At 41.0% G+C, this 288,358-nt stretch overlaps 1 long non-coding RNA gene across 2 annotated transcripts; it reads left to right on the top strand.

Annotated features, from left to right (window-relative positions):
* Nucleotides 1–78,455: 78,455 nt before the first annotated feature.
* On the top strand, nt 78,456–271,665 carry LOC123349986. 2 transcript variants are annotated; one of them, XR_006573700.1, is made up of 5 exons: nt 78,456–78,973; nt 81,282–81,430; nt 153,481–153,582; nt 210,374–210,456; nt 271,545–271,665. It is a non-coding gene; the product is annotated as an uncharacterized LOC123349986 (long non-coding RNA). The 2 variants fall into 2 exon arrangements; XR_006573699.1 differs by lacking the exons at nt 153,481–153,582; nt 210,374–210,456; nt 271,545–271,665 and adding exons at nt 110,007–110,063; nt 111,341–111,782.
* The last annotated feature ends 16,693 nt before the right edge of the window (nt 271,666–288,358 follow it).

Raw genomic sequence — 288,358 nt, 5'->3', positions numbered from 1 at the left:
CGGTGGGTCGGGACAGGGAAATACAAAGGCCGCTCCCTGGGGATCATCCTGTGGGAAATGGAAGGAGTCGGCCCCAGGGGTGGCAATGGCATCACGGGAGGTGGAGGGGATAAGGATGGGGTTTGCATCAGGGGCAGGGAAGGGATCAAGAATAGGGGCAGGGCAGGTGTCAGGAGTAGGGGCAGAGAGAGAGAGACAGAGGCAGGATCCTGAGTCCCAGTAGCTCGGCCACTGGGAGGTGGCCCCTCTCAGTTCAGCTCAGGGATTTCGGGGGTGGGAAGGGGACCTTCAATGATGCCAGGCTCAGACCCTATGGCTGGTGTGGCAGCCATGGCATTGGGAGGTGGACAGTCTTCAATGGAGTCCCCATCCGGGAAGGAGTTCTGTTGCCCCACACCTAAGAAGGCTATCCCATGGGAATTGGGTCCCGGCCACGTGGCTCCAGCCATCGCCTCAGTAAGCTCGGCGGCCGTTAGCAGGGTGCCACTTGCGGCGGGGCAGATGGAAGAGCCCAGGGGACCCTTGGAGGCAGGAGCAGAAGCAGCGGTTAGGGGGAGGGAGCATAGGGAAAGGGGGGCCATAGTGAGGTTGCTTAGATTAATGCCTGCTGGTAGAAGGTCGTCCTCCCCCTGGATGACCCGGGTCAGACTCAGGGACTTGATCTCCTTGTAGATGGAAGGGAGATTGCCTTCCCTGACCCTGGGGTTCTCTCCGCCAGCGTCCGAAGCAACACCCGCCTTGGGGCTTGCAGGGGCTTCAGATGGTAAGGGGGCAGGAAGGGCTCCATTGGGGGGCCCCGTAGGAAGGGACTCCAGAGGAGGAGTGGTGGTACCCTCCAATACTGCCATGTCTTCCCCAGCCGGCACTGGTAGATGGAACACACCCATGGGCAAAGTGGAAGGCTCGGCATTGGTGCCCCCCTTCCTGGTCTTCTTGGGGGCCTCCGCATTGGATGGAAGGAGCGGAGCTCGAGCCTTCCGCTTGCCCCGCTTCCCCTGCACTAGGGTCCAGCCCTCCATGGCATCATCTGGGGGCTGGCTAACAGGGGTCGAGTCGGGGGCAGGGACGATGGCACAGGGACTCAGGGAGGTAGTGGTAGGGTGGCACAAGGAATGGAAGATTGCCCCTGGGGTGGGCCCTCTCCCATGCTCGGCGGTATCCCCGCCACATCCTCCTCCATAGGCCCCGCCAGACTGCAAGCAGCGGAGGCAGGGCTCTCTTGCTTGTCTGGGTGGACTGGGGGAGGTACCCCTTGGGCCCGAGTGGGAGCAGTGGTGGGCTGAGAAGGAGGAGGGGTTGCTCCGGATGCCAGGCAGTCAGGGGTGCCGGCGATGACAGGGCTGGCACCCTGCTGGGGCTCAGGGGTCCCTCTGGACATGTCCCATCACCCGGCAGAGATAGCACCAGGCCTCCCCCATAGAATAATGCACCTGATAGTGGGCCCCCTGGCAGGGGACCAGGAAGGACCCCTTGAGTGCCTCTCCATCACGTGCCACTGGCAACAGTTGAAGCTGCACCTGCCAGCAGAACAAAAGGACATGACGGAGGGTGGGGTCTTTGCAGCCAAGGGGGAGAGGGCTGATGACAGAGATTGGTTTCCCCAGGGTAGAAAGGGCGGACAGCAGAGTGGTATTGGGCAGGAAGGGAGGGATGGAGGTCAGGACTAACCAGATGCCCAGGTCTTCCAACGGCTCCAGGGGCATGAACACGGACCCCACCGCCAGGCCTGTCTCCACCACTAGAAAAAAGATGACCTTTCTGTACATTTTGGAGGCTGCCGCGATGGCCGTGGGCCTCACCACCCTCGCCAACGCTCACATGTAGGTCTCCACGTGGGGCAAGGCGGGCTACAGGAGGCAACAGACACCGTGCTTCCTGGTCAAGGTGGGGAAGGGGCCCCGGCCACTATAGATGGTAGCAGAGGCGGTGGTCGGGAGAGATGACATAGTGGCAGGTGCGGGGGGGGTCGCCGCCAACTGGGCGTGCGCCCTGGGGGCCGGGGGAGGGGCACCCGTGGAGCTGGTGGAGGGAACAGTGGGGAGGGATGCTGCGGCTGGTGGCGGGGCTGCGGCGGTGGGGGCAGCCCCTGCCATGGAGGGCCCGGTCTTTTTGGCAGGGCCCTTACCCTTGTTTTTGCCTTGGCCTTTCTCGCCAGCTGGGGGAGTTCCTCCAGAATCGGAGGGGGTGAGGGACATGGCAGCAGCGGAGGTCACCCCATTGTTTGCCACTGCCGGTGCCCCAGCGGGGGCGATAGCAGGTGGTTCAGCAGCGGCGGTTGAGGTGGAGGCCTGAGGGGTTGATGGGGTGACAGGCGGAGGGGGGGCAGCGGGGTCTGTCTGAGGAGTCTTGCCTGCCATGTCCCCCGCCATAATGAGAGCAGGGGAAGGACAAACACTGCAGGGGGGGTAGAGAAAGGGGGCAACAGCCCCTCCCCCCTAGGCTGCAGGCAGGGGAGGAGGATGCCAGAAGGGGAGGGCTGAATACGCGGTAGCTATCAAAGACTTGGGGGGTGGCACTAGGGGATCGGGGGATATAACAGCGGGGGGGGGGGGTGTGTGTGCAGTGAACCAGGGTCAAATTCAAACAGGGGAGGGACACAAGCGCATGGGAGGGGGCATGGGCACACTAGAGGAGGAGCTAATCAGGGCAGGAGGCACCACGGGGGGAGGGAAACAACCAGGTTGGAGGCAGGACAGGGAGACCAAGGGGCTAGCTTCAGAGGCTGGGGCAGGGCAAACAAAGCTGCAGAGGGAAATGGGCGGGGCAGACAAACAAACTGAAGACAGGAGGGAGGCTGGGGCAAAGGGAAGGGGCAAAAAGCTGCAAGGGGCAAATGGATCAGGTAATAAGGGGCACAGATTGGGGGTTGCTGCATGGGGGAGGGGATCAGTGCACCCATGGGCACTTGCAAAAAGTCAGTTTTAGCCTGGCTGCTGCTTCAGGCCCAAAGGTGGAAGTAGGGTGAGTTAAGCCAGGTGAGAAGCTGAGTCCCAGAGGCAGGTGGTGAGTAGCCAGTGGGGGTGGTGGAGGGGGCTGCAATGACAGTGGTGGTGGTGGGGGAGACACAGATGGACCAGGGGGCAGGCTCCACGCTACACCCCCTGTGTCCCCACAAACACAGTCTAGACCCCCACCACAAGAGCATAGTTCAAAAGTTACTCAGTCCTTGAAGGCCCCCTCCATGGTTGTCTGTAGTGCTTCTACACACTCCCCTACTGGTAGATGGTTCTCTTCTTCTCCTCAGGGCTCCAGCAGCTTCCCAGCAGCAAACAAAGTAGCAGCTCCAGGTGGCAGTCTGGTGGCCAGCAGGAAGGACCCTCTCAGTTGGTGGTTGAGGGGGCCATTTAGGGATCTGGGGCAAAAATCTGTCTGGGGACTGGTCCTGCTTTGAGCAGGGGGTTGGACCAGATGATGTCCTGAGGTCCCTTTCAACCTTGATATTCTATTCTATGAACTTTAATTGGACTAATTGAATTGTTGCAAATAAATAATAGAAAATCAATCCTTTTGAGATTATTTGGGTTTATAAAGATACCGGAATCAATTTTTGCCCTCTGTTGCAACTCCCATTCAATATCCTGGCATATACACCTCTCCAAGGGCATGACTTTGCCCATTACTATATGCAGAAAACAAATCTTATTTCACAGAAATGCTAAATGTAATTTCAAGATATGTAGAGTATTAAATGTTAGAACAGTGGGAAAATAAAAGAATTGTAAAAAAATGCAAAATGGGTAATTGTTTGCTTTGAAAAAAGTCAGACAAGTACACAAATAAATGCTCATTAAATTCCACTTTGCTTAGTCCCCACTTGTCACGAGGATATGCCATTATTGTTGGATTAGGAGCCTTTAGCAAATGCAGATATAATTATTTTGCTCTTTTGCCTCCTGATTTTTTTTTTCTGATTGTAATGCCAGAATTTTAGTTGGAAAATAGGATAATGCTAGTAAAATTTAAGTGGATGTTTTCCACTCCTGAAGAATTGTTCCCTCCCAATTAGATGTCTCACACAGGTTATTTGCAATGTACAAAATGATTCACATTACAATGTACTACTTTTAATTCCCAGTTTCCCAAGACTACCATGGAAAACTCTCCAACATCAAGTACATAAATAAGCTTATCTAGCTTGACTGAGTCCTTCATGCCTATCTAGGAAAAAAATCATGAAATTGATATCCATAAATAAATTCAAAACAGCCATTATCTCCAGGTATGGAATCACTCTTACATAAACAACCATGCTTGCGCTAACTTCCTCAAACTCTTATGCTTTTCACTACATCAGTCTTGTTCTTTAAGTGTTTTCATGGACACAGGCAAAGTCAGCAGGAGACATAAGACAGCTGTGCATTCTACAGATTTTAAGACTGAAGATGGCATAAATTTCAAAAGGCACTGATAGTTACATACATTGATAAGCATACTGTTGTGTTATCTCAAAAGATATGCGGTCAGATTCACTCCGACAGGTGCAGTGCAAGGCAGAGAATATATACAAGAAGTCTTTACCTTTCTGTAGTAAACAGTGCAAAGGGGAGAATATGCTTCTGCGTTGAACTTGATAAGCTGTAGGAAGACCACTACTACTGAAATACAAGTATATCTAGTGAACAAATTAAGGCTCATACTCACTATCTGGGCATTGTAAGTGCAAAGCAGCAGAACACAGGCACAAGTTGTCCGTGTCGGAAAATGTGCTAGGGGAAATAGGTATTGCCTTCTGTATTAGTTGGAGTTTTCTAAATCTGGATGGCTTCATGCTCACGTACGTTGCATTGCTCTAATCCAAGTCATCTCTGCCAGCATGGGATGAAATCTCCTTGCCTATCAGAGTTGGTAGTTATTTCACTAGGAGGGTGGTGAAGCACTGGAATGGGTTACCTAGGGAGGTGGTGGAATTTCCATCCTTGGAGGTTTTTAAGGCCTGGCTTGACAAAGCCCTGGCTGGGATGATTCAGTTGGTGTTGGTCCTGCTTTGAGCAGGGGATTGGACTAGATGACCTCCTGAGGGCTCTTCCAACCCTAATATTCTATGAAAGCATTACTCACAAATGTTATTGGCCAATTGACCAACTGTAGGTGGGTAAACTAAATTGACCAACTGTAGATGTGTAGCTTCAGCCAAAGGAGATTGCACTGTGGCTGCAAACTCCTCAAAGTGATTTCTCTGCCCAGCAGCATAACTTCCATCATGCTCAGGTCCAGCTTCAGCCATGAGTTGATTTTGTCCAAACATGTGGACATCTGGGTAGTAGTGGTATAGGTATATGTGGTGGAAGATAAGTAGAGCCATCACCCTCCTCCAACAGTTCTGTGAAGGGAGGCTCTAGGGGAGAGATGGCTTGACTCTTACCTTGCTCACTCTTGGAACTGTCTGGGAGAAGGGATGCAAGCTATGCCCCTTCTCCTGGAACATATATATTTTGCTTCTGGGAGTTTAGACCCTGGTTTCTGCTGGCATGTACTTGCAAAGCACTGTGTAGTGATCAATCTGACACATAATCTGTTTGCTAGATATACTGAGATTTCAGTATTAGTGATTGTTTTACAGTTTATCAAATTCAGTGCAAAAGGCATATAATCCTCTTTGCACTGTTTACTACAGAAGCATAAAACCTTTTTGTATGCAAATCTTCGGTATATACTTTAATTAATAAGTCAAAGATTTGGAATGTGTAGCCTCATGATACTCAAATGAAGAAAATTACTGAGTTGCTATCAAATCCTGGAAAAGAAGGGAAGCTATAATGTCCACTAGTGCCTAGACCTTCTGATCCCAGCATTGTGTAGGGTATGCCTATCTGCCTCTAAAATATTACTATCTTAATGCTCTTGTGAAAGAAGAGGGGCGGATAAACCCCAAACAAAACACAGACAAAAGAACCCTGAAATAGCCTTTCAATGTGCACTTTCCTTAGGAAAAAATCCTACTAGACAACAAATATGACAGTATAATCCTGTGCATATGAGACAGAATCAACATAGTTGCAAATCTTGGTTCCAGTCCTGCAAACACTTATGCACATGTGTAACTTTATGCATCTGGGACTACTCGTATGTAAAACATGTGCATATTTGCAGGATCATGGCCTCAGTTATGAATTTTTAGCTTTCTAGCAGAATGACATGGTTTTGTCTTGCTGTTTACAGTGCCACTAAGACCTGTCTTTATTTCTGTAGCAGCTGTTAAATTTGCTGAGAGATTCTTTCATTTGACCTCTGCAATATGTTCTGCAGCCTAAATAAAACCGCAACAGAACAACAACAACAAATTCTTCAGCCACTATAGAGGATGAACTGGGATGGAAACTATAAGGAAGATGCCAAATAGTCTGCTATAGTCAATTGCATTATGACAACAATAGTGGACTTTTATTTAAAAATGCTAGATCAGTAACTGAAAATCTTTTTTTAATTCTATTTTAATTTTTCTGTATTTTTGGTTTCCTTGTAAAGGCCCTTAGTGAGCCATGTAATTAATCATTTTCATAAATTTAAGCGTGTGAGTAGTCCCATTAATTTAATTTCACTGATTTTAGTGGAACTAGCATTGGTCAAGGGTTTTTTTTTTGTGGAAAGCTTTCCCGCCAAAAAATAGGTTCCCTGAATCTGAGGGGGTTTTTTTTAACCAAAATTGTCAAATCATTTTTTCCACAGGAAATCAGAAAACTAAAATTTTAGATCAGAATTGATCTTTCATAATGAAACACATTTTTTGTTTCAATTTGAAAAAAAATGGGCATGATATTTCAAGTTAAAATGTTGATTTGAAAGAATAATTTCCATTTCAAAATGGTGCAAAACTTCGCACAGAAAACCTGAAACATTTAAACATTCACTTGAATTTTTCCTGTATGAAATTTCCAGTTTTCCAGCCAACTGTAAATGGAACAGCTCTTATGCTTAAGGTTATTCACATTCTTAAGCACTTTGCTAGATTCAGCCAAAGAAATATTGTCTTTGAACTGTCCCACTCTCATTTTCCATTCTTTCCTCATATTTTTGCTTTTGCTCTGCATCCTTTCTTTACTCTTTATTTCCTTTCATTCCCTTCCTCCTTTCTCGTTCTCTTCACTTTCCCTCCTCCTTTAGGAGCATGACAGAACTAGTGCCATGAAACAGTAAATGTCCCTGGCTATTGCATGCTGTGCACAAAAGGGAAAGCTTTTTGCACGCTCTCTTTCCTCTCCCACTCTTGTTCATATCACTCTTCCCCAGTCTTCTTGCTTTAGGGACTGTCTGGCCCAAAGTGAACTAGGAATGGGGCATTCAGACAGATTTTTTTTTTATCCTAGTGCGTGCATGTGACTGATGAGTTAAAATAGCGAGAAGAGGGAAAAGACAGATATGCTGTGTTTAAATACTGTGAAATGAAGAATATTAATATAAAAATAGTGGAGGTAGGGGGAATCACACAAATGAAAAATAAAAACAAAAATTAATCAGTCTTTCCTAATACATTTCCCCAGGTCTCAATCATCTCTCAGAAAGAATGGAATCCTCTGAAGGGAACACTAGAGCAGTATCCTCAGTTAAGAGAGGGAATATTTTAAAACAATAATAATTCTTTTAAATGCAACTTCCTCTAGAAAATTATAGATTATTATGGTTGGAAGGGACCTCAGGAGATCATATAGCCAACCCCCTGCTCAAAGTAGGACCAATCCCCAAATGGCCCCCTCAAGGATTGAACTCCCAACTCTAGGTTTAGCAGGCCAATGCTCAAGCCACTGAGCTATCACCCCACCCTGCCAAGGACCACTAGATTGAGGCTGTGTGGTCTAATGGGAAGAGTATTAGGCTAGGAGCCAGGAACATTCAAGTTCTGCCTTAGCCCTGTTACTGACTCAAGCTCTGATTCTGCTTCCATTGAAGTCAATGGTAAGACTCCTATTTACTTCAATGGGGATGAATCTATTCCACATTTTCTGGCACCAGATGTCTGTTTCCCCATCTGTAAAATGGAGCTGATGAGAATACATATCTCACAGAGATATTGTGAAGATTAATTGGCTGATGTTTGTAAAGCCCTATAAAAGTGGTAGATATTATTCACAAGCATACAGTGGAAGCCTAATGGGCCATTGCAACTTAGCGACCTCTTAGGAACAGAGGATGCTTAAGTCTCAGGGCTCTTACAGTTTGAAGTTTCTGCTGTGGAATGATGCTCAAATGCTGATATGTTGGGATTATCAGTTTATTGTAACATTGCCACTTACTATAACAGTTCAATCTTCCTGCTTCTTTGGTGTGTGTGTGTTTGATTTATTTTTACAATAAACTGGAGCCTTCTAAAATCTCTATAATCAGGATTTTATATGGCACTAGGAAATTACCTGAGTTACTTGTAGTTTGGGAGCTTGACAAGCTATATTTAAATATCACGTGATGGCGATGGGCAAACTTCAAGCTGTTCAGGTATTTGGTCTGAGAAAGCAAATACAAATGTTAGGGCTTTTTTGACTAGGTGAAATGCCTGGGTCTAATTTTCAAAACACTCCTTAAAATACACACTGCAGTGTCATTTGCACATGCAAATGGAAAGCCCCTAAAGGAAAAGACACCAGACTAAGGGCTGGTCTACACTACCGCGGTAAATCGATCTAAGTTACACTACTTCAGTTATGTGAATAATGGAACTGAACTCGACGTAGCTAGATCCACTTACCGCGCTCCCGCCGACTTACCTTACTCTTACCAGACCCACTAAATTGACATTGCTGCATCAATCACAGCAGTGCAGATTTATCCAGGAGTGTAGATATGGCCTAAAAGTTGGGGTGCCTGGGTTCTAGTCTCAGACCATGTCTACACTACTGGCTAAATTGGCACTGCTGCGATCGATGCAGCAGTGTCAATTTAGCAGGTCTGGTGAAGGCACGCTAAGTCAATGGCAGAGCGCTTTCCAGTCAACTGCTGTACTCCATCTCCCTGAGAAAAGTAAAGTAAGTTGGCAGGAGAATGTCTTATAAGAATGGCCATACCGGGTCAGATCAAAGGTCCATCTAGCTCAGTATCCTGTCTACCGATGGTGGCCAATGCCAGGTGCCCCAGAGGGAGTGAACCTAACAGGCAATGATCAAGTGATCTTTCTCCTGCCATCCATCTCCATCCTCTGACGAACAGAGGCTAGGGACACCAATCCTTACCTATCCTGGCTAATAGCCATTTATGGACTTAACCACCATGAATTTATCCAGTTCCCTTTTAAACGCTGTTATAGTCCTAGCCTTCACAACCTCCTCAGGTAAGGAGTTCCACAAGTTGACTGTGCGCTGCGTGAAGAAGAACTTCCTTTTATTTGTTTTAAACCTGCTGCCTATCCTGTCGACACAGCATGGTATAGACACCACGGTAAGTAGATCTAGCTACATTGACTTAAGTTACGTTATTAACTTAAATCGATTTACCACAGTAGTGTAGACCAGTCCTTAGATTTTCCATTGCCCTTCTATGCCATCTCAGGAAAATCTCTTCATTGTTCTGTGCCTCAGATTCCCACTTTTCTAAAATGGTGATATTAATGCCAATCTTCCTTTGTAAATTGTTTGGACATTTAAATATTATTACTAGTAAATGGGAGTGACTACAAATAATAATGTAGCATTTTTGGAGGTTCTTTGAAAATTTGCCCTTTAAAGTCTGAAGAATTTACTTTGAGTTCTCATAATATAAAAGTCGGCTTTCTTCTGAGCATCCTGATACTTTATGCCACTGGTTAGGTCAGCAATATCACAAGGAGAATCTTTCAGTGCTTTGGTATTTCTGCTCTTGGTTCCAGGAAATGAAGTGACTTTTGAAAAAATTAAAATAGTGAGCAAAAAGTTATCTGAATATTAGTCAAGCTCAAAATAGGTCCAGTTTGAAATTGGTTCACGTTTTGAGTCAACTGGTTAAGTCATCCCTTTTTAGGCTGATTGCATGGTCTTTTGGTCATATGCAGTTTAATTGGATGGTCTTTTCCCCTTCTTTATATGATGGGATATTATCTGTCAATGGGTCTCCTTTCTGACCCATAAGTATGCTCTAGTTCTTAATGCTTTGTTATTCCTCATTTATAGAATAAGCTCCCATCTCATCTGAGACCAGCTGGTAAAATTATTTAAGGTACATGTGGTTGCATTTCATAAGACTGAGTTTTAACAGATGCAATTTAAAATTCATTATTTAGCAGCACTCTCTTAAGTACTGTGTAAATAGTCCGTTTTTGTAAATGCAGGACTGATTGATCTATTGATAAATAGGGGTTCTTCAAAGTATCAGTGAGGAACTGTGCTCAGTGTATACCATCCAGAAGCTATTAGGTTGAATTTCACTGCCTCCTTAGGGAGCGGTTTGACAAAATAGGTTCTAGCTAGTTGATAAGTTGTAGGGGGGTATCTGTATCTAGAACATTAGCATCAGTGGAATCATCAGGTGGGACTCTTCGAAAGTAACATTGGAATGAGTGTAATAAAATCTGTAGAAATCAGTCATCCATGCAGTGCTGACAGCTTACAGAAATCCCTACCATTTTAAATGTATATGCTGCAGCCCTCTGAAGTGAAAGATGAGGATTTACTCTTTTATGGCCTGCAAATAGGAGTGGAATCCTGTACAGTAAGGAAAGAGTTAAGCACTTAGTGTGTGTAGCAGTGCTTGCAGTGAACCCTTACATCCAGTACAATTAATAGCCCTTTGTGTTTCTTTGATCCCGGTCCTTTTGATTTTAACTCCTTTGATACAGATGTCTAGACGAATCCAAGTGCGTTTACAATAAACATAATCTGCTTTGAAGGACATATGGCTCAGCTCTAAGAAGTACCAACAGAAACAATTTTATGTAATATAGTCCATCCATAACTTCTAGCTTTAAAAATGCAGAAAACAGCCAAGACATTGTAAATGCAAGTCTCTAAAGATATTTCTTCACTGAATCTATAAGGTACATAAAGCAGGTAAATGTAAAGCTGGTGAAAGTGGATTTATCCTTTTAATCTAGAGATTGTACTCGCATTTGCTCACATGACTTAATACTGCTACCCCTCAGGGGTTGTGACACTTCTCAGGATCTTCACATGACAGTCATAAGCCTGGCTTGATCTTCAGGAGCACATGGAAACCTGGAAATCATGCTGGCAGCATGTATTATAATTCTGTTTAAAGGAGCCAAATACTGTGTATCATATGTACACAGATAGATAATATCTTTTTTTAAAGGAAAAATCTGTGAGAAAATTTGTTGAGAACTCTGTGACAATTAACTGCAGGAAAGTCTGACTTTTGGCTGTAAATTTAAGGACTGAATTGCACTGATTCACCAAACCAGCCCCCCGCCTTCCAAAAAAAAAAGAGAGGTGTAAAAGGAGGTTTGTGAAAAGGCAAGGCAGTTAAACAGCTGATACTGAGAGATCACGTCCCAATGCAGGGCATGCAGTATTGATGCCCTCATCATTTTCCATCAGATTTTCTTTTTTCTGAAGATTTAATGCTTCTTGCAATGGTGCTATGATGCACATGTGCAGGATGGGTCCACAGACACTGGGAATGACTAGTGTGTGTATTTCAGGTTGGAAGATTTGTTTGGGGTGGTCTACTGGTTTTTGAACTCTTGGATTTGGTATTCATACCATTTACCAGTCAGGGAGCAGCACACTAGAGACTTATTTATTTAATAGATCCCTCTAGGACTAGTCTATATGCAGACTGCTGAAGTCATGCAACACTCTCGTGCACATAGTCATTACATTTCATGTTGATAGTCACCTAGTCTGGGTCTTCTTTCATAAATAAAGTTGACCCATCTATGTTGCTCAGGGGTGTGAAAAGTCACACCCATGAGTGACATGGTTAAGCCAACCTAACCCCAGATGTAGACAGTGCTAGGTCGATGGAAGAATTCTTCTACTGATCTAGCTACTGCCTCTCAGGGAGGTGAACCCCTCCTGTTGCTGTAGTGTCTACACTGAAGCACTACAGTGATGCATCAGTGATGAATCACTGTAGTGTTTCAAGTATAGACAAGGACTTCGTTTCTACTGTCCATTATTAAAATGCCTCTTTGACCCAGTTGTAAGAACCTGATTCTGCAACTCTCAGTCATTGAAACAAATGGAACTACTCATATGAGTTAGTGCTACTCAGCATAAGTCATGGCTACAGAGTTGGGCCCTCAATGTTGTGATGTTGTACTCTATAATGTTTTATGGAAATATGCTTATGAGTGTAAATATGATGTAACTGGAATATGCTTCATGTAAAAGGTCTCTTGTAAGGTATCATTACAAAGCTTATGATCTACTGAGTGTGTTCATCCTATTTGTTTGCATGTATTATTTCTACATCTGGAGTTAGGAGAATAAGATATAAACTTGTATTACTGATGTAAACATATTAAGTGGAAGCCATTAAGGGTGCTTCAGAATCAATGAACTGTGAATGGGTTTGTTTACCTGCAAGCCTTCCTATGTACGAGTCGGCCAGCTCCTAGGTACTGAAGAAGGAGGTCTTACACTGACATGGGTTCATGTCACCTGAACTGCAATCCATCTTAATCCTGGTGCTTTTCCATTTAGAAGGAGGGGTGGGGACCCAGAAAGACAAAAGATTCCCGCCTTGTGCCAAAGCTATAAAAGGGGGTGGAACAGAACAAAGGGGGCTGCCAGTCATGAGAACACCCCTGCTTTCCACCTAAGATGTCTTCTGGAACTAACAAGGGCTGTACCGGGGAAAGGATTGGGCCCAGACTAGGAAGGAGTCTAGTCTGTGAAAGAAGCTTATTGGAACATCTCTGAGGGTGAGATTTACCTGTAATTAGTTTACTAATGTATTAGGCTTAGACTTGCATGTTTTTTTTATTTTGCATGGTAACTTACTTTGTTCTGTCTGTTATTACTTGAAACCACTTAAATCCTACTTTTTATACTTAATAAAATCACTTTTGTTTATTAATTAACTCAGAGTAATTGATTAATACCTGGGTGAGCAAACAGCTATGCATATCTCTCCATCAGTGTCATAAAGGGTGGACAATTTGAGTTTACCCTGTATAAGCTTTATACAGAGTAAAACAGATTTATTCAGGGTTTGGATCCCATTGGGAGCTGGGTGTCTGGGTGCTTGAGATAGGTTACCTGCTGAGCAGTTTTGGGTTAAAGTCTGCAGCTTCAGGGGGTATGGACCAGACCTGGATCTGTGTTGCAGCAGGCTAGCATATCTGGCTCAACAAGACAGGGTTCTGGAAGTCCCAAGCTGGCAGGGAAAACAGGCTCAGAGGTAAATTCAGCACATCAGGTAACAGTCCCAAGGGGGTCTCTGTGACCGAACCTATCACAAATGTTTTTATGGTAAATATGCAGTTCCATCCATAAACCTTTGCTACTGACTAGTGAAAGCCCATCATCTGGCAACAATAGACGTAACACTTCTTATAGAACACTTAAGTCCTGACTAAACTATCCCTCTCTATTCCCAACCTGTAATAGTAAGAAGGGCACAATGTATTAAAAATACTAGTAATACCAAGTTCACATTGGTAACAAGTGTTAGACCCGCAGTCCCACTGGGAACAGAACGGAACTGTGAGTTCTAAGGGGAGCTTTGGAGCTTTCAGGAATCTCTGGCATTGCCATCCCCCCAAATCCAAAAATTATGAGTCAGACCCCTCAAGAAATCATGAGACTGGCTTAAAATTCATAAGATTAAAAAGAAATCACATTGTCTTTTGTTTTTTTTCATCTTGAGGGAAGCCATCTACCCCCAATATGTGTGTTTTCATTCTAGGTCACATTCAGCTTTATATATATGCACAAAAATACAGCCCCCCCCCATACACTGATTGACAGGAACTCCACTTACCCTCTCCTATCCCCTATGTAGGGAACTGCCGTTCTACCCGTCTCATTTCTCCTAATTACCTAAACAGCTACCTCACTCCCATTTTCTTTCCATGTTCCTGCCATCTCTTCTCCAGCCCCTGCTCTCCACATTCACTTGCACCCATAATTCCCTCCTTTTCCCTCACAGTCTGCTACCCATCGCTCTCCTTCTGTCCCATGCCACGTTCCCCTGCATCCCCACAGTCTATTTCTTTCCACCACACACACATTCACCAGATGCTTCATAGTTTTCTGTCTTGTTCCCAAAAAATCCCAAAGGATGTGTAACAGACCATATCCCTTCTGGGTACCCTGGCTTCAGCCACATGGGAAACAAAAGTCTGCCTTTGCTGAGAGTAGCCTCACTTTAATCGTAACGGTTAATGGGACATGTAACTACCTTGCTGAGGGCAGCCTGTGGCTTCAGCACCAATGACAGTAATGAGAAATGATGGCCATTTAAGATAAGGAGAAAACTTCACCTACTGGAAGGCAGAAATCAGAAAAAAAATGAGAACCCTTTAAAAAATCCACCAAATGTCACCAACCTCCTTGGGAGGAAAATAGCTGCAGCTATAACCCTTACCAGATTCACGACATTATCCTCTGCTGGCCTATTACTGCTGTAAGGTTTTATCGCAGAGGCTTCTTGCCCCAGGCCTTCCCTCTGTTGTGCCCCATTGATCAGTTGGGGACAACCTGGCCCTCTTTTGGTGATCAGTCTTAACTGAAACAAACTCTCACAGACTTCAGAGGGAGTTTGTATGAGTAATGACTAAGAACTTCAGGTGTTGGCATGTTGCAGGGTCATGCCAGGCTGTGATGCTTTTCTGAACAGTATCTCCAAGAATATCTTTTGAAACTCAATTGCAGCTGCTACTCTAAAGAGTTGCCTGGCAACAAATACCCACCCCACATATGAGCTTTTGAACTTTGGGGGTGTTTCATGGCTGAATTTCCCCAAACTTCTCTAATATGAACATTTTCTGCATGATTAAGAGATGAGCAAGAGCTAAGTCACAATAAGCTCTTTAAAAAGGGCACTAAGCTTTGAAATGGCTGCTGAAAAGCATTTGCTTTTGATGCATCTCTGCAATACTTTTAATATCTGTACAACTAGAAATGAAGCTTTGGACAGGGAGAGCATTTTTTTTCTCTGCTCCTCTGAAACTTTTGAAAAGGGGTTGGCTGTGTTTGATCTTCCTGACAGAAGAAAAAAGCTGCAGGTCACGCATTTGAATAGAGGCATGCAGCTGAATATTTTAAATGAGTACACAGTTGTATGCAAAAAATTAAAAAAAAAAACGTGGAAAGTGAACTATCCCTTTTATTTTTATAGCTGACATACATGGAGTCCTTTGTGGAATTAACACTTTACCTGATTTGTTACTGTATACAGATCCATTTTATATATACAGTTGCTAGCTGGAAATCTGGAGCATCCTAGCGTTGTATTTACTATGATGTAATATACTCTAGCTTGATTGAGCTCAAGGAAAGCTAATTGCTCCCTAGGTCATGTTTAAGGCCTTGTAAGTAAGAAACAAGAAGCCCAGTTTAGTCAGACAAGAGCCTGAAATATTGACGCAAAAGGCCACCAAACACTATTAGTTACATATCAAGACTAGCTCTTTAATGGGTAATGTCATACATATGGTAGCGTAGGCATCTGGTTTTGGCAGTAGCAATGGAGAGAAAGAAAATGGCAGAGTTTAATGGGAACAGCTTGTGAAGGACACAACCCCAGCTTATTGCAAATGAGGAGTAAATGCCTCATTTAAGTGACTCTTTCACATCTCACACTGGCTTTCCTTCAGCTTTTATCATGTGTGAGTAGAATTTGGCAAGGTAAAAATGGCATCCTCCTCCTGTCAAGTGGGTGTTCTCCTACAGTTCCTCTGCAAATAGGCCCAGTCCAGGAGGGATTTGATGATTCAACGAATGGAGGCTCCTCAGAGTAGGCATCAGCTATTCTAGTTTGAATCAGATACAGTATGATTTTTACCCACTGCTGTAAATTGGCTCTGAGTACATCTTTATGTGTCACTTTTGCCTACACACACACTGAAAAGTTACCAGCTTCCTCTGAACTCAAAAGAGAGAGAGGCATGTTTCAGCAGGCCTTTTGGCCCAAGATGTTAGCCAATATTCAGTGTCTTGTGGGTTGTTTCCATTAGGAGGAGAAAATGATGATGGAGTCAGGTATTTCTCTGATGCAGTCGTGTTTATTTACAAAGTCCTGTTTCCCTGAATACAGTGGGAATCAAACAGCAGGAGACAGTTTCTTTGCTCACAGTTTCAAGTCTTTTTCAGCCAGCACTGTACCCAAAGAGCTCTCTCTCTCTCTCTCTAGCTTTTTCTCCTGGCCATGCTGCCAGTGCTTGTTCCATCTGTCACCTTGGATTTTTGCTCTCCCCCCACCCCACCCCACCCCACACACAATGGGAGCATCTATCAAATCAGTCTCCTGCCTCACAGTTATCAAACCTTTGGGAAACCCCTTGGAGATCATGGCCCAGCCCCAGCCTATCTTTCCATATTAAACCATATGGTGGTGGTGATTTACCATTGTTTCCGCTATCACTAAACAAAGGGGCATTTAATTGTTCCCTCGTTTAGCCTGAATAGAAGTCATGTCCAACAGCTTTCAATGAGGTGGTGTGACTGCCCAACCTCCCAGCATAGCAATACAATTGTGCTATAGAATAAGTTGTCCAGGAAGTCTAGAGATGCCACTTGTCCTGTACATTCTTCATGCAGTCTTTGATTTCCTGGGACACACTTCCTGCTGAGAGCAAAAAACAAAGATGCAGCTACGCAGAGTCATGTAAAGTTCGTTACCTCATTGCTGTACATAGTTCTATTCATAATAAAAGGTTTTCCTTGGCACCCATCTCCTCATCAGCAAGATGCTTCAACAGTGACTGTTTGGTCAGAGAACATTTGGACCAGGCTGTGCTTTGAAAGCAATGACCTGTATTGGAAGCAGTGCAGAGTTACACCACCCCAAAGGAAGCTGTGGGGGAGATTTTCAGGGAGCCACAGTTCCTTGCAGAGCATCTGACAGAGAAGGAATGTGCACAATGGACACTTATCTAGCTTTCCCACTATGTTCCTTGGCTTTTTGTGTGGGTTCACACCTCTTGGTGTGTTAGAAGGGAATAATCTTACAAGTACATGGATTTTGATTAGATGTGACTCTTATACAGGAGACCAAGACATGAAGGAGGCTCCTTGTGCCTTTTTAACCCATTCCACACACCCTCGCAAAGGCCAGTCACAATCTGGACTGTAGTCTGCATTGGCGTGGAAGTGTTTTTGAAATACTTGAAAGAGGAGAATGTGCGTCTCTGTGAGAGAGCACACACGTGTGCATGCAAGTGTTCTGGGGGGCAGGTAAAGCCTAAGTGCTCAGACTGAAGTTCTCTTGTCACTTTCATTGTAGTGGTTAAAAATCAGAATGGGGATTCTTTTCCAAGCAGCTGTGTTACAATTTAGCAAAATTGTGACGAGAGGGTGAAATGTGAAGGGCAACAGCAAGCTGCATTTCTGTAATTATTTTATCATTTCCAATTTATAGCAGATGGTTTTGAAGCAACTATCAGAAATAAGAGAGAGAAATGGCTCAACCATTTTGGCTGATACGTTCCAAAAATAGTTAACCCAAGGAAGACACATGGCATGTCAAATTGCTGCCCAACTGGTTAAAGTTTGGCAAACATCTCTGGAGTTTTATGTTTCCATATATAATTTGTACAGACGTCAGAAATTATTCCTCTACCCCAACTCCCATGCAAATTTGAGAGCATAATGCAAGTATGCATATGTCCAAACTCTATATCTCTATCACTTGATGATGATAATTATCAGACTGACAGTACAGCAAGCTGGCAACATACAGTGTAGGATGAAGAGAATCATTTGAATTTAAAACGTCTTGATAAATCATGATACAAGTAAGGTATGTGTTTCAGAGGTGTAGAATCTAATATTGAGCCCAAATTTTAAATGAATATGTTTTAGGGAGGAATTTTCCAATAAGGGCCTGTTTCTGCTCCTATTGAAGTAAATAGAAGCAGGATTTGGCTAAAAATAAGCACAAAACTCACATTAGCTTTGTGGCATAGTATCATGAGATTTGGGGTGCAATCCAGATCAGTAAGGAGGTATGTCACCTCTTACCCTGTAACCCTGAGTGTCTCACAATGCTTTGCTATTATAGCTCCCAGCTTGAGATGCTGACAGTCAGCAACAAGCATATAGGTCATACCCTGAGTATCTGTGTGCTACGCAGCCAGCCGTGGTTCAGCAGCTCTGACTTCAGTAGCCTGTCTAAAGCCCCACAGCCCTACTCTGGCTTCCACCAGCCTTGGTTATAACCAGCAAGATGACTCCAACACACTCCTAGACCCACATTTTTCCCAAAAGCATCTGCTCTGCAATGTCCAGCCCACTCCTGAACAGTTCAGAGAAATAACGAAGTTTGTTCATTCTTTTAAAGAGACAAAAGCACATTGCAGCTTACAAACTTAATTTGGATAAATATACCCTTCCCAGCAAACACGGCACTGAGTTGATTTATAGTAAAAATAAAACACATTTATTAACAACAGGACATGGTTTAAGTGATGCCAAGTAAAAGGAATAAAGGTAGAATGGGTTAAAAGCAAATGTAAGTGAAAATGCATCTAAAAGTCTAAAACTTAATCAATACACTTCTATAATATAGTAATATTGTATACAATCAATTCATTCAATTGCTTATATCTTGAGGTTCAGCATCCCTGTCTTTATGGACCAGTAAGCCTTTGCAATGTATTTTTTGAAAAGTAAAACCCAGACCAAGCTTCTCTCTCTCCCTGGGTGTAGATGTCATGCTGTCTCATCCCCCACTTGCTAACTTTATTTACCTAATATGTAAAAATGGACATTCAATGTCTTTGCTTAAAGACCGGGCTGGTCAGAGTATCAAATACACTTTCCTTTGTCCACAGGCGCTGACTTTCCGAAGTGCCAGAGAGGGGGCTTGACCCTGGCTCTGACCCAAGCCTTGCCCCCACTCCACCCCTTCCCCCAAAACCCATCCCTGCCTCTCCCCGCCCCTGCTCCATCCCCACCCTGCCTTCCCCTTTCTCCCCCTCTCCTGAGTGCACCATGTCCTCCCCACTCCCTCCCAGCCTCCTGCATACCGTGAAACAGCTGATTGCAGCAGGTGGGAGGCGCTGGGAGGAAGGGAGGGGCACTGATTTGTCGGGCCCGCCGGCGAGCAGGAGGGGCTGGGGGGAGCTAATGGGGGGATGCCGGTGGGTGCTCAGCACTCACTATTTTTCCCCCATGGGTGCTCTAGCCCCGAAGCGCCCATGGAGTCGGCGCCTATGCCTTTGTCTAAGAGACATCTGTTTACAACTCTCCTTGACATACCTGGTTTAAACACACTTTAGTCATAATTTTAGCATATATCCATAGCTCTGAATATACGCTACACATATATCACACGAAAATATTAATGATCAGTGAGTTTGTAGTTTTCAAATGATACTTCACAAGGCATAGTTTGTACAAAGATTATTATAATAGTGTGTAGGGTGTGAATACAGGAGTGTGTAGGGTCATATACAGTAATCACATACATCATCAAAAGCAGAATATGCCACAAGGTATTCTCATATAAATAGCAGTGTGTACTGTACACACAACCTGTGATGTATTTTAAAACCCATGAGTGGTAATTTTTCATGGTAAAATTACAGATTTTTTTTAACTAATTGTATTTCAAGAATTATTTCCTACTCTAGGTGTGAAATTCATCCTGTCATGAAAGATGTGGACAAGGTCCTCTGAACCACTTACACCCCTAGGTCGGGCTCCTGGTAGACTAGTTATAGGGATTCAGTAGCACTAATGCTATGCCAAGTGTGGAGTGGCTGTGGATGATATTTCAGCCAATAGGTCTAAGTAGCACCTGTGGGTACGATTCACCACAGCCAGACCTCAGCTTGGGAAGAGGTTGGATTCTGCTTGCATAAAGTTTGATTAATCAGGTGTTTTGTAAATGAAGTTCATTTCTTCTTAATAGAATCTTTCAGATTTCTGTTGGCACTCCTTTTCTCTGCATCTGTTACGGAGTTATTTTCACTGTAATTAATCAGGTGACTACTTTCTGATTTTACAACGTTTTGTGTCTAGTATGTAGCCAGTCTCCTCTCTATACCTATGTCAGGTATGACATGTCACCCGCAGATGCTGTTTTAGAAAAGTGCACACTGTACAAAAGTTTTTTCTTTGCATCTTGTCTTTGTTCCTTCTTGATAGCTTTGTGGCAGCTTGATTCCTTGTCCCTGTGCATGTCTGTAATCTTACTTCCCTTTCCCAACTGCATATGTCATAAGAGAGGAAAAGATGATTATTTCCGATACCAGATATAATTGTTTAACATGGAAGCTTGATCCACACATAAGTTCATATATTGTTTAAACCGCTCTCTGAATCAGCATTGTCATGTTAGCTGGCCAGGACCTTCCCAAAGGAGCTACAAAACCACCCTAAAAGTAAGACATTGATTGGATGTTACATCTAGTTCTTAACTCCCACAGATAATCTGAGCAAACAGGATCTTTCAGTGATGGTATTTTCTTTTACGGAGGTGCATCAAACTTCTTTGGCTAGCTTGAGGTCTCATCCCATTCCTGCCCTTGGTGCACTGGGAGGAGACTTTTTTTATGAAGTAGAGCTGTCAGTGGTGCCAGTCCCCTCCGCCCCAAATGAGTAACATCAAAAATATAACTAACCATAGGGTCCTTGAAAGATACTGAGCCAGATCCATAATATGCCCAGAAAACACTAACTGTAAGATACAAGAAAGCTAAAGTCTAGCATCAAAGCTTTGAATAACACCTAGATTCTGTGTAGTTTGTGTGGGAAGGCTGACTGACCCCATGACTCAAGCAACTGGTGACTGTTTCTTTCTGGCTACTGTTGCACATCATCTACAGCAGCTCTAAGTTGGAAGTTACTTTAATAAAGCCAGAGATAAAAGTAATATGCCTATTAAATGGGCCAGATTCACCAGTACACTGCAGCTGCTTTGCTCTGCTTCAGTGACCCAAAGCAGCCCTACACGGCCCAAATAAACTGGGTTTTTACATCTACTTTATATCACTGGATTGGTGCAAACCAGCCAAAGCTCACTGATGAATGTGGCCCGGTATTTGTAACCTCACTGTGGAACAAGTTTAAGAGTTTGGTGGATTGGTTTGCATATCTGCTACATTTATTCTATTAAAGTGCAAGGCCATTGTTTTGGCTGTGTTTCCTTTGGCAGGGGGGTTCCCTTTTTGGTTTGAAAGTCTTTTATTAGAAGAACAGTTAAAAATGTTAATATTATATATATCCAAACTGCTACTGTTTGGATACCTGCTATGTTGTTTTGTACAACAGTTCTCCAATAAAAACTGTTTTGTTTTGTTTTTGTTATTTTAAAAACTAAAGAGAATTATGATTTTGTGTTTATAATTGGGATCATTGGGCAAAACTTTTTAGAAGAACACACACATTTAAGATAATGGGCACAATTAAATTCTGATGAAACTCCACCAAAGCTAGTACAGTTACACAAGGGATGAATTTGAACCAGTGAGTTCCAGTAAATCTTCAGAGTCAGCCTTTGAATATTATCTTGAATGAATTGCATTCAAGTCAGTATTTGGTGTGAATACAAATGTTGCCTCCACAAACTGAATACTAACCCAATATTCAATAAATCATATATGTACAAAAAGGGCACTTGTCTGGCCTTATGGATGTATACTGCACATCCTTGTTAAAATGGGGCCAATCTAAAGGCAGAATATGAAAAATTCAGAAGTACATTATGCAAGTTCTGTCAGGTTGCAACCTTCACAGCAACAGAAAAGTTAAAATGTTCATGTTTTTTAAAAACATAACATACCTTAAAGCTTTCTTAGTATAATTTGTTTTCAATTTTACAAAAACTACAAAGGTATGGGACTGCATTGTTTTTCGTACATTTTAAAATTAAAAAATAAGGCATGTGTGGATAAAAGTGGAACACAGTCAGGGCAACAGTTTAAAAATAAATGCCAAGAGCCATATACATTACATCCCTCAATTATAGTATATAATATTCCAGCCCATTAAGCTATTCATCTGTTATGTATAATCAAACAACAGTAGAAATGGTAGAAACACTAACTGAAAAGATTAAACAAAAATAATTCAGCATGGTTATATATCAGAATGCACTTAAGATATACTATGTAATTATGGTCTCTGATCTCATGGCCTGATCAGAGTCAGTCTAATTACAATTAATTAAAAGAATCATTTATGCAAAGGAGACAATCAAATAATTCTTTGCTCTTCCTAGATTTAAAGAATGCTGTTTTATAAAATCATAAAGGGAGTCAAGGTAGCAATACATTGTTGATATGTGTCTTGTGGTGAAAGAGTTAGTTTTTCCATAACCAATATGAATTTTTAATCCATATTTTGACCATATTTTAATACGCTGATTTTCCATCTGAAGTGAGGTGGGCACATGAGTCCATACATGCTTTCAGTATTGGCATGCAATGAAAAAGTTTGAAGGAAAGATTGAAAATAATGAGTAGGTCTGATTTTCATTTATGTAAATCAGGGGTAACTCCATTGAAGTCAACAGATGTACATGGAAGTAAGGCCACTGTGAAACCAGAATCAGGAAAACAGTGTCTGCACCATTAATCCTGTATAAGGGTATGTCTGCATCATAATTAGACACCTGTAGCTGGCCCATGCAGTTGGCTTGGACTCACGGGGCTTGGGCTGTGGGCTCTGTAATTGGGGTGAAGACGTTCAGGCTTGGGCTGCATCCCAAGCTCTGGGATCCTCCCACCTTATATGGCCTAGAGCTCCAGTCCGAGCCTGAACGTGTACACTGCAATTAAACAGATGCTTAGCCCAAGCTCCAGTCAGCTGGCACAGACCAGCTGCGGGTTTTTAATTGCAGTATAGATATACCCTAAGAGACTTACCCTCCTTTTAGACAACCTTCTGCTACAAAAGGCCAGCCCTGAACTATCTCCAAACACTATAATAAAACTTGTGAGCCTCTTCTTTTTATGATATTTTGGGTTTCATTTTTATTATTAAGGTTTTGTACAGTTAAATTCCCCTTAATTGGCATTACTTGTTTCCTTTTTTTAAAAAAGAGTTTGTTTCCTTTGAGAGCACCATATCTGAGTGCATAACTGTGTAATAACACAGCTGTACAAACTTAAAATAGCATATGGTCTATTGATCAAATCCTGAATAGTCTGAAGTGAGCTAAAGTTGGCTTAATTTTAATAGGTAAGGTTCACATTCTAATATCCTTTCTTTTGCTGGGCTGTACACTACTCCATGACTCTCATGGGACTGATCAGAATTAGAAATGTGCAAGTAATGGATTGGTTCATTGACAATTTAAAAAAAAATTAAAGTTTCATTTTGAGTCAAACAAAATGTTCCATTTTGGCAAAATCAGAATGTTTTATTTTGCGTTTGGCCACTTTTTAACATTTTTAGTTATTAAAATTAAAGGACATTTTGAAAGAAAAAGTAATTTCAAACCAAAATATCAAAATGTTTTTGTTTTGAAAATGTGAAAACAAAACATTGTGATATTTTTGGAATTTGCAGTTTGTTTTTGTTTTCAAAATGCACAATTTGGCAAAAGCAACATGAATTCACAAAAAGTTCAGTGTAGCCGAATCTTCATTTTTCACTAAAAAAAAGTTTCAGACACAAGTTTTTGCCCCCTTCTACTCATAGGCTAAGGTACTACTTGTGAGGAGGAGCAACAGAATCTATTAGACCTCTTTATTTGAGGATTTAATTATTTAGATTATCAGATTTAATTATCAAGATAATTAATAATCTTGATATTTAAGAGATAAATCTCTTGTATTTCATGGTCAGAATTGTTGATAGATAATAAAGCAATATATGCAAACAACACTCTTTTAAATAAATGAACGTACAAAGAAGTTCCCATTAACACAGTTGAAAGGGTTAGCCTTGAGAGTTCATCATTCACAACCACTGCACTGCATAAGAAAGAATAAAAATAGAACTGCTGAAGGCAAACTGGGTGTTTGTAGTCAGGTCTATTAAAATCTTACAATGTAATAAACAAAGTCACAAATCCTGTTTATAAAACTAATGAAATATTACATGGAAAATTGCATCCAGAGTAGTTCTACGTTGTTACATTCTACTATGCAGAAGAAAAGCAGGATGACATAATGAAAAAGTCTGACACTAAAGAAGGGCAGCAGAGAATTAGAAAAATGACATCAGGGTTGTGGCGGTAAAGAGTAGTAAAGTGATAGAGTGACAACATAATAAGCAGGTAGAATATTAGATGACAGGGAAGAAATGGAACAAATGAATATTGAAAAGGACAACCGGATTCAAGTGTATTAAATAAGAAATACATTAATGATTAAACTAAATGTGCATGGATGTTATAGTCACAATTTCAGTAATATGTACTCCTGCATATATAGCGATTGCACATTAGAGGTATCACACATTCTGTGGACATATTGAAATTTGCCTTTTCATTGATTTAATGAAAGAAAATGGGAGAAGAGGGCGAAATGATTTCCTGAGTATAGTCATGAGATACTTAAACGACTAAGTAAGAATGTAGCTAGTTGTGTTTCTTGGTTTCACACAGAATTTGTTGAGAATTAATTATTGAAAAGATTGTTTAGGTAATTCACAAAACTAAGGAAAAGGCAAATACATTTAGTTTGTACAATTTTGCATTTAGTATTAATTGACAACTAATATATTGTAATAAAAAGACCAGCTATTAAGGCATCAACACAAAAGGGCAGAGTTAGAGTTGAACAGAACTTGAATTCTCTCTTGCCTTGACAAAAGTTGTTATGACCCACTCAGATCCCTTCAGAATGCTGCTACAAAGATCCGTTTCCTAGTCTGTTACTTTAATCACATCACTTCTCTCTGGGCATTGCTCCTCTGGATCCCTCTTCTCTATTGCATCAAACATAAGCTACTTGTCCTCACTTTCAAGGCCCTTCACAGAATACTGCAACCCTACCTATCATCTCTCATTCACTATCAACATGTCAGCTCCCATTAATGATCAGCCCATGGTGCCAGCCTCCATCGCCCACTTGTTATGTTTTTTGAAAAGCACCTTCATGCTTTCTCCCATGCTACCCACACTCTTGGGAGGAACTGCAAAACTACCACATTATCCTCTTTCAAAAAAACTCTCCTTAAAATTCACCTTTTCTGTGATGCCTACAAAAAACTTGACAATGGTTAGGCTACTGGGCTACTGAGAATACTGCCTGGCACACTGACTAATATTGTCTCATTACTTCCTTGTGCTCTCCATCTGTCTTTATGTATCTGTTGTCTTGTATTTTACACTTAGATTGTAAACAGTTTGGGGCAGGGACCATCTTTTTATTCTGTGTTTGTACAGTGTCTAGGACAATCATCCTAGGTGCTACTGTAGAACAAATCAATAATAATAATAAATCATTCTGTTTCTTGATATTAAGGGGTTGATTTTAGCCCTTAATATTGTTTTGATGATATTACAGTATTTGGAATGGAATCATTTATGATATTATTACAAATTATTTATATTGCAATGTAAATTTTCCCAACACTTTAAATATTAAAAAATGAGATTTGTTTGCCATTATGTGCTTTAGGCAGAAAAATAATCAAACACATGCTTAACTTTAAGCATGAGACTATTGAGCATATATTTAAATGTTTTGCAGGATCAGGGCCATAATGTCTGTTGATAGCACTCTTCTTACTATGCCAGTAGGTTTAGTGCAAGTCCCATTATGTGCATGGGCTGTGAGCCCAAATCCTATCAGAACTCAATATTAAAGGCATTGTCCTTCAGATAAGATGTTAAACCAAATGCCTTCCTATCTGTACCTGGTGGTTTTTCAAAGTGGAAACTTAAGTCCTGTGTTACTTTTCAAAAAGAAAAGGGGAAGTGGCATGGTCAGCATTCCAGTATTGAAATCATTTCTTTGTAAAATACTTTGTGCTATCTAGAGTATGAAAGGTGCAACAGAAAAACAAGTTTTGTTCTATTCCAGTAGATCAGTCCTAATAAGGTCTCCCAGGATTCATGATTTGGGCAATTATGGTAATTAGAGTACATCATAATTGCATTTAAATGAGGTCTCCAAAGATGTGCATTGACATTTTCCCACCACCATCTTGCATCCTAATGGCATCATAACAGGGATGCTTAGGGGTCTTCTCTCTTCTTGAGAGGCATACATAAGTCCTATTAATGTCCATGGGAGTTATGCACATGTAAGAAGGGAAGGATATACCCTTGTTTCATAGAATGTTCATAAAAATACTTGTAAAAAGTAGTTAGTAAGCATAATAACAGCAGCTAGTTTTCAAATGGGCCTGCAGCCCATTCTAGGGAAAACCCTTGAGAAATAGCTAAGGGACTTTTCTTTGTCAAGTTCCTTCTGAATTATTTTACTGGGAAGTCAGGGTTTGCTGTTGAGGATCCACCCTACGAATACTACAGATCCCTAGGAGGCCAGGACTGTCTCATAGCGATGCAGTTGTGACAGACTGACAATATCCCACAATATCCTGGGCAACCTTGTGGAATTAAGATAAATGTTAATTTATCTAATTTAAACTTTATTGAATTGGGTTTAATACTTTTGGGGTCCATTGTATTAAAATACAATTGTGTATGTATTATTGTGGTATGTGCATGTAAGATCTCTAGGAGGAGGGAGATGCTAATTTTATTCTTCTGGTTATCAGCCCTTTGATGCTGCCCCCTGGAAAGGTTCACAAAGACTAGTTCAAACTGGATTCTTCAGGGGCCAACAGGCAAGAAAGGGGTTTTGGATAAATAGCCTCTTTTTAAACAGGTTCATGGCTTTCTTCCTGATCCAAGAAATGGATAGGATCTATGATCCACAGAGGGCCCCAAGCTTTGGGAAGGGATGAAGGACTGGGCCTACTGAGGCCCCATAAAACTGTGGGCTTGTTCTGAGCTGAAGCTGTGATGAACTTCAGACTACAAGGAAACCCCTTTTGTGGAGTTTTGAAGGACTGCTTCTGCCAGAGCCCATGTCAGTGTTGGGGTGATCTCTGGCTGATTAGCATGCATGTAAGTTCTTTTATTGTTTTTAATCTGTTTTCTCTGTAGTGCTTTTCCTTAAAACAACATAGGCTTGCATAAATATAGCATTGTGATAACAGTTACACTGTTAACCAACCATCTCTGAAGAGAAAGCAGGCAGGCCTGCTTGAGCAGCCTGTTGTGGTGTTGGCAGACCAGGTGCCAGCTCATACCAAGGCCAGTAGGCCTCACTGAACACTGACAAACACATAGCTGGAAACCAGTCTGGCTCACCTGTATGTTGCTAAAATAGGTATTAGATTTATAGAGACATGTTTAGTGTATGGACTTTATTAAATGCTTGTGAGTTGCTGCATGCATTAGTCTCACTACAATATCTGTATCCCATATTATAAGATAATATTTAAGTGTTTGCTCTGTAACTATAAAAATGTTTGCTAGGAAACCAGAAATTTGTACAGGGAGGAAAGAAGCATTACCAAGTGTGAAATTCTAGTTTACCACAAGAGGTGTCACGTCCTGTCCAACCCTATAGATACCAGACAAATCATTGTGGAACATCAGAGGATAAAAGACTTTGTTGATCATTTTCCACACACTCATGAAGAGGGAGTGTGCACAAAAGCTCATCTAATCACAGCTTGAACTCTGGAAGAGGGAATAAAAATCTCTGTCAAGAAGAAATTTTCATGCTGCTTGGAATTTGGAAAGGGCAATATTTCTAATCATAAGCAAGGGATCCCCAAGCTGTTTATCTTGGGTTAGTCCTAAAGAACATATAGATCTTGCGCATTACAGCAGCTTCTATATTTTTTTGGAACCTAAAACTGTAAGTCATTTGTGTGTGTGTATGCTTACCTGCTTTAACCTTGTAAATAACTCTCTTGTTTCCTTTTCTTTAGTTAGCTTGTTACAGGATTGGCTACTAATGTTGTCATTGGTGTGTGATCTGAGGTGCAATTGACCTGTGGTAAGTGACTGGTCCTTTGGGATTGGGAGTAACCTGAATATTTGCTGTAAGGGTCCATCTATCACAATAGCAAGCTTGCCTGGGTGGCAAGATAGACTGGTGTGCCCAAAGGAACTGTCTGTGACTCCATGTTAAGGCTGTTATAGTGCTTGAGGAGTTCATACTTGATACTTGGTTGTTGAAATCTAAGTATAGAACACACCACCAGTTTGGGGTTTGTGCCCTGGTTTGTTACAGTCTGCCCTGAGGTTGGCACCCACATTCCTGAGCCACTCCAGACTGCTTGGCATCTGTCTCTGCTGGGAATAACACAGTGAAGGCAGGGAATTGCTCAGCTTGGAGAGCCCCTCAGGAGAGAGAGAAATGTGTGTCTCCACCAAAGAGAGGTGATTGGCCAGGGAGCAGGTAGCCTGAGCGTGGATGCTCATGCTGGACTTCTGCGGAGAAATACAGATTGCCCTGATCTGTGACAGCTGTATGTCAGCACAGGCACTGGATCCCCAGCACTTCCACCATTCCTGGCAGCAGGGCCTCTTTGGAGTCATTCTGTAAGGATCTTCCCTTATTGCAACCACCTCCAAAGAGCATCCCAAACATGAAGGGAGTTTGTGGCAAATGACCTTTCCTGCCAGGTCTCCATAAAGCTTGTGAGAGATGATACATTGCCCAACTGACACAGCTCCATACTATCCAGTCCTCTTCTGTCCTTCTCTCCCATGGATGAATGGAGAGTATTCCGTGGGGCTCGAGAAAATGGGGAGAACGTTACGGTGGAGGCAGCTGACACCTCCTTCCATGCGATGAAGCCTAGACCCATGTGTGGAGGGCCCCCTCTGTGGGTGGATATGAGTGGCACAATCAGACCCTCAGTCTATACATTTCCAGATCATTATGTGCACTTTCACATTAGTAACTCTATTTAAAGCTCCTGCCGAATGTGTGACAGTGGGAGTTTTCTGTTATTGTTTCTCCACTCACTTATGAAAAAGCAAAAAATCATGGCCTAACAATGTGCACCCCACTCACACCAGCAGCATCCCACTCACCTGAGATATTTAGCAGAGGAGAGGGAGGGAAGAAGAGAGAGGCAGGTAATGTAGGGGGGCTTGAGCTTTTTAGTAACAGCCCTCCCCCACAAAAGAAAAATATTACCACCAACAAATCAAAGCTGGTGTCTCATAAAGTGCTGCAAAAGATTAGCAAGGAGTTAATATTCAAAGAAAAACTTTGTCCCTGGGGGAGATGGAGGGCCCAGGCTTCTATCATTCCATTATGAAAAACAGATCCATCAGTGAACAACCTGTGTTGCTAGGGATGTCTATTAGAAGACTTTTACTAGTGGGAAGGCTTGTGGGGACTTCTGCTGGGGATGCATTGCTCAGAGAGTTTTGACAGCTGATAAATCCAGCTTTGGTCTCATGTCCAGGAGGATGCAGATGGGGGCAGAATGCCATTGACAAGTCTTGGAACTGCCTCAATACAAGGGCTCTGGCTGAGAAGGATGGTCTTGGGGATGGCTATCTTAACCATGGCTTACTCCCATCTCATATACAGCAGCATATTGTTTCATAGCTCTGCCAGCTTCATTCGTCATCACTATACTAGCCTACATTTTGTTGCCACTATTATCATGATTCACTGAAAACTAAGGGGGACCGGAGTCACCATTTTAGTTTGGCCCATTATACTTATAAATGCCAGCTGTGAAGTGTGGTTTTTTATCTGAATTTCCCACATTTAAAATGTTCAGATGCACGGTTTGTGTTCAGCTTCTTCTCTAATACAATAAGATGAACATATTATATACCCATTTTTTGCCATCTGTGCATGTTGTTGGTTGGGAGTCTCCTAGCCGTAATACACAGGACAGGCTCTGCTTTAGTTAAGGGTGGGGATAGGGGAAAGAAGAAACATATTTTGTTTGTTTAATTGAATCACCCTTGTGGGAAGAAGGGGAGTTAAAGTTATAGAGGAGGGAAAATTAGCAACCTTAAATTAGTTCTGTGAATTCTGTGAACTCAAAAAATAGTTTGAAGGTCTTAAAGCATTAGATTCCATGAGTTTGCATAGCCATATTGACAATGCATTCTCTAAATGTTTGAGTTAATCTGTTTTTCACCATTTAGTGATTAGTAATTAGATAATTTAGTTAATATAACACACAACAGAAAAAAAATATCTTGATTGTACATCTGTCCCATACAGGATGTAAAACTAATCTGCATTGTATCTCTCACTATAAGAAAACTTGAAAATTGCAGAGCTGAAGATATATTTCTTATTCACAACTTAGTTCATCATCCTTTCAAGAACAACACTAACATCAGAAAGTGTTTAACAAAAAAGAAAAAAAAATCACAGACATTTCCAAATATGCTTAAAGTATAAAAACCTTGATTCTTCTTGAGATAATATTGCTTTACAGTGTGTTGTCTGCACACAGCTGAACAGTGGCCATTGTTAAAGAGCTTGTCAGAGATGAAACTTAGTATCCCCATTATCCACTTATGATGCTGTCATACTCATATTAAAATCTTCACATTAATTAGTAAATTCATTGTTTGAGCTCTGTCTTTTCTGCATAATTTCTATACATATGCATTAGAAAAGCACATCAGAAAAATTACAGGGCACATGCAACTCTCTCTTTGTAAGAAGTACAATGAATGTTTCATTACTATTAGACCTAAAATAAGTTATTAAAATAAATGAAGAAAATATAAAGGCTATATTCTCCCATTTTACACCATTGAATAAGTAATAACACTGATTAGAATTTGTTTGGAATTAATGTGAGTAATTCAACTCTTACTAATGTAGTGCTACAAGCTATTGGTACTAGAGATGCTGTATTTTTTAAAAGAATGGAGATAAAGGGACTAAAGCTGGAACGAGTCTGGTTTACAGATTGTTTCCTGCAGGCATATCTCTATTGGCTTTTTTAAATTAGTTGGATCCCTTTAACTTTACTACAGTGTATTGCCCCAGAACCCTCCCCTTCAGGCAGCCAGCAATGTGGCTGTAAGGCTCTGAGACAGAATATAAACTATAGCATCGTAGGGGCACCTAAGATGGAAAGAGTCCTTTTGTCTTAGTTACATGAACGTTGTTGTGACGGGGGCTGGAGGCCTCGTGCCCTGCCACACCCTGCCCTAGAAAAGGGCAGTGGAGAAGGTCCTCCAAGTTGTGCCAATCAGGGCCAGCAGCCTAGTATAAGAAGAGTTGTAGGGCCAGAGGGAGTCCAGTTCCTTGCTGGAGCTGTAGGAGTGTGGATGGCTGGCTGACAGAGCTGCAGAACCCCAGACAGGGCAGCGCTGCCAGAAGCCAGTGAGAGTGAGAAGGAGCCCTGAGCTGGTTGCTGGGACTCCATTAGGACAAGGCCTTGAGGTCAGGGTGAAGATGATGTGAGGCTACAGGGAAATGGCCCAGGGAATTAGAGAAGCTGTGTTACATAGTTAAAGGGACACAGCAGATGGGTGCTCTCTACAGGGTCCCTGTACTGGGACCCGGAGTAGTGGGTGGGTCTGGGTCCCTCCCAACTAGGGTGACCAGATAGCAAATGTGAAAAATCAGGACTCGGGGTGGGGGGTAATAGGAGACTATATAAGAAAAAGACCCCAAAATTGGGACAGTCCCTATAAAATTGGCACATCTGGTCACCCTACTCCCAATCCCCATTAGCCACTGAGGGGAAGTAGCTTGAACATTGGGGCACCCCAGAGAGGGAACTAAACTATAGTGGCCCAGCTGAAGAACTGCAGCCAAATGGCCCAAGAGGGTAAACCATTGTCACCAGGGAGGGAGCCCTGGGGCACTGCTCTATCCTGGAGCAGGGACAAATTGAGAGAGAAAGTGTAAGAACATGCACTTGGCAATGGGGGCGCTCATGAGAGATAAGTTTGCACTGTTACCGTTGTATATTGGTTTTGTAGATGAGAAGCACTGATGTTTTTCATCAGTGGCATTAGTAATTAACTGAAAACTCCCAACAATGTGATGGTCACTTTACAGAAAGGTGTAAAGACAAAGTCTCTGCTTTAAGGGTGTTACATTCTACAGTTCTGATCCTGCAAAGAGATCCTGGAAGACCCTGGCCACATAAGGAGCCTCACTGACTTCACTGGGATTTTGCCTGAGTGGACAGCTGCCCCTGTTTGAAATCCCATGTGGAACTCCATATGGCCCCACTGATCTTCGCCCATGGTCTTCTTTGCAGGATTGGGGTATTAGAGTATAAGTCTTTGAAGCAGAGACCTTGGCTTTATTGAGCTGGCCCTAACAGCACCTTACAAATGGGGGATGCTTCAAAAAAGCAACATGAGTGAATGGCTAAATCAAGCATGGGACTTGTTAGTTGCACACTTTTTGTTTCAATTATTCTTAATTTCTTTTCTATGTATTGTGTAAACAGGTGGAATTCCCATCCTTTTCCTCTGAAAACGTTATTAGACAAAACAATAGCATTATCAGTTATCTAGGGTAAATAGAATTGTTGTTATAGTAAATAAACCCAAAACAAGCATTATAAATGGAGGATATTCAGAGTTAAAGTTGAATGTAAAAGGAATTTGAACATTTTAAGGCATGTAAATACAGTTAGGACATCCAGACAACCATAACTCAAACACATAGAGGGACACCTTGCAATAACTGTACAATTATGATTGATGCATATTACTATTTGTGATTCCAAATTAGATTAAATTGTTTTGTAAAGACACAGAGTGGTTTTTTTCATATTTTTTTCCTCAGGGTGTCACTACCAGGCAGAGTTAAAAAGGCCACTACCTCTCTTGATTCCCAATGGGAGTGAAGCCAAGCTGCCCTCAGGAAAGGTGGTGTCTCCCTGTGCTTTCAGAAGCACTGTGAGGAGAAGATGAATGGATACAATGGCCATATTAATGGGACTGAGGCCACTGGTTACCCTCAGTTGAGAATATCAGATGGCAACCATTTTCAAAGAACATTTTTATGAGCTTCTGCTGAAGGAGTCACTTTCAGTTTTGAAGAATAATGGAAAAAATACCATTATTCCTCAAATTTCTTTTCAAAAACACCCATTGCACCAGATTTACTAAAGATTGACCTCTCTGTCCATCCTTTTGTAGACAGATAATTCCTGATTTGAGATCAGTTGGGACAAAAATGAATTCGACACCAAGTGCTATTTTTAAGGATTCATTTTCAAAAATAATTTTAACTCTAATTAACAGATTTATATAGACAGTGTCAATAAATTCATTCTGTGCTCAGCGAGTGAGTGCTGTGATTTGGGGGAGGATACACTGTGTTCTTCATTCATAACAGGAAAGGTTGAATCCCTGGTTAAATACATTAAAAATTATGAGGCACTTGGATATTATAGTAATGAGGAGCCATATAAGTACCTAAAAATTACAATAGTGATTTTCTTTTTGCAGATCTAAAAACACTTTATAAAGGAAAAGGAAATTGATTTTTTTTCCCAAGAGGTTATTTTGACAAGTTTTTACTTTTGCTTGAAAATTCCGCTAAGTGTCTTGCTTTATTACAAACGGTAGAACAGTTACTCAGTAGTCCAGTTAAGCCATTCTAGAGCAACTTTGGCCTATACCTATCCTCACACAAATTTGTAATTGATTTTCATAAAGAAATAGAGAAGTACAGAAAGGCAAATGACTTACAGCTGGTATATGTTTCCAAGTTTGACACGTATCACAGGATCTTCAGTAGAATTATGCAGTTTTACAATTAGTCAAATCTCCAAGAATAGACAATACAAAACCAGCCAATACTACAGATATAAGATGTTAGGATGAAAGTAACAGTAATAAAATAGAAGACATAAATGAATACTTGAAAGGAGAGGACTAGGAGGGAGGGAAAAGACAGGGGAGTTAAGTGGAATGGAGGTCTGGTATTCTTTGAGCTGTCTCAAAAAAATTTCTAAATGTATCTAGAAAAGGTATCCAAATTTAATCAAATTCATTTAGTCGATCTCTGTGGTAATAAACTATATTTTCTGTGGCTGCTGACTCAAACAGGTCCAAATGCCACTCCTCTATTCTAGGCTTAAGCCTACTCTTCTATTTTTGTAAAATCACACTCGTGGTGATCATTGCAGCCCTCAAGAACCAAAGTCTTTTTGGTGGAATTAAACCCAAATTAGCAGGTAAAATATCCAAGGATATAATTTTTGGCGGAGGTTTGGCTGTTGAAACTGAGCACCATTTTAACTCTGCTGTCCACTTCTTTCTGCAGCTGCCTCACTATTGGACAGCCCCACAGCATCAGGGTTCCTTTTTCTTTATTACAGCACCAACAAACATCAGTGGATAAGGCCTTTATCTTGTGTAAATTCACTGACTTCCACTACATTTTGAATAAAAGCTTTTTTGTATCAAGCATAGTCTGAGATCCACAGAGGTATTTTTAACATTATGTAATATGCTCTGCCACTGGGATTCTTTGAAGGACTGTTATAAATCTTCTTTCCATGCTTTCACAAAGAATCCAGACGAATGGAGTTCCCTATAAATAGTGGGTATGAACCTGGGGAGTTTAAGCATTTCTAAGGTTCTAAGATATAGGAACTAATGCTGGTTGCACTGATTTAACACACTCAAAAAGACAAGGTCTTAAATGGCTACTTTTGCAATAATCATTCTAGGCCCTATTACTTTAAATTTAGTAGTGTGTGAGCTATGAAACCCTTTTGATATAGTGACTGCTGTCCAGTAAAAAATGGGATATTTTCAGATTAAATAAAATAAAAAAACATTTTATTTCATGGCTAGATACCACGTTCACCATTTAAAAGCAGAGCCTCTTGGACTATGAAAGTTAATTATGTTGGTTCAGAGACATGCAGCATATGCAGAAAATCCAGACAGTTCCTGGTAAATTTAACAGATTCTGAATTCACACATCACACTGCAGCAGCAACACTAGTTAGCATCAGTTAATAGGCTCTAAATTTGGAATATGCAAATGTGAAAAGACAAAAAGTAGTTTAATGAGGATGAAGAGCTTCTCTGTCTCTCTTTGTACAATAAGTACAGATAAAACGGGAAGAACATCATGGGGATTTTTATGATTAAGTCAGAACTAGTGGAAAAGATTGCTTTTAGTCAGAAAGAAAAGCTGTGTCTGAATAGATAATATATTGCTCAGGCAAATATAATGGATCCCGTTACTTAATGTCTGTGAAATATTGACTCCTCTAAAATCAAATGTTATAGATGGAGAACAGTTTACTGTACATATAGAATTAAAAATAACAGTTTGTCTTGTGTAATTTTACAAGACATTAAGTAGCACAGGATTTAAGTTAACCAATGACTTAGGAATGGATGATCAGCATTTTAAAAATTGAAGCATGAATGATAGTGTGAAGCATCTGAGTTTTTTGGAACAGTGCTAAATAGCAAAGAACTCCATTAATGCGGCAGTGCCAGTGTGAGCTGCAGATCACAGTGAGTTATAACAAAGGAAAGGTGAGAAGAACCGCAGAAGACGTCTGATCAGGCTCTCAAATTATCTGCTGTATTCTGTCCTGGTTTTATGCCACACCCATCACCATGGTAATCAGTCTCTCATTCTATCAAACACTTGGAGGTTTGAATGTGAACTCTTTTAATACTTAAACTATTAAAGTTTCACTAACTGGACCCATTTATGAGGCCAGTTCCTGGTTGGAGTGGGTGCTAACTGAATAGAATGATGAAATGCAAAACAAGCTTGAGAATACAAGAAGGAGTTTGGGCAAGGGAGTCAAGATGCAGAATTAATTGTTCTGTTGAGCTAGACTGAAAAGGGGTTTCTCTCTGTGAAACCAAGCCACCAGGTTTTTTCTGCTCAAATGGCATTTTCAAAACCTCTTCTTTCATGTACATAAATGCACAGGCTTCACTTGTGGTCACTTTAAAATGGCCAGAACATACGGTATCACAAATAAGACTGATTTACTCTTGAGTAAACACAAGGTTCATAAATACTCTCAGGACTCTGCTATTAATAAACTGCTCAATTTGCTCCCAGGGTTTACGATGTTAACATATCACCTTGATTGAATTATACTTTGCACAGTAACTTTGTTTCTAACTCCAGTGTCATGTCACAGAAGTGAATAATTAGTTACCCAGGAAGTAAATTTCTAGATACCTGTGGGTGGAAGTTAGCATGTAAGTTAGGTATGATAAAATAAGCAAGTATTTCATGTCTAGTCCATTGTTGTTTGATATTAACAAATGCTGCATTTTATAGATATGAAAAGATTTGTTGCTAGATGTGCGAGAAATGTGTATAGTGAAACCGAAACTATGCAAAACTCAGCATATTCCTTGCTTCAGTAAAAGCTCAAACCCTAGCCCAGGTTTGTCAAAAGCCTCATTAAAGTTTAAAAAAACCCCCAACATTTTGAGTGAAACCAGGAATTACATATTGTTTTGTCTCAAGGTCATGAAACCATTAAATCAGTGTTTTCTGCCACGTCTGGTTGAGACCCCTCTTTCATGAAGCAAACTTGCTGTCCCTTTACTTCCTAGGTGAAGGATGCCAGGGTGTCCTCTTTGTCCCTCCGCACTTATTAGAGCAAGCCTTTGATTTGCACCTCAGGATAGGGTGTCTCCTCTCCTTCCCTCGGCACCCCACTGTTTGCTTCTTCCCATTACTCTTCTCTCTTTGAAGTTTTCACAATCCTTCATCAGCATTTGGTTCAGACTGGTGAGAGGAGACTCACTGTGAACCATACAATATTTAATTACATGTAAACAACAGATAGATAAACAGTTTTTGTTTGCCAGAATGCCTGGTTTTCCCCTTTGCTGGTGACCAGTCCCTAGACATGGACCTTAAGAACCTAAATTTCCGTGTATATCCATAACTCCTTACACAATATCTATACATGTGTTTCACCAACTACTGGTGACCAGTGTGATGCCAGCTTTTACTGAGACCTCCCATGACACTTTTTGGTGAAGTAGAATGTACATAGCAGACCTAGGAGATCCTATTAACACCTATGCACCCTCTTGTGCCCCTTGCCAGTTGACATTAAGAGGTTCTTGGTTACCACATTTCATGTTTTTACATAGCACACATCAGTGTAGTATCTGAGCACCTGGCATATATTAATGAATTTATCCCCATAACACTCTTGTGAGGGGAAGGAATTATTATCCCCATTTCACAGATGGAAGAGGTGCAAAGCACCTTCAGCTCCTATTGACTTTAGCTCTTTTCAAACATCAGTGAAATAAACCTCTAATCCTAACAACCCCATCAGATAGCTATGTACCAATATCCTCATTCTATAGCTGGGAAACCACAATCTCAATGACTAGACACTAACATTGAAACTGTTTTTGTGAGAAGGTGCAGAAGGAGATTATTGCTGCTCCATTGAAAATTATGGACATTTGTTAAAAGGCCATCAATTTAAAAATAAGGCTATGGGGTGGTGTTGAATGGGGAGGTTGCACGTACTGTGTTGTGTTAATGCATGAGCTGTGTAAGCGTTAAGCTTTATACCATGACATGAGTTGGGTGTCTATATAAGAAGTAATTCACCAGGAAACAAGATGTGTCTTTCTGTGAGTTTCTGACAGGTTTTGAGCTTGACTAAACTATCTGTTGATAAAATTCACTGGGAACATCTGTTTAAAGAACCTACTTGGAAAGTAGCCCAGAAATTTGGAGAAACCTCAGTGTAAGACTAATAATGCAGGAGAAAGAGGAGAGACAGAAGCAAGACTGGTTAACAAATTCCAAATCTCCACACACACTCCAGCCCACAAGTGGATGGAATCATTTGACATGGCAGAAAACACAAACATTTTTCAAATGCAGACTCTCATAATTAGGGATCTAAGTAAAAATGGCCTTGTTTTCAAAGATTCTGAGCACCCAGCAATCCTACTGACTTCAGTCAGAATGGAGGATGCTCAGCACTTCTGAAAATCAGTCCGGTTGATTTTAGATACCTAACTTTAGGAAACAAAGTTTGAAAATGTTGACCTATAATCAAATTGTCCAAAGTATGTGCAGTGAGATTGAAACTTTTTTTGTGGCAAAAAATATAGGAAGCTGAGTTTCATATATGGAAAATCAGTAACAAATACTACTAAAAAAACCAACCCCAAACAAGGTGACTTTTATTACTGAATCCACATGAAAATGGCTTTGTATGGAGGAACAAGGAACTTTTGCTTCCAGATTTCTGGAGCTTCCTACCAAAGGAGAGAGGAGGAGGAGGAGTAGGCAGTGGAGAGATAAAATAAAAAGGATTATGTAGTCACTGACTACAGTCACTAAGGAGAAGACAGAGTCATACATGCCTTATTAAAAAGCCTTATTTTGGGGGGAGAGTAGAGTGTTGATTTAGTTCAAATTGGTAAATTGTGAATCACTGCTAAATTTGTTACTGTGTTCTAGCTCTGACCAACTTCTAATTTTCAAAAGTGTATGTGACCTGAAGAATGGGAAATGGCCCTTTGGCTAGGTTTGGCAATATTTTATTTAATGTGGTAGTTTGTGGTTTCCTAAGTAAATGCATGCAGATTGTTATATGCAAATTGTGATCACATGTCTCCAAGTAAGCTGCTGGCTTGACCAGACAGCCAGGTAGGTCTCTCAGGCAGTATCTGGTGCCAGGGGCCTATTTGGTGTTGTTATTTAACCCCTTCCTAAAGGAGGATGCCACATGTGTCCAGGAGCATTACAGGAAAACATTAGGTTCTAGTGAATTTACAGGATCCAGGAACTGTAGAGCCCCTAGCTAAGTCCCTTTCCCCTTTGCCATGTTTCTTTGGAACCTATGGCCATTGCTGGAGTAACTTCTACCTCCCAGGGGGCTGGCCTTACCCCAAGGCTAAGGATAAGTTATTTCTTCCTTTGCCCTCATGCCTGGGGAGGTGTCTGAGGGTGCAGTGGGGGCTGCTGGAAGCTTGTACCATGTGGATCTTTTCTCCCTGATGGTTTGGTCCTTGGTGTAGTCCTGGCTGGCCTGCTCTACGTCTTCCCCAACTACCTTCACAGCTGCGGCTACTGCAGTTTCTGGCTGCAAGGTGCTGCTTCCTGTGGGAGAATTTCTTTCTTCCACGGGTATGCCAGATATTCCACAAATTGGGCCAAGCACTTCCTGTCTTGATGAAGAGTTCCTGTATAATGTAATAAGTATGAAACCAATAAGATTATATAGAAATGTAATAGGGTACTTTATAAATTACTTTAAAAACCTATCATATTTCAAATAATTATATACTTTCTATACCTCTTTGAACCATCCTAGAACACAAGCAGGCATATAATTCCTTGATAAATTCCCAGATTAAAAAAAAATCTATATTAAAATGGATTTAAACTACATTTGAAAGATGTTGTAATCATTCAAAAACAACCTAGAAAATTGAGAGTTAAGGTTAAGTGTTAAAGAATGCCAAACATGTTAGCGTATGGAATGAATTGCACAGTTAAATCATCCAAATAACATTTAGTTTTGCCCTATACTGACATCATGCTATAACCATATTATTATGGTTAATGCATTTTAGTGTTTGTGGTCCTGAATTAAATGCAACTGATTTTTTAAAACGCTCTAGTTTTATTTCATTGTTTTCCCTCATGGTGTCACTACAGGGCAAAACTAGGGTTGTTTGGGTGATCCAATAATATGTATTATTAAAGGTAGCATCCAAAGTCCTAAACTGTGATTAGGCTCCATTCTTCTATGCACGGTACAAACATATATTGCGAGACAGTCCCTGTCCTGAAGAGCTTACACAGTCTAAATAAGATCACGAGGTTGAGCAAGAATTCTGGAGCTTGTACGCCAGTTTTTGTGATTGTCTCTCCTAAAAGTTCAGCTTACTGATTGGGAAAGAGGTGAGCACTGTAGGTGACTCAGGCAGGAAGTTTAATACCTGCTGAAACTACAAAGGTATCTTTGTTCCTATGGAACCATGCAAGAATAGTAAAGACAACAGACTTCGGTTCACTTCTGCTTGGGATTAGTGTAAATCAACCTAACATGAGCCCTGGCACAAAGAACGTTGAAAACACATACAGCCAAAGCCATCTCACTTTGCCTGTTATGGGGTCCAAACTTTTTGAAACACTGAAGCTTTTTATGGTTTCTGTCTGAAACCATAAAAACCTCTTTAGCATCCCGAACTCAGCCAAGATCAACCCAAAAGGTTAGCAAACCTCAGTGAATATGTCTGCAAAGTTGGGTCAAGATCTGGATTGTAACAAAACCTACATTTGGGCAAGTGTAGTCAAGTGCCAGCTTTTGTTAAAGACATTTCTTGTATCCATAAACAGAATAATTCCTTTGATATGCAGCTGCAGATAGAAGAAGGGCATGTGTTATATTTTAACAAAATTGGAGCTTAATTCTCCACCTCCTGGTTGGTTTCACTACTTTAAGGCAAGCAACCTTTGGCTTTTATTGTCATTGTTGTGCCGTATTTGTACATGTTAGGTTAGTTTCCTGCAGAGTCAGGAAACACAACTTTTTTGGGCATTCACCAGTAGGTTGTTTTTCCTTTGTATTTGTTTCCAAATCAAGCCTGTATCTCAAGAAACTTCTTGAAAAAGCACAAGAGCAAATCCGCAGACACACCCCTAGAGCCCTGACCAGGAGTATTCTATCTGCTACCCAAAATCCATAAACCTGGAAATCCTGGAGGCCCCATCATCTCAGGCATTGGCACCCTGACAGCAGGATTGTCTGGCTATGTAGACTCCCTCCTCAGGCCCTATGCTACCAGCACTCCTAGCTATCTTCGAGACACCACTGACTTCCTGAGGAAACTACAAGCCATTGGTGATCTTCCTAAAAACACCATCCTAGCCACTATGGACGTAGAAGCTCTCTACACCAACATTCCACACAAAGATGGACTAAAAGCCATCAGGAACAGTATCCACGATAATGTCACGGCAAACCTGGTGGCAGAACTTTCTGACTTTGTCCTCACCCATAACTATTTCACATTTGGGGACAATGTGTACCTTCAAATCAGCGGCATTGCTATGGGTACCCACATGGCCCCACAGTATGCCAACATTTTTATGGCTGACTTAGAACAATGCTTCCTCAGCTCTCATCCCCTAATATCCCTGCTCTACTTGCGCTACACTGATGACATCTTCATCATCTGAGCCAATGCAAAAGAAGCCCTTGAGGAATTCCACCATGATTTCAACAATTTCCATCCTACCATGAACCTCAGCCTGGACCAGTCCACACAAGAGATCCACTTCCTGGACACTACAGTGCTAATAAGCGATGGTCACATAAACACCACCCCATACCGGAAACCTACTGACCGCTATACTTACCTACATGCCTCCAGCTTTCATCCAGACCACACCACACGATCCATTGTCTACAGCCAAGCTGTAGATACAATCACATTTGCTCCAACCCCTCAGACAGAGACAAACACCTACAAGATCTCTATCAAGCGTTCTTACAACTACACTACCCACCTGCTGAATGGAAGAAACAGATTGACAGAGCCAGAAGAGTACGCAGGACAGACCCAACAAAGAAAGTAACAGAACGCCACTAGCCATCACCTTCAGCCCCCAACTAAAACCTCTCCAGTGCATCATCAAGGATCTACAACCTATCCTGAAGGACGATCTATCACTCTCACAGATCTTGGGAGACAGGCCAGTCCTTGCTTACAGACAGCCCCCCAAACTGAAGCAAATTCTCACCAGCAACCACAGACCACACAACAAAAACACTAACCCAGGAACCTATCCTAGCAACAAAACCCATTGCCAACTCTGTCCACATATCTATTCAAGGGACACTATCATAGGACCTAATCACATCAGCCATGCCATCAGGGGCTCGTTCACCTGCACATCTACCAATGTGATATATGCCATCATGTGCCAGCAGTGTCCCTCTGCCATATATATTGGCCAAACCAGACAGTCTCTACGTAAAAGAATAAATGGACACAAATCAGACGTCAAGAATTATAACATTCAAAAACCAGTTGGATAATGCTTCAATCTCCCTGGTCACTCGATTACAGACCTAAAAGTTGCAATATTACAACAAAAAAACTTCAGAAACAGACTCCAATGAGAGACTGCTTAATTGGAATTAATTTGCAAAATGGACACCATTAAATTAGGCTTAAATAAAGACTGGGAGTGGATGAGTCATTACACAAAGTAAAACTATTTCCCCATGTTTATCCCTCCCCCACACTGTTTCTCACAACTTCTTGTCCATGGCTGCAAATGGACCATTTTGATTATCACTACAAAAAGTTTTTTTCTCTCCTGCTAGTAATAGCTCATCTTAACTGATCACTCTCGTTAGAGTGTGTATGGTAATACCCATTGTTTCATGTTCTCTGTGTATATATATATATATATATATATCTTCCTACTGTATTTTCCACTGCATGCATCCGATGAAGTGGGCTGTAGCCCATGAAAGCTTATGCTCAAATAAATTTGTTAGTCTCTAAGGTACCACAAGTACTCCTGTACTTTTTGCGGATATAGACTAACACGGCTGCTACTCTGAAACCTGTATCTGTTAGTTAATGACTCTGGTATAAATTACTATAACATAGTATGCAGGGTATGAATCACTGGTGTGGACAAATGGTAACAGTTGTGATACAGACTGTATACAGTACATCTGAACTGTGCAATAGCTGGAGGACAAGTATAAATGAAGATGTGAAAAAGGGCTGCATTTTGACAGGAAACTTTTTAAAATAAAAAAATGATGATCATCTGCTTACTATTAACAGTGCTCTGGGCTGGCATCCAGTCTCTGAGAAATGTTTTCAATCATTATCAGTGCCATTCAGAGAATGGCAAGCAGCTGATAAAGCCTTTCTATCCATTTCTATCAAGCTTGCCATTCTATGTAGCTTTCGTCTCTCAATATTTGTAATTCTGATGTATAAAACGTATGGGTCTTGTGATTTGTGGGGTATTTTATTAATTTTAGGGAGAAATAAAATCTGAACTGTACACTGTTTCTGTAATTCTGCCCTATTAGTCACTATTTAAAAAAAAACAACAGCTAAATACACACTGGAGAATTTGACTGTCTTGTATTATAACTGTGTTCCCTTTAACGCTGCAGACTGGAGTAATTGTTTTCACTTTGGCAACCAGATGAATGTGGTAGGAGGAAGATTATATTTTGTGACATATGGGATAAATGGAAGAAGAGACAAATTTCTTAATGGTCCAAAGACTAATTAAAGAGGTTGTGGTACAATGCAGCTTCTAATGGGTACATACTGAACCTATAAAAGAGATACAAGCCTACTGTACACAGGGTCTGACAGATGATAGTTAATCACTCTTTGGGTGAAATTATACAATTTAATATGATGTGTTTCCATTTGATCATTTTTGAAAATGCATTTTGTATATTAGACTTGCTTTAACTATGTTACAAACAGGATACTTCATATCAGCGACTGATTTTATAACAAGCACATATATGACATTTGTTCTGAATATTGTAAATAATCAGGCCAATGTCATTGCATATGGCATGATATCTAGATAGATGTTTTTTCTATTCAGAGGAATCTTTAAAGCTCATTCTTTAGTTCCAGAGTGTATTTCACAACCAACCTATTTATAGTAGACAAGTGAACAAGTTTGTTGCCTGAAATGGCTGCCTCATTGAGGAAATCTACACATAGATGGCAGCATGAATGCTTTGAATGAAATAGGAAATTTCCTAAGTAACATATTGATAAACTGCTCTTACCTCAGTTAGATTTCATGTTCCAGCATTATGTGCATACTCTGTGCTCAGGATCTTTGTATCATATGATACACATTGATGTCGGGAGGTACTATTTAATTTCCAGGGAACTTTTAGAGAAAAGACCAGATATTACATACAAATAAAATGTATCGATTAGCAGCAGTATTTTTTTTTACTGATGAATCAGTCCATGTTTTCATCTTTCTATGATGCTAGCTTTAGAGAAACATTTGTTTATATGTTTTGAGTGTCCTGCATGTATGACTTGAATTGCACTTGAAGAAATAGATTTTCAAGTTGTACACAGAAGATGTGTGCAAAAAATGCCTAGATTTTCAGCAATGAATAGTGCTTTTGGATACCCAAATTGAAAAACTTTAAAGAGACTTTATAAGGAAAAGAGGAATCAAAATGTGGGAGAAGGAACATGGTCCAGGCTACCCTACTTCAAATAGTCTCAATGGAACATAGCCTAGGGACAGCAGTGGCAGATATAGGGAGAGATGAAATGGCCCTGGGGAAAGATTGAGTCTCAGGGAGAAGAGATTACCGTTTCTTTAAGGGCCCAGAACCAGGAGCCTTGTTGTGTAGGGTGGGGCAATGCTCCCCTCTCTCCCAATCAATCAATTGTGCAACCAATCAAGACAAAAGCTTGAGAGAAAACTCTGCTCCCACTGTGAGTGGGGAAAATAGAGATGTATTGTTTGTCAGTGAACCTTCAAATCTGGGAAAGGAATGCATAGATCTAAGGCCAGAAGGGAACACTGTGATATTCTAGTCTGACCTGTATAACACAGGATGTAAAACTTCCTGGAAATAATTCCCCTTTGAACTAGAGCAAATATTTCAGAAAAATATGCAATCTTGATTTTAAAATTGCCAGTGATAGAGAATCCATAACACCCTTTTGGTAATTTGCCCCAGTGGTTCATTACCAATACTGTTAAATATGTATGCCTTATTTCTGATGACCTAGAGTCCCTTTTCCAGACTCTTGAAGTGCAATGGAAATCACCTCTTACCCACCCTCTGAAGAACACTTAGAGAGAGAAATTTTGCCATCAACACTTTGTGTTTGAGATCATTTTATTCTGAAAGACTGTTGTGGGCAGCACAAGTGGAGCTAGACCAGGGAAATTTAAAGGATATGCTGAGTCAGGTAGTGGCTTGTGTTGGAAAACCCACCACAGGTCTGATTTCCAGAGGGAAATCCAGAGAGTGGGTGTCCAGCATTTTCTGAAAATCAGACCCCTTTTAGCTCTCTCAAGCTGAGCATGCAGAAGTTGAGAGGTTTAAAATCACTAGTCACTCTTGCCAACTTGGCCAAAAAATCTTATTATGAAATTCATTTCCCCTTAATTTTTAAAGTGAATGTAACGGTCAAAGAATGAGTGAGGTGGAAAGCCCTTGAAACTGATGTTTTATGATGGAAGGTCACACACTGGTACATCAATGTGTCTCAGCTGTGAGCTAGAAGGGCCAAACCTGTGGGTACGAAGGTAGTTCAGACTCCATGGCCATTCAGTGCTTCACATCACTGCTGAGAACAAGGGCAGTAATTACTACCAGACATGATGGTGATGTTTGAATTGTGGACAGCTGTCTATTAGGAACTAGACTCAGACCATCTGCTCAATTCACTTAAAACACTTCACAGCCGCCATCAGTAAGTAATGGTTTGTAGTCTCTCCTAAACTGGGCTAAGGAATGAGATTATTTTGTGCAAACTCCGTATCTCCCAATAAACCTTTTGAAAATGTTGTGTTCTGTATAATATAATACTGTATGTCTGTTTTATCAATGTACTCTATCTCTGATTTATTCACCAGATATGCCTAAAACAAGATAACGTACACTGCCCCCAGTTCATGTGGGTCTATAGGATAATTGTCAGACATGACTACCAACATTGTCATAAGGAGCAATTCCTTTAATTTAACAGCATGATATTTGCTAAGGTCCTTGACATGAACATGAATATATGGGTATTTACTTGGGCCATGCACAAGTCCTTTAATATACATTGACCATATATCCTGATTAACTTTTTTTAATAGTGCTTCTACAAAGGGGCAGTGAGTCCCAGACACTAGGCGAGAACAGTATACTGGAAAATGTAAAAGAACTAGTTTTCATGTCTCCTGATGATTGAACTCTTCAGGATGGTGCTCAGATACTATGGTGATGAAAGCAGTATTAAAAGCAATATAGAATAGTGAAGGATACTGTTAGCATAGTGTATATTTTAAATTATTTGTTTTTCTATTGTATCTGATTTTATGCAATTGATCACATAAATCAGAGATAGAAAAGATCTGTTAAGTCACTTTGTCCATTCTACAACCAGGATGGGATTGTTCAGGTTGATGGCAATTTTGTCTGTGAATTGACAATGAGAGAAGATATTGAGATTTACTAACTTAATCTCTAATCACTCTGAAAATGATATTAAGTAACATTTTCTAAGTAGTTCTGGTTTGGAAAGACCTATTCTCCTGCAATAGTAATAATGGTCATGATTATGTAATTGAATATCTTATGGATTCTGACTATCCTTATTTAGAACACAAAATGTAACAAGACCTCATTTGTATTGTTTGGTTTAATTAAAGCAGAGTAAAATTACACCCAGAGTAAAATAAACTACAGCATCCAGCTGACACGCTTGCAACAGGACAGTCCTGCTTCTTGTAACATATTGTACTGTTGTCTCAGTTTTGAAAGACACCCATAATTCCTGCTTTCTTTTCAAGAGGCACAGCCAAGGGAAAACACCATTTATAATTGTCACACCACTTGCCTCTTCATCAGCATAGTCCTGCCTGCTTGTCATTTGTTCCTTTACTGAGATAATGGTAGAGGAGGAGAAGGCAGTATTCAAAACTACTCATGGAGACCACTTGAAACTTGTCATCCTGCTGGGCAGCGTGTTCATGTTGGCAACTCCATTGCTGATTCAGAGTGTAAGTCATAACACAAAAAAGAAAGGAAACATATTTCACTCTTGCTGACTTTTAATTTAAAATGCCCAAAAGACTGTTTAATAACCTTCAGTATAAACAATATACAGGTTTTAAGACACTTAGAAGGCTATTAGTTTTTTAATTAAATTTAAAGGAGTTTTTAAAAGTATATTTGTAGCAAGCTTGCTATGGTGTTTACAAGTTTTTTAATGTTTCAGAGAAATCTTCTTGAGCTATTAGTGGTCTGAAAATAATATGCTGAAGAAAACTTTCCAGCCACATAGGAAAATTCCCCGTTTCTCCTCCCCGCCCGCAACAACTACCAGACCCATTTCATAATGAATTTGATCTCCATGCTCTGTCTGAGTTTCCCCTATGAATATCTCATCAAAAGATGGTACTCTCAGTAAAGAGAGCAAAGGAGAATATCAGACATGAATACTATTTTTCCTATGGATGGTGTTTGCTCTAAAGCAATAGGAATAAATGGAACAGAAGTCATGAAAGCCCTGCAATATATGCAGGAGATTCAAATTATTTAATACCTAGGCATGCTGAGTCTCCAGACTTCAGTTTGGTATGTTTGTTGAAGAGACATCTCCCTAGTCCTCTTTCTGGTTTCTAATATAACTTATGAAAGCAAAATTAAAATGGCAGAAGTAATTTTAGTTGGTATGACATTTACTAGCCATTTTGTCTGCATATCACACAGATAGTTTTATTATATTGACCACTGAAAAACAAAATGGAAAACTAGAGTTTATTAAGGCCAACACCATTGGTGAAAAAAGACTGTACTGCTCTGTCTGGTTAGCAATAGAAAGCTAGTTTTAAACTAATTACAAACACACAACCAGAATTCTTGGGGTTTCATCCTGTTGCCATTGAATTCAATGGCAAAACGCCCATTGCTTTTAATAGAGCAGGATCAAGCCCCCAGTCCATAATAAGAGGCAAAATGAGTACTCGGAGGCCCCTATCCTGATCCCATTGAAGACACTAGGCAATCCTTTAAATTCTGTGGGAGAAGATACACCTCATCCATGGGTGGTGGGTGGAGCCCCCCTTTGGGAAGCTAGCCCCCCTGACCCCACCCCTTCTGCCCGAGGCCTCCCTACAAGAAGCCCAGAGGCCCCCCCATGGTCAGCTGGAGCCCGAGTCCCCTTTGTGTCCGGAGGACCCCCAGCCATGCTGCACCTCCCCTCCTGAGACCCCAAGCCGCCCCACGGGAAAAGCTCACATCTCTTCTGAAGAACCTGAGCATTTTATATGTGCCATGCAGGTTCCGGGGTGGCTGAGGTGGCAGTATGTGTTGTTCAGCTTCCTAGGTTCATCAGGAATCCAGGACATGGCACATAATAATAAGCAAAAATTTCCCCGCATCTGGCGGCCGCAGCTTAGGCCTGCCCTGGCCTATTATATCGGCTGCCTATTACCTCATCATGTAACTGAATACTGTATCAAGAAGCAAGGCTGTTTCAGTTCAGTTAAGACAATTTGTGTTATTTGCAGTGGGTTCTTCCAACAAATACTGCTTGCTGTTTGTAGTTAGATATATCACACGTATTCAGGTGCTTAGAGGGACTCTGCCAAAATAAGTGATTCATTTGATGCACTCTATACTCATGAGCTCCTCTCTTTTTAGATAACTCCTTTTCTCATCTGAGATACCTCTTGCAATCTACAAACAAATGAGTGTGTATTAGTGAGACTAGAAGGATGTGAGAGGGGAAGCAACATGCATATCATGATGATTCCAGATAATCTGGTTTAACTGACTGCTGTGAGCCAAATCCTGATGCAAAACTGCTATTTTAGTCAAAGGGAATGCACAAATTAGGGTTGCAGGATTTGGTTCAGAGAAATTGTTTAATCCAGATGATTTGGAATCAGTGTGTTGCTTCCTTTCTCTAGCACATAGTCTCACTTACACTACAGTGAAGTCAAACGGGAGATGAGCCTGAATGAGGGCTTCAGGATTTGGCTCCATGTTAAACTGAAGTTGAGGGAAGTTGGAAAATCTGCCTACTAACCAAACTCCAGTTTACCGGATTCTTATGGAAACTTCAGTGCCCTTCCTTTTCTCTCATTAACTCATTTTTTCCCCTTTCCCCTTCACCCTCCACTGCATTTTTGTTCTTTTTCAATATTTCCTTCCTTTCTTTCCCCACACTCTGTCATCCCCTCCATCTCCACTCCTACCCATCTGTGTCTCTGAATTCTGCTTTTCTCTTCCCATTGCCGTACCATCTATCACACTTCATGCTTATACCAATACTGTTGCCTGTCACTCATTTATTACCTTGTCCTCCATTCTGTGACATGCTACCCACCAGCCTCTGTCTTGTAAGGCTAGTAAACGCCTGGTTACCCAGAAACATAATCTGGTCCTGGTGGTGTAAGTAGCTAACTAGATTATCTGTGAACTGTATTAAGGCTTAACTAATCAGGTAAAAAATGATCACGTATAAATGTTATTTGAGGGCTCCTAAAAACTGAATACGGTCAATTATTCAACTCAATTTTTGGTGAGAGGGATTGTCTTACAAACTCTGTCATTGGTCAGTTTACTTTTCTCAAAAACTCTCACTCAGTCACCGGACCATGTTTGCACTCTAATGTAGCCTCCATGACACTATTTTGTGCTCTGATTCTGTAAGATTTGACAACCTAAGTAAGACCAAGCCAAGTTAGTAATTAGATGGGAGATCTTGACAGATTATTTATGTACTATAGGTAATGCTGTTGGCGATTCTTCTAAGTCAGTATAAAATACCCCAATGGTATATGGGGCCATCGTGTTACTCAAGGTCCCATGTTTCAGATAAAAACATCTAGTTATTAAATCTCATATTGCTGAGCTCATAAGAATACAGTCATTAGCTTGAAATTTCAGATTGTGTAAATTCATTCTTCATACCTGAATGCCCCCATACTTTCAGCTGGATACGGCCTGCTTTACTTGCTGTCCTAAAAGTCTAGCAAAGGGTTAGGATGAATACTAAACAGTTTCTGCATTTCACCCCAAAGGCGGCTGTTGTTAGTTGTGGATAAAGTGATAGCTGTGTAATGTTTACATAGAGCTTGGTTGAATTTGCAAAATGCTTTGGAAATTTTTTGGCATGAAAGGAGATAAACAAACCATAATATATCTTGTTATGCTTCACACAAAAACTTTTTAAATCAATGAGAATGCATTGATAAACAAACAGGAAGAGCTGGGTTGGCCCATAGAACACAAAATATTTCCATGGTTGTTGTGAAAACAATAATTTTCCAACTTTTCAACATTTATGAGAAATCTCAAAAATAGCATGCATTGTGCATATACAAAGAGTTCTGCACCTCACTATATTGTTTAGAGAAGTAGGCAGATATGCCAAAATCCTGATAAATCCAGGCAGATGAGCATAGAAGTGCCTTCCTTGTTGTAGCATTAGCCACCTTTCCCTGACTCCATAGAGGTTCTACTTCTGGCCAGAGCTTAACTGGGGCCCCCAGGAAGTAAGGAGGTGAACCAAGGAAAGGAGGGGTGGAGATGCAGGGCAGAAGGAAACACCCATTCTCTGAAAACCTTCCCCCTATCCCTAAGTTCATAATAAGGAAGATTTTGATACATTCTCCCTCTGTGCTTTGAAACCCACCTTGGAGATCAGGGATGTCCAAAAACAGAGGACAATAAGGGAACCCAGTGGTAGATGGCTGTCCTCCACAATGTAGGCTCTGGTGGAACCTCTGATCTCAGGAGATCCATAGTTTTCACAGATGAAACTTTTTACCAGTCCTATAGGAGACAAACCCTGCCTACTGATGGGGAGGAAATTACATGAGTGCAAATACATAGGGTGAAATCCTGGCCACACTGAAGTCAATGAGAGTTTTGCTACTTGCTGCAATGGAGCCAGGGAGTACTGGAGACATACATCTAACCCGTAATGCAAAATTTCAAGCACTTAGAATTCTGCCCTTTTTCAAACACTCTCTGCTAAATACATATAGCCCAAGTTTGAAATTTAAAACAAAACTCATTATACGGTATCCAGAGACAAACAAGTATCTTTTGTTTTCTTTTTTTATTATTCATGAAAAAGTTGGTGTTTTATTCACATAGATAACTCTAAGATAGGCTTCTAATTTTCCATTAAAACATTACATGAAAATAAAAGCTCATAATGAAAATGCCTTCGCAACTATTACTAAAAGATTGGACCCAATCCTGTACTCATTGAAGGCAGTGGGAGTTCTGCCATTAACTTCATACCTAGCAGGATTAGATAAAGGGTGTGTACCATAACACCATATCCTATACCAGTTCATACCTTGATATGTTGTGATCTGAACATTACCTAATTTCCTCATATTTTAACTACTACTTTATTTCCCCCCGCCCATGCCCAGTATAAAAAAATTGAATTTCCCATAGGCTTCATGGCATGATTTAATTGTTTTTCCTATGTTGTTTTTAGGCTAGCCTTATGTATGAGCCTCTTGAGTGCATTGAGACTCATGCCAAGATCAAAGATGCTGGGCAAATCTGGCAGCAACCTTTAAAACCTGTTTGCGAGTCATGGTGAATAGTTTGCAGCAGCTTTAGCTAATACCTGAAGCCTCCAGTGAAGGAGGAAAGGAGGATTATTGTAAAAACAGAAAGCTGGCACCGATTCCCCATGGCTCAGATGAGAAGATCGACTCAGCTTCTCTGTGCTGGGGTGGCATGCAGTTGTCTTTGATCACATTTCTAGACAGACTGCATGTGCTTTATGTTTTACTGGTGCTGGCTATTATCCAGCAGAACTTGAGCTAAAATCCTCAAATTCCCTTTAAGTGTGTCTCAGTCAAAGCTTTCCCTCGGATCACCTGATTTTATATATAAAAAAAGAAAAATGATGGGATAAAATCTCCACCAAATCTTCTGTCAGATTATTTTAAGACACTAAATTCCAGTCAGTTAGACTGGCTCAAAAACATGTTAGTAGGAAAACAGTATAGTTGTGATGAACTTAGTGAACTCAAAAGAAAAACAATAGCATCAGACAATGTAGACTGCTTCCCTGAGTTTCCTGACATACAGTTAGTCCCTAAATCCCAACAGAGCCAGTGAAGGCAAACAACATTTTATAAACCAAACACAGGAGTCTGGGTCTTTCCTGTTTTTCATAATGAGGTCACCTGAAAAATAAGCTAGATATATCTCAGGTGTTTGTTTTTTGTTGTCTGCTACAGCTGTTATGCGGAGAAAGGAAGAGTTTTCTTTCCTGTTATTTGGTTTTATAACAGTTCCTGTGCATGTCAACAGCGAGAAAACATGGACTGTGCAAACAACTTCTCTTTATATAAGTCATCAATGCCATGAGTCAGAGGAAGAAAATGGAATTCAGGATACTGGGCAAACATTAAAATTACTCACCAATGAGTTGTAAACTGCTCTGTTAAAAAGGCAACAACAATTGGTAGGAGAGGGTTGAATGGCACAATAATACACAGGAACTGTTTGCCATTGAATACTGTTAGCATAATAAAATAATAACTTCATGCTTTGTTCAAAAGCAGAGGAAAGTACAGAAAAAGACCTTCTATTTTTACTTCTGAAAATAAATGAATAAGGAGTTATGGAAGCAAATAAAGATTTTTTGGGTGCCAAGTCTTACCGTTCTCCAGTTCATAAGTATCACTGTTACATCAGGTCTGATCAAATTGTTAAACTTCTGCATCTGATTTTTAAATTTAAGTAAGATGGATATAGTTAACACCTACAATTAGTCTCCATTGTAAACATTTCTGTAAAAAAAATTAAATAAAAGAGACAGGGGAACTAAAATTCTTGCTCAGACAAAACTCTCATTGACTTCTTGAATATTTTACATGCACTAAGGGCCCAAGTCAGTGCTCCTTGCATAATAAAATCTCCTGTTGATGCCAGCAGGAGATTATTTTGCACAAGGAATACTGAACTGGGCTCTGTGTGGTCAAATGGTATAAAAAACTCACTGGATAATATACATTATCTAGTAGGAAATACAGAACAGTATGGCTGTTAAAACAGCCAAGGAATAACTGTTATAGAAGAAGATATGGCAAAAGAATACAGACCTGTTGTAGCAAATTTATTTTTAACAGGTTTGAAGAGGTAAAGGAAATAAACAGATTGGTTGTCTTAGCTTTACACAAGCATAATCATTAGCGTAATCATATCTGTTAGATCAGATTTGGGCCAGTGGTATCTCTCTACTTGTTTGCAGTTTGTGGACTGAAATTGTGTTCTTTGAACAGGTTCTTGTAGTTGGTATTTAATTATGTGGATTCCTCAGTGAAGGAGTCAACTGATGTGTAGATGCAGAGCAAATCAATATTTACCTTTAAACAATGTGCACCAGCTTCATCAAGAACATGAGATTTTCTTCCCAGTTTCATTATTGTTGAAAAACAAGCTGGTGTTTCACAGTTGAATCTGCTGATACATAGTATTGTGAATAAGGTTTTTACCCTTTTTTTAATGAAACCCTTTACAAAGTGCCATGGTGTGGCAACAGAGTAGTCACATTCAGCTATTTTTGTATGATACTGCACAGAGATCAATGCCTGTTGTGTCTCCCTATGGAGAATGGAGCAAATTTTTATTTAATTTCACTTTTCCACTGACTCCTCCTCCCCCAGAAGAACAAATCACAGAATGTGATCATATTCATTGTTAAAATCTTGAGCCACAAATATATTCAGACCCTTTCTTCCCAATTTATGTAGCACATGAGCCATAAGTTCAGTTAGATGACCCAAGTGGCTGACTTGCACTGATTCATTGTTCACACAGGGCAAATGGAATTGAATTTTCAGTTCTTCACTGGGTATGCTCTACCAATTTAATGGGACAGCATTAATTCCTAAAGGTCAGGTGTCATGTGTTACAAGCAGTCACATAAGCACGTCATTTTATTTTTTAAGTTGTGTAGAGTTGAAAACAAATTACACGTTGGTAGGTACTTCAGTGAGTCAAGATATGCAGAGAAAAAACTCAGATTCTACTCTTGGTTTGACTAGAATAACTCCACCTACTTCAAGATGAATGTTTAAACCAGGGTAGCTGAGAACAAAATCAGGGCCAAACTGAGCAGAATGTAACAGGATCTCATCAAGATTAGTTGCAGTAATTAAACGGGGAGGAATGCATTTGAAATAAGGATATTCACAATGGAAAACAAATTTAGAGACAGGAGGACCCTATTTTGTAAATATGTTCTACACTGAACTTCCATTGAAGTCAATGATGTTCTACAGATGGAGAGACTGAAGTATCAGGCCCAAGTAGTTTTTAATTCCTTTGTTACTTAAGATACTGATGTAGCTGTGTTTTAATAAGCATTTCTTGCCTCGCAGCCCAGTTTTGTCTTCTGCTTGGCCCTGCAGCGAAGTTTATAATGTTTGTTTATAATGTAGCAGTTTAGGTCTATAAAGATTATTGCAATGCCACCTGTGCTCCTAGGTAGTGGCTCCAGGAGTAAAATTCTGGTTCTGTTAAAGTCAGTGTGAGTTTTGCCAATGACTTCAAATAGGGTTATGATTTCACACCTCAGCTTCAAAACATGAATTTTAAAGAATTCAATCAGTAAAAAAGCCAATAGTACCTGATGGTGCACATGTTTTTTTTTTTTAAATAATGGAGGTATCCTATCTTCTAGAACTGGAAGGGACCTTAAAAGGTCATTGAGTCCAGCCCCATGCCTTCACTAGCAGGACCAAGTACTGATTTTTGTCCCAGATCCCTACATGGCCCCCCTCACGGATTGAACTCACAACCCCAGGTTTAGCAGGCCAATGCTCAAACCACTGAGCTATCCTTCCTCCCTATACAAAAGCTCTGTTATAGGATTTACTTGTGGGAATCATTTGTATACAGCAGTTTATATTTCATGTTCATAAATACACATTATATTAAAACAAATAATTTTAATGTAATAGATACATGTTTTCTATGGCCTAAGTTATATAGGAGGTCAGGCAAGCTGATCGCAATGGTCCCTTCTGGTCTTAAGTCCATCTTTTTTTTACGTTATCAAAATGAAATGTCTTGATATTATCTCAACAAAATGACTCAACATAATCAAATTGATGTTGCTGAATCTACATTTTCTGGAATTTCTTTTTCATAGACTATGTTGTCACTTTGACTTTTCATTCTGACTTGGAATGACAACAAATTTTGAAGTGTTGGAAATTTACACAGAATGGAAATTCCAGTTTCCAATGAGCACTAATCAATTATAAGTTCTTCCTCACCCACCCAGTCTATCAGGAGGGAAAATAAAATGAGCAGTCCAGTCTCCGCCAAAGAAAAACAATGCTTGGAATGTATTTTCTATCAGTTACAAGGTCTGTTATTTCTGAATAGTGAACCTCTGCACTGTTTTATAGCTTTGTCTCTTTAAAACCTGACTGATGACACCTACAGCTTTTATTTCTTTTAAACAGACTCATTACAGGAAAACTGCTTAAATCACTGTCCTGAACAATTTTGCCTTTTTCAGTGACTTACACATTTAGATGAAGCTGACCAGCCAGCTAGAACAGGGGTCGGCAACCTTTACTATCAAAAGAGCCATTTTGCCCCCTCTTCCACTAAAGAAAAATAGTCTGGAGCCGCAAAACATAACACTGCTTATAAACTTTTAAAAGTTTTAATCTTTTTTTAATTTTACCTGTTACAACAACAGAATACAACAAACAGAAGTGCAGTGTGCATGTGTAGGCCTACTTTGAAATAAATTAAACACTGAACTATGCAGGCCTTTTTGAGTCCTTCCCGTATTTGTGTAAAATTAAAATAAAACGTAGCCCACTTTAATATAAAAAAACATGTAGTTGCAGCTTAGCAGTTTTAAAAAAGTAAACATAAAATTAGGAACGTTTTTTGACAAGTCCATTTCAGTGTGCTCTCATCCTCTTCGGGTTTCTTTCTCGTCCAGCAATCAACCGAAGCACCTGAACATACAATAAAAAACTACATCAGCTCCGGGTCTGAAATAAATGTTTTTTTCTGAATAATAATAGCCTATTAAATGCTAGTGTTCTCACCTGTTTAATGTGACTTCTGTTTCTGAAGCTCGATGCTGATCTTCCCTATGTCGGGGCTGTAAGATGTGACTTTGATCTTCACGCAGGACTGTAGGCTCTCATTTGTGAGGCGGGAGCGATATTTGGACTTTATGAAGTTCATGCTCGAGAAAATTTGCTCGCATAAGTATGTTGAGCCAAAGATGGACAGGACTCCAAATGCATACTTTTTCATGTTCATATACGTGTCGGGAATGGCACTCCATGTTTCAAAAACAAGTTTGTCAGGTTTGGGGAGGTTTTCAATATCATTCCATTTGTGCTCTTTAGTGAGAGTGGCCTTCTGACGGGCGACCTCTTCGAGATCCGCTGTCAGGCTTTTGAACTTGGACACCCATAAGTCTTTATCCGCTATGTCGGCCAGTTCAATTTCAAGATCGGGCTGACTTATCCCTGTGAATGCGGATATGTTCAGCAGGGATGGGTCGATGTCCAGCGGTGTGACAGGGAAGGACAGAGTGTTTTTTTCCTTTCTGAACTCGCTGAATCTTTCTCCAAATGCAGCTTGCATTGCCATAATTGCACGGTGTAAATAATCACAATTTATGTGATTGTTCTCTTCTTTGAACTCTCTCAGGGAGGGGAAGTGAGAGAGTGTACCTCTCTGTACATCTCTGGCAAACACTGTCATCTTGCGCTCAAACGCCAGAACATCCTCCAGCAACTGCAGGGCCGTGCTTCCCTTTCCCTGGAGATTTTTATTCAGCGTGTTTAAGTGACTTGTCATATCCACCATGAAATAAAACTTTTCCAGCCAATCGAGGTCTCCCAGTTCGGGATAGCTGAGGCCTTTGCTTTCCAAGAAGGTTTTCACATGTTCCAGACAAGCAGTGAAGCGTTTCAGCACGTCTCCCCTTGACAGCCACTGAACTCTGTTGTGCAGCAGGAGATCCAAATATGCGCTCTCGACTTCATCTAACCATGAACAAAACTGTCGGTGGTTTAACCCGTTTGCAATTATTTTGTTCACTATCTTAATAACGAGGTTCATCACTTCCACACATTCAGGGGGGAATGTTTGAGCGCACAGTGCTTCTTGGTGCAAGATGCAGTGAAACGTCATCAGCTCTCGATCCAGCGACTTTTGAAGTAAATTCACAAAGCCCTTCTGTGCTCCTCTCCTACTGGGTGCACCATCAGTAGACACTGACACCAGGTGAGTGGTGTTTATTCCTTTGGCTTTTAGACAACTCAAAACAGCCTCACAAATGTCCTGTCCCTGCGTTTGGCCCTTTAGTGGTATGAGTTCAAGCAGTTCTTCCTGCGGCCCATCAAAGTTCACATATCTGCATAACAGTGCTGTCTGCTCAATATCGTTTACATCACTTGACTCATCACAGGCAATTGAATATGCTTGAGCTGAATTGATGTCATCAATTTGCTTACTGGTGATGTTTGTTGCCATTTTAATGGTCCTGTCCTTGACGGTCTTTGCAGAGAGAGGCATTTCTTTTTGAATTCGGAGAATAGATGCTCTGATATTTTTATGAACGATTCTTTCATGTATTCTCCGTCTGTGAACGGCTTCCCCCTCCTTACGATCTCATGAGCTGACACAAAACTAGCAGCTGTAGTTGAGTTTGGAGAGTTGATCCACTTCTTGAAAGTATGTTTGTTCTGCTCAACTTTCCGTAGTAGTTCCGAAATCACTCTCTTTCGCCCATCTTCAGTTGGGTACTTTTCAGAAAATGCTGAGTGCTTGTTTTGAAAATGTCTTTCAACGTTACATTTTTTGTTGTTTGCTAATTTCTCGCCACATATCAAGCACACAGGTAAGCCAGCGTCGTTGACAGTGAAGGCAAAGGAATCTGTCCATGCAGAATTAAACTCTCTATTTTCTTCTGAGATTTTTCTTTTTTGGGATGTATTCATGGTTAGCTTACCGCGGGGGTCGCACACTCAAGAAGCCGCCTGCAGGTAAAGGCGAGGGCTATAGACGTGGATGTGACGCATATTTTAATTGACAAATTATAAAAACTTTTTAAAAATTCGATGTTAAAGTATCACCTCGAACTCCAAGATAACTGTGCAACAAAATAAACAAAAATAAAATAATATATACATAAAAATTAAATTAATAAATAACCGTTATTCTTTTTTTTTTCTTTTTTTTTTCTTTTGTCAAGGCCGAAGGGAGCCACAACAAGGAGGCTGAAGAGCTGCATGCGGCTCTGGAGCCGCGGGTTGCAGACCCCTGACTAGAACCATATTATGGGTCTGATCCTGCATCAATGAAGTCAGTGGGCCAAATCCACTGTAACTTCATTTGTGTGCTTGGAGGAGGGATAGTGGGGCTAAAGTGGCTTTACACTGCTTGTGTTCTGGAGCAGCTGGAGAGCTGCTCTGACTTATGCTCTGCGTCCATCTTGGGCATGGAAAGATAAGGATACTTCTTGTAAACTTGGACAGTTCATTCCAGCTGCATCCTAACATGCCTCCATGGCATTCTCTACGCCAGGGGCAGCAACAAGGTTGATGTACTGCCCCTTACACTGGCTCTGTATCAGCCAGGGAGCCCCTCTGCATAGGGAATATTTTGAGAAGGCTGCTCCCACCCTCTTTAATGCCTTGTTACGCTGCCAAAGTGGCACAAAAAGGCCTCAGTGTAACTGAGAATCAGACCCATGGGAGAAGGAGCAGCCCTAAGACCCTAATTCTACATACTCTTACTTAAATAGTCCCATTGTTTAATGTAGTGTTGTTGTAGCACTTTTGGTCCCAGGCTATTAGAAAGACAAGGTGGTTGACATAATATCTTTTATTGGACCAATTTTTATTGACGAGAGAGACAAGCTGTCAAGCTTACACAGAGCTCTTCTTCAGATGAGGAAAATTATGGCTCTGTTAAAGTCTGTGTGAGTTTTGCCAATGAGTTCAAGGGGGGCACAATTTCATCCCTCATCTCCAAAACATGGATTTTAAAGAATCCAACATGGAAAAATATTATTACTATTAAATAGTCCAACTTAGATTATTGAGGGTTAAAACCATGCTCCCAATGTGAGACATATTGCATTTTTAGGGATTTTTTTTCTCTCACAAACAGAGTTTGCAATAAGTAAAAGCAATAAAATGTTGAAGATTTATCCTTGCCTGCTGTGGTTTCCTCACCTCCAGTAATATAATTTCCATTGAAAACTCTATTTGAAATATCCTGTGTTTAGGCTAGAGTTAAATGAAAATTAATAATTTAGTGCTGAAAATGTACCTAACCATTCTAATTAACATGTTACTTGACATATTCTTTCTTTTCTGAAGAAAAAAATATAATACCTGAGAAACAATTGTTACCCTTTATTAATAAAGAAAATAAATGAGAGGTCTTAGGGAACTACACTACATATATTTCATAAAGTGTTCTCTGTTCTTAATACAAACAGTGCACTGTAATTTAAGGCCAAAGTACAGTAGCCTATTTTCCACTGCCACTGAACTGGATTACCACCTGCCTTGACTCTATCTTTTGGGAGGCTGCCAGCATCACGTTAAGATTTAATGTTATATCCCACTGTGTCAGGAAAGACATGCCTCCCCAATCTCACCCTCAAATGAGGGCTTGTCAGCATTACTTAATTATTGCTATTATTAGGAAAGAAGGTTAAATACACACGCTTCATGCATAGTAATGTCTGTTTTAGTTTGGTTAGTTTCAGTTGTAGTACTAAGAAATAGCATAAAAGTTTAATTAAAAGATGATTTTATTGTCAGGTCTTTGAATTTATTTCTTTTTTCTTTGCAATCAGTGTTGTTCAAGTTGGGTTAGCACCATTTGCATTCTGGAATGTTAGTGAAGTAGGCCACAGTCTTGTTCACCAAATTAGGAAACCAACACACTCTTTCAAAATACAAATATAGATAGATCAAAATCAGTTCCCAAGCTACTGTATGAGCATGCTGCAGTCATAGAGTAAGGGGATGAAAGGAGCATATGCCCATCTCACTTCCACAATATGTCTGCTAGGTAGGATGACTACTTTCAGAGTGTGAGCAGGAGGCATGGCTACCATGCCTGTTGGTGTGCTGTGTCCAAATGGGTGTCATCTACCCACTGAGGGTTGCGTCCTTGCAGCCAGCTGGCTACACACTACAGCCAGAAAGAACAGCTGCAGAAGCAGCCAAAACAAGGACTGCTGCACTGTGGTGGAGGGGGCAAAATGGGGCCACTCCTCTCCTGGACCCAGAATTCTGCCGGAGAAACCCATGCAATGTAGGGGGCCCTAGGACTAAGTAGTGTTCACTCTCTCCTCCTTCCACTTCCTCACATGAGCCTGAGGGGAAAACCAGCCACTAGGAACAGCTGCAGGAGGAGCCAAAGCATGGACCTTCAGAAAACTTTGTGTAATTTTGACTGGACTTCTTCTGGCCTGTGCTGATTGGCTGTTTGCTCCAATCGACTCCTTCCCTCACAATGTCTTCACTTCAGCTTCCCTCCATGCCTGCCCCTCTTACTCTCCTTTCCCTTATCCTCCTTTCTTTAAATGTCCCTGTGATAGGGCATCTGCCCCACACTGGCTGGTAAGGGGTTAATGGAGCCCTAGGGATGCTGAGCAGAAAGCAGCCCATGGGAGAGGGGCTGCTAGAAGCAGCCAATCAGGGCCAGGCAGACCCATATACAAAGGACTGCAGGTTCAGTAGCTGCTTGGAGGTCGAGGAGGGAAGATCAGGCTCCTAACAGGAGGAAGGAGTGCCAGCACCCTGGACAGAGTGGTACTACCAGCAGGGACTGGGGAAGCTAGAGAGAGCTCTTGGCTAGCTGCTAAAATTGGCAGGCTGGTGCCTTGAGGTAAGGCCAGAGAAGGTGCTGGGGGATGGGGAAGTGGCTCAGGGAAAATAATTGAGGAGTCGAAGGGGATGTAGCAAGTGGCAGCCATCTACAGAGTCCCTGGGCTGGGACCTGGAGTAGTGGGCAGGTCCTGGTCTCTTCCCCCCATCCTTCTCACTGAGGAAGTGGCCAGGCAATTGGCTGCCGTTGCCACTGAGGGAAGTGGCTGGACAGTGGACTTCACAAGGAGCACAGAGTGTGGCACAACCGGAGGGCTATGTCCTGAAGAGGATGCTGTGGTCCTTGGAACAACATGAGTCCAGGAGCAGAAGTAACAGTGGATGAGACACCACCAGAAGAGGGTGCAATGGCTAGCAGATTTAATCCCCAGGACAGCCAGCAGGAGGCACTGCAGTGATGAGTTGCACCCGGTCACAGTCCCCATTCCTTTCATTTTCCTTATGTCCGTTTTGACTATTTAGATTGTAAGCTCTGTAGGGCACAGTTTTCCTTCTACTCTGTGTTTTTACAGTTCCTAGCACAATGGGGGGGGCCATACTTGATTCATCTTTAGGCATTACCATAATAAAGATGATTAATAATATCAAGGGCTAGTTTGGGGTGCATGCTGATCTATTTTGAAAGGTGTTTTGGATGCATCCAGCAAATCAAAATTGTTTGGAGGAAAGTTTATGAGCAAGAGAGAAAACTCTTCCATTTTGTCTCTGAGACACTGAGCACTGAGAGCATAAATTCTGTAAGGGAGTATGACCATCTGGGCAAAGAGCTTCTGGTTCTTTTGAGAGAACATGAATAGGCTGAGAGTGTGCTGATGTTTGTGAAATCTGACAACTTCTTTTGAATACTTTCTAAAATATTCTTACTCCTTAGGCAGAAACCAGGCTCCCTTCAAAACACCATCTTTACCCTATCCTGCCCCTGTAGTAATTTGGAAGGAAGTAGTAAACCTTTCAGGAATCTGAACATAAAATGGCAAGAGTTCTGAGGTAATGAGGTTCAATGTTCTTTAGAAAACAGAATATAAAATTTGATCTTTTGTCAGCAGGAGGCTGATTAGGTTGGAGGATACATGACATTAGAAGAAGATAATTTCACAGATTGTGAATGGACAGACTTATAACAGATAAAACACTCAAGGTATGCAATCGTTGAATTGTTGGTGCATCTGAAGAAAGGCTATCACGGATACTTTTAATAAATGGATTGCTGATATTTTGAAGAAAATTTGTCTGATGACTGTTAAAATAACCTGTCCCTCCGAAAATCTTCAAAGCAAAATATATCAAAACATTTTTCTGGTCTCTATAAATGTTAAAATTAAGTATATGCTTTGAAAAGTTGGACACACTCAAAAGTGTTGTTACTTTGCACATCTCTTCCTATATGTGCCCAAATTGTATATCAATTCTTCTAAAGAAAATTATATCTATCTATCTGTATCTATATCTATCTGTATCTATCTATAAAATATGGACAGAGTTCAGTAGTGGTTTTGGTATACTTCAGACATTTTATGGTTTGGGTTCTAGCTTAGAAATGCCCCCTTTGTGTTTTGTGTTTTAATGCTGCAGTTGATAGCAGTGTTCCACTATCTGTGTTCATTGCCTCTCAGGCAAGCTCCTCCCTCCACCCTCAATCCAGCCTATGGTACCAACTTTGCATTATTTTTGTAAAATATATTTTCAATATTGAATAATTCATACACATAGAGTTGAAGATGAACCCGAACCCATTATCACTGTATGTATACAAATAATAGTAAAGGTGCCTTGGGTTATTTTATGATCCAACCTATTATGCCAGAATCTCTGTGGAATGTGCTACAAGTTCACAGGAAATCTCTGTTTTTGAGGCTTTGTGGATTAATAAAGCTATCATGGGTACTGAAGAATCAACAGAGATGGGGTGGAGCTGAGTGATGAGAGATAACTATCAGCTAATGAGTTCCACTTTTAATCTGAACATTCCAGGTTTAATACAGATACCCTACTCATTTTTATCATTACATGATTAATTAATATTTGTCACATGAAACATTAGTTTGCCAAATCGGAGAAATTTGCCTCCTGAAAGCTGGCAGGAACCTCAAGTGTTTGTTGGATAGATAAAACCAACACAAACTTTTAGAATTCTATAAGCATGTCAGAACTGTTTTAATCTCAGTAACAACTAATTTGATATTACACACAGCTAATAATTTGCATCCTCTTAAATTCACCCTGCCATGGCTAGAACAGTTGCAGAGGTGATGCTATTATAAGGGGACTGTTGTCCCCTTACTAAAGCTTTGTGGGTTTTTTGGTTGGCCCTTCCCTATATCAGCAGACAAGGGAAGGGCCGAAGAGGAGTCAGGATTCTAGGAGTGACAGGGCCTCTGGACAATCATGGCCAATGGGAAGTTGCCAGTGATCCACATCAGTCTGACCAGGCACCTGGCCCAACCAGAGAGCCCCAGCTCATGTGCTGGGGAAGGGGATTCAGGGAGAGCAGCCCCAGGTGGCGTGAGGGAGCTGGGGCCAGATGCCAAGAGGAGAAGAGCAACACAAGGGGTCAGAGGGGCTTTGTAACGAGCTGGCTACATGTGTAGGAGAAAGTCAATGAGTGGGGCTGGGGGGAACCAGTGCAGGGAATGGGAACCCACCATGACTCAGATGACAGGCCCTGCCTGGCAGGCCCCTGTGGAGGGGAGTGAACAGCAGCCCCAGAGATGTAGGAAGTGACCTGGGGAATCAGAAACATAGCAAAGGGAATGAAGGACAGTCATAGAGATCCCAGTGAAGGAGAGTCAGTGCAGAATCCAGGAGGGCACAAGCTGTGGAAGCCCACTAACCCCCTCATCTCCAAACTGCCCTGAAACCAGCCATGCAGTGAGCCCTGACTAGCACCAGCCTAGGGGGTTCCCAACAGCCCAAGTCCAGGGGGAAGGCAAGAAGTCTGTGGGGTAACTGCAGCCAGTTCCACGGAGGCTGTACATTGTCGTGTACTGTATTTCCAAACATACAGGAAGAAACAAAATAAGTGATTTTTTTTTCAAAAGTAAATTCAACTTATTAGTACATTTTGTCACCAAATGTTTCATTCATCTGTTTCCCTTTCCCTTTTTCTACCTCCCACTCTCTCCTGGCTTCCTCCTGATGTTTGAATCTTTGCTTGGCAGCTTTGTTTCCGATTCGATTTTTGAGAGATTCAAGTCAGATCAAATCATACTGAAGTCTGACTTTGGACCAATGACCATTTATTCTCCTTTTATTGTTTAGATATTGAACAAAAATAAAGTAGGAATGAAAAAAACTGGTTTATTCTTGTAAGATATCAACTTTATATCTTTAGATTTATTTGTTTTATTCTGTTTTGCTTATTTTATTTTGTTCGATCATTTAGCTTTTATTCCAGTAAGCAATGAACTTGTGAATGGTTGCCCAAGATTTTCAAAAATAGGTGCTTAAAGGATTATAGGCCTTTATGTAGGTGCCTTAATAGTCTGACTCTAGACATCCATTGGAGATAGATCCAATTAACAAATTTTGGATTTCAAACAACTACAAAAATTCAGAGGTATTTGGGCAAAGGCTTTTGGTTCGTTCTGTTTTAAAGATAAGGTCAATTTACAAACTTTAGGTTCAGTTTTGGGTTCAGAATGAGTATTCCTTCCTCCAATCCTCTTTACCTGGCCTTTACCAAATACAGGGTAATTGGTTTGGGTCCAATAGGAATTAGCACTAAATAGTACTTTAGATTTCCAAAGCTCTACAGATGGCTAGGTTCTGGTCACACAAGTATAAATCCAGACTAACTGCGCCGACTCTACTAGCATAAGAGAGATCAGTATCTGGCCATATCTAAATTTGGTTAACCATCCACCTACACAAATGTAGTTATGGTCAGATGCTGATATCTGATATATTGATATATATGAGACAGAGGGAATTAAAAGATACATATTAGTCCACATCAGAGATGCCACTGATGTCATGATTGCTTCTTTTCTTAAACAGTCACTTCACCCTGTGTCAGAGTGTGTTTCTGATCTTGACTCTAGTGTGCAAAAGTATTCTGTGTGGTATTCAGTTTATAGCTCTATTTTTTTCTCTGATTACTGCATACACTGTTGAAATCAGTAAATATTAAGTTTAAAATACACAAATGCCTGAGTGGAATGAATGCTACTGAACTATAAGCACATGACACTTTTGAGAGCTCATCAACACAGTAGGGCCTATTATTGTAAGAATGCATTTTCTATAACAAATAAAATGCTATGAATCCTTTTAAATGGGCATCTGTTAAAGAAGTAATGCTATTAAGAATAAACTTCCTGAGCAACAAAAATACCATAGAAAGCTATCCTGTTAAAGGAATAAGTCAGTTTAATGAACATATTGCATTTTCCTGTATACCACACTAATTGTTCTCCTTTACATATTCATTAAAAATCTTGCCCTAAATGTGCTATAGGAATTGTTTTTCTTCAACAATGTTCAATGGATGTTTTGTGTTTTTTAGAGGCTTGATAGAGAACTGGATGGCTTAGGGTCTTGGTAATGAGATAAAGTGCTATTAATCTCTGGTTTACTCTCTTCTCAATATAGCCTAGATCAATAATAAGCAAAAGCTATTACCATTAGAGCTCTGAAAAATGTTCAGTGCATATCTCAAAAATACTTAAAATCAGCCTCGGTTTCACTTTAAGCTGAGTTTGCAGAGTTTATCCCATGTTCATGAAAGCAAAATAAATATGTGCTGTAGTTGTTCACACAGCTGGAAAAGTAGATGAACCTCCCTTGTTTTCTGTCCTCCAATTAGCCATTGGACTCCTCTGAAGACACTGAGGAAAAACATTCATTGGGCTTTAGGAGATCAGAGAAACTCACTGAAAACACTGACAAGGATTCTAGGGTTTGTTTGAGGGGAGGAGATTGAATCTAGTTAATTAATAAAAGGATAGAGGATTTCTACGGAAAACCCAGAGTACTACAAAAAGAGGCATTGATTGTTCAGTGCATGGCATTTTTCCTTCTGGTTCCCCACTCAATCATTACCACAAAAAAGGAACCCTCTTTTCCTCAGAATAGTTCTCGCAATCTTCCCTCAGAATCATATTTTTCAAAGTGTCAGACTCTGCCAACCCTACCTGTGTAGCAGAGCACTTTTGCCCAAGTGTAATTCCACTCATAGCAATGGGACTACTCAGAGTAAGGGGCTACTTAACATAAACCACAGTGGTAGAATCTGGCCCCAAACGGTCATTTTTGCTGCTCTCCCATGATCTCTAATTTTCTATGCTTTTTAAAATCTAGTGGACAGCACTGAAGACAGAACTCCACCTAAAGCCAAACCACCGGTGAATAGAGCAGATTAATGACCTTCCCTGTTTTATACATGCTTCTCCTATTTGATCATGCACAGCACTTCATTTACCTTTCTGTAGGTAACATTGTACTCTTCACTCATATTCGGTCTGTCATCTACTACAACCTTCCTCCTGCCTTTCAGTAATTAACAGTCTACCCCCCATTACATATTTGTTAATTTGTAGCCTTTTCCTGAGAGGTACACCTGCAATGCCCACTGAAGTTCATAACACTTCCTCTCAAGAGCCAGCATTTGATTATTTCTTTCTCCTGAAAATATTTTGCATCTGTCTATGTTGAATCTCATTTTATTCCAGTGTGTTTCATGGTAATTTTTATCCCTATTTAAATATCTTCATCATGTTCTCTAGTGCATCTTCTCAAATTGCTAATGAAAATTTTGAATAGTGTTGAATGCAGAATGCAGTCCAGTCTCAACACTTCCTCCAAACTTGACAATATTCTGTCAGTTGTTCTCTCTGTTTGACCCTTTATCCAACATATGATGTTTCCATTCCACCTAATCCACATTAGAGATGGGGAATAGATAATAGGATATTCATGCTGTCTCCCTACTCTTGTAAATTTTGTCCAGTTTAGCTTTAAATGTCCCACATATATAGGGGATTCCACCTTTTCATTTGGGAGACTATTCAACAGCATAAGAGAAATCACTGTCAGAAAGTTCTTCCTTGTATCACTTTCATTCCATTACTCCTTTCACAAATAACTCTTCTTCCTTATTAGCATAGATATCTTTCAAAGATTTGGAACCCTTTTCACTCTGATGTAGAATCATGTCAGGTGTTGTACTAAAACTGGGATAAGCTATTATATAGGTCATATTTTACATTTTTCTTTAAAATGTGTTAAATATTTGTGACCGGAGTTCCAGGGGGCCCACACTGAGATTGCTCAATTAGAGCAAACTGCAAAGAATGGGGTAGACAATCCTCAAAACTGGTGGTTATTCTAATACTTAAATTCACCAAGCCAGTAACAAAACAGCTTCAATACCTTACTTGTTACCCAGAAGCCAAAACCACAGTTCCCTTAAAGAAACCCAGCCTTGGGCACCCACCCAGACAGCCAAGTCAAATATGATGAGGATTATTGAAAATCTTGTTAATCATATAAAAAGTGTTACCAACCCCAAAGTATCGAACACATTACTCACCAAATTAATTAATATTTCAGATTTTACCCAATTACACACTGACAGCCAATTCTTATTAACTAAACTAAAATTTATTAAAAAAGAAAAGAGACAGAGTACTGGTTAAAAGATAATTATACATACTGATATGACTAGAGTTCTTAGCTTAGTTTCATAGTAGAGATGGTGAGCTTTAGTGTTGCAAAGAGTCCTTTCCAGAATCAGTTCATCCAGTTATAGTCCAATGTCCAAGTATCCAATATCAGGGTGATCCAGAATGGAACTGGAGACCTCAGTCTTGCAACTCCATCTTCCCCTGATGAAACTTAAGCAGATCTAAGATTAAAAGAATCAGGGCCCAAGATTTTTTATAGACCCCTGGCAGACTATTGTCAGCCTTTTGACAGCAGGTGTTCCTTGGGTGAAGAATAGTGTCTTCAAAGTAACCTCCTATTTCCAAGCATCACTGGTAATTAGCAACTGCCTGTCTCCCACTATTTATAGGTGGTAGTTTATCATATATTCCAAAGAGAAATTAAGACAGTGATATCACTACATTCATAGTTCACTTAAATGTTAACATTTCCTTTCGATATCTGAATTAACAGAATACAACAATAAACAGGAACTGATCGGTTACATTGTCAACCTCTAAAAATATATATGTAAACACACAAAAACACAAACATTATCTGCTAATAAGTCTTTAAAGGTTGAATCTGGGTCAATTAGCCAGCTAGCTGTGTAACCCTTTCTGGCCCTGTCTCAGACTGTTTCATTCTGTTTTCAAAGTAGAATGATTTTATCTGAAGCTTTTTGCTAGGGAAAAGGCAGATGCAAAACTTTAAACAGAGTGGGCCTGCTTTCTTGTAATTTTGCTTCAGTTTACACTGAAAATAATGTCGACACATGTTGGCCTATGTACGGCACCGATGCTGTGACTGTCGTTCCATGATTAGCTCAGTTATGTCTGCAGTAGCCTCGCTATGTATGATGCAAGGTTCAGACAGCAGTACTAACTCAGAATTTATCTTTGTGGGGTTTATTTTCATGAGACTTGTAGTTAATAGCCTTTGATATTTTTCTTTAATGCTAGAGCTATGCTAAACTCTTCTGCTGACGTCCTAGCAATGGAAGGGTAAAGTACATGGAAAAATCCCTTCTCTTGTTGACGTTATTTCAAGTTGATGGGCCTTTAGATCCAATAAAATGTTTATAGAAACCTTTGTGATTCAGTGAATCAAGCATGATAACAGACACTACTTTTGGCATTATAACTATTGGAGCCAATACAATGTCTGTGTAAGTGTATGAGAATCACCTTTAATTGCATTGTTTGGTCTGTGGAGTCCTCACACTTTGCATCACATGATGTTTTATTGTAAAGTGTTACCAAAGTTTATTTCATTTCTAATTATTTATAAAAAATAGCTGGGGTGCTTGTGTCTCTCTAGGTATAAAACCTCTGTGATTTTGTCATAATTAAAACATCAACATTTAAAATGGAGAATTATTTTTGATGGCTTAAAGAAGCATAAAAATAAATCAATATGGTTTCTGTTTCATAATGGAAAAAACTTATGAAAACCATTGTAAGTGGTAAAAATAAACCAAGCTCAGATCCAAACATCCCCCAAACTTTCCAGTGTTCAAAATCCAAAAATCTGAATTTTGCAATTGACCTATATTTTGATGATGGACTAAACCAAAAGTCTGATCTGAACTCCCTCAAACACTGAAGTGTGTGAAAACTAGATTCATGTAAGTATAGTGGTGATTTTAAGAAATGCCACAACCACCATTTCAATAGAGAATCAAGTAACACTAGGACTCATATTATTTTAGAGAGATCTATTGGATTATATTTTAAAAGTGATTTGGCAGGCTTAGTTATACATTTCCTACATTTATAAGTTTTCTCTTTAAGATCTTGAAAATTATCTAATTTATCTCAACACCATGAGGTCAGCATTATTATCAATTGAGCTTAAGAACTAAATGTCATTAATTTCAGCACTTCAAACTTAGCAAGACCTTTTCATGAATCAGTGGGTGGTTGCCAGAGATTTATACTAAGAACCATAAATGATTCCTGAAACTTACAGGCTATAGCCTTGTGGTTGTACAATTGTTGCTATATGTGTATAGTAAGTACAGGAGCAGATCAATGAAAGTCAGTGGAGCTGTGCTGATATACACAGCTGAGGGGCTGGACCTATAGACAGAAATGTACAGAAGTGATTAAAGCTCAGCATATTGGGTTACCTGGTGGTCTCCTTAGCTTTCCTTAAGTCAACTAATTTTTGGTCATATAGATTAGACTATTTTGTACTTCTAATAACCACAGTTTTCTATCAAATTGAATAGAATGGGGGAAGGAAATTTTGGAGTCACCTGTTTCACTGAAATACAATGTGGAATTAACAACTTGTTCATACTTTGCCAGAAGCTTGGAATGTGGCCTTCAGAGCGACAGGGGATGGATCACTTGATGATTACCTATTTTGTTCATTCCCTCTGGGGTATCTGGCATTAGCCATTGTCGGAAGATAGGATACTGAGCTAGATGGATCTGTGGTTTGATCCAGTATATCCATTATTATATTCGTATCCTTAGTAAGTTTCACTACCCTTGCTTATATCACTTTAGAACTTCTTAAAAACTTCCCTCCCTTTTTATTCTTTTTTTAAAGACCTCCATAGACACCCATCTATTTAGACATCTGCTAATGACAAATACATTTTAAAATATAAACAGATGAAAAACTGGACTGTGGAACACCTGGTGTATTAAATCAGATCATACCCACAGTTGTCCCTCATATTTTACTTCCTCTTGTGGGACCTGATTCCACAATACTCCCATTGACTTCAGTGGTTTAGACCAAACCCTCTTCATATCTCTGGACCTTTTGATGCATAATAGTAAGTGAAAAAATAAAGTCCTTAATGTAACTAACCGTTTTGTCTCCAGGTTTCATTGCACCGTTCAATGTGCAGTCACTAGACCACCCGCCATAGGCAAGATATGAAAAATGCTGAGCTATGGAACATTGTGAATGTTCACAGTGATTCAGCCAGCAGATTGGTTTTAGCACATGTGGTGTTTTTGTGATGGTTTGGTAAGATCAGAGTTCAATGGGCCTTAAAGCCACACTTCCTCCTGCATGATGTGCAGTCTAATGGTGGTACAATAGTCTACATTATACATTTGAGCAATATACATAAATACTGGCTTGCTCAAGAATTGTTTATTTGCCATGTGTTGCTATCTGAGTATTCTTTAAAAAAATACTTCAAAAGGCTAGTTTTGAACAGTACTTTTATTTATGACGAGCCCCAATTCTCTGATGGAACATAAAGCATCTGCTAGTGATGATGTAATTGCTGTGGGTTGATGCCATTGCCTTACAAACCAGCCTCAATTCTAGTTAACCACAGACACAATTACTCTGATAAAATGTGAGAGAAAAGTTACACACAAGATGTGCTAAACCAGTATCTGCTAGTACCTGGGAGGGGGAGGCTTCCTTTGTATTTGATACTGTCTGTTAACCAACTCTTTTCACCTACAAACGTGAAATTTATTTTTAAATTCAAGGACATCAGGGTTAGTGTAGCTCTTGTGGTAGCAATAAAAGTATAGAAGAAATAATGTAATGTAATGAAGTTTCTGTATTATGATATTGGTAAGCTGTATGTAGTACTTAAAATTAAAGCTGCATTTTATTATCATTATTTGTATTGTCTGATGCCTACAGAGCACAATTAAGATCAGGGTGCTATTGTGCTAGGTGCTGTACAGATACATAACCCCAGATCTTCCTTGCCCTGAAGAGCTTACAGTCTAAGGTTCTGATCCACTGAAGGTAACAGGCCTCCTAATGGCCACTGAGCTCTGTCTGTGTGCATCTCTTTGCAGGATTGGGCCTAAATAGCTGAGAGAGAAAGAAATACAACATATAAGTGAAAGACTGAGAACTGAGGCACACAGAGATGACGAGACTTGTCCAGGATCATTCAGGAATTCCATGGCATAACCAGGAACTGAACTCAGAGCTCCTGACTCCAGTGCCTTATCACTACACCATGTTATCACACTTATTTTCATTCCACTAGATTTGGGACACAGGTCATTTCAGTTCAGTTTTGTGCTCACATCATGAAGAGTGCTCGTATTTAATGGCTATACAAAAATTTAGCAGGTTAAATACTTGGCCTAGAAACATGACCATCATAGTAAATCTATTGCATAACATTATTCAGCTCTGCCAGTTGAATGTCCTCACATGGCTTTGATAATGAAAAAGATGACCCCATTTTCGCTGCCCAGTTTCAATTCCACTTCCTTATTAGATAAATTAGCCTGCAGAATACAGAAGATGTGGCCTTCAGAGAAGACATATGGAAGAAATCACAATAATACTTTCTGTCACGGTCTTTAGAAATTGAGTTTTACATTCTTCACTTTACAAAGTCATATTAAAGGAAACACCAAATGTCAAGAAAGACCAAAAGGAAGATTTCTGTGAGTGACACAAGCCAGTCTCTATTTGTCCAGTTGCAGTTAGAGGGGGAGTGAACTGAGAGTTACATCAAAAGAACTTTTTTTTTTCATCTTCAATATTTTTGTAGGCTAATGGAATTCTCCTTTATTGATCATTTGTCTATAAGAATAAAAAAAATACTTCCTAAGAATCATTTCCTATGGGTGTTGATGTGTTCATCCCTTATTCATTCATTTATAAGGATGAAGAACATTAATTTAAAAGGATCAGATGTTTTCTTCAGTGTTTTCAAAAACAGAAGGGTTCAAAACTCTCTTTTGACTGCTACTCAATGAAGGTGATTAAAATCTGACCGACTTCCTTTGGCATTAAAAAGCTCAGCAGAATTTGATCTGACCTTGCGAAATAAAGATTTTACTTCTATTGCATGTGTCTAATTTAAACAGCTGAACCTTGGGGTCATTTGGCTATGATAATCAAATTGGGAGTTGCCCAAATCAGTCCTGAAATCAATAACGAGGCCATAAGTAGGCTCAGGTCTACTGCAAGAGTTTGCAGGTGAGATGAGTATTTCACTATTGCCACTTCTCAGCCACTTTTGAGCTGAATCTACTTTCACAGAAGTTATACAAACCTTCCCATTGTCAAATGAATGACTTTTTTAGTATGTTTTAGTCACAGTTCAGAAAGACATAATACTTCTGAAGGTCTGCATCAATCTATTGATGGTATTTCATTCAGAGGATACAAGGTTTGTTCACATTGCTTTAATGTATCAGTTACTGGAGCAAATTCTGCTCAGTCACACTATTATTTACAATTTGCTAAATGCCAATTATGCTCTTGGACCTGTACAATGAAAGCTCAGGAATTTTGGTTCGAGAATGAATTTGGCTGCTTATAGTTAAATTACTGTTCCACACGGTTTTCTGTGTACTGCATATTGTCTGAGAAGTCTGTCTGTCTGTTGGCTATGAGGTCCTTCATTCTGGAGAGCATTTTCAATTTGAGATGGCCGTCATTGCATCGCTTTGCTTTCTCATAGGGACTTTATTCTTTTTTCTCTTGATTTTTTGTCTCCCTTACTCTAAAATAAGTTATTCAGTTTCTTTTTGAATATGGAAAAACATGACAACCTCTCTAGATGGTGCTGCAGAGTAGTTTTTTGAAAATAAATAAACAAACTAAAGGAGAGTGTTCCTGGAAATTACCACACTGTAAGTCTGAATTCTGTCCTTAGTAAAATAATGGAACAAATATTAAGAGATTTTAAAAACCCACAGAACATCTAAGGTGTAATGAAGGCATAAGTAGCTTTGGTTTGCAAAAACTGCTTCTTTCCAGATTAACATGATTGCTATGCTTTGACAGAATTGTAAAATGAGTGGACAGAGGGAATGAAGTAGATGTAACATATTTAGATTTTAGTAAAGGATCGATACCTTGTTTTATAAAATGTTTCAAGGAATTAAATTGGTTTGGACAGGAATACTTTTGTGTAGACTGAAAGCTGTCTGGAAGACTGTAAGCAAAATTAAGGATAAACAGCAATATATAAAGTTGGTGTGAGGCCTCAAGAGGGTAAGACAGTAATAGTGTTACATGGGTATACACAAGAGGCAATTGTATATACAGGAGGCTGCACTGTCTAGACACAAGAGAGTCCTGTGGCACCTTTAAGACTAACAGATAAATTGGAGCATAAGCTTTCGTGGGTGAATACCACTTCGTCAGACACATGCTCCAATACATCGTCTAGTCTTAAAGGTGCCACAGGACTCTCTGTTGCTTTTTACAGATCCAGACTAACACGGCTACTCCTTTGATACCTGTCTAGACACTGGGCTCAGAGTCCCTGAACTAATAGCCTGAGACTTTGGTTCTTCTAGTTCTTTCATTAGCCTTCGGGGTGACCTTGGCCACCTCCCTTCAACTTTTTTCTGCATAGGTGCTGACTCTGTGGGTGCTCCAGGGCTGGAGCACCCACTGGGAAAAATTAGTGGGTGCTTTGCACCCCACCGGCAGCCAAGCTCCTCGCCTCACCTCCACCTCCTCCCTTGAGTGCGCTGTGTTTCAGCTCCTTCGCCTACCTCCCAGTGCTTGCCGCTGCCAAACAGCTGAAGCAAGCTGCGGGAGAGAGGGGAGAGGAGTGGGAATGCAGCACGCTCAGGGGAAGGGGCGGGGCTGGGCAGAGATTTGGGGAAGGAGTTGAATAGGGGCAGGGAGGGAACGGAGTTGGGGCGGGGACTTTCGGGAAGGGGTTGGAATGGGGGTAAGAAGGGGTGGGGCAGAGGTGGAGTTGGGGCAGGGCCAGGGGCAAGGGGTCTCGAGCACCCACCAGCTCCAGAAGAAGTCAGAGCCTATGTTTCTCTGCCTCTGTTTTCACCTTCTCTTGTCTGTCTTGTTTAATGAGACTGTAATTTTTTCAGGGCAGGAACAGTTTCTTATTTTGTTTTTACATAGGGCCTAACACAAGATGACCCGTTCTAGGAAATACTGTAATGTAAATACTACTAGTAATGGTCCAATCACATTTAATATTTTAATGGCTGATTTGGAAAAGAGAGTGAACTATATGATAATAAAATTTGCAGATGATACTACATTGGGAAAAATTGCAAACACCATTGAAGACAGAGAAATTGACCTAGCGAGATTAGAGGCAATAACGCTATGAGATTCAACTATGAAAAATGCAAATTATTGAATTTTGAGAAAATAAAGCAATGGCCCAGAATAGGGAGGCAAATGGTCCCTCTTTATACAGCTCTGATGCAATAATATCTGGAATAATTTGCTCAGTTCTTCACCTTACTAGTAAGATGCTGACAAGTTTAAAAGGTTAGTGAAGAGTTTAAAAAACATTGAAGGAGCTAGACAGATTGATTTATGGGGAAGATTAATAATGCTAAATATGTATTTAGATAAAAGGGAACATACGTCTATAAATTTTTGAAGAGTCTAAACAGCAATGATGGAAATGTATTTTAGTGTAATACACAGTGATATAACCAGGATTGAGATGAAGTTAAGAAAGGAAAAATGTAGACTGAATACTAGAAAAACTTCCTGGAATAAATTGTGGGACAGTCTCTGTGGACAAGTTGTGGATGCCCACTTAGGACTTGTTTTAAAGCGAAGAGACCAAACAAAAGAATAGCAAATATAATCAGGAACAATTCTGCATTGTCAGGATGGACAGCATGTTCAATTGTCTTTTTCTTTCTTTCATTTCTGTGATTCTCTGACATTTGTCTCGGTTATTACATTTCATGTATTAGGTGTAACATTCCTTGTTAATATTTGTTTCATTTTCTTTTCCTTTATAAACACAGGATGAGATTTGTAAAAAGCACTCAGCATTGAACTAACTTTGCTTCTAATAATGTCAGTGATAAAAATATATGCATTACCGTAAGCCTAAGAACAATAGGTTATACAACAGTGCCAATGGGTTCAAATAATTGTAGTGACTAGATGGGGGAAAAGATATAATGTTTCTCATACACTGGAATGTACTCTCCCTCTCCCTTTGTGTGCCAACACATATACAATACAACTATGCCATAATGCTGACAAGTGCATATACCCATGACTACACTGAAGCTGATTTCTCCTGATTCCTTGCTTTAAATCTGATTCCATTAATTGCTAGCTGGCTATGAGCTGGAAGAGTGCTGTGAATGGAAACAGCAAAAACAGTTTCATCCCTTGATTTAATAAGGATGGGTCAGAATACATCATCTGTACTATGTATTTATTCATGCCCTTTTCTAATTGGCCTGTTCAAATTCTAGAACATTATATAATTTTAGCTAAATTATTTGAGGTGGGAGTTTGAGGCCGAGAGAGAGAGAGAGAGATTAGATCTACTTATGCTTCTTTTCACATCACTTGAATATTCCAGTATCAAAATAGTAAGGATGCTAATGACTAAATTTTAAATTAAAGATCAATGATAATTGCTTTGATTTGCTTACAACTCAATTCTAAAACACCATTACCCAAAAGAATCTGGGACATAAAGGACTACTTTTTATGAATATAAGAGAATGAGGGGACACTGACACAAAGAGCATTTTCATAAAAAGAACAGTAGTCTAAAAACCTGAGGTTAATGAAAAAAAATCAATTTTCAGTTGGTCTCATTGAAGGTCTTACACATTCCTGCCAAGCTATAACTGTCATATTTTATGTGAAACCAATGAAGGTCATAAATATTTTGGCTCCCAGAATTGCAGAAAAAAAATCCATTCTGGAATTGCTTAAACTCTTGAGGAGTAAGTTCGTGCTTTGATGATTATATGTTTAAAGGCACAATTAATCCTACTGTAAAATTCTTAGGGCACAGGGCCTAGATTATGACCAATGTGGAACACTTGACCTCAACTATGTAGCAAGCATCTCTGCAGAGATACTGATATATGTGGCAGAAAAGCACCCCAACTCTCCACAGTCCACTGCTGTTTGAAGAACATAAAGAGCGGGGGTGCATGGAAGGACAAAATTGAGAATCTTACTCCTGCACATATTAGGAGGTAGAGTGGGTGGACACCTGGTTGGTCATAAAACCAGAACTTTCTGTTCACTTGTCCCTTTGTCCTGGTCCCCACTCACTCCACTATTTATTACCTCTATCCCAATGCCATTTATGCACATACTTCCCCCCTGCCATGTTGCACTCGGAAGGTGTGCAAGCGTAAAGCTATCTTTGGATTCTATGTCCCCTGGTCCACTGCTTCCCAAAAGTCATGCCAGCAATAATCCCTTCTCTCATGTAGATTTGTTAAGGGACCCATGAAAGGAGACCCATCAATAAGCACTTTAGAAGGAAGACCTAATGGACTCCATGGCAAGCTAACCTTAAAATCTGCAGCAATCCCAAAGGTTTCCATGGCAATGTAAATGCCATGCAATGCTGAAAATTCTGATCAATTCAAAATTTGAGTCTTTTAGTGAGTTATGAGGCACTAAACTATGTTATCAGAGAAAACCTTATGCTATTTATTTTGTATGAAATATTCTTATGCGTCTCTAAACAGTTTCAGTTTTCCATGTGCCACAGAGATTTCTGGGCTGAAAATACATAACAATAAAAGTGTAGAAGTGCTCAAGGAAAAACTGGAGGTTTTGACAGCTGGGTAGAGGAAATTGTGGATAGTGGAACTAGCCACAGAATGGCTTACCAGCAGCCTTTGCAGGACATTGCACATTTTTGCTGTCTGACAGAGTCACAAGTATTGCCTGAAATAACGTACTGTAATGCCTGCGTGCCAAGCAATACCATTTAGAAGATGAAAACATTCTGCAGGCAAAGGCAAAACACTGCATACTGATGCTGTAGTATTGAATGAAGATATTTACTTGATACAGCAAATTAATAAGATAAATAGTGTTCAGGTCTCTCCACATCCACTGCTCATAGTAAGCATCTATGTATGTAGACCAAAAGACAGCATGAGCCTTCAAATGAACTTGAATTCTTAAGAGGAGGGAATTTGGTCTTCTTAGCAGAGACTGCAGTAGACAAAGTCTAAGACCAAAAAAATCATGATACATAATTTGCCACAATTGGCATGGCGATTCAGGGGGAACACTGACCTGTTCTTAACTCCTAGGGAAAGTGATCCTGCCAAGTCAGGGTGGGAAAGTATGTTTTGGGGCCACCGGCCTGATAGTACCTGTGGTATGAATTTTAAAAAGAGACTTTTCGACTAGTGCACAAGCCCAAGCATTCATTCGGGAAACTCACACATTAGGAAAAAACTGTAAGAAAATATTGAGGAAAAGGAATCTGTAGGAAAAATTGTTTAGAAACTCTGCTAAACCTATGATGACTAGGACTAAAAGCGTCAAACAGTCATGTTAAGAGGAGACATTAGTGCTTGAATCTCTTTGTGAAACTTAGCAAACAGCATTGCCTCATTTCCAACTGAAGTGCACATAGTAGAGTATGTCTGAAGATGGTTTAATACTTTCAAACTCCTAATAGACTTTGGTCTACAGCCCTTGGAAATACTGGCAGCATTCACAGCAATCTGTAGCAAGATGTATTAATTTCCTCTCAAAATCACCTGCTAATGTTGCAATCTACATATGCCCCTACTATAATTTGGGCTTTCAACAGTGGAGGGAAGAGGCATAAGGAAAAAAAGCAATGAAAGGCTTGATCAGTTGTGGTAAGTGATGTTTGTCTTTCACCAGCTTAATGCCTTTATCCAACAAGCAGCCCTTGACCTTGGAAACAATGTTTCCCAAATGAGCTGGTCACTGATGCATGAGTGTGAATTAACACAAATTGTTAGCACATCAGGAACTCAAATCCTTTTTCCTGTTTTTCAGAGTTTGTGAAGGATGAAATCCTGGAGCCTGATGTTTTCCTCAGTCAGAAACATGCCATCCCGGAAGCAGACAGCTTTGTTTTCTCTCATTAAAATGGTCTGGAGAGGAAAAAAAAACATAATTGTTCCTGTCTCCTCAAGTTTAAAATAGATCTCTGAAGCTGCTGGCATAACCTGCTGCATCTCCACACCAGTTACTGTCAAGAGTTCCCCTTTCTGGAGCAAAGTTCAAATTAGAGAAAGTTTTATTTAGAAAGGAGGAGACAAAAATAATAAATCTTTGCTCTCTCTCATACCTCAAATCAGCTACAGTGCATTTCATTTTATTTGAACAGCTTCAGAAATACCATTTTAGTATAGGAGCCTGGAAAAATGAAATATTTATGAAAGACAAATATGGAAATCTTTTCTTTTTTTAAAATGAACTGTGATGCCCTGAATATTTTGAGTGTTGTCTACAGCATTCAAAATGTGCCATTTAATATATTTTAAGGGCTTATGCTGGTTTTTTAAATCCTTCCGCTGTCTCCCACTGCTGTTTACTATTCAATTATTTTGAATAATTGTGAACGGCACCAGTCTATTTGGCCACCAGTGAGGTGGGAGGGGTTCTAAAAAGGGCATTCCTGCACAGCTGACAGTGACCCATCCCCAGAAAAGGGGAGGGGCCAAAAATGGTGGTCAACTGATTATTAGGGACACCTCAAAAAGGACAGGGACGGGAGTGAGATGAAAGGGGTGAGAGGTTTCAGAGTGACAGCCGTGGAGTCTGAGATCATGTGTGTATTCACAGAATAGATATAGCTGGGTCTGCTCTAAGGCAAAACCTGCGAATTGTACTTCTGCCTGTCTTGGCAGTTGAAGGCCACTGTTGGGTACAACTGTCAACATTCTTCTACAGAGGGTCAACTGCCCTTAAAAGAGACAATATGAAGCCTCTACTGAAGAACTAGTCTCTTGATGCTGAAAATGCCATTAACTATTCACTTGTGTTCAACCTTACTTTTTGGTAAGTTAGGTTAAGAAAGTTCTGGAAGGATCCAAAATCCTCAGACTTTGATCCCATTCAGTCAGGTGGCTCTGACCCCATACACTGGTGGCTTTGGTCAAAGAGCTGGTAGCACTGGATGAAGTCATAAGGCCTGATTTTCATTTTCACTAAAGCCTCTTTATACTGCTCTTGTAGCATAAAAGGACCTTAAAGTGCATCAGAATTACATTTTTGTTTACATCTTATGGCCATTCTACACAGCGAGAGCAGTGCAAAGGGATCAATGCAATGCATAAGTGAGAATCGGGCCCATGGGCCCATGCTAATTTGTTTAGATCTATCAACTTCCATCTGTACCACTGACCATAAAGTGTTATTGATGTCTAGATCTTGACAAGAGTAGAAGGATGAATTCTGGAGTGGCTGCAATCTTTCTTTGGGAAAGATCAGAGAAGATAGTTTGCGGCAATTGTTCATCTGTACCTAAGGATCTTTCATGCAGGGTAACATAGGGTTCCATCTTGTCACACCTTCAGCCCAGTCAATGTGTTTATGAAGCTAATATGAGAATGAGAAGACACAGGCTGTAATGTCTTCAACTCTACATCAATATATCAGTATAACCAAGTAGGGCAATAGAAGAAATAACCTAATACTTGAAAGTGATTGAGCTAGGGTAAGTGTGATCTGTTTGAGTTTCAACCCAGACAGAAGCAATATTGGCAGTTGGGGAAAGCAGCCAGAAGAATTGGTGAGGACTGTGTTGCCTCTTCTGGCACATGGGTTATGGCTGCTGTTTATGAAATGAGTTCACAATTCAGAGGCATTCTATCTTTGAGATAACCATGGATACTCAAATAACAGCTTTGGCTATGAGTATGTTTTCCATCTGCCACTGCCAAGGAGACTGTAATCTCATTTTTCAGATACGGACCTTGCTATGGTTACCTGCACCTTATCACCTTGAGACTAGATTACTGAACAGCACTCTATATAGGTCTACATCTTGAGACCATTTGGAAACTCAAGCTAGTGCAGGATGTGCTGCCCACTTCTTATTTGGTACATCATACAAACAGCACATGATGCTGTTTCTAAATGTTGGGTTATGATGAGTCTCTTTTGGTGACCAATATTATTTTGTCCTGTGCAGTTGATTAGATACATTATGAATTGTTATCTTTTATGTTCTATATTTTAAAGTTCCCAGACTAGGTGCTTAATAAATCAAACACAGCAATGAATAGTTTTAGAACATATGAGTGTGATGCTTGCATAACCTCCTGCCATCAACCAATGTATAATAAATCACACTCTACTTCATATATAGTGACAATTTATCAAACCAAAAGTAAGTTGTTTTAATGTAGTAAGTAAATGTGACTGAACTGTGGAGGCTACAAAGCTGCCTGTTCCTGTTTCCTGTAGTTCATTAAGGTCAAATAACTTCCAGCACAACAACAGTGAAAATCTGTTTCAGTTATTTCTAATTTTCACTTGGTCTCTCAGGCTATAGATTTAAACTGTGTTGGCAATACACTTCACATGAACAAAGCCAATGGGATTCCTTCAAGCCATCGTCTGTAAAAGTTTATGAAAACCTATTCACTCTGTTTTCTTTCCACATCTACAAGACTGAACTGTGTCATCCCTTCAGCCATTTACTTGTCTGTAAGGAAAATTTTATTTCCTTAAATTCCCTCGATGCCTACATGTGTAAAATGCAAACACAAAGGCTTTCAATAGGCCATATGGAAACCCATTGCTTAGCTTATGTCAATGAAAGATATTTATGTTATATAAAATACTGCTCCTGTTCCATAGATTGCCTGTAAGTCTACTGTATTCCTTGGAGTTTCCCAACAGCAGTTATATTTACATTTGACCTATTTAGGGCTCCAGCCAATGCCCTTTGAAGTAAATGGGAGTATTGCCATTTAATTCAATTGGGATTGAACTGGGCCCTTGCTGCATTTTTTTCAGTAGGATTTGGATATAATTAATATAAATTTGCTTCAGTATGTTAATGTTTATAGCTTATGGGAGAATAATATTCCAAACTCTTTAGCTTAAACTGTTTGCATGAAAGACACATTCTTTTGACTGATGAAATGCAGTCTCATTCTGACCTTTTGGAGGGTGGAAAAAATACAAAAAAGGTATCTATTTTGATGTACTGTCATTATTACCACCCTGAAATGGATAATAGTGATATTGGCACAATTGTATGTATATTTTATGTTGATCTTTGCAAATATTAAATAAATTAAGCCTCACCATGCCCCTGCGAGTTACAGAGCACAAACATTGCTGTACTATTTTGCAGATGGATAAACAGAGGCTTAAGAAGTTAAATTGCCTAAAGACACACAGCTAGAAAGAGAAAGAGCCAGAAGTCCTACCTCTTAATTCTCTGCTTTAACCACTTGACACACTGTCACCCATAGTTCAACTTCCTGGAGAAGTAGTAGATCTGTAAGTAATCTTTCCTTTAACCCAAAAGAAAAATTCCCTACAGACATGTATGATTTATTTCTTAGCATCCAACCTTCTGACCCTTTCCTTGAGGTCCATTGCAACTTGAAATAATTTCACTTCATGCACCAAAGACATCATTACATGCTTTACTGATGAGATGTCATATACTTACTGGCACAAGTAATTCCTGACATGCCATGGCTGAAGGGACCTAGCACAGTGAAAAAAGCAGGAAATCTATTTTACAGCCTTCAGTACCCTGATAGACAAAGACATCTCTGTATATAAAATCAACCTTATAAATATGTAAAAATCTTTAGATATTGCTTGAAAGATTCAGTGTCCCACTTTAAATCATAGTGGGAATATTTTACTAGGTACGTCATAACTTTAAAAACACCAACAGTACTTGTCCTTATGGTCTGGTAGTGTGTGTATGGCAAGCTTGCTTAGGGACCTCAAACCTGAGCTAAGGCCCTAAATGAAAAGAGTTTGTGAAGTACTTGGGTGTGTATATTGCAGCTCAAAACCATCATATCATTCAGCAAAATCTGGCACAGATGTCAATTTCTACATAGCAGAGGGCCAGGATGAAGTTAAAGAGCCTAAAATACTCCTGGAGAGGCTAGTCTGTCTGGCTCAGCCTTCATGTTGTTAGAGAGGCAGTTGTGGGGAACCTCCCTTTGCAGCTGTCTGCACCACACTTGGTCTACAGTATATGGCTGAATAAAGAACTACAGTTTCCACTGCAGCTTTCAGAAGCTAACTGTTCACTAAAAGAGAATTATTTATAAAAGATTAAAGGCTGTATTTAATTTTATGATACTATTCTTGATCCCAAAATCCCATCAGAAAAAAACTGAATGCAGCCATTTATGATAAAGTATATTGTACAAATCCATTCATTTCTACCAATCACGATATCCTTTAAAATATCTACTCGTGCAAATTGGTCACCTAGCAGAAAAAAACTTGCTTTTAACTACTCTATATTTATTTAAAGGGTAGCTTAGTAACAATCCCACAGCACTGCTGTGATGTGACTGACTGTTTTTGAAAATTGACACAATTTTAGACATTAGATCAATAGAAGAATAGATAATTTCCACAATAATGTTCATATTTCTCCAAGTACAGCTTAAAGCAAATCAAAATGGAGCTGGGTTAATAGTGGACATGAACCCAGAACAGACTGGTGAGGAGATCTGTGCTCCCAGAAACAAGCTTGCAGAACACTTAAGAAACAAAGAAGTAGTGGGATGGGATTTTATTTTGTGCATGTTTTTCTATTTGTTTTTCATGAAAATTTCTATCCTGGAAGCCTTTTATTGTCATTTTGTATTTCATTGCCTAGGATAAAAATAGGGAAAATAGATTAAAGATGAACATTTTTCATTCTCTTTCAGAGCCAAAAAGTAGAATTAACTCCCACCAGTTAAATATTTCAATTAATGAATCCATCTGGATACTAAATAGCATGCTTCATTCTTGAAACAAAAAAACAACTAGTTAGTATTTCTGCAATAGTTTTACTAAAGTAAGTGAATAATTAGTAGTCAATGATTTGTTTCTCAAATTTAGATCTTTTGTTTTCTGTTCACAAAATGGCCATAAACAATTTACAATCTTCTCAAATGTATTGACTAATTTAAAAAATTGGCCCAATAATTTCCTATGAACAATAGTTGGTCTGTAGATTATTCATGAACAGTTTGTTGTGACTATTTGGTATTCAAAATTCAAGTTGTATTGGTTAGTTTGGTTGGACAATTACTTCAGAATGTGTTGTTTTCTGTTCCATCACTTGTTGAATGTAACTCTTAGAATTTGGTTTCAAGTGCAGATACTCAAATTTATGAATGCAAAAATGCTCCAAAATGTCTGTTAGTCTATAAGGTGCCACAGGATTCTTTGCTGCTTTTACAGATCCAGACTAACACGGCTACCCCTCTGATACTTAGCTTCAATGAGAGAGATTAAGAAAGATGTGCTATAGTATACCCCATAATCCAGTGATTAGGGCACCTGGGAGCCAGGAGACCTCATTCAAGTCCCTGGTCCCAGGCAAAAATTCAAACCTGGATCTTTCACATTCCTGATGAGTGCCTCATCCAGTGGGCTATAGGTTATAAGGGTTACCATCACCATCTCCTTCTCCAGTGTTAAAGTCCCCTTGCTAATATAGCCCCAAAAAATTAAAAGGGAACATTTTCCATTTCAACTGAAACAATTTGCTGAAATAGAGACAAATTCATGAAATGTTTTAGCCAACCTGAATCTGCATTTTTGGCTGAAAAAGAGTTTTAATGGAAAATTTCACCCTGCTCTAAATATGACATTATATAAGTTTTTCCCATAACCTTAGATCCATATGAATAATGCTTTTTTTGACAAAGTATGGTTTACGGTGTCATTTACATATAAATGCTTTTCATGGACTTCTTAACAGTATACAGTACCTCAGGATGCTGCACAAGAGAACAATTTGAGAAATAGCATGCAATGAGTAGATGTAATGAATAATCACTATAGAGCAAAGTTGAGGTGGCATGTTCAAATTTAATTTTCTCATTCCTGACTTGATTCCTTAATAATACAACCTTTCTGTTCTCTTTCAACATAGATTTTTGTTCTTAATTTCGGGGGGGGGGAATGGAAAAATATAAAAGAAGGAGCTTTGGAGGAGATTCTGTGCTGGGTCTCTAAGAGGTGCGGCACAAAACTCAGCGCCTAAGGGATGTGGGAGGAGGGAAAGTAGCTATAAACCCACCTTTGTGCCATGCTGAATCTGAGCTGCTTGAGGGACTGGAGAAGAGGCCACAACACTGCCAGGAATCTGTCCAGGTACTGTCTTCTGTGTCCCTGCCCCTGCATTCTTCTTATGCCAGGTTTGTGACGGGGTATTTGGAGGGTAGCCTTGTGGCTGACGTCTGCAGTGTCTGCACAAGTAGAATCCTCTGTTGGCTGTCTACTGGGATTTTTAAGGGGCCCTTTGGGTGGTTCTGGCTAGAGTGACCAGACAGCAAGTGTGAAAAATCGGGGCGGGGTGGAGGGATAATAGGAGCCTATATACGAACAAAACCCCCAAATCAGGACATCTGGTCACCCTAGTTCTGGCCCTCTGGTCTCTCCATATCCCAAACTGCAACTTTCAAACCATTTTGGTTATAGCTATGATTTGGTCTCACTGAATAATGGATGTACATAAAAAAGTAGGAAACAAGATGAGAATAGAACTCCAGGCCATCTTGGCTCTCTTTGGCTAAGGGACATTTTGGAGGGAAAAAAGCAGGAGCGGGAAGGATTTCTCAAAATATTACCAAGTTTTCTGGGCTGGTTTGGCGCCATCCTGGGGTTCATGACACAACTAAACTAGTTTCACACAGATTATACAACTGTCATTCCTTAGGTGCATACATAGCAAAAACATGGAAATCATTTCGCAACCTTCACTATAGAAGTTGCTGCAGCTCCTAATATAGTTTTGCGTTTTCTTTTAAGGGAGCTAGCACACAGATTATAAAAGGCTGCTTCTTTGAGTAACACAGATTTCTCTATGAAAATATGAGAATTCATTATCTTAGTTTTTAAATTAATTTAAATTCATATTTGCATGGGAAATTTAAGACAAAGCTATTAAACCCCATGCTCAGATAAACCTGACTCATATACTACCATATGAGAACTTTGTATTATCTTTCACAGCCTGTTCTTAATAGATCAAGATGAAGAATATTTAGAAATTTCTATTTTTTTTATACTTCACTGCCCTCCCTGAATACAACTGGTACCTTTCTCAGTTCTCCTTCTGCCTCCTATTTCTTCTCCACACTATTCTCATCCCTATAAAAGAAAGTTCCTGCACAGCAGGACTTCAATAGGATCCTGGACTTCAGCTTTTCAAATGGCGATTTTACAAGGAAAGCAAGTCATCCCTTTGGCTTTGTGTACAGTCCTCCTAGCTGCTCACTCTAAGGAGCCTACTAAGCATGGCTTGCTACATGCAGATTGCTTGTGAGGCTGCCAGACGGAAGCCAGGAACTCAGCCCTCAGCTGAAAGAGATAAAAACAACAGTATTTTGTAGCTATTTAAAAAAAACCCACAATAGACTTGTAAATGGTGCCTCGTACAAACAGGGCTTTTCTGCAGGAAAAGAATAGCTCATTTAACTGAGACTGAGACATCTGTATTGTTCATTCACCTCTGGGGCAGCTAGTTGCTATTAATAGTTTCATATAAGAAAGTCTTTCTATAAATAACATCTGAAATCTACTCCCATAACACCCTTTGTCCTTGATATGTCTCCACTGGGGCCATTAACAAGAGGACAAAACAACTATGGAAAAAAGAGACCACAACTATATTCAGTGATTCAGTTCCTGAGCTGACTTCAGGGGGAAAAGATAAACAATAAATCTCTCTCTGTCTTTTCTCCAGCATTCTAGACTGTCAGGCAAACAGACACAGCTTTACAGATAGATGATTGTCTTTACTATTGTAACCATATTGGAAAGGGTATACCCAATTCTCCTAAAATAGCTAATTAATTGGGAAACAGACTCTTTCCTCTCTTGATATGGGAATTTTTTACAACAGATGGTCTGCTCCATGGTACAAGCCTTTACATGTGTCTTTGAGTCTTTCTAAAATGGAATCCAGGACCTAGCAAACCCTCACAAGTGGATAATACCAGTAGCTGATCTTTATCTGTGGTTAGAGGAGGCCTGCAAAGGTTTTTTCAGAACTTGGATTTTTACCCTTTTTTGGTTCTTTATGATGGAAACAGATGGTTTAAAAGTTTTTTTGCGGTTTTAACCCTAAAAAATGTCAGGAATGTAAAGTCTGATGTCAGGTTTTGCTGAGATGTTGGGTGACCCAAATGTATTTACTGTGAGCTTTTGCACCTTAATTGGAAGGGTGGTGTTTTGAAAATTTTAATGGACATATTTCTCCTTATAGCATTGGAGTTAATAGAAACAAACACAAATCAAAAGTGCTTTCTAAATCATATGACTAAACATCTCTTCCCTTATCAACTGCTTGTTTTTTCAAGCTCTTGTATTTTGTAATATCTTGCTTCAGTAACCCACTTTCTATAGCTTCTTCAAGCACAAATTAGACAAAAATTTCTAAAGGTAACAACAAAGAAAAAAAATCAACATTACTGCCCCCCTATCTTTACACAAAAATATTTCAGGTCTTCTCTATACGTGATAACAAACCAAAAAGGGCACCATCTTCCATTTTAAGGTTACCTTTAACAATTTAAAACATGTGCTCAGGACAACTGACAAAGTGTCATGATACAATGATCCATGAAGGAAACCACTTAGTCCGGTTGTATATCCACAGTTCTCCTAATAATCCGTTCTCCCTTTCTCCTGGTGTTGGCTTTCCTCCTTTCACTCTCATTCACCCTAGTCCATTACCCATTTTTCATTGCTGGACTTCTCTCCCTTGTTGGCTTGGACGTCTGCTGTCTACTTTTCTATGGGTCCTTTCACAATCTCAGCATTCCCTTTTGCTACAGCTGTGTCTTGCAACTGTTTTATCTGTGAGGGTGTCCCAGGTTATGCACACTCCATCCCCCTTTCGGGGAGGGGCTGGCTTGTGATACCACCACCGTTACAGTCTCCCCAACAGCCTTTAGGCTGAAAACAGCCAGAGTCACTTCCAGCAGCTCTTGCGTTTGGGGCAGCATGGCCTAATGGCCAGAGTTAGTCACAGTGGCCCTTACGCTCAGGACAGTGTGGCCTAGCAGCCAGAGTCAATTCCAGCAGCCCTTGTGTACAGCATGCAAATATCAGTTTTCTTTACAGCAACTTTGTGTGTGATCGCTGCATGTGATTATTAATTACATTAGTTTCCTCAGTAAGGATTAGAGCCCCATTGTGTTAAGTGATGTATAAATATATAGGAAAATACAGTCCCGCCCATGTTCCAAAGAGCTTGTGAACTACTAATACTAGTCCAAATTTTAGCTCCTCCATTTTTACAATGACCAGTGTATGTGTGTGATAAATATTTTACCTTAGCCTTTTACCTTACCTTTACCTTTTACCTTATTTAGAAGAACAGGAGTACTTGTGGTACCTTAGAGACTAACAAATTTATTTGAGCATAAGCTTTCGTGGGCTACAGCCCACTTCATCGGATGCATAGACTGGAACATACAGCAAGAAGATATTTATACATATAGAGAACATGAAAAGGTGGAAGTACCCATACCAACTGTAGGAGGCCAATCAATTGAGATGAGTTATCATCAGCAGGAGAAAAAAAAAAACTTTTGAATCGAGATGACCCATAGAAGGTGTGAGGATACTTAACATGGGGAAATAGATTCAATCGGTGTAATGACCCAACCATTCCCAGTCTCTGTTCAAACCTAAGTTAATTGTATCTAATTTGCATATTAATTCAAGTTCAGCAGTCTCTCTTTGGAGTCTGTTTTTGAAGTTTTTTTATTGTAAAATTGCCCCCTTCAAGTCTGTCACTGAGTGGTTAGAGAGGTTGAAGTGTTCTTCCACTGGTTTTTGAATGTTATGATTCCTGATGTCAAATTTGTTTCCATTTATTCTTTTGCATAGAGACTGTCCTGTTTGGCCAATGTATATGGCAGAGGGGCATTGCTGGCCTATATCACATTGGTAGATGGGCAGGTGAACAAGCCCCTGATAATGTGGCTGATGTGATTAGGTCCTATGATGGTGTCACTTGAATAGATATGTTCTCTGTATGTATAAAAATCTTCTTGCTGTATGTTCCAGTCTATGCATCCGATGAAGGGGGCTGTAGCCCACAAAAGCTTATGCTCAAATAAATTTGTTAGTCTCTAAGGTGCCACAAAAATACTCCTGTTCTTTTTGTGGATACAGACTAACACGACAGCTACTCTGAAACCTTATTTAGAAGTCCATCCCTATTCAGAAAATCTCTACTTAAATATCTGTTTAACTTAAAGCACAAAGAAACATAGAATCATAAGATTGAAAGGGACCTTGAGAGGTCATCTAGTCCAGTCCCTTGCACTCAAGGGAGGACTAAGTACTTTCTAGGCCATGCCTGACAAGTGTTTATCTAACCTACTCTTAAAAGTCTCCAATGATGTAGATTCCACAACCTCTCTAGGCAATGTATTCCAGTGCTTAATCACCCTGACATATAGGAAGTTTTTCCTAATGTCCAACCAAAACCACACTTGCTGCAATTTAAATCCATTGCTTCTTCTCCTATCCTCACAGGTTAACAAGAAAAAATTTTCTCCCTCCCCTCTTATGTACCTGAAAACTGTTATCATGTCCCCTCTCAGTCTTCTCTTCTCCAGACTAAACAAACCTAATTTTTTCAATCTTCCCTCATAGGTCATATTTTTCTAGATCTTTAATCACTTTTGTTGCTCATCTCTGGACTTTCTTCAATTTGTCCACATCTTTCCTAAAGTGTTGCACCCAGAACTGGACACAGTACTCCAGCTGAGGCCTAATCAGCATGGAGTGGAGCGGAATAATTACTTCTCGTGTCTTGCTTACAGCACTCCTGCTAATACAGCCCAGAATGATGTTTGCTCTTTTTGCAACAGTGTTATACTGTTGACCCATTATGACCCCCATATCTCTTTCTGCAATACTCCTTTTGCATGTATGCAACTCATTGTTCCTTCCTAAGTGGAGCACTTTGCATTTGTCCTTATTGAATTTCATCCTATTTACTTCAAACCATTTCTCCAGTTTGTCAGATCATTTTGAATTTTAAATCTCTCCTCCAAAGCACTTGCAACCCCTCCAAGCTAGGTATCATCCACAAACTTTATAAGTGTACTCTCTGTGCCATTATCTAAATAATTGATGAAGATATTGATCAGAACCGGACCCAGAACTGATTGCTGTGGGATCCCACTCAATATGCCTTTCCAGCTTGACTGTGAACCACTGATTACTCTCTGGGTTATGCACCCACCTTATAGTATCTCCATCTAGGTTGTATTTCCCTAGTTTGTTTATGAGAAGGTCATGCGAGACAGTATCAGAAGCCTTACTAAAGTCAATATATACCACATCTACCGCTTCCCCCCATCCATTAGGCTTGTTATGCTGTTGAAGAAAGCTATTAGGTTGGTTTGAATCAATTTGTTCTTGACAAATCCATGATGACTATTACTTATCACCTTAATATCTTCTAGGTGTTTGCAAATTGTTTGTTTAATTATTTGCTCCATTATTTTTCTGGTTACTGAAGTTAAGTTGACTAGTCTGTAATTACCCTGGCTGTCCTTATTTTCTTGTTTATAGATAAGCACTATATTTGCCCTTTTCCAGTCCTCTGGAACTTCTCCCATCTTCCATGACTTTTTGAAGATAATTGCTAATGGCTCAGATATCTCATCAGTCAACTCCTTGAATATTCTAGGATGCATTTCATCAGGCCCTGGTGACTTGAAGACCTCTAATTTGTTTAAGTAATTTTTTACTTGTTCTTTTGCTATTTTAACCTCTGATCTTAGCCCATTTTCACTGGCATTCACTATGTTAGACATCCAGTCATTACTAACATTTTTGGTGAAAACTGAAACAAAAAAGTCATTTAACACTTCTGCCATTTCCATATTTTCTGTTATTGTCTCCCCCACACACAACTTGAGTAACGGGCCAACCCAGTTCTTGATCTTCCTCTTGCTTCTAATGCATTTATAAAATGTTTTCTTGTTATCCTTTATGCCCCTAGCTAGTTTAATCCTGTTTTGTTTCTTGGCCTTTCTAGTTGTGTCCTTACATATGTGTGTTATTTGTTTATATTCATCCTTTGTAATTTGGCCTAGTTTCCACTTTTATAAGACTCTTTTTTGATTTTTTGACATGTTCATGTCCTATTGATTTCACTTGCACAGACAGCAGTAGCTTTGAAAGAGGGCACAACAATACTCTACTGAAGAACACTTTATCCAGTTGAGATAATAAGTCAGTCAAGCTATAGTTACCCAAGTGGTATTTAATTAAAATACTAGTGATAATTCCCAGCTCTTGTGAAATGTGGTGTTTAATCACTCTAAGTAGTCAGGATTTTGGATACATGATTGTGACAGGGTACTAGCAGCATCCTGATCCCTGACATTGCTGCAGCCTGAAGAAGGCTACAGGCCCAGCTGGAAGCAGTTAACTTTTCTGTTGGGGGATTTTGAGCACCTGGGTTCTAATCACTGGGCTAATGATGTAATTGGGAGAATATAAATGGAAGGAACAGGAAGCAGGAGAGAGTTCAGAAGAGAGTTTGGAGGGTGAGCTTGGGCTGAAGAGGGAAGGCTGTGGGGAAGCCTTCCCAGGATGTAAGCCTGCATTATACTGCTGCTATGTAAGAAAAGAATAAATACGCACCTCGGTGAAGGAGTGTTTATTTGTGACTGAGGCAGTTAAGTACACCAGGTAGTGGCAGAGGCACTCTGTGACAATGACTCATCTGAAAGACAGCACCTCTGCCAGCAATGGGCCTCTAAAAAGTTTACTGGGATGTTTGGATTTAGTATCGATTTAGGCCCTGATCCTACAAACATGTATGCTTAACTTTATGCTTATGAGTAGTCCATAGAATACCCCTAGTTTTCACTTTAGGCTGGATTGCCTAAAGGAAAATGACTGATAGCAGTTATTGTAATAGTAGATTAAGTTGTCCAGTCAATAGAAAACTATGCCATGTGAATAAGTTAGGGTTGTCGGGTGTCCAGGTTTTGACCGGAAAACCTGGTCGAAAAGGGACCCTGGGGGGAGGGATAGCTCAGTGGTTTGAGCATTGGCCTGCTAAACCCAGTGTTGTGAGTTCAATCCTTGAGGGGGCCATTTGGGGAACTGGGGTAAAAATCTGTCTGGGGATTGGTCCTGCTTTGAGCAGGGGGTTGGACTAGATGACATCCTGAGGTCCCTTCCAACCCTAATATTCTATGATTCTATGGTGGCTTCAGTTGCCACCCTCAACCGGGCTGTTAAAAGTCTGGTTGGTGGCGCAGGGGGGCCTGGGTCTAAGGCAGGTTCCCTATCTGTCCTGGCTCCACATTGCCCCCAGAAGTGGTCGCTAGGTCCCCATGGCCTCTAGGCGCTGGGGTGGCCATGGACTAGGAGGCTCCGCATGCTGCCCCTGCCCCCAGCACCCGCTACATAGCTCCAATTGGCCAGGAACTGCACCTATGGGTGCAAAGGCAGCATGCACCACCGCCTGGCTGTCCCTCTGCCTAGAGGCTGCAGGGACCTGGCAGCTGCTTCCTTGGAGCTGTGGTAAGCGCTGTTGGGACCCCACGCTCCTTCTGCACCCCAACCCCCTGCCCCAGCCTGCAGCCCCCTCCCACACCCCCAAAAAATTACATATTCAGCACTGCACTGTGGGAAATGAATAGTTCCATTGTAAATATGTATGACAGTGGTGTTTATCCCGAATGATTCAAGCACTTACCATAGATGTTCTTCTGTGATCCTCCTAATAATCGTGATCCTGACACCTTAATAACTGAGAATATCTGAACTGTCCATTTTGTCTCTCTTCAAACACTGGACTTCTTGGAGATGAAGGTAATATTTTAGAAATGCATAGTCTAGTGAATGATGTCAGTTCCTTGTGGTTGACTTCTCTGCCTGCAGAAACTGTCCTATTGAGTTCCAGGGAAGTGGTGGGCACAAGTCTGTCCACAGCTCAAGGCCCCTCCCCCCAGCTTGTGGGGAGGAGCCACTGAGCCCAGGCCTCACTCCTGAAACTGTGACAGGCATACATATTGAGGGACCATAAAGACATGATTCTTATATTCAGCAAAATATTTATGGAAAATGCTGAGGGTATCATAAGTTCCTGGGCTCAGTTTAAAGGATTTCCTGCAAGGTATACAGGGTTGTCTTTGATTGTTTCAATAAACTGTAAAGAGATATTTCCAAAAGTGAGGATACAGGACTACTACACTGATTCCTGTAAAGTGTTTGGTTACTATCTGCAGTCTAGAAAATTAAAATCTTTATAATAACAGGACAAAGCTTGCATGGCCTCTACATCTTTCACTGATAAATTAAACAGAAGATGCGATTGTTTTGTAAATAAGAATTCAAAATCTGAGCTAAAATGAAGAAAATGCAGGAATTTTTTACAAATCTATACAGTTTGGCAACAAAACTTATTAATTCTGGGGCAGAATTCTTGGTTCATTGAAAAGTTCTGGATTACCCCAGAAATGAGATGATTACAAAAGGTCTTAAGATCAACATATCTATCTATATGAGTATATATATGTATGTATATGGAATCAATGATAAGTGAGGTGGTACAAATGTTTTTATTGGCATGATTTTGGTAAGGTTCCATCAGTCATGAGTGGTGAAGCCACATGTAACTTGCGCTGATGAAAGCTATATACCACACCAGACCATTTTCTATATGTTTATGCTGCAGATGCTTTTCTTAAAGGTATGTTAGGAATATTTGAGAGTCTTTAAAAGGAATTTTTGGAATTATTTTAAACATATTGCTTTAACAAGCCAGATTCTTTAGTTACCATATGTTTAAATGTCTGTGCTCCAGAGGGAGACATAAAAACCTTAAAAATTATTGCAATAGCTATTCTGTGTATAAAAATATCAGTTTTAAAGTCTATCTCAAGTCCTTCTAGGACTTAAAGTGGGTTCTGAATGCTGTTGGGAAGCTCCCTTTCCTGATAGCATAATGATCCTGTTTCTGTCCCAGAGCAGAACATTTCATGAACTCTGGGCCTTCCCATTACAGTTGCAATCATGAGGAATGTAAAAGAAATTATTAGGTGAAATTCTCCAGCTGGTGTTGTGCAGCAGGTCATTCTAGCTGTTCACTCCTGACCTTAAAATCTAGTAGTTTGTGGGAAGACCCAGATGCACAACTATCCAAAGTGTATATGTAACTAGAAAACACCACGGAGGAGAGAATAGTGCATAACAGCCTAGAAAAGAGAAACTGTGTGATGAGCTCCCATCTAAGCAAAGAGGAGGCTGGATTTGCTTACCTGAACAGCAGGTGGCACCTGAGTGCCTATTTTAAATCGATTGTCTTATGACTGGCTCACATAGCAACTACACATGAAACTCTCTTCACAAATGTCAAACTCAGCTTAAATATGTGCCCACTATGGTATTTCTAACTCTCACAATTTTATTGCAAGTCTTGCAATATTTTAAGTTTTACTTAAAGCCCCAGCTACTGGAGTCATGTGAATCTCAGCTTTCATAAAAAAATAGAAGTAAAGTTACTGGCTTTTGTGGTTGCAGAGAAAAGCTTGAAAATATGACCTGAGTGAACCCTGACAACTCAAAAACCAGAGGGCAAATAAAAAAACCCCCACATTAACAACTACAACTCATGATTTTAAAGATAATCTTATGAAATGTCAGGGCCTGACACACGATTTTTGGATGTTTGGGGTTGCTCTCCCTCTTTTCTCCTGAGCCCTTTCCCTCTCCATTTACTTCCTATTAGTTGCCAATAAAGTACTTGAAAGAGACAAAAATAAATGAGCTGTCAAGATACCCGAAATAATCAGTGTACCTGTCTGGAAGTTTCAATTACTGGCCGGCGTTTGCCATGTACAGTAAGAGTTAGTAAGGCAGGTGGAGAAAATGAAAAATTAAGATACCTTTGTGTAAAGACTGAGGATAAATTATGGGATTCCTGACTAGAGACTATTTGCAGGCAGCCACAAATATGATTTACCACAGAATGCTTTGGATTCCACATGCTACCATGCTCTGCCCTGTCATTTTAAAATACTAGTGATCTAATAATTTGAAGTGCTAAGAGCACTGACACATGTTTTTAGAAGATGTAGTGTGTTTGTAAAGTGGTTAAAAGGCATATAGTTTGAGGAGAAGACAATCTGGCTGAAGGTTGGACTGTTTGCCTGACTCGTGAAAGCAGTGTACCTCAGCGATGAGTTATAAGAGGCACTTCGCTTTTCCCATCTCATATGCTTGACGGACTGTACATACTTTTCCATTAATTAAAGTAGGATACAGTATCCTGTGTCCCTGTCAGTTCATTCCTTTCCCAACAGGGAAATAAGCCACTCTTGGACTACAGATTTTCATATTTGCTTGGGAGCTGCAACAATGGAACATTTGAAAACTATTTCAAAATTATTTGTGCACATTTTAATTGAGAACATCATTTTACACCACTAAATGTAAAGTTTGTTATGGAAGTACTAGGTCATATGTTAGTTTTTTTCCGACTGTTGGAGGGAATTTGGCACATCTGAAATACTGATTTGTTCTTGTACATATGTATGAAGGGCTAGATTTACAAGGGCAGGTTAAGCATTTCAACTGGTGTAACTGACCTGAAATTAATGGAGCAACACAATGTAGAAACAATCCATCAGTTTTTGCTCTCTGGAACATAAGTATGACATCATAAACTCCAGTCATAATTTTCAAACCTGGGTTCCTGAAGTTTAGCACCTAAATCCATATTTAGACACCTAAATAAGTGGCCTGATTTTCAGAAATCAATGAAGTGTCTGTGAAGTGACCTGAAGTCAATGGAAGCTGGCATTTCAGCACCTTTGAATTACAGGCCAATTATTTAGGTACCTAAATGGGTATGTCTACACTACAGTTAGACAGCTGTGGCTGGTCTGTGCCAACTGCCTTGGCTCACAGGGGCTTGGGCTAAGGGGCTGTTTAATTGCAGTGCAGACATTGGAGCTTGGGCTGGATCCTGGGCTCTAGGACCTTATGGGGTGCAATTAAACAGCCCCTTAGCCCAAGCCTCACAAATCCAAGTCAGCTGGCATGGATTATCCATGGGTTTTTCATTGCAGTGTAGACAAACCCAATATGGATTCAAATGTCAACCATAAGCTTGAAAATGTTTGCGATCACGTCATGCCTTTAATGTGCATAATAAATAAAACAGAGTGAACTTGATCTGAGGACATCAGTAGTTTTTGTGCATGTAAAATAGGTCTGGTTCCGCTAAACCTGAGTTTAAAGTATAAAGAAGTCTGTATATTTGCCCAGGTCCTGCCAAGCATGCTCACTGTGGGGCTGATACTACATCCCTCCTCTGAACAGTGCAATCCAATAGTCCAGTTAAGTTCAATGTACCACAAATCAGGAATATAAATACCAAAGGAAAGAGACTGATATTACCTGAGCATATCTAACTGTTAATGACAATTCTGAGATCATATACAAGCAAAACTTCTTTGTGGAATTCCCAAACAGTCATGTTGTAAAAAGGCAAGAATTATTCGGTGAAGGAGACAATTCCATTGTTGTGTGAATGTAATATTCACTGCTGGCCTTTGGACAGAGTCTGCCTAAACAGTCAGTTGATGCTGCCTTAGGCAGAGAGCCAGCTGGATGTGGGGGTTGAGTCTAGAAGAGGCTAAAATTGATGACAAAGGGTATGTCTACACTACCAGATTAGTTCGATTTAAGTCAATTCGAATTTTTGAAATCGACCTTACAAAGTCGAATTTGTGTGTCCACACTAAGGACACTAATTCAACTTTGTGAGTCCACACTAACGGGGCAAGCGTCAACATTGGAAGCGGTGCACTGTGGGAAGCTATCCCACAGTTCCCGCACTCCCCGCTGCCCATTGGAATTCTGGGATTTCCCCCAATGCATGCTGGGGGGAAAACTGTGTCAAGGGTGGTCTTGGGTAACTGTCAGAATTCAACCGTCCCTCCCGCCGGCGGGAAATCAGTTCGCGCACTTTTTCTGTCAGTGACAGCGCGGACGCCACAGCACTGCAGTGTGACCATGGAGCCCGCTGCGATCATCGCTGCACTTATGGCCGTTGTCAACTCCTCGCACCTTATCGTCCACCTCTTCCACAGTCAGATGCAGAGAAATCAGGCGAGGAGGCAACGGCAGCGCGGTGAGGACAGGAAGTCACAGAGTGGCACAGACCTCTCACAAAGCACGGTACGCTGCGCCGTGGAGATCATGGTGGCAATGGGTCATGTTCATGCTGTGGAACGGCGATTCTGGGCCCGGGAAACAAGCACGGACTGGTGGGACCGCATAGTGCTGCAGGTCTGGGATGAATCACAGTGGCTGCGAAACATCCGCATGCGTAAGGGCACTTTCCTTGAACTATGTGACTTGCTGTCCCCTGCCCTGAAGCGCAAGGACACCAGGATACGAGCAGCCCTCACTGTGCAGAAGCGAGTGGCCATAGCCCTGTGGAAACTTGCAACGCCAGACAGCTGCCGGTCAGTAGGGAACCACTTTGGCATGGGCAAATCTACCGTGGGGGTTGCTGTGATGCAAATAGCCCACGTAATTGTGGAGCTCCTGCTCTCAAAGGTAGTGACCCTGGGAAACGTCCAGGTTGTCATCGATGGCTTCGCTGCGATGGGATTCCCAAACTGCGGTGGGGCTATAGATGGGACTCACATCCCTATCCTGGGACCGGCCCACCAGGCCAGCCAGTATATTAACAGAAAGGGCTACTTTTCAATGGTGCTGCAAGCACTGGTGGACCATAGGGGACGCTTTACCAACATCAACGTCGGGTGGCCGGGCAAGGTTCATGACGCGCGTGTGTTCAGGAACTCTGGTCTGTTTAGACGCCTGCAGGAAGCTAGTTTCTTCCCGGACCACAAAATAACTGTTGGGGATGTGCAGATGCCTACAGTGATCCTCGGGGACCCAGCCTACCCGCTAATGCCCTGGCTCATGAAGCCCTATACAGGCGCCTTGGACAGTGAGAAGGAACTCTTCAACTACCGGCTGAGCAAGTGCAGAATGGTGGTGGAGTGTGCTTTCAGACATCTCAAGGGGAGATGGAGGAGCTTACTGACTTGCTCTGATCTCAGCGAAACCAATATCCCCATTGTTATTGCAGCTTGCTGTGTGCTCCACAATCTCTGTGAGAGAATGGGGGAGACCTTTATGGCGGGATGGGAGGTTGAGGCAAATCGCCTGGCTGCTGATTATGCTCAGCCAGACAGCCGTGCAATTAGAAGAGCCCAGCGGGAAGCGCTGTGCATCCGAGAGGCTTTGAAAGATAGATTCCTCAGGTTGCAGGGTAACCTGTGACTGTTCAGTTTCTTTACAGAGAAGCTGAACCTGCCCCTGTTTCAGTTACTGTTGACTTTCTTTTGCGGTTACATACCCCGTTCACCACGTTTCCCCGCTTCCAACACACGTTTAAAAATAAAGTGAATGGAATATTGTTAATTAACAATGTTTTCTTTACTAATGAATTCGCGTTAAAGGGTTGAAACAGGGACGCAGACTGTGGTGGGTAGGGTGTGCAGTGATGTACAGACCGCTTCTACACTCGAGGAATGACAGGCTCCTGCTCCTAGAGCGGTCTGCAGTGCCAGACTGGTTGTTTCAACGGAGCCTGCCATCCCTCCTTTTCGGGACTCTGTGTGCGGGAGCTATGTGGCCTTGTGGCAGGGGAGAACTGGGGGGAGGACGGTTACAGGTGGGTGTGCAGGAAGGGGTGAGAGGTGCAGGCTCTGGGCTGGGGGCGTAGGAAGGGGTGCGGGGTGTGTGGGAAGGGGGAGGAGGTGTAGGGGGATGAGGGCTCTGGCTGGGGCTGAGGGTTTGGGGCATTGGAGAGACTCAGGGCTACGGTAGAAGGGCAGGGTAAGGGCAGCCTGCCTTGCCATTTGTGGATGGCAGGCGCTAGGACCCTGGGGCAGCAGACAGCATTTCTGCGGGTAGCCGCTCTACTGTCAGGCAGGGACGCAGCGCGGCGGGGGCGGGGGGAGATGACACACCGGGGGAGGGGTGGCAAGTGGGGGCTGGGACCTGCTCCAGGCAGGGAATTGGCGGGGCGGGGGGATACCCGCGGGGGCCAGGGCCCGATCCATGTAGGGCCGGGGGAGACACCCACCTCCAAATATACCTTGAGCAGGGCACCTGCCGCCTATGAACAGAACATTAAAAACACCTCACAGATTGACCAGGGTGCCTAGTGACTGCACTCTGTGTGTGACCTGCTGTTGATCCTGCCCCCATGTCTGTACCCTGGTAATGGTGAATGTCCTATGCAATTACAACCCCCCCCACCCCCCTTCACACAAAGTCTTCTGCAAAGAAACATGACGGAAACAGTAATTAACAGCAAACTACTTTTAATACTCAACAACACAGTTGGGGGATGAAACTGGGATTTGGGCTTGGGTGAGCCAGAAAGGGAAGGACTTTTCAAAATTTATGGACTGAGAGCTTTTGGGTAATTGAACACTCTGCTGGGGTGCAGTGACAGTTTTCACGGCCCCTGGCGCCCCTCCTTCTTGTTATTTTGGGTGAGGGGGGTATTGGCCTTTGTGGCAGGGGAGGGCAGTTGCAGATACAGTGCAGGGGGGCTCTGTCCTCCTGCCTGCGGTCCTGCAGAACATCGACAAGGCTCCTGAGCGTGTCCGTTTGCTCCCTCATTAGTCCAAGCAGCGTTTCAGTTGCCTGCTGGTCCTCCTGACGCCATCTGTCCTCCCATTCGTTGTGTGAGCGCTGCTGCTGAGTGAGGTCCTCCCTCCACTGGCTCTGCTGGGCCGCCTCGGCTCGGGAGCAGCCCATAAGTTCAGCAAACATCTCGTCCCGTGTCCTTTTCTTGCGCCATCTAATCTGCGCCAGCCTCTGTGAGGGGCAGGTTGGGGCAGGTCGGGATACAGTTGCAGCTGTGTGATGGGAAGAAGGGAGTGAATTCCTTACAAAGATGCATTTTTTCAAAAAAGAAACATAGTCTACTCAGTGTCTGTGAACAAGACCATGCACAGCACCTATCTCATGCAAACTCACTCAGGGAAAGTTCGATTTTTCTGAATTCGCTTTCATTGCCTGGGGTATTGCACTGCAGATCAGACAAGCGGGGCAGGAAAGCAGAATCCGTGGAGCAGCCAGGCATGGTAAGCCAAAGACTTTTGGCTGTTTAAAAGTGAATGTATAGCTCTGTCCTCTTGCTGCAGGCAATCCTGAAAGCATAAACTCTGCCCCTGTTCCACCCCCTCACGGCTGTTCCGTGGGAAAGATCTCTGTATGCTGCCACTCTACAGCCTCCACCACGTGGCTGTAAAGTGACGCTTCTTGTTATGCAAAGGAACAGTGAAGCACTACCAATAGTACACAAATTACTCAAATTAAATGCAGGAGTCTGCGCGCGAGATCACCCTGAGGAGGGTCTCAGAGACAGATAGAGAGCACATGCTGCATGAAAGCCAGCACAAACCAGGGGCCTATGCTGCCATGCTCGTGAAGGCAATGGTCCCAGAGTACCAGATGATAGCCTGGAGCGGAAAAGTGTCCTACCACGGAGCACCCAATAAGCCAGCTCTCCCCAGGAACCTCCTGCGGAGGCTTTTCGATTACCTCCAGGACAGCTTCCTGGAGATCTCCGAAGAAGATGCCTGTTCCGTCCCCCTATATATAGACCTTCTTTTCGCCTAGTTTATATTCCTGTTCTGTTAAAAAATAAATGTTAACATGTTTAAAGCACTTACCGACTGATCCTTCTCCTGATTCAGGGTCCGTGGTAACGGCTGGGGAGGGTTGGTAGGGGATCTCAGTGAGGGTGATGAAGAGATCCTGGCTGTTGGGGAAATCAGCGTTGTAAGCGCTGTCGACTGCCTCCCCCTCCTCATCTCCTTCCTCATCTTCCCTGTCTGCGAACATCGCCGAGGAACTGGCCGTCGACACTATCCCATCGTCAGAGTCCACGGACACTGGTGGGGCGGTTGTGGCAGACCCACCGAGAATGGCATGCAGTTCCTCGTAGAAGCGGCATGTCTGGGGCTGGGCTCCGGAGCGTCCATTTGCCGCTTTGATTTTTTGGTAGCCTTGTCTCAGCTCCTTGACTTTCACGCGGCACTGCATTGCATCCCGGCTGTATCCTCTGAGTGCCATGGCTTTGGAGACCTTCTCGTAGGTCTTTGCATTCCGTTTGTTGGAGTGCAGCTCTGAAAGCACAGACTTATCGCCCCACACAGCAATCAGATCCAAGACTTCCCGGTCAGTCCATGCTAGGGCCCTCTTTCTATTCTGAGATTGCATGGACTCCTCTGCTGGAGAGCTCTGCATCGTTGCCAGTGCTGCTGAGCTCGCCACAACGTCCACACAGGAAATGAGTTTCAAAGTGGCCAGACAGGAAAAGGAATTCAAATTTTCCCGGGCATTTCCTGTGTGGCTGGTCAGAGCATCCAAGCTCGGACTGCTGTCCAGAGCGTCAACAGAGTGGTGCACTGTGGGATAGCTCCCGGAGCTACTAAGGTCGATTTCCGTCCACACACAGCCTAATTCGACATAGCAATGTCGAATTTAGCGCTACTCCCCTCGTCGGGGAGGAGTACAGAATTCGAACTAAAGAGCCCTCTATGTCGAATTAAATGGCTTCCTGGTGTGGACGGGTGCATGGTTAATTCGAATTAACACTGCTAAATTCGAATTAAAGTCCTAGTGTAGACCAGGCCAAAAGCAAGTTGGAGGAATTACTTAGTTGGGGAATTGCAGTGTGCTCATGCCTACATTATAGCCCAAGAGCAAAGTTGTAGTGGCAAGAAGATGTAGCAAGGCCGTGGTACTAACACCCCAGCTAATTACATAAAATAAAGGGAAAGAATAGAGGAAGGAAAAAGAAAGACATTAATTTTAACTAGTAGGAATTGCCCATATAGGGGGAAGACTGAGGATGAGAGGGACAGTCCGAGCCTGAGGCCTTCTCTGGAATAAAACTGGAAAATACATGACACATTTAAAACTAAAAGAAACATGACTGGGGAACCTCATACTTTTTTGTTTGTTTAAACTTTTTAGACTTTCCTAGTTCTCCCACAACTTCCCATTGCGTGAAATGGCTTTCTGGGAAGCATAACTTTCTATCTGTAACTGACCAAAAGTGCTATTTCTGGCAGAATGGTTTTGTCTTAATTTCTTCTCTTTACTATTATGTCTCCCATTCTCCTCTGTTTTTCTTCTAATCCATTTTGTTGCCTTGCTCTAAAGTCTTTGTTCACTTCCTTCCTTCTTTCTCAGACTTGTTCCCCTCCTTTTCCCTTCCGTCCACCATGCTGGAGCCATGTTTGTGTTGAGGCAAAAAGAGTAGGATTTTTGAACGCGCTCATTGACTTCAGTGGGAGCAGACTTAGGCCAAGACAGAGTGTCTTTGACACTCTTACCAAAACTGTGTGCACCTTACATGGTGCCACCAGTAGAAGGGAAAGTTCTGAGTCTAATTCCAGTACTTCCTTCTGTCTTGGGACCTGGTCCAAAATCCAATGAAGTCAATGAGAGTCTTTGTATTGACTCCAAAGGGCCTTGGATCAGGCCTTTGCAGATTGTGGTGTCGTGGTGTCAAAGTACTTCACTGCTATGAGGGTGCATCAGAGGTAGATTTCATGTCTTCAGCCACATGAACAGTTACTCAGACGGCCATCTCCTAATGCTAGCCCTAACAGTATGCATTACATTCCAATACCCAAACTTGCTTCATTTTTTTAATGAATGTTTTGGTTGCTTTCTAATAATTGCTTCTGGCACATTCTGTAAAATAGTAAGGAACAGAAAAGCTCAGAAAATTGGGAATGAGGCTTTAGGTGTCAGCCCTGGTCTACACTACGAGTTTAGGTCGAATTTAACAGCGTTAAATCAATTTAACCCTGCACCCATCCATACAATAAAGCCATTTTTGTCGACTTAAAGGGTTCTTAAAATTGATTTCTGTACTCCTCCCTGACGAGGGGATTAGCGCTGAAATCGACCCTGCTGGGTCGAATTTGGGGTAGTGTGGATGCAATTTGACGGTTTTGGCCTCTGGGAGCTATCCCAGAGTGCTCCATTGTGACCGCTCTGGACAGCACTCTCAACTCAGATGCACTGGCCAGGTAGACAGGAAAAGCCCCGTGAACTTTTGAATTTAATTTCCTGTTTGGCCAGCGTAGCGAGCTGATCAGCACAGGTGACCATGCAGCGCCCATCAGCACAGGTGACCATGGAGTCCCAGAATCTCAAAAGAGCTCCAGCATGGACCGAACGGGAGGTACTGCATCTGATAGCTGTATGGGGAGACGAATCCATGCTATCCGAACTCCGTTCCAAAAGACGAAATGCTGGAATATTTGAAAAAATCTCCAAGGGCATGAAGGACAGAGGTTATAACAGCAGAGATCAAAGTGGGGAGGGTAGGGCGGTTGGCTTACAGGGAAGTAGAGTGAGCCAAGGGAGTGGGTTTTCATAAAGGAGAAACAAACAGAACTTTCACACTGTAGCTTGGCCAGTCATGAAACTGGGTTTCAAGCTTCTCTGATGCACAGCGTTCCCTACTGTTCTCTTCTAACCGCCCTGGTGTCTGGCTGTGTGTAATCAGCAGCCAGGCGATTTGCCTTAACCTCCCACCCCACCATAAATGTCTCCCCCTTACTCTCACAGATATTGTGGAGCACACAGCAAGCAGTAATAATTATAGGAATATTGGTTTTGCTGCAGTCTAACTGAGTCAGTAAACTGCACCAGTGACCTTTTAAACATCCAAAGGCACATTCTAGCATTATTATGCACTTGCTCAGCCTATAGTTGAACTATTCTTTACCACTGTCCAGGTGCTGCTGACTGGGAGAGCAGCCTGAGGCAGAAGCCTCCAGCTGGCATGATATTCCAAGCAGGACTGAATCTCCATTAGACAAAACTTAAGAGAATGACCTGAAGTCATTCCCATTTTTGTCCAGGTGCCCCCGACCAACCTCACCTAGGCTGGCCAGGAGCATCCATGTCTGCCCAGGCTCCCCGACCAACCTAACCGAGGTTGGCCAGGCGCACCCACGGGACGCTGATGATGGCTAGTAGTCGTATTGTACCGTCTGCCATCCGCAAGGCAAGGCAAGGCAAGGCAAGGGGATGCTGCTGTGTAGCACTGCAGTACCACATATGCCAGCAGCACCCAGGAGACATATGGTGACAGTGAGCTGAGCGGGCTCCATGCTTGCTGTGGTATGTCGTCTGCATGGGTAACACAGGAAAAAAGGCGAGAAACAATTTTTTGCCATTGCTTTCACGGAGGGAAGGAGGGGGGGCCTGACAACATGTATCCAGAACCACCCGCGACAATGTTTTTGCCCCATCAGGCATTGGAAGCTCAACCCAGAATTCCAATGGGCGCTGGAGACTGCGGGAACTGTGGGATCGCTACCACAGTGCAGCACTCCGAAAGTCGACATTAGCCTTGGTACTGTGGATGTACACCACCGACTTAATGCGCTTAGTGGGGACACACACAATCAACTGTATCAAATCGATTTCTAAAAAATTGACTTCTATTAAATTGCCCTAATTTCATAGTGTAGACATATCCTCAGTCTCCTCCAGTTTTACATTAGTGTAACTCCAGTGACTTCAACTGAGTTACGCTTGATTTACAGTGATGTAAATCAGTGAGAAGAGAAGCCTATTTACCTCAAGGTTAAACTATCCATTCATTCCTCAAAATGGCTCCTCCATATAATTTTGAAGCACTGTGGAGAAGCTTGTGATGCTATTAACTCTGCTGTGTGGTTTTCTTCTAAAGGGCTGGAGAGCTTGTATTTAACAAACAATTGAGTTAGTTCTCTATTTAACCAGTACATAATTCCAATACAATAGCAACCAGAGCCTGCATCTACCTCCCTGTTGTCCAGAACTATACCTTCCAAAATAGAGGTTGACCTTTGGTCTCTGCAACCACTCATTACATCCTTACATAACAACAGCTGCATATATGCTGTACCTATTACCTGGATAGAAACCTCTACCTGGATAGAAACCTCAGTTTCTAGTGATCCAAACTTCAATCACTCTCAGCACTCTTTCTCTTCTCAGCACTCTTACTCAACACCACTAAAGAACATTGATTATTCTTTCGTTTCTTTTTAATTCAGATGACCCTGAATTGACTCCATCAACATTTTTACAATAAGAAAGATCCATTGTAACTCAGAAATGTATTGCAGAGAAAACAATGTTATTTTACATAAAGGATTATATTCATTTCAGCTTTTATAGATGCATAAGCCCAGTCCCCTTTGAATGTATCAAGAGAAAATGCTAGGGTGATGCATAATATCAACACAAACTGGTGTTAATTTCTTTCTAATGTGTGGTCATGTTCTGTGTGGGTGGGCCAGGATAAAGCCCCTGTCTGTGTTGCTACACAGGCAGTCAATTCATTCTTAGATTTATAAGCACATACTTTTGCAGGTGTGGGCTTAAGTAATGTCTTGCTCTCTGTCAGCCACCAATGACTATCAGTAACAGAAGAATGTGTAGTGTGTCCTTGGAAGAAATTAGGGGGAAAGGGGGGCTGGGTTTTTTGTTTGTTTGTTTACAAGCAGCTGAAGAAAGGACTTCAAGTACTGGCACAAAAACAGTTGGGAAAAATCCCATTGGGTAATGGTATACATTGAAATGGTGCCTGTCATTCCACAGCCTTCCACAAAACATGGGCCACAGTGCCAACCACTTGTGTGTGTTGGTAAAGACATGTGAGTGGTCCTGTTGATATCAATGGGTGCTTGAGTGAGTAAGCGCATGAGTTGGAGCTCTAAAATCTGGCCACTTTACATATAAATACATACATCTACTTATATATATATATATGCTTAAATGCTCATGTGAGCACTACAGAGGATTTGAAGGGCAGTGAAATCAAGTCCAGCTGCAGGAGCCATTTAGATAAGCAATTACTTTGGTTATCTGTAAATTTTCCAAAAATTCATTCTGCACTTAAAGAGTGAGTGCTGTAATTTTAGGGAATATACTCTGTATTTTTCATGCAAAAGGAGGAAAATCTCTGCCTTAATATCAAAATTCAACCTTAAATATAGAGTTGTTATGGTGCCTCCATAATAATAATGCTTAGCTACCTGTAATGCATATAGGAATAGCTTAAATATCAAGTCCTATCTCTGTATATTGTTGCCCCTTCTTATAACTGCACTGTCCTGTTCTGACACCACTGTCACCCTTCTGCTAATTAGTAATAGATGTCTGGTTCTTTGCAGGTCAGCTTCTAAGGGTACGTCTACACTACGGGATTATTCCGAATTTACATAAACCGGTTTAGCAAAACAGATTGTATAAAATCGAGTGTGCGCGGCCACACTAAACACATTAAATCGGTGGTGTGCGTCCACGGTCCGAGGCTAGCGTCGATTTCTGGAGCATTGCACTGTGGGTAGCTATTCCGTAGCTATCCCATAGTTCCCGCAGCCTCCCCCGCCCCTTGGAATTTCCGGGTTGAGATCCGAGTGCCTGATGGGGCAAAAATCATTGTTGCGGGTGGTTCTGGGTAAATGTCGTCAGTCACTCCTTCCGCTGGGAAAGCAACGGCAGACAAGCATTTCGTGCCTTTTTTCCCTGGATTGCCCTGGCAGATGCCATAGCATGGCAATCATGGAGCCTGTTTAGCCTTTTGTGACTGTCACCGTATGTGTACTAGATGCCGCTAACAGAGGCGATTCAGCAGCGCTACACAGCAGCATGCTTTTGCTTTTGCATGATAGCAGAGATGGTTACCAGCCATATTGCACCATCTACCATACCATAAATTGGTAATAAGATGATCGTGGCTACCAGTCCTTTTGCACTGCACCATTTGCTGCTGTCATAAGTGCCCCTGGCTGAGATCAGCCAGGGGCGCAAAAGCCAAAATTGGGAATGACTCTCTGAGTCAATCCCTCCTTTTTGGTATCTAAAAATAGAATCAGTCCTGCCTAGAATATGGGCAAGTGTACTAGAGAACCACTGTATCATAGAACCAGAGAGCAGAGCTGCTCTGTGTCAGATCCTGCAGAAATTATGAGCTGTATGCTATTCACAGGGGGTGCTCCTGCAACAACACCACCTGTTGATTCCGTTCTTCCCCCAGCCTTCCTGGGCTACCGTAGCATTGTCCCCCCACTTGTGTGATGAAGTAATAAAGAATGCAGGAATAAGACACAGTGACTTGTTAGTGAGATATGAGTGGAAGGCAGCCTCCAGCTGCTATGATAGTCCAGACAGGACAGTAAGGAGTGTGGAGGAGAGGAGCCCAGCATCCCTCTGCTAGTCCAGGGGCAATTGAATCTTTTCTTTACACATGAAGGGTGGGGGGCTGATGGAGCTCAGCCCCCTGTTGCTATGATGACGATGGTTATCAGCCATACTGTACCATCTACCACGAAAAATTAGGACCAGGTGCCCTTGATTGACCTTACCAATGCTAGTCGGCATGGTTACCAGTCCTTTTGCACTGCCCCATGTGCCAATAGGCTGATGATGAGGACGGATACCAGTCATATTGTACCATCAGCCATCCATAGCGTGGGGGGAGCAAGGATGTTGGTGTTGAGTGCTGCAGCATCGCGTCTATCTGCAGCATTCAGTAAAGATAGGGTGACATGTAAAAGAGTCAAGAGAGGATTGTTTTCCCTTTCACTTCTGGGGGTGGGGGGGGTGCGTAAATTGCCTAGCTATGCCCTGACCCACCGCGGACACTGTTTTTGACCCTAGAAGCATTTGGAGCTCAGCCAAGAATGCAAATGCTTTTCAGAGACTGCAGGAACTGTGGGATAGCTTGAGTCCTCCAGTCCATGAGCGTCCATTTGATTCTTCGGCTTTCCGTTACGGTTGTCACGCAGCAGTGCGCTGAGTCCCTGCTATGGCATCTGTCTGGAGATTTTTTAAAAATGATTTTGAATTTCGTCTTCTGTAACGGAGCGCTGATAGAACAGATTTGCCTGCCCTTACAGCGATCACATCCGCATGGTCCATGCGGGAGCTCTTTCTTTATTTTGATTTTTAAAAGCAACAAAGTTTGATTTTTAACTGCATCACCACACGTGCTGATCGGAGCTCCACGCTGGGCAAACAGGAAATATTCAAAAGTTCGTGGGGCTTTTCCTGTCTACCTGGCCACTGCATCCGAGTTCAGATTGCTGTCCAGAGCGGTCAGTGGTGCACTGCGGGATACTGCCCGGAGGCCAATACCGTCGATCTGCGACCACACTAACCCTAATCCGATATGGTAATACCGATATTAGCGCTACTCCTCTCGTTAGGGAGGAGTGCAGAAACCGGTTTAAAGTGCCTTTTATACCGATATAAAGGGCCTCTCAGTGTGGACGGGTGTGGCGTTAAATCGGTTTTACGCTCCTAAAACCGGTTTAAACGCTTAGTGTAGACCAGGCCTCTGTGGAGGAGAAAACAGTGATACAGATACTCTAAGTGTGACTTTCTATTATTACTTTTTATTTATATTAAAAATAATGTGGGGTCCCTCAGGTATCTGTTCTGGGTCTGGTTCTGTTTAATACTTTCATCAATGATTTAGATAATGGCATAGAGAGTACACTTATAAAGTTTGTGGATGATACCAAGCTGAAAGAGAGGATTAAAATTCAAAATGATCTGGGCAAATTGGAGAAATGGTTTGAAGTAAATAGGATGACATTCCATAAGGACAAATACAAAGTACTTCACTTAGTAAGGAACAATTAGTTGTACACATACAAAATGGAAATGATTGCTTATGAAGGAGTACTGCAGAAATGGATCTGGGAGTCATAGTGGATCACCAGTTAAATATGAGCCAACCATGTAACAGTGTTGCAAAAAAAGCAAACATCATTCTGGGATGTATTAGCAAGAGTATTGTAAGCAAGACATGAGAAATCATTCTTCTGCTCTACTCCACACTGATTAGGACTCAACTGGAGTATTGTGTCCAGTTCTGGGCACCGTATACCAGTAGGGTGACCAGACACCAAGTGTGAAAAATCAGGACGGGGGCGGTGGGTAATGGGAGCCTATATAAGAAAAAGACTCAAAAATCGGGACTGTAAAATTGGGACATCTGGTCACCCTACGTAACAGGAAAGATGTGGACAGATTGGAGAAAGTCCAGAGAAGAGCAACAAAAATGATTAAAGGTCTAGAAAACATGACCTGAGAGACGATTGAAAAAATTAGGTTTGTTTAATCTGGAGAAGAGAAGACTGAGAGGGGACATGATAACAGGTTTAAAATACAAAGGTTGTTACAAGCAGGAGAGAGAAAAAAGTATCCTTAACCTCTGAGAATAGGACAAGAAGCAATGGGCTTAAATTGCAACAATGGCAGTTTAGGTTGGATAGTAGGAAAAAACTTCCTAACTGTGAGCGTGGATAAGCACTGGAATAAATTGCCTAGGGAGATTGTGGAATCTCCATCACTGGAGATTTTTAAGAGGCGGTTAGACAAACACCTGTCAGGGATGGTCTAGATAATACTTAGTCCTGCCTTGAGTGCCAGGGACAGGTCTAGATGACTTCTCGAGGTCTCTTCCAGTCCTATGATTCTATGATTATCATAACACATAAAAGTATCAGTCATGGACTAGAACCCCATTGTGGTAGGTGTTGTACAAACACAGAACAAAAAGACAGTCCCTGTCCCAAAGAGCTTGCAATCTAAAACAAGACACAACAGATGGATACAGACTGCCTGGGGAGTACAAGCAATCAGACAATGCTGATCAACACTGGAAGTCTATGGTCTCAGTACACCACCAGCCTAAGCGTTATCAAGATTTTTGTAGGCCTCAGAGGAAAGGAGAGTTTTGAAGGTGGATAATGAGGTAGCTTTGTGGATGGTTAAACTTATCCTACACAGGAGGGGAAGCATGGGAGAAAGCACGAAGGTGCTTGTTTGAAAATGTGTTTATACATAAAACCCAGTCATAAAACAAGATGGTCAAACAGCATTCAGGGCAATCCCTTCTTTCAGGAATCTCAGCCCAACACTAAGGATCTGTTCATAGGAAGCAACTCTTCCTTAAGAATTGAGATCAAGGCACTCAGCACATTCTCCTGCTGCTCACACAGCTCCCTATGCCCAGAAAACAATAAAACAACACAAGCATTTATTCCAAGACTAAAAACTTGCTTAGATGCTAAGAAAAGAAAAGAAAAACCTAGAAGACGATATGTAATAGCACCACATAGTGACACCTGCTATAGTATCATTATTACTAATATTTGATCATTTGTACTGTAGTGGCTCCAACCAGGATCAAGGTCCCTACTCTGCTAGGTGCTTAACACCTGGTGAGAGACTAGCCTGGTATTATTTCAGAAATGAACAGGTAACCCGTGGGCCTGAAAATGACACAACAATTTTTCTAAGAAATTTCTTAATGAAATGAACCATTAAAACCAGCATCTGAAATCCATGCTGTCCTTTATATATATTCTCTAGCATATTATCTACCACTATATGAGAAATGTGAGCATATTCGGGCAACTGTGATCAAAAATTGCAGGTTGTGGAAGATAAATCCTTTGTCCTAAAGAGCTTTCAAGCAATAATTCACTCTTATGGAAAGGTCCTTCCTAAGGTCATTCTACCTCTATTTCATAATCCCAGAACACAGCAAGGAAGTGAATCTGGACATGACCTCTTTCAACTCCTGTTCATTAGAGCAGATGATACAAACAACACAGGCCTTTCTGTGGAAAGCATCGGAACAAACTGAAAGCATGGCAAAACCTATCTGACAAGAAAAAGCTATTGAAATGGAAACACTTACACTACTGCAGTGAACAATTAGGTTTATTATCTTGTGTTTTCTTTTTAGTCATCTTTAATTTGGAATCGGTGGCTGGACCTTTTTTAAACAAGAACCTGGATTCAGGTAAAGGACATTGTACTTAATGTGTTTCGCCTCTCTTAATAAATTATAACAAACTTGTTAAGGGCCATGTGACACCCTTACTCCACTTTAGTAGCACCTTACTTCCTAAGTCATCCCATTGACTTCAATAGAGTAATATACTCTTACTCACTGAATTGCACAAGAATCTGGCCCTTAGACTGTGTAAAAGCCAAATTTTCTCTTTAGAGTTTACATACATTCAGGAAGATATAGTGGCTGCCCCAGAAAGCTTGCAATCTAAAGAAGGCAAATAGCAAATAAAGGTGGCAGAAAGGGATACAGCACACAATTAAAATGATCTCAGTTATGGTAAGCACTGTGGTGATGACAGCTGTTAATTCTGTGTCTCTTTGGTAGGCCATTGTATTTCATGCAAACCATTGCCTTAGAGTTCGAAAGCTTTGAACGTTGTCAGCTTAATGCAGTGGTTTGACTGTTTAGACTAAGATCAATGAGAGTCCATCTTTCACCATAAATCACTTGGTGAATGTAGCAGAAGAACAGAATGAAGACAGAAAACAGATAGCATTAATATTTACTGCATTTCTATATGGAATGATGAAACAAACGTAAAAGTACTTTTATTATTAAATGTAGAAAATTTTGGCTCTCTTTAGGTCATAAGAGCACATTTCGTATATCAAATCAATTGACTATAAGTTACAATTCCACATATGGTACCAGACTCACCCTGACCTTTAGTTGCTACTGTCAGCATAAAACTTGACACATGTTCCTAGAACCTGAAAGCCTGAGAGGGCAGAACTTGTATTGACACAAGGCAGCTGTCACTTAGGGGTGTCATGGAGAGATGGTGGGTACATGTCAAGATAAAGGGATGTGTGCTGATTCAGCACCTCCTATGGACCCCCACAGAGGAATATAAAGCTGCTCCTGTATCCTGAGGGAAAGCCCTGAGGAGTGCAGTGATGGAAAGTTTGTGTGCATTCCTTTGGGTGAGTACTTCCTGGGGGCAAAGGACCTTGCTGGCAAAAGAAGATTTATTTTACTCCTCTTGCACCAGAGATTATGGCTCATAAAATTCAGCGTTCTCTGAAACATGCCCTCAAGGAAAGGTTCCTATTTTTGTTTTCATATTAAGAAAAAGAACACTAGAACCCAAGCCTAACAAAACATATAACACATAGTCATCTTTCTATTTATTATAATAGCGGCAATTGTGAACTTTTACTTTAATGATCATTAGACTGTATTCATCCTTCTTTAATGTTATAACAGAAGGTCTTCCACTGCAGACAAAGCATTGGGCACTTTGCTGGCTACAGAGCACTTGATGACAAAGAGAACCTGGACCTGACCTCTTTCAACTCCTGTTCATTAGAACAGATGATACGAACATTTCATTGGAAGGCACAGGAACAAGCTGAAAGCATGGCAAAACCTAGAGAGGAGGCCCCTTGTCCTTCAGAACTACAACTTACTGTTGTTTGGACCCGGTAAGTAAAATTTGGTGGCAGACAGCATGAAGGAGATTTTCAAAAGCACAAAGGACAGGTAGTTGAAAGTCAATGGGAGTTAGCTGCCTAACTTCCATTTGTGCCTTTCACCTTCTGTGCTGTCCTGACCATGAGGCCTACACAACAGAGGAGTGAACCTGTAATGTCCTCTTCCAAAGACATTTCTTCACTTTTCTCCCAGGCTTTCTTTGCTAATTATGCAGACAGTAGACTGCTCAGTGAGAACACACACTTTTCCTTTTCTTCCAAATCTGTTTTTTCTTTACCTGGCTCCTTTTCTTTTGTTTAAAATGTGGCTGCTTCTCTACCACAGGGCATGTGGTTGATTCAAGAAGAAAATCTAGAATGGGAGAGACCTCTGTAGAAGAAGCCTATCCTAAACTTTGCTAGCTACAGGATGGGGCTGTAGTACCCATGTTTCTCTCATCTGGCCCAGAGGGTGATTAGTCAGCATTAGCTCTGGAGTATGGAGGAACAGGAGATACTCGGGCTATTTTCTTTAGCCTGAGCAAACAATTTTTCCATTCTGTACATATTTCATGTGTCTATACTTTAGATGATATATTATAATCTAATTGTCTTATTTGTTATTTGTTATTCACTTTCACTTGCATTCTCTAATCATGTTCTATAAGTAAAAAAATGACATACGTCCTGTATCTTGTGCACTTAGAGTCTGGATATTGTACTATTATTAACCAACTCCACTGCCCATCATACCAGGTGGTATGAAAAATGTCCTGCAAAAACAAACAAACAAACAAACAAACAAAAACCACAAGAAAGCTCATGTATTGCAGGTTTATTGCATTAGTCATATTTAAGTACAAACTATACTGTTAAAGGTAAATCTGGAGGTGAATATTTGAGGGGTTATGTTTCTTAAAAACAAATGCTGTTTTAATATTTAAAGACAGTGTCTTTCTAACCCTTTTTCAGTAATCATTCTAATGGCTAAAATATTTGTTCTACTTCTCATTAAACATTTCTTTAAATTTTTACATCTATGCAAACACATATTTACACCAAAAGCAGAGATTTATTTACAGTAATGGGATCAAATATGTGTAATATTTTGCCAAGAAATTAAATCTCTTTTGGGTCAGCCACTTTTTAAAACAATTGTCACAAACTGCTGAATTACTAAAGAAGATTCACTGTATTTTAAATATAGGAATTATGCAAATTAGGAAAGAAATAATATACATTGAAAAACATTGGAACCAGTGACACGGAACTATGATCTGCTAGATCATAGCAGATTTCAGGAATTCAGGAAGAGAGGTGAAGAAAACGAATGTCCAATTGATCTTCTCAGAGATCCTTCTCCCGATCAGGAGAAGGCAGAAAATACCAGCAGTGAACTGTTGGTTGTGTGACTGATGTGGTTTTATGGAACACTGGGCAACATTCCAGTGGGAGAGGGGACATATGGGTGGGATAGCTTGAATCTAACTGGTAGGAGGGCTAATCTTCTCATCTGGACACCAGCTATGATTTCCAGGAGGGCATTAAATTAATAGTACAAGAAGAGGGTGCTAATAAGGCAAATGTGGTACACAGTGTGTTGTAAACAAATTGAACAAAAGTGGCAAAGAATGTGAAGAGGAGACTTTTTTGGTTATTTGTATAGGAATCTAGAGTGGGAATTACAATGATAGTGTTGCCGGCACAAAAGGCCTGAGGCTACAGCAACAGTGATTCGTTGCCCGGAGTGCCTCGCTCCAATTAGACACACCAGGGTGGAGAAGCAAAAAAAAGTTTATTTGAGATCTCAAAGCGCAGGATGCTTGGAGGCACACGCCTCAGATCAAGCACACCTCATACAAGCAGCTCTCTGTCTTTATACATGATCTTAGCTAAGCATGTCTATTACCCCCAATGCCCAGCTCCCCCCTCCCTCCCCCTCTTCTCCCTCCTTTTTAGTTCCCATACAGCAAATACATTATAACGTAGCAATTACTCTAAACAGGTTAGATCATACTTGGCAAAAAAATATTATCTCGTTAGTAACTTTTCTTGACCGGTCATTCTGTTTCACTCCCTTTAGCCAGGTGCAAGCAGGCTGTATAATTGCCTCCTGGTACTGATAACTAGTTGCCACACATTCCATTCTTTCCATCTAGCCTGTGGGGTTAATTAAAGTTTAAACATGGAAGCGGTTCAGACAAGCAGAGGCCTAATACAGGGAGCCTTCATTGGCACTGTCATTTTCCACCCCTCTGTCAACACTGGGCCATGCCTGGTGCCACCAACAATAGTTAGGTGCCTAACATTGAAATCAATGGGAGTTAGGTGCCTAAGTTCCTTTGTGAATCCAACAGCTGGGCAGCGAGTAATAGGAATTGGAAATTCTCATTGATTAGAAGAAATTTCATATAATTGGCATTACTGAAGCCTGGTGGGACAATTCACATGACTGAAATGTGAAAAATTACTGGTTATAACTTGTTCAGGAAGAATAGAGTTGGTAAAGTGTGTGTGTGGTGGTGGTGGGCGACTATACATTAAAGATGCCATTACCTCTTTTCAAGTTATTGGTAATTGAGAACTGTAAGATCTTCAGTGCATATGAATCAATGTGCTTACTAACAAGCTCCAGGAGGAGGGTAGTGATTAGAGTCTGTTACAGCCCATCAAATTAAATGAGAAAACAGGATGAGTTACTCCTTAAACACCTGTTTGCAATGTGTAGAAAGGAAAAATGTGTTGTTATGGGGGAATTCAATTTGGGAGATGTATGCTGGAGGGGCTCAGACAGCCAGTAGTAAAAGATCCTTAGGGTATTTTAAAATGGGAGGTGATAATTTTCTAACACAAAAGGTATTGCATCCAACCTGAGGAAACTCTATTTTGGACCTAATTATGAGGCATAAAGATGAATTAACCACTGGACTAGATGGTACCAGTGATCATGACCTGACTACATTCTATATGGGCAAATGAGGAAAGTCCCAGACAGTAATTTTATACATATTTCACTATGATGAGAAAAATTATAAATGGAATTTACTTGGAGGAAAAAATTAAGGCAGACAAAAATGAATGAAAATTGAGAGTTCTGGAAGAACATGTTAAGAGATATGGAAACAAAAGTCACTTTGTAGGAATTACTTATAAGTGGTGTAATGTTTTGCTTTAGAAAGAAAAATGGGAAAAATATCTTAGCTTTACAATCACAACAGAAACCTGGGAAGATATCTGGCTTCAAGTGAAAGGTACTTCAGGAATGTTATCCTTGTGATTCTTCCAGAACAAGATGTTAATCAGGGACTACTGGACTCCACAATGTTTGCCTAAGGCTGAATTGGCAATCCACAGGGATTGGCAACCTTTGGCATGCGGCCCACCAGGTTTGGCCAATTGTGGCTCCCACTGGCTGCAGTTTGCCGCTCCAGGCCAATGGGGGTGGTGGGAAGCGGTGGTCAGCACATCTCTCCCCCCGCGCTGCTTCCCGCAGCCCCCATTTGTCTGGGATGGTGAACCACAGCCAGTGGGAGCTGCGATCAGCCGAACCTGCGGATGTGGCAGGTAAACAAATCGGCCCGCCCCGCCAGGGTGCTTACCTGGCAAGCTGCATGCCAAAGGTTGCCGATCCCTGGTCTAGCCTGTTGAAATTAAGCTTAGACTCTAGGAAGCATGTTATTCTTTCTATTTTATATGTAACCATTTCTATTATCCTTACTCAGTAGCTCTTAAATCTTAATCTTTGATAATAAATTTATGATTATTTTCCTATAAATATAGCTCAGTGTTGTGATGTTTTAGAGGAGCAGGTATGTGCTCTGTTTCTTTGAGCACAGCAGACCTGGTAATTTCTGTGACTTTCCAAATGGTTAAGGACTGGACACTGCTGGGGAATGCTTTAAGGGGGCTCGGGGTTCACCTATTGTTGCACTGCAAGGGAAAGTATGGGCTGGCAGAGCACTGAGGGGATTGTTTGGGTAGCTGACAGACTGTTGGTGTCAGAGAGCTGACACTCAGTTAAACACAAGCAAGTCTCTCTCTCTTGCTGAGGCAGAGGGATAATAAGGTGACTCACAGTCCTGGGGTCCCTAAGAAATTATCACAGTTCGGTTTCATCATTTTGGCACCACTGTTCTCATGTTTGCTCTCTAAAGTCTCAACTTTTTCAGACAGACAATGAACAAGAGATGTGACAATACTGAATCCTGTTGTACCCCATGTGAAAGCCCTTTGAGCAGAAAGACCATTGCCCAAAATTGCCCTTTGACATCTCTCGATGTAAGCGGCACCAGTCAAGAGAGACTCCCTCCACCCCAGCTAGTGATCACAGCCAGCTCAACACCTCATTGTCAAATGTGTCAAGGGCAGGTCACATGTCTCATCCACTGTAGGAAATCACTGACCACCACCATCAAATCAGTTTTAGTGTGAAAACCAACTGATTAGGACAAAGGCAATGTGAAGACTCCATATGTATATATTCCATGTTTAAAAAAACCAAACCAAACAAAAAGCAAACAATAAATATACTACTAATGTACTGTTATGGTTGAGAAATCAAACTTTCAAAGGTCAGGAGATGCTGAATTCAGATTGAAAATTCAACCTTAATTCTTCCTCTTTGTGCTTCTGCCTTAAAATACAGTCTTTGTCAACGTGACTCAAAATAAATGGAAAGACTCTTCAAGCTTTGAATCGGGACCTAAATCATTATGAACATTTGCCAGTGAATATATTGTTATTAGGGCTGTTGATTAATCGCAGTTATCTCACGCAATTAACTCAAAAAAAAATTAATCACAATTAATAGCACTGTTAAACAATAGAATACCAATTGAAATTTATTAAATATTTCGGATGCTTTTCTACATTTTCAAATACATTGATTTCAATTACAACACAGAATACAAAGTGTACAGTGCTCACTTTATATTATTTTTATTATAAATATTTGCACTGTAAAAATGATAAACAAAGAAATAGTGTTTTCAATTCATCTCATACAAGTACTATAATGCAATACCTTTATCATGAAAGTGCAATTTACAAATGTAGAAATTTTTTTTGTTACATAACTGCAGTCAAAAAACCAAAACAATGTAAAACTTTAGAGCTTACAAGTCCACTCAATCCTACTTCTTGTTCAGCCAATTGCTAAAACAAACAAGTTTGTTTACATTTATGGGACATAATACTGCCTGCTTCTTATGTACAATGTCATTTGAAAGTGAGAACAGACATTTACATGGCACTTTTGTAGACAGCATTGCAAGGAATTTACGTACCAGATAAGCTAAACATTCGTATGCCCCTTCATGCTTCGGCCACCATTCCAGAGGACATGCTTCTATACTGATGATGCTCGTATAAAAAAATGTGTTAATTAAATTTGTGACTGCACTTCTTGGGAGAGAATTGTATGTCTCCTGCTCTGTTTTACCCACATTCTGCCATATATTTCATGTTATAGCAGTCTCAGATGATGACCCAACACATGCTGTTCGTTTTAAGAACACTTTCACTTCAGAGTTGACATTTAAAGAAGGTGCCAATGTTAGATTTCTAAAGATAGCTACATCATCCCAAGTTTTAAGAATCTGAAGTGCCTTCCAAAATCTGGGGGATGAGGTGTGGTGCATGTTTCCAGAAGTCTTAAAAGAGCAACACTCCGATGTGGAGACTGCAGAACCTGAACCACCAAAAAAGAAAATCAACCTTCTGCTGGTGGCAGCTGACTCAAAGGATGAAAATGAATATATGTCGCTCAGCACTGATTTGGATCGTTATCAAGCAGAACCCATCATTGGCATGGACACGTCCTTGGAATGGTGGTTGAAGCATGAAGGGACATATAAATCTTTAGAGCACCTGGCATGTAAATATCTTGAGATGCTGGCTACAAATGTGCCATGCAAACACCTATTGTCACTTTCAGGTAACATTGTAACCAAAAAGCAGGCAGCATGATCTCCTGCAAATGTAAACAAACTTGTTTGTCTGAGCGATTGGCTGAACAAGAAGTAGGACGGAGTGGACATGCAGGTTCTAAAATTTTACATTGTTTTTATGTTTGAGGGCAGGTTTTTTTTTGTACATAATTCTACATTTGTCAGTTCAACTTTCATGATAAAGAGATTGCACTACATTATTTGTATTAGGTGAATTGAAAAAACTTTCTTGTTTTGTACTGTGCAAATATTTGTAATCAATAATAATAATATAAAATGAGCACTGTACACTTTTTATTCTGTGTGGTAATTGAAATCAGTATGTTTGAAAATGTAGAAAACATCCAAAATATTTAAATAAATGGCATTCTATCATGATTAATATTTTTAATCGCGCAATTAATTGTGATTAATTTTTAATCGCTTGAGAGCCCTAATTATTATATATTATATTATAATATAATATGGGTTTTATTAAACAAACTTACATAGAAGTTACAGTATAGTAGGTGCAATCTTATAAAAGGCCTATTTTTCCGATTCTGGTCCAGATGCATCTAAAAATTTCACAAGAATTGTTGTTCTTATGATATCTGTGTCATATCTGGCCACAACCTCTCAAGAACACCTTACAAATTTTCAGCTTCATGTAATTTAAACCCTAAATCTAGTTAAAACTTGAAGCATAGTGTACATTTAAAATTGGGCTGGATGCTAGCACTATCTCCTCCACCCATCTCTACGTTGTTTTGATGTACATCTACATGTTATAAATATAAATTATATCCAGAGATATAGAAAATAGTAGAGCTGAAGATTAGTATGACTCAGAGGCTGGAATCTGTCCTCATTTACTTAATTGTAAGTCTGGATCAACTTTCTTGAAGTTACTAGAATTACACCATTGTAAATGGCAGTGTGAGAGTAGAACCAAGCCCAGAAATAGGTATTTACTCTTTGTTTGCAGTGTTGTTGTAGCCCTGTTGGTCCCAGGATATCAGAGAGACAATGTTGGTGAGGTAATATCTTTTATTAGTCCAACTTCTATTGGTGAAAGAAGCAAGCTTGAAAGCTTACTCAAAGCTCTTCTTCATGTCTGGGAAAGGTATTCAAAGTGTCACAGCTCAATATAAGGTGGAACAGATTGTTTAGCATAAAGAGATAGCATGTTGAAAGAGACCATTGGAGGTGAAATGGCAGTTTACACATCAGTAGTCACAGGACAAAGGTGGGTTATTGGGTTATAGATTGCTATTATGCACCGTAAATCCAGTGTCTTTACTGAGTCCATGTTTTTCCATGTCTGACATAGTTATGAATATAAGCTCCCAGGCTTGTCTTTTGAAGGTGTTCTTCGGGTTTCCTTTGAGGATGAGAACTGAGAGGTCAGATATGGATCGATAATTTTGTGAAAACTGTTTACCCATGAGTAATATGGTGTTTTTGTACTTTATCATTTTACTGTGTGAGTTCATAGTGATCATCTCATTTCACTCACACAGTTGTTATGGGAGGCAATTCATGCACTGGATGAGGTATACCACTTGTTATCATAGGCATGTGGAGGACCTCTTGATCTTGAAAGGTGTGTTGTGGGAGGCATTAATCATCACAGCAGTGGAAATATGGTTGCAGGTTTTGCATCTGTTATTATGGCAGAATCTGACCTTGTCTGTCTAAGCTAAAATCTTTCAGGTCTCAGCCTCAAAATATTTAATAATCTTACAACTTAAATCTATTTAACATACATTGGTTATATATGAAAATGCCATGTGAACTGACCACAACACCACATAACACAATGATAAATGGATGATAGAATGAACTAATTGGCTACACATGGGTTTCTTATATATAATTGTCTGTAGGGTTCCACTGCTGATGCTGATTGTGGTGTTATGGAAGTTGATGCCGATGTGGGAGTGTTGTACAGAAAGTTTGATGGATGGGTCATGGTTGTGGAAGTTGTGGTGAAAATCTACAGGGGAGTTTAGGTCATCTGTCCAGAGGATGAACATATCATTAATGTATCTCAGATATATCATTAGTTTTGTGGTGTATTTGTCCAGAAGTTATTCCTTGAGATGGCCATTGAAGAGGTTGGCCTATTGGGGAGCCATCCTAGTACCCATGGCTGTGGGTGTTTGCTGCTGAATGTATAGTTCTTATGGGTGAGGATGAAATGGATGAATTTGGGCTGGATATCTAAGTGTTATGCATTTTCTTGTAGATATCTGAGGCAGGCAGTGAGGGATGTTGATGTATAGGGAGGTGACATCCATGGTGGCAAGGATGGTGTTCTGAGGGAGATTGTTAATGTTGCAGAGTTAGTGTTGGAGGAAATCAGTTTTGTCCTGGAGGAAAATGGCCCTTTGTATGGCGAGTGGTTTGAGAATGGTTTCTGTGAGTCCTGATATTCCTTCAGTAAGACTGCCATGGCCAGATATGATAGATTGTCCTGGGTTCCTTTGTTTGTGGATCTTGGGAAGCAAGCAGAAGGTCAATGGGGTAGGTTTGTGGGTGATGAGGTTGTAGAGTTTCTCTTGGAGTTGTCTGGGGAAGTGTGGCAGTGTATGCACACTCCTTCTGCCCATAGTGTGGGAGTAACCCTTTCTCACCTAGTGCAGGGTATGCACACCCCATCACAGCAAAGATATCTTTAAATTCCTGGATGAACTGTGGTGTGGCGTTCTTTTATTAGTTCATTATAGTAGGTGGTGTCGGAGAGTTGTCAGCTGGCCTCGGTGACATAGTCATCCCGGTTGAAGACCGTGATGGTGCCCCTTTTGTCCGCTGGTTTGATCACTATCTGGTGGTTGGATTTCAGCAAATATATAGCTGTCCTATCAGTGGTAGAGAGATTGTGGTAGAAGTGTTGTTTGTTAAGGATTTCACAGTTAATCTTTTTCCTTTGTTTGACACTAGAAATATTTTTTCCCTTTTGTTAGACACTGGAACTCATGGACTCAATAAAGAAACTGGATTTATGGCTCACTACAACTATCTATAACCCACTAAGCACTCACCCCATTTGTCCTACAGCTACAGAGGTGCTAATTGCCCACTTCACCTTGAATGGTCTTTTAGAACACTTTAACTACTTATGCTAAACAATCTGTTCCACCTTTTATTTCGCTGTGACATTCCGAGTACCTTGGCCAGATCTGAAGAAGAGCTCTGTGTGTGTCAAAAGTTTCTCTTCTTCACCAACAGACGTTTGCCCAATAAAAGAGTATTATGTCATCCACCTTGTACTTATTCTTTGTTGATTAATAAAAATCTAGGTTTGCACTTTCAGTAGTGAGACTCAGGGATGTATTTGTCATAGATATTTTGGGGCATTTGAATTTTTGAAAGGCTATAGTATTCCTATTTTTCAAAATTTCTGTGATGATATCCCTCCAAAATACTAGCCAGGTGGAATATGTGAAGAACAGAAACCACTAGAATCATAGAAAATTAGGGTTGGAAGAGACCTCAGGAGGTCATCTAGTCCAACCCCCTGCTCAAGGCAGGAACAACCCCAACTAAATCATCCCAGCCAGGGTGTTGTCAATCTGGGCCTTAAAAACCTCTAAGGATGGAGATTCCACCACCTCCCTAGTTAACCCATTCCAGTGCTTCACCACTCTCCTAGTGAAATAGTGTTTCCTAATATCCAACCTAGACCTCCCGCACTGCAACTTGAGACCATTGCTCCTTGTTCTGTCTGTCACTACACTTATTCCTAAAAATATTCAATATGTATCTGTGACCAGGGTCCCAGGGGAGCCAACTGAGGACAGATAATCCCCAAAGCTGGTGGATATTCCAATACTTAGATTTACCAAGCCCAGAATGAAACAACTTCTATAATACCTCACTGGTTACCCAGAAGCCAACACAGTATCATATTGAAAAAGGAAAAATATTCACATTATTTCTTTGATTTCACCATCCCTAACTGTCAACATGGATAATTTGCTAGCTTAGCTGCTTGGTAACTTTGATTTATTTCTATCCTCAATGCACTGAAATCTGAAACTGTGACTATGAACTATTCATAGAAACATTGCTCAGCCCTAATGAAAATGACTCCTATGTTCATATCTCTTGTTTTGAGGGACATCGCTCATTTTAGTCCTAAGGTTACCTGTGTTGCACACGTTTGCTGACTCCACACTTTTACTGTTTAAAATTATGTACCTCAGTAGTAGAGAACCATGACACTTAAAGTATATAAACATTTATTTGTACCAAATGGAATGAATAACACAATAGTTTAAGTTTCCTGTGTGTGAATAAGTTTTGTGTGTCCCTCATTTTAGGTCCTTGTCACACATTGCATTTCATCTTCAGGCCTTGATAGCTTGATAGAGATGCCTGTCTTGAAACAGTGGTTTCTCCTTATAAGTTACGAGAGACATAATTTCACAATATATATCCTGAAAAAGGAACCAAAAGTAGATATCTGATTGTTTTCCTGCAGGCTATTCTTTGTTCTTGTTTTTTGTCAGGTAATCTATTTTCTGCACATGGTGAAATATAGGATCAAGACAATGTCTGTTCTTCATTTTATAGCTGAACATTTTTACAGTTTTTTGAAGATCCTTTTTTATTATCTCTTTGAAACCAATATCTTGACAACAATTCTTTACAAGATGCTGTAAAATTAGTACCATTAGCTATAGTCTACATAGTAGCTGACCTTTCAGAAGCTCAGAGGAGGCCTTTCTTAATCACCTGCCTTCCTAATTGCCTTTCTTTTCACAAGGTTTGCTGTAGTTAGGAAGCATTCCAACTTACTACCCTCTTAGCTTCAATAAACTCAAGGCCTTTTTTTCTATAAACTAGAAAAAGATAATCATATTGACAGGTCACATTATTCAGTGGTCAAATATACAACCTTTTGTGCCTTAGCGTGAAATACAACTCACTCTTACAGTGAGAAGGTAGGATTTTTTTTAACAGATAGAAGTATAATTTATAGATAATCATAAAAAATGTGAGACCTCAATAATTTCTAGTTACTTTCGTTTATTGGAAAATTATATGTTATAACAAAAGGGTTATAGCTTTTATACACAATGACACTTGATTATTAAATTTACTCTGCAAAATGAAATTTGAAATTACAAAATCAGTGAATGACACGACCTTATCACCCTATTAAACAGTCCAATCTCTTTGATATCTTTTCATATAGTTTTATATGCCAGTGAGAACTGAAAGATTTCTTTCTCGTTTGGGTGGCTAAGTTGTGGCACAGGGATGAGCTATGTAATGGTTGCCCATCTAGTAGGAGAAACTGAACAAGAGACAGAATAAATGTAGGAAGATGAATAAAATGTTTATATACCCCTCTCCTCTGGCTATTATGTAAATATATCCTTCCCATCAGTTCGTCTTCCTGCCCCCACCCCACTCTTTACAGTTTTGCTTCAATCTAAGTATCTGGGATGGATGGGTGTTGGGCATAGGAAGGTGAGAGGAATCCCCTCCGATGCCACAGAATGGAAATATCATTCTGTGACCTTTAGTTCTATCCCTGCCACCAGCAGATGACAGAAGGGCAGCACAGTGGTAACTGCACCAGCCCCAACCCTCTCTTCTCCCAGACTACCCTGACCCCACCTTCCTCTGGCACAGTTCCATAAATCCCACCTCCTCCATGCACTGTGGAATTACAGTGGTTCCATTGCCAGGTGATTATCCATAGCTCAGGAGGTAGGGACAAGATCTGGCTGTTTATCACATTATTAGGGGAAGAGCACTACTACTAATTAGGTTAAAAAAAGACACCACGTTTAATTAATTTTCTATATTTTTATTCAGCCTTATAAAATTCTTCTCACCCGGGCGAGTAAGTTTTTTTTTGACAGGCCAGTAAAATATCATTAATTTTTCATTCTCATCAATCACCATGGTAAAGGCCTTCTGAGAAGGTTTTGTGTCTGGGCTGGTAATTTGTCATGACAATTTTGCCAGGCTGTTTTAATGCCCTTCTCTTAGCTGATTGAAAATGTCTTATTTACTTCAATTAGTTTTGCCAGTGAGACACTGCAGTTTTATACAAAATGAATTGTTAATTGCTCCCTAAAGCCTAGGTAGACACCTGCTTTTTCTATTAAAATCCAGATCAAACTGCATATGTGGTGCTGACTAAAATTAACTCAATTATAAAGGCAATGCAAAAGCTTTCGGTCTTCTAATTTGTAACACATTCAATGCTATTTGCACTATAAAAGCACTTCTGAGTATCAATTAAATATTATTTATACAGTGTATCAAAAAAGAAGACCATTAAAAGCTAGCTAGGTAGTAGATATTCCTCTCTTGATAAATATTATTGTACTAAATATGTACTTATGTATATATCTGCATTGCTGTAAGTGCTAGGTGCTTCATAAATCCTTTGTAAAGCTGATGAATTAAACCACCTTTCAATGACAATCTTTTAAGCTTAACTACTCAGCTCTTTATAACCTATTTAATAATGACAGATGATAGAAAAAGCAGTAAGGAAGATTTAAATGTCTACATTAAACATTTTCAAGGCTCCATGTCCAGTTTCTAATCATGCAGCAGTATTTGTTTTTCGTTATATTAGATGCATGTCTAATAATGACATTAATATAGCTGCACAGTGAGGTTGCACAGTCATAGTAAGGAACTACATTCTCCACAGCTAATTTCACTAGGTCACCAACACCTTCTGCAGCTGGTATGAGGCCATAATTAGTCAAATTAATTAGCTATATGAAGCTAAGCCATGTGACCTATACTTTACTATACTGGTTGCTATGGTAGCCCAAATAGGAGCATCTCTCAAGCTGTTAGGAAGCCTCATTTTCTTTCATAATGAATAGCTACAGGGTGTAGAACTGTAGATAAAGTAAATCTAACCTGGAGGGTTATTTTGTTGGACATGGTAAAGTGTAACAAATAGTAAATGAAATGACACTGGTAGCTCAAGGTACCCATTTGATAGCAACCTAAACATAGTTTTATTGCTTTTCAGATGTAAGGCTTTACTATTTTGAAACCTAAAATGTTATCAGAATTTTATGGCAGTGGTCAGAAAAACTAGACACAAAAGCATATTTCTGGGTGATTTTTTCCTCATTTCACTATCTCCGTCCAGTGTCTAAATCTCCCATTAGAAGCATTACAATGGATTTGAGACTATGAGAAGCCCTAATGATGTGGAGGTCTTTTAGTTTTGTTTTTCTCAGGTATTCTTTAATTTGGTAGTTTCGTTTTCTCACACTAAGAACATATTCTCTATTAGGGTCAATCCATTCAAATGAATGGTGTCATGCCCCAAATGTTTCAGGACTAAATAATTGTTTTAATAAGGTGACTTTGCAAAATATATCCGAGCATATGCACTAAAGCAGATTCACCTGTTAAGAGGTAGAGAACACATGGCTGGATGCAGCTTATTTTGATTTTGGAAGTCTTCCGTTTAGAAGAACCTCCCGGAATAGCTCTGCGTCTCCTAGGAGCAGGTGCATTGTTTGGGTAATGTGCACACAGAATTCTCTTTTACTTTGTATTATAAACTAAACTCACCTCTGGGATGAATGTGGCACCTGATTTCCAGACTCAAAGGAACAGAGGAATACTGTATGCAGAGAAAAGCATTGCACGCAGTGCTGGAGAGGGCAATACAATAAAATAAAATACAATACTTTTAGAAATTCTTAAACAGCTTCATGCAGAGTTTTGGAAAGCTAGAAGTGGAGCTTCTTTATTTGTACCTTTTAGAGACTACGCTTTGGTACTAATAGAACTAAATATTATAAACATTTGGAGAAACCAAAGCTAACAAGATTGTCATGATCTTTCCTATGCAAATGTAACCAGCATTACATTTCCTATGTGAAGATCCCAAAGTCAAGCACCATTAATAGCCCAGGTGGGAATTGTTATATATGTTATATATATATATGATAGCTCACCAATGTGGGGCTTGAATCCATTAGACCTTAGCACTTGGGATGAGCCTCCATAGGCAAGGTAAGAATATAACCTATATTAGAGAAATGTGGATCTTTATTCCTTCTAGTGACTACTTAATTCAAGAAGTTAAGAATCTACTACAGCTGCCAGCTAAAAAAGTTACACCTAAAACTCAAGGGATAGAGGTTCTGCTTTGAAACTGGCGGGCGTAGGTTAAAACACAACTGACTGCCCAAGTGTTAGAATTATATTTAATATGCAGAATTATGTTTATATTAAAAGTTTTTTTATATTAATTTTTAAAAATTACTTTGCGCCCAAGGAAAAGTCCTTCTGCATCTTGCACCCATTAAGTTTTATATAAAGCATTGTCTTAACATAAGAGATCAAACTTGCATAATAAAATGGGCCTGATACTGATCTCACTTACACTGGTGTAAAGCAGAAGTAACTCCATCTCTTTCTACTGGTGTAAATGAGAGAAGAATCTGGTCTCAGATGTTTAATGGGGTCATTTTTTCAGTAACAGACTAATTTGTAAACATTGCCAGCACATAAGCATAGTGTTTCATCCAAGTAACAGTAGGAATCAAGTATAGGGGCAGCAATCCTGGCCCCTTTAGAACATAAGAATGGCCATACTGGGTCAGACCAATGGTCCATGTATTCCAGGATCCTGTCTTCCAACTGTGACCAATGCAAGATGCTTCAGAGGGAATGAACAGAACAGAATAAGGGCAATTTATTGAGTGATCCATCTCCTGTCATACAGTTCCAGCATCTGGCAGTCTGACACTGAGAGCATTGGTTTGCATCCCAGATTCTTGGCTAATAGCCATTAATGGAACTATCCTCCATGAACTTATCTTTGAAGTCAATGGCAAAACTCCCTTTGACTCAATGTGGACAGGATTTCATGCACTGTGTTCGTTACTATACTGCTAAAAAACAAAAACAAAACAAAACAAAAAAAACACCACCACAACCAACAGAAAACCCTTTAGGAAGGACATGTATGTTGACAAAAGGTGGAAGGACAAAGCATTGAAGCTTGATCATCTTATTTACCTAAGCAACCCCATTGACTTCAGTGAGACAACAAGCACCAGCATGAGTTAAGGTGAATTAGAATTCCGGAGCAGGCATTTCTGAAAGGCTTCAGGAAAGAAATGTTTTTTGAGAAGGTATATGATGGTGAGAAAGGTCATGTGACACATTAGAAATTAGAGGGCTACAACGGTGAAAGGAGACTGAACAATGAGAAATGGAGACAGATACAAAAGTGACTATATGAAGTGAGAAAAAAGAGGAGAAAATATGGGGGTGAGAGAGAGAAATGAGAGCAGAGATATAAATAGGTGCAGAGTTATGCAAGTGAGAGCATGAACCTTGAATTTGATACAGAAAACATCCAATAATATTTAGCAGAACTAGTTTTCTATGGATAAATAAAAAAGAACAGCCTTTTTATCCAATGGGGCTTTTCAATCCCTGCCCAAATCTTCCACTGTCGATCAGAATGCTGCACACAGATGAAGGGCACCTTATAGTTCTTAAAATTAAGGGTCAGTGTAGTATCTAGGAATTAGGTAGTATACCTTTAAATAATTTGTGAGCCCTCTAGTGGTCCTCACTGTCTCTCTGTTTCAGAATACCTGAACCCTGCTAGAGCTGCAGTTTATCTATGCAGCGAGGTCTTGCATGTCATATATAGTGATTAAACACTATTATTTGTACCTCACTGTGCCCATAGGATTCCTTCATGTTAAGTTTGTTCTTTAAAGAGCAAAAGACAACAGCCAGAAATGCAAACGTGCATATATAGAGGAACGTGTGACTTCTGTGTGTACCCAACCTGCAGACACCCATATATGCACACAGACTAGGATTTGTGCATGCATAGGTATGTGCACAGATCAAGGTTTGCATGTGTGGTTCTGTGTTTGTAGGCACATAAATCAGACACCTATGCATCAAAGTTGAGGAGCATTTGACATAAACCACAATTTAAATATTGAATGCAAAGAAACCCAACAAATGTGTGTCATGAAAAGAAAATAATACAGTGAAAATCTTGATTGATGACGTTCATGCTACTGTATTTTTCACAAGACTGACAGAGTAATACTGAAAGGTATATTGTCACAGTAATTGGAAATTCAAAATACTATCTGCTAGTAGATGCAAATAAATAAATAACTCAGAAAGCCTGTGCACTCCACAAAATTCAGCAGAATTAGATACTGATTCATTTTTAAAGGTAATAATTAAAATAGCCTGTATTTTGCACAAAGAAACCAGAGTAGCAGGATATGGATTCACTGGTCGGCATTTCTAATACATCTGAAAGGGCAAAGCAGGGCAACAAGAAAGAAAAGACAATTAGCAATACAAAATGGGACACAGACCTTGAAACAGCCACTAAATAATCCGGTAAAGGCTACATATTTGAGAGTTCTTACCATTCCGACGGAGCCTATTTGCTAAGTCAACACTGAAGTTGTTTCTACAAGGTGTTTTTGTACTTTCAATTTTTTTTTAACAGAAAAAGATAAATGGAGAGCCTCAGAACTGTGTGAGAAAGATGCAAATTTCACAGAGGTATAAAGCAAATTGAGTAGACAGTTGCACACACAACGCATATACGTACTTTGGGTAATAGGCCCTTTGTGCAACCTGTTAACACAATAATTCTGGAAAGTAACATGAGCCCAGCCCTGCGACATGCAAAGCATCTCTTGTGAGTTGCTGGGTGACTTCAATTGCCATTGTAATCATGGAGGATGAGGGTGTTCAGCAGTTTTCAGGATTACAACTGAAATTTGCTAATGCCAAATTTGTAAAATAACAGTCTCCATGACCTTGAACAAGTCACTTAGCCTATTTTTGCCTCAGTTTCTCCTTGTGTAAAATGGAGATAACATTCACCTCATATTGAATGTGATAACAATTCTTAGCATGAATATAGTTCTTTTCATGTCTGAAATACTTTCCAAACATTGTCTAATCAGTCAGCCCTGGAATACCCTGTGAGATGAGTAAGTATTGCATGTATTATCCCCAGGCAGAAAGGTGAAGTGACTCACACTGGGCTCTTCGGTATCAGCACCAGGATTTGAACTCAGGATAGAATTTAACAGCATACTGCAGATGTCCTATTCAGCTGTGGTAGGTAGTAGCAACCTGTACAATCAGTGTCCTGCTACCTATCTAGGTAATATTTTATAAGCAAGGTTTCCAAAGGACTTGCTACTGTAACAAGATTTCAGGATTACACCAAAAAAATGTTTTCAGTACATATCTTTATTTTTACAGCAGAGATTTTTCTGTATTATATTATGCAGAGTTGTACTTAATTGCATAAAACAAGATATTCAGATGTTAAATCTAGTTAGAAAAGGCATTGACCTGAGTGAGGGACATATGAGAATCATATACAACCACTACTCCCTTACTCACAATTCACCAGTAGGCACCACCAGCATCTCTAACATCTTCTAATATGTTAAATTGATCTCTTGGGCCCCACCCTTATTATCCCTCAGTAGATTCCCCATTATTTCTCTCATGACTCTGTAATGGTCTAGATCAGGGATTGGCAACCTGTGGCACATGGCCAGTCAGGGAAATCTGCTGGTGGTCTGGGATTGTTTGTTTACCTGCAGCGTCCCCACGTTTGGATTGCAGCTCCCACTGGCTGCAGTTCACTGTTCCAGGCCAATGGGGCTGCAGGAAGTGGCGTGGGTGGAGGGATGTGCTGGCTGCCGTTTCCCACAGCCCCCATTGGCCTGGAATGGTGAACCGCGGCCAGTGGGAGCTGCGATCAGCTGAACCTGTGGATGCTGCAGGTAAACAAACCATCCTGGCCCACCAGCGGATTTCCCTGATGGGCCATGTGCCAAAGGTTGCTGATCCCTGCTCTGTATCCGGTGTCCCTCTAGTATCCTGTCCATTGCTTTCTCACAGCTTTACACTATTGTTGTTATTATTTATTATTGACTTGTATTGCAGTAGCATCTAGGAGCCCCAGTCATGGATTAGGACCCCATTGTGTTAGACGCTGTTCAAACAGAACTGCAAGATGGTCCCTGCCCCAATCACCTTACAATCTCATTCTCTTCTGCTGTATTTTTATTTGTCTGACCCCAATGACTTCAATGGGAGTTAGGGCCAAAGTACCTTTGAGGATCTGTGCCAAAGTCCTTAAAGAGACCAGTTGCCCCATGTACTTATCTATAATTTCTATAAGAAAACAAACAAGAGTGGAGTTATAGAGAGCCAGAGCTGTTCAAAAGAATCTCAGACCAGTCCTAAAGGGGCCAATGGTGATTCGGCTGATGGAAAGCTAGTTTAGCCCCTGTGGCACAGGGGGTGTCATGGGAACAGCTGGGGTGGGAGCATTCCGGGGCAGAGAGAGAGCGTGATGATGGCTATAGGAGGTGAGTCCAGAATGTGATGTTCTCTGTGAATCCCCACCAGCAAGCCAGTCCCTAGGGGAGCAGTCACTGCAGCTGCCATGAGTTTGAGAAATCCTGTGTTTGCCTTAATCTGAACCAGGCCTCAGTTCACCCTTCCAGATGGCTTGAGATGAGGGGAGACTTAAAGAATGCTTAGAGCTACCTTTACCTCCGCCACAACTGAGCTGCACCATGATAGAGCTGGATGGAGCTAAGGACTGTATGCAAGATGAGTAAAAGTGGATAAGTTATGATCAATGTATGAAATTCACACAGGCCAGGGAGGTCCATGTACATACCATAAGCTGAGAATTTTCCTTCCTTGAGCACGGTGTGAGCAAATCAGCTTCACGGGAGTAACTGCTATGGCCCCAAATAGATTGGTATGGAAGAAGAGAGATAGTGGGGGAGCTGCCACTGAATCCATATTTACAAAGATGTTGTGGCCCCAAAACCCCACATCAGAAGCATGGGGAAGTAAAGTCAGATTCAGAAGCGATGTTTAAAATAGTGTCATTTGAACCCTGTTACACGTATTTATGCTTCCTTAAGCACCATTAGTGTAGGTTTAAGGCAGTCTAAGTGCCTGATCCAGCTCCCTGATAAGTCAGGGGGAAGACTCCCTTTGGCTTCAATGAGAGCTGACTCGAGACCTATGTGAGTATTAGAGCTGGATGAAAAATATCAAATTTTGGAATTTTCAACAACAAATGAGGACAAATATTATGTGAAGGTTTTTTTTGTGAAAAATGTCCCCATTTCCTGACCAGCTCCACTGTAAATAAAGGGGCTCTAACATATGGACTTGACCTGCAACCACTCCTATTCCAGAATACATGATGGAACTGTGGATATAGAAAGGCTGTGTTGCCTGCATGCCTATTGACAGGAGAGTGAATTTTATTCCTCCTACAGAAAACTGAAATACCTGGGCTTTTTGTGAGAGCTGAAGGGCTGAATTTCTCTGAAACAGTTTGCTTTGTTTTAAAATGTATTAAGCCAATGCAGATGGAAAGCTCCCCTGGGTTTAGTTTATCTGCTGTCCGTTATACAAATTAGTACATGTTCATCATCATTCAGAACCAAAATAGAAACTGGCATGAAATAGAATTGTAAATATTGTCCATAAGAAATACAAGATTTTTTAAAAAAAAAAGTTCATTGTGACATTCATTAAATCACTCCATATAAAGGGATTGATTACAATGATGTCTTTGTTGGGGGACGGGGGCATGACTCACGAGGTTGCACAGAAATGATAATCTCTTACTGGAATGTAGCTTTGGATGGTGCTTGGAATTGCTTACTCATGCTGAGTTGCCCATGGGAGTCATATGAGACTTTTGTTGTGATCACATGCTTGCAATCACCATGGTGCAGTACCTTTAGCAAAGTCATTGGGGGAATAAAAGCACTGTGCTTTTAATGCAGAGCTTGTGATATCAACACAGTCATTTTATTTTCTACACTCTAATGAACTTGCACAAACTGTTACCAAGACTGGTTTGAATGTGGTCAGCACCTCCCTCAATCTGTCTATAGATATGTACGAAAAGTCCAGTTAAAATATGCTAATTCTGACTGAGCAGAAAACACTATAAAAATCAAACACGGCAGAGTGTTTCTTACCTATTTGCTTACAACTGTCATTTTATCTGCGATTTAATACAAAGACATATGAAACAGTAGCTGAAGTGAGTGTAACTTGAATTATGTGAATTCTTCAATTTTTTTTACCCCAAGGAAATAATATTCATCTTGAAATGTAGATGGATTGTTTTGTAGTCTTATGGAATTTTATATCGCGTGCAGAGAAAATGGGCAAGATATGTAATGACATCCGAGGAGAGGTCGGCGAAAGTTCAGACTCTTGGCATACACTCCTAGTGATCATATTGTTTATTTTGAAATGCCTGTAACTGTAAAGGCAAATTACTCTTGTTGGTTAGAAAACATGGTTTCCATAGGTGATTTATATCTATTCATCATACATCTGGGTAGAGAAAAATCTGAACCAGAATCCCATGTCCAGACATCATTGAACTGTGGGGAACCAAAATCTGAATCCTAATATTACATGAACATAGACTGCTGAACTCCCTGCTGGCATAACTTCACTGAGTTACCCCACCAGAGGATTTGACCTATTAATCTTCTTCCTGCTTAAAAGTTGTGAAAAAACTCTCTCTGGGACCGGCAAACCCTTTCTCACATGAGTAACTCTTATTAACCCAAGTAGTTGCTCAGATTTGCTATGGTGTTTTTAACCACAGGCGGATATCAGAATGTTAGTGGCAAAACAGCAGTATGAGAAAAAGGAGCTTTCCACCCTCGCTCTCTCTCTGCCAATACAGCAACTGATCCTGTAGAACTTCACTCATGTGAGTAGTCCTCAGTTTCAATACCAGTATGGAAAAGGCACATGGCTAAGAGTCTGAGGGACTGGGCCCATGATAATATTTCTACAATTTCAAAGAAGGAATAAGTAATTATGAGTCCTCCTGATAATAATAAAATGGGCTCATTAATGTATCACTAACATAGATCCAGTCCTGTTCTACTGGAGGTCAGACTAGATGATCATAATGGTGTTCCCTTCTGGCCTTAAAATTCCTGAATCTATTTATCCTCTGATACCTTTACACTCCCTTACAGTGCCTTAGCTCTACTAACATGCAAGGATTCAAAACAAGTGGAATTTAAGTCTCCAGCAGTCAGCAGAAGGTGTAGGAAGGCAGAAGTTAAAGTAGCCAGTGTCCCACTTTAACTTACATCTGCTAGCCCCCGGCATATAATTTTTACTAATTCAAACTCTCTTACAGGTCAATAGATTAGTTATAAATAAATCTAAAAGACAAACACTTCATTTCACTATAAGCATCACTCCTGAATGTGGCCTGGCACGTCCACCCATTTTATTATAAGGAATAGTTTTACTTCATTCCATTTTTAACACACGTTGACAAATTGTAAAGATAGTCACTAGGGAGGCAAAAAATCTGTATATTTATGAGTAAGGGATTGATGAATAAGATAAAACCATCCCTTTATTATTGATTAGAGGCTGCCTCTCTTTGATTGGAATAATAGAATAAATTAATACTGCAACACTATAAAAGCTAAAGACAAGAGGGTGTGCTACCAGCACCAGCCCTGATAGCCATGTCTGCCTGAAGACTATCAGATAAATATGTAATTAGCTAAATATGGGTTCCTGATTCTCTGAATTATTTTTGTTGAAGGATAAAAAATATGGAATAAGTACAGCTCTTTGGTCTGAGGGAAATGTTTCTCCTTGAAGTAGAATTTGTTTTATGGACTGATTGTGAGCAATTGTTTTACACTGTATCTGAATTTCATTCCCGCCAAAATCAATGTGCAACTGGATTAAGAGTTCTGTGATGCAGGAAATGCAATTCAAATGATAAAAAAAGTATTAATCAAATATAGTGATTGGTTGGTGAAGATTTCACACCATAGTGTGTTCCTAGCATAAGATCAAGTATCACATTCAGCACATATAAAATACTTGGATGCCAACAGTTTTTCATTTGGCCAAGCAAAATGTTATTTCCTCTACCAGCAGCTAGCTGATACTCTTTACTCAGTTACAAACTGGTAGGATTGTGAACTCAACAGTGTCATCCCCTTTTCCTTTCTCCTTTTTACCTTTTTCTTCTTCCTCTCTGTTCCCCCCATCTTCTTTTTATCACCACCCTCCTCCTCCTCCTCCTCCCTTTTTTCTCTTCCTTTTCTTTCCCCTTTACCTTCCTATCACTAATTTTCACCTGTTTCTAAGGGTATGTCTACACTACAAGAGTAGTTCAATTTAACTTAGGTCGAATTTGTGGATTCGACCGTATGAAGTCGAATTTGTGTATCCACACTAAGGACACTAATTTGACTTTGTGAGTCCACACTAACGGGGCAAGCGTCGACATTGGAAGCGGTGCATTCTAGGCAGCTATCCCACAGTTCCCGCAGTCCCCGCTTCCCATTGGAATGCTGAGTAGAGCCCCCAATGCCTGCTGGGGGAAAAATGTGTCGAGGGTGGTTTTGGGTAACTGTCGTCATTCAACCGTCACTCCCGCCCTCCCTCCCTGAAAGCGCCGGCGGGAAATCTGTTAGCGCACTTTTCTGGTCAGTGACAGCGCGGACGCCACAGCACTGCGAGCATGGAGCCCGCTGCGATCATCGCTGCACTTATGGCCGTTGTCAACTCCTTGCACCTTATCGTCCACCTCTTCCACAGTCAGCTGCTGAGAAATCGGGCGAGGAGGCTCCGGCAGCGCAGTGAGGACATGAAGTGTGAGAGTGGCACAGACCTCTCACAAAGCACGGGATCCCGCGCCGCGGAGATCATGGTGGCAATGGGTCACGTTCATGCTATGGGACGGCGATTCTGGGCCCGGGAAACAAGCACGGACTGGTGGGACTGCATAGTGCTGCAGGTCTGGGATGAATCACAGTAGCTGCGAAACTTCAGGATGCGTAAGGGCACTTTCCTTGAACTGTGTGACTTGCTGGCCCCTGCCCTGAAGCGCCAGGACACCCAGATGCGAGCAGCCCTGACTGTGCAGAAGCGAGTGGCCATAGCCCTCTGGAAACTTGCAACGCCAGACAGCTACCGGTCAGTAGCGAACCACTTTGGCATGGGCAAATCTACCGTGGGGGTTGCTGTGATGCAAGTAGCCCACGCAATCGTTGACCTACTGCTCTCAAAGGTAGTGACCCTGGGAAACGTCCAGGTCGTCATAGATGGCTTCGCCGTGATGGGATTCCCAAACTGCGATGGGGCTATAGATGGCACTCACATCCCTATCCTGGGACCGGCCCACCAGGCCAGCCAGTATATTAACCGAAAGGGCTACTTTTCAATGGTGCTGCAAGCACTGGTGGACCATAGGGGACGTTTTACCAACATCTACGTCGGGTGGCCGGGCAAGGTTCATGACGCGCGTGTTTTCAGGAACTCTTGTCTGTTTAGACGCCTGCAGGAAGGTAGTTTCTTCCCGGACCACAAAATAACTGTTGGGGATGTGGAGATGCCTACGGTGATCCTTGGGGACCCAGCCTACCCGCTAATGCCCTGGCTCATGAAGCCCTATACAGACGCCTTGGACAGTGACAAGGAGCTCTTCAACTACCGGCTGAGCAAGTGCAGAATGGTGGTGGAGTGTGCTTTCGGACGTCTCAAGGGGAGATGGAGGAGCTTACTGACTCGCTCGGATCTCAGCGAAACCAATATCCCCATTGTTATTGCAGCTTGCTGTGTGCTCCACAATCTCTGTGAGAGCAAGGGGGAGACCTTTATGGCGGGATGGGAGGTTGAGGCAAATCGCCTGGCTGCTGATTACGCTCAGCCAGACACCCGTGCGATTAGAAGAGCCCAGCGGGAAGCGCTGTGCATCCGGGAGGCTTTGAAAGCTAGGCTCCTCAGAGAGCAGGGTAACCTATGACTGTCCAGTCTCTTTACAGAGAAGCTGAACCTGCCCCTGTTTCAGTTACTATTGACTTTTTTCAGCGGTTACATACCCCGTTCACCAGGTTTCCCCCCTTCCAACAGACGTTTAAAAATAAAGTTATTGGAACATTTTTAATTAACAAAGTTTTCTTTACTAACGAATTCGCGTTAAAGGGTTCAAACAGGGACGCAGACTGTGGTGGGTACGGTGTGCAGTGATGTACAGACTGCTTCTACACTCGAGGACTGACAGGCTCCTGCTCCTACAGCGGTCTCTGGTGGGAGGACGGTTACAGGAGGACGTGCAGGAAGGGGTGGGTTTGCAGGAAGGGGTGAGGGGTGTGTGGGAAGGGTGAGTAGGTGTAGGGGGATGATGGCTCTGGCTGGGGCTCAGGGCATCGGAGAGGTTCATGGCTAGGGTGGAAGGGCATGGTAAGGGCAGCCTGCCTTGCCATTTGTGGATGCCAGGCGCTTGGACCCTGGGGCAGCAGACTGACCTGGGGCAGCAGACACCTCCCAGATTGACCTGGGGCAGCAGACACCTCCCAGAGTGACCCGGGTGCCTAGTGACTGCACTCTGTGTGTGACCTGCTGTTGATCCTGCCCCCATGTCTGTACCCTGGTAATGGTGGCTGTCCTATGCAATTAACAAACCCCTATCTCCCCTTCACACAAAGTCTTCTGCAAAGAAACATGACGGAAACAGTAATGAACAGCAAACTATTTTTAATACTCAACTACACAGTTGGGGGATGAAACTGGGATTTTGGATTGGGTGAGCCAGGAAGGGAAGCAATTCTCATATTTTAGGGAATGAGAGCTGTTTGGTACATGAGCGCTCTGCTGGGGTGGAGTGACAGTTTTCACGGCCCCTAGCGCCCCTCCTTCTTGTGATTTTGGGTGAGGGGGGGACAGGACTTTGTGGCGGGGGAGGGCGGTTGCAGATACAGTTCAGGGGGGCTCTCTGCTCCTGCCTGCGGTCCTGCAGAACATCCACAAGGCGCCGGAGCGTGTCCGTTTGCTCCCTCATTAGTCCAAGCAGCGTTTGAGTCGCCTGCTGGTCTTCCTGCTGCCACCTGTCCTCCCGTTCGCTGTGTGAGCGCTGCTGCTGAGAGAGGGTCTCCCTCCACTGGCTCTGCTGGGCCGCCTCGGCTCTGGAGCAGGCCATCAGTTCAGCGAACATCTCGTCCCGAGTCTTTTTCTTTCGCCGCCTAATCTGCGCCAGCCTCTGTGAGGGGGATGCCGGGGCAGTTCGGGAAAGAGCCGCAGCTGTGTGATGGGAAAAAGGAAGTGATTTCCTTGCAAAGATACATGTTTGCGAACACTGAACACAGTCTACTCAGTTTCTGTGAACAAGACCATGCAGGGCACCTATCTCATGTGCTCTCAGGACAAGTTCGAATTTTCGGCATTCGCTTTCATTGCCTGGGGTCTTGCACTGGAGATCGGACAAGCGGGGCAGGACATCAGAATCCATGTAGCAGCCAGGCCTGGTAAGCCGTAAACTTTAGGCTGCTTAACAGTTAATGGATAGCAGTGCCCTCCTGCTGCAGGCAATCTGGAAAGCATAAAGTCTGACCCTGTTCCAGCCCCTCGCGGCTGTCCCCGGGAAAGATCCCTGTATGCTTTCCCTCTGCAGCCTCCACCACGTGGCTGTTAAACCACGGTCATTGTTATGCAAAGGAAAAGTCAAGCATTCACAATAGTAACATTACAGTAATTCCCCTAATTAGATGCAGCAGTCGCCAAGCGAGATCACCCTGAGGCGGGTCACTAGGAGAGACAAAGAGCGCATGCTGCGTGAATCCCTGCACAGACCAGGGCCCTATGCTGCCATGCTGGTCGAGGCAATGCTCCCACTGTACCTCAGGATGGCCTGGTGCGGAAGAGTGTGCTTCCACGGAGCACCCAATAAGCCAGCTCTCCCCAGGAACCTCCTGCAGAGGCTTTTCGATTACCTCCAGGACAGCTTCCTGGAGATCTCCGAAGAAGATGCCTGTTCCGTCCCCCTATATATAGACCTTCTTTTCACCTAGTTTATATTCCTGTTCTGTTAAAAAATAAATGTTAACATGTTTAAAGCACGACTGATCCTTCTCCTGATTCAGGGTCCGTGGTAACGGCTGGGGAGGGTTGGTAGGGGATCTCAGTGAGGGTGATGAAGAGATCCTGGCTGTCGGGGAAATCAGCGTTGTAAGCGCTGTCGACTGCCTCCCACTCCTCATCTCCTTCCTCATCTTCCCCGTCTGCGAACATCGCCGAGGAACTGGCCGTCAACACTATCCCATCGTCAGAGTCCACGGACACTGGTCGGGCGGTTGTGGCAGACCCACCGAGAATGGCATGCAGTGCCTCGTAGAAGCGGCATGTCTGGGGCTGGGCTCCGGAGCGTCCGTTTGCCGCTTTGAGTTTTTGGTAGCCTTGTCTCAGGTCTTTGATTTTCACGCGGCACTGCGTTGCATCCCGGCTGTATCCTCTGAGTGCCATGGCTTTGGAGACCTTCTCGTAGGTCTTTGCATTCCGTTTTTTGGAGCGCAGCTCCGAAAGCACAGACTCATCGCCCCACACAGCGATCAGATCCAAGACTTCCCGGTCAGTCCATGCTGGGGCCCTCTTTCTACTCTGAGATTGCATGGACTCCTCTGCTGGAGAGCTCTGCATCGCTGCCGGTGCTGCTGAGCTCGCCCCGATGTCCAACCAGGAACTGAGATTCAAAATGGCCAGACAGGAAAAGGAATTCAAATTTTCCCGGGGCTTTTCCTGTATGGCTGATCAGAACATCTGAGCTTGGACTGCTGTCCAGAGCGTTATCACAGTGGTGCACTGTGGGATAGCTCCCGGAGCTACTAAGGTCAATTTCCCTCCACACATAGGCTAACTCGACATAGCCATGTCAAATTTAGCGCTACTCCCCTCGTCGGGGTGGAGTACCGAATTCAAACTAAAGAGCCCTCTAGGTCAAACTAATTAGCTTCCTGGTGTGGACGGTTGCACGGTTAAATCGAATTAACGCTGCTAAATTCCACATAAACTCCTAGTGTAGACCAGGCCTAAGTCTTTTCCTCCTTCATTCCATTTTTCCTTTCCTTTCTCCCTCCTCTTCCTCTCTCTCCCTCATCCCTTCTTTCTTTTCCTCATTAACTCTTCATTTGTTCTCCCTTTTCTTTTCAATTCCTTTCTCTGGTCTTCATCCTCTCTCCAATTTCCTCTGCTCCCCCTCTTCCCTCTGTCATCTTCCTTCTTCAGTTCAATTCAGTGCAAAACATCTACAAGTCTCTGACAGAGACACGTCCAGTATATCCACCATTAGGATAGGGTTTCACAATTTGTTTGGGGTTTAAACCCCAGCAAATCAAACTTTTTTGTTTTTGGGATTTTATCTTTTGTGTTCAGTTGTCATTGTTCTTCACTCCTGATACATGGCAGGTTGCTAACTTGCGTGATGTTATCTCCGCTGTCTCTTTTCTTTTCCCTAAGGTTGTGCAAATTTTTTCACATTTCCTCTTTAAAGGTAGGTTTTATATTATTTCTTCAGTCATCATGTCATCGATAACTATTTTATCATTTCATATAAAGTTAACTAGAAAGCTAATTTAGATGCACAAATAACCTGCTCTATGTGCAATGTGGGATCATGTATTTAGTTAAGGAGCTAACAGCTGCACATAATATAAATGGCAGCAAATTTTGCTATAATGTTACACTTAATGTTTTATGCTGGTGTAAAGATGGCTTAGTGCAGAGGTTCTCAAACTGTGGTCCACGGACCACCAGTGGTCTGTGAGCTCCATTGCGGTGGTCCATGGATAGTTCCCTCTAAGGTGCATGCCTGGGTGGCCGCACGTGAGAGAATGAAGGGCCATCTACCTAATCAGTGGAGCCACGCAGATGTGGCTCCACTAATTAGGTGCCTGGACCTTGGAGAAGACGCACATGTAAGGTGAGGTGGTAGCCTTGGGGGTAGGTGGGAGGGGACAGTGGGGTGAGAAGAGGGGGTGGGGGAATTTGGGATGTGCAGAGCTGCGGTGGCCAGAGAAAGAGACAATTTTCCCCAGCCCCAGGGCTGTGGCTGCCGGGGAGAGACAGCCCTCCTTCCTAGCCCCAGCTCAGGGGCTGCTGTGGTAGGGGAGAGAGGGCACATCCATCACATTAGAAAGGTAAGACCACTGATATTAAAATATGAGTTGAGTGCTTTTTTTTGTAGAACAAAAAAACCCCATTTATTTATTTTTGTATATACCTCATTTTATCCAAAGCGTTTTACAATAGTTAGGTAACAGTACAAACAACATTTGGAAAGATCTTTAAGTGACCCTTAGCAATTTTCAAGTCGTCCATGAAAAAAAGTTTGAGAACCACTGATTTACACCAACTGAGGGCTTGCCCCATTATATCATAATAAATAAGGAAGAGGCAGAGTTATAGCTGCGTGTGTAACCTTCACTGTATCAATTCCTGATTGATCAAGACATGCAGGTCAATGAAAGACGTACACAGAGATGGATTTAAGCTACAGGCAACAACTTTATTAATTTAACAATTTGCCCACAACCTCTCACATGCCAGGCATTTAGATGGGTCCAGTGTGGGGTTATAGGGTCCCACTATATAACCAATAACTTGAGAAAAGACCCTTTTCGATCTACCCCTAGAATTCAGCTCGCTTCTGCATCCTCTCACTCTGCCCACCACAAGAAGGGTAGGGGATACCCAGGAAGACCTTGATCAGCAAAGACTTCAAATCTTTCCTTCTTTTTTACAGGCAAATGATTCTCCAGCCAAATCCTGGGCTTCATTTACCTCTGGGAGCTTTAGCTGCAGTTGACACCAGCCACAAGAGGTATCAGCAATTAGCTTGGTCACACCCCCATCCCCAATGCCCAATATCTATTTCCTTCCTAATCTAATCCCTTTCCCCTAGTAACCCAACACATTCCAGTTTGTGTTAGCCATTTTACTATTCATCATTGCCATCAAAATTGCATACCTCCACAGGTGATAGTGAAGGGGTCTGTTATGTATTGGTATTCTGTGTGGCTTTGCACAAAGGGTAAAATTCAGCTTAAGGCCTATGCACACTTAAATCCCACTTCAACCCTAATTTGAGATGTTAGTTTGTGAATAACCCTTGTGCTGGACCATTGCACAGGAATGAATTTTTCCCAGAATTAATGCTTCACAATGCCAGTTTACCTTAAGCTTAAGAGAGGACAGCAGCCTTCTTAAGTCTGTCCCTGCTTAGTTGCTGACTTTTGGTTGGTATGTTCTTGTATTTCTCTGTGAGTGGGTTTTGTTCCAGATTTAAAAATGGAGACAAGAATGACAACCCGCAACATGACAATGCCGCTGGGAAAAGAACCACATGGACACTGGGTTGGACTTCAGCCCATGAAAAAGACAAAATTGGCGCCCCAAAATATGTTGAGAGAGACAAGATGGAAGAGGTAATATGTTTCACACGATCAACTTCAGTGGTGAAAGGGACAATCTTTTGAGCTATACAGAGCTCTTCTTCAGGTCTAGGGGAATAACTCTGTGTAACTCGAAAGCTTGTCTCTTTGACCAACAGAAAAGTTAGTCCAATAAAAGATATTTCCTCACCCATCTTTTCTCTCTAATGTCCTGGGACAAACATGGCTACAATTCACTAGAAAAAAAAGTTAAATTTGTTATTTTTTTAAAAAAGTGTGTGTGTGTGTTTTGCAGGGGGGGGGGGGGGGATCAGCAATTAGCTTGGTCACACTCCCATCCCTAATGCCCAGTATCTATTTTCTTCCTAATCTAATCCCTTTCCCGTAGTAACCCAACACATTCCAATTTGTGTTAGCCATTTTACTATTCACCATCACCACCAAAATTTTTCATCTTGCAGGTCAGTTTTACAGGATTAGGGTAACCCTACTTTAAAGACGAAAGATAATATATGGAACCACAATTCCATTTTCTTCTAGTAGAGCAGTGGTTTTCAAACTTTTTTTCTAGGGATGCAGTTGATGAAAATTGTTGATGCCCAGGACCCAGTGGAGCTGGGGATGAGAGATTTGGGGTGTGGGAGGGGCTCAAAGCTGGGTCAGAGGGTTATGGTGCGGGGGTGAAGGCTGCAGGGTGGGGAAAGGAATGAGGGATTCACAGTGTTGGAGGGGGCTCTGGGCTGGGGCAGGGGTTTGGGGTGCAGGAGGATGTCAGGACTCTGGGCTGGGGGTACAGGCTCTGGGGTGGGGGCTTGGGATGAGGGATTTGGGGTGCAGGAAGGGGTTCTGGGTTTGGGGGGGCTCAGGGCTGGGGCAGGGGATTGGAGCGTGGATTTATCTCCAGCGGCTCCCAGTCAGCGGCACAGCAGGGGTGCAGACGCAGGCTTCCCACCTGTCCTGGCACCGCTGACTGCGCTGCACCTGAAGCAGCCAGCAGCAGGCCCGGCTCCTAGGCGAAGGTGCACAAGCAGCTCCACGCGGCTCTCGCCCACAGGCACAACCCTCACCGCAGCTCCCATTGCCTGGTAACTGGCCAACGGGAGTGCAGAGATGGTGCTCGAGGTGCGGGCAATGCGCAGAGGCCCGTGGCGCCCCTGCCTAGAAGCTGGACCCACTGCTGGCTGCTACCGGGGCACAGCGTGGTGTTGGAACAGGTAGGAACTAGCCTGCCTTAGCTGGGCAGCACTGCCAGTGGGATTTTTCACGTCAGTGGTGCTGACCAGAGTGACCCAGTGCCTGACATGCCGCCATTCAGGACTGGGTCATGACCCGAACTTTGAAAAATGCTGTAGTAGAGCATATATATTTCACATTCTCACTGTACCATATATGGTCATTGTCTGCATTTAATGACTGAAGGTATATGTTAATAATGTTTATGGACTGAATAAAAATGTAGCCCATAATGTAAGATGCAATAATTCAGTAGATATTTCAGAAAATGAGCAGGACAGAAATATTATGGAAACTATTAAGCCAATTAACTGAACAGAAAATTAAAGGATATGCATATTTGCAGAAAATAATACGCTATTTGTTCATAAGTAGTTTACTAGAAAATGGTAGTGCTCTTACTTTATCCTAAGCTTCAGAAGGTTAGAACATTCCTGATGTACTTAGTAAAAAGAAAACATCTTACATTTCATCAGTGTTTTTGAAGAAGGCTTGTAAATCTGTTCCTTTAGAGAGAAAATACCTATAGCTAATATTTTTAAACTGATTTATTAGATACACCACTGAGTGAATGGATGACACAGGGAAAGGGTGGTGGAGACTTTTGCTACAGATTCACTTTTGATCAGAGGTTCAAATCAGGTCAAGGATAAAATTCACTAATGGCTATAGCAGCAAAGAGTCCTGTGGCACCTTATAGACTAACAGACGTTTTGGAGCATGAGCTTTCGTGGGTGAATACCCACTTCGTTGGATGCATGTAGTGGAAATCTCCAGGACTCTTTGCTGCTTTTACAGATCCAGACTAACACAGCTACCCCTCTGATACTAATGGCTATAAAGTGCCTAATATGTAACGAGTTGGTGATCTCAGTCCAGTTCATAGTGGACTATCCAATATCATAACCCAATTATCTCTATCATACTGTATTTGGCATTCTCAAATATTATTCAATACAAACAAAATTCCTGGATTTGAAGTATGTATTTTACTGCAGATATAGTGTATGCAAAATTATTTCATGTTATTCTTGTTGTCTGTTTCTCTTTTTTGTTGCTTAAAAAAAAGATACATATTAAACTGTTTCAGCCATATCCATTTAAACAGATACTTTCTCTCCACATACCATAGTCACTGTCTTTGTAGATTACTCTTTTCTGCAATATTTTATCATATGATTTCCTACAGCCAAAGTAAATTATTGACAGCTTCTCTCTCTCAATATTTTTTCATAGCTTCTCATGAAATGCACAGATGTATTAAGAATTATTTCACATTTGTTAAGCCTGCTGATAATTCTTAATGAAATCCTAGCTTATTAGGTATTCCCCTGCTATGTAATTGATGAGTGTTTTTAATATACAGTAATAATTTCCCCAAAAGCTGAAGTACAATAAGAGTTCCACTTTTCATTATCATCTGAAGGCTTATTAATGGCCTTTGTGAAATGAATTGATGGTTTAAATCCAATTCCTAGCAGACAAGCATCACAAAACACTACCACATTTGACACTAATTGACACCCTTTCTCATAATTTCAGCAAGGAGGTCAAGGACAGCTTGAAGGCTGATTTTACCCTTTCACTGCTAAAAGTGGTTTCTTATAGGTCAGGATTGAAGCACAATAGTGGGGAAATATGGGTAGTTAGCACTGCCTGGTCTGGGGATAAATGGAAGATTTCAGGCTCCAAGGTTGTCTGTCTTCCACAAACATTAACTTCGCTTAAAAAATAAAATAAAATAAAACAACCAAGTATCCCACTTCTTTAAATATGTTGAGGTTCTGGAGCAGCACTGCAGAGTGGTGGGACTACACTGTCATTCAGACCTGGGATGATCAGTGGATCCAGAACTTCCTCATCCTGAAACTGAAATGTTATATGGCTTCCATCAGGCCAGTGGTATCTTTTCAGTCTCCCTAGATGTGTCCAATATATCTGCTAGAATTTGCCCTCTCAGTTTTACCATTCATGAATTGTGGAACGCGGCCAGAGTAGCACCAATGTTTTGTTGCTTGGCAGATGTTCTACCTTTTCATCATTTGCTCCAGCATGATCTTGGTTATTTTCTATATTTTTTTTCATCCCTTGAGAAATGTACATCTGTTTCTAGGAACTGCCTCCAAATATACCTTATGAAAACTAAGGCAGGAAGTTATTTGTAAAGAGTAAGCTAATTGCTTGCCTCTTTTGTCGACAAATTAACCTTTAAATCTCTTGCATTTTTCTGCTACTTTTATTGGTCTATTGGATATTTAAACACAAACAAACTTTTAAACTTCTTTCTTTTTATTCTAAATCTTTGCTTATCCTATCGATTTTTATGCTTATTCTCATTATACTTTGTTTAGAAATAGATGGCATGCAAAAGGAGTGCCCCGGTACAGCTTGTTTATATATCATAAAACAGACAGAGGTGTACAGAAAGTCATTTATAATATATCAGATGCATTTTCATACTTTAATGTGCCAGGCACTGCTAAGCATAGAAAGCCTATTGGGGCTATAGAGATGAAATTGCTGGATATCATGGGAATCTGCACAAAGGATATTTTTGGTCAAAATACTACATGGCATGAGATCATAACTGCTAAGTAACTCTCTCACTGGGTGCAAGACTCTAAGGGCATGTCTTCACTGCCGAGTTTACGCAGGGCTGGGCACCTGGATTAGTTCTCTGGGTGTGACTATCCAGGCTGATAAATGATGCTTGAGTCATAGTTGTGTAGCTGAGTCCACACTTGTGCTACAGTAACCCAGATTAGCCACTAGGATTTCTGGGGCATATCTGCTCTATGAACTGTTTTGCAGTGTATTGTGGGAGAACTTGTCTGACTTTCCTGAGCCCCTGTGTGGAAGTGCTCTTATACCACTGTGATGCTATAGGGTCACAGACCAATAAGAGGTTGTTTCACTTCCTGCCTTGTAACACTGGGTGCTTCTTGTGCTGCAGCTTTATCTCAGAAACCTGGTACCAGTAGCCTACCCACAGCACAATTACCTCACCCTGACTTCCACCAGCCCAGGTACTCATTACAGGGTGACATCAACAGCTCTTCCAGTCCCAAGTCTCTCCAAGCTGTCTCTCTTGCAGTGTCCAGTCCCTCTTAGTGGATCTGCAGATAAGTTATCTAGACTGCTTCCTCCAGGGAGACAGAACACGCACCAGCCTGTTAGTTTGGCTGAGGATTTTATCCTTCAGTTTGATTCACGGCACTGGAGTGTTTTTGTAGTAAAAACAAGAGTAAGTTTATTAACAAGAAGATATTTAAGTGATAACAAGTAAGAATAGAAGACTCAGTTATGTTTATCGGTAAAACAAAACAAAACATACCTTCTAGTGATGCACACTTAATTTCAGCAAGTTACAACCTTGGTCTAAGCAGGTTTCACACCTACAGTCAGTTTCCAAAAAACCCTTTGTTGAAAGGATCCATTTTTCTCACAGTTCAAATGGTCTGGCCCTTTGTATCCATTCAATAATGAATAACAAAATGGCTTTTTTGTCTCTGCTTATATCTTCCATAGTTCATTGACCCTGATTCAAGAAGGCTTCCTGGGGGTGCAGTCAGTCTCCATCCCCCACTGAGGTTAAGTGGCCAGCTTCCCCCACTTGCTTGCTTGATGGCTTTGTTTACCTTACACATAAGTGCCCTTTTCATTGCCTCTGGTCTCACTTTGCTTAATTTCCACTGGAGATATAGTCAAGCCAGCTAACCAACATTCCTTTGTCTAGGGCAGGCTGGGCTTAAGCCCTACCTGCCAAATACATTTTAGGACCATATTTCCAGCACATGACTATAACTCTTAATACACCACCGCTGCATAAATGACACGATAATATTAATAACTAGGGTGTTACCAGTTTGCATATGACATCTTACACAACACCTTTTAGTTACAGATGATGACAGTTGGGAGTAATGAGTGTGCCAGGCCTGATGAGAGTAATGGTATGGTATGGTATGGTGTGCCCTCTGCCAGTTGGCATTTGCAGGTCTCCCTGAGTCACACCTCCTGGAAAAATCATGGAGCAGGTCCTCAAGGAATCAATTTTGAAGCACTTTGAGGAGAGGAAAGTGATCAGGAACAGTGAGCATGGATTCACCAAGGACAAGTCATGCCTGACTAACCTAATTGCCCTCTATGATGAGACTACTGGTTCTGTGGATAAGGGGAAAGCAGTGGACGTGTTATTCCTTGACTTTAGCAAAGCTTTTGATCTGATATCCCTCAGTATTCTTGCCAGCAAGTTAAAGTATGGGCTGGATGTATGGACTTTAAGGTGAATAGAAAGCTGGCTAGATCATCGGCCTCAACAGGTAGTGATCAATGGCTCCATGTCTAGTTGGCAGCCGGTATCAAGCGGAGTGCCCCAAGGATTGGTCCTGGGGCTGATTTTGTTCAACATCTTCATTAATGATCTGGAGGATGGCGTGGATGGCACCCTGAGCAAGTTTGCAGATGACACTAAACAGGGAGGAGTGGAAGATATGGTGGAGGGTAGGGATAAGATACAGAGGGACTCAGAGAAATTAAAGGATTGGGCCAAAAGAAATCTGATGAGGTTCAAGAAAGGCAAGTGCAGAGTCCTGCATTTAGGACAGAAGAATCCCAGGCACTGTTACAGACTAGGGACTGAATGGCTAGGCAGCAGTTCTGCAGAAAAGGACCTAGGGGTTACAGTGGATGAGAAGCTGGATATGAGTCAACAGTGTGCCCTTGTTGACAAGAAGGCTAACGGCATTTGGGGCTGTATAAGTAGGAGCATTGCCAGCAGATTGAGGGACGTGATCATTCCCTTCTATTCAACATTGGTGAGGCCTAATCTGGAGTACTGTGTCCAGTTTTGGGCCCCACACTACAAGAAGGATGTGGAAAAATTGGAAAGAGTCCAGTGGAGGGCAACAAAAATGATTAGGGGACTGGCGTACATGATGTATGAGAGACTGAGGGAACTGGGATTATTTAGTCTGCAGAAGAGACGAATGAGGGGAGATTTGATAGCTGCTTTCAACTACCTGAAAGGTGGTTCCAGAGAGGATGGATCTAGACTGTTCTCAGTGGTACCAGATGACAGAACAAGGAGTAAAGGAGTAATGGTCTCAGGTTGCAGTGGGGGAAGTTTAGGTTGGTTATTAGCAGGGCCGGCTCCAGACCCCAGCGCGCCAAGCGCGCGCTTGGGGCGGCATTTTGCCAGCAGGGCGGCAGGTGGCTCCGGGGGACCTTCCGCAGTCATGCCTGTGGGAGGTCCACTGGAACCGCCAGACCAGCGGACCTCCCGCAGGCATGACTGCAGAGGGTTCGCTGGTACCGCGGCTCGGGTGGACCTTCCGCAGGCATGACTGCGGAAGGTTCGCCGGAGCCGCCTGCCGCCCTCCCAGCGCACCCTCTGCAGGTGCGTCTGCAGGAGGTCCCCCGGAACCATGGGACCGGCAGCGCACCCCCTGCGGCAATCCGCCATGCTTGGGGCGGCCAAATTCTTAGAGCCGCCCCTGGATATTAGGAAAAACTTATTCACCAGGGGGGTGGTGAAGCACTGTAATGTGTTATCTAGGAAGATGGTGGAATCTCATTCCTTCGAGGTTTTTAAGGTCAGGCTTGACAAAGCCCTGGCTGGGATGATTTAGTTGGGGATTAGGTCCTGCTTTGAGCAGGGGGTTGGACTAGATGATCTCTTGAGGTCCCTTCCAACCCTGATATTCTATGATTCTATGATTCCTCTCTTACAATACTGCAGGTGGGTCTGCCACTGGCTGAACTGTAGGCAGCAGGTGAGAACCCTCTTTTCTGTCTGCAAGAAAACCTGTTTCTCCCTGTTTGGCCACAGCCTTTAAAGCATAATATCGGTAAGCATCCATAATTCTTCTTATAGTGTTAATATATACATTTCACAATGATGTTAATCACTAGTGTGTCACCAGCTTTCAAAAAAGGCCTTACTCGATACACTTTTATACACAATCACTTGATTCTTTGGTGTTCAGATCCCCTGTACTCCCCCTTGGTATGTCTGGACCCTGATTGTCACAACTACTAATACAGTTAACTGTCACTTCCAGCTTTGCACTCTCTTCACTTCTGTCCTTGGCCTCCATTCCAGCCAATGCCAAGGCATGGATCCAACTCAGGACCATGACCTGTTGCAGATGTTGATATTAATGCAATACCCATTTCTGCAACTGGAGGCAGATAAAGTCATGAGGCTTGTCAGTCGCAGAAGGTAGCAGTGGCCATTAGTGAGGAGATCATGGAGGCTGGATGCACTCATGGAGCATTGGAGCTATCTGATGCAGGTTTTAATAGCTGTAGACTCCCCCTTCGCTGGCCAGCAATTCTGGAGCAAGACCACAAGCACACAGTCGTGGTAGGACATCATCATGCTGACCTGGTTGACCAGCAATGGCTTTAGAGCTTCTGCATGAGGAAGGCCAACTTCATGGAGTTGTGCGAGGAGCTCACCCCAATCCTTCAGCAACAGGACTCCTGGGTGAAAGAGGCCATACCAGACAAAAGTGCGTTGCTATTGCCATCTGGAAGTTGTCTACTCCAAACTGCTACAGGTCAGTGGCTAACTAGTTTGGTGCTGGCAAATGTACTACTGGTGTTGTGGTGATGGGAATTTTGTGAGGCAGTTTTTTGCTGTGTTTTACCATGGGTAGTGAAAATTGCTAAAAATCCTGCAATTATTGCTGGCTTTGAGAGAATGGGGTTGCTGAAATCCACTGGGATCATCAAAGGTTTATACGCCCATTGTCTGCCCCTCGCAGGGGGCACACGAGTATATCAATTGGAAAGGATCTTGCTCATTGTGTAGATTCTGAATGACCATATAAGTAGGTTCATGAACACCAATGTGGGATGCATCAGCAGGTTGCATAATGCCAGTATTTAAAGATTTGGACACAAAGAGATTTCATTTCTTCCCAATAATATGGATACTGAAAGTGTGTCTGTGCCCACTGCTGTTTTAGGGTACCCAGACTATCCTTTAATGCTCAGAGTCATGATGTGAGAGCATCTGGTAGAATAAAGTTTAATTACACCCTGAGCAGTCACAATATTGTAGTTGGATGTACATTTGGCTAATTGAAGACAAGAGGGTACAGCCTACAAACCCATTTGGATGTCAGTGTGCCCACTCTATTTGAATAACTTGAGTGTGCTGCACACTGCACAACATAGGCAAGGATAAAGTGCAGAGAATAAGGGGGAGAGCTTTTGAACATAGTGCTGGTTTACAGACCTGGTCAGATAACCAGAAAGTATATTTCTGCTCACTGGGACTGGGCCCAGAGAGCCAGGGAAGTCAGGGGTATCATGTGTGCCCACATCCTTGCTTTGCATGGGGAAAAGTGATGATGTGCAGGAATGTGATGTGTCATATTAATCAGTTTATCTTTTGTTGTTATGAGACTTTATTAAAAACTGTGGTTTAAACATCTTGCCTCCTTGTGTTTCCCAAGCACTCACACACCGATGGGTTGTGCAGCCAAATACTTTATTGAAAAAAAACACGGGCAGTGCAGCTGCCAGCTATATAGTGCAAATGTCAAAAGAAGTGAAACATACAAAGTACAAACAATAGCAGTGATATTGCAGTCATTGCCATTAATGCAATGACAGGATACCTTTTCTCTCTCCCCACTTGTAGCACAGCGAGAAAGTTAACAGGGTGCATTTGCTCACGCACATGTCTGTTCCAGGAGTCCACTGATTGATATTGTGGCACTGCTGGTCCACTGTGAAGGAGGAGTGGGTGGTGTTGAAAAGACACATCTGTGTATTCAAGCAGGAAGGGAGTGGGGCTGGGGCAGGGGCGGCTCCAGGCACCAGCTCTCCAAGCGCGTGCCTGGGGCGGCAAGCCGCGGGGGGCGCTCTGCCGGTCAGCGCTAGGGCGGCAGGCAAGGTGCCTTCGGCAGCTTGCCTGCGGAGGGTCCACTGGTCCCGCGGCTTTGGCGGACCTCCTGCAGGCACGCCTGTGGGAGGTCCGCCGAAGCCACAGGACCAGCGGATCCTCCATGCTTGGGGCGGCAAAATGTCTAGAGCCACCCCTGGGCTGGGGAAATGCAAAGGCTGCCCCACAGCAAGAAATAGCCTTCAAAACAATAATTACATTAGTCATAAACTGGCAAAACCTTCCTACTTACATTGTGATTTCCCCTCAAACAATAACAAAAGTGACAGCAGCCTCTTACCCAGCTGGGGTAGTGATGCTGCTTCCTCTCTAGGCAATTCATAGATTCTAAGGTCAGGAGGGATCATTGTGATCTAATCTGATCTTTTATATAACTTAGGCCAGAGAACTGCTCCAAAATAGCTGTCTGGGATCTTCCCTAAACAGGTCCATGGACTCCAGGATGAGGACATCCTCCAATCCCCTCTGCCTGATGGATCTGTGCTAGCTCTAGGTCTGTTCCAGCTTCTCTGGTTCTTTTTCTGTCAGGGTCACCTCTGGCTCCACCGGTCCCTCTGGCTCCTCCCCGCAAAATAATCTCATTCTGTCTCCAAAGCACAACACCGGACTCCTTGCAGGGGGCAGTGCCGAGCACCAGGTCAAACTCTTTGTAGTAGGGGCTGGTTGGTGATGAGTTTCCATACTTGTCACTGGAATCGTTTTCCCTTGTGGTAGGTGACCTTCAGGGTTTTTTTTTTATTTTCTCCCTGCACTAAATTGCTGTCTGTTTAATCCTCTCCTTTACCAGCCACTGGGAGATGTTCTTGTAGAGGTGATTTCAGGTTCTACTCCCCAAATTGTGGACCTTACTGACCTCACACCAGAACCTTGGTGGAAGTCTCTGGCCTGCTCGCAGCCCTGTTGGATGAGGCTCTTCCAGACATTACCTCAGTTCAAGTTCTGTTTGAGTGCTGTGTAGAAATGGAGCAGGCCATGTGGAATGTAGGGTTTAAACACTGATCCATGTTTCAGCTGGCTTCCTGCAGGGGGCAGAAAGGGATTCCCCTACCCAAATGTATTCTGTTTTGTTTTTGTTTTAATCTCCTTTGCCACAACCAGACATGGGACATTGGACAGGATGGGTAGGGCTTGGATTTGGCACCAAGCATTCTCTCTCTCAGGTGCATGGCTGGCTGGTTTTTGCTCACATACTCAGGATCTAACTGATTGCCATATGTGGGGTCAGGAAGGAATTTTTCCCCAGGCCAGATTGGCAGTAATTTTGGGGTTGTTTCCCCTTGGGGTTCAAGTCACTTAGCAAGTTATCTGGGTATAGTTCTCTTACTCATTTCCTTGCTATTGCAGGGCACTGGTCCCCACCTCAAGTCCTCCTATTCTCGGCTTGTGGCATATAACAGGATAGTCTTCTGTGGACTATGCTATCTTTCAGTTGCTGTGTGAGTGCAGGGTGGTTATATACAGGACATCAGAGTAGATCATCTAGTGGCCCCTTTTGGCCATAAACTCTGTGACTCCGAATAAACTGGTAAGTGACTGCTGGTGGGGAAGGGAGGAGGTAGAAAGTCAAAAAAATATGGATATTGAAGGATTGTGGGAAGGCACTGGCAGACTATCGGCACCTGGGTTCTGGAACCTGAGTAGTAGCCTGTGTCCACACTGCAAAGTAGGTGGGTGAGAGCCCAGGTTAAAGTAAAACTCAGGGTTTAATCTATATTCCAGCGAGGTAAGTAAGCACAGGTTCAAATCACATATAAACCCAGGTTCTAGGTTTTTCAGTGTGGACTGTAGGGGGGGTTGGTCTAAAACCCAGATAAGAGTCCAGGTTAACTCATACCCTAATTTGTTACATTTTCACTTTGTAATATGTGTCCTGCCTGAGGCCCAGTCCAGCAAGATACTTAAACATGTGCGTAACTTTAAGCACAAGAATAGTCAGATAATTTCAGTGGGACTACTCACATGCTTTAAGAACCACACTTGCTTACATATCTTGCTGAATCAGGGCCTAATTGCCATAGCTAACCCTTTTTTGGTTGCTTTTGGAGCAGGTCAAGTGATAAAAACATGTATAATGAATCATATATTCAACAAAACGTGCCCAAATCCATCAGTTCTATTATGCAGAATAGATCATTTGACCAGCTCTAGGTGTTTTTGAATTAATACTTATTTCCAGCTAACTAATTGTAGATGCTGGCTGGCCTGGGGCCTTTCCACTAAGATCCTCTGGGGGATAATCTTGGTTTTTTTTAACTGGGCTGCAGAGGCCATTCCGACTAATCAGTTCTTAAAGGCTTACAGCATATCTTTAAAAATAATGAGTCTGATACTCTCATGCATGCAAGGGTCTGGAGAGGAGCAAAAGTGGGCGGAAATGGGGTGGGGAGAATAGAAGATAGGAAAGCAACACAGAAGCCCTCTGCAAAGAGGTGAGTTTTGGGGGCCAGAGAGAATCCACCTGTGCAACACTCTCACACACAAACCCCATGGATGTCTGTGCAAGAATTAACGCTGCTTTCTGCAGCTTTTAATCCAGATCTGCACCTGCACCACCATCTTGGGGATTGGGTATTTGACAGGCAGACGAGCAAATGGCATCAGGGTTACAAAGGACGCCAAACGGTCAGGGAACAGCCTGCAGTGGCAACCCCTTCCTTTGTTCTTTTTCCAGAATGCAAGATTTTGTGAGGACACAGAGGCGACACCTTGTTCTTCTCATGCAAATTCTTCCCCAAATCTCTCCTTATGTGGGAACTTTGCAGAGTTTTCTGTACACTGTGCCTCCTTACTCTGGGTTTCGCCTTTACAGGGCGTGATATGACCCAATATGTCATCTTAGATCTCCTCTGAGCCTACAGGGTTTCTGCTTTTATTCAGAGGAAATAATGAGCCTGGGTATGCCTTATCCACTGTAATAATTGTAAAGCGGTGCCTCACAGATCTTTTACAAATGTCTGCTCCTATATACAATTGTATCTCTACCCCAGACCTCACACATCTTGAAAAGCCATGGCAACTGTGAAACCATTCCAGGACAAAAGAATAAATAAAGGAGGTCATGCTGTCCACATACAAAACAGCTTTTCCCATCTGGTGGCACACAGTTACACAAGTCCCTTCGTATGAACCACTTACTGCGGCAAGCCTTGCATAAAAGGTCAATTCTTTTTTTTTTTAATGTCCCATTTACCTTTGACCGGCAATCTGACAGTTTGGATTTATCAGAGGCACTCAATGAAGAACAGCTCGGTGTCACCGTGTCTTAGAACTTTCAAAGAAAATAGGTGTAATACTGTAGTACATAGTTTGCAGGGCATTGTGACCCTATTCTAGGCTGGCAACATGTCCCAGAACTATTAGATAGAGATCCTTTATTATGAATTCAGTCTAATAGCATGTACAATCCTTCTTAAGTAATTAGGACTGCTAGTTTACTGTGCTAGTGTTGTTTAAATAGCCTAAAATCAGAAAGAGATAAGATTTAATTGTCCCAACAAACCTTTTCATCTCCTCCCTGTGTGTTAATTACTGATCATTAATTACCTCCAGTAGTAAACACAGTTCACCCACTTGCAGATGTTCACCTTCAACCTCTGAGAAAGCTGCAAGTGTCTCTGCAATCCTATGTGTGTTGTCAACTTCTCCTTCCCTGACCAGGACACAGATTGCTCTCTCATGGTAAGTGTGTCTTCAGCGTGACCAGCTACACATGACTAATCTACAGTGAATCAGTTTGTTACCCTTTAGACTGCATAAACTGTGAAGCACCCTCAGAGTGCAGCAGGCTATGTGTACATGATTATACAGGATGGATGGCTCATAGCATGTAGGGGTAGCACTTATGCTTAAAATGCTAATTTTTGTGAAATGCTAGCTGCTGACTCAGAGGCGAATGGCACCTACATAGTCTCTTTTTTTACACTTTAACAACCCGCTCTCTGGCACACACACATATATATATATATATTTAAAGAGCAAAATTATTTTTTCAGCGAGTGGATTGCTCACAATAATATGCTCACGCTTCACTAGTGGTGCTTAAGAGAGTCATTATTTTTTATTAAACTGTTAATCAAAATATTAATACATGGAGAATTTATGCAGTTCAGCTGCTCTGAAGGATGCTGCGATGGATTATGAAATAATACATGTGTGGGTGGAAATAGCGATGAGTGACAAATGCTGCATTTAACTTTGGTGTTTCAAACATGCTGAAGGATTTAGTATATTGCAAAATAATTTACTGTGCATCAAGTATCATGTACTTTGAGTGCTATTTTGTGGCTGCAAACTACGTAGTGGGCCAGATTCTGACCTCCCTCTAAGCATATGGGCAGGGAAGCTGGGAGCTATAGCTCCACCATTGCAGCATACCAGCCAGTGGAAGTTAACCAGCATGAGGGGGCTGTAACCTGTATCCAGTAAAGAGCTGCAGTAATTTACTTCTCACCTGAGCTGTGGGAGGGGAGCAGCAGAAAAGAAATTGTGAAGCAGACTCAAGCTATGTCTACACTAATGGCAGCATGCAGAGTACAGGCACTACATGTGTGGCTACACAGTGCAGTGAAAGGGAGGCAGCATCCACAATTTTCACTGCGGTGCGTAGTTACTCATGGTGTGGAAAGGCAGTGTAGACATGGGAGGCACTGCTTGGACATGTAGAGAGCTCTGCAGATTATATACCCTAGGATTCGGGACTATAGGGCACCCTCCTATGCTTACCTAAGCCATGCGTCACCATCTACACTGCTATTTACACCCATGGTGGTTGAGCAGGCAAAGCCTGTACTCTACATTCTGCTGCAAGTGTAGACATACCTTCAGAGTTAAACTAGAGAATAACATAAGCTATAGAATTTCACCTAGTAATTCCTGCATCAAGCTCTATAACTTGGTGTTGAATTACAGTGTGTCTTTAAGAAAAATGTCTAATCTAGTTTTTTAGACTTCAAATGATGGAGAATCTACCACACACATCCCTTGGTAATCTGTTACAAAGGTTAATTACCCTCATTGTTAAAAATGAGTGTTATTTCCAGTTTGAATATTTTTAGTTTCAATATCCAGACATTGGAGCTCATTATGCTTTTAGTAGACAGAGTACAGTGCCCTCTCGTATTAGATACCTTCTCCCTTCAGACCATAATCCACCTCTTAAACAGCTCTTTGAGGAGCTAAATATTAGTCTTTCATTGTAAGGGTGTTTTCCATCCTTCAAATCATTCTTCTGTGTACCCTCCCCATCTTTTTAACATCTTTTTTTAATAGGTGGACAACAGGCCTGAACAAAGTATTCTAGTAGTGGCCTCACCACACTATATATAGAAATAATATTATGTCCCTATTCCTATGCCTCATTACTCCCTTGTTTATAAATCCAGAGATCATGTTAGCCTTTTTTGTCCTGGCATTGCTCTGGGAACTGATTTTTTTTGGTCAAAGATGATGGAGAAGATATCAGATAGGCAGCTAGAAATAGAAGTCTGAACAGACTGAGGAAAGTCTGCATGGGGAAGTTAGTGGAAGATTATGCAGAATGCCTTTGATTTATTCTTTTAATTAGATAGATTTTGAATAGAGAGGGAAGGGAAAAGAGGGGAGAGGGTTTGAGGAGACAGTCAAAAGGTAGATAAAAACCTTGTGTCTAATTTTTGCTTGGCATTTTATTCTTTTTTCCTCCTACATCCTCCTCATGACAATGTTGGCGCACAGGGCAGAAACCTGTCTCTTCCAGTCCTCTGTCATTTGCTGCTGCTTCCATCTGTTCTATGATGTTGAGATGGACTGTTCTGCCCTCCCTGCTAAGAGCTTTCTTTTTCAGGTTTCTCTTGGGTACCTTTATTTCCTCACACCAGTTGGTTTCCACTTTACAGCTTCATGGGGGAGTCTGTGTGTTGGCATGTGGAGTACATGACCCAAATATGTCCTGCACTTTTTTCTGTTTGTGGTGGAAACTGCTGGTTGGTGATTTCATGGATCTCTGTACTGGTAATGAAGACTTACCCACCAATGCCCAGAATCTTTATAGGCACTTAGTTTTGAAAGTGCCTAGTCTCCTGTCTACCACTTTTGGTAGATCTCCAGCTCTCACAGTCATATGTTAGCACTGATATTATGCCTGAATTGAACTATCTCAGTTTTGTTAGGATAGTATATATCTTTGATTACCATATGTCAGTAGGTTTAGTAAATGCTGTGGATGCCTTTCCTATCTTCAGTGTCAGTTACTTCTTGTGGTCTTCAGTGGCCAATATGGTGCTGCCCAGGCAGACAAACTGTTTTACTTTTTTATTTTGTATTTTTGCCTGCCAATGTGTTACTGTTTGATGTCTTGATTTCAAGGATGTTTGTTTTAGCATAACTAATTTTGAGCCCTGCCTTCCCTGCTGTTTTTGCCAGGTTGTCTGTCTGTAAATTTTCAGGACTGTCACTCAGTAAAGCAATATCATCAGCAAAATCTAGGTCTTCTAGGCATTTGCCATCTACTCATGCTATACTAAGTTTTTCTGCATGGTCACTAATTGTGTATGCTTCCAAGCCATGAGTTCCAGAGCTTTAAAAATAACTAGAACATGTCTAGCCTGGGATATCTAGTCAATTTAGTAAAAGAATCATCTGGGTTTTCAAGCCTCTCATGAGGAATGAAGAGGTGGTGGACACATTGCATCGCCGTAGCTGACCTAACTTATTCACTGTTGCAACTCCTGATGAACAAAGAGAAAACAAGTTTACTTGGTGGTGAAATGTGAGAGCTTTGGGGGGCTCTTTACAATGAAGATTTTTGTAGTAGCCTTTCTTGTCTCTTCATAACATAAATGGTGTAATGTTCACACAAAGTATGCAAAGGATTGTAATAGTGGGTTGGGTTGAATGACTTTGTCTTGTGGGTAAATGGATAGCAGTTCTGGAGCTATGTCCCTGGATACACTGATGTCTGGATTTATTTCTTAGGCATTGGAGTTCTTTTCACTGATTTTAATGCCAGAAGATCCTTTAAGATTGTCTAGTCTGACCTCCTGCATAACACAGACCATAGAATTTTACCTCATAATTCCTGCATAAAGCCTGTGACTCCTAAATGATCTAGAAAACTGCTAGTGTTCAGCTTTCATGACATGCCATAAAAGTTTGTGAAAATTATAGAGTCTTCTTGACAACCCAGGAGTTTTTAGAAAATAAGTGATTGTGTTATAAAGATACTTTATTATCTTTTGTTTAAAAAAGTAAAGGAAGAACAAATAATGGAATGGACAGTTATTGACTCTGATACACAGCAGAATAACTGCTCAAGATTGCATTGTGAAGAAGTTGAAAGGAAGGAATTTCAGTGGGTGATATTAAGTCCACTATCTAAAATAATCTGAATAAACTATCTAATCAACAATTATGAATAATAATTCCTGGAAAGACATTACAGTATTATTATTAATAATATATTAATATCAAAATAGCACCACATTTCAATCTCAAAGGGAACACATCATAAAGGAGAGCGATTTTAAGGACCTGGAAATCCAAGCGATTTCCCAGATCCACTTTCAGCTGAATGAGACATCAAAACCTTTTGTGGAATAAGTAGAAATATTTTGTCAGATAGAGTCCATCAACCAATAGTGACTAGGTTTATACCTGAAAGGGAATACATAAAAACTTTATCTCTCAATGAACTTCTGAATTTTTCTTAGCAACTGAGCGACTTCTCAGCATGGAGGTATTCTTTTTCAATAATGGACACTCTCAATAATATACTGCTGCTCTACCACACAGCTGTTATTAAAATAATTAGATTGTCCCTGAAAACACTGGCCCCCATAACAGAGGTTTTTGCAGGTGTTCATGAAGCTTCTTTTAATTCAGTACTTATCATCTGCTAGGATGTTTTGGTTTACCTATTGTAATATGTGATGAGGATAAGAAGATTAAATAAGAAGCATAAAAGTTGGTGAACAACTTAGCAACATAAAAATTATTCAAGAAAAGTAGAGGGGAATTATAAGGAAAGCTTGTGGGCCTTTCTTAGAACTCACGAATTTCTCTGTTGTCGTAGTTATTAATGTTCTGCTAAATACAGCGCCCATGAGAGCGACTACTAGATTGACATCCTTACTAGACCGTAGGCCTCTGTTTACTATTCAAAGAGCACAGGGTAGCAACTGGGCAGAACTGACCTGGAGTGGCCAACTGTAGAGATAAGGGAAGGCAGTTCAGTCAACCAGCTCATTCAGTCCTTGCCTTTCTCCTGAGACCGTCAACAAAGTTTCATATGAAGTGTGGTGATGGTATTATGATAACACTTGCCTACCACCACCACAAAGACCACTACCAACTCACTTCCCATGTACAAGAGAATAGTCATCTGATGGTAAACAATTTTCATTCATTACTTACCTGTTCTGAATTTTAACTGACAATTTAGAAGCGAAAGCCTTTTTAATCCCAAAAGCTGCATTTCAGCGGTCCCATGCTACCTCAGTATCAATCTCTATTCATTTTCAATGGCTGATGTGTAGAATCCACAAGCTTAGCACATTTTTTCCCCATGAGTCAGAGTTTTGGTAAACTGGAATAGTCATACATATTTAGAACTCAAAAAGAGGACAAGATTTGTCATGCAAGTGGGCGGGGGAGGGAGAGGGCAGATGTGCTGAAGGAGAAGGGATTAATTTTATTGAGGGACTCTGTTGATGGTTGGATTGAACCATATTTTACAACAGTGGAAAATCTAATGGCTCTCACAGTCAAGATGTTTCTATTGGATATTTTTAACATGTGAATTGGGTATGGAGTTCACTGCTGAAATAATCTTTTGGACTTTTCAGGTAACATTTTTGGAGTGAGTTTATGGTTTTAATTTAAAACTTTTATTTTTTATGGGCCTCTTGATACACACTGCACATAGAAATATGTGCTCCTGGTGGAGGAAATATTTGGGAATATTTGTTTTGTTTTTAAATATATCTCTTGTTTTATAATATTGGTTGGGGAAGGGTTAATTATTGTAATTTAGGTTTCTTAATAGCATTTTTGAGAGTTCTCTATAATTATCTCATTTTTCTGGGCACACCAATAAGAGTTTCAGGCTAATGGTGGGTCTTTATCTCATGTGCTGCTCACCTTCTCTGTCATTCTCTGCAACTTGCAGTGTATAATTACTTACTATTTGATTAATCTGATTTCTGTATTTAATTTATGTTGGCTGTTATTCATAATGTTACAATTATCCAACCTGTTCTCATACTACCCATGTATTGTGATTTGTAATGGATTAACTGATTTTAATTTATGTAATAAATATAATAATATATTTAGTAAAAATGGAGTAAATCCTTGACCCATTGAAGTCAATGGGAGTTTTGCCATTTATTTAAATGACACTAAGTTTTCACTCAAATGTTTTTTACAATGAACACATTCAGTATGAATATTTTCTACTGACAAGGTGATTATAGCTGGTGACTTAAATGAGCAGACTGAAAGGGTATTTACACAATATAGGTAATCAAGGGTCAGATTCTGCCTGCCTTAGTTGTGCAGTACCTTATTTGTGAGTGTTTCCATTGACATAGATGGTAAGGCAAATAAGGATGAAATATACTGGTGCCAACAGATAAGTTTAGTGCTCTTAACTATAGCTTAACAATACCTAATCTGCCTGATCTCACAGGTTCAGCTGTCAGTGAGATTGACTCAACCCTTCATAATTTTGTTAGATAAAGTGAGTATCATCTGCTTTGCTAAATGTGGGTTATATATATCAGATCTTAAAAAATGAGGTTGTGTTTGGCCATTAAATACCCCATGGCATATTTAATAAGACTAGGGGTTTACCACAGAGCCCTTGAAGAACATTTCTTCAATTCCTACTTTTGAGAAGAAAACTTTGAATTAGTCGTCTATCTAGCTGCCCATCTCCACCCTGGAGATAGCTGTATTTCATTTGTGTTGTATGCATATGGTTTCTGAAACTCGATGGGATCTTTAATGGTGAAAGAGAAACAAATGTATTGATTTTGATGGGAGTTGGGCACCTACATACATCTGAGGATCTGGGCTTAAGTAAATATAAAATATGATGGCATTATCAAATAAAAGCTACTATGGAGATAGAGGTCATTGTTCACTGCAAAATGAAGTACTCTTTCATGTTGCTTCTTACCTCTTTAACTATGGTATTTCTGGAACAGTCCTTCAACATTATGTCTGTGTGCTAGATAACTATGTGCATGGGAGTTATTCATAGCAGAGTTCAGTATGGACTCAATTCTTCACACATCTCAGGTTCTAGACATTTATGCTTCTTTTCTTCCCCTTCTCTCCCCTTCTCCCCTCTCCCACCTCCACTTTGTTATGTTTCTCTTGTCACTTTTGACTTTTCTAAGGAGTTGCTCCTTCACTTGGGCTATTTCAGACCATCATCAATATAACCATGTCACTCAGGGATCTGAAAAATCCACTTGGAGAGGTGGATTAACTATGCTGATGGGAGAGTGTTCTCCCACTGGCGTAGAGTGTCTTCATTAAAATACTACAGTGATGCAGCTGCATCGGTGCAGCTGTGCTGATGCAGCGTTTTAAGTGTAGACTTGCCATCACATATGGACAGTGTAAATCTTAGCTGGGTTTGCTCATCAGATTTGGTTTAACTGTAGGATCTCCTTAGGTTGCATTTTATATGTGTTGTGAGTGCTGATTACAGCCTTCTGTTTTATGTATGATTGGATCCATGTAAGGAAACTATAAATTGTAATAAAATATAAGTTAAAAACGTAATCAAACTTTAAACCATTATTGCTTTCTGATAGACTCTGTGCTAGAGTTCAAGGGTCTAGTAAGTACACTCAGCTTTTCTGCCTGTAAAATGCCGATGGCTTTGATGTTCATCAGCCACTGGGAGCCATTTATTACCTTGTAAACTTGGAGACAATTACCTTTCTGCTATTATATCAGTTGTCACATAAAAAGATTCTTTTATTCTCTCTCTCTGTGCCTCTTGCTTAGGGTTCTATTCGGATTGCAGGAGTGTATCTTGTTCATGTGATGCCTGTATTTCCTGTGTTCCTATTTGGAATATAACATTTTAAAAAGAGAACAAATTGCATACATTAAATCCCTAGAAAAAACTGGTATTTAGTCTTGTATTAATTGAATAATGACAACCATGTTAGCTTTAAAAGTCATTTAATTAACCCAGTAGCATAAAAAGCATTTTGACATGCATTCTTAATAATGGATCAGTCAGGTTGTAACATAGCAAGTATATTATTTTGAGTTGCACCAAATATTATTGTAAAAAAAAGGAGACTAAAGTAATCTGGCAGATAATATATTAAAATAGAATGACACGGATCCTTGGTTGGTCTAAATGAGTGTAGCTCCATTGAAGCCAATGGAAATATGCCAATTCACATCAGCATCTGGCCCAGCGGATTAGTTTGGGTTATGCAGGTATAAATTAAGGTAGAATCTGGTCCACTAAAGAAAATCATCCTTCCTAAATCTATAACCAGGGAACATTTTTTTCACATTACTCCTTTGGAGTGCACTCATGGGTTTATAAAAGAACAAAGTAGTGACAAATGTGTTCTCTTGTCACTTGCTTGGCAAATTGAGTTCTGTTCAGTGTTGTGCAGACAGAACAGAAAGAACACAGTGTGAACAGGAACATCAAGACCTGAAAATCTTACTTTGATCTCTTTCTTAAGAACTAACCAAGAGCACTGTGACATTCTGTAAGGAGGCTAGATGTTTTAAAAGCTGCAGTTCTGTATGATGATGCCTTTTACAAACAATAGAAAAAATAATCTCATTTGAAGCTCACAGTGTGTTTGGGGGGTGTTTTTCCTCCAAAAATGGACGAGTGTGTATCCATTATGTTTGGCAAACAAGCAGCCGAGCCTCATAAAACCAGAACTCTATAAAATATCCTTTTATTTTTCTATTCCCTAAACTTTATAACTATTTGGACCAAGCTCCCTGTATATTTCTGGTACCCTGCAAGTCATATGTCAGACCCTCATCTAGCCCTGAAATTTTGTTGCCACTTTCTTCTCCTTTCATGCTGAGCCTGCACTATCTAACGGCTGACAGCCGTTATAGTCTTCAGGAGAGAGACTCTGAAAGGCTACAAAAGAACTATGGAAGCCTTGTTTTGGAGGAGCAGTGGGTAACTGTCATTTATACATACATATATATTTTCCACCAAACCTCTGCCAGCTCTCAAGAATGAAGCAGGCAGGCAGAGGACAGAAAATGGTGTGATATGAATGTGCCTGCCTGTAAAGAGAAACAAAGCTAATGAGCCTAAAATTAGACCTGCTGGGTTAGATGCTGTAGTATCTTTTTAGCTGGCCAAAGTCCAAAAAAAAAAAAGAAATGAGAAACTGTGAAATGGAATCTTATTTTTTAATGATGAGTTATAATTTATTCAGGCTATTAGAGGGCTGGAAAATACTTAAAAACTTGTTCCTACAATAATTTTCTCTCATCTCTTTTAAATGTTCTTTTGAACTTTGAATTATCCTCCATCTAAAAGGATTTTATACTTTATATGGTTTGAATACACTGTTCCCACAGCAATCTATGGCAAGTTATGTTCCTAAAAGAATTTGCACTTACATGGAAGTTGGCTATACAGATATTACATCAAACAAGGAAGCTAGCCTAATCTTAGATTAAAAATCTATCATTACGAGCTAGATTTAATTTGAATTATTGAAGTAAGATTATTAGATAATAGAAAGGACTCCAAATAAACTGAAAGAGTAGTGCTCAATCACACTTGGATGGGAGTCACCAGATGTTAACATTTTTTCATGTGACATAGAAGCCAATTTCCAATCATTATCACTATTTTACATTCATCCACACTGAAAAAAAATCAATTTTGGATTAGATTGAACCTTATTATGACTTTTACTGTACACATTTTCCCATTGTCTACCACAGTGAGGCATGGATTAGCACTAGTTGGCTATAAAAATGTATATATGTATGGTGTCTAAAAATTTATAAAAAAGGGTATCATTTTTCTCTTAAATTGTACAGGTAAGATCCTCACCCCTGTGCCCCGGTCCCTGTATGATAGAATGGCACAGTGGGACATTGAAAACCCTGGTTTTGGCCAGGGTAGGCTTCCCCTAGTGTAAGAACTATAGAAGACTATGGCATGTTCCCTTCTGAGTAATCCCTTGTAAGTCTTGGCCTAGGAGGCGTGCTGGGCAAGGGGTTGGGTTTGGGGGGAGACTGGGGAGGTGGAGGGGCATGTCAGGGGTAGGGATGCAGCACACAGCCCTGTGGTGATTCAGAGCAGTGTAGCCAGGGTACCTGAAGGAGGCTGCCATAACTTAGACAAGCCCTCAGGATTGTCTAATTTATATCGGGGGCTGCTTTGGCCCCTGACCAGCTCAAAACTGGGAGCTGCAAAGGTGGCTTAAAACTGCCTTAACCTCCCTTCTCCTGGGATGTGAGTTTTTTACTCTGCCTTTTAGGCTACATCTGTACTAGCCACTGTACACATGCGGTTTTGCCATAACTCTCCCCCACCCATAGTCCACGTGTAAACACTGTTAGCACATGTCTGAAGGCAAGTAGAGACTGAGTAAGCTAGCACATCTGAGGGGGGGAGGTAAGTACATGCCTTCAGCTGTGGCATAGCCCCTCACCCATCCCAGTGTGCAGTGTAGATGGAGGTAAGGAGTTTGTACCATGTCTCGATTTTCAATAGTCCTCCACCGCACAGTTCCACAATGCACTGAATCTCTTCTTCCTGACCCTTACCCAATCTATAAAGGTCCCTGCCCCCCCATAGTACCATGTTACGCTAATCACACCTTAACTGCTTTCCACTGCACTTTTTTGATCAGTACAAGTTAACATAGATCCTGCTCCTAGAGCAGCCACCTGGCCCACCGACCATATCTGGTAGCTGATCAGTGTGAGGTCGGACTACACCATCCTCCATGACTTCACCCAGAGCATCAGGAATGTTCATATGTACTGGGAAATTTCACAGAGGCTGTAGCAGGTGGGCATTAAATGGACTTTGGCGCAGGACTAGGTTCTGGAAGGGGAAGGGACCACTTTGGTTATCAGAGGAAAGTTATTCACAACAGTCTATTCCTTGGGCAATTACAAAAAGTTTACTGTCCCTCTCCTTGGTTTCTGGCCTCTCTGTGCACTAATCACTGATGCACAAGTGGCAAAAATGGAAGTGAGAGAAGGATCTGGTCTTACAGATGGATAAACACAGTGTGGTGTCCTTTTGTGTGAAGAAGAGAGGAACCTGTGGTGCTGATCCGACACTGTGGTGTGTCTCTTTCTTTCCCTGCCCATATCATCTTTGTTAGGCAGGCCCATGGGCAAGAATTTTGGTGATGCCAGGGGTGGAGTGGGGCGGGTGGTTTTCATGGTTTGCATTTTGCTTTGCACAGAAGTTCCATAAGCTAGCTGAGAATATAGTCAATATCCAGTCAAATTGCTTCTGAGTCCTGTAACCATATTTCAGCAAATTTCTGGTGTAGGAGAAGGTCCAGCTGGGTCTTGAGGTTGAACAGCAGTGCAAATCTGCTTAGTTCACCTTCATAGCTGACCAAACCCCTCCATGCATCAATATGTTAGCAGAAACATCTTGCTGGCATTGCTGGATTTCTTCCGCTGGACAGGAAAGCCACCTCTTTTCTATTCTGGAACCTTGAAAACAACCGTTTTCCAAATGTAGACCAGCTTTTAAAGAAAAAACTGCAAACTGGTAACATAGCACCTGGAAGGATCACCTACCCCACCACCTCCCGCCTTGGGACACTGAAAATTTTATTTTTTTAAAATATCAGTACATGTATCTTACCATTAGTAGCCTCTGCTCCTTCCCCATGGCCTGCAAAAGTTATCTGAGAACTGAGGATAGTCTAACAACTGTATTCCTGGAATGATGAAAAAGGGAGACATGGAGGGGGTTTCTCAAAGTCTTCTAAAGTATATATATACTTTACACATTATAAAGACAAAGATATCCTTGTCTTTGAACTGTCAGGACATTTGGCTTCCAAGAGAGAAACCAGATGGACCCTGGAAGAGTTGCACAATAAAGGCATCTGCAACTACCCAGTGAGTAAATTGCCTCTTTTCCCCAGTTTCAACCTCGGTAGGGATTAGTGCTTCATTACAGTTGCTTTTGTCAGTTAACACCACTGACAAAAACAGTTGAAAAAAAAAGAATCGGTGCACCACCACCCCAAAACAAATGTTGATAAGGCCATTAAGAAAGACTGAGTGCTCCCAATACAAAGGTTTGTAAACAAGTGCAAACAGTAAAGACAGAACCATTGTGCAATAACTGCATTACAACTCAGCTTCCACCTCTGCAACACAAATCCAACCCTAAGGTGTTAACCTCTGGAGGTGCCCTGTTATAATTGTCTATAATGTGTGAATTGTCACAGGAATGAACAGCTAAAGGTCTTCAGCTACAGGGAAACAAAACTCTCACAAAATAAGTAACCCCCCAAGTATATGCCAATGTTCATGCCTGTGCTTTTCCAGCAGCTGCACTAAGTTGTGAAGGCACTTCTTGGCACAGGCAGATATCATCCTCTGTGTCCCAGCTGTGCCAAGATGTCTGAACAAATGGTATCCCTGAGTTCCCTCACCTACTGGAAACTAGGGCCACTTGGTTTGGATCCAGCTGCTTGTACAGAGTTTGTCCTGAGCCCCGTTGGGATGGAAGCATCTCCCTCCATGCTCACAGGCGTTATGGAATGTGCAGCAGGTGATGATTATATGAACAGTGTTTGCCACACTGGCATCCAGATGGGTGTGTAGGCAGCACCAACAAGATTTCAGCTTTTCAAATGCACTCTCCACAACTGTTTTGAAGCTAGGGAGTTTGTAACTGAATTCCTTTTTTCCAGTGTCATTGATGTCAAGGTATGGTTTCATGAGCTAAGGTAGGAGTGGATATGCCCCCAAACAACAGTTGACACAGACATACTGTAAAGAATCATATCATTTCTGGGGAATAAACTCTCTTCTTCCCCCTTCAAGTACAATCCCAATCTTCTCAGCACTGTGATGCCAGGAACCTTTCCATGTTTGTATTTATGAATCTGCCTTGCAGTCTTTTTGGGTCACATACTCACTTGCCCATTTTGGTAGCCAAAGTATTAGGATACAGATGTCATTGATGACTCCCTGCATTCTTTGGAAACCCCATCCTCTCAAATCTAGCTCTTACTTCAGGAACTTTTCTTATGACAACCACTTATGGCTAGATCTCAGTGTTAACTGCCTCGTTACCCTGCACAACTATTATCCTGACAGTGGACTTTCCAACCCCACAGTAGTTTGCAATGGACTGATAGCTGGCTGATGATGCCAGCTGCCATAGGGCAACAGCCACCCGCTTCTGCACAAGTAGGGCTTCTCTGAATAGTGGGTTCTGGTGCTGGAGGTTTGGGGCAAGTTCCTCACACAGGTATATGAAATGTTTCTTCATTTGCAAGTTCTGAAGCCACTGCTGGTCATTTCAGGTTTTCAAAACAATGTGATCCTACACCACCCCCACCCCCTGCTTGTTCTCCTGCAGCAGAAGCAATGGTTCACCCACGGGCACATGGCAATATCAGCATTTATCATAACTGTATCATGGGAGCTGAATAAATTGTCGTTGACCCTCAAGGTCAGCTGTCTTGTATGTGTCAGAAAGGTCTCCCCAAATTCCATTCAGCATCTTGCTGACAGCCTACTCCACAAACATTTGTTCTGCAATAAAGAGCAGGAGCAGAACCACATCATCATTCCATTGTTCTATGTCTTCCATTCAGTTTGATGGGGGGAGACGTGATCAGGAACTGCCGTTGGCAAATGTGTGAATTCAGTGGACAGTATCAATAACACACAGCAAAGCAGCTCCTCGAGCATTTCCATGGAACTCTAGGATACCTCCCCTGAAATGCAGCACTGACGTCATGTAACAATAGTGGCAGTGTGGACATGGGTATACATGTATACGTAGCATTATACCTGTGTCCAGCACAGCATAGGTGGACATGTGGTGCAGGTATAGGGAACATGCACACAATCAAGTAACCGAGTTTGTGTGTCACCTTGGAGCAGGTGCATATGTTATAAAAGATCACATAGGCCTGCACTGTGTCCCACACGCAAGGCCACCGGGAGACATGAGAGACTAGGTGCTGAGTTTTATAGCAGTCAAAATATCCTGCCAGAGGGATTCAGGACATACTTGGTGTCATAGGTTTATTCCCCACTTTGAACTTTAGCGTTCACAAGATGGGGACCTGCATGGATTCCTCTAAACTAAAATCCTAGTTTAGATCTGGTTCTCACTGCCACCAGTCAAGTTTTAAGTGTCTGACACACTCCCTGTTCCCCCAAAAACTTTTCCTGGGGAACACAGATCCAAACACCTTGAATCTCAGCACAAAGGGAAATAATCCATTTCCCCCACCTTCTTCCCCCTCCCCTTGTCCTTGGGAGAGATACCTTGATTCAAACTCCTTGAATCAAACAAAGAGGGATTCACGTTTCCCCCCTCCTCTTCCCCTGAAAATCCAAACAAGGGAAGAAATCAATCAAGTTCTAAAAAAGAAAAGATTTTATTAAAGAAAGAAAGAAAGTGCACTATCTCTGTAATACCAGGATGGAAAATATCACAGGCTCTGACTTATAAACCTGGAGAGACTTCCCCCTCCCTCCTCCTCAGAATAATCAAAGTAACAGCAAACAGGAATAAAGAATTTATCCAGCAAACACACAATTGCAAATACAGAAAGTAACTCAAAAGACTAATCCGCCTTTTTAACTAATACTCACTATATTGAATAGAAGAGGCTATTTCAGGAAACTTGGAGAACTTGAAGGATATGACTGGCCTCTCTTAAATCCAAAAAGAGACTAACTCCAAACAAAGAAACACAGGCAAAGACTTCCCTCCACAGAGATTTTAAATTATCTTGTCCCTTGATTGGTTCTCTGGTCAGGTGTTCATCAGGTTACTGAGCTTGTTAACCCTTTACAGGTAAAAGAGACCTTAACCCTGATCTGTTTATTTATGACACTTGGTTGTAGTCCTCAGTGGCTCAGGGGGAACATATTATGCCCTTTTATGGAGTTTTCCCCATTTTGGACATAGCGGGGTTTCTTACTTATGGCTTCCTGCTCATCAGAAGGGATTTTGTAGGCCAAGGCTGATCATATGAAAGCCCCAGAAAATTATGCCCATGGCTGTCGCTCGATTGGACAGGGGCAAGCTGGCTTTTCCCCCCCAAAGACATCTTTATAGTGACTGTATTTGGATGCAAGTTGAGGACCAGAATCAAGGGGTGGCTCTCCTGGGCCACCTACCCCAGTGGGGAACTACAGCACGCTGACCATTTTCTGGGGTCAAGTTGTGCTGCTGGCAAAAGACAGTTGCACAGATGCACCAGAAACTAAACTCTTCCTGAAATGTCTATGTAACCTCTTAGCCCAAAAGTGACACTGATTTACACCCCTTGCGGACCAGGCACAATCTTCAGTAGAGAAGGAGCGAGTACAAGGAATCTACATATGGGATCAACCTTAATGAAAAAACCCACTGTTTATATTAGCAATCATTTAAGCACCTTGAGTAACTGCCGTTAGAGCTAATTGACAAAATCAAATTAGCATATCTAGGGAACTTGCACATCATGATTATAAATTAAAAATATCATCATTTACTGGTTTCTGATTGAATTGCTCCTTTCAAATTTCAGTGATTTTTTTCAGTAAAAAGAAACCAGCACAGTTTTAGTTTTAGCACTTTACTTACTTTTGGCCATAAGAATCCCCACATTCCTCCATGCACTCCAGGCTAATTTAGACTGCCGTGTAGTATAGTTCATCTAGAATTTAGTATAGTTTAGTATAGTTCATCTAGAATTGATGAGAAATATCATAATCTCAGCTAATTAGTCTTCCAACTCTGAGAAAGTGGGAGGGGCTGACATCAATGGAGCTATCCTGAATTATACAAGCTAAGGATCTGGCCTTGGTCCCAGAAGTGTTGTTCTGGAGAACCAAACAACAATATAGCAATACTCGCCAAATCCAGTAGTGGCACAGGATCCATATACTTAATATGTCAGTAGGCATTCTCCAGTTTTAGGGTGACCAGATGTCCCGATTTTATAGGGACAGTCCCGATTTTTGGGTCTTTTTCTTATATAGGCTCCTATTATCCCCCACCCCTTGTCCCGATTTTTCACACTTGCTATCTGGTCACCCTATCCAGTTTTCAGACACATATATTATTATTATTATTATTATTAGAATAGTAGTAAAAATTTAGACAATTGCAGCATTCAAAGACCCTAATTAAGGTTTGGGGCACCATTATGTTGGATGGTGTAAAAACCATAGACAAGAGATAACCCCTGCCTCAAAGGTCTTATGTTATAACAAACAGATAGCTCCCAACTCATTTTTTAACACTGAGAAATGTTACAAGCTATTTGCAAATGATCTCTAGGACCATCCATATTATTTGCAATATGAAGTAATTACACTGATTACTGCAACTTATACTTTTATTTAAACTGCTCTATTGACAGCTGTACTAGAAATACATTAAACAGGGTATATAATCAGATATCTACACACCTGGTTTTGTTTTTATCACTGGATCAATAGTCTTAACTTATATGGAACTACCCTCCATCTCTCTTAAGAGGGTCCATTCAAGTCAGGGTCAAGGGACATGGATGTGAGCAGATGCCTGGAACATCAATCTCCAGAGCTTTCACTGGGGCCCTTTTCAAAGTTCATAACTTCATAATGTTTCGCTAAACAAAAAAAAATTAGCTCACCATTGTAATGATTATTGTTTTATTTCTGAAGTTTACATGGCAGTGATTTGTAAACCCATTATAGCATCTACATACATATTTTTTTATTAAAAAATAAGTCAAGCAAATAAACAGGCACAGCTCCATCATGCAGAAAGTCTTACACCCCTTGAAATCCTAGCTCCTAATATCAAAACTGGTGCTGGCCTTCAAAAACCAAACAAAAAAACCCCACAGACTTTCAAGTTAGCTCCTGCCATTTCTCCCTCTTTCCCCATTATTTTTCAGAAGGACATGAAATACTTGCATGTAGAATCACAGAGATTTCTTTGGGACACTGTAAGTACCAAGTCCAGTACACACAAGCAGGACTGAAATTCCTGCTTAACTCCATCAGCCCAAATCAATCACATACAAGACAACAACTTAACATGAAGATAAGAATATAGTGCCATCTACTGGTGGAGGTGTGGTCAACACAAAACATTACAGAACCAAGGCTAGATTCCAGTGTCTTGAACTTGAGCTCTGCACAACTTCAAGCACAATCATCTAATGGAAAAGGAAGAGGATGCTGGTAATAATTTTTCTCAGGCTTCTAACTCCATCACATATGTAGATGCTTTTTTTCTTTTTTGTCCCTCTCAGTTACATTCCTTTTTAACTTCGCGAGTACTGACCATGGATATCATAGTCACTTGGTTAAAATGAAATACATTTCAGTAAGAACATCCCTTCCTACACAAACAGTTACACTTCGGGCTTGTCTACATGGTGGAGTAATGTGCTCTATAGGGGTGTGATTTCTAAAGCAACCTAACGTGTCACACATTCATTGGCCTATTCAGACCTTGCTGTTTGAAACTACATTTATGCACAGTAGGGAACCTTTAGTGCACACAACCTGGGTCTACACAGACCAACTAATAAGCAATATGTTAGTACACTTTAGAAATCACACCTCTATAAAGCAAATTACCCCATCATGTAGGGAAGCCCTTAGCACACTGATGCCCTTAAGCACTCTTAAAAATAGTAAGAGGAGGCAGGGCCACCAGCCAACAGAGCAAGCTATCCATGAAGAACAGCATGCACCATAAATCTTCAAGATGGAGCTACTATAAGGTGGGTGAATAACTGGTTGGAAACCCAAAACCAGAGAGTAATCATGAGTGGTTCACAGTTAAGGTGGAAGTGATATTAAGTGGGGTCCCACAGGGATCAGTTCTGGGTCTGATTCTGTTCAATATCTTCATCCATGATTTAGATAAGGGCATAGAGAGTGCACTTATAAAGCCTGAGGATGATACCAAGCTGGAGGGCTTGCAAGTGTTTTAGAGGATTACAATTCAAAATGATCTCGACAAACTGGAGAAATGGTCTGAAGTAAATTAGATGAAATTCAATAAGGACAAATGCAAAGTACTCCATTTAGGAAGGAACAATCAGTTGCACACATACAAAATGGAAAATGATTGCTTATGAAGGAGTACTGCAGAAAAGGATCTGGGAGTCATAGTGGATCACAAGCTAAATATTAAACAGTGTAACACTGTTGCAAAAAAAGCAACTATAGTTTTGGGATGTATTAGCAGGAGTGTTGTAAGCAAGATAAAAGAAGTAATTTCTCTGCTCTGCTCTGCTCTGCTCTGCTCTGCTCTGCTCTGCGATGATTAGGCCTCAGCTGGAGTATTGTGTCCAGGTAAGATGTGGACAAATTGGAGAAAGTCCAGAGAAGAGCAACAAAAATGATTAATAGCGTATAAATCATGACCTGTAAAAGAATATTGAAAAAATTGGGTTTGTTTAGTCTAGAGAAGAGAAGACTGAGAGGGGACATTATAACAGTGTTCAAGTACATAAAAGGTTGTTACAAGGAGGAGGGAGAAAAGTTGTTCTTCTTAACCTCTGAGGATAGGACAAGAAGCAATGGGCTTAAGTTGCAGCAAGAGTGATTTAGGTTGGACATTAGGAAAAACTTCCTAACTGTCAGGGTGATTAAACACTGGAATAAATTGCTTAGACTCATAGACTTAAGGTCAGAAGGGACCATTATGGTCACCTACTCTGACCTCCTGCACAATGCAGGCCACAGAATCTCACCCACCCACTCCTGTAACAAATCCCTAACCTATGTCTGAGTTATTGAAGTCCTCAAATCGTGGTTTAAAGACCTCAAGCTGCAGAGAATCCTCCAGCAAGTGACCCATGCCCCATGCTGCAGAGGAAGCCCAAAAACCTCCAAGGCTTCTGCCAATCTGCCCTGGAGGAAAATTCCTTCCCGACCCCAAATATAGCGATCAGTTAAACCCTGAGCATGTGGGCAAGACTCACCAGCCAGCACTCAGGAAAGAATTATCTGTAGTAACTCAGAGCCCACCACATCTAACATCCCACCACAGACCATTGGGCATATTTACCTGCTAATAATCAAAGATCAATTAATTGCTAAAATTAGGCTATCCCATCACACTATCCCCTCCATAAACTTATCAAGCTTAGTCTTGAAGCCAGATATGTCTTTTGCCTCCACTACTCCCCTTGGAAGGCTGTTCCAGAACTTCACTCCTCTAATGGTTAGAAACCTTCATCTAATTTCAAGTCTAAACTTCCTAGTGTCCAGTTTATATCCTTGTGTTCTTGTGTCCACATTGGTACTAAGCTTAAATAATTCCTCTCCCTCCCTGATATTTATCCCTCTGATATATTTAAAAAGAGCAATCATATCTCCCCTCAGCCTTCTTTTGGTTAGGCTAAACAAGCCAAGCTCTTTGAGTCTCCTTTCATAAGACAGGTTTTCCATTCCTTGGATCATCCTAGTAGCCCTTCTCTGTACCTGTTCCAGTTTGAATTCATCCTTCTTAAACATGGGAGACCAGAACTGCACACAGTATTCCAAATGAGGTCTCACCAGTGCCTTGTGTAACAGTGCTAACACCTCCTTATCTTTGCTGGAAATACCTTGCCTGATGCATCCTAAAACCACATTAGCTTTTTTAACGGCCATATCACATTGGCGGCTCATAGTTATCCTGTGATCAACCAATACTCCAAGGTCCTTCTCCTCCTCTGTTACTTCCAACTGATGTGTCTCCAATTTATAACCAAAATTCTTGTTATTAATCCCTAAATGGGATGTTGTGGAATCTCCATCATTAGAGATTTCTAAGAGCAGGTTAGACAAACACCTGTCAGGGATGGCCTAGATAATACTTAGTCCTGCCTTGAGTACAGGGGACTGAACTAGAAGACCTCTCAAGGTCCCTTCCAGTCCTACAATTTTATGATTCTGTGATATGCAACAGTGGATGCCCTACCACTATGACTTTGAACACCATTGTGTCTCACTGAGGAATAGTATAATAGAAGCCACTTATGGTTAGTGAAAACTCATTATATGGCTCATCCTACTAAATGATGAGCACCTTCAACTCCATTTGATGCCTTGCAGGATCAGGCTGTATAATAAAAGTGGAGTGTGATATGTACGAGAAGCTGTTAGCAGGATGAGGCCCTCTAAGTGAAGTCCACTAAGCAGCGCTCCTTCCACTTTATCATTATTATTACCAAACATTGATACAGAGCAATAAATTGATATTCCACTTTACAAACATACAAAAAGGAAAGTGGTTTCATTATAATTTAGTTCAGTCTCAGTGATTCATTGTATTATTAGAAATATATGCAAAACCTTGGGACATAAAACAAATAGCAAGTCTTACACTCCTAATACTATGATGTGGGGAAAAGACACTAGGTTTTTTTTTTTTTCAATCAACCACATCCTGGGCTCTTTTTTTCCACATTGGAACTGTTAGAAAGGGAGATTTGAAGGCTAAATTATTGCTTAAATTGTTATGGTTTATGATGGAATTATTTTGTCATTATCAGACTCCATAACTAAAACACCCACTCACGTAAGAAATGTTACACTGTTCCCAAAGTTTTGTCTTTAAGGTTTTCAGTGCATTTCTTGCAACACATATAATGGGGATTGTTCATTAATACTAGACGGGTTTTCAGTGGCATCGTGTATAGTTTCTTGAGAAAGCTGCAAAATCACACACAAGTATTCTGCGAACCTCCACTGAATAAGAGTTTCAATGGCACCTTCTCCTGTGCCTATTGTACACACCCCTCTGTTCTCATGAGTAGTTTTTTGCTATTCTGCCAACCTTTCCAGCATGTAAAACATCATGTTCCAGTCAGCTGGACCCTCTTATTTTAATTTTTCCAAAAGTAATTTGTCTTTCTTCTGCAGTTCCCAGGAATTTTATGGTTCTCCTTAAAGAGTGACTCAAATGGGTGAGATTTTGTGAATTGGTGCCAGAAGACATTAAAGACAATAGTCATTCTTAAGAAAATCATGCAGCAGCAGGTTCAGACAGTGGACAAAACATGGCACATGCATGAATTGACCCCCCCAAGTACTGCCCTTACAACACTGGTGTAACATTGGGTTGTAATAAAACCAGAAGACAGACCCTGGGAGGTAAAGTTTTTATTCTTGCAGCATATTGGCTGTGGTACATTGGTTATGAAATCCAAAGGGCATCTTGTTTTTGAAAGTGTCTGCCAACAGTTGACAGATGCTTTACCGAGAGAGAGCTGTAATCGTCATGTAGTATGCCCCATTGGTCCACAGTTAATCTGGTAAATGTGCCTACAATCAGCCCCTTTCATGACTTGTTCCATTAAGGTTTAAATGGTGTTGTGCATCTATGACATTGGGCAAAGTGTGAACTTAGTCAGAGATCTTAAACCATACTACTTTGTTGGCTGTGAATTGTTTATACACTAAGTGTATACAAACAATGATGGAGTTAACCACAATTCATAAGTTGGAAATGAAATGTAATATTATTTATGTGTTTAGCTAGCTAGCTAGATAGATAGATAGATAGCAAGCAATCTAGGGGAAAAAATCATTTTTTTCAATCAAAGCTATTCACCAAATTCACCCTGAATTTGCTAATTAGTTTGGTGACCCCAAAAATGCTTTTTTCACAAGTTTATTATTCACTGACAAATTTCCCCCCATCTCAAATGTCCTGCCTCCCTACTCCCTCAGCTTTACTTTGAAAAATAAAGCTCTACCTCCTATTTGTAAGATTCACAGTTAGGCTATGCCATACAATATGCCCAAAGCAGTTAAACCCTTTCAGTTCATGAAATTAGAATATTTCTTTATTTGCAGGTTCTGCATAGCTCAGTGTCATGGTTTACATCAGAGCCCACATAACTACCTAGATAGATTTTCTTTTAAGATTGCAAAAAAGAAAAAAAAAGAGAGGTGATGGTAGAATGTCTGATATGCTATCTGTCCATTCAAAAACTAAACTGAGAACAGCAACTGACCTCACCTATGTTGCACAGCAGCCATCAGCTGGTAAAGATCTTTGGCCAAAACTGGCAAATGATGCAAAACCAATTTAAAATAATCACTTCCACCATGCTCCAGAAACACCTAGTGGGTTTGTTTTCCATGGACATTCATACAATCCAATTTTACTGAATGTTCATGGAAAACAAAATTCAAAGTCATATGTCTGTGTTTTCAGAGAAACAAAATTTAAATTTGCATGTGTGCACTTATCTAGTCAAACAGAAATAAAACCGTGTGATGTAACTAACCAGTCATAGCTAACCAATTCAGTTGGAATATTCAGAGAGAACTTAAATTCTCAGAGAGAACTGCTTGTGATAGATCCAGAGTTAATAAAAATTTCAAAATAATCTGAACACTCAATTTTTAAAATAAAGTGACGTAGAAGAAATTGTAATCTGCTTTCATTTATAGTGAGAACAGAAAAACACAGGTGAAATTGGGTGAATAGATTATCCCTGGCAATTATTCACTTACCTAAAACCAGGCCAAATTTTTGAAGTTTATAACATTTCAGTTAATTCCTTTGTTTTCACCCTTTTATTCCTCAGACTCTGTGAACTTTCTAATTACATTTGGTAACATAAAACCTGTTCTTAAAAGATTTCCAGCCCCATTTTAAAGTACAAATTTTCCAGCTTGAATCTAAGCTTTTGTCCAAAGCTGTCCAAAAATAGTGTGTTTTCATTAAGTAATTCAAAATAGTGTGTTTTTGTTAAGTAACTAAGTATGAAATATGGAAATATTGAAAAACATTCGGAAACAGATATAAAAAGCCAGAACATGGATAAATAAATGCAGTGTCATTTTGTAAAGTCATTTAAAATCAATAAGTTGCATGCATTTTTCATTTAAATAACAGGATGTAGCTGAAATCTGTGTGAAGGCTTCACTAAAGGCATATATTATAAATACAATTCCAGAATTTTCATTTCCATAGTAACACAGTGATAGCAATCCAATTATTCAAAAACAAGTTTCAGAACCTATACATTTCAAGTGAAGAATCATGCATTTGACATTTTAATCCTAACAGATATACTTTATGCAAATAAAAAAAATATTTTCCTCTGACAGTCCTTAGGAAGAGAGAGGACAATGAATATGCTAAATATTTAATCTGTTCCTTCATGTGTAGGTGGGATGTCATAATAAACAAGAGTGGCTGACCTGTGCTCTTTTCTTGTCACCAGTGAGGGAGGAAGAAAAAAGGGAGGAAGAAATATATTATTCTAACATTGGAATGAACCATGGTGGTTTAAAACCAAATGCACTTATTGCACATATTGCTATGTAAAATCAATTTATCAGATCATTAAGAATCATGTGATTTCATAATTGCATAAACATTTGAGATTCATCTAACTGGAGAAATGTGGCATTTGATGGACAACTAATAAAAACCTGATCTTACAATCCTTATTCAAGCTATAACCTGTGTAGGCTCTACTGAGGTCAATGGGAGTTTTGCCTGACTAAGAACTACAGGGTTGGGCCCTAACTGTGGCATTTGGAGCTGGAAAGCTGAAATGTAATAAAACTTTATGTGTGTCACTGAACAATCTAAACCAAAATGACATGAATGCTTCATGCTCTTTTAAAATGGCCCGCAGGTAGAATTCAGAGAACATAAAATCACATAATTCAATTATTGACCGCCTGTCAGGAACCATGGATCATGAAGGCTAGTCCACAAGGCTCTTAGGAGATAGTAAGTTCCAACCTGCTGTCCAGGAACCTGCTAACCGTTGCTAGAATAAAAGTTGAATTCTGAAAGAGGACTTCCATTCTAGAATCTGATTGGAGGAATGCTGGGGGTCCTGATGGGCTCCCAGCTTCTGTTTAAATCAAGCACAGGAACAGCAAGTTGTCCAGGCAATTGGGTTCCCTTTGCTTAGGACTGCTTCCCTTGCGCTACCTGTTCTTACTGGCTGACTCTGATCTCCTGGTAACCTGACCCTACCTGCCTCCTGACACCTGACTCCTGGTTTGCCCTCTGGCCTGTCTCAGACTCTTATCTGCTGGTGTCTGACCCAGCCTGGCACCCGACTCCTGCTCCAACCGCTAGGTCAGACTGCCCACGTCCCAGATCCTACACCCACCTCTGGCTGAACTGTTCCTATTAACTGTCTCCTCTTTCTTCGGGATAAGTACAGACCCCTGATCCTCTGTATGAAGGCACATGCCTTTTCATAAGTAATGGAACTAGAGTAAATCTCAGCTGTGACTTTTCCAAATTCTCCATCCTTGTCATAAGGAATCCCCTGCTATGACAAATCCATTTGCTAGGGCTAGGTATTAAGATCAAGATATGATCCTTTGACTGTGAGCAAATCTGAGAGCAGAGACTGCAATTTACTCAGTGGACACTGTCCCCACACTTTACAGGCAGGCAAGACTCCTACTGAATAGTGTGGGCCTTTGACCTGATCACAGCAACAAATGGCAAAATTCAAGATAAAATTTCCACAAAAAGGTCATTAAAAATAAAACTAAATTGCACAATGCATGCAGAAGACACAGCAGAGAAACATAGCACTCAAATAGCCTATTTTAGAACACAACCTAATCATTTAAATTGAGTTAACACCATTTTTTGCTTTGTGCTCCGGGGCAGCACCAGGCGGGAGCAGTCCCTGCATCTGTAAAACACAAAGACTGAGGCTGTCCTCAGCCCTTCAGTCTCTTCCCTCAACCCCATGCATTCATTCAAGGTCAGGGACAATCTAGGCCTGTATAAAATAATGACATTTAAAGGCCATCAGCAACAGGGAAATATTTCACTTTGTGCGTTTCTTGCTTTCTTATGATAGATTAAAAAGGCCTGAAAGGTGGTAGTGCTTTTTAAAAGAGAGATGTTTGGGGTTTTTTTACATTTGAATTTCAGGCTTTTTCTGCCCTGGAAGAATCTAAGGATGACTATAGAAGTAGCAAGTTTCTGACATCAGATGCACCAAAGAAGAGAAACTTGATTAACTGAGAGCTGAAGTGATTGAATGGTGTTTGTGTTTTGTTAAATAGGGTAACCAAATACATAGGAGCTCTCTTTTCTAAGGATTCAACACTCCCACCTCCTTCAGTTAAGTGTTAAAAAATCTGAAAATGCCCTTTCCAAGTCCGCCAAAGAGTCTACCATCAAAAAATCAGGAAAGATGAGACTTGAAATCCCTATTTCTCAAGTAAAAAATACACAGAAAAAACAGAGGAAAAACCCGATCATCTTGTCAAACCATTTTTACATCACATATTGACAAAGAAAAGCAGAAATACATGTTTTTTCCCCTTTACATATCATCTTTTAAAATACCTTAAATTAGTACTGGCATTTTGGTCATAACTGAAAAATTATGGTGGTCAGATCCAACTCTTTTAGCAGCTATTCACAAAATAGCTTTTAAAGCATTGTATAATTGAAAGTAACACTGGAGTTAAATAATGAAGTTAATGTTATTATTTGCAAGTACAGCAAACCTGCAAAATGTATGGTGCTGACAAGTCATTGTTTCCACGTATTTAGAGGACAGTAAACTGGTAAGTGTCCTCTGTACAAAGGTGCCAATGACTGATTACTGCCTCTGAAGCCCTTCAAAAGCATCTTCAGTGGAAAAACGTTCTGTACAACAAGAATATTTCTCCTGGATGCTGAAAGGTATCCATAAGAATGGGCCGTTTTTCCAAACTGGAGAAAAGGATATCTTTAGGCAGAATTGTACAGAATGATTAAAATTCTATACATACAATGTATAATGCAAAATAAAATAAAGTATCTGGCCCTTTTGCAAAGCCTTCAGTGCAACAATGGTTAAGAAGTGTACTTCACTAATTGCTGAACAAAAAGCAAATAGAGTGGCTCACGTTGAGGCCTGACAGAAGGATACTTATATGTGCAATCCATATTGGTTTTGGTTTAAAATGTACAACATAAATCAGTGTCACCGTTTGTGGAGGGAAAGCCTCTGGAGGGCCAGGCCAGTTTGTTTACCTGCCCCATCCACAGGTCTGGCTGATCGCGGCTCCCACTGGCTGCGGTTTGCTGATCCGGGACAATGGGGGCTGCTGGAAGCGGTGAGGGACGAGGGACATACTGGCTGCCACTTCCAGCAGCTCCCATTGGCCTTCAGCGGTGAACCGTGGCCACTAGGAGCCACGATCGGCCAGACCTGTGGATGGGGCAGGTAAACAAACTGGCCCAGCCCACCAGGGGCTTTCCCTACACAAGTGGCGACCCCAGTTTGAGAAACACTGACATAAATGTTTCTGAGTAGCAGCTGTGTTAGTCTGTATCCGCAAAAAAAACAGGAGTACTTGTGGCACCTTAAAGACTAACAAATTTATTTTAGCTCACGAAAGCTCATGCTAAAATAAATTTGTTAGTCTTTAAGGTGCCACAAGTACTCCTGTTTTTTTCATAAATGTTTCTGTTCATGTTAACTGCTCTGCCCACTTGATTCCATCAATACTAGAAAAAAATGGTTCTCCTAAAAATGATCTCAGGTGGCAGAAACATGGAGAGTCAGGAAGTAGGTGCAATGGAATTGCCTGGAAAGTAGAAGTGTTTGGTTTCCTGTGGAAAGGCAATTTAGTTATGAATGAAATGTGACCTATGTCCTACTTCAGGGTTGTTTACTGTTGAATCTTGTTGCCGATGTTTTCAGCTTGTCATGTACGAGCCTTCAACAGCCTGCAAGGAGGCACTGTGTTGGGAAGAAGCAGTGCTATGATGCCACACTACAAGCCCCAGTATAGGGGTCATGCCAGGGACAGGTCCAGCAGCAGGAGGGAGTATAGCCACAGCACATAGAGCTACAGCCATTATGGCTTGTGTCACAAGCCATACACAGCACAGGGCACATTGCCATAGCTTAGAGCAGCTTCCCAGGATGCTAAACTACATCAGAGACTGTTTTGACCCCTTCAGCAGCCCAGAGTCAGGAGGGCACAAAGGTGGTTTAAAGCCTCATTTGCCTCTGTTCCTGGGCTGAGCCTATGTGGTGCACCAGCTGAACGGATGCCACAGAATTTAGCCTCTATATTTTAAAACACATTGAAAGACCAGGGACTAATGGATCTTCCTACTCCTGAAAATCTAAGGTCTGATACTTTACTGTGTGGAAATTCAACTGGCTTCTCAGGAATTGTATGTGCCAGTGTAGGATTTTAGTTGTCAAGTGGTCAGCCTCCACAAACTGAACAAGATTCCCCAGACATGTTTTACCATCAAACGCACATGGCTATACACTGATAAATGAAAACTCTTCGCCTCTAAAAACAGGCACTTAGCCTATCTCTGACTGGCAAGGCAAATTCTTGCAGGTCAGACTGGAACATGGTTGCATGTTATCTGCCCCACCAATCTACAGTGTGTTAGCTATACTCTTACCATCCCAGCAGGTCCTTACTTGCCACACTGATGCCTCCCCCACCCCCATGAAGAAGTTCCAGATAGTAGCAGTTTTTTCAAATAGTTCTTGCTGATTTCAGTTGGCCAACTGGATTGTGGAATCAAGAAATGGGTCTATTGATCAATCATTTCTTGGCACTATTAGTCTTCCAGCTGAAACCAAGAAAGGCCAGTGGATGCCAACCTATGCCTATGTAGAAACCACTAGAGATCAGGTGGAGGATTCTAATGGAGACTACTGGGATTTCCACAAGATCCACCCACTGTAAAATTATCTCTCCTGCAGACCTAACCTCTGCCCCTCCCAAACACATGTGACTTTTTCTCCTCATCAAGCCTGGTTGGGAAGAAGAGCAAGGTGCTCTGAGACTCTGGCAATGGGCACCATCCAAATACAGAGAAAGAAAGCAAAAGATGTGGATAAGAGTGTGTGTGTGTGAGAGAGAGAGTGAGCCTGGATGAAGTCAGCAGAGATTGAAGTTCAAATATCAGCAAAGATGTTTTCAGACTGGGTGAGGAGGGGAACCAGCTGTGATGTGAGTAGAAAGCAATTTGCCTGAGAAAGTTGGAATTTGGCACAATATTGGGACAGGAAGAATAGGGGAGAAGTAGAAGAGAAATACAACCTAGCCCAATTTGCTCTCTGTCCTGATAGATGACAGTTGTGAGTCTATCCAAAATAATCACAAGAATAAAAAAGTTGGAACTTCCATAGAGTTAACCAATATTTATTAAAGTTAATAACACATTCTTTTAAAATACAGATTGGCCTATCCATAAATATGTTGTTAAAGAAAAAATGTGGTGTTCACTTTAAAAATAATATATTTTGAGTAAGAAGCAATTGGACTTTGCCATCTATATTTCTTGCCAATTAAGATAATCCAATTAAACTACTCAATGTTTATTAAAAACCAAGCAGAATTCATTGCAATGGTTTAACCAGCACAATCAGATAGATTATATGGTAGTTTATAGTTTCAATAAATGCTTTCAGTCCAGCCCTATAAAAGCGAAGGTGCTGTACAACAGCAAATAGATCTATTGGCAAATACCAGAATCTCATCATGTTAATTAAGATAAGGCAGATTGTGGGTGAGCTTGTAAACATATTTTAAGAAATCAGAAATATTATGATTAGATAACGCAGAAAGTATCCAGAGTTTATCCAAGACTCTTGCAAATTTTACATGGTGTGACTGCTTGGCATGAGAAGATTGCCCAGGTACTTGAGCGGAAGAGCACCCAGATGAGAGACCCAACAACAGTTCAGCAGTGTATTGCTTTTGTGGAAACTGGTGACCCCAGAGAGCTACAGATATGTTGGCAATCAGTTTGGAGTTGGAAAATCTACAGCTTGCTCAGTGGTTATGGAGGTTTGCAAGGTAATCAACATTGCTGTTCCCCAGGCTTGTCAACATTGGAAATATTCCTGAAATAATTACAGGGTTTGAATGGATGGGCTTCCTGAACGGTGCAGGTGTGTTGAATTGGATGCATATTCTTATCCTATGCCTTCCATTTCAAGCAAGCAAATATCAACATGAGAGGATACTGCTCCTTTATTATGAAGTTCCGCATGGACCACCATGGCATTTTCATGGTCACCTACGTTGGCTGCATTAGCAGGAAACAGTATGACAACGTGTTCCAGAAGTCTGGCCTGTTTCAACATGGACAAGCTGGTTCAATCTTCCCCACTAACACCATACTCATCAATGGGGCGTCTGTGCCAATTGTGATTATTGGCAATCCAGTGTGCCCTCTGCTACTCTGATTGGTAAAGCCTTATCCTAGTGTGCACCAACGAGACAAGAGACTTTTTTTTCTCTGCTAGTCCGCCATCTTGAACAGCATGATCAGGAGTGTTTGTGTGCAGGACCATCCTTAGGATTTATGGGGCCCTATGCAGTATTATTAAACTGGTGCCTATATGCCCAACAGCAGCCCGGGCTGGCATGTGTATTTTAGATAAGGGTGGTCTTTTGAAGGATTTATTTTAAAAACTATATGTCTGAAGATCCAAGCATTTAAGGCTAACAATGAATACTCAGATTGTGCATCCAAAAATCTATGCAAGAATTTTTTAGAGATGTGATTTTATCATCTTCAGCAACACACTAATGAAATATTTTAAAGCAAATTTTAAACTATGTCCTGTAGACTAACATGTTCTGAGTAAATATTACAGTAATGCACAACTGTTTTTGTCAGTTAATTCAGAAACTGTCAATATATACCCGGGAATTGGCAAATGACCGTTAAATGGCTTCATTACCACTTGAATGGCTCTTTAACAGTTTCAGTGTTGTGCTAATAGGTCTGGCAGGCTGGAAGGCTTTTTCACTTTTAAGTACTAAATCCCCTCCAGAGGAAGACTCACCAGGCTGAAGCAGCCAGCTGTGGTGGGAGCCTGCAGGAAGAGTCAGATTAGAACAGGGATAGGAAGAGTTGGGAGGGTAGACACTAAGCCCCAGGGGTACCCCAAATTTTTGGATACCCTACGCAGCCGCATATGCCTAAGGACGGCCCTGTTTGTGTGCATATGTAACACTTGAGATGGGTGAAGCTGGAGCAATACAAACAGGGTGGGGTCAAGGAACTCAGCAGAGGACTATGAAGGTAGTCCATTTCTGGTCAGAACACAGATAGCCCAGGCTGATGACAAGGTAATACAAAGAATTGGATGCCCAGTGGGCTTATGGGAAGCGACAGGAGGACCATGATATCTCTTTGATGTGAAAACCCCATGGCTGCACATTTTCCATGCATTAATCTTGTGGTAACTAGCGGTTTGCCTTATAGCTTAGAGCATGGTGGCTGCCTTGCCATGTGGCACTGATAGAGGCACGTAGATGCATGAATGTGTCCTGTGTTAAGGGTTTAGCATGTGGTTAGCATGCAGTGAAGACAAAGCCTAGATGATCATAAATGGCCTGGTTTTGGCCTTAAAATCTATGAAGCCTCTGTATGCCTTAGTTTACCCATCACTATAAATGAGACTAATACAGCATTATCTTAATGATCTGAAGTCAGAGATAATTAATTAACATTTGTAAGTGCTTTATGATTTTGAAAGATTGCATGAAAGTGAAGAATATCATTCATAGAATACAGGGAATTTGATTCTAACCTACTTCACGTCCAATAGCTGTTCAGTAGCTTTTGTGAAAGTAGATGATGGTTGCATTTCAGATCTTAGTGGACTAGTGTTCACATTAGAAATATCTTCACCTAGATCTTTATTTGGCAGGCACTGGCAGAGCGCACATGCTGCCATGTAGCATTAAGAGCCCAGAGAGCAGTGTGAACTCCATCCTTGCTGATGTCAAGACCTATACAAGTGTCCTGAAATCTGATCCAGTCTTGGACCATCTACCCAAGTGTAGGGGGCTTGATTCCCAGTGAGGTCCATGCAAATCAAATCCTACCCCTCTCTAATGATTCCAATGACATTTTATATGTAGAGTCAAAATAACTAGTCCCTATTCCTAAGAGAGTATGAATTCGGCCCAAGGAGTTGAATTGACAAGAACTAGTTTTGAGAGATTGGCAGCTGGAGCAGTACACATTTGCATTTCATTGTAAAATACATTTGTGACTGCATTTGAATGTTTGCACTGTATAACAATGCAGCAGTGGCAGCAAACACAGTATTCCAACAGAGTTTAATAAAATCATATGTGCGAGGTTTTCCTCCATTATTATATACCCAATCTTTGTACTATCAATCACAGAATAATGATTGTCTTTTTCAAAGGGAAAGAAATCGAAATGCTGGGAAATCTGTAGGAATTATATTAAAAACAAACGTGCATTTAAATGCAAATGGTTAACATTTGTTCTTACAACCCTGTCTTTTAAAAGAAGTTGCTTATAAAAAAACTAATGCTGAAATCTTACTAAGTAGATCATTTATTTTCTTTTGTGGTATGTTTCATTATGTGCTTTTACTTCACATATTAAATAGATCAGTACAACATTAGTCAATTGAGTCTCTTCTCAGATAAGCCCAAGATTTGCAAGTCAGGCTCAGATCGCACATGGATTTTGAATCACACAAAGCTTTGCATGCTCATTTTTGTACCTGGAAGGTTATAGGTCACATTCGAAATGTCGGGCCTAAATATACTAGTTCTCCTTAAAAGCTAGCATGAGGCTGAATGTCTTGTTAGTAATGTTGTTGGGATCGATCCAGGAGCTGGGATCACTGCAAGAGAGTAATGCCTGACTCTGTTTGAACATCTGAACACTCTACTGTAAGTGGCTTCTAATTTTGGAATGGGTGGAACTTGGCTTGTTGGCAGAGCTAGGGAGAGCACAACCACCAACAACCCCAACTCAAGCACTGATAGATCAGTGATATCAGCCTGTTAGCCGCTAGAGCTGAAATGAGAAGGCATCACATTTTAGGCCTTGTCTATGCTAGCAGCGGTGTGTACGGTATATGTAGCTATATGTCTCCATGAAAAGCACACTGCATCTACAATGCGGTGTATAGCTACGTGTGGCAGTGAAAGATAGTAATGCTAAAAACAGCAGTGTAGATGGGGGACAGAGTGTAGAGAACTATGCTGGGTATATACCGTGAGGTTCTGGTGTGTCGTTACTTTACTCACCTAAGTAGCTTCTCACCTTCTACACTTTTATACCCAAGTTCAGGGGCACATGTACTCCACACACCAACATAAGTGACTGTGCGGTGTAGACATAATCTTAGATAACTTTGTGCCCCAATGCCAGGCAGCGGCCCCAGCCCTGGTGTGCCAGGCGGCCAGCCCCATTATGCTAGGCAGGCAGCCCTGTATGACAGGTGGCCAGCCCCGGAGTGATGGGCAGCCAGCCCCGGAGCACCAGGCAGCAGCAGCACCCCAGCTCCGGAGTGATGGGCGGCCAGCCCTGGAGCCCCAGGAAGCAGCAGCATCCCAGCCCCGGGGTGATGGACAGCCAGCCCCGGAGCACCAGGCAGCAGCAGCATCCCAGCTCCGGAGTGATGGGTGGCCAGCCCCAGAGCCCCAGGAAGCAGCAGCACCCCAGCCCCAGTGCATTGGGCGGCCAGGCAGCATGGCAGCAGTGCCCCACAGTGCCTGGCAGCATGGTCCAAGTGCCAGGCAGGAAGTGCGGCCCGAGCACCAGCCACACTGAGTCCCTGTGGGAGGCAGGCCGGCCAGCCCCAGCCCCAGCCCCAGCCTGGGCCAGGGCACAGTGCCAGGAACTGCAGGAGGAGGTCTGGGGTGGAATGTGGGTGGGGCCACATCAGGCTGTTTGGGGAGGCACAGCCTCCCCCAGCCTAGGATACCCACCACCCACGCCATTAATACCTCTGCAGTCATAGGACAAAAGGAGGGAGTTTGCGGGTTACAGATTGTTGTAATAAGCCATAAATCCAGGGAAAATGTCTTTCGGAAGACGAGCCTGGGATCTTTAATTCATTACTCTTCTAGACACTAAAAATCATGGATTGAACAGAGACACTGGCATGCCAAGAACACATCATTCTCAGAAAATTCAAGAAGAGAAAACTGTTAATAAAATATTAATTTTTAAAAAATAAATGTATGGGGAGTAACACTTGCCATTACTTCTCACTAAGAGGGTGTTAATGTGCTTGCATCTAGATAATCATCAACATCAGTTTAGTGAGGAAAACCTTTGGAAGACAATAAGAAATTGTCAGCCAAAATGGGGACAAATCTAGCGGATTTCTTAGAGATAGTTCACTAGAGAACTACAAAAGTCCGGCAAAATAATAAAGATTAAATTTTAGTGCCTAAGATCCTCCCTGTAAGTTACAACAGCTGCCTCCTGAAAACACAGAGAGCTTTTATACAAAGAAATACTATCTGCAGATACTATATTAGAGAAGAAAGCTTCAGTGTGTACAGGAGAAAAGATAAGGATTATGCACAATTTGGGGGCATTCTAGTAGCTTCTGTGTTGCTCATCTCTCCATTTGCTCATACATCTACAATTTTGTATAGGAATCACTTGACAGATATGCTAGTTTAGAATTTTCTAAAAATACATCTGAAGCCCTAAAAGGGAGTGTGACAGCTTTGAGACTAAATAAAAACAAGTAAAATTGGAAACTACTGAAGTACTTCTGTTATGTAGGCAGCCTTATCTTTGGCTGACAATGTAGATTTCCATTTCAGAGAACCATTCATTAACTCCACTCTTGAACTATGTGATGAGAAAGAAAAAGGTCTGGCTTTCACTAACTTCCTCGCTTGTGATCAGTGCACCCACTACTGTTACACTAAGAATGCATATATTTATAGCTGTGCAGTAATGTCATCTCCAATAGCTGAATAAGACTTTGTGCTCCTGAAGATGTGCAAATTGTTACCTTCCTTAAGATCAGTCCAAGCAAAATGACAAATAGGTTATGGGAGCCGTGGCTTGAGACTAAAAGCAAAGATATCGAATATGGGCATGAGGCCAAAAATGAACAATGTACTTCTTAAATCCCACTATGAAGGAGTAGGCTTATTATTGAGCAAAGAAGCTGCTAAAGCACTGAAAGAATGGGAACCTGCAAACTGACTTTGTGATGAACCATGCAGAAGTCATGGTCGTTCAGTGTTATGCACCAACAAACAATAAATATGAACAGGTCAAAGACTGTTTCTATGAAACACTGCAGAGCGTCATTGGCAAGATCAATAAATATGACATTATTATCCTTATAGGAGGTCTAAATGCACAGGCTAATGATGATAATTCTAGGTTGAACCCATTATGGGCAGACATGACATCCCAGGACACATTGACAATGGAGTCAAACGTTTTGCTCTGGATAGACAGCAGTGGGGAAAATGGGTTGCCTCATGTGCCACTAGGCATAGGAGATAGGATGCCACAAGGCATAGGAGTCTCAGTCTTTTTGTTGAAACTGCCAGTAAGAATGCTTTTTGTTTGTTGGTTTGTTTTAATGTTTACTTGTGACTACTAAGGAACTAGACTGACACCTGCTTATTTCACATGGGCCTTTATACTGGCATCATAGAACTATGACCTTTGGTTACTGTTAATCTGGATGGGATGCAAACCATGACCTAGAGGTGAAAAGTGCTTGATCTCATTAAAAATTCCTTGAGCCACCTACTCTATCATATAGTGGTGATTTAAGATGAAAGCTTATAATGATGGTATTGAATTATATGAAACTTTACTGATATAAGAAAACTTCAAAGACAAAGTAATTTTAAATATATGGTGGGAAAATACAACTCTCACCTAGGCCTGTATAACCCCATTAGAGACAAAACAACTGTAGCAGTCTGAGTTCATCACATTGTGTTAAAAAGCTAAGTCCTGAATACTTCTCAGCTCCTTTTTTTATCTTTCTACATTGTTGATGATGGCCACAACACAGGAAAGTAGAAGTTTAATTGTCAGCATCACTGGTTTATTTTAGTAAATTGGTGATAGTCTTTAATAATTGGAAAGTAAGATTGGAGGTGTAGATCTGTTGCCCCCCCCAATATCTGCTTCAATTATGATTGAAAAATCAAACCTACAGTCCCCAAGCAAGCAGCTCTGCGTGTTTCAATGTTTCCAAGGAAAAAGTTCACTGCCACCTTTACTACTGATAAAGAAGTGGTTAATTATCCTCCTGGAGTTTTCTTTCCACTGTCTGTGTTTTGCTAAGGTAAATGTTTCGGTTTAAAATAGAACAGCAGAGATGTTGTTTGTATTTAATTATCTTATACAGTAAATTGTTACCTCAGACTGTAAGCTAAATGTTTATATTGATTGATCTATAGCAACAGTGCAACCTACTGTGAAAAATATTGCTCTTTCCATGAGAGCAAATAATATATTTTACCTTATCAAACATTCAAACTTGTAAATGAATGTTAAGTTACAGATCGATTTAGATATTAAGATATCTGCTCGTATTCCATCATTTTTATTGCAGTGATAGTAGAAATGTTTATGTTGGTTTCATACACAGTGAGGAATCTCAGAGACCATTTGGCTCTTATTAAATTGGTTGAGGTATTACATTGTTACACTGCACCATTGCTGCATAGGTTTTTTTTAATGATGCCTTGTCCCTGTCTTCTACCCTTTCTCCATCCTCCACTCACCTATTACAAGTCATTTATCTGCTCTGCTATATAAGACATGTTTTTTTTAATTCAAGGAACCTACTCCTATTCCTTCTCCTACCACGGTAAGTTCCTAATAACTTCAGTGGAAGCAGGATTTGACCCAACACAAATAATACAAGGCAAAGCTTCAAGGGAAATTATTGAAGATCATATGGTAGGAAGGATTGTTAGAAGAGCATGACTCAAATAGGGATTTGAAGGAGAGAAGGGAGGGCATCAGGTGGATGAGGACAAAACTGGGTGGTAGAGGTACGAAGCCAAAAGTAGATAAAGACAACTAAGGGAACAATAAAACAAAATGATTGAGATGAGAGTGGGACACGCACTGGGAAGCGAGGGGAGAAGATATAGAAGCAGGAGGGAGAGGCCTTATAGGTGAGATTGAGAAGCCTAAATTTGATGCCGTTAAGGAAGAGGAAGCTGATATGAGGATTGATAAGAGGGATAATTGATCAGAACAGCAAGAGAGGAAATTCAGACTGACTGGAGGATCAAAACAAGAAAATAAAACTGATCAAAAATCTCAGGGTTCATCTTCACTGTAAGAGACGTTGATCTCCATTGTATATTATCACACCCTCTGCCTCTCTGAGCCAAAAATACCAACCCATATCAATGTTTGGAAATGATTTTCACATACAAAATCCACAAATGTAATGAAAAATTAGTCAGTCTAGTTGCTCACCCATATTTTTAAAAACAACCCTTGCTCTGTATATTTGTCCTAAGATGATCTGAATGTGCTCCCCCTCTTTCACAGTAGACTATCCTCCCATTGTGAGTTTGAATAATGGAAACATGAAGCAAAAGCAGAAGTTACTCTGTTCCTTTTAGCTCTCGTTCCCTTCTCTGTTACTCAGGGTGTTTTCTTGTCTAATAATAAATAACAATCATGATTCTTTGCACTTACATAGTGCTTGCCATTTGAAGATCTCTAAGCCCTTCACAAAGGTGGATAAGTATTATTATTCTAGTTTTACATCAATACTTAATGAGAACAGGCTGGAGCCACATGACTTATCCAAGGTGACACAATGACGTCAGTGACAGAGTTAGAAATAAGACCCAGGTCTCCTGACTCTCAGCCCTATAATCTAACTCCTAGACATTTAAGTGTGGAAGCGCTGTACCTAAAGAAGCCCTGAACTGCATATAAAAATATGTTTTTGGTGACTCGTTTATGTAACCAGTAAAAAGACAAAAATATTTATGTCACACAGCTCTGCCACTGAGTCCTTATATACCAGTGTGTTCTACGTGAGAGGTGGAGTGGGCCTTACTTTTAAAGCTTAATGGTTCTTGTAAGAAATTATCCCAGAAATAGAAAGGTCCAATGTTGTCTAATAATCATCATCATAAAAAAGGTCTAATCTTTTGTATGGCATGAGAGGTGGCTAGCAACACTCAAGTAACTAAATCCAGATTAGTGAACCAGTGAGCAGCTTCAGAAGTGGCCTTGTGTAAGTTTGAGATGCAAACTATAGAAGCGGGCACTGATTTACATTTTAAAAGGTCTAATAATAAACAATCACAGCAGTACAGCAATAAAACCTCAGCATATGCTGGTAAATTCAGTTATGATCAACTAGCTTTAGATAAATTTTAAATCCTGATTGGTTGAAGGCTAAGACTAGTTGTAATGTACAGTACTTTAAAACACTAGAGGATACTGTCTTGAAAGATTTTGATGGCTTCACTTACATTTACACTCAGGTTTCTTTAGGCTAAATATGTTTTACTAGATTATAAACTATTAGACCAAATCCTTCACTTCTTACTCAGTAGGGACTAAAGTCTAATGCTCTTATCCCAACATTACATGGAACATTGCGGAGGACTGGGGGGAGGAGGGGAATGCCAGAGCAATAGGGTTACGCTAACAGTAATATCAGATAAAGCACAGTTAGCTTCTTATTCTCAGACTAGATAATGACTAAGGCACTATTACTACTGTGTGGTAACTATCTGGTAAATCTTGACCTTTTAATAAAGATCACTCTGTTTTAGCACTGGATAGAAGATCAACGTACAGCTCCGACTTCTCCTCTTCTTTTAGTCATTGTGCATGGGGGTGATTCCCTAGCACATTTGGGATTGTCTTTGTGCTCCTCTAGCAATCCAGATGCTTTACAAACACATCTTCACTGTCCAGTTCAGTTAGGTTTATGACTGCTTTGTGTCACCTCAGTGGCACAATGCATCTGCAGTGCACCAGTGAGTTACTGTACACATATTATACATACCTTATAGTGTTGACTAAGAGAAGAGCTGAAGTTAAGCCCCCAGTCCTGCAATGAGCTTTGGATTTCAATGGGGCTCCATATACTGAGGTTTATGGATCATGAGTTTCTTCTAAGCCTCAAACTCCTCCACTCCCTCTGGGAGCTAGACTGTGGCCTAGCTTCTGTGTCTACACAAGGGAGTAGGTGGGTATTTGTGCTCTCAGCCCCATATTGTAGCTACCTAACTGCTATGTTCTCTCCCAATGCAAATGGACAGGAATTGCCAGAAAGTGGACAGAGATGCATCTCTGCATCCCCTCCTCAACCCCACCCCAATCTCCCAATGTGCCAGCTAGCACTGTTATGCCAGCAAGCCAAGGGACGTATATTGCATCAAGTATAGACCTGGCATAGGGCACTTTCCTCTCGGAGAAAGAGGGAATGCAGGTCTATGCTGAAAGTGAAGGTGTGATTGTAGTATGTGTAGGCATACCCAGGCTAGATTTAATCCAGCTGGCACAGGTAACAATAATAATGAAGATGTGGCAGCATGGACTTCAGCACAGGCTGGAAACTTCAGTATATACCCAGGCTCTCTGGTGCGCTTATCCTAAGATGGCTAGTGTGGGCTGAAGCTGTTGCCATCACATCTACACTACTGTTGTTACCCTTGCTAGCTAGATGAAAGTTATGTGAACACTTGGAGTTGGGGGTGTGATTCCCAGTTGGCGCAGACATACTCACACCAGCTGTCACTGAACTAGCGCACCTAAAATAGTCGTGTAGCCACAATAGCACAGACAGCGGTTGCATCAGCAAACCACCTCACGCACATACCCCTGGGGGTCTGAGCAAGTTTATATCCGGAACGGCTAGCCCATGCTGCTTCTCACCGCTGCCCAGTCAACCATGGCTACATTACTCTTTTTAGCAGGCTAGCTTGATGGAGCAAGCATAACTGTGTCTACTCAAGCTGGGAATCACATGAGCTACTTCAAGTGTAGGTATAGCCTAAAGCTAGCATGAGTATGCCTACATGTACTACAATCACACCTTGACTTGCTGCATAGCACAATTTAGCCCTCAAATTGCTATTTATTGATCATTAGAGCTGATCATTTGACAAAAAGCCTTTTGTCAAACGATATTTGTTTCACGCCCTATAATTTATGAGGTTATGCTAGTTGGTATTCACAAATATTTGGACAACTACTGGTATCCATGCAATCTATGGTATTCATGAATCCCAAAAGTTGTGTGAATTTAAAAACCAGTCATTATGTGCCCAAAAACTTGCAGAAGAAATGTGTTGTTTGGCATACATTGTTCCTAGCTGTTACCCATTACTCTCCTAGTCCAAGTGTTGCAGTCATACAGACAGAGAACAGAAACAATAGCATGTGACTTAGCTGACCAACCCACATATCATGAATAATGAATAGGAAATAGCAAAAAAGAATAGTTGGCAAACAAAGAATAGTATGCATATTTTGTCCAGACTACTCAACAAATGCTTATCAATAAAGAATATGACGGAAGTATTTGAAAATCTGACTTAGCTGAAATTTTTCATTAAATATTGGAAAACCTCTCTATCAAAAGCAATATGCCCTACTTAGTCTAAATTATGTAGTGAAAAAATATCTCAAGCAATAAATTACAAAAAAAGTAGTATGATCTTCAAACTGCCTGATCTCTTTCTGTCTTTTTTCTAAATCTGTGTCACTTCTTTTTGATTCCCATTGAGTTAAAATCTGCCAAACTCTCATCACTGAATATAAAGTGTAATCAATTCATTTTAAAATGGGGGTAGGATTGCACTATTGAATGAGCTACTGTACCTGTTAATTTTGAAATGTCACTCTCGTTTTCTCTTTTGGAAAATAAATGAATGGCTTTCCACCTAATTTTTAGAGTCTTGCTATATATGGCAAGGTATAATTTACAAGTGGTTGGAAAATAGAAAATCGCCCGTTATAACTTCATCGCCACTAGACTCCCGAGAATTAAGGCCTCATAGTCAATAACAGAGTCTTTTAATTAAAAGCATAAAGCACCATCATGACAGTATATGGGGGAACCTTTTTAAAGAACTCTCACACTGTCTGGTGTGATCCTGATATGGCTAATTGCATTGTAACTTGCCTTTATGTGGTTATGTAAATAGCACAGGCTTCTGAAGTAAGGCATTCAGACTCCCTTTGTCAGTAGGAGAGTCATTTTCCCAAGAGCTTTTTCATTGTGAAACACCAGCTGGTGGGGAGTTTTGCATTGTTGCCCCTTATCACTAGTAGCAAAGGGGAAAAAGACTAAATCAGAAAAAAAAAGTATAGGATTTTATCTTTTTATTTTAACAGAGCCCTGCTCCTAGAGGCTGCCCATAGAACTGAAGCCTCTAGGGCCTACAGCAGACTCAATTTATCTCTTATTAGTATTAAGATAAGGTTCTAGCTCAGAAGCTTTATTCAATATGTCACAGTCTCTTGGCTGGCACTTTGTAAATGTGTTTCATTTACAATTTTACGTTCAAACAATTGTTTTTTACACTTTTACCACTTCTTTAAACCCTGATATTTAATCTGTGATCCTTCTGTTTTCCATTAGCTACAATGGAATAGAAAAAAATAGTAAAAGAGACAGCATTGAAAAAAAAATCAGGCAAGTTCCTTAATGCACCTTAGAAGCATGTGACCTAATAGAGTGTGAAATGTACACTTATGAAAAGTTAAATTATTGTTCATAAGCTAGACAAGAAAGTGTAATTACTTACTGATAACACCTTGGGTTACTGTGTAATTAATAAACACCCAAGTAGATACTAAGCTATTAGAGCATTGAAAGTTACACTTGATTAGTTGGTCATGTGTAGAAAGAATGACCAATACAAAAGGAATTAAACTTACATTTCTTTTCTCCACTACTTGTCAAGCATTGTATGCAAGCACTATTTCCACCATACTGTGTTTTTAAACTGTAAAGTGACATAACCACAATATACAGATGTCAGTGTGAATTTCCTCTTTTACTAGACTTTTTGTCATGGTGCACCAAGGCTTGGGACTTTGCCATTTAAGCTATATTGTGTAGGGCTATAAGAGCTTGGGAAATCTAGCCTCTGCAAACAAGTTTATAGTGTTTTTAAAAGCTCATGAGCTTCAAGCCAGTTTAATTAAAGACAATGGAGAAATTAAAATTGGGGGCTCTGGGGTTGCAGGGCAAAAAATAAAGGTGGTAAGAATAAAATAAATACACCCAAGAAGAAATAGCACATCTAAAATCACAGCTACAAAAAGAGAATATAAAAGAAGAAAAGCAAAAAGTTGGTTAATTTTGCTATAGAATTTTTTTGAATGATTTTTGTCATCCCGCTGCCATGCTAAGCAAGCCACCTCCCTTGTCTGCATTCTGCATTGGGGATGCCCATTATCAAATTCTGTAGAACTGTTTATTTTAGCATAGAAGACTCTGACCATTCATGTTACATCATTTTCATACCTTTGGCCAGCCTCTGCAACTCTATTCCTACCAATAATTTCTACAAGGTAATTTTTTATGACTTTTCAAATCAGAAAATATAGCAAAAATCAATTTATAGCGGATGTAGGCAGCTCCAACGACTTCAACAGAGTGATGCTGATTTATACCTGCTGGGGATATGGCCTAGCATCACCAATTCTACAATATATAGCTGTGTATATATCTACCACATAAAGGATTGCACTTGCCACTAAAACTGTTCAGTAACAGAGATTTTGCATTGAACACACTGTTATTTGTCAGGCAGGAGGAAAAAAATGAATAGGTCAGTTTGGTTGATAGTCTGAAATGTGTAATCTTTGAAAAAGTAATAATATATAGCAGTGGCCAGCAACTTACCCTTTTCCAGTTTTGCTTTTTCCATTATATTTGAGCTTCAGCTTTGCTTTGTTTTAGTTTACACTGGGGATTTGCAACCCTTTTGAGACTAAGAACTACAATTCCAATTGCTGTCATATGTCTGAGCACAGACAGGCAACAAGAGGATTAGATGTGACATTCACATCATACTCAGACCTAAATAATTTGTCTTTATAATTCAGCTGGATTCCCCTCCCCCCACCACATGCACACACACATACTTAAAGTGCTCTAGCTTAAAAATGAAAATAAAAATCAGAGCTTTTTAAAAATTCAAATGTAAATACAGATTTTGAGTAAGCTTTTCCCCAGGAACGTCACGTGTAAAAAACCCAACACTAATTACAAAAGAAGCACCTTCAATCAAAGAAACTCTAAAATTCAGATACCTCTGCTCCCAAAGGAAGAGAAAAATAATATCATTTATGTTATGTACTTATACTTCTTAATTGTTTATGGCACTCTGGTCCTAGTCCTACATTGTGATCTGTATGCGTACACCAGATACCTAGATATCAGGGTGATATGTGTCAGTAAAAAATATATATATATATAGACAAAGATAAATAGAAGTAGATAAAATTAGTTTAGAAGAGTGTGGGGGGGAAATCACTGCCCATTGCATAAAAAATAAAGTCATTACTTTGATGTGCTATTATATTTTATAGACACACTATTTAGCTACTGCAACCTCCAGGAATCTTTCAAAATCAACCAGAAACCTCTAGCAAACCTCTAAAAAGTGTTCTCATAACTCTCCCTCCCTCTTTCACTCTTTTCTTTAGCAGTGTTCTAACCGATGGTAGTAAAGAGAACCCTCTTCATTAAATAACCACATGTGCCCCCATGTTTTTTTGAGAAAAGAATATGCACTGTTTAAAATTCAACATTTCACTTGGGTTTGATGGTTTTTTTCCTCTCCCAAAGCGGTAACTGCATTTTTGAAACCATTTCTTATTTGACTGCTGATTTTTTTAACCTTTAGGGGTTCATATTCTCTAGCTTTTCTCCACAACCATGAGAACTAGAAACTCACTTTTTAAAAAAAATAAATGCTGAGATTCTTATATAATCACATGACTCCAGGAGCAACTGAGTTAAGAAAAGTACAGAGTATTGTAAACTTGCAATATGAAGGACATAAATCCACACCGTGAAGAGGTCAAGCATAGGAGTTTATTACACACAGCACTGGCAGAGTGTCATCTTGCTTATTAGGCTCAGAGACACTGTCAATCAATTGATTACAATAGAATATATGGATTTTCCATGGGTGGGGGAAAGTGATGGGGTAGGCAGTTCCACATCCCGGGATAGGTTTTGCAGCAAGACAAGATAGCACATTAACCAATGGTTAACAGATTATATAATGTCTACGCCCATGGTTTCAAGTTAGCAAGTTAACATTTAATTAATACTTTGATAAAATGATATTAGTATAAAATATAGATGTTGAATTCTGATTTGGGGTCCATAGGAATGGAGTAGCTCCTCTGATTGTCCAGCAGATACATTCCTAGGAGTTAAAACAAAGAAACAGTGAAAGTATATGGCAATAAAGATTGTCTCCTTTGTGTTTTAAGGCAGGCATTGGTCCCTGGGAAAGGGAGGTGGGAGGATGCTATATCTTATACTGACATGTTCCAACCCTTCATGAACTCAAGGTTGGAGTGTAGGAAGAACATCTCCCTACAGAAGAAACTAACACAACGGAAACAGGGCTGCTTTGTTCTATTTGAAACTTTGCATAAGACACAATATTCAGTTATTACTCCAACATCTGGCAATTTGCTGGCTAGGCTTATTTTAGCAAAACAAGATTAGCTGTTTACCCCAGCTTTCTCTTAGCTGATCACTATTTGCTAGGCCTCTGGTCCCTTGGACTTTGGGTCTGGAAAAGAGCTGGCACAATCCATATACCAGGTTGCTATATAAAATGCACATGGATTTTAACCCTTCACAGTGAAAATGCAAGAGTTGGCAACACTGCTTTCCTTCATTAGCAAACTCAAATAAAGAGGCAGCCAGGAGATCGCAGAAAAAGAAAGATGAGGATGCACATATATTTAAGTAGAAATGTTTGTGTTTAGTTTTACATTGACTTTTGCTTGTCCTGATTTTTTTAATTATTAATACTTCAATAATTAAATCCAGTTTAATGGCTAAGGGTTGGCAGCTTACTGAACTTCTAATATTGTAATATCATAGCTATAGAGTAGCAAGTAGGACATCTGATTCTTGGTGCTCTAATTGGTCCACACTTGATAAGTCCAAGTTTACAACCCCTAAGTGAGATGTAAAAAAAATGAACATAACTAATAAGATTATTTTGTGGAGGGCATTTTCTTGGGTTTTTTTTGGAGAGGGCTAGTGGGAGTGGGCATGAAGGGAGAAATAGAGGCATGTGTTATACAAGTTATGTGCACAGACAAAAAATGAAAAACTTTTGAGTGGCAATGGCTGATAAAACTATATTGGTCATTCAAAGGTGTCACAAGTACTCCTGTTCTTTTTGCGGATACAGACTAACACGGTTGCTACTCTGAAACCTTCCTTTTTATGAGGTTCAAAGGCCAAGGTATTTATAGTAAATAAACTCCTAGGCCAAAGGTCTCAAAGTTTATTAGCCTAGGATATGGTTATTACTGAATTAACAGGAAGCACATCAGCTATCATATTTAAAATAAATCCTCGAATTGAATTAAATATGAGGGAAAACAAACAAAAACTAAAATGTATGCAATGTAGCTGTAGCTGTGTCAGTCCCGGGATATTAGAAACACAAGGTGGGTGAGGTTCTATTTTTTATTGGACCAACTTCTGTTGGTGAGAAACAAGCTTTTGTCCACACAGACCTGAAAAAGAGCTCTGTGTAAGCTAGAAAGCTTGTCTCTCTCACCAACAGAAGTTGGTCCAATAAAAGATATTAGCTCGCGCACCTTGCCTCTCTAAAAATCAAAATGTGCTGTCAAACTCCTGGAAAGTACATTTTAAAAATATATATTTAAAATACATCAACTCTTTGGCCTTTCCCTCCCCACAACTTCCTCACACCACTTTCCCCTCCCTATAAGTGATCTCTTTTTTCCCAGAACAATTGACTACTATTTTTATATTGTGTTTCAGAACAAAGTGGGAAAGAAGGGCTGGGATTTCCCCAATATAAGCAAACAATGCACAGTCACAAATACACAGTTGGGAAGAAAAGTCTTATTGTAGGGAAGGAAATAAACTCCTGACTGACTGGCTGATCATGGCTGTCAACCAGAGTATATGCAGTGCAGTTGTAGCCATGTCAGTCCCAAGTTATTAAAGAGACAAGGTGATGAGATAATATCTTTTATTGGATCAACTTGTATTGGTGAGAGAAACAAGCTTTCAAGCCACACAGAGCCTTTCTTCAGATCCAGAGTATAGGAATTTGCATGCTGTAGGTGCTAAGAAATAAATGTACAGAGCCCTTTTTCAAACCTGGGTGCCTAAAATTAGGTTCCTTAATCTATATGTAGATGCCTTTAAAAAGCAGCCTGAATACACCACCTCTGATAATCATGTCATGTATTAAGGTGCCTCAATATGGATTTAGATTTTGGCATCCACATCTGAAAACAACCCCAGCCAGAGTACAGAGGCTTGCATAATAGAAAATAAACAGTATAGTTATACATCACTAATGATATAGCATCCTTGCACTCTAATTTGCTGAGGTAATTCCATTGTGGTATAACTCAATTGTTTGCAATACAGCCATGTAAGTACAAATGTGTAACATAACCTAATAGCTATTAATCTCTCAACACAAAAATTGGCATCTCCCCACAAAGGAAGGCTTCTTTGGCCGAGTATATGTATAATCTGACCATATTCTGGAGAATAGCAGCCCACACATAATCCTCTTGCACTGAGTGCTCCTGCCAGCAGCACAGAATATTTGCACATTGGCTATTGCATGGTCAGGGGAGTACAATGAGCCCACTGTCTTATCTGGACTTGGAACGCTCCTCCATATCTCTCATCAGAGAAGATAATCCTCTCTATAGTTTTTGAGGCGAGTCAGCATTAAAGTACAAACAACTTCTCCTCTGGAATCCTCCCACTGATCATCTGCTTTCTGGCAAACTCCACACTTGGATCCTAGTTTCATCAAGTACCTGGCATATGCATATGATGTTTTAGTTGAACCCATGTCTACTTTAAATAAGCTCATTGTTATACTAAATATCTAAGGTACTTATATGGCCCCATTGCTATAGTATCTGATTGCCACAAAAACTTTAATGTAGTTATCCTCACAACAGCTCTGTGAGGAGGGATGTATGTTTTCTCCATCTAACAGATGAGGAACTCAGGCTCAGAGCAACTAGGATCCAGATCCTCAAAGATATTTAGGTACCTAACTCCCATTGATTTCAAATACTTTTAGGGATCTGGGTCTAAGTGACTTGCCCAAAGTCACACAGGATACCTACTGGTAGCAAGGAAGTGAATGTGGGTCTCAGACTTGTGCTCACTGAACCATTGTTCCTTTGAAGTAGCTGCTAAACACATTGCTAAATCTATGACTGGGTCACTTACAAATGTGCTGAAATGAACCCTAACTCTATGTCCAGGGGCTTTCTCTACAATGGGATGAACTACAGCTCTAGATGAGGACACCCACTGAATTTTGAGTGTGTTTACACTTTGGGCCCAGATCTGTATGTTCTGTACTGGGTTCGCCTCTAGTAAGTTAAACTTAAAGCCAAAAACACCCTTGATAAAAACAAAACAAAGCAATGAGCTGCATGAGTAAAAAGATAATGCAACAGAGTGGGGGCTATCCAGTGTATTGCACCCCATGCAGCATGTATGATTATCTGCCCTATGGGCAGGTGGCGTATGTGTCCGTTCGGTACAAGGAGCTCCTAGCCCTCAGAGACCGTGTATGGGCTTTGGAGACCAGAGTGGCTGAACTGGAGGAGCTAAGGGAGACAGAGAGGTACATAGATGAGACTTCCCAGGACACAGTAGTACGATCCCACCCCCAGTCTGACAGCCTGACAGAGGAGGATGAAAGTCTCAGGGAAGGAGAATATCCAACTGGAGCAGAGAGAAATGATCCCATAGTTGGGACCCTTCTTACAGATGATGTTGTGGTATCCTCTCACACTGAGGATACCTCTCCAGGGGAGGGAACTCCAGTTATTAGGAAGAGACAGATAATAGCTATGATCATCAGAAACATAGATAGCTGGGTTTGCGATGACCAGGAGAACTGCAGAGTCACTTGTCTGCTTGGTGCAAAGGTTGTGGATCTCTCTACATTTTTAAACTGCTTATATACCAGTGCTAGAAATCTAAATAATAATATGGGTGAACTAGAGTGTCTTGTATTAAATGAGGATATTGATATAATAGGCATTACAGAAACTTGGTAGAATGAGGATAATCAATGGGACACAGAGATACCAGGGTACAAAATATATCACAAGGACAAAACATGTCATGCTGGTTGGGAGTGGCATTATATGTGAAAGAAAGCATAGAATCAAATGAAGTAAAAATCTTAAATGAACCAAACTGTACAACAGAATCTCTATGGATAGAAATTCCATGCTCTAATAATAAGAATATAGCAATAGGGATATATTACCGACCACCTGACCAGGATGTTGATAGTGACTGTGAAATGATCATGCAGATTGGAGAAGCTACTGAAATAAAAAAAAAACAATAATGGGGGATTTCAGCTATCCCCATATTGACTGGGTACATGTCACCTCAGGACGGGATACAGAGGTAAAGTTTCTTTACACCTTAAACTACTGATTCTTGGAGCAGCTAGTCCTGGAACGCACAAGAGGCAATTCTTGATTTAGTCTTAAGTGGAGCACAGGATCTAGTCCAAAAGGTGAAAATAGCTGGACTGCTTGGTAATAGTGACCATAACATAATTAAATTTAACATCCCTGTGGCAGGGAAAACACCACAGCAGCCCAAAAACTGTAGCATTTAATTTCAGAAAGGGGAACTACACAAAAATGAGGAGGTTAGTTAAACAGAAATTAAAAGGTACAGTGCCAAAAGTGAAATCCCTGCAAGCTGCATGGAAACTTTTTAAAGACACCATAATAGAGGCCCAACTTAAATGTATACCCCAAATTAAAAAACATAGTAAGAGAACTAAAAAAGTGCCACCATGATAAACAACAAAGTAAAAGAAGCAGTGAAAGGCAAAAAGGCATCCTTTAAAAAGTGAAAGTAAAATCCTAGTGAGGAAAACAGAAAGGAGCATAAACTCTGGCAAATGAAGTATAAAAATATAATTAGGAAGGCTGAAAATGAATTTGAAGAACAGCTAGCCAAAGACTCAAAAAGTAATAGCAAACATTTTTTTTAAATACATCAGAAGCAGGAAGCCTGCTAAACAACCAGTGGGGGCACTAGACAATCAAGATGCTAAAAGAGCACTCAAGGACAATAAGGCCGTTCAGAGAAACTAATGAATTCTTTGCATCAGTCTTCACGGTTGAGGATGTGAGGGAGATTCCTAAACCTGAGCCATTCTTTTTAGGTGACAAATCTGAGGAAATGTCCCAGATTGAAGTGTCATTAAAGGAGGTGTTGGAACAAATTGATAAAGTAAACAGTAATAAGTCACCAGGACCAGATGGTATTCACCCACAAGTTCTGAAGGAACTCAAATGTGAAATTGCAGAACTACTAATGTAGTCTGTAACCTATCATTTAATTCAGCTTCTGTACCAAATGACTGGAGGATAGCTAATGTGACGCCAATTTTTAAAAAGGGCTCCAGAGGTGACCCCGGCAATTACAGGCTGGTAAGCCTGACTTCAGTACCCAGCAAACTGGTTGAAACAAGAACAAAACTGTCAGACACATAGATTAACATAATTTGTTAGGGAAGAGTCATCATGGTTTTTGTAAAGGGAAATCATGCATCACCGACCTGTGAGAATTCTTTGAGGGGTCAACAAGCATGTGGACAAGAGGGAATCCAGTGGATATGGTATACTTAGATTTTCAGAAAGCCTTTGACAAGGTCCCTCACCAAAGGCTCTTAAGCAAAGTAAGCTGTCATGGGATAAGAGGGAAGGTACTCTCGTGGACTGGTAACTGGTTAAAAGATAGAAAAAAAAGGGTAGGAATAAATGGTCAGTTTTCAGAATGGAGAGAGGTAAATAGTGGTGTCTTCCAGGGGTCTGTACTGGGACCAGTCCTATTCAACATATTCATAAATGATCTGGGGAAAAGAGGTAAACAATGAGGTGGCAAAATTTGCAGATGATACACAACTACTCAAGATAGTTAAGTCCCAGGCAGACTGCAAAGAGCAGCAAAAGATCTCGCAACACTGGGGGCCTGGCAACAAAACGGCAGTTGAAATTCATTGTTGATAAATGCAAAGTAATGTATGTTGGAAAACATAATCTTAACTATACTTGTAAAATGATGGGGTCTAAATTAGCTGTTACCACTCAAGAAAGAGATCATGGAGTCATTGTGGATAGTTCTCTGAAAACATCCACTCAATGTGCAGTGGCAGTCAAAAAAGTGAACAGAATGCTGGGAATCATTAAGAAAGGGATAGATAATAAGAAAGAAAATACCATATTGCCTCTATATAAATCCATGGTACGCCCACATCTTGAATGCTGCACGGAGATGTGGTTGCCCCCGCTCAAAAAAGATATATTGAATTGGAAAAGGTTCAGAAAAGGGTAGCAAAAATGATAAGGGGTATGGAATGGCTTCCGTATCAGGAGAGATTAATAAAACTGGGACTTTTCAGCTTGGAAAAGAGATGACTAAGAGGAGATTCGATAAAGATCTATAAAATCATGACTGGTGTGGAGAAAGTAAATAAGGAAGTGTTATTTACTCCTTCTCATAACACAAGAACTAGGGGTCACCAAATGAAATTAATAGGCATCGGGTTTAAAAGAAACAAAAGGAAGTATTTTTTCACACAACACACAGTCAACCTATGGAACGCCTTGCCAGAGGATGTTGTGAAGGCCAAGACTATAACAGGGTTCAAAAAAGAACTAGATAAATGCATGGAGGATAGGTACATCAATGGTTATTATCCAGGATGGGCAGGGATGGTGTCCCTAGCGTCTATTTATCAGAAGCTGGGAATGACCGACATCATCGCTTGATGATTACCTGTTCTGTTAATTCCCTCTGGGGCCCCTGGCATTGGTCACTATCAGAAGACAGGATACTGGGCTAGATGGACCTTTGGTCTGACCCAGTATGGCCATTCTTATGCTCTTCTGTAAGTTAAACACCAAAGAGAATAATGTGAATAAAGATTCAAAAAAGTGAGAAACACCTTAGTGCTTCTGGAAAGACTGTGGTCCTGTTCTCAGCTCTGACTCTTGTCTGTAAACTGGGATGTTCTGAGGTATAATTAAGTTTGAAATCAAGATCCTCAATGGTAGGGGATTATATCAGTTCAAGATATAAATTTGATAATCAGTATTTAATGTCATCTTAAAAGAGAAATTTGTATCACCCTTTTCTTCCCATGACAAGTTTGTTATATTCTATTGAAGACTTTTAAGTTCACAAATTTGACATTATCTTGACCCTGGCCATTAGAAGTAAAAAGTCCATAAGGAGTTATGGAAGTCAGAAGGTATAGTTTCTGGAACTAAAACAGCATCTTCTGACCAGCAAGCATACTAGGGGAGTTGTACCAGTAATGTATAGCTGTCAAGGAAAAAAGGCTCTTGAGTGGTGTGAAATTTTAGCTGTTTAGTTAACCCGCGATTTTAGGTTCAGAGACTCTTGGCAGGAAGCCCAGACTTTTCGGACTGCTTCTGGCAGGTCTCTCAAATGCTTGCCTGCCTTCTCCTCTCTGTTTTACATAGATCTTTGTTGCAGAAGAGGAATGGCCTCATTTTTGAGGGTTGTGCTATACAGATTCACCATTTTCATTTGTACTTAATCTTCAAAAAATATTTTTTCCTCTTCAGTGGACACTGGAGAAATAAAAGAACACTGGCTTATCTTGGGGCGATATGGACAGCTAAAGTATTGAATGACAAAATTTCATGAAACTGGAATGATGTATTACTAGCTATTTGAACTGCAGTTTTGCTTCCTGGTATACTTACTTAATGGCAATAGAAAGCTAGCTTTTCTGATTGAACATCACCATTGCCCACACTTCCCAGCAAAGGGAAGGTCTATTGGGGGCAGGCCAGAGGTGAGAGAGGGTGTGATGGGGACAGGAAAGGGCAGGCTCTGCAGGAGATCTTTACTAGCCTAATGGCCCTAAAAGGTCACTGCATTGTGATATAAGCCACAGCAAGCCTAACCTACCTTTGCCTTTCTCCACTGAGGTCTGCTTCAGCACAGCAGAGGACTGAGGGCTGCTGTGTACACAGATCAATGTTTCTTTCTTTATTTTAGGATGCAAATAAGTCAGACAGATATCAGCAACACCCAAGCAACTAGGCCACTTATTACCAATTAACGAACAAAGAATGCCTCTGAGATGTAAGAATTGCTATTCAGTCCCTTCTTCATTTTTTAATATTTATTGACAAACTGATTATTTTCATAAGCACGACATCTGATTACACATTGGAAGAGCAGCAGCAGCAGTCTTCAGCGCACTTTCATCATTCATATTCTGTAAATATGCCCCCCTTCCCTTTCACACACACACCTTAAATAGTAATATTAAAGAAAATACTTAGGGTTCATGCAGATCTGCTGTTTGTAGATTATTAGAAAGCACTAATTACAATGATTGCAATACCAGCTCACATAACATTCAGAACTGGATCACCTTAAATTTTTAAATAATTATAGGGCTTCTTTTCAAAGGCCTTTTTGGAGATCCAGCCTGACAATTTTTTAATGGATTCTAGTCAGCCTATGCATTTCAGTCCCCAAAATACTCTCCCACAAGAAGTGCATTAGTCTACTGAACTAGAACTGATTTATGGCATGCTGTGAAGCCATTACTGTAAGTGAGGAGCAAACATTTGTTCCTATAACTCATTGACATTTACAGAATCACCAGCTTTTAGTAACAAAAAATCCACTTATCCTTTCACACTATGGCTCTAAGAAACATGATGCTAGTGCAGCCTCCTCAGCTTAACTGAGTGAAGACTGGGCACTACAGCTCTTTCCAGGGCATACTCTTCTGGAGAGGATGAAGAGCAAGAACAGTATTCTGTTGAAATTACTCTAGTCATCTTTTTGTATTAAGCCATGGTTTCCAAATATCCCTTCTGATGAAAACCCTTCTGATGTTACCTCACTCACCTTGTCTTTCTAATATCCTGGGACTGATATGACTACAATTACACTGCAGACATGTATAGAGAAGTGCAAGCGACCCTTATATTAACATTGGATAGTGTTTTCCATTTTTAAAACTCCTGCAATTGTTTTTGGAAGTGTTCCACTATTGCCAAGATTTGCCATGAGACTTTGAAGTTTGGCAGGGGGTGGTTAGGGTGGTGCCTTTTGTTGGCCTCATGAAAATCCATTCCGAATGGCAGATTCAATAGCTATCAAAAGTAGTTATTTCCAGGATGTGGTTTGCCTGTTACAGCTTGGTTTTCGATTGCTGCCAAAATCCCTTAACATTCTACGGCACTGTGCAGGTACCATCCTGGTGTCTCACCTCAGCAGTTTACACTGAGTCAAGATGGGATAAAAATTAAATGATTCCTGCTCTGTTCAGTATTATTTTGCCTAGGGGAAGATATTCTGCACATTGAGAACCAGGGGTGAAATCTTGGCCCCACTGATGCCAATAGCAAAACTCCCATTGACTTCAACAGGGCCAGGATTTCATCCCAGGACAGAATGAATTCTAGACTTATTTCTTCTGATTGATGCTACTAATTATGTATGCTGCACCAGCTTTATTATTAAGAAGTCTCTTACCCCACTGAGAAGCTACACAAGCTGGGAACTCAAGCCTCTAACACTGCAGACCCATCCATTAGCTACACTATCTTTCAGAAAGAACCTGCATATCTTTGCCTTTGGCTATGCTGGATACAATGGAGCAACTCAGACCCAGGTCTTCCTCTACTTGTTCGTTCACATAGGATAACAACCTTCTTCTGCTGCCAGCCAGTGTAGTTAGTCTTGTGGTAAAAGTGTTTTTCTCCCTTTTCCTTCTAACTTTTCATATGATCCTAATAATTTATCCCCTTCCACCATTTCTCCTCACCCAACCCCCGCCCTACCATGGTTTTAAAAAAAATTGTTTAAAATAAGTAAACATAAAAATATCCACACCACCACACATGCACGTGAACTCATGAGTTGCATCTGTTTCTGCCCTCTTTCCTATTGCCTCCTGATTTGGGCTCAGGTGACTTGGCTCCACACTGTTTGTGTCTATTTTATTTCTCTCTGAAGTGCCTAGAACCATTCTGTGGCACCTTATAGACTAACAGACGTTTTGCAGCATGAGCTTTCATGGGTGAATACCCACTTCTTCGGATGCAAAACGTCTGTTAGTCTATAAGGTGCCACAGGATTCTTTGCTGCTTTTACAGAACAAGACTAACACGGCTACCCCTCTGATACTAGAACCATTCTGGGCACCATAAAATAACCAAGGAAGAAACACTTTCCTTTATCTCCCCATTCACTTTTTATTGCCATTTGTCTATGACTTGTGCCGCAGCTGTCAATTTGCAGGCAACAGCATATGAATGATATTTGGTGGAAACTTTCCCAGAAAAAAAAGTAAAAAATTTTAAGAAGCTGAGACCAACATCTTGCGTGTATAAAATTTTCCTACTTTTGATGGTGAATACAACCAAAGCAATAAAGAATATTTGCTCTATTTTCTCCTTAAGAAAGTAAGAAGAAAAAGAAGAAGAAATTGGCAGACCTGGAACGTAAGCTGGCACTTGTACGTTCAGGCACCATTGTCAAACACGGTATCTATGCCAATCTGCTGGTGCTTGCCAATTTTGAGAAAAACAGTGATACTGTTGAACATCAAGGGCCCATTGTCCCATCACCTTCCTTTTCCCTCTCTCATTACTCTAACGATTGAGCTGTTCAAAGACCACAGGGCTACTGTAGAACTAACACAAATTAGCTGAAAGTGGCATAATCTGTGCCCATCTGATTCTAATTCAAACAATTTACTACCCATTTGTGGGAATCTGATTGTGACTCTGAGTCGGGGGATGGAAAGCGAGGCTTGTGTCTTGGACTTAAGCCCTGAGCAAACTAATGAAAGAGATTATAATAAGAGAGATGGGGATACTGGTTCAGATAAAACAGGAACTCTACCTTCTTTCTCTGTCCCACAGTTGGCATCCATGTTTATGATCAAATTCAAATGGAACCTTTTTAGAGGTTCTAATGTGGTTGGTAACTTTTCCTCTTCTTCATTTTTGGGGTTCTGGCCAAGAGGGAAGCCAGTACTATCAGAATTGTCCCATAAAAGGTTGTTTTCACAGCATTTCTAGCTGGCAAAAGAAATGGAATCACCGAAAATATCACGATGAAACCCCTTACAAAATTTTCAGCTCATTTTCACTGAAGCAAGAAGCACAGATAGTTTGGATAAGTTTTGAATAGGTTTAGAGTTTGGTTTAAGTGCTTAGCCAAGGCATAGCCAAACACCTCAGTTTTGCAAAATTAGACCTATGTATTTATTATATTTTGTTCCAATTGATAACTCTTGGAACTTCCTGTCACATGATTATTGGGGATCCCAGCCAAAATTTAAATTTCATACCGTAAATAATTTCACTTTTGCCACCTGCATGACACACACCATTTGACATTTTAACAGCTGAAATACAAACTACTACACAAGAATTCTTTGTAGGAAAAAAAAGATACCTTAGTGGTTCAGTAGGGACAGTGTAGTAGGCCTTTCTAATTTAAAAACAAAAAAAATAGGATACACAATCAGACCTGTGGATGGATTTCATGAGCTAAAAGGTCTTTCCATCTCTAACGTCTATAATCTGTTTATACCACAAAGCAAGTGAACAGCGTGGGCTAGGCAGCATGTTGTGTGTCCCCTTTTGTGCCTGATCCACAGAGTATGAGTCTGTTACAGGCCTCACTTTCAAATCCCAGCTCTTTAACTCAAGTGGTAGAGATTCATGTTTTACTCAGGATGTCCCCAGTCCAATCCTTGGTGTTAGCCAAGATGATGGCCAGCAACCAAGATTAGCTAATTTGCTTTAGTTCAGCACAGGTAACACAATCTGCTCAGGGAGTGTTAGGGATCATGACTACAATGCAACAATGAGTTGAGTGGTGCAAATATCACAATGCATGCCAATACTACCAATCCCTTACCTTCATGAACTCCAAATTCACTCACGCTATTTTTTAAACCAAGAAACTCGCTGAACATTTAGGGAACATTTTGGAGGGCTAATTAGGATTACAGCTCATATGTCTACACCTAGTCCAACAATCCATACAGTGCAACACAGTGACAAATATGTAATTGAGGTGGAGGGGCGAATAAGACACTGATCCTGCTTAATATAGCTAAGGGCTTGTCTACACAGAGACACTCAGGAACATTAATGCAAATTAACTAAAGGAGTGATTTTAAAATGGATTAGTTAACTGCATTAAACCCCATGTGGTCACTTTGATTCAAAATTAAAGAGGGCTTAATTCACTTTATCTTAATTAACTTTGGAAGTGAACTAAACTCAGTTAAATTAAGGACACTTTAATTATGAGTTAGAGCGTCCATGCATGTCAATGCAGTTTAACTAATCCACTTTAAATTCACATCATTAGTAAATTTGGATTAATTTTCCTGAGTGTCCCCATGTAGACAAACCCTGGGTTGAGCTGATGTGAAGCAAGGAATTGTATTTACAGATACATGGGCCATAGTCAAATCAGTGATTGCTGAGCTTCTTGTTTGATAGCTCTGTTCCTCTAGCTCTAAAATAAGAACCATTTCAGAGGCAAAATGGAAACCAAACTTCCATATGGCACAAGGCTAGATAATATTTACCTCTCAATAGCCCTTTGAAACATTATGCTATGTTCTATCTCACTGAAGAGTGTAAGATTCAGAACGCACGACATATTGGCCTGTTTTTTTAAGAGGCTGATGTATGTTGCGGGCACTCAACATGTTTTTAATCTGACTATACATTAAATGCACATTTACGTTGCTAAGCAAAAATGCTAATTATTCACAATAATTGACCAACGAGCTCTCAGCCATGCCTTCATCATCTCTTACATTATCCCTTTCTTCACCTACAACATTAAACCCAAATACCTTTTATCAAATAATCAGCAAATCCAACTACTGCCTCCCAGAAACTCTTTAGTACTGCTGGGTAGCCAGTTACTATCGAACCAGTTATGTGTGCACCAGATAGACAAAAGTCTGCATGTGTTATTGACAGTCATTCTCTTGAACATGTTACATTTTCTTTCCTTGACTGAGGGAGGGAGATGTAATTCCAGTAGATGTTGATATTCTGATTTCTCATAGCTTATCTCCCTGGATAGTCATTTACATCCATGCAAAGTAACTGGGGAGTTGGTATAAAATGCTACCATTTTAATTTGGTAAAATTTTATACCCACTTTGAATTTGCTTTGCAATGGTGTAAAGGAATAGACAGGAAGCATAGTGACAGACAATCAGGCCTTAAAAGGCAACTTTTCCCCGCTACAACTCTTGTTTGCATTTCCTACACAACCTCCATTGAACTTCTACACATATTCTAAATATGGGAAGGTTTACCTTCCTGCTGTGCCGGCAATGCTGAAAGATGATGAAACACTCCAATTCCAATCCTATGGAGCGATTAAGGTGATAATTTCCTCAGGTATGAAACACTTGACCAAGGTGCCAGATAGCTCTTGCTAAGGTATTATTAGCAATTATTGTGGAATTCAGTAGACATGACTGGCTAGGCATCTCGATCTCTGCAGTTAACCTAGCTAGGTTAGAATCTGTTATTTATGGTGATTATCAACTGCTGCCATTCTTGTAAATGGCAATAGGTTAGTGTTTTGATAATAATTAAGGCTTCCATTATGAGACAAAAAAATTGACTCCTCTCTTTTGAAACAGGAGGTGGCATAAGAATTTGCAGGACTCTGAAGAAATTATTGCCAGAAAGAAACTATGATGTATCGTTTTTTCATTTTCTATATTCTGAAGCTGCATTTCTTTTCTATGGCCTCCTATATATGTTGCAGCACTAAAGCTAATTTCCCTAATGCCTTCTCTTAAGGAGTTCATTAGAAAGCTGTTAGTGAAGTTTTGTATCTCTCTATCACTGCTGCATTCCAGACTCAGACGGATAATACATACAAGAGTCTGAAATATGGGGAAAAAATTAGATATGCAAAGTATATAAACTTTGTATCCTTTCCTGTCTTTTTTATTGCATTGCATGAGTAAAGCCCCTTGATGTTTGAACATATACACTATTTTATTTTTTAATAATGCAACCTAAATGTCACAGATGTCTTACAAAGCTTTTAGTTATAAAATTTATTAGGTAGAGATATGCTAAATTACTCCCAGAAGAGTTGGATATTGCTGAAAAATCAGAAAACCAATGAAACATGGGTCGTGGAACTCCTGCTATTTATTCACCAAACAGATTCAGACTGAAGACATGCCATCCTTAGATACTACAGAGAAAAGGACTGAAAAGGCTGGATGCTGTGCTGTGTAAAATATACTGTAAGTGAAAGATTTTTTTTATGGTAAAGCTGTTATCAGACTGTCAGGCTTTGATTCAGATAGTTTTGGCTGGTGCCAACAGTGTAAGGGTTTTTCTATTGTACTGTTCAGCAATATTAGGGCCCTCCATCAAATAGCTCAGAGAGGCATCATATTAATGTGGCTTGATGAGAATGGGTAAAATGAAAATGTTTCAGATGGCCACCACCAAGTCATACAGCATCTTCTCACCCTTTCTTCTGTCTGTGAAGTAAGATTTGTATGGACTGAGGGGTAAAAGATGGTGTAATTTGGAAATTATTGAATCTTTTAAGGGGCACAGCATGGCTTGAAGTACATAGCCCATGGGCAAAAGGCAAAGTAAAGATGCTCCCCATTGCATACCCACCTTGAGTGGCCTCCTGGGACCTTTCCTGGCATGGAGGAGGGGACAGAAGATGCTGGGTGCCCACAGTCCCAGAGCAAGGGAGCAGAGCCTTGGTTGCGCCCCATCTCCCCCAGTGTACTGTACACTGCACTGACACAGTGCAGGAGAGTAGCAGTCTGGCACTGGGAAGGGCCTTTTATCAGTAGCAAATTACTTACTCCTGGGACCATAATTCCTTTACTGGAATCTGAGTCATGATTACTTCTCCGAACTGCTGCAGACTGAACTGTGCACCACTCAAAAGCACAATCTGGTCCCAAATCGATAAGCAGGAGAACCACAGTTAAAGTACTGCCTACGTGCCTTTCACATGGAAATCCTGTTACACCACAAATCCAGGAGACAGCCCTAGTCCCCAGTCCTGTGAAGAGTCGAACCCACTGGAAAGAGCTCCACTGAAGTCAATGAAAATTCACTAAGTATGAGTTAAACTAAGCATGTGCATGAGTCTTTGCTGCATCAGGGCTTGAGTGATAATTTTACAATTTGCAAAGAGCTTAGAAAAAAGATATTTGTTCTTTAAAAGCTGAGAAGTCAGAAACTTAAATAACACAGACAAAAACTGTGAACACTCATTATAGCTAAGTTCTAGAACTTTGAAAAAAGTCTTCAGATTTCTAATATCAAATTCCTACCTCTCAAAGACACTTCCCCCCTGCAAAACAAACAAAAAAAACAATTTCAAAACCTATAGAACATTTTGTAAGCAGAAGGCCTAAAATTAATTTAGAATTTGGAGCTGAGGGAATTAAGCAGGTAGATTTTTTTTTATTTGAAAACATAATGAGTAGGTAAAATAGGATCATAGGGAGCAACTCCACAAACCCAAATTACAATCTAAAGATGTGAAAGAATCTGTTTGCGTAGGTAAAGATTTTCAATATTTATTTACCATTTATTGGGTTGCTAACATTTTTTATTTCCAGGAATGCTACATCACTTCTAGATGAAGGCATTGCCCAGCATGGCATGCCACTACCAGAAAATGCTGATTTACTGGCAATGGAGCCTCAGAGTCTGAACACATCAAATAGTCTGGCATGGAGAATGGAAGTGTATGGGCATTAATGATGTACTTGAGTTTAGATGTAGTTGCCAGGAAACTGTACTCACCAATTTCTAGTTCTGGACTACCTTTCACTTTAATGGGAGTAGCATCATTACAAAAAAAGGAACTCATATTAGTATATAGGATATATAGCCTTAGTAAAATAAATTCAAGCTGAGAAACAAAATTATAGATGGAAGTATATTAAGAGTTAATATTGTCACGGTGAGGGTGTCCTTAACTCACTCCTTGTGAGATCTTATACCAGTGTTTAATTGAGCGATTAATCAGCCAGCATTCAATTGCAGTCTCCCAGTCATTCATAGTGAGACAGATTGAGAACTCAGTAATTTGGTTATTAAAAAATCTTACAAACCCTGTTAACACGTTGTAGGCCAGTGTAAGCACATGTGGAAAATGATTAAGATCTGTGAATGGATCCACTTTTCTGGTATGCCATAATTCTCTGTTCTACTACATTTCCCTTCAATTCCTATGTTAATCTTTTCCAGCCTAGTTAAACTTTTTCAAAGCAATAGTTTGAAAAGAAAAGATGGCTCAAAACTACAAACCATTCCCCACCCTCTTGTGTTTGTTAATCTCCTGGATTCACAGTAAGACTAGAAACCCCCTTGGTCACCCAAATTGACATTAACTAGTTCAAAACTTCTGTACAAGTGGAAGAGGTGAAGCTAGCGGGATGATGAGGAGGAAATGAGGGATATAGTTCCCAGCGTTCCTCATTTACCATACCCATTCTTCTTCATCCCTGCTACTAATTTACAAGCCATTTAAACAGCTGAGGGGGCAGTTCTGCTTTCTGTTTAAGAGCACCCTTCAAAATCCATTTTCTTTCTGCAAAGTTATACAAAAATTTAGCAAACTCCCTGGCATAGATTTAGCCTTCTTTTGTTTTTTCATTGTAAAATACACCACAGTCACCTTGGGGTTCTCTCCAGGAGGTGGGACTTGCTCGCTCTTCTCTTTTACCTAGACATGGACTTCAACTACAAGAGGTCAGTTCTGCAAATTATTTTTTCCACAGCTCAGGGGGGTTCAGATCCCAGGTTTTGGTTCAGCCCCTGATGGACACAGAGGCCTGGTGGAATGCGATCTAGAGCTGAACCTTCCCAACATTGTAAGGTGCTCATACCTGGTGTTTTGGTCACCCTTGTTTTTTTCTCTTATCTCTCCGTCTCCTTCCTGTGTTGTTTTATCACTAATCCCCTTCTATTCTGCATCTTACTTCCGTCCTTTCCATTTTTCTCCTTTAGCCCGTTTATATACCCCTCTCCTCTTCAGGGCTTCCTCTAGAAGCTTTCTAGTATTAGTACATATAAACCAAAGTGGAAACTCTGGGAAAAGACCATGGGTTTGCTTTCCCTTTTCTCTATTTCATGCTGCAGCTTTTTACATCTTGACTGAAATCCTCTGCTCTGCCCCCCAGGAAGTCCAGCACAGAATGCACAGCCCAGGGGGAGACTGACAAAATCATTTTTAATCTACCTTTGATTCTTGTTTGTACATGAACGGCTTCACAGCCTTAAGCAGCTCAAGTACCTGATGGTACAAAACACTACAGTCCCACCATAGCACATGACCTGAGCTGGGGCTTGCAATGGGGACCAGCATGGGGCTGCTCATGGTGGCACCAGAGGAATTCTCTTCCAGTCCCTTGTGGTACAGCAGTAGAGTACAGGAATCAGTCTGGAGGGTGGGACAGAATCCACCCCTTATATCCAAAGAAATATCTCTGTCTCCTAAAGCTGACTGATCTTTGTTGTAGCCTACAGACATATGCTTTTCCATTTTGATTGTCCTAGCTGGAGGTATCATCTGGAGGCCAGCTCCCTGTCTGCCTTGCATCTGAGTTTAAAGAGACAGGGATCATATATCCTTATACTCAACATTAATCAGTCAATAGCTCATATCTGATATAGAGTAGAACTTATGGCAGTCTGCCTCACTCCCCTAGAGTCACCAGAACAGTATTGCATTACCACCCTAAGTGTTAAAAAAAAAAGATGAGTCAGACCCTAAATCGTTATGAGACAGAGCATAAAAATAATGAGATTTTAAAAATAATACATGTAGAGTTCTTTTTATTTGCCTTCTGGCCTCTGAACCTTAGGGGTCATGTTTTCAAGCTTATCTCTGCAACCACAGAGGCTAGAAACTTACTCTTTTATAAAGTGACAGCTGAGATTCTGTTCTATCCACGTGACTGCAAAGTCTAGCACTTTTAGCAAAACACCAGATATAATGAGATTTGGCAACATTGCCATATGTTCCCTGAAGCAGGCTGCAGCCCTTAAACCAGCTTTTCGCAGCTGGCTCCTTTAAATTAACTCACTCAGTTCTATCCCGACTGGCAATGAAGTGTTTCAAACTAACAGAACTCAAAGCAACACCTTCATAACAAAGTCCTTCCCTCCCAGGCATCCTCCAATCATCTTCTGTCACCTGGAAGCCAGGTCAAAGCTCTTCAGCTCCTCTTTCCTAGGCTGGGAGAGGTCAGTGGGCAAGAAAATCTTTTCTTTAAGGTCTCTCCATTAGGAAGGAAGAGGCAGATTATATGCTACTTCCCAGAGCTTGTTCTGGTTGGCTGAGAGAAAGGGAGCTTTGCCCCACCTTACATTACACTGCTTTTGGTCCTGTAGCCTAAATAAACAGTAGCATGGATAGTTCCACAAACACTTACTATTCCCCTGGGACCACTTCCTGTCTCCCAGCATCTGCTTCTGACATTCCCTAGGTCATGGTCTGCCCTCAAACTCCTGGAATGGGATAGTCTGTCTCCCTCTGGCCTTAAAGGAATGGTTTACCCAGTACAGTCTTGTCCCTCTATGTTACTCGTAGGTGTAAGAGGCTGAGTAGGAAGCTTTTAAATCTCCAGCAGCTGCTTCACAGTATATTCCTCAGCTCCCTTGTGATCTTGGCCCACTTCCCCAAATCTTAAGACTGGAATCTCCTCATTCACTTGCCCTCTCACTTTGTCCCGAAGTTAGGCCCATTGGAATAGAGGCAGAAAGGAAAATAATAGTAACCTTTGCGGACTGCCCAACCTAGCAGCTGAAAAACTCTTCTGCATCTGTTGCTTTGTTTGGACCTCTCTTTCACACAGTGACTTCATATGAAACTGTTAACTATCAGTGGTAATATTTATAAGCTGATTTACTCATGTACTTGCAGCATTTACACCCTTCCATCTTCTCAACTAGGATATAACTAGGTAGGATATACGAGGTAGAAATATTCAGTTGTCTTTATATTCTTTTTGCTAGCTCTTATTGCAAGAACTATGTTGCCCTGTTACTAACAACTATTACCCTAATGGTTTTAAAGCTTTTAACCTCAGATGACAAGAAAAGGTTAAGAGGATTCAGCTAACAAACCCTGGAAAATGATTCTTCTCTGTTTTCAATCAAACACAGACCATGGCCGTGTTCTCCTAGGTTTCTAAAACCTTTATTGTGTATTAAAGTGGGGGAAAAGGTAAATAAAACAACACTCCGACATTCACCTCTCAGCCAAAATAGAAAAGGAAGGTCCTTTTGTTCCTTGGCAAATTGAACATTGATGTGTGGTCACTGGGTCACAGTGAGCTCTTGAGAAAAATCAATACAATTGACTTCCCAGGATTTTCTAGGCCTCAGTCTCCAATGGCAGCCAAAAATCAAGTCTATGTTGGCTCTTTACTATGAGGAACATCCAGATATAAAAGAATATGTTGACACTTCTTCTATTTAACCTGACAAATCATCATTCAAAGTGTGTAGTCAAACAATGAAAATCAGAGAACTAGCAGTGAAAGCTTCAGACAGTGCGTGATCTCACCAATACAATTAGATGGAAAATGTGTGGTCTCTTTTTTTCCTCTGAAGCAAACATCCTAGAAGTATTCTAAGAAATTGGTTTATAGCTGTTTCACTTGCACTCTGGGATTTTTTAAAGCTGTAGATTGTCTTTGAAGCCTTTCAAAATAAAAGCTACTGGGAAAATGTTAAGAACTGAAACACAGGAAAAAAGGTGAGAAAATCCAGAATACAGTAAAATTAATATAAGTGAAAGTTAACTGGCATAGTTATCAAATATTTTAAAGAATCCATTTACTCAATAATTTTTCCCTGATGTAATTTACCCATGAAGCACACTGTAGATCCAAAGAATATCAAAATAACTGTAAATATATTTTAGGCTAGATTATAACTTTGGCTATATGCCCAGGCATAGGAGTAAGAGCTCCTTTTGTCTTCTGCATGGGCTACCTGGACCTTGAGATTGGGCACAATGGAGTAAAGATTGCATTATGCATGCTGATAGCCTTTATCCCAGCGGACACAGCATGGGAAGGACAGGGAATGGGGTGAACCCAGGCTCTGCTCCCAGAATGCATCGACCAGCAGCGCTGAGCCCACACACCAGGAGTAGTAATTTACTGCTCGTATAAGCCAGCTGTCACAAGCGGGAGAGAGGGAGTTGTGATTTCTGTACGACATTCCCTTCCCTATGCAGCTCCTAGGCTGGTACACCTATGCACCACACCTCACAATGGGCTATGCCTTTGGGCAATCAAGCCCTCTTCACATGTTCTTTATTTACTAATATTATATTATTATAATCATTACATTATTACACTATTGTTATTCAAATCTAGCTACCTTAAATCAGGAGTGTAAAGTAGAGCAGAATAAAATGTCTGTCAATTAGCTTACAACTAGAGAACTTGGTGGAAGAGAGTTCTTTGCAGATTTCTTTAGCATTTGCAAAGTTTCAGTTTTATACAATTTTCACTGAGCCAGTCAGAAGTTAGAACCCATTACCGGCTGCTGTGATGTCATAAGAACATAAGAACATAAGAACGGCTATACTGGGTCAGACCAAAGGTCCATCTAGTGACTAGTCTAGTATCCTGTCTACCGACAGTGGTCAATGACAGGTGCCCCAAAGGGAGTGAACCTAACAGGTAATGATCAAGTGATCTCTCTCCTGCCATCCACCTCCACCCTCTGACAAACAGAGGCTAGAGGCACCATTCCTTACCCATCCTGGCTAATAGCCATTAATGGACTTAACCTCCATGAATTTATCCAGTTCTCTTTTAAATGCTGTTATAGTCCTAGCCTTCACAACCTCCTTAGGCAAGGAGTTCCACAAGTTGATTGTGCGCAGTGTGAAGAACTTCCTTTTATTTGTTTTAAACCCGCTGCCCATTAATTTCATTTGGTGGCCCCTAGTTCTTGTATTATGGGAATAAGTAAATAACTTTTCCTTATCTACTTTCTCCACATCACTAATGATTTTATATACCTCTATCATATCCCCCCCTTAGTCTCCTCTTTTCCAAGCTGAAAAGTCCTAGGCTCCTTAATCTCTCCTCATATGGGACCCTGTCCAAACCCCTAATCATTTTAGTTGCCCTTCTCTGAACCTTTTCTAGTGCCATCATATTGTATGTATAGTTGGGATTATTTTTTCCAATGTGCGTTACTTTACATTTATCCACACTAAATTTCATTTGCCATTTTATTGCCCAATCACTTAGTTTTGTGAGATCTTTTTGAAGTTCTTCGCAGTCTGCTTTGGTCTTAACTATCTTGAGCAGTTTAGTATCATCTGCAAACTTTGCCACCTCACTTTTTACCCCTTTCTCCAGATCATTTACGAATAAGTTGAATAGGATTGGTCCTAGGACATACCCTTGGGGAACACCACTTGTTACCGCTCTCCATTCTGCGAATTCACCATTTATTCCTACTCTTTGTTCCCTGTCTTTTAACCAGTTCTCAGTCCATGAAAGAACCTTCCCTTTTATCCCATGACAACTTAATCTACGTAAGAGCCTTTGGTGAGGGACCTTGTCAAAGCCTTTCTAGAAATCTAAGTACACTATGTCCACTGGATCCCCCGTGTCCACATGTTTGTTGACCCCTTCAAAGAACTCTAATAGATTAGTAAGACACGATTTCCCTTTACAGAAAGCATGTTGACTTTTGCCCAACAATTTATGTTCTTCTGTGTGTCTGACAATTTTATTCTTTATTATTGTTTCAACTAATTTGCCCAGTACTGATGTTAGATTTACTGGTCTGTAATTGTCGGAATCACCTCTAGAGCCCTTTTTAAATATTGGTGTTACATTAGTTATCTTCCAGTCATTGAGTACAGAGGCCTATTAAAAGGACAGGTTACAAACATAGTTAATAGTTCAACAACTTCACATCTGAGTTCTTTCAGAACTGTTGAGTGAATGCCATCTGGTCTAAGTGACTTGTTAATGTTAAGTTTATCAATTAATTCCAAAATCTCCTCTAGTGACACTTCAATCTGTGACAGTTCCTCAGATTTGTCACCTACAAAAGCCAGCTCAGGTTTGGGAATCTCCCTAACATCCTCAGCCGTGAAGACTGAAGCAAAGAATCCATTTAGTTTCTCTGCAATGACTTTATCGTCTTTAAGTGCTCCTTTTGTATCTTGATCATCCACGGGCCTCACTGATTGTTTAGCAGGCTTCCTGCTTCTGATGTACTTAAAAAACATTTTGTTATTACCTTTTGAGTTTGTGGCTAGCCGTTCTTCAAACTCCTCTTTGGCTTTTTTTATTACATTTTTACACTTAATTTGGCAGTGTTTATGCTCCTTTCTATTTACCTCACTAGGATTTGACTTCCACTTTTTAAAAGATGCCTTTTTATCTCTCACTGCTTCTTTTACATGGTTGTTAAGCCACGGTGTCTCTTTTTTAGTTCTTTTACTGTGTTTCTTATTTTGGGGTATACATTTAAGTTGGGCCTCTATTGAGGTGTCTTTAAAAAGCCTCCATGCAGCTTGCAGGGATTTCACTTTAGTCACTGTACCTTTTAATTTCTGTTTAACTAACCCCCTCATTTTCGCATAGTTCCCCCTTTTGAAATTAAATGCCACAGTGTTGGGCTGTTGAGATGTTCTTCCCACCACAGGGATGTTAAATGTTATTATTATTATGTCACAGAACATAGCCTATATTATCCAGCAGGCGGTCTGTGCACTTTTATGAAAATAGGACACTTATCCAACATCCTGTGTTCTCCAGAAAGACACAAAGGGAACTCAAACCTATCATATATTCCTTTTATAACAAAGGGTATTTATCAGAAAATGTAAAAAGAAAGAGTACTTATTAGACGTTTACTAACTGATTAAATTAGGTCTTCATACAGATTACAAAATCGTCTAACAAAAATCAGCCTATGAGTTAATGTTATTAATTGGATTTTTTTTTAATTCTGTCAATGTCCTATTAAAAATCATTTGGATCCATTTCTTTATATATTATCCTTGTGACTGCTTTATTCATAGAGTGGAAACCAAGCAACTTGCCAAGATTGCACTCATGTTCACCATAAGGTATTTTGATTGGTATGTTATAGGATTATAATGAAATAAAATAATAACAATAACAACACTACCCCTGCATTTACAACTACAGAGACCCTCTCTGTTGATAAGATAAGTCAGTTTTTCCTAGCTGAACCAGGAGGTGGCTCATGCAAACACACTTGCATCTGCTACAGTGACACCCGAACAGACACTGCCCCTAATGTTTTGGTTTCATTCTAGCTGCCATAGCAATAAGACTCCAACTTTTTGGAAAGTAGCCTATGGAGGATGAAATACATTACCAGAGACTTTAGAAACCAATCAAAATCCAGAGACTTTCCCCCTCAGGGAGGTTGGAGGCAAAAAGCTGACAGCATTGAGTTTAGGGAACCAGTTCGCTAAGGCCTACACATTAATTCTGCACACACACCTCTCCAGGCCATATCTGCCCTTGCCCCCCAGTGCACCTTTTCAAAGCTCCAATTCTGCTGCTGCTGCTACTGCTCTTTTGGCTGCTTTCTGGGTCTGCTCCTTGCTTCCCTTCCGCAAAAGGAGGACTCAAGCTGCTCTCCACGTGGTACTGGGAAGAATGGCAGTTCCAGATATCTCCTCTCCTTGCTTGTCCTAAGCCTGGGGGTAGGGTATTACAGATCTGGTTGGGGAGCAATAAACCCTCTAGCCCCAGTGTTGCCATTCTTGTGATCTGATTGCAGTCTCATAATATTTGGTTTTGATGTTAAAGCCTTAGCTTTTGGAGTCAGGTGATTACATGAGAATCTTATCTTTCATCAGAAAGATAGCTCTGTGGTTTTGAAGCAAAGCTTTAAAATGTGACCTGAGTTCACCTCCAGAAACAACAAAACCATTAGGCAAATAAAAATACCTTAAAAATATTATTTTTAAAAGTGATATTTTTAAGATAGGCTCATATTTTTTTCAGGCAGAAGGGGGACAGCTAAGTCCTGATTTCTGAATGCTTGGTGTTGGCAATATTGCATCTCTGAGATGAAAGTGTTAAGTGTTTCAGTAGCATTCACGGTCCTTTAGGATTGGGCCAGGGGAGGGATAGTTCAGTGGTTTGAGCATTGGCCTGCTAAACATGGGGTTGTGAGCTCAATTCTTGAGGGGGACCATTTGAGGGACTCTGGGCCAAAAATTGGGGATTGGTCCTGCTTTGAGCAGTGGGTTGGACTAGATCATCTCCTGAGGTCTCTTCCATCCCTGATGTTCTATGAATCCTGCTCCGTGTGCTGAGGGAGGAAGCTGCTCCTCAGCAAAAGCAGCAGTTCTGATTGGCTGCTCTTCCCTAGAAAGTGGACTAATGAGGAGGGCAGTGAATCAGGATTTGTGCACAGACATGTTAGCTCTCCCCAGAAAGCTGTATCTGGGTTTGAAAATTCAGTCTAAGGGGAAAACCCTGGAACTGGCAAGTCCCCAGAGTGGCTGCTCTTACAGCTTTCCTTTAAAAAAAAATTCAAACAAAAAATAACACCAACTATAAATAATCCCCACAAAGTAATAGCCAAATAAAATGTGAAGGATGGGCATAAGATTAGATAGATGTGATCCCTCTGACACATGAGAGGGTTATTCTGTCTCTTATTGGACATTTATCAATAACTGTCATAACTGCTTCTTAATGGCTTTCTGGTCACATGGCTACATCTTGTTCCCAGAATCGATGCTTGAGCGGTGGCCTGTTCTGTCGCTGATATGCTACTCAGAGCCACTGTTTGTGGCTCATCGTATTTATGTTACATCTGTCTGCACATTAGCAGTTTCAGTTGTATATTCCATGCCCTCAAGAAAAAAGAGCACCAACATCCTCCTTGGGTTTGGTTAGAGGGCTTCAGTTCCTCAGGGATGGTTATGTCAGGTGACCTTGGGGTAGCTGTTGACTGCAGGCCTGTAGTCACTTTCTGTTTGAAATCTAGCATTCTCTCCATTTGCAATGGTGGTAACTGCTTGGCAATTTTTGTTCTTGTTTAGTATTTCTGCTAATTTTCCTGGCATATAGCTGTTTTGTAACTAATTCAGGGTTACTTCTCTTTCCTCAAAAATCTTATTAGATATTGGTACCTATGCCTGTATCCTTCTGTCCACACCTCTCTTTATTGTGGATCCTGGTAATGCATTGTGAGTTATGTTGTGACATATGCTTAAGCGTGGCTCCCTTGAATCCACCAGTGCTTTTCTTTTAATTGATCTCCCTTCCCTTAGCAGCCACAGAGATTCTTCCTCTGTTGGGAATATGAAGTCCCTTTGGTTCTCTTGGAGTCATGACTGTCCTCAGGATGTAGTCACACTAGTACTGAGCCAGCTCACATGGCTGCAGAGGGCTGACATTACACTCAATCATATGTAGGTATGCCTCAAATTTGGCCCATAATTCCTCTGTCAACTTGAGCATATAAAACAGTTAATATGCTGTTTTAGCAGACTCGTGCCTTGATGTCTGAACTGGTACCTCTCCAACTCCTCCACAATAGGAGAGAATTGAACAAACAATATACCAAGGTAAAGCTTCAAACATCACACTGCATTAGAAAAAGAGAAAAACTAATTTAGTTCATTATAGATTTAGGATTGAGCCATGCTAAGTCTGTTTCTTAAATAGTTTTCAGAATGCAGGAGGTATTTGTAACGCTTTACTTTATGGGGGGGTTGGTTTCTTTTTTTTCCATTTTATTTGGCTTTGTCTGGCTGGTGGGTCTTGCCCACATGCTCAGGGTCTAACTGATTGCCATATTTGGGGTCAGGAAGGAATTTTTCCCCCGGGTAACACTTGCAGAGACCCTGCTGGTTTTTCACCTTCCTCTGAAGCATGGAGCATGCATCACTTGCAGGTTTAAACTAGTGTAAATGGTGGATTCTCCATAACTTGAAGTCTTTAAATCGTGATTTGAAGACTTCAGTCATTCAGCCAGAGGTTAGGGGTCCATTACAGGAGTGAGTGGGTAAGGTTGAGTGGCCTGCAGTAGGTCAGACTAGATTATCATGATGGCCCTTTCTGGCCTTAAAGTCTATGAGTCTATGCAATTTCACTAATGGTGGATATAGCAGACTGTGGCTCAGAGCCGGCCACACCTAGTGAGCTCATTAAATCAATTCCACCATGCTCATCCCAGCCTAGCGGCAAAGTCTAAAGGATAAAACACCTTCCAATAAAAGTGTATAAACTAAAATGTCCCTTTCCTTGTGTGGCATTACGCCCCATATTCTTCACAGTAATATTATTATGATATGATTATTTCATAACTATGATGTATTTTATGCAAGATAGGTCATGTACGATATCATTGAAAAAGTTATGATTTATTTAATATGATTATCCTATTTGTATGCATGTATCATTTTGGTATCTGATGTTAGGAATATTGTCTTTGCATTTATTACAAATGCGTTTACACTTGGGAAATGCCCGCTAGGCAGAATACAATCAGTCTAGATGGCTGGCTGGGAAGGACCATTAGGGAGAATAATAGGTCCTAGAAAATGCTAATCTCACACTGAGGAGCCTTCCTGAGGATGCTACAAACAGTCTCTGAGTCATAGCGGCTGTGTCCCTACAGGGGCATGTGACCAGGTCATCTGGTACTGGACTCCATCATAGAATACCAGTGTTTTTCCACTGAAAGGTGTGGGAACTAAATTTGGAGACAAAGGGTTCCCATCATATGCAAAAGCTATTTAAGGCAGGGGAGTGACATCACTGTGGTTCTTCACTAACTCCGTGTTCAAGAAGGTTGCTAGAAAGAGATGAGGAACATGGACTGGACTAGGGGAGAAGGGCTGAACCCGGGCTAGAGGGATTTCTATCCTGTGAAAAGAATACCTGGAGTTTTAAGCTGAAAGCAAGTGCAGCTTGCCCTCAAGAATCTCTGAAAACTGCCTAAATCAACAATTAGGGTGCGAATTTTTTACTCATATCCAATCTCTTTAGTATATTAGGATTATATTGCGTTTTTGTTAATTCACTAGGTAATCTGCTTTGATCTGTTTGCTATCCCTTAAAATCACTTAAAATCTTTTATAGTTAATAAACTTGTTTTTATGTTGTCTAAACCCAGTGTGTGGAAATCATAACTTGGGGCAGAAAGCTGTGTATATTCCTCTCCACACTGAGGGTGAGGGCGAACTTCATGAGTTTATGCTGTACAGTTCTCTGTGCAGCACAAGACGGTATAATTTTGGGTTTAACCTGCAAAAGCGGGTGTGCACTTGAGTACTGGGCAGTTCCTTAGCTGAGCCTTCCCATGCAGAGCTGATCTCAGCATCTGTGTGTAGCTGCAGCTGGTTGTGTCCCTACCTGTATGTGTGCTTGTCGGGGATTGAGGGCCTGTCACAGCAATACAGTGTAAAGGGAGCCCAGGCTGGTGGGCTAGGCAGGTTAAGTGGTACCCCATTTCCAGGTGGCACCCTGGGGGGGAACCCGTCACACCTGGGATCCCAGGATCTCCAGGCATCCCTGCCAGGGTAGGTTTGGTTTTAACTCTCCTCTATGGTCTGGAGGTATTGTCTAAACAGTCAGGTCTCATTCTCATTTTTATCCCCTCCCTAGGTGAGGTTGACAGCCAGTCCTGATCCTACCAACAAGTCCCCCTGTAGCTTTCCCCCACCCTACACTACAATAACATGCACTGTTCCCACACAGGGTGGAAATTTTCTGGACGTCATCTCTTTTGCAGAGACCCCTTCCTCTCCCTCAGCAGTTGCTCCTACAATTCCCTAGGTCTACTTGTACAGTAGAACTCCTGGAATGAGATAGCAAGGCCCCTGAGGCTTTTCTCTTTTGGCCAGTATTCTCCACTGACTGGGAATGGGATTCAGTGAGAACTGGGAATGGGAATTGTTGCTGGAGGGGATATGGGGATTGTTGTAATGTGGATGTGCATGGAGAGTGCTGATCCTAAACTGTGGTGGAAGGAGGAGTGGTATGTTGAAAGCTTGAAGAGCTGGGAACCAGAGAGCATGAGGAAAGATGGCTACAGGGGTGAATAGCAGGAGCAGGTCAGAGAGAGGAGCAAAGCAGCCTGGGAAGAGTTCTTGGGGTAGACACACAAGCAGAAAAAGAAGAGGCAGGAAGATGTGGTGGGGAAAGGAGCATAGGTGAGGAACCTAAAGTTTACTGGGTGTTTTACAAATATCAGGGGGTAGCCATGTTAGTCTGTATCCACAAAAACAACAAGGAGTCCGGTGGCAACCTTAAAGACTAACAGATTTATTTGGGCATAAGCTTTCGTGGGTTGCCACCAGACTCCTTGTTGGTTTTGTGGGTGTTTTATGTGACCAGTGATAAGATGAAGGATTAATTCAGGAAGGCACATAACTCCATTTCACATGTACTTAACTTTTTTCAGATTACATAGAGTGTTAGTGTTATCCAGATGGACTGATATTTCCATGAACTAAAGATGTTATTTCAGGAATACTTTGAAAGAAACATGTTGCCCCGCCTTATAGAAAATATTTAGCTATCAGGTGGAGCAACTTTTACTTGCAAGGATTATGTAAAAAAAAATAGTAAACATTTACTAATGCTAAATTACAGCCTTAGAACATAAAGGGAAATGCACATGGCAAGTTATTTATTATAGTCATTATCAACACTACAACTTCACAGACAGATAAATGTCTTCATTTGGGACCACAGTTTTAGCAAATGTACATATAAATGTATGTGGCCCTCAATCCTATTTCATTTTAAAAATCTGGTCCTAGGTTGGCAGAAGAAAGTGAATCTCAAACCATGGTTGATTTTGTAGTTGTTGGCCTTTCAACTCATTTATTTTAAATAAATTTACCCTAAATTTTGCACTGCAAAGTTAGGAAAAAATGGGGAAAAAACCCACATTTTTTCCAAGAAAAAATCACAGAAAATTTCTGAGTTAATGATGAAAGAATGAAAAAAACAGGGTTCTGGAAACTTTCAAATTAAACTAAAATTTCTGTGATAATTTTTGCTTAGAAAAACAGTCCAATTTCTGTCAAAAAAAGGCTGCATTGAGAAATTGTGACTGGCTTTTTAAAATACCTAACAAGATTAGAAGTTACTTTTCAGATTTTGGTAAATTGAAGTCATAGTAAGGTTGGACACACACAAAGGTATTTTAAAAATGAAAGGATTTGGGGTGCAGTCTTTGAAGTCTGGCACCTAACTCTCTTGCATCCTTTTGAAAATTTCATCTCTACTTTTTTATCTGACACAGGTTAATAAAAGCCTTTTTGAAAATGTGTAATACAAAAATATAAGCAATAAAAAACTCAATCCACAGAGATCTTTCATAACCCAGTTGAAAGGAGAAAGGTGACAAAACATTAACTCTATTGGTGGCAATTTGTTCATTTTTAAAAGAAAGACATTTCAAATTCTTAGATGAAATGTGAAATAAACTATATTACTTTTAAGAACTAGATTCCCAGCAGAATTGCCTAACCAACATTTAAATTTATATGACAGGTAATTTGCTAATTGACCTAGGACAAAAATCAGTAAATGAATGAAGATTTTGTGTGTTCTTCCTTCCAGCACATAAAATATGCATTTCCAAAATCAGACAGCACAGTAGTATTTACATCACTGAAGGTCTATTAATATTTTTAAGCAGGGTATGAATGAATTCTCCTCTAACAACTAGCTGGGATGGGGAGAGACTTCAGGAGCAAACTGTATTTACATGAACACACCTACTCTGCCAAGATATCCTTCAGATAGAGAGATGTGCTTAGAGTGATCAACTTTGGCTGGTGTTGGGTTACAAATCACTTTAATACTGAATGCAGGGTGTGACGTTACAGCCTATATGATTTTATAAAAATATGCTAATGAGTGAATATAATGTAACTGGAATATGCTTCAAGCAAAAGGTCTCTTGTAAGGTATCATTACAAAGCTTATAATCTACTGAGTGTGATCATCCTATTTGTATAAATGTAACACTCTTGTATCTGAAACTAGAAATATGAAATATAACTCTGAGGGCCTATTGTAATTATGCAAAGTGGGGGCCATTAATGGTGGTTTGGAATCTTGATGACTCCCATTAACCAGGGCAATTGACTGGATGGCTCTGTTTGCAGGCAGGCCTTCCTGTGAGTCAGGCTGGGAGGAACCAAGGCTTGAAGTCTTGCAGTGATATGTGATCATGTCACCTGAACTGGAATCCATCTTTAACCTGGTGTCTTTCAATTGAAAAGGAGGGGGTGGGAACCCAGAGAGGGACAAAAGGATTCCTGCCTTATGCAAAAGAGATATAAAGGGGTGGAACAGAACAAAGGGAAGAGACATCATCATAGGACCTAATCACATCAGCCACGCCATCAGGGGCTCATTCACCTGCACATCTACCAATGTGATATATGCCATCATGTGCCAGCAATGCCCCTCTGCCATGTACATTGGCCAAACTGAACAGTCTCTACGCAAAAGAATAAATGGACACAAATCTGACATCAAGAATCATAACATTCAAAAACCAGTAGGAGAACACTTCAACCTCTCTGGTCGCTCAGTAACAGACTTAAAGGTGGCAATCGTGCAACAGAAAAGCTTCAAAAACAGACTCCAACGAGAAACTGCTGAACTTGAATTAATATGCAAACTAGATACCATCAATTTAGGCTTGAATAGAGACTGGGAATGCCTGAGGCATTACACACATTGAATCTATTTCCCCAGGTTAAGTATCCTCACACCTTCTGAAATGGGCCATCTTGATTATCACTGCAAAAGTTTTTTTTTCTCCTGCTGATAATTGCTCATCTTAATTAATTAGCCTCTTAAAGCTGGTAGAGCAACTCCCACCTTTTCAAGTTCTCTGTATGTGTATATATATCTCCTTACTACATGTTCCATTCTATGCATCCGATGAAGTGGGCTGTAGCCCACAAAAGCTTATGCTCAAATAAATTTGTTAGTCTCTAAGGTGCCACAAGTATTCCTGTTCTTTTTGTGGATACAGACTAACACGGCTGCTACTCTGAAACATGTTATCAATGTTGTTGTCTTTATTGTATGAATAAAGGGGAGGAGAACTGTGCTTAACCTGTCCCAAATGAGGGGGTCACCCTCAGCTGAAAGAAACTCACTAAGTCAGGGACTCAAATGCCAGAGCCCTGGGACAATAAGTGGTGGGGAGAGGGATGACAAGTATCCCAGCCAGGAGATGTGGACTCTCCCTTAAGATCCCAGGTCTAGTTTACCCTGTTCCTTCCCACTATTTAAAGATAGAGCTAGGCTCCATTAGGAGTCTTAGTTATTTGAAGTGCTTAAATTAGAGCTGGAATCACTTACTGTGGGACAGTGTTTCTGTCCAGCCTGCTAAAAGCTGAAAACCACTAAGATCTTACCATAACTAAGAGACTGACCTGCAGAGGTCACAGCAGAAAGACAGGTGGCAGCAGAAGGTAACTGACAGTCAGATGGTGAGAGCAGCAAGTTGCTGCCCAGCAGGAATGGAATAAGCAGCTGGCAGGGCGGCCAGCAGAGAGAAACTGTTGCTGGTGGAGCAGCCAGCGGAGAGGAACCATGCTGGTGGAGCATCCAGCTAGAGCAAGTGCTCAGATGGCAGAGCAAGCAAGGTGCATTCTTCCCCGGTTGGGAGGTGATCTCACACAGATGCACCGCTGATCCCTTGGTCCTCACTGACCAAGAACAACCACTGTGAGTGAGGTATGGCGAGAGAACAGAGAGTGGCACACAAAGGGAGCTTTTGGTTGTAGAACTCAAGAGCATGAGGAAGAAGGCACTGCCCCACGCACTCTGGGGTGGGCGTCCTGGTCACAGTTTTATGTTTATGAATCCTGCTTGTGGCATTTTCCCTACTTAATGGTGAGTGACTTCCCTCCTTTCATTAAAAGTTTTGTTTCTACACTCAGAATCTGTGCTTGCAAGTGGGGAAGTATTACCTCTCACAGGCACCCAGGGGTGATGTGTAATTTTACAAGGTTACTGGGTGGGGGCTCGAGCCGGTTCTGTATCGATGGAAAAGAACCCCTAGATATTAAAACCGACCCTGGTTGTTGCCAGCTCCACCTGACAGAAGGGTTACATTTTTTTCTCCTCTTTGTCATGATTCATCCCAGTAAGGCAGCTCTTTCACTTCCTCACCATGCTCTAGTGGGTAGGTTCCTAGGGGTGACTTTGGGATATGAAGTCAATTACACTGTGATGGATTATTAACATTCTGCACTTTGGGGATGGGATCTGATTTCTACACAATTCTCCTAGCCAGACTGATGATCCCAGCTCCCACACTTTCTACAACAGACCCTGGCACACTGCCTCCTTCCTCTTCCATCTGCCGCCATTCAAACAGGGCTCTTGCACCCCACCACCTGCTTACTTCTTCTATTGTGTAGCCTATGCAGCACCAGATTGCAAAGCACCATAGCCCACCTATTCAAAGAAAAAACCACCTCATTTTTCTGAATGGATTTGAGTCTAGAATTTGGGTACATTTAATTATATCAAGGATAGAGGTTTTATTCTAGTTCAGCCAATTCACCCATCCCCAGAATATTCCCTTTCTGTCACCAGGGCCGGCTCCAGCTTTTTTGCTGCCCCAAGTGGCGAAAAAAAAAATAGAAAAAAGAAAAACCCGATAGAGCTGCCACTGAAGCAGGGCCAGTGCAAGGAAGTTTCGTGCCCCAGATGAAAGTTCCACTTTGCCCCCCCCCACCAGCTAACCCCGCCCGCCCCCCCCTGTCCACGGCAGCTAACCCCGCCCACCACAGCAGCTAACCCAGCCTGCCACCGCCCCCACGCGGGGAGCCCCCCCACCCCGCAGCAGCTACCCCTCCTTGCAGCTAACCCCACCCGGTGAGCCCCCCTCCACAGCAGCTAACCCTGCCCGGGGAGCCCTCCCCAGCTCTCCTCTGCTGAGCACACTGGCACCGATCTAATTCTCCTCCCCTCCCAGGCTTGCAGCGCCAATTGGAGGATAATTAGAGTGGGGGCTGTGTGCTCAGTGGAGGAGGCAGAGTGGAGGTGATCTGGTGCGGGGAGCAGTTCCCCTGTGTGCCCCCCCCTCGTTGCTGCGGGTGGCCCTCCCTGCGCCCCCCCTCCCCAGCTCACCTCCACTCCACCTCCTCCCCTGAGCGGGCTTTTAGGCGCCCTCAACCACTAGGTGCCCTAGGCAGCCTAGTGGTTGCACCGGCCCTGTGCTGAAGTGCCGCTGAAGAGGAAGAGAGGGAGTGAAGGAGCCGCCACCGAATTGTCACCGAAGACTGAAGCAGAACGATTGAGCTGCCGCCGAAGTGCCTCCAAAGAGGAAGAGAGGGACTGCTGAAGGACCCATCGCCGAATTGCCACTGCAGACCTGGACATGCCACCCCAATAACAGACGGAGAGCTGTCCTTTTCTATTGGCCACCCCAAGCACCTGCTTCCTTCGCTGGCGCCTGGAGCCGACCCTGCCTGTCACTCTCTATCTCCGAACTTCAGGGGGTAACGTTCAGGTTTCATTTTTCATCCTTGCTAACCACAATATTGATCCCCTGGCAAAACTTGCATTTCAATCACTGAAGAAACAAATAAAGCCATAATTTATATATATAAAAAAATGAGAGAGAGCTGATATTTTCTTTGTGTGCAAAAGCTTTCACACAATTCCACACAAGATTAATGGCATGTGAATCACCTTCTTTTTAATGATAATTTTACAGGGATATTTCTATAGTCCTATTTTTTATTAAAGAATGCTGTTGGTGGGGGGAGGTGTGGAGTGAGGGGAAGGGAGGTGGTGTCGGTTGTATAAAGCATTCCAAACTCTGCATCCTGTTCAATACATACAGAATATAAAAAATTTAAATAATCCTAATAATCTTCTTTCCATAGTAAGTGGTTTTACAAAACATTTCCAGTATTTATTACACTAAACTTATCTTAAATTCTCACCCATCATAGTTTTTAGCAATTAAAAAAGAAGGAAATTTGCTGGCCAGTTTGGGTCAGGGGGATATTGAACATTGCTCCTATATTCTATTGCTTTTTTCCCCTCCCTGATAGCCAGTTCCTTCTAAAATGATGGGAACGTTCTTAGAATAATCAACATTACTCCAGAAATTGTGAGGCCATCGAGTCTAAGCATCTCCCTACAGCAATGAAAATCTTTCAACTTAATTAGTTATCCTATGGATATTTCTCTATAACCTCTCCTCTGTTAAATCCCTCCTGACATCTACAAACAAAACCTCACTGCCTTGGAATGAACCAAAACTGATTCCCTGTGACTGATCTCACCAATAAGCTTGTTTTTAACAAAGGCCATTAGATATGACAGTGGGTTTGTGCCATGGGGCCTGAAGATAAGTGCAGTTCCCAGGTCAGGGCCCTCTGCAGTATGCAGATGCTTCATCTAGCAATGTCTGTTTAATTAATTTCAGTCTGCTTCACCTATTTATGCCTTTCACTTGCCTGCTGCTTGCTCTGCCAATAATTATAAGCACCAGATTATGGAAAAGGGAAATTTTGTATACAGCAGATATTAATAATTGATGCTAAAAATATTAATATATTTTTGTCATTACTCATAAAGATTTGACTCTGCGGTTTATTAAACACCTTATTTTTTAAGCTCATATATAATGAGTTTAGAACTCTGTCTCTGTCTCCATTCAGTTTATCAGAGCCCTACACTCATTTTTATTCTATTATTCTTCTTTCATTAATTACTAAACCCTCTTGTTGCACCAACTTATCTAGGAAGACACAGTTCCTGTCTCAAGGAGTTTATAGTTTAACTCAAACACAGACAATGTGGCTCCGAAACATAAAATGATGGTCCACCGCAGTGTTCCCTCTAATTTTTTATGCCCATGTGTGGAATGAATTTTGTTATGTGAACCAATATGGAGGTGATGTGTGGTGGGGGTGGGGCCAATGGGTTCAGAGTCTGGGAGTGGGCTTAGGGAAGGGGGAAGAGGGTTGGGGTGCAGGCAGGTGAGGGCTCTGGCTTCAGGCTGGAGATGAGGGGATTGAGGTGCAGGAGGGGGCCCAGGGCTAGGGCAGCGGGTTGGGATTTGAGGGGATGAGGGCTCTGGGGGTGTGGGCTCTGGGTTGGGGCTGAGGATTAGGGGTTCAGGGTGCATGAGGGGGCTCAGGGCTAGGGCAACGGGTTGGGGTGTGGGGGGATGAGGGCTCTGTCTGGGTGTGCACGCTCTGGGTTGGGGTTGGGGCTGGGGATGAAGGGATTGGGGGGTTGGGGCTGGGGATGCAGGCGGGGGCTCAGGGCTAGGGCAGCGGGTTGGGGTGTGGGGGGATGAGGGCTCTGGCTGGGGGTGTGGACTCTGGGGATGAGGGGTTCAGGGTTCATGATGGAGCTCAGGGCTGGGGAAGAAACATCACAATTATCCAAATGACTGAAAGAATATTCAATCAAATATTTTGCTATTTGCATATTTTAAAGAAACCCGCAGCCTTATTTCTATGGAAGATCCCTTCAAAGTAATAGAACATCACATCATGACAGGCACATTCAGCTACAAAGGATGAGTGCATTGGCAGGATGTTTCTGATAGTACAGTCAACAGTGAAATGGTTAACAATATTGGCATTTAAATTACCATAATTGGGCTTCAAAATTAACTCCCCATTAAGATGAATGGAAGCCATTTACAATTATTTAAGTCCTATTGTTCCAATCTTTCTGTCTGGATTAATAAAGCCAACAGTTGTATGCACTTATATTGTTAAGTCTATCTTCACAACCAAATGTAAATAACATACATAAACACCTAGGATATGGGGAAAAAGATGTACCAAGAGAATTAAAAGTTCATAGTTTTTTTTCTGATTACAGATTTCTGTTGTCCAGTGTCATCACCTGTGCCATACAGCATTTGCATTAGCTCACTATTTAAAAGAGTTCTTTAAAGGCTGAAAAGCAAACCTGCATAGTTACAAAACTGCAGGTAAGAAAAACAGCTATCTATGTATAACAGATGACCAGTTCCGCTTTTGTCAGCTAGATTAGATTTCTGTAAAGCATACTACATGGGACTAGATTTTCATTCTATCCAGAAATTGAAGCTGGTGCACAATTTGACAGCTTGTTTGTTACAGGGTACAGATTTATGGGAGCAAATGACATTAATGGTTTTGAGGCTGCAATGGCTACCTATTCTGCACCAGGTAGAATTTAAAATGTTGGTTTGACCTTTAAAGTGGAGAATAGGCACAGCCTTGGTTCCATTCCCACTCCAATAGTTCCAATCATTGTCCAGGGCAGCTGAGTCAATGTGGAGAGAAGGGTAGTAACTTACTGCTGGTATAGGCCAAAACACATTGGTACTTCTCTCCTCCTAGAGCAAGGAGGAAGCAAGGAAGGAATTGTGACTCACAGTTGCTTGTCTGAATAACAGGGATGTGTCTAAAGTCACAAGCTAGCCCTTATATATTGGTGGCAGGGGCCATCTCTGAAAATAATTTTGCTCTTTTCTCTGTGTTTCACTTCAGTTCTTAGTGTAGGGCAGTGTTTCCCAAACTTGGGACGCCACTTGTGTAGGGAAAGCCCCTGGAGGGCAGGGCCAGTTTGTTTACCTGCCCCATCCATGGGTTTGGCCGATCACAGCTCCCACTGGCTGTGGTTCACTGCTCCCGGACAATGGGGGCTGCGGGGAGCAGCGTGGGCTGAGGGACATACTAGCCGCTGCTTTCAGCAGCTCCCATTGGCCTGCAGTGGTGAACTGCGGCCAGTGGGAGCCACAATTGGCTGAACCTGCAGACGGGGCAGGTAAACAAACCGTCCCGGCCCACCAGGGCTCTCCCCACACAAGCGGCGTCCCAAGTTTGGGAAACACTGGTGTAGGGGGATATTTTTATTTTAGTTTTCCTTTGTTTGTTCTTCACCTCAGAAGTGGTCTGTCTGCATGTGTGTTTCTGTAGCTCTGCTGGTGCTGGAATGCATGTTTTATGTTGGCTAAACTCGTTCCATTACAATCATTAAGAAGAAAATGTCTTATCACCCCCATTAACAATTATCTTGGTTTCTGTTCTTTTTGTTTCCTTCATTAACCCCAGGGCAGGCTGACACTATTTTATTTTGTGCTTTTAATAAATTTTTTTCTCAGTCATATGCAGTCAGAGTATATAAATTTCTATTTTATTACTATTTATTTGCCTTTTCTTCCACCTGCTACTCCATTTTGGTAGAATCTTCACACCTTGCTTTTGAGGATACAGCTCCCCATTCTGTAAGTATGGCCTCCATTCCTTGTCCCCAGATGTATAACTTTGCATTGGCTATATTAAAACACATTGTGTTTGAATAGGGCTATTTACCAAGTTATCCAGATTACTGTGTATAACTGCACTGTCCTACTTGTCAGTATTTGCCATGTGGCTAATCTTTGTGTCACCTGCACATTTTATCAGCAGTGGATTTACATTTACTTTCAGATCATGGATGAAAATGTTGAATAGCACTGGGACTAGTACTAATCCTTGTGGAGCCCCAGTAGAAACACTCCCATTCAATGATGATTCCCTATTGATGGCTAGTTTTTTGAGATTTATTTGTATTACAATAGAACACAGAGGGCTCAACTAAGATCAGGGCCATTTTGCTAGGGTTTGTACCTAAACATGAGAGACAGTCCCTGCCTTGAAGAACAAGAGAGACAAAAGGTATCCCTATTTTACAGATAAAAAACTGAGGCACTGAGAAAGTAAGTGATAGTCACACAGGAATTAATGTTCTTATAAAAAAAGGAAGAACCCAGAAACCTACAAATGAGATGACCTTATATATATAATATATATATAATCTTTAGATAGTGAAACACCAGGAACAATTATCCACAGCATCCAAAACTTTGGAGGATTCCTATAAAAGAATTGTGGGAAATACCCCTGACTAGTCCTCAGTTCTATTATTCAGAGATAATATGATAGCTGCATTCTGCTGTAACACAAGTTAAACCTTCTATTTGTCAGACTTTGGCAAATACATTCTAACACAAGATGGCATTGAATGTTACTTAGTTTGTCCCTTTTAAGCCATCTGTTCTGCTTCAGTCTACTTACAACAAGAATGGAATTTTTAAAATAATCCTAACTCTATGGAATTTAATAGGAATGGAACCAATAGGCTGCTGTAGAAATTAAATAGGGGGCTACAGAAAATATTCTTAAAACATGGAAAGTTATAAAGAATGACATCCCTGCTATAGATTTCTATAGGGTGATTTAAAAAATTTTCCGAAAGTTTATAATTCTCTACAAAATTCTCTGTCACTTTTCCATGAAGGAGTGAGGAAGGAAGAAGAGAAGTGGAGGTAACATCTTCATTAGACATTCTTCATATTTTTTATTCTCACTGTCAAACAGATCACTACATTTTCTCACTTATTTATCCGTGACACCTAAAAATACTCTGCGTTTAACTGAACAGTTTAAATAATTATTTGTTCAAAAAGGAAAACATACAGTATTATTTCTAACTCTCATTAAAATGTGCATACACATAAATCTCATTACAAGCTAGGGAGCAAACTTTAGTACAAATTTGGGGGGGATGAGCTTTTCAAAGGCACAAGTGGGCATTAGTACTCTCAGTGACTTTCAATGGGAGTCAAATGCTTAAGTCCCACCTGTGCCTCTAAAAGCCTTCCCCCTATATTGTAAATGTTATTATATTCAAATATATGTGGCTTTTATTGGGAAATATATGATACAAAACTTTTCACATGTTAAAAATGTCAAGTTTACAAAAAAAGAATAGTTGTGCTAAAGGTGTGAAATCTATAGCCAGAGCCAAATTAGTAACAAATAATAATAATTACATGTTCAAAGTAAAGACACAAACAAAAATACATGATAAAACTTAAAACTCCATCTTGGACCATACAATGTCCTCAATCAACAGTAGAACAGCAACTAAGATGTAAATAGAATTTTCTAGTGTAGCACAAGGGCAGTTTTATATGGCCTTAACTTTTGATCCACTGGCATTTTGCCATCCTTCAAAAATCATGGGACAGATTTTCAGCTGGTGTAGATTAGCATAGTACTATGGAAATGAATGGTGCTACACCGGTTTATAGCAGCTGAGGATCTGATCCCCTGACTCTCCAGATGCTCAGTTTTTCCACCTTTTTTTTAATCCTGAATCCCCCAAAAGAAGTGTCTTTTAACCAACAGTGGAGAGATTTAGAAAAATATTTAGACCCCATCTATACTGTAAATAAAACCATCTGTACATAATTACAGCATTGCCATTTCTAAATGTTCAAACCTCACAAATCCCCCAAAATGATGAGATTGGCTTAAAAACCATGAGATTTAAAAAAAAAAAAATGTTGGTTTCTTTTATTTGTCTCCTCTTTTTTTTTTTGAGCCTTTCAAGTGCAGTTGGGTCATTTTTTAAGCTTTTCTCCGTGATCATGAAGGCTAGAAACTTACTTAGAAAGAAAGAAAGAAAGAAAGAAAGAAAGAAAGAAAGAAAGAAAGAAAGAAAGAAAGAAAGGTGGAATTCTCCCATACTCACAAGGCCCCAGGACCTTACCAAAAAAATCAAACAACATGAGATTTGTGAGAGCAGGCAACACATTAACTAGCCTGTGACACTCATCTGTCCTGCTGACTACAAAATTGTCCAAATAACTGGTTTTTAACATAGCAATATGTCAATTGTCCCCCAGGAACTGCAGAATTCTAGGAGCCCTTGAGTCTTTTTCTTCCACACTAGCTCAAGGTCTTCCTTACATCCCATTCTGGGTTACTACCTGCATAGCTTCAATAAAGCCACTCTGTCAGGGTCTACTCTACCCACCATTGTCCCTCAAATCCCTCTGAAAGGAAGGTTCTCTTTCGTTAGCAAGAAGTCACGGGCAGGCAGGCACAGTTGTAGGAAGGCTGTACTGAGCATGCCTAGAAACCATTGATACATGGTGAAAGGTCTAAGGCCCTGTCTACACTGGCAAGTTTCTGCCCAGTAAAGCAGCCTTCTGCGCAGTAACTCCCGAGGTGTACACACTGCCAAGACAGTTAGTGCGCAGAAACTGCGCAGTTGTAGCGCTTTAAAAACCCACCCCGACGAGAGGTGTAAAGCTTTCTGCGCCAGAGCTACAGCGCTGCGGTGCCAGTGTAGACACCATGGGGATTACAGAGCTGCAACTGGCATCCGGGAGGTGTCCCACAATGCCTGTTCTCACCTCTCTGGTCATGTGTTTGAACTCTACTGCCCTGCCCTCAAGTGACCAACCATCATCCCCACCCTGTAAATTCCTTTGCAAATTTGAAAGTCCCCTTCCTATTTGCTTGGTGATGTGTGCAGTGGTCTCAGTGCATCTTTCCAGATGACCATGCCTGCTCCTTGCACCAGGCGATCCCCCGCTTGGAGCAATGACAAGCTGCTGGAGCTCATCAGCATTTGGGGAGAGGAGGCTGTCCAGTCCCAGCTGTGCTCCAACTGTAGGAATTATGATACCTATGGACAGATTTCACAATGCATGATAGAAAGTGGCCATGACCGGGACACATTGCAATGTAGGGTAAAAGTGAAGGAGCTGCGGAACGCCTACCATAAGGCATGGGAGGCAAACCGCCACGCTGGAGCAGCGCCCATGAGCTACTCCACCTCCACTGCGAAGGCCCCTGTGGATACTTGGCTCACGTGCCAGTTGAGAGTGGACCGAGCCAGGAGGAGGAAATCTTGGACGAGGATGTGGAGGGGGAGGGGGACCCAGAGGCAGATGATGACTCGAAGGCCAGAGATGCATGCAGCCAGGAGCTCTTTTCTACCCTGGAGGAGCCTAGTCAGTCACAGCAGTCAGATATTGGTGAAGTGCAAACAGGAGAAGAGGCCCCTGGTAAGTGGATCTGATTTGGGGAATTGCTGAAGCGAGTTGTTGGGGGCAGGAAGGTTGCAGAAAGCAGGCTTGTCTCCCACTGCATGCCTCCTCTCAGTGGTGGAACAGGCTGTTGATTGACTCCCTCACTTCACAGGAATCTCCCTCAGAGATCTCCAGGAAACTTTCATGAAGATACTGGGCAATATGCTGCTGCAGGTTCCTTGGCAGAGCTGCTTTGCTTTTCCGTGCCACTGTGCCGTCACGGGGCAGGAGGGGGACCATTGCTGCACACAGGCGAGCCGCATAGATGCCTGAGCAGAAGCCGTAGGCTTGGAGAAGACCCTCCCTTGATTCCCTGCTCACCCTCAGCAGCGAGATATCTTCCACATGATCACACTGTAGAAAGTGTGGGGACAGGAATGATAATCAGTTCCCCCCCTCCAGTGCTGTCTCTCCCCAACAGCCATGTGCCCACTGTACAACAGGGTCTGGGAAGAGTGATTTACCCTGCCCCCGCGGCTACTCACCATTTTGGGGGTCTTCTGGCTCATGTGTGCTTTCCTGTGGTCAGCCAGTTACTGACAGGTGTGTGAGTACTGGCTGTTTTAAATCACTGTTCTGTGTGTTGCAAACAATACTGCTTCTGTAAAATGTTGCATTTAAACTTCACAGAGATGACCTCCGGAGTGCAGCCTCTCTCTTTGTTATCAGCAGCTGAATGGCTGCACAGAATTAGAAGGCGGCCAAGAAGAACTAAGGAGGACTTTCTGCATGAGGTTACAATGCACTCCGCCGCTGAGAAACAGGAATTGAAGGAGTGGCAGGACAGCGAGAAGAGGGACCAAAAGGAGAACGCGGCACACCAGAAATAAGCCACAGAGTGTCTCTTAAAAGTTATGGAGCGCCAAGCGGACACGCTCCAGGTGATACTAGCTCTTCAAACCGAGTTGAACCGCTCCTTACTGCTGTCAAGTTGCCCCGTGTATGGCTTCATACGCCACAGCATTAAGGGGTAGGCAGGGTCTCCCAGGATCACAATGGGCATTTCATCTTCCCCTACGGTGATCTTCTGGTCCAGGAAGAAAGTTCCTGCTTGCAGATTCTTGAACAGGCCAATGTTCCAAAAGATGTGTGTGTCATGCATCTTTCCGGACCAGCCTGCATTAATGTCTGTGAAACACCCACGGTGATCCACAAGTGCCTGGAGAACCATTGAGAAATACCCCTTGCGATTAATGTATTCGGTGGCTAGGTGGTCTGGTGCCAGAACTGGAATGTGCGTGCCATCTATCACCCCTCTGCAGTTAGGGAAGCCCATTTGTGCAAAGCCATCCACAATGTCACGCACGTTGCCCAGAGTCATGGTCTTTCGGAGCAGGATGCAATTAATGGCCCTGCACACTTCCATCAACATGAGTCCAATGGTTGACTTTCCCACTCCGAACTGGTTAGCTACTGATCAGTAGCAGTCTGGATCAGCCAGCTTCCACAGTGCAATCGCCATGCACTGCTCCAACAGCAGGGCAGCTCTCATTCTCATGTCCTTGCACCACACGGCTGGGGCGAGCTGATCACACAATTCCATGAATGTGGCTTTCCTCATCCGAAAGTTCTGCAGCCACTGCTTGTCATCCCAGACGTTCATCACAATGTGATCCCACCACTCAGTGCTTGTTTCCCGAGCCCAAAAGTGGCGTTCCACTGTGGTAAGCACCTCCGTGAATGCCACAAGCAATCTCGTGTCATAGCTACTACGCATGGCGAGATCAATGTCACACTCCTCTTGCCTTTGTAGTCTAAGGAATAACTCTACTGCCACTCATGATGTGTTAGTCAGAGCAAGCAGCGTACTGGTCAGCAGTTCAGGATCCATTCTGGCAGCCCAAAAGAGGCAGAGTGCGCAGTACACAAACCATTGAAATATGGTGCCAAATGTGGATGGAAGCATAGGGATTGCCAGGATGCAAAGCAATGCATCATGGGGCATTGGGACAGGACCAGGATGCCCTGTGACCCCCTTTGCCTTCCCACAAGTCTTAGTGGCAAAAGAGAAAGACAGGTTTCAGAGTAGCAGACGTGTTAGTCTGTATCCGCAAAAAGAACAGGAGTACTTGTGGCACCTTAGAGACTAACAAATTTATTTGAGCATAAGCTTTCATGGGCTACAACCCACTTCTTCGGATGCATAGAATGGAACATATATTGAGGAGATATAGATGCACATACAGAGAGCATGAAAAGGTGGGAGTTGCCCTACCAACTCTAAGAGGCCAATTAAGTAAGGGAAAAAAAACTTTTGAAGTGATAATCAAGATAGCCCAGTACAGACAGTTTGATACAAAGTGTGAGAATACTTACAAGGGGAGATAGTGTCAATGTTTGTAATGGCTCAGCCATTCCCAGTCCCTATTTAAACCTCTGTGAGATAGCTGCTCAGAGTGCACTGCTCTGAATACCACTGCAACTGACAATGTGAACAAACAACAGCAACTGCCGGTGCTGTAACTTTGCAAGTGAAGACATGCCCTGTTTGGTAGCAGTCTGGGCACCACCTTGTATTTCTGGGACCCACCTAGCATTCCCTGCTAAAACCTGACCTTCTTTCTCCAGTCCCACTCATCATACTACAGATTCCACTTGTATTACCTTTCCAGCAGATACCCCACTGCTTCCTGAGCAAGGCAAGAAAATAGGACAATGTGTGTTGTTTACCTTTCCCTATAATCTCAGCCTACACTTGGATCCTGTGGAGGTAGCTGACAACTCTCTTTCATGCATGAAGGAAAGGACACTACTGTGTGCAGATCAGGATAATTCAGCCCTTTGTATGCTAAATAGGCAGAGATCTGAAACCAGTTTAGTGAATTGAAGTTACAACTGACCTTTCCTGGAAATATTTGTGCTTTTGAGCCACCTCCTCAACCAATAAATAGACAATAGGGAGTTGTTTGATTACATGGATCAAAATATCTTTCTGCTAAATCAAGATCTAAGTGCAAAATCCAGCACTCAGGGATATCATGTTGATTTGTGACACTCTGGAGGATTTAGGGTCTATAAACCTAATGTGCACCTATCTGTGACCAATATTATCTTGATCCTATAATTTCCATGTTACTTTCTATTTCAGAACACCATGAATGAGAAAGAGACAGAGAAAAAAACACATTATTGTTGGAACTGCCAACCCCCGTTTGTTGTCTGGTTATTGACTATTTACATTGCAAGCTACCTTTAGGACAGGACTCAGCCTTATGGTCTGCATGTGAAACACTATCTCACCCTTGGTTGCTAGATCAATAATTAATAAAGACAGTAATTAATAACAGAATCATACTCAGCCCTCCTGGAGGTTGTTGGTGGATCTGCCATCTGCCTTCTATCCCATGCAACAAACAATCTACCTCTCTTCTTTGCATTTCCTACTTCATTCGATAATCCTGCCAATGGCATACCTAGGGCATCACCCAGTGCACCATGATACAGACCTGCTTCCTTTGAAGGCCAAAGGAGTTTTGATGCTGATTCACATGGGCCTCAGTCATCCAAAGTACAGAAATATGAAATCTTTCCACCAGAAAAAAAAGTGTGTGAGGGAGAGAGAATATCTTGTAAATTATGCTTATAGTCCACAGATCCACCAACATCCTCCAGTAATTACTGTCTTTATTAATTACTGATCTAGCATCCAAGAGTGAGCTAGGTATTTCACATGCAAACAATTCGGCAGGGTCCTATCCTAAAGGTAGCTTGCAATGTAAATAGTCAATATCCAGATAACAAAGGGGGGAGGGGGAGAGAAGAGATGCAACATGAGGTTTTTAATAATCCTGCCCTACTGTATATTTAGATTTTGATTTTTTTTAACTCTTTCTAGTTACATTGTCCAACCATTATGCCATTTTTTGTTTGGTCTAAAAATCAAAACGAAGATCCTTCTGGTTGCCAGTCTGTTGGATAAAATTCAGCTGTGGTGCAGAGGGCCAGAACAAGGCTCTCCACGCCACTTAAACTTTGCACAGGGGGAGCAGGTGCAAACCTGCCAAGCAGGAGTCAATGAATACCTCTGATCCCCTCTGAAAGGGCCTCTGCACCAGAAATACATAGGGTGACTGTAATGGGGTATATAAAGGAGCTGCTCTGGCTGGAGTGGCCCCAACCTTCCATACTTGCAAATCGTGCCAGGGCTGGAGGAGGCGTTAAAAGAAGGACGCACCACTCAGCTGGGGGAAGCCCTGGGAAGGGAACAGACTGCTAAGGCTTTCCAGCCTGAGGGGAGGCCTGAGAGTCTGCAGAGCCCTGCCCTCACAGAAGGAGGGTGCAGAACCCCTAAGCCAAAAGGGGGGAAACTGAGCCTTATGCTGGAGCCCCAGTGAACTCTGAAGAGGACACTGATACTCCCAGGGCCCTCTGAAGTGAGAGACGCCCATATCCTTGTGGAAGCTGCCTTCAGGGTTTTTTGTTTGTTTGTTTGTTTAATTTCATTTGCTGATGAGGGGTTGTTGTGTTGCTTTACCTGAGACCCCAAGAGGGGATGAAACAGCCATGAGGCCTCAATTGGAGAGTTCAGTACTTTCCTGCTAGAAAGACACATGCCGCAACACCCACTGGGATGGAGATAACTGGACTCACATACATGTGCTCCCCATTTAGAGCCTAAAGGAGGCACTCTACTATGGACACTGGCACAGAAAGCCATGGTACGGTAGGTCATAACAGTATCAAGTGTGTCACATTTATGGGAATCCAGTAGTCACAGATAGCATCCTTTCGTTTACATTATTCCTTTATTTGTGCAATTAAAAGTATATTGCTTGTTTTAAGAACTTTCTTTCTTTAAATGGAGTGTGTTATGTAATACTATCCCCGCACTAATGATCATTAAACTTCAGATTGAGGAAAGCTAATCATAGAATCATAGACTTTAAGGTCAGAAGGGACCACTATGATCATCTAGTCTGACCTCCTGCACAATGCAGGCCACAGAATCTCACCCACCCACTCCTGTATCAAACCTGTGTCTGAGCCATGGAAGTCCTCAAATCATGGTTTAAAGACTTCAAAGTGCAGAGAATCTTTTAGCAAGTGACCCGTGCCCCACGCTGCAAAGGAAGGCGAAAACCCCCCAGGGCTTCTGCCAGTCTGCCCTGGAGGAAAATTCCTTCCTGACCCCCAAAATGGCAATCAGCTAAACTCTGAGCATGTGGGCAAGACTCACCAGCCAGACACTCAGGAAAGAATTCTCTGTAGTAACTCACATCCTATCACAAGCCATTGGACATATTTATGCTAGTAGTCAAAGACGAATTAATTGCCAAAATTAGGCTATCCCATTATACGATCCCCTCCATAAACTTATCAAGCTTAGTCTTGAAGCCATATATGTCTTTTGCCCCCACTACTCCTCTTGGAAGGCTGTTCCAGAACTTCACTCCTCTGATGGTAAGAAACCTTTGTCTAATTTCAAGTCTAAATTTCCTCAAAATCCTTCTGGTTGCCAGTCTGCTATTCACAGTGACAAAGAAACAAACATATGAAGACAGATATTTTCAGTTATTACCTGATACTATCTGCTAAACTGAATTCACATTTATAATTTTCACTCTTGCTATAGCTGATCTTAATTTCTCAACTCCTAAGGGCAAATAGACATTTGTCATTTCTCAACTCCTAAGGGCAAATAGACATAGTCATTTGCACAATTATTATTATTAAGAATGTGTATTACAGCAGCATTGTAGATAGGGCCCAGCTGAGATCCTGGTCCAATTGCGCTAGGTGTTGTACAAACACATAGGAAGAGCTCATCCCTGCACCAGAGAGGTTATGATCTAAATAGACAAGACAGACAAAAGGATTAAGCAGAGTTTCACCAGTATCCTGCAATTGGCAGGGATCTCCATAGCCACAGAGATACACTTACGTAAAGCTGACTGTAGACATTTCTTTCTTCTCATCTTAAACCATTCAATAAAGCAGAAGCATGTAACTAATATCAGTAAAGAATTATTATAATGGCAAGTGGAAAGGAGGTCAAAGTAAGGTAATATGATATGTGGGTCTCACAATGGCCTGAAATGATTAAGGTACGAAACAACAGCCAGAAATGGGAAAAGGCCCCACCCCCCCACAACCTCAGAGGTGAGGAAGTTTTGTCTAAGTCAGCAGAGAAAAGAAAATCCTTGGCCTCTTTAAGGTTTATACCCCTCTACTCTCCTCGTAGGGCCTCTGCCTTGTTGTGGATGATTGGTTGGACAGAAGAATGCGACATAAGCCTGTTGGCTTCCGTAGTCCCAAAGGGAGGACTTTGTATGCCCTTCCCCTTGCCTGGGGGTGTGCCATTCTACGCACTGAGAAGAAAAGTTACAAGGATGCTGGCAGTTGAGGCCACTGAGATGGCTCCCCTGTGCGGGAAGGGGCATAGACTGTGGGGAGTACCATCACAGACAGCAGTCCCAATTTTCCAGTGAGGCGGGCGTAAACAAGAGTGGCTGCTTCAATCGTGGCACAACTTCTCAAACAAAGATCATATTTAAAGGGCACTATACAGAAACAATCTCATTATGGGAATGGGAATTGATGATGGAAGTCAGGGCAGAAGGAGAGATAAGGGCACAGAGACTAATGGAATAACTTGGACCTGTGAAAGCAGGTGTGCCACCCACCTGTCATATGCAGGCAGATTGTTGAACAAATATTTGCCTTTTCCAAAATATAGCAAATCAGTCTGTCAGGCCCACAATACTTGTAGGACTATGACATGAATTCATTCGGAGGAATTTAGATTGCTGGTTGCAATGGGCAGCCCCAGTCTGCTACTGAAATATTATTAGAATTAGGGCTGTCAAGTGATTAAAAAAATTAATCATGATTAATCACGCGATTAATCGTGCTGTTAATAGAATACCATTTATTTACATATTTTTGGATGTTTTCTACATTTTCAAATATATTGATTTCAGTTACAACACAGAATACAAAATGTACTTTAGATTTATTTTGTATTACAAATATTTGCACTGTAAAAAAACAAAATAAATACACCTCTACCCCGATATAGCGTGGTCCTCTGGAGCCAAAAATCTTACCATGTTATAGGTGAAACCACGTTATATCGAACTAGCTTTGGCCTTGAGCATCTCCATTATTAATAGTCAGCAAATAGCCCCGCATCTTATCTGACCCCCACCTACTTCCTGCCCCCTGACTGAACCCTCAGAACCCCCGACACATTCAATGCCCCCCATCCCTAATCACTCCCAGGACTCTCACGCTGAGCCATGTGCCACACTGGGACGGACGCTAGGACCGAAGGGGCCGGTGCATGGAAGCACTCACACCTGCTCGACCACATCAGCTGGGGCAAGCCCCACGGGGGCAGGGGGAACTGGCTCGGCAACCGGTGCCCTGTCCACAGAGCATGCCCAGCCCGCATTGGTGTGTTGCTCTTTTAAGACATGTGAAAGCATGCTCCATATCTTGTCCCACTCAGATTTTGGAAGGCACTTCAGATTCTTAAACTTTGGGTCGAGTGCTGTAGCTATCTTTAGAAATCTCACATTGGTACCTTCTTTGCGTTTTGTCAAAACTGCAGTGAAAGTGTTCTTAAAATGAACAACATGTGCTGGGTCATCATCCGAGATGGCTATAATATGAAATATATGGCAGAATGTGGGTAAAACAGAGCAGGAGGCATACAATTCTCCCCCCGAGGAGTTCAGTCACAAATGTAATTAACACATTTTTTTTTATGAGCATCATGATTTTTTTAATGAGCATTTAATAAGCATGTCCTTTGGAATGGTGGCTGAAGCATGAAGGGGCATACAAATATTTAGCATATCTGGCACCCAAATACCTTGCAATGCTGGATAAAAAAGTGGCATGTGAACACCTGTTCTCACTTTCAGGTGACATTGTAAATAAGAAGCCAGCAGCATTAACTCCCGTAAATGTAAACAAACTTGTTTGCCTTAGCGGTTGGCTGAACAAGAAGTAGGACTGAGTGGGCTTGTAGGCTCTAAAGTTTTACATTAGTTTGTTTTTGAGTGCAGTTATGTAACAAAAATCATCTACATTTGTAAGTTGCACTTTCAGAACAAAGAGATCGTACTACAGTACTTGTAAGAGGTTAACTGAAAAATACTAGCTCTTTTATCATTTTTACAGTGCAGATATTTGTAATAAAAAATAATATAAAATGAGCACTGTACACTTTGTATTCTGTGTTGTAACTGAAGTCAATATATTTTAAAATGTAGAAAAACATCCAAAAATATTTAATAAATTTCAATTGAGATTCTATTGTTTAACAATGCGATTAATCATGATTAATTTTGTTAATCGCGATTAATTTTTCTGAGTTAAGCACGTGAGTTAATCTGCAATTAATCAACAGTCTTAATTAGAATGCAAGACTTTGCCTCATCTGGTGTAATCCTTTATATGGATGGAGGTTTATAGATTCCACAGCAAGCAAGCTGGAGACCTTATCTTAGTAAGCAACTATGCTAGGCCTTCATTGAGGGCAAATGTTATGCAAATGGAAACAGAGGTAAACAAAAATGGCACCCAAACAGTACACACTTCTCCCAGCCCCCGGGAAAGATGACACTTCGTTAGAATGGAGCGGAGGTCTGGCAGGTTCTAGGTCCAGGACTGGTAGCAGGAGTATGGGAATGGTCTCATTTGCAGTTGAGCTCAAGATGCTATTGGCACTTCTGTGGGATTCCCATGACAAGAGAGAGCATAGTGTGGGAAGTGTCTTGCATCTGAAGAAGTGGGTATTCACCCACGTAAGCTCATGCTGCAAAACGTCTGTTAGTCTATAAGGTGCCACAGGACTCTTTGCTGCTTTTACAGATCCAGACTAACACGGCTACCCCTCTGATACTTGACACCATGCAAGGCACTGCATTTAGCCGTATGGAGTGGAAATCCATCAACCTCATGAAGAAACTTGCACAAATACAGACAGACATCATCTTCCTTTCCAAATGCAAACGGATGGACATCATACCAAATGGACTAAAGGTAAAAAATCCACTGCTATCTACATACTACACAGACCACAGTGAGAGATTATGCCATACTCTGTCAAAGAAACTGAGGAACCACCTGATCAGCCTCCTATACAGCAAACAGGAAAACATCAAAAAAGAGCTCTCCAACCTGGAGACTCTCATTAATAACCAAACTTCCATACAAACGGACTTCACTAAAATAAGACAGGAGATCTACATTACTCACTTCACCTCTCTACAAAGGAAAAAGGACTGTAAGCTGTCTAAACTCCTACCTGCCACATGGGGCCACAACCGTGGTACCCCTAACCCACCCAGCAATATCGTCAATCTATCCAACCACACACTCAGCCCAGAAGAAACGTCTGTCCTATCTCGGGGACTCTCTTTCTGCCCTGCCACCCCCACCAACATGATACAGTTCTGCGGCGATCTGGAAGCCTACTTTCGCCGTCTCCGACTCAAAGAATACTTTCAGGACAACACTGAACAGCGCACTGATACACAATTACCCTCCCACCAACAGCACAAAAAGAACTCCACATGGACTCCTCCTGAGGATCGAAATGACAGTCTGGACCTATACATTGAATGTTTCCGCCGACGTGCACAGGCAGAAATTGTGGAAAAACAACATCGCTTGCCTCATAACCTAAGTCGTGCAGAACGCAATGCCATCCACAGCCTCAGAAACCATCCTGACATTATAATCAAAGAGGCTGATAAAGGAGGTGCTGTTGTCATCATGAACAGGTCTGACTACCAAAAGGAGGCCGCCAGACAACTCTCCAACACCAAATTCTACAGGCCACTTCCCTCAGATCCCACTGAGGAATACACTAAGAAACTGAACCATCTACTCAGGACACTCCCTACACTAACACCGGAACAAATCAACATACCCTTAGAGCCCCGACCAGGGCTATTCTATCTACTGCCCAAAATCTACAAACCTGGAAATCCTGGATGCCCCATCATCTCGGGCATTGGAACTCTCACTGAAGGACTGTCTGGATATGTGGACTCTCTACTCAGATCCTATGACACCAGCACTCCCAGCTATCTCCGTGACACCACTGATTTCCTGAGGAAACTACAATGCATTGGTGACCTTCCAGAAAACACCATCCTGGCCACCATGGATGTAGAGGCTCTCTACACCAACATCCCACACGCTGATGGAATACAAGCTGTCAGGAACAGTATCCCTGATGATGCCACAGCACAACTGGTTGCTGAGCTCTGTGCCTTTTTCCTCAGACACAACTATTTCAAATTTGATGACAATATATATCTCCAGATCAGTGGCACCGCTATGGGCACCCGCATGGCCCCACAATATGCCAATATTTTTATGGCTGACCTGGAACAACGCTTCCTCAGCTCCCGTCCACTCACGCCCCTTCTCTACCTACGCTACATTGATGACATCTTCATCATCTGGACCCATGGGAAGGAGACTCTGGAAAAATTCCACCACGATTTCAACAGCTTCCACCCCACCATCAACCTCAGCCTGGACCAATCTACACGGGAGGTCCACTTCCTAGACACTACGGTGCAAATAATTGATGGTCACATTAACACCACCCTATACCGAAAACCTACCGACCGCTATGCCTACCTTCATGCCTCCAGCTTCCATCCCGGGCACACCACAAGATCCATTGTCTACAGCCAAGCACTGAGGTACAACCGCATCTGCTCTAACCCCACAGACAGAGACCAACACCTACAAAATCTCCACCAAGCATTCTCAAAACTACAGTACCTGCACGAGGAAATAAGGAGACAGATCAACAGAGCCAGACGTGTACCCAGAAGCCTCCTACTGCAAGACAAACCCAAGAAAGAAACCAACAGGACTCCACTGGCCATCACATACAGTCCCCAGCTAAAACCCCTCCAGCGCATCATCAGGGATCTACAACCCATCTTGGAGAATGATCCCACACTTTCACAGGCCTTGGGTGGCAGGCCAGTCCTCGCCCACAGACAACCTGCCAACCTGAAGCATATTCTCACCAGTAACTGCACCCTGCACCATAGTAACTCTAGCTCAGGAACCAATCCATGCAACAAACCTCGATGCCAACTCTGCCCACATATCTACACCAGCGACACCATCACAGGACCTAACCAGATCAGCCACACCATCACCGGTTCATTCACCTGCACGTCCACCAATGTAATATATGCCATCATATGCCAGCAATGCCCCTCTGCTATGTACATCGGCCAAACTGGACAGTCTCTAAGGAAAAGGATAAATGGACACAAATCAGATATTAGGAATGGCAATATACAAAAACCTGTAGGAGAACACTTCAACCTCCCTGGCCACACAATAGCAGATCTTAAGGTGGCCGTCCTGCAGCAAAAAACTTCAGGACCAGACTTCAAAGAGAAACTGCTGAGCTCCAGTTCATCTGCAAATTTGACACCATCAGCTCAGGATTAAACAAAGACTGTGAATGGCTTGCCAACTACAGAACCAGTTTCTCCTCTCTTGGTTTTCACTCAACTGCTAGAACAGGGCCTCATCCTCCCTGATTGAACTAACCTCGTTATCTCTAGCTTGCTTCTTGCTTGCATATATAAACCTGCCCCTGGAAATTTCCACCACTTGCATCTGAAGAAGTGGGTATTCACCCACGAAAGCTCATGCTGCAAAACGTCTGTTAGTCTATAAGGTGCCACAGGACTCTTTGCTGCTTTTAGTGTGGGAAGGGTGTTCAGTAGGACTGAAAATACCATATAAAGAGGTAGATTTGATAAACTGATTCCAAACTTCAGAGTTCTCAGAGGGTTTAGGCCACTTAGTCATAATTAAGATTTATTTGTTTTAAACAAGGTGCAGGGCCTTTCAGGATAGCAGCTCTGTGAGACTTTTTTTTGATGCAAGTGCCCAAAAAGGTACCTGAAGAACTTCACTTAAGCCACTCGCTTCATATGAAGAAGTTGTGAATGATGGAACAGACCTAGAATAATGAGCTCTCCCTCTCATTCTTACTTCACCCTGCTGTAAACATGGTGACAGCTTGCAAATGAGCAGCCAGGTGCTTTCCAGCTACTGGCAAGGGATGCTGATCATACTCAGCCTCTAAGGGTACATCTGCACAGCAAGCAGCAACCCACTGCAGCGAGTCTCTGAGCCTAGGTCTACAGACTTGGGCTTACAGGGCTAACACTACAGCACTCAAAATAGCTGTGCAGATGTTCAGGCTCGAGCTGTGAAGGCTAGGGAGGAGGGTGGGCTTCAGAGCCTACACAGCTATTTTTGGTGCCATAGTGCAAGCCCTATGAACCTGAGTCTGTAGACCCAGACTTTGAGACATGCTGCCATGGGTTGCTGCTTGCCGTGTAGATGTACCCTAAAGGCTCAGTACATTGTCAGAGAGGATAGCGGTACACAGACCAGGTTTGTGTTTTACATGGTATGGGCCACCTGGGTAAAGTTTTTTTTTGCAGCAAGGGTGCAGCAAGATAGGAAACAAGCCTTTTGGGCCTCATTTCAGGTTGTCTGGTAGGTAAGGAGTACTTCCCCCAAAAGAAAAATAGAAGGTCCCCTACCCTAAGGTTGGCTTGTCTGGAGACTAAGTTAGACGCGGTGACGGGTACAATGACTCACTGCTAAAAAAACTGGCAGGATTGTGGGAGTTGACTAAGAGGGCAGGCGTATCCAAGAAGATTACTTTGTATGGTCTACAAGTGTGGCCATCTTCAAGTTCACATCCGGTGCCCTTGGATATTTTGTACTTGGTAGTCAGCTGACTCCTCATTCATGGTCAGATTTCATTTATTATTAAGGACAAATGGAGAAATGGAGGCTTTATTGAATATCGGACAGTTCCTGAATCAGTGCTGTAGGGTCTCCTTTGTAGGGAGGTCTGGATATCAGAGCCAGACCTGAAAGCTGGTGGCTGGCTAGTTCCCCCTGAAAGTTCACAACTGGACCTCAGTGTTGGACCTCTGAGTTAACATGAATGGAGGGGCAGCTGGGTGGTCAGCTGATGCCCCTCTTATGTTCATTGGCCATAGAAGGGGCATGTGAATGCATTCAGGTTCAGCTTAGGGCTATGATTTGGAGATCTAATAAAGGAGAGGAGTTAAAGAGTATGACAAAGAGAGATTAGGATTGGAGCCAAGTCATTTTCCTGAGGGTAAGTGTAATCTTGCTTCAGATGCTACAGCAGAGGATGTGGCAGTGGAGCTGCCTGGCCTTTGCACGTGGACAAGGCCAACAGACAGGTAAATAAGCTGGTGGCTAAATTAAATGAGCGGAGAAGTCTGTGTATTTGCTAATGGTTATTGTACTTCGTGGAGACTGTGAATATAAGGTGATTTTAGCTCAAATCTTTTTTCCAGCCATGATAACTAATGCTTTACCCATTTTTATTCATAGCTGTTTTCGCTTATGAAACAGATAGAAAAGCCCCATGTATGTATCAGCGAGCACTCAATGAACTGAGTTTATATGTCATTACCATTCGTACAAATGTGAACAACAAGAACGATAGTAGTGCCTAGAGTACTCATAATTAATATCCCTTTTCCCCTTAAAATTTCTGAAGAACACCTTCCAGTCAAATATATAACCAACAGATATTTAATGAAGCAAATAGGTCATGAAGGCCAAAAGAAGTGCATGAGCGGCATTAGAAAAGTCTTAATACACAATATTTTATGCTTTCTCAAAAGCCATTGTTTAAGATCACACTGACTAAAGACATATGTGTTGTAACATGATATTTTCTAAACTCAGGCTGATACCTTTTACATTTACTTCAGATAAAGGACCATATGGAAAATCGAAACACATGCAGATTAGTGTATTCAGGTTATATTTTTCCAGGGGTATTAATGGAATTAACTAATGGCTCTACCAACTACTTTTAAAAAAAACCCACAAAGATTAGCCAATATTTTCAAAAATTGCTAGTAATTTTGGGTGACCAATTTGAGATATCTTAAAGGAGCCTGATTTTCAGAGAGTGGGTACTAAGCACTTTCTGAAAATCAGAGCCCCTCAAAGCATCTCAAGTTGGGAACACAAAACCACCAGTCACTTCTGAAAATGTAGACCAAAATATTTCAGCTTATCTTGTGCAGATGGAGCACTGATTAGTATGTTTTCCCTGACTCATGGTCTGTTACTGCCAAATCTGGGGATGAAAATAAATTTGAGGGCAGTTATGACTAGAATGCTCTTAAACTGTCTAAAGTTTTGTTAAAGTCTCAGTCGGATTAATATAAAAGAAACTGCTGCAAAACTGGAACAGCTGTTTGAGTAATTCGATAAAATAACTCCTGCATTTTTCAGAGTGTTTTCAGGCCAGCCCATGCCCCAGTGAGCCACTACCATGATAACAAAATGGATATTGGTATGCAAGAACAGTAACAAGTGAATAAAACAGAGTTAGAGACAGAATAAAAGAAACCAGCTCAACAGAAAAAATTAAACATTTAAATATAATAAATCATTAAGCAGTAAAAGAGAAAGGGGAAAATGTTCAAAAGTGCTTAAATTCTATTGACTTTCAGTAGGAATTATGTGCTGTTGAAAAGTTTACTCAAAATGTCTAGCAAACTAGTTGCATTTCTACTCTTGAGTAAATCCATTTCAAACAGATGGAGTAAAAGCTGTACTCCATGTGCTCTTGCCAATTGTGATTAAAGCCTTTTTAGGTCTTTTTGCCACCCAAACTGTCTGGATAGCTCACAGTCTGAATATGTTGTTTTCACAGTTTGTACTTTTCAAGATCCACATGAATTTATCAGATGCTTGGTCTCCTTAATAATTTCTAGAGTAACGATGAATCATGGCCATCATCGGTAACATCCACTTATAAAGCCCGACACTGAGAGTTAGGTGATCTGAATTCTATTGTCAGCTCTATCACAGACTGGTTGTGTGCCAAGCCTAAGCTCCTGATCTCTCATTTCTCCATCTGTGAAGGGAAGATAATCAATTTAGGGTCTTATATGCCCCCCACCCCCATCACCACACAGTGGCATTGTGAGGCTTCAGTAGTTAGATATCTGCAATAGAGATGGTCAGCAAATGTTGATGAAAAATGAAAAATTTCCAACATTTCCATGTTTTTCCAATGTTCTGACATGGGCTACTGTGTAGTGTTAGCCAATATACTCCCAGGAAAGTGCTTTAGAAGTTGAAACACTATTGTATTACTCCCTCCAGCACCAGCATTTTACTTTTGACATCACAAACCTACAGCCCTAAAGTCTGCTTATAGATTCCAATGACCTCCAGGAAAGAGTCAAATCTGACATAAATCATCTCTGAAACTTTTAAGACAGTCAAGGACGGGATGCTCTGATGACTCTGGAACATCTCGGAACGGAGAAATCCTTGGCTCAGAAAGCTGACTGTTAGCCAAGGTACAGTACAGTAGGTTTACTTTTGGCATGTTACAATCACCTCACAAAATGTACATGGTGATCATACAATATAGATTAAGGAAAGACCAGGGGAAAAAATCAGCAAACAGCCTCCAACAATGAAAATCTGTAGAGTTTTAGCCTGTTGTGAATGTTTTATCCTCAGATGAAGAGCCTTAAATATATGCTAGGAAATCTGTTCCTCTTTCTACATTACAGATTGTGCTCAGTGGCACAGATCTCGGCTGTATGCTTTACAGCTGTATGAGTGAATTTCAGTAGAAATATTTACATGATAGCTTCACGTGTCTTCCTCCTTTCAGATTTAGATGGTGCTGGTTTTCAGTGCTACCCTCGTCCGTTACAATAACACAGCTGATCCCCAAATCAGAGCATCCCCCAAATCAGAGCACTGCCATGTGAGGCAGGGTAGTATTTGGCAGAAGAGGAACTGAGGCATGGAGGAAGTCACACTTGAAATTCAAATTAAAATCAATGTATTGCTTATTTTTTCCAATGTAATTAAACCCAATTCCACAATGAAATGGGGACATTACAAATGGAAGTTGGTTTTGAAATTTGAAGTTAATGAGACTATTCATATGAGTAAAGTTAAGCATGTGCCTGCTTGCAGAATTGTGGCCTAATCTATCTTTTTCTGTTTTAAGGTCTGATACAAAGCCCATCTGAATCCAATGGGGGAAAAATCTCTTTCTTCACATTTGTATTGTGTCAGATACTAAAATGATGGGGTCATATAAAGTGGGACTTAAATTTCAGTTTGTGTTATCTCTTGTAACAATTTTTAACTAAATGCAATTAGACTTCAATATTACAGTATTGTATTCATAAATTCTAAGGCAAGAATTGTGATAATCTAATCTGACCTCCTGTATAACATAGGCTATAGAACTTCTCCAAAATAATTCCTAGATCATGTCTGTTAGACAAAAACATCTAATCTTGATTTTAAAATTATCAGTGATGGAGAATCAAGCATGATTCTTGGTAAGTTGTTCCAATGGGTAATTACCCTCACTGTCAAAAATGTACATCTTATTTCCTGTCTGAATTTGTTTCGCTTCAACTTCCAGCCATTGGATCATGTTATACCTTTTGCCGCTATATTGAAAAGCCCATTATTAAATATTTGTTTCCCATGTAGTTACGTACAGACTAATCAAGTCACCCCTTAACCTTGTATTTATTAAGCCAAATAGATTGAGCTCTTTGAGTCTTTCACTATAAGGTATGTTTTCTAACCCTTTAATTATTTTTGTGGCAACTCTCTCAAATTTATCCTTCTTGAACTAGACATGGCATTCCAGCAGCAGTCACACCAGTGTCAAATATAGAGGTAAAATAACTACTGCTCGAAATTCCCATTTATGCATCCCAAGATCGCATTAGCTCTTTTGGCTACAGCATCACATTCGGAGCTCATGTTCAACTGATTATCCATCACATCTTTTTCAGAGTCACTGCTGCCCAGGATAGAGTATCCCATCATGTAAGAATGGCCAGGTCTACACTAAAAAGCTAGGTTGACCCAGCTACATCACTCAGGGTCTGAAAAATCCCATGCCCAGTGCGAAGTAGTTAAGCCAACCTAACCACCAGCATAGAGAGTGCTAGGAAGAATTCTTCCATTGACCTAGCTACCACTTCTCTGGAGGTGGATTACAGCTCTGGGAGAACCCCTCTTGTAGGCCTACATTCTTTGTTCCTAGATGTATACATTTACATTTAGCCATATTAAGTGACATATTATTTGTCTGAACTCAGTTTGCAAAGTAATCCAGATTGCTCTGTATCAGTGACTTGTCCTCTTCATTATTCACCACTCCCCCAATTTTTGTGTCATCTGCAAATCTTATCAGTGATCATTTAAAGTTTTTTTCCAAATCATTGATAAAAATGTTAAATAGCATAGAGCCAAGAACTGATCCCTGTGGGATGCCACTGGAAATGTACCTGCTTGATGATAATTTCACATTTACAATTACATTGTGAAAACTATCAGCCAGTTTTTCCATTTAATGTGTGACTTTTTATATTGTTCTAGTTTTTTAATCAAAATGTTGTGTGGTATCAAGTCAAATGCCTTGCCAAAGACTAAGTATACAACATCAACACTATTATGTTTATAAACCAAACTTGTAATCTCATTTTTAAAAAAGATATCAAGTTAGTTGGACAGGATCTGTTTTACATAAATCCATGTTGATTTGCATTAATTTCATTACCCTCCTTTAATTCTTTATTAATTGAGTCCTGTATCAGCTACTCCATTATCTTGTCCGGTTTCAATGTCATTATAGGCCTGTCAGACTGACATTGAAATCAGGCAAGATAATGGAGCAGATTCTCTTGAGTGGCAATAATGTCTCCAGTCTCCAAAACTAATAACCATCAGCTTGGAGAAAAGGGAACCATTATGGCAAATCATGACACGCTGCTTTAACTTCTTCATTTGTGCCATTGACTTCTATGGAACTATGCCAAATTCCCACAGATGAGGATGTGGCCCTTGTATTATGATCAGGAATTACGTTCTCTTTTCTTGTAGGAGTTAGTGATATATTTTTTAAGAAGGCTCAACTTGAGTTAAAGCTACAGTGTCATATGCTTTTTCCAATCATCCCTCCTTAATAATCCCTTCATTGTCCTCCAAATCAGGGAGTCTTAAACTTTTTCTTTCCGAGGCCCCTCTCAACATACTAGAAAAACTCCAGGGCCCAGCAGGGGGAGGGTGACTTGGGGCTCCAGGCCAGGGGTGGGAACCCTTGGGCATAGGCATATTTGACTTCTATTTTGGGGAAGGCAAAGGATGGCAGGGCTCTGGCCAGCTGTGCTTAGTGGGGTACAGGGAGAGAGCACCACCACTTCCCCCTGACTCACCTCAGCAGGCCACCCACCTGTCTGGGGCTGTGTGCTGGTGGCTACTCCCTGAGGGCTCTGCTGGGCCTAGAGCCGCCTGGGCAGCTCTGACTGGCTGCATGAGCAGTCAAAGGGGGCTGGAAGCTGAGGAGAAGCCACAATCCTGAGCCCAGCAGCAGAGGGGGGGAAATGTCACAGCTGCCCACTCCATGGCACCATCAGCCAGAGGAGGCGCTGCTTGTGGATGTTTTTCTACATTTTCAATATATTGATTTCAATTACAACACAGAATACAAAGTATACAGTGCTCATTTTATATTATTATTTTTATTACAAATATTTGCACTGTAAAAAAGGTATACAAAAGAAATAGTATTTTTCAATTCATCTCATACAAATACAGTAGTGCAGTCTCCTTATCATGAAAGTGCAACTTGCAAATGTAGAATGTTATTTTTACAAAAATGCACTCAAAATCAAAACATTGTAAAACTTTAGCGCCTACACCTCCACTCAGTCCAACTTCTTGTTCAGCCAGTCACTCAGACAAACAAGGTTGTTTACATTTACAGGAAATTGTGCTGCCCACTTCTTATTTACACTGTCACCCGAAAGTGAGAACAAGTGTTTGCGTGGCACCGTTGTAGCCAGCTTTGCAAGGTATTTACATGCCATATATGCTAAACATTTGTATGCCCCTTCATACTTTGATTTCTAGATTGCTTTTTTTACTGTAATCAAAACACTGTAATATAAAGTGAGCACTCTACACTTTGTATTCTGCGTTGTAATTGAAATCAATACATTTGAAAATGTGGAAAAAACCCAAAAATATTTATAATACATTTAAACTGGTATTCTATTATTGTTTAACAGCAAGACTCAGGATGTATTCTGCCTTTTTAGAGCCAGAATGTTTCCCAATGCTCCTCCTGAGCAGAGCTCTGCGTATAAATCAAAAGGCCTGAGTTACGTACTAACTGCCATTAGTCACATCCATTAATTTTGCTTGGTACACCCAAACCTAGGACCCATGTCTATGGGACAATTCATGAGAGTAAATGGAACAAACTGGTCCCCAAAATCTTAAACAGGCAGATACCTGTTTCCCAGTCTCATGTGCATATGCTTAAATACTGCCAAAATTTAGAGGGAAATCCTCAAACATACTTTAAATTTATAACAGATAATCAGTTGCAATTTAGGATGAATGTACCTTTCATACAGATCTGTCATTACTCTCATTTGTCCATATGGTATAAACCTGTGGCTTATTAGCAATACACTCTGTTCCAGTGTGGGATAGCCACACAAATCAATATTATAGGAAGAATATTAATGAACAGGAACAGAAGGGTTGCTAAATTATTTTATGCATATCTGGACTCTTTGTGTGTCCATTCATTGAGAGTTTTGTTTCTCCTGAGTTCTGGATTAGTCAGAATTACCTAAGAGGTTAGATTACTCTTGTCCTTCCAGGTATCTAATTCTATTTGGCCAAAGTCTAGGCTTGGAGATCTTCTCTCCAAGTAGCTCAGAAAATCTCTTCAAGGGTTATTTATATCTTCCTTTATGCACAAATCTCTGACTGACATCTATGCTAAGCCTTAAACAAACCTATCAGAGAGGGAGAATTTAGCCCTGCACTTGTAAATACATGTAGTTTCTCTAAGCAGAAGCTAAAGGGGACTAAATTTACAGTTTTAATCAGTCATTTGACAACATGAAGCTCAGAAAACCAATTAACAACATACGAAGCATAGAAAGAGCACACACAATTAGGAAGATAAACAATAAAATAAAGACTCTCTCCTCTGGAGAAAAGTAAGCTGTAATTTCCCTGCCACCTGAATTTGGCTCATTACTGAAGAGTGTGTTAAAGATCTCCCTGATGATAGGAAATCATTAGACCGTAAGGAACATATATAATACTACATCTGCTCCGCTAAGAATGGCAGCTACAGTTCTTTATATATAAAGCTTTAAATCCAATCAAACAGCTAATTTTTCTCATTTTAAAAAGAACCTTACTTCAGTTTTCCTGAGGAGTTTTATGAATATAAATCTCTCTCTGTCTCTCTTTCACTCTCACTCTCAAAAGTAGCAATGTATAATGACAAGCATGACCAAAACTAAATTTAAAGAGGAAATTCAAAGGCATAGGTTGAAAGTCAGTTCTGATATTCCATATTTATTTATCAGTCCAGGACATGGGCCTGATCCAAAGCTTATTGAAGTTGACTCCCATTGATTTGAGTGAGCTTTTGATCAGTGACCTAGAGATCCTATACCTCTCATTGTGGTGGTGTGCATAATATTCAGACACAACAGCAACTCCACCCCAATTCCTCCTCTTAGGCCCAATCTGGCAAACCTTACTTAGGCAAAATTCCTATTTACAGCAGTAATGAAGGATGGCTGCAAGACTAGGCCCCTTCTCACTGCCCTACAAGACTGTTTGTGATCCTGTGACAGGCTAGATTGAGCCACTCTTACCCATATTGGGTAATACCTTAGCAGAAGTAGTCCCACAGAAAGGAAATTGCCGAATGTCCCCTTCTAGCAACATCAATTGCTTTTGCATACCTAGTATAACTTCATCACTTACAGGCAGATTACGACAGCCCTTATTCATCTTCTATAGCACCTTATACCATGATAACCTCATTAAAATCAGTGACGTTGCTTGCGGAATAAGGGAATCAGAATCTGGCCCTAGATACTAATAGGCTGATCCTGAAATTGCTTTCCCACCCAGCACTCAAGTTTGAATTAGGTGGAGGGGGGATGAATAAATCATAGTGTTACGGTTCAGCTCACGTCAAATTCAGCCCGACATTAGAAATGCCTCAAACAAATTTACAATGGAAGCTTTAGTTTAAAACAACATAATAATGTGGTATAAATGTATTGCAATACTACAATAACTTCCTCTTTTGCTTGTCTGAGAAATATTGTCTGTATTCCTGAACTATTTAGAGTTAGAGCATAGTGTCTTCAAAAAATGAAGAAATCCACCTTTAAAGCTTACCTGAAACACCAAGTTTTATCCTTTTCAAATTAGCAGACATACCACAATTGCCTTTGTAGTGCCAGTAACTCTCTGAATTGCCTTTGAATCAAGATCTGACACTTTAATAAGGAGAATTTCTTATAGTGCAGATCTTATAAAACTCTCTCTGAGCTATTTACTCTTAACACATTGAAAAAACTTAGATCATTCAATATTTGGAGCACTGAAAGAAGACGAATGTGTTTTCTGGCTGTCACTTCTCTTTATATACTCTGCTGCTGGGAGCAAAGTACTTCTGGCACCAAGATACTGGTACTTGATTTACTCACAAATATATTGTTTCAGTAGGGCATCTAGGGTATGTTTGTGAGTGTGTGTGTGTGTCTGTGTGTGTGTGTGTATATGTGTGTGTGTGTACTGTATATATATATATATCTATCTATACTCACACACACATATATATATACTCACACACACATATATATGTAACCCCTCTGCTATACACACACACAAGTTTTCATACCCTAATAAAAAACAAAAAATAAAAAAATGTTGTTTATATTTTGCCAGAAAGGAAAATATGGTGTCTTTCCAATTATTTCAGTGTGCTTTAGATCAAACTCAAATTTTTATCAGAAAAATTGCCAGTGTAATACCAAAGACAAATGTAACCTATTCTGGACCCATCTTTCAGTTGTGACATATGTAAAACCCTTAGCTCCTAGAAATGCTTATTTTTTCCTCAGCAGTGTAAATGTTTTGGTGTGTCATAATCTTTCATGTCCTGTGTATTTTTTCCTTGTGGTCCAATTTGTAGTAAGTTGGGCTGTTACTGTAATTGCAAGAAAGGCCACGTTAGAGAGAGAGCGAGAGAGAAATTAAAGACAGCAGCTTTCCCTCTAGTAGAGGAGGTTTTCAATGACCTAGTTTCACAGGCATCCAGACATAACACTGAAAACCATGTGACCCAGCCTCTCCGTCAAAACAAACCATTAAAAGCAGCAGCTTGAGACTGATTTAGGATCCTCTGGTCTTTAAATGGTGTCTGACTTTTTTGATCTGCTAAGTGATCACAGGTGGATGAAAGGGGATCTCTGAGACAATTAACTATGAGAATTTGACAGGTTCACTGTTACAAAGAGTGGAGTTAATATTTCACCTACAAGAACATTACCAAAAAAACCCTGCATTAGATGATTGCCATGGAGAAGGTATGAATGAAGAACTACAGCTGAAAATCGCACACTACTGAATTTCCATATAGGAGTGAAAACAATGCCAAGGATGACACCCTCTTGATTACATTCTCCCTTTCACCATTTAGAAACTCTGCATAGGAACAGCACCACATACTCTATAATAAATCCAGGCAAGGCTAAGAATCGCAAGGAAAAAACACTGCATATAAAGATTTTGGCAGTGTCTGGAAAATTCAGCAGTTTCAGTAAAATAAAAAAACTAGTTACATCTTGCTCATTAAACCCAGCATCTTCTGAAAAGGAATTCCAAACAAAACAGGTTATACTACAGGTTTTTCCCCCTGCCCTTCTGCATTCTCTCCATCAGATATTATTATTATAGTTCTCTCTACTAGACATTATTATATTTAACACAGATATAAACCTCCACAGCATAGTACCCATGGCAACACTTTCAGGGGTGTCTGGCTGAAATTTCTCTCAGACTGGAATTACAAAATTACCATTACTCACTACCCAGTGGTTGTGTAATTATTATTATTCATTTTGAATAGCATCAGGTTAAGGAGTGTCTGCCCACCAGCCATTCAGATGAGCAAATCCTCCTTACTCTGCATGGGCGAAGTAGGAAAGAATAAAAAAAAATAATTTTCTCTTACTGACAACGGGTTGTTTTATTTCTTTCACTGTTGCCAGGAATGGAAGGATGGAGCACAAAGTCACCAGGAGATAAACATCTATTCCTCCTGTATGCCAAATTTCTGAATTGATATGCCTCCTTAAAGCTCTTTTATACGACGATCAATAGGTTGGGCTGTGGAGATCACTCCAGATACTTGTGGTGGGCAGTGATATATCAGCAAGTTGTAAAGAAGACAAGCTGTACATTATTTTTATTTATTTATATCTAAAATGAACAGAAAATACCCATTCTCTGGCTCCAGGAGCCCTGACAAAATATTAAAAATACAACCCAAAGCAATAAGACATGGTACATTAAAAACGACAGGAAAAACTACACCAGAGCCTACAAAACCCAACCCCTTCCACAGAGAACACAATCAAAATCCTCATCTCTCAGCATCTCATACACCTCAGCTCCCCTGGAATGCTTGTCCAAGAACATAATAGAATCATAGTAATGTAGGGCTGGAAGAGACCTCACTGTGGCAGGAATAAGTACTTAGACCATCACTGACAGGTGTTTGCCTGAGCCCAGAAGGTCAGCAGATACAAGCTACTTTAGACCATGGGAAAGGGAGTGAATTTTAAAGCTGAGGGCCCCTGACAGAGGATGAGCTGCCAGCAAGACCCTCTCATGAACTGACTAGGGACCTCCATCTTAAGTGACACTGCTGATCATAATTGTGGCAGTATGTCAGGAGGAGAGAGACAGTATTAAGAAGTAGTTAATCAACATACACCTTTACTGAAGCAGTATTAAAATTGTAAGGCACTTGCTCACTCTATTCCACCAACAATGATTGCCCCCTTCATCCACAAACATCTTTCCTCCCTTCTACCTCTATTTATGGAATGTCTTTCCTCAAGTGATCTGAAAGGCTACCACCTTCTCCTCCTTCCACTGCCATCTCAAGACCTATGTCTGCCACAATGCCTACAACAATGCCTATAGGTTGGCTGACTCTTACCTTAATTTCCTAGATGCTTAATGCTATTTAAAGCAGGATGGGAGTGGTCATGCATTTAATATTGTACAACTGTATATTTTCTTTCATTTCCTTATCTAAGGTTACAATTGTGTTGTAGTAAAGAATTCAGTAATAACAGAGACATATTCATTACATACAGACTAAAATGTTTCACATCAGGATTAAACAAAGACTGTGAATGGCTAGCCAACTACTAAAGCAGGTTCTCTTCCATTGGTGTTCACCCCTCAACTGATGGAAGAGGGCATCATCCTCCCTGACTGAACTAACTTCATTATCTCTAGACTGATTCTTGCCTACATATTTATACCTGCCTCTGGAAATTTCCACCACATGCATCTGATGAAGTGGGTATTCACCCATGAAAGCTTATGCTCCAATACTTCTGTTAGTCTATAAGGAGCCACAGGATTCTTTGTCGCTTTTTACAGATCCATACTAACATGGCTACCCCTCTGATACTTCACATTCTGTATTTATTTTGAAAAATGGAAACCTATTTATTTACTAACAGTTATTTATCCAGTTGGTGTGCTAACTTGCAAATGTATTACAGGAACATCCTCTTGGATATGGATGTACAATAATACACTCCAAAAAGATAAAATTACAGTTTGAGTAACAGTAATGGATATTCAGGCTTTATTCTTTCATCATGGCTTCTTTAAGATTTTCTTTTCATATAAAAGCCCTTTGGCCTGCTCTATCTTTTCACCTCTAGGACACTTTTCAAGTCCAGCTTGCAGTTCCAAAACAAATAACCAAGGCAGTCAGCTTGGTTTCCATCATATTAGGCAAGCCTACGTTCTAAAGAAGTGCAGGCCTGAACCAGAACAACAGCTGACTCACTCTACCCCTCTCAGGACAGTTCCTATATTTCAGGGTTACAAGCATGAAAGTAGATCTATGAGGCATGTATAAAGATGTATAGGCCCCAATATTTGGGGCCTATGCATACAACTTCACCCTGAGGTGTTTATTAATAGATATTTTTTCACAGGATTTCATGACATGTCCAAGCAAACAGTACCCAAAAAAACATATGTCCAGGAAGCTTACCTAAAGACCTATTGTGGTTTTGCCACAAGCGACTAAATAAAGGGCTTTGCATAGTTTTACTTCCTCAGAAGCAAACCAGAGACCATATTGTGACTGTGCAAGATTTTTATTTATGTTTTAAATAATGAAAGGAAATGTGATTGGATGACCAAAAATTTCATATAGAAGGTGCAAATATGCACCTCTGGTAAGAAATGTTCTTAGACACCTGGATTGAAAGTTGCTACTGGCCACAGTCAAGATTAATTTTAATTTTCTTTTTGCCTTATGACTAGGCAGACACAATCTTTGGACAACTTGAAGGAAACAGTGATTTAACATTCTAAATCTGTTTTGAATGAAGTCAGTAATTTATTGTAATTGCTGCTGAGTATGTGCTAACAAGTTTAGACTGTCTCACTTTGTGTGAGGCTATATTCCAGCATGGCAGATATATATATAGTAAATGTAGCCCACAAATATGTATGCTTTTATCTTTTATTGTCATATTTCATAGAGAACTCATGGATTGTCTCATGTCTTGACTGCACCAGCCACTCAGTCCCTTGTCTGATTTTCCTTATGTTATTATAATGGAATGTCAACCCTGACTTCCTTGTTTTACTGCTTCTAAGTACCAGTCTCAGACACTAATATCTGCCTCTGTTGTTCTAGCCTTTAATTTAGTCTACTGTCCAGGAAGCAGCCTATTTAACACCCTCTCCCTTTTAGTTAACTAAATCTAGCCTGAAATTTCTAAAAGGAAACAGCTGCACTTGGGTAAAACACCAAAAACACTGCATACGCTTTTTTTTTCTTCCTGGGGCTGAGGGGGTGGATGGGTTGTTATAACAAAAACAAAGATCCTGTGTGAGAAGCAGGTGGCTATATTGCCCTTCCATACAAGGTACATATATTCTGATATATTCACCAGTCTGTAACCCTGTAAAATAGTAATGAAAAGTGTTGCATTGAGATGAACATAAAAACTTTAAACTTCCCCTTTGGGGTATACATATTCTTCTTTAAAATGAGATTGGTGGTATATATATTGGCACTACAAAACTGGATAGGTACCATAAAGAAAATAAGGACAAAATTAAAAAAAAAATTGAAAAGTTTTATTCTCCCTCATGTTAGAACTAGATCAATGCATACATTTTGTGGTATGTGAACTACTTCATAACAGGCAATCATAAAGCATTTAAAACTTCAGTTCAGGTTAGGCCAACCAAGGGCATGGCTTAGTTTACAACAGTAGGAGAAGAGAAGAGTAGACCCTGATTTTCAGAAGATCATGTTCTGCGCTTTCTGAAAATCAGTCTCCTTTAAGATATCTCAAGTTGGGCACCCAAAATCACTAGTCACTTTTGAAAATTTAGGCTTAAAAGAGCATGATCAACAACAATTTTATAAAAAGAAAAGATCCAGCAACTGTACATTATTAAACTCTAGCTGAAAGATGGAACATTGGCTGAGAGCCTATATGGTTGCTCACAAGCAGTCATCGAAAGTTCCAAACTGTATCACTCCCTCCCTGACCAGATTTCCATACACAAGTCAGTTGGATCTGTAAGACCAAGGGCTGTGGAAAGGAGCCAGTTCTTTGCTGCATTTCCTCCTGTCTCTACCCCCATCATGTGGAGCCTCTGAGGTGCAGTGGTCCAGTAGAGAGGCTTCTTGGAATAGCACGGTAGAAGAAAAAGTATGCAGATGTGTTGCAATCACCCTGATACTCAGGAGGGAGATCCACCCTTCTAATCCTCATTAATGGTTTTCATAGGGCCTAATCCAAAACCCACTGAAGTAAATGGAAATACTCCCATATGGATTTCAACATATGGAAGATCTCCCCATATCCCATTTTGTGCATTGTGTTTAAACAATATTTCTGGATGTGTTTTATTCTGAGGGAATTTCATGAATAAAAATTGTTCTAGGTGCTTTCACTACTAGTCTAGCTGTCAAAAACAATATTTTGCTCCTTCTAAATTACTATGTTAGCAGGAATGAATATTTGTTCTGTTCAGACTCATTGAATATCACAAAATAGCAGCTGGAAAAATGTATATGGCAGGTTAAACAATTAGCACAAGAGCAATATTTCCTAATTTGAACATGGGTAGGTAACTTCTCCCGATAATATCTTGTTACACCTTAACAATCTTTTTAGGCCATCTGTAGGAATAATTTTTTGAGGGGGAAAGGTGGGAGGTTACTTTGAAATTTGAAGTCTGAAGTTTTAAGAGTCTCAGTAGTATTTTTTAAATTTGTATTGTATTTAAAATCCACGACATTTGGTACATATGACACTGGAAAATGCAGTCAACTTTTTGTGCAGTGAACAGATAGGGCATGTCCAACAGATAGGGCATGGCCAACCATGGTGCAAATTTCTCCTCATTGCCTGGTGTACAGTACATGAGTGGAAGCTGGGAGATACCCTTCTGAAAATTTGGCCTATAACATGCATATTACATATTTTTTTCTGATGCTCAAGCATTTGAACAGCAAAGCAGTAGTCCCATTAGCAGAGGCAACCAATCATGAAGCATATAGTGCATATGACAACTTGTTCTTGTGACTCCCACCTTTGGTGTCTCCCAATAGTCTGAAATTTGTCTCTACAGCAGACTCCCAGTAGACCCACTACCTCAGTGCCCTCTGCACTTACAGAGATGAGGGCATGATGTGGCCTGTTTTATGAATAATTAATAAGTGTTATTTAAATTCAATGCTAAAAGTAACAGTTTGTAGCACAAATTTATTCATTCACAGAGAGAAATCCTGGCCACACTGAAAGCAATGGCAAAACTCCCATGGATTCAGTGAGGATCAGGATTTCATTCATAGTCTATATTTACCAGAACTTCATTATATAAATCTATCTAAGTAAAGTACCGGTAATAGCTTTTAAAAATACTTTATAAGGCAATCTAAAAACTGAGACATAGTGCAAATCCATTTGAACACAATACTTTTATGCCATTTTTAAAAAAAAGTTTAAATGGAAAATATTCTTTAGTCATTTGTAAATAGCTAACATTGGGTCTAGTGTTCTCAAGACTGGGCTAGGAATATATCATTGCTAAAACAGTAGCTGAAATACAATTGTCTGTCTTCAGGGTGGGCAGAAAGCTGTGCACAGCAGCTGGACCTTTAGAGGAGCTGACAAGTTACAGTTTTATGACCTGCTTGAAATGCTCTGTTTCGACATTTCAGGAATTACCTCAGCTTCTGGGGAAAGCCAAGCAGGCAGTCTGAGCCCAACAGCCAGGATGCTGAGTTGAAGTTTGATTAAGCCACCTCCAGAGGAAGCTTCCATGAGGGAGCCTCTTCTCTGAGTATAGGATTTTCTAGCCAGTGGAGGGCATCTAGGGAGACAGTAGTTTCAAAATGCAGTGTATTTGCCTTAGTTCCTATGAATTGTGTGCCTTGGTTCTTATGAATTATGCATACTGAAAGTTCAGTTAGGAACAGTGTTTGTAAATTCATTGACTACAGTGCTCACATATTCAGTGAAGCACAACGAAACAAAATACAAAATAGGACAAAGATGGGATTTAAAAAGAAAAACTTATTATTTAGGCTTTTTCACTAGAGTTGTATGCTTGGAGTCTGATTACTTTAGAGATTTCCATTAGAGGTTTACATCACTTTTTCAGACTCTCTTGATTTAATTTTAAACTATCAATATCACAGTTAAGCGTCTCATATATTTAAAATGTTTCTTACACCCTATGAATATTCTAATATTCTTTACTATGGTGAATGTCCTAGTCAATGCACAATAAGGAGGAACCCTGCACTACAGGAGGTGAAGCTAGATGCTCATAATGGTCCCTTCTGGCCTTACAATCTATGAAACAATCAGGGAGCTGGACTAGGTCTTTTTCCATCTGTAGATTGCATGATAGAAGAATAGAAAACAAAGTGCCACTTCAGAGAACAAAGATCATTCAATATTCACAATGAAAATAATTGAATATAGTAGATGCCTGCTTATATTAAATGACAAAAGGTGGTAATGAAGGTACGTTGATAAAATATTATGGTCTGCATTTTCAAAAATTGAATTTTCAAATGCACCTGGAAAAAAGTGTATCTTTTTCCTGCTGAATCAACACACAATTGAGGAGGTTACAGGTGTTCCAATTCCATTATTGTTCATTACATTGATATCAGTGGGCTAATGCATTGGAGTAAAGGCTTGTAGGATTGGGCCCACATGCACAGGAGAGTATGGAACCATTCTTAATATTAGATTCAACTTTACTCTTGTAGGGCATTGGTAAAAATTAGTCTTTAGATAACTGGAGTCATTGAAATGTCTCTTGTGTTCCTGTACTATGTACATTTAGAATGAGCTTTTAGGATCAGTTAAATCTGATCCATCCTTCTGGTTAAAGAATATCCCTTCTTTTTTTTCCATTCTGTCCCCTTCCTGAGTTAATGGATTTTTTCATAACTACCCCCATCTGGCATGAGGGACCTGAAGGCTTCTCATTTGATCTGCATACCAACAATTCCTTTCTTTCCAAGCACTTTCTACATTGCGCTGTGTGTTGATCATCTTTGTTATTAAAATTGTCCAGAGTCCTGATTCACATGGAGGGTGCTTTATTAAATAAAATAGTCAATTTAATAAATAAGTAGCAATTCTGGAGCAATTGGTTCTTCTTCTAGAGCTTGTTTTTCACTCCTTTTTTTTCTGGCATACCGTATATCTGACACTGACCTTTATATTATGAATGGTTCTTTATTTTGTGAGAACAGTTTATTCAGGGAAGCATGCTGACTTGGAAATGCTTGGATTAAATTCCAACAGTGGCATTTCAATTCTGTTTTTACTGATCAAGTAATATTAAAAGCAACAAACAAAAAAATGTATACTGAGCTCATATCTAATCCCATCCTGACAAAGGGTCTTGAGCAAAGAGAGACACTCTTTCATATAATCTAAATAAACAGACATCATTGTCCAAAAGCATACACAGCTCAGTGCTGTAATTTGTTGACCTGAGAAGCAAAAACGTTTGAAAGCAGAGCTGTTGTACATGATATAAGACATATCTGGTCTTTAAGACAAAGTGCGTTCTTCACGGAAGGTTTCTGCTGCCTTAAGGAGGAGTGTAAGTGTTGACTATGAAGATTGGAGAGTACTGGCAAAATGCATGAAGGCAGGACAGTTTTCTGGAAATATTTTTTTTTAAATGGAAAGAAAAGCAAAGATGAGCTGTGAACTGTTTTCTGTGAGTGCTTGAGTGTTCTGAAGATTGCAATTACATTATCTCTGATGTTCACTTTTAAGACCAGCGCCAAAGCCCATTGAAGTCAAAGGGGAACCTTTTGGTTGACTTTAGGGGACTTCTGAACAGCCTTTCCCTCTTTTTCCACTGTGTTGCTTTACTGGTTTTTCTTATTCTTTAGAATAATTGAAGTAGTCATTGCTCCACTGTTGAATCCTTCCCCCAAAACGCCACACATCCCATTAAAAAGAGAGGGAATTTACTGAACACAATAGGAGTATTTAAAAACTTGCAAATTAATTTAGATTCATAAATAAGATTTGAAAATTATTTAATCTTAGTATTCACAATTTTATGGGTATTTTTTATAGAAAGTGTTAGAAATACAATGGACACTATGCTGTAATTAAAACACAAGTAATGCTATCCATGAATCTTATGAACACAAGGCAAGGTTTTAAGTACAGCCAATGTAACTCAGCTACTACTGGACTTAAAATATTTGGGGATTCCAGTAAGATGATATTGAAATGTGATTCCAACTGTTTACATGTAACTTACAATAGTTTGTATATCCATTGAAAGCTTTCCTGGACTCTCAGGTCTCAGGGGCATGGTCAAAACTGATTATTTTATATATCTTCACTAACAGAAACTGATAAGATTAAGAGGTGCTGAACAGTGGAGCTGAGAGCCAAAAGATTCCCAGATTACTTTGGTCAGACAAAAAGAGCATCTTAAAAAGAAGCTGCCTGTAAGCTTAAAAGCCTGAGAGTCTGGCAGCCAAGCCAGCACAGGAAAAACATCATAAGACATGAGACTGGTAGGATCTGAGTCACACTTAAATGCCCTAGTAAACGGATCTTTGAAAAGCTGACTTTAGTATCTGTGGGTTTTATCAAATGTGCCAGACCAGGCAGGCTGCTGGGATCAGACTGTGGCTAAGGGAACAGTAATGGCAGGATGATACACATTCAAAGAGCCAGACATGTTCTTGTTGGTTGTGCAGCACACAACCAGGAAAAATGAAGCAATAATATAAGATAAGAATGACAATGTGACTGTACTATCAGAACCCGAGTCCAGTTTCCATGGTGTGTCAGTTGCTGCAGAATCCCAGATGCCAGGATACAGCAGTTTAGTGTGTGCAGTGTAACAGTATATGTAGTAGGTTTGGTCAAGAAAAAAACAGATGAAATCAGCATCTGTGTGCATCCATTACAAAGCAGTGCTATTTCTGCTGCTTACCTAGCATCTTGACCAGAGTAGCAATAATTAGTGACCGTAACAATATACAAATAGTGGGATTCCTTAAGGAAAAGAACAATGGGTTAGTGACCAACTTTCTGTTTGTGTTTTGAGATTTAGTTTATGGATACATCTTTACAGGGGCTCTGCAATGCTCCAGCAGCCCAATCATATGACTATATGGCGTCTACGGACACAGATTGGAATAATGACTTAATGCCTTCTTACATGTGACCATGGTGAGGTCTGAGGAATGCATTCTATACATTTCTCTATTTTACTACAAACAGCATCAATAACTCAGAGTACTATCCTTAAATAACCTGACACTCATGCTGAGGGCTGGATGCATGTTATTTATTATTTATACTACAATAGCGAAAACATAAGAGTCACTTCATATGCGATACATTCGCTGTATAGGTAGTGAACCCTTTGCTTTTTTCCAAACACAGAAACAGAACCGCCTCTCAGATAAATTGGATTATTGTTCTTATGTGGTTTCTAAATAGGGTGTCTATAAATAACATTAAAACTCAGTTCAGTTGTTATTTTTATACCTTTTAGAATTAGAAGAATAGGACAAGAGTGAGAGTGCAAGGTGAGCATGGGTGTATGTCAAGGAGGGGTGCATAAGAAATGAATATTAGAACAATTATGCTTATTGCATAAAATTTGTTTCATTTTGATGTTATTTCAGATGCCAGAGTGATGGGCATGGTTTCGGAATATGAAGGAATAGAATATTCTGTGACTTTTCCTCAAGCGGAGTAGTAACTTACTGCAGGAGTAATCCCATTGTGTATTAGTAATGGAAACAGTATCTGGACATTAGCCACTACTCAAATATATAAACAAACATTTTTTCATTAGCTTTAGATATTTTCTAACTGGGTTCAGATATTGCAAATATTTCAGTAAAGAGATATAAATAGCTCCAAACCAAAGAAAAGAGGAAGTAGGACGACTGACAGATATGTAAGGTTTTTGACTGCTCATTTGTCATGCCCAATGCAACATCTTAATCTACAGGACCATGAAAGGGGGACAGCAAAGGAGTACTTATGCAGCAGTGGGACAGTTTTGGGAAGACATGGAAGGGACGCTTGTTTAGTTGGTTTTGTTTAGTGAATCCTAACCTTCATAATGCTGCAGGCAGTTCAAAGAAATGGAAATATCAAAGATTAAGCCTCTCTTCATGAAGATTAGTAATATCAAGAATTAACTGTTATTGTTGTTTCCATGAGTTGCGGGGAGAGGAGAAGTGTTGCTGCTTGGGATGATTTATATTTTGTGACTCTTATGGCATTGTGGTTTTAGGTGTACATCAGCATTGCCCATTACCCAAGGGCATTGGATAAAGTGCTCTTTGGTGTGAAATGTCATTTAGACTAAAATAGAATATATAAAACCCTCTCTTTAAAGGGTTAAGGGATCTGTCATGAAGCAATTGCCTTATATGGGTCATGATGACTTGACAACCATGGGGCCGGGGGGAGAAAGGGCTTGGGGGAGGAGAAAAAATAGAGCCTGAGAACACGTAGTAATAGTTAGAAAAGGGGCATCAGAATTTATTTTATCATCATCATAAACACCCAAAAGTGTCTAGCCCCATTTCTCCATAGTTCCCTTCCCTTGATGTCAACTCCACAGTTTCCTGGGGAGGCATGTCCCAGCCTGTTACCCACTCTCCCCAAACTCAGTAACTTTTTCATATTGGGTGCTTTTCTCTTCTCCTGCCTCTTTATGATGCTCTTTTTGTTCCCCTTGGTTCTGCTTCTAGAATGCCGCCTTATCCTACTCCTTCCTCTTGGAATGAAATGGGTCTGGCTTATATAGACCGGGATCTCTCCTACTCCCAGCAGCCTTTTTAACAAAATGGGCTGGGGGTTCATTCATATATAAGTGAAAAGGCCTTGGTTCTCATTACAATGTTTATTTTTGAAAAACATTTTGTGCAAGAAAAATCGGAAAACCTTCTGAATTTTTTCAGTATGCCCTTGTCCGCTGCATCTGACCACCCTGTCCTTGTCATTATTTACTACTTTGCCAATCTTTTTGTCATCTGTAAATTTTATCAGCAATAATTTTTATTTACTTCGTGACCAAGCATGAAAATGTTGAATAGCACTGGAACTATTATCAATCCCTGCAGAACCCCACTAAAAACACTCCCATTCGACAATAATTTTCAAGTGACAACTATTTTGTGAGATCTGTCACTTAGCCATCTCTTAATCCATTTAACTTGTGCTTAATTGATATATTATGGGGCCAATTTTTTAATCAGAATGTCATGTGGTAGTAATTCATATGCCTTAAAAACGTCTAATATTATATCTACACAGTTGCCTTTATCAACCAAACTTATAATCTCATCAAAGCATGAAATTAATTTTGTTTGACAAGACCTATTTTCCATAAAACCATATAGACTGGCTTTGCTTATATTCCTGTCCTTTAGTTCTTTATTAGTGGAATCCTGTATCAGGTTTTTTTGTTTGTTTGTTTTTTGCCTAGGATTGATGTTATTCCAAATGGCTTATAGTTACTAGCTCATACTGCTGCCCTTTTTAAATATTGGCACAATATTAGCACTCTTCAAATCTTCTGGTATTCCAAAATTTATTAAAAAATAACATCAGTGGACCAGAGATCTCCTCAGCCAGCTCTTTTTGAACTAATGGGTATAAATTATAGGGGCCTGCTAAGCTTTTGAAATGTTTATCACTAACAGATGCTGTTTAACATCTGCCTGAGTTACTAATGGGATGGAAAGTACTTCATCATCCTCATGTGAGTCAAGCACATCATCAGCCTGCTTCTTTCCAAATACAGAACAGAAATATTTACAGAAGATTTATTTATATATTTATTCGGCCTATTCGCCATCATTATTAACAATGTTATCATTTCCATCTAGTAATAGGCCTATACTATTGCTAGGATGTCTTTTGTTCCTAATATACTTTAAAAAACTCTGTCAGAATTCAAAGTATTCAGCTGTCAAGGTTGTAATGATAGAAACGGCAAAAGAATGAACATGGTACAAGAGAACACATTGCAGAGTACTTTAATGCTTTGGTCAACTGCATTCCTTTTTGTAAGCTAGAGCGGTGTGGAGGTGTGAGAAAAAAAAAAAGACCAGGCTTGTTTACAATTTTCCATTAAAACGGTTGGGTTTTGACATAAAATTGTTTTGTTAACAAAATGCAATTTTGTCATTAAAAGTATTTTTGACTGTTAGTCAATAAACTAAACTCCCAAAAACTTTTCCGTTGTTTGAGTTTTAGCCCAAAACCGAAAAAAAATCAATTTGGAAATGCCACTTCAGTTCATGGAGTTTTAATTTGGATACATTGTGGCCTGTTCTCTTCTATGAAGTAAGTTCCTCAGGCAAACTAAATCCCCCATAATGCATCATGGCAAAGAACTCCCATGATTCACGGTAATGCAAGAGGTGGAACCATGGTGCATGCCTGATGGAGTCTTGCCAGGGAGTTTAACCTATAGAGGCAAGCTGGGGGCATGAGGCACCCGAACTACAACTCCCATGAGTCACTGCACAAGGCACTTGAACAACAACTCCCATGAGCCATTGATGAAGTACTTCTGAATAAAGTTTTCTGACAAATATTTTTTCTTTCAGATGAACATTTTGATTTATGATTTTTCACTGTGTAACAATTTTTTCCCCATTTCATCAACATTTTCCATGATTTAAAACAACAACAATCAGTTCTCCTGGAGAGAATAGTACAGTCACTTCTCAAACCTTTTAGTGGCTACTTTTATTTGTAAGGTAGATAGAATTTGCACACTGTCTATTAACTGAAGGAATGGGACAGGAGAAAATCCTTTATATTAGGAGCTGATAGTAACTGGGAAAATGATGGGGAAAGAGCGAGTGAAGAAATGTGTTAACCGAACAGATCAAATACTGTACCTGCAAAGTTACATAGATCTATCTTCATAATAGTAGAGCAAAGGATGGGATGTGTTTTATTCCCAGCTCTGTCACACTGATTTGCTGTATAACCTTGAGGAAATCACTGTCTCTCTCTCTCTGCCTCAGTGTTCCTAACTATAAAATGAGGATAATACTTACCCACATACCAGGGATGTTGTGAGGATTAATTAATGTTGGTACAATGTGTTGAAATTAGAAAGAGCCATATAAATGATAAATACTATTGTAAATTCTTCCAAATTAATGAAAAGCTAAATATTCAGAAGATCTTACAATCCTGTGCAGCCTATACGTGGCTGCTTAAGGGCCAAAATTTTCTGCACAGACTCCAGACAGTGAAGAGCCTAAAGAGAGGACTCTACATCCTGCGTGCTATGGAAGCAAGCTCTGGAGCAGGAATCTGTCCAGGATTTTGGCTGGCTAAGGTATTGGTGAGGCATGGTCAATGGTCCATAAACAGTATGAATCCACTGACCCAGAAACAACGGCAGAAGGAAAGTAGCACATATCCTTTACTCTTACCCATACCATATATAAGTGGAGGAAGCCAAGATGGCCACCAGCAGCCTACAGGGTGAAAGTGAAGATTCCCTTCCTCATCCTACTGTGCATTGGTCTGGCACTCTTTCCTGGGATTCAGGCTCAGCAAATGAAATCTGCATGACAGAGGGATATCAGAAATTATATACCAATAACATTAGGGAACAAGGATGGATAGATAGATAGATAGATAGATATGGGGGGTACTACAATTAAATCAGTCAAAGAATTAGGAAAAGATTTAGCTGAAAACCAATTTTACTGTTTGTTACAATGTTGTTTGTCTCTGCTGTCCTCTAATTTTAGAAACTCCAATTGGCCACATGAGTTGATTTTCAAATTATAGTATACATTTCCCAGAACTGGCATACTCTGCTAATTTTCTAATGTGCAGAAGATCACTAACATATCAATAAATCTGCCTAAGTGAAATATATTAGGCTTCTCTGAGTCCTGCTACTTGCCTGTTACAAAGTTTGCTTCACATCCTGCTCTGGGTACTTAAGTTTGTTGACAGTGTAATGTTGTTGTTATTGTTTTAGTAACTTACGGTCAGCTTAAATCCCACATTGCAAATGATTTAATAAATCTACACGGTCTAAATAAATAGATCACAAACTCAATGTCAATATTTATTAGTTTGTACATTCCTGAATCAAACTGTCACTGCACGATGAGCTCACAGGCAATAGCTTAAAAGGGGGTGGGGGGGATAATTTCTGTTAACTGTCTGTGGCTTAGTGAGTTAGCAAACAGGATTGAGTAAAAATAGGACAGTTAATCATCTGCACTGCAGACAGCAAAGCTGTTTGTGGCTGGGAGCAAGTTACTCACTATGCCATCATTTCTGAGTTACTATTTGTTGTGTCTGTGTTAGCGCATTAGTGAACCTATTGCCCCACTGGTAAACTCAGACAAACATTCCACACCAGTCTTACCAGCATTTTGAATTCTGAACCCTCTTGACCTTCCAGTGCCAGTCAAGTTATAAAATGTCTGGTTCTTTCTCTTCATAGTCAGAAGTACAAATGCAGAATTGATTTGCCTATATTCTAAAATGCATACAGTGTATATAATCCATATTGCAGGAAAACCCCCTAAGCACACAAATAGAATGTTATGCACTAAAAAAAAAACGCTGCAGACTAGCAATGAATTAATAGCTTTGAGTATTTTATATTTGTAAACAATTGTAGATTAGCTGCTTAGTGCAGAAATGATGACCAGCCTTTAGAGGCTGAAGGTTGACTTTCTGAGCAGGTTAGGTTGCCTTATGCTGCCCTGCATTTTGGGAGTGTGCGGTGTAAGTGAAGGTGCAGGATCAGTTCCTCACTGAATTCCCTTTGAGTTTGTGTCTTGTAGACATAGCCCTTCTCTGGGGGCAATATGGAACTGCACTGTCTTTAGGGCACAACAGGAGGCTTTCTGCCTCAAGGCAACAGAATACTCCCTGGAGCTGTCAAGTATGTGCTCACTACCACCCTCCTGTATAGGGTTCAGCTAGCTAGCTCTATCGACTAGTGGATATGGGGGAAGGAGCCCTGGCTCCATCTCCTCCTAACTTATTCTGGGGCACCATGCATTCCCGGGTGAAATAGGAATGGAACTCCCCAGAGTACACAGACTGCAATTCTGCCTGACTCTCATGTGATGCAAGGGCTGGAGCCTTCTTGCCTCATCCCACCCACTGCACACCTGTGTAAGGATAATCTGCCTCTTTACATGCATGCATTCTCCAAACTCACCTAAATCAAAGACGGAAATGATATTATCCTTTGTTGGCCTGCCAAGTGCTCTAATAGTGATAATTCCTCTATTATCCCATAGGACACACCTAATTCTTGACATATTCCACACTTATGACACTAATCAGGGCCTTCTCTTTTCCCCCAGACAGTTTACTTGGAATCATTTTGGTCAAAAGGCACTTCTAGTAGTTCAGCAGCCTCCATCCTCATGCACCATGACCTAGTAACTAGCTCCATCATGGTCTTTTACAGAATATCCACTATTTTCTCTCTCCCCAGCATGGAGACCTTCCTGTGGCTGAATGGAACAATCTACAGACAAAATTGCTGCTGCTCCTAGACCAGTCAGTGGGGTCACTGTTTGCCTTCCAGAGGCTTAGCTTGCTGATTCCACACATTGCTGCTTTAAGTGGCCCATGCAACAAGAGACTGATGCCAGCAATCAAACCCAGGTCACTCTCTCGAAAAATTAACACAAGACCTCAAGCTAAGGTTTTTTAAAATTAATAATCTTAACAAAAATTGCCTGACTTTAAATCTCTCCATTGGCTCTTGAACACATTCAATGTGACATGATTTATCAAAATCAGGCCAGCCTGGAGGTTCTCTTCCCTTCTCCTAGTTCAAGCTGACTGTATGTGTTACAGATTTCACTGTTTACTTCTTGGCAAAAGCTTAAACTCCCATCATTTAGAAACACAGAACAATAACCTCAAGTCACTGAAAGCAACAGTAAAACTGCAGTAAGTTATATTACACCAAAAATTAAACAAGTTTCCTTTTTCACTGACAGTGAGACCTCACATGGATGTTTATTATGGTTGTTGGTACATTCCATCCTTCCCATGAGATAATCCCTTTGGTGCTCTTAAAAGGGATATCAACCACTTGACTGGTGGGCTTCCACTACAGCATATTTACTACTGTGTTCTATTGCTTTTTCATTGAAAACCGTGATGGGATTTTCTGACATAGCTGATGACATCCACTACTTTAGTGGATTTATCATTTCCCTCACTATTATTTTATCCAGATAAAAAGATGCCATTTTTTTTTCAATTTTCGGTGAATTCTGTAAGTAAATGTGTTATATACTAAGTGAGGAAGAAAGACACCTACAACAGGAATGGGTTAACTGGTTTTGAAAAGATAAAACTCTACCCCTCCTTCCCCCCCACACTCCCAAAATCCCCAGCTAACTTTTACCCAAAACTCAAATTGAATTAGTTTTGAGATTCAAGAAAATCTTGGTTGGACTCAGAAGAGGAAATGAAGGAAAACCATCGGAAAGGCTATTTCTTGCTACATTTTTTGCCAGAACAGAGCAGAAAGTTCTAGAAATCTCATGAGCGACCTACTTTTCCAAACGATCCTACCCCAAATTTGCAGACTGGTGAGGTTCAGATAGTTCAGAAAAAATTTGAGAAACATCCAAACCTTCGGGTATTTATCCCCGTAGGAACAAATCTTACAACCATTTGCAGCTCACTTATCACTATAGGCCACGTTCTGATACAATTACTTTGAATAGCAACTTCCTCCATACGTAGGAATCAGGATACTCATCAGGTGGTTTTAGGAGTTCTGCCCCCTATCCACATAGGGCCATACATGAAATTTAGATGAGGTTTCACACTATGAACCAAAATTCTGGATTAAATTTTAAAAATGGCAGATTCTGATCTGTCACATCATTTTGCATCATTACTGACCTACTCCTTAAGTGGTTTCATGATCTAAAGCTGAAGAAAAGGTTGTCAGTGTAGAAATGACCTCTAGTGAGCATGACCAACAGAATAACTATCTTGGAGTTATTGTTTTTAATTCATGGATGAAAAATGACCCAATGACTCACAAAAAATTAAAACCATAATTGGGCTAATTTTCCTCACAAGTTGATTAAAAATGGGACCTCATAAATGGACACTTCATAAGTCCTTGTTAAAATTATTAACATGATTAATTTCTCAAACAACATAGCTAATTCAGAACATGAATTTGCAAATATTCTGCTTGATAAAATTCAGAGCATACTTTATAAAAACATTAGTTTATTAATGTAGCTAGTACTCATACTTTGCCTTCTAAAAGATTATAATGTAACAATGAGTCTTCATCAGGTTGAAGGCAATGGAGTTCCATGCAGGTACAAGGTCTATCCTGGAATATCCAATTACAGGATCAGGGCTTAGGAGAGCAATTGTGTGTTTCAGCAGCATTCTGATCTCTGAATTCACACCCGAGTCAGCTTTATAGGCTGTATTTCTCTTTATGGTGCCTGCCACAATGATATCTAGGAAGCTCACAAACATTAATGGGTTTATACTCACAACACCTCTGAGATAGGAAAATATTATCCCATTTTACAGATAGAGAATGGAAACACAGAGACACATGGCTAAACACATGGAAACACATGGCTAAACAGCAATTCTGCAGAAATGGACCTGGAAATTACAGTGAATGAGAAGCTGGATATGAGTCAGCAGTGTGCCCTTATTGCCAAGAAGGCTAATGGCATATTGGGCTGCATTAGTAGGAGCGTAGCCAGCAGACCGAGGGAAGTGATTATTCCCCTCTATTCGGCACTGGAGTATTGCGTCCAGTTTTGGGCCCCCCACTACAGAAAGGATGTGGACAAATTGGAGAGAGTCCAGCAGAGGGCAATGAAAATGATCTGTGTTCTTCTTTTCCTAGGATGAGACACAATGCTCTCTGAAGGAGATTTAGGCACTCCATGTTCTCTTCATTGTCCTCTTCCTCTAGCTTTTCTTTCTTTCTTTCTTTCTTTCTTTCTTTCTTTCTTTCTTTCTTTCTTTCCGTTATTATGTTGTGAAAGGAAATAAAGAAATAAACATACCAGTACTATTGAGAAAAACACAATAGATTTTAATGGGCCTTATTGCAATCACCTTACTCATGTTGACTGTATATTACATATTGAGGAGTCCCACTAATTTCAATACAATTCCCTGAGGAGTAAGTTACTAGACAACATAAAAGTATCACAATATAGCCACATGTATTGTTGTACAATGAACATTTCTCTAGCTGCATTGGAGATCTGTATTAAGAAGACATGAGCATGCTGAAATAATAAAATGGAGCCTGAAGTCATGTGAAAATCAAAGAAGAGAGAGCGGGAAATGACCACTATTTATTGGACATGATTTTCCTCTCACTTCCACCAGCTTTACACCAGTAAACAATGGAGTAAGTCATAATTTATACTGATCAGCCTCATTATTTCTCAATGTTGAAACAAAGTATCCACTACTTTGCTCATATTTTCTTTTCAATACCATTATTCAGATAAATCATCTTGAAATCAATGCCAAAATCATATGAGAAACAAAGAATATCAGCCATGCCTCTACCTAAAACAGGCATAGCAGTTGTTTGTGTGAATTATTCCAACCACTAATGGCGTGCCACAGTGTCTGCTGCTACTGAAGTGGAAACAAAATCAATTGTGTACAATATGTACAGTAGTCTGTACAGTGCGAAGAGGAAGCAGATGGTAGGGAAGCATAAAACTTTAATGTCCTCCAATCTGTTTACTTATTTTAATCAGCTATCATAATCATCACCCACTGTGTGCTTTGTTTACAAGAGGAAGTGCTGGTGGGATCAAGCAGAAGAAAATCCCGAGAAAGATGTCAGTTCCAAAAGCCTGGTTAATTAGAATTAGAAAGCTACTGTACAGCTTGAAGTTTTAGGACAGATTAGGAGAGAACATGAAGAAATTACCTTCCATTTATGATGACATTCAAGCAATCTAAAGTGGGGTAACACTGATGCAAAACTAATGTAAGAAAGCGAGTGCCTCTTAAACACTTGGATGGTATTTGCAGTTTGATGTACAGAGAATTAGTCGAGCAACTCTCATTTAAAATAGGACTATTATGTTGTATAGTATTAGGGGGAAAGAGCCATATTGGGTATGAATAGCATTTTAAGACTCCATAGTTTGGATTTCAGGAATGGATCTAATGAGTATGTTAATATGGAGATACTTGTGTGCTGAATAGGGTAGAGGAAGCCTACAAATGGATTGCAGCCTATAGTCGGTGTCCATCCCTTTATAGATGGTACATGGTAGTTTACAAGCTTCTTGTTTGGATTTTCATTAGCAATTCTTAGTGTGTCTTGAGACAGTTTCAGGGCTGAAACTTGCTATGGAAACCATCTGCCCAGAAAGAGAAAATATATTGGGAGACGGGGTTAAAAACAATACAAATTGTTTTCTTCAGCTGTTGTTGTGTGTCTGAGTTTAAGAGATCGAGAGAGAGAGATTAGCTACTAATATTTAAGAAATGTTACATAAAAAATGCCTCCATTCACCAAGTACACTGTTACAACCCACTGATCAAATAGTACATGATTATTTCAGCCTGCAACAGAGGAGGAAGTGTTTTGGGGGAAAGAATTGGTGCTATATGAGATTTAATTAAGTTGATCAGGGTCCAAAGATGTCACTTCCTACAGCAAGGTCAGTGCAAGCTCCTTCTTTCCCTTCAGTAAATGCAAGAAAATGTAACTGCTATATACTTTGGACCAGATGTTGGAACATCCTCACCTCTAATAAAATATAATGTATATGAAAATGCAAGAAAGAACAATCCAACTGCAAGAAGAGTTCACCAGCAGGGATGTGGCTGCTGCCCTGGGTTCTATTCTACCTTACAGTGGAACAGAATGGTCATAGACATGATCTGATGGGAAAAGAAGCCCAGGGTGAGATTCACTAGAAGGACCTAAGTGCCTAACTGACATATTAGGTGACTACATCCAATATTTAGGCACCACTGGTATTCACAAAACCATGGCCCAGTGGCCACCTAATCCTGTAGATGCCTAAAGTCCCTAGGTGCCTAAGTTTCCCACTGTTAAAGTCCCCAAGGTGCCTAATTTTTGCCAACTGGGCATACATATAGCTGCCTCAGTCCTGACGCTGACCAGCACCTTGGCACCTAATTCACACCTAAGCCTCCAGGGGCGGCTCTAGCAATTTCACCACCCCAAGCACGGCGGCATGCCACGGGGGGCGCTCTGGTGGTTGCCGGTCCCGCGGCTCGGGTGGACCTCCTGCAGACGTGCCCGTGGAGGGTCTGCTGGTCCCGCGGCTCTGGTGGAGCATCCGCAGGCATGCCTGCGGAGGTCCACCCGAGCCACGGGACCAGCGGACCCTCCACAGGCACGCTTGCGGGAGGTCCACCAGAGCCGCCTGCCGCCCTCCCGGAGACTGGCAGAGCGCCCCCCGTGGCATGCTGCCCCCAAGTGCGTGCTTGGCGTGCTGGGGTCTGGAGCCGGCCCTGTAAGCCTCTATGGGATTCACAAACTAGGTGTCCTCTTGCCTATTCTGCCTTCAGAGCCTGATCAGTAGGTGTGCTCAGAACATGCCAAAACTTACAGAAAGCAGCCAGAGGACAAGGGGATGGTGGGGTCCCCTTATAACCTTTAGGCCAGTGCAGGAGTGGGCAATAATTTTTCCAGGGGGGCCACTCCATGAATTTTGGTAAGTCGTCATGGGCCGCGCACATTTTTACTATATTAATGGAGAGGGTGTGGGGTCTAGGAGGGAGTTTGACTGAAGAAGGGAGCTCTGGGCTGGTGCACAGTGTTGGGGTGCAGGAGAGGGTGAGGAGTGTGAGCTCTGGGAGGGACTTTGGTGCAGGAGGCGGTTCAAGGCTTGGGCAGGGGATTGGGATGCAGGAAAGGGTGCAGGGTCTGGGAAGGAGTTTGGATGTAAGAGGGGGTTCTGACCTGGGGCAGGGTGCGGGAGGTGATGCGAGGTGCAGGCTCTGGCTGGCAGGTGCTTAGCACAGGTGGTTCCTGGCTGGCAGCGCAACAGGGCTCAGGCAGGCTGCCTGCCTGCCATAGCCTCACACAACTCCCGAAAGCGGCTGTGTCCAGCTGCTGCTGGCACGACTCTGCATGCCCCTTTGGGAGAGGGGGACAGCGCATCTTGATGTGCTGCCCGCCCCCACAAGCACCGCCCCCACAGCTCTCATTGGCCAGTTTCTGGCTAATGGGAGCTGTGAGGACGGTGCTGGGGGTGGGAGCAGCATGCAGAGTCGCCTCCCCCCGCCACCAACAGGGGCATGCAGAGACATGCCAGGAGCAGCCAGCTGCTTCCAGGAGAGGCGTGGGGCCATGGAAGGCAGGCAGGCAGCCTGCCTGAGCACCCTGCTGCACCACAGGACTTTTAGTGGCCCAGACTCAGAGATTGTGAGGAGGCAGAGGAGGCTGGAGATAAATGTTAGTCATGGTGGGCCAGACAGAAATGTTAGATGGGTTGGATCCGGCCCGTGGGCTGTATTTTACCCACCCCTGGTCCAGAGGGTGGTGCACTCACCTAAGAGGTGAGAGAGACAGAGTTGCAGGTCCTCCCAAGGCTGATCCTGGGGCAGAACAGGATGCCTCACTTCACCTATGTCTCGTCGAATGAAACCATCTCTTTTAGTGGATGAACTATCATATTTTACGTTTTCTATCACTAGGGAGGGGTTCTGGGAAAGGAGAAATATCTGGAATGTCTAAAGTGCAAAAAGTATTCCCCTTCCCTAATGACTGCTGATGGAGAGACAGGTGGAAGGTGGCTCTCAGAAAATCCAGTAAGTCTGCTGATACCAATAGAACTGCAGCAAACTGAGCTATCACACCATGTCGATGTAACTCCTGCCGATTATGTATGTATCCTTTCAGTAGTAACCAGGTGACTCTATACTTTTTTTTTCCAATTCCAAGTGTTACTGGTAACAGTAACAATGTCATCTTTGTTTCTGGTAAATCTCTCCACTGGGATACTTTGTTATTTACCACCATACTATAATCCAGATTCTACCACCCTTACCTAAAATGAATATCTGTTAGGCTCCTTGCCAATGGAGGAGCTCTTCATGATGAGTAAATGTGATGGTCATCATTTTGGCTGACATACTAGAGACTGAACCAGGAAGCTCCAGAACTAAATGTACAAGCTGCTGCACAGTGAGCTAAAGCTCTCTAGATAGGGGTGTAAAAAACTACTATTCTCTGTGTATTGGGCACAGAGAGGGACCATATCCTCAGCAGCGGGCTATCAAAGGATGTAAAAAACTGGCTCAATTAACTTTGTCAGGAATGATGGAATAGTATGATGCACAATGCCTAATGAGTCTAGTATATGATGATAATGGAATAATGGCCTACCAGACAAAGTTTATATTATCCACGTACAGGGCACGAATGAGCCCATGCAAGTCCCACATACAAATTACTAAAAAAAGAAAATCTTAATTTTGGGGACATACTGACTGACCAGTGCTGACACCCACCAAACCAAGGCAATCTTGGGAAGTGAATGAAAAATATTCATTTGTTTAAAGGGGAACCTCATTCATTATCTAAAGGTGATCCTGTCCTGACTTTACATGGGTATCAGGCCAGGTCTGTTCAAATTCTATTAAGTTTATACACTGAGAAGCTGAGACACAATACAGCTAAATCTCATACAAATAAAAACCTAATACAGACCTGCCTTGACATGTCACCACAGTGTAAGGGCAGCTCACATTAGAACAGGTTTTTGGTTTTTTTATATCAACTTTATATAAATTCACAGTGCCTGTAGGAGTGACTAGAACTGACCTGAGACCAAACTGAGGGGTCATGCCTGGTGAAGCTGGCTTTGTTTGTTTTTTTATGAAAACAAATGTATTTAACCACTTACATACAAACCTGTTGAAGCCGACGTTATTCTATTAATCTCAGTTGAGTACCGGATTTAAATTAAAACAAAAACATCTTTTGTGTCTTTGTTTTCCTCCCCCTGAGTGTGAATTGGATCCCTGCCCAGCTGTGCCATGGTATTACATCCATGTGACCAAAAGTAAGATATTTACAATGCGGCAGTACTGTACCCTGGCACAACAGGGCATCAAATAAGTTCAGAAATGTCCATGTTAGAAGTTTGAGTTGATTATAGGTCACACATACTGTGCAGTGCTGCTACGTTTCATATGGGCAACATTTAGAAGTTAAAATAGTGACATAAAAACAGTTAAGCTGGGGGTTGGTTTATAATTATAATACATACCAGGTGTCATACGATTTTTGAGAAAAAAGGTTGACATCTTAGTAAATGGTTATGTTATACAGATATTTGGCAAGAGACAGGATCAATGCTATTCTCTACAGCAGCAGCACATGATGCATAATTTAAGATGGAAAAAATATGTGCCTACAGAAATAAATCTTTTGTTGCATTTAGGAGGATTATGATGGATTTATATGAAGTGGTGGCAGACACCCTTTGCTTCACTCCCACAATGACGTCAATTTTATGGCACAGATGGAAAATAGATCACAAATACACTTATCCCTAAATCCCACCCTTCATATTCTATTTTCCACTAAGAAGAGTTGATTTAAAAAAAAGGTATAGAAGAAGAATAGAAGAAGTGATCATAGTCTTTGTAGAAACATAGTTTAGCTGAAAAATGAAGCACTGAAACCTGATGAAGAGGGTATTTCTTTGTTAACAACCTATGCTTCTATCAACAATTATTTTACATATACACATATTACACACACAGAAATAACTTTAAGGTTGCAAAATTAAGTGCTCAAAAGTTAGAAAATACCAGTTTGCAGAATGGATCATGCTCTGGAGATTGTGTTGTGTTGGAAAGGGGGCTGTTGTCTCTAGGACCCCTGTTTCATTTGTTGCAGAAGTTGCAAGATGTGCACCTATTGCCAGTACTGGGACAATCAGGCTTAGGCCCGCCTACAACTAAAGGCCCAGGGTTAAAAACCACAGGACCCAGACTGCACTGAATTTGTGGAAATAAAAAATAAGAAAACAGGGAATTAATTTAAGCCATATCTTTTGCAAATGTGAAAGGGAAATGCATGTCCCAATTTCCAATACACTGCAATTCTGCCTCATTTTTGAAAGGTCTCATATAGGCCATGGAGGACATTGTTTCATGAATTGTGCATGAAGTGCACATCACAACTTGTGCCTAAATTTTCTGCAAAAGCAGCAGCAGCAGAACTCCATGATTTTCATGCTGCAGTAAGAACAAAAAGTTGAATTTAATTACAAGAAAATAAAATACTATGACTTTGTCACTAGGCAAGACTGAAACCATCTGCACTCATATTCAAGATACACCTTAAGAACCTTGAATTGCTACAGTGTTCTCTACAGCATTTTGTGATTTTGTGACCTCTGTAAAAAAACACTATTTACATATTGACACATACAAAGAGTTAAGTATTTCTGTAAATATTTAACTTCAAAATAGGCACGGTATACAGAAATTAGACTGAAAATACTTAACTCACTGTATTAGACCAAGGTATTGTAGTTCATATTATATATAAAAGAAGACTTTATCCAGAAGCTTCCTCATAAGATGTGATGTCTAGACACTATGTGCTTTCTTCTCTTCTTAAAAACAACTACATTTAAACCACTTAACGCATGGCAACTATAAGAGTCTAGCTGGCCACCTCATTATTTATTTCATTTGTCTGATGAGTGGACTGCTCATTAGTGTGAGAAGTACTGAAATTCTTCCAAAGCTCCTCTTACCATCTTCTGCTTTCCACTGCCCCTTGCTGAGCTCAGTGCATTGATCTTCACTGTTTAGAATGCTGCTGTCAAAAATACCAGCCTGGATCTCCCTTTTACGCTTCTAAATCTGCATCCTCTGTTGTTCGATTTCATATTTTATTTGCAGCTAAACAATCTTTTTACTAAAACCTAATTCCATGTTTTATTATTTGTGTATCCTTTTCTCCATACTCAGTTCTCTTCATCTCATCAGCCACTTGATTTCTCTCTCTTCATTAAATCTCACCTTTTGCAGCCTAGGCCATTATTTTGTGGACAAGTTCGTAGTATTTACAGGAATTCAATACTTTTCCTTTGCTTTCCTCACCCACTGTTTTCACCTTTCCTTCCTCTTCTTCTCTTTCTAGCAATGATTAGTCTGCTCATATTGTTTCTAATTATTATTATTGCTATTTATTATTTCAATTGTGGTTATTTCTAGGAGTCACAGTCATGGCCCCGGATTCCATTGTGCTAGGTGCTGTACAAACACACAACAAAAACCTGGTCCCTGCCCCAAAGAATTAACACTCTAAATAGATCATAAACATTGGGCCTTTTGCCTTCAAGCCCCAAGTCTTTGAGATTCTCTTTTCCTCTCTCATTTTTTCTGACTCCTTGTCATTTTATATTCCATTCCAACCAATCTCTGTTTCTTCTCAATAATATTCTCCTCTTCTCCTCTTATTCTTCTTCCTATATACCCAATATTTTGTTCTTATGCAAGACTGCCAACCATTCACTTGTATTATTATTATTTTTCTTAGTCCTGTGCACTTCTATGATTCTTCTCCAGCACTCTGGAGAAAAGGTGCTATCACATAGAAATTAAAAAGATTTCACCAAGAGACACGGAGAATAAAATATTCAAAAGTTGTCATTTTTCTTGCCATGGGCTAATGCAAGTTGCCGAGCTGTTGGACATGGACTCTTGACAAATACCTCAAGGTGATCCAGCCATGAATTTCCACTCTCTAGGCCCACAAAATATAACTCATTAAAGAAAGAAACCAGGAAATAGGCATTAGGGCCAGAGTCTGTGTGGTGTTGCAGGTGATGGTGTAATCTGGCTTTAAAACTTTTAAGGGTTTCAGGGGCAGATCATATGTTAATGTACGTACTCCTATCCACTCCCCCTTCCTCTTGGCAGAATCATAGAGTTTAAGGCCAGAAGATTATCTATTCTGACCTCCTGTATACCGCTGGCTACCAGTACCACCCAGCACCCACACACTAAATGCAATAAATGGAATTAGACCAAATTACTGTCCTTAGGACACTAAACTATTTCCTAGTGGAGAAAGGGTCATGGCCACGATACCACCGTGGTATGTCATTACTCTAATGCATTTTTGGTCTTCTGGGGCCATTGCTAGTCAGAGTAGCCTTATACTCTGTTGACTGAACAGTGACCCTACTCAGAGCAGAACAAGGATCAGATGAGTGCCAAGGAGAGTGTTAAGGTGCCTTGTGTGTGCACACCCCTCATCCCAACATGGTCTATGTGCACTTCAGCTATAGCCCAGGAACTGGCCTTATGGTGCATTCCAGCGTTAAGGGCAAACTAAATCAAATTAAGTATGGTAATTCTACAGTGAGGCATGAAGTCAATTGGCACAGAAACCTGGAAATCTTATCTCTGTTCTTCAGTAGATTAAATTCACTGTTAAAGAAGGGTCATATGAGGAAAGTACCAGTGAAAACTAGGTCTACTGTGCTAGTATTGACTGCTGAGATGTAACTAATGTAGTTCAGCTGAGGTAACAGGCAGCAGGATTGATCTCGAGAATCTCTTAAATATTTCAACACTTCTATAAAAGAAAAAAAGGGAGGAAAGCCTATGTGAATTTAACAATATTAAAGATTTTATTTAGGCAGAATATAATGTTTAAAACATATCCAGTTTTTACAGATACAGAAATGTACATGCAATGAAGGTTTCACTTTCAAATCTTTTAAAAATATATGCATTAGATGCTAAAGTCAAAATTTTCAAGCTATTAACACACTGTGATGCATGGCCAGAAAGGGTTAAATATCCTGCAAAATAAATAACCCTCAAAAGACATGTGGGGAGATAATGTTTGTGTTTTTATGTATTTGCATATATATGAGTAGGGTCAAGGATGTAATCAATAATCCCTGTCTATGCTGTATTCTGATAGTTCAGAGATCAAAAGAACATCCTAGCATGTAAATGAATTATAAAGACGGAATATCTCAGTATTCATCACTCTTTGAAATATACTGTGAATGATGGAGGAACAAGCAAATTCCTTATGTTAATTCATTTAGCTAAGTACCGGTGATAGACCTCTTTCAAAGTCATCCTAAATTACATTTTGTTCCCCGAGGAACTCCAATTTGTCAAAAGACATGAAATTGTATAAAAGATCCTTGGGTCCTGATTCTGTCATCTTAGATCTGTTTGAGGCTTCATACGGAGAAAGCTTAGGCCATAAGGACTGAGATCCCAGTCCTAAGCCGGAACACCCTGCAATGACATTGAATGATAACCTATGAACTATTTCTGAAAGAACTCTTCATAACCATCTCTGCTATGAATCTGAACCTCAATGGATTGAGCTCATGTGTGTATGTATATTGATCTTTTAACCATACTCTCTCTCTCTTTTGTTTTTTAATAAATTTTAGTTTAATTAATAAGAATTGGCTGTATGAGTGTATCTGGGTAAGCTATGGAATATTCAATAACCTGGGAGGTAATGTGCATGATCCTTTGGGATTAGTAGAACCTTTTCTTTGTATGATGAAATATGATTTTCAGAAATCATTATATTTGACTTGGGTACCTGCATGGAGGCCCGAGGCTGGGTACTTTAAGGGAACTGTGCTGTTGACTTCTGAATAACCAGTGAGGTAATTAAGAAGCTGTTTTATGCTGGCTTGGTAAATCTAAGTATTGGAATATCCACCAGCTTTTGCGGGATTGTCTGCCCCATTCTTTGCAGTTCACCCTAATTGAGTGACCACAGCTGGATCCCACTGGGACCCTGGTCACACATGCACTCACGATATATATATTGAATTTTAACTACAGTGTTGTGGTAATATTGAATACCACTATGTAGTAAAGGATGTCAAATAATGACTTCTTAATGGTGACAACTGATTGTCAAATACTGTCCAGGTGGAAAAAAGTAAAACAAAAAAAAATTGTGAAAAGTGGGCTTTTATCACTTTATCATATATTTTGTACATCTGCCCTCTCCTTTTTATTTTCCCGCTGGGGAAGTTTAAAAGGGAGAAAAAATAAAAGGGGGGAAAGCCCCCCCCATCCTAAAATTGAATTGGTAGACCAACGTTTTTCAGTTTCCAAAAATCAAAACAAAACATCAAATATAGAAATGAAATTTGAAACTTTCCTATAGCAAAAAGAAAGAAAAAAAGACAAGACAAGAAAAGAAATTGACGTGTTCCCATGGAAAATTCTGGTTCTGCATTTTTCATTCAGAATTTTTGACCAGATTCCTTAGAATGTTTAGAAAGAAAAGTCACTATGCTAATTTCCTTCCCTACCAAATTTGAAACAAACTTTGGAAACATTTGGCACAGCCTGACTCATTAAAAATTTACACAGATTGTTTTAAGGTATAGATGCAATAATTCCTCTCAGCCAAGAGACCATATTATCTCTCCATCTAGCTTTTCTTTCTTTTCCTTTTCCT

Source organism: Mauremys mutica, chromosome 1, assembly GCF_020497125.1.
Source record: "Mauremys mutica isolate MM-2020 ecotype Southern chromosome 1, ASM2049712v1, whole genome shotgun sequence".
NCBI classification, from domain to species: Eukaryota; Metazoa; Chordata; order Testudines; family Geoemydidae; genus Mauremys; species Mauremys mutica.
The sequence above is the reverse complement of the archived record's forward strand: the minus strand, read 5'-3'. Positions and strand labels throughout refer to the sequence as shown.